Here is a 265,102-nt window from a genome sequence, read left to right as displayed (position 1 = left end):
TATACAGCATTTTACATAGAACTGCTAAGATACACATTTAAAAAGTATTCGTCTGATGGAAAGCTAGTGTGCCCACTTCTCTACTTCCATTGCGATATGGTCGTTTGAGATTTCGTTTAAAAACGCATGCTACGCATCCATATTAGACACGGAATAACGAAGAGCTAAAATAAAAAATATAAATATTTATATTTACTGCGACGTGCGTACTATTACCTGGGCGTATATTTTCAGTATGGAGGAACCCGCGTGCGTAAAAGGACTGGCCGCCCACTGCTAAACTGACGGGGATAATTCGGTTTAGCCTGATCGGTAGAAATAAAGACAGACTGGGAGAACAGCGCCACGAATTTCTGAAAAACGAGCTCGTTTCATAGCTGACAAGACTCCCTGGCCTCGTTTCCTCTCGCTTTCTACACCTCCGCTTTTGGAGAAGAGACCAACATGCAACTATTTAGCACATTATAAAGAAATCAATTCATATTCCATTACACAAAGCGCATTCTTAAAAGTCGTTATTATTGGGAATAAGTTGGTGTTGACACGGTTTAAATTGAGGAATGATCATATATATGACCATAATGCCATATTTATGCTTTTAATTATTATGAGATCAAGTAAGGAAGGAGTAAGGAAAAGGAACATTCTTATCAGTCAAATGACTGTTTTTGTATTCGGAGTGTTATGGAACACGCTGTTACCCAAATCTTCTAATACAAGGTGAAAACATGAATATTTATAATACTTGACTACGTTGTCCAAGAAAATGCTGGCTTAGTGTTACTCACCTTTGATTTGTTGAGTTAAATGTTCAGGGAACAGAAACCTTGATCCACGATTTGATTCAACTTATTAAGTATAGACGTCTTCCTAAATACGTTCAAAAGCTTACCACTGAGGTGGTACTGAGATGTACACGTATTTCACATTTTAGTTGCCAAAAGAGATAGACTCAACAAGTAAATCATAAGTGCATAAGTACCCGGTGAAACCTCATTTAGTGTACCTTGCAATATTGTACTGCAGTTGTATTTGTATGGGTGTAGACCACCCATATGTGGTTCATGAATATTCACATTCCGATGGTTTACTGCAAATTAAAGGACATGGTTTGGTTCTTTAACCCACCCCCCAAGCTCTAGTGTCTGCCCATGATGGCCAGTTTCCTTGTAGCAGCACAGGGCCCATCAGCTTCCTGGTAAAAGCACCAGTCACAGCACCACAGTTTCCACAGACCAGCAGGGCTATGCAGAGACGTTTTCTAGGGTAGGTGCTAAAAGTAAGAAAAGCGCACGCCAGCCTAGAAAAACTTTTACGACACCCAGATATTGCCTGTGATATATTTTATCAAAATGAATGAATGAAAAAGACACCAGTAATAATATACCAGACTGTACAGGATACACTCAGCATACACCAGACTGTACAGGATACACTCAGCATACACAAGGGTGTACAGGGTATACCCAGCATACACCAGACTATACAGGATATACCCAGCATACACCAGGCTGTACAGGGTATACCCAGCGTACAACAGTCTTTACAGGGTATACCCAGCATGCACCACACTGTAAGGGCAATACCCAGCATACACATTACATTACATTACATTATTGGCATTTGGCAGACGCTCTTATCCAGAGCGACGTACAACAAAGTGCATACCCATAACCAGGGATAAGTTCGCTGAAAGACCCTAGAGGTAAGTACAATTTAAACTGCTACCTGTACAACAAAGATAAGGACAAAGATAAGGACAAGGGGCTTTTTTTTTTTTTTTTTTTTTTTTGAACAAACAAACAAACAAACAGAGCAAAAGTCACCAAAGTTAACTATCCAAACACTGCTTACCTAGCCAACTAAAAATACCGATACACAAAGCAAGTCACAGAGACAACAATTAAGGTTCACAGGGAGGTAGGGAGGGATGGGGAGAGGTGCTGCTTGAAGAGGTGCGTCTTCAGCTTGCGCTTGAAGGTGGGGAGAGATTCTATAGTTCTGACCTCAACGGGGAGTTCGTTCCACCACCGTGGAGCCAGAACAGACAGTAGTCGTGAGCGTGAGGTGGAGGTTCTGAGAGGGGGAGGTGCCAAGCGGCCTGTGGAGGCTGAACGAAGAGGTCTGGCAGGGGTGTAGGGTCTGATGATTTTTTGCAGATAAGCTGGGGAAGACCCTTTAACTGCTTGGAAGGCTAGCACCAATGTTTTGAATTTGATGCGAGCCATGACAGGCAGCCAGTGGAGGGAAGTAAGCAGGGGGGTGACGTGTGAGTATTTGGGAAGGTTGAAGACCAGACGAGCTGCTGCATTCTGGATGAGTTGGAGGGGTCTGATGGCGGACGCTGGGAGGCCAGCCAAGAGGGAATTGCAGTAGTCCAGGCGGGACAGAACCATCGCTTAGACCAGGAGCTGGGTCGAGTAGGGGGTGAGAAAGGGGCGGATTCTCCGTATGTTGTATAGGAAGAACCTGCAAGACCGGGTCACCGCCGCAATGTTCTCGGAAAGGGACAGTCTGCTGTCCATCACCACGCCGAGGTTCCTTGCACTGGGTGACGGCGTGAGTGTGGTATCCCCGAGAGAAATGGAGAGATCCAGATGGGGAGAGGTATTAGCAGGGATGAATATCATACACCACTCTGTACAGGGTATACCCAGCATACAACAGGCTGTACAGGGTATACCTGTAGCAGAAAGGCTTGCAGGAGAACAGTGTATTAATGTGCAGGCAAACAGGATATAGACAAGCAGGAGAACAGGGTACAGACAAGCAGGAGAACAGGGTACAGACAAGCAGGAGAACAGGGTACAGACAAGCAGGAGAACAGCATATAGACAAGCAGAAGAACAGGGTACAGACAAGCAGGAGAACAGGATACAGACAAGCAGGAGAACAGGGTACAGACAAGCAGGAGAACAGCATACAGGCAAGCAGGAGAACAAGATACAGACAAGCAGGAGAACCCGATACAAATGAGCAGGAGGAAGGGGAAGTTCAGATATCGGATGTCTGTGGTCTGTGGACATGGTGAGTCTTCTGCTCTGCAACATTTAAATGCTTGTGTATCCTAAAGAAGCACATACAAATTCCATCAGGTGTCACAGACGGCTTGTCAGCCACATTTCTCTGCCCTCCCTTCAACCCCTCTTCTCTCTCTCACCACTCACCACTCTCCACTCTTTTATTTCTGCCACTGCTCACTTTTGGCAGTTGTCTTGGGTTTTAAAGCGAGGCTGCTTTAAATCAGTACCCATTTTAACTCTGGCAAGCTGCTCTTATTGTAATTGCTTTCCAGTATAGCATGCTGTTTTCATCTGTATCAAGGGCTGCCTGAAGCCCATTCATTTCAATCAGAAGCAGTTCATTAGGGGCTGATTCCGTCACTCATATAAAGGTGACAGACAGTGGAAGAGGAGGCATACACTTCCAAAGCCCAGTACAGCTGCGGCCAAACGAGAGAAAGTAAAATGTCCACGACAGCAGCCCCAGTTGGGCATTCAAGACACTGGCAACCTTCTACCCATGTAGCACCATTAACGCTGCCATAACTCCCTCTTAGCAACCCCTACCTATAGAGAGTGTGGGTATTGTGGGGGATTCTTTGGTTTGAGTTTATTATTGATCTGGCATCCCATGTCTATAGAGACTGTGGGAGGGGTAAGGATTCTTTAGTATTAGCTGGACATAGATCTAGCCACCCCTGACCATAGAGTGTATGGATGTGGCAGGGATTATTTTGTTCAGGAACAGTCTGGTAAGAAAGCTCTCCCCTTCACTTCACAGTATGTTTCATTTTGGGCTTCAGGCTAATGCACTATTGGTCTGTAGCTCACTTTAGACTAACATGCTATCGGTGCATAGCGTGCTTTCGGCTAACATGCTATTGGTGCATAATGTGTTTTAGGCTAACATGATGTTGGTGCATAGTATGCTTTAGGCTAACATGATATTGGTGCATAGTGTACTTTAGGCTAACATGCTATTGGTGCATAGTATGCTTTAGCCTAACATGTTATTGGTGCATAGTATGCTTTAGCCTAACATGCTATTGGTGTATAGCCTGCTCCAGGCTAAAAGACTATCAGTGCAGTTTTTAACATGAATATTCCAGCTTCAGACACAAATGTAATCATGCCACTGCACTTCCTTTCTGAGAGAAACTTCTCTGTTAGCTCTGTCAGTTTCTCTGGGTCTCAAACAGAAGCTCTGCATTGCTCTGACAGCTCTTTTTACAGCTCTCTGTTGCCATGCCTGTTGGTTTTTGTCATTTCAACATTTGGGAATTGTATTAGCTGCTGTCGTGCTCCTGTTCCATTTTCGGTTCTGTGTTGCGCTTAACGCGCGGATCCCTGGCTGACACTCTTAGTTCACAGTTATGTTTGACTGGGTTCCATTTGGGGTGCAGTGATGTGATTCAGTTTGACTTGATTGTATTAATTCGATTTAATGGATATGCCCCCCTCAAAGCATTTACTGAGTCCATATTTAATGGGGGTTCATAAAAGAGGGCTTAGGTAGCACTTGGCTTGGGTAGAGACCTGGTTGCTGATGGAAGCGGTGGACCAGTAGGGGGCAGCCTCTCCAGGTGAGGGGCATTCCATCACTGAGGGCATTATTCCAGGTATTGATTCTCCATTCTCATGACAAAATGGGTCCAACTTGCCCTCTGAATCTGGCTATCTGACCCCCCCCCCCCCCCCTCCAAAGCTGCTAATGCTCTGCCTCCCCAGGCTGTAGGCAGGCCCAACATGTCAATAGACTGGTTATCTCAGAACGGTTATAACTTAGCATTATAACTTTGCTTAGCATTACAGCAGCCGGTGCTGTTGTGGTATTGAATCTGAAAGCAGATTTAATTTTAAGAAATATAAGCTGTATTCCTTATTGATTGTGTGGACACAGAAACAGGGTTTAGGTAACTGTACTCAGCATCGTAGCTTTCTAATACAGAAATGTTGTGAAATTACATTATTACATTATTGGCATTTGGCAGACGCTCTTATCCAGAGCGACTTACAGTTGATTAGACTAAGCAGGAGACAATCCTCCCCTGGACCAATGCAGGGTTAAGGGCCTTGCTAAAGGGCCCAACGGCTGTGCGGATCTTATTGTGGCTACACCAGGATTAGAACCACCAATTTGCCACTCGCCCAATGCATGCTGGGATAGGCTCCAGCACCGCCCTCCTCATCAGGAATAAGCGGGTTAGATAATGGATGGTTGGATGGTTGGATGGATGGACCCACATCTTACCCGTATGTGGGTGTGAGATGGTAAAAGCTCTGCACAGGTAAAGTTAGTGGTGGCACCTGTCACACCTGTAATAACCTCCATGGGGCAGAAATGAGGATGTGAGTGCGATAGATGACACAGTTTTGTCAGCTGAGTGACAGCTGCGTACAGATTTGTATGTAACATTCATATATCGAAATATGCTATTTTAAAATAGTTTTTGCACTGTTGTGAGAAATCATTGTATTTAATTTTTTTCAATAAGTGCATCCTACAAGATCAGCATGTGTATGAAATATCATATTTTGTATGTACGGCAAGAACCTACATTTGTGCTAACCTGGCATTGGTGCCATAGAACTACACACTGGCATACTTTAGTACCTTAGTTCCATAATACCATGCAATACCAGTATTCTTTTGCGAGAAGGAGCATTCAGTCCACCCTCAGCAAGAGGCCAGTGTAGAGTCTTCTTTGATTGCAGATATCCTCCTTGCTACATCACTTGTCACTCAACGATGATTGACAGCCATGTTCCCACTTTGGGTCATGCTGTTTGATCTGGGAGTTCAGTAAAGTGTGCATACCTGGCCTAACATACCCATCCCCAGCCTGAAGGAATTGAAAATAGTTTGTTGAAAAGGCTAAACGAACTGGTTGAAAGAAGCACAGCTTATGTGTACCAAGTATATACTGGTGCACTTGATCGCTTGATCAGGTCATTGAACTTGTTCTTCTCTTTCCTTTAGGAAAATGATGTGCTTGAACGATGGTCACAATGAGCCATGAATTGTCTGATTATTCATGCAATCATGCTAATCCAGTACATGCAGACTCCATGAGGATATTGATTGTAATACACGTTTACATCCCGGTGGGTCACTCGTACAGTGTGGCCTTTAGTGTAGTGGTTAAGGTACATAACTGGGACCCGCAAGGTCGGTGGTTCGATCCCTGGTGTAGCCACAATAAGATCCCCACAGCCGTTGGGCCCTTGAGCAAGGCCCTTAACACACACACACACACACACACACACACACACACACACACACACACACACACACACACACACACACACACACACACACACACACACACACACTGGCCTGGATTTTGATTTGAGAGCCAGAGTTGATAATCCCTGGTCCAGGGTTTCAAATCTTTTTAAATAAAAGTCCAACTTAGCCAGCGGCAGAAAGTCCCGGTCCAGAAAATACAGCTCATTATTTTCTTCCAACCACACCTGGATTTGCCTATTGCCACAATTCAGCCAGGCGAATCATGGCCAATGGTGGAATCAGCTGGCCGAATGGGAACCCTTGAAGAATACATCAACTTCCAAACTAGAATACCACAGTTGGCAGCTAGAATACCCCGAGTACAACAATACAATAGCTAATACAAAAAACAACAATATCTATACGACTATTTAAGTGCCATTACAGTCTATGGCTAATCATGGTGGTGAGTTAGGGAGGGAAAGGTGTGGCCTGAAGAGACGAGTCTTCAGTCTGCGCTTGAAAGAGGTCAGAGACTCTGCCGTTCTGACATCCACCGGGAGGTCATTCCACCACCGTGGGACCAGGACAGACAGCAGTTGTGAGCGAGAAGTGCAGGTGTGGCGAGGGGGAGGCGCCAGATGGCACGAAGTGGCAGAACGGAGGGGTCTTGTTGGTGTATAGGTCTTGATAAGTGATTGAATATATACAGGGGCTGATCCCTTAACTGCCTCGTACGCGAGCACCAAAGTTTTAAATTTGATGCAAGCCATAACAGGCAGACAGTGGAGGTTGATGAGCAGGGGGGTGACATGTGAATGTCTGGGAACATTGAATACCAGACGGGCTGCAGCATTCTGGATCAGTTGTAGGGGTCTGATGGCAGATGCTGGAAGGCCAGCCAGCAGAGAATTGCAATAGTCCAGGTGGGACAGGACCATTGCTTGAACAAGGAGCTGAATGGAGTAGGTGGTGAGAAAGGGTCGGATTCTCCGGATGTTGTACAGGAAGAACCTGCATGGCCAGGTCACTGTAGCGATGTTCTCGGAGAAGGACAGCCTGTTGTCCATCACCACGCCAAGGTTTCTTGCACTAGGGGATGAGGTCACTGTGGTATCCCCTAGTGAGATGGAAAAATCGAAGAAGGGAGAGGTTAGAGCAGGGATGAAGATTACCTCTGTCTTACCTGGGTTGAGCTTTAGATGGTGGTTGCCCATCCAGCTCTGGATGTCTCTCAGGCAGGCAGAGATATCGGTAGAAACCTGTGTGTCTGATGGGGGAAAGGAGGGAAAGCGTTGGGTGTCATCGGCATAACAATGATAGGAGATGCCATGAACAGAGATAACAGGGCCAAGGGATCTTGTGTAAATGGAGAAGAGGAGGGGTCCAAGGACTGAGCCCTGGGGGACTCCTGTAACAAGGGGGCGAGGGGTTCACACTCTTCCAGCCCAGGACCCCTGGGAGGACCGGCCAGAGAGATAAGATTTAATCCACTCTAAGGCTGTGCCACAGACCCCTGTAGATGCCAGGGAGGCTAAGAGGATGGAGTGGTTGACCGTGTCGAACGCCTCAGAGAGGTCAAGAAGGATCAGGACAGAGGAGAGGGAGGCTGCTCGTGCAGCCTGAAGGGACTCATTGACGGAGAGGAGTGCGGTCTCCGTCGAGTGGCCAGGTCTGAAGTCGGACTGGTGGGGGTCCAGCAGGTTATTCTGTGAGAGGAAGGAAGAGAGTTGGTTGGAGGCAGCTCGTTCAATGGATTTGGATAGAAAATGAAGGAGAGATACCGGACGGTAGTTTTGAATGCAGGAGGGGTCTTGAGTGGGTTTCTTTAGGAGTATGGTGATGTAGGCCCTCTTGAATGATGAGGGAAAAATGAAATAAAATGCAATAAAATGCAAGCGACTTCGACGCGGTGCCCAATCACGTATGTATGTAGGCTATATCAATATTAGCAAGTTGTTGAATTTGAGAAACTGTACTGTATTTGGCCAGTTTCCAATCCCAAGAGCCAAGGTCAGTCAGCCAGTCGTTCTCCAATAGAAGCTGTGGGGCTGACGAAGGGGAGTGCATTGACGTCGCGTTTCCACCAGATGGCAGTAGCACACCAGAAGTAACACTTCATTGCTTTATGTTAAACCATTGATCAGCCTTCTAAGTGTCATCACATCCGGCAATACATGGAGACAGAATTTCAGATGCAATTTTCCTCCAAAATGTCTTCTCGTACATCATCCTGCAGTGATTATTCAAGCTTCTGTGCTGTCACCTCGTGAGAAACTCTAGCAGTGTCACCTTTATGAAAACCCATTTGAGGATGCAGGATGTAGAATTAGCTCCCTTCATTATTTATATTTAGTAAAAAAAAGAAAATTCTAATCTGGTATCATATAACATTTGATACTGGATTTGATTATATGTAAAAAAAAAAAAAAGGCATTTATTATCTCGGAAGGTGGTTTGAGTCCACAGCCGTCAGCAACAGGGAAACTGCCGTTAATCCTTCTCATGGAGTGCCCAGCCCTCATTAATTCCCTATGAAACACTCCGTACGGAGAGGGAAGAAAAATTGGTCCAATCAGAACACTGATTACCTGAGCACAGTGTCTCATTGGTTGGCTGAACCGCAGATGCTTCTGCTGCTACCCTCCACTACGTGGGGTTGAGACATCCCTGGAGAGAGCACACGTCTCAGTTATTTACTACTTTCGGTGAAATAATTCAGGGCACCATACTCTTTATTTCTTCCTGTCTGTCCGTCTGTCTCACGATTAGTGTTTCTGTGGAAATAGTGATTGATTTTCTGTACAGATTGCCAGTGAACTGCGGGATTTGTTCATTATTCATGTATTCAGTGAGTGACGGAGACAGTGGCAGTGACTGTGCTGGTTTCGTATCTGTGGCAGCTGTCATTGTTCCCTCTGTGCTCACGTTCCTTATCTTGCTCCGTTTTATTGACAGGCTCTTGGGGCTTTGGCCGGGTATCAGGAGGGAGAGTAACTGGCTTGAGCAAACAGACTGCCCCATTGCCCTTTCAGAGCGGTGATTAGGGGGTGGGGGGATAGGTGGGGCGACTTGGCAAAAACATGCACCCTGTGAACCCAGCACTTGTCCGCTTCACTCTGAAAGTGGCCACTTATTCGTGTCAATCTGAAACCCACTAAGAAGATTCATTTCTGTGGGGCTCAAATGCTGGAGACGGTTTAGAGTAGGCCATCCTCTCATCTTTCCGTCGCTTTGTCCATTGGAGGGACTGTACGTGTGTGTGTACGTGATCACCAGCCAATTACAAAAGGTGGGGGCGGTCCTCTGCGTTTACAACATGGTCAAACGGAGTGCTATGGCAACAGCCCGAAGGTTGTGTTAGGAGTCTTCCTTTGTTGACTTCCTGATTCTTTACCTTCTGATGTCAAATAAGAAAAAAGCACCACACCTCCACTACACATTCTAGATTGATATGAAAGCATAGTGACAAATAAGTCATAAGAATATTTTCATCTCAGGAAATATTCACTCAACATTGACTTTCAGGTATTTCCTGTAGCTGTCGACTGAGGTCCTAACACCCTTGCGTATTTGGTGAAGTGAAACCCTTCTGGAATTGCACACGCAAGGTGCAGGTCTGCAGCTCCCAATTAAGATATATTCATAAACCTGTCTTAAAAAAATACCTGTCATACCAACATTTATTAATTCTGTTTAATCTCATAATGTTTTATTGAACTTATATTGTTAGCAGACTCTTATCCAGAGTGACTTATACCTCAGACTGTTTTCGTAGAGAATCCATTCATACATTAAGCGTATTGACCGAAGCGATTCAGATGAAGTCACTTTACTAACGGGCACAAGAGCAGTGAGCCTCCAGGGGATTGCATCTGAGCCACAAGCCCAGCCCTGCAAACACAAAATGTTCTCACAATGTTACTGGAATGTTTTGTCAAAGTTAAGAAACATTGCCACTACATTGCAGCAACTTGGGAACATTGTGTTTTCGCCTGGAGTCCATTCATTGCTATACTACACGGCTGCCAGTTTGAGTCGTCCCTGGACTTTTGGGGGCCCTAGGCGAAAATAAATGAGTGGCCCTTCCAATACATTGGTACATACTGAAAAAGACACTGGCTCCTCTGATATGACACATACACGAGTGAAGCAGATCTTTCGGGGGAAATCTTTGAAGGGCAGGAAGTCGATTTGACTGATGTTAAATGAGGAGGTGGATGTCAAATGAGAATGCGTCCCCCTGTGTGTAAAGGAAACAGCCGCTGGCACATGATGGCGTCACATCTCATAAAATCTCATATATACATGAGTATATATTTATATATATTTTTTATAAATACTTTAAGACGTGTTCGTGTGGTTATGAAGACTTGATGAAATTGAGGAAAAGTGATTCCAGCCTGTCTTTAAAAACAACCTGTCAAAGGAAGGTGAGGAGATGGGGCCCTGGGAGAGAAGGTGATGTTACACACTGTGTGTGTGTGTGTGTGTGTGAAGTGTGGTGTAGGGGAGTGTTTGGGGCTCTGATGTCACACGCTGTGTGTGTGTGTGTGGGTGAGGTGTGGTGTAGGGGAGTGTTTGGGGCTCTGATGTCACACGCTGTGTGTGTGTGTGGGTGAGGTGTGGTGTAGGGGAGTGGGTGGCCCTGGGTGTGGCCCCACCCTGGAACCCTCAGTGTGGCAAAAAGTTCAGCCTCCCTGTACCTCTCCAAAAAAGAGCAATCAGGTGAGGGGGAGGGCTGAAGGGTGCTCTAGTTACCCCCCCCCCCCCCCCCGTCTCAGACTAAGTGTCCCCCACCCCCACCCATCTCGGCCTAAGTGTGTCATTTGAAATGGCTCCATTTATGAAGACCACTTTATCGGCGGGGTGGCTGACTCTGATATTACTTCTATTTATACACAGGGATTAAAAAAACCCAAAAACACACATAAGCACTGGACCTCCAGTGCCATAAAACGGTACAGTGCAGACAGTCTCTCTCAGTGATGGGGACACTGTATGATGATATGATATTTCCTACTGAGGACCAGGCTGATCAGTTCTGGGGAGGCACGCTGACGTGCCCATGCTCCCTCGCTCTTGTTGCCCCCATGGCTTAGAGGTTTAACCGGATCCTTAACCCCTCTCATGGGTAGCACTCCGCCTCTGATGGGAGTGGTCGGTACACCGTGGTCTGAACGGTGCGAATGTGCGCATCACACACACATTCTTCGACTGTAGTCTTTGCACATTACATTAAATTGCATTACATTAATGGCATTTGGCAGATGCTCTTATCCAGAGCGACGTACAGTCGATTAGACTAAGCAGGAGTCAATCCTCCCCTGGAGAAATGCAGGGTTAAGGACCTTGCTCAAGGGCTGTGCGGATCTTACTGTGGCTACACCGGGATTAGAACCACGACCTTGCGGGTCCCAGTCATTTACTTTAACCACTACGCTACAGCCCCCCCCCCATATGCAATCATATGCAATTATTTGACATATAAAAACATGAAATTTACAGACATGCCTTTTGCTAGAGAGCAATTAGTATTTGTGGTACAAGGTATATGGGAAAAAAACTGAACTGAAATACCCACAAACATCCTCCATCCATCCGGACTGGACCGCCTCTCCTCTTCTCTTGCAGGCATATGGTTCCTAAATGGATTGATGCATGTTTGCCATGATAAAGGGTCTAAGTAATCCTGGTTCACAGACAGATCCCAACTGCAAACATTGGTTTCCCTCCAGACACACACTGGTAAACGGCTAAGGCCAATACTGGATAGCAGCCATGGGTCAAATACGTAATTGTTTTGGATTCAAATACTTTTCTGTGCTCGATTGATCTTGCTTGCCGCATTTGAGCCAACCAAGAGGACCATAAGGCAGGATTTGCACTTTTTGATAGTACTTCGTAGGTTCCAATACACCAGCCGGGCCCAGTAAACCGTAGATTCACATATTTGAAACCCGAAACAATTGCATATTTGAGCTACGAAGCATGCATTTCACCGGACACTCGATGATGTGTGCAAACGCTTTATTTCTTGATTTCACTTCTTCCTTCTCCGTCTCTCTCCCAGTGAAAAATGGAATGTTGACCAACAGCTGGCATCCTGTTTATAAACCAATTTTGTATATTGTGATCCAGGACCCACGAGAGCTTAAAAAAAAAAGGAAGAATTTTTTTTAATTGATTCTCAAGCACAAAGACAAAGTTGATGCAAATCCTTCTCAGTTTGTGTCAGTATTTTCCTGCAGCACTTTGGATAATTTGCAGTCATTATAAAAGCTGTGTTTTGGAAGACCAGAGAAAGAGACTGCATTAGCCTAATCTAATAGAGACAAATGTGTGCATTAGCCTGCATGAGAAGCAGGCCTGTTGGCTGCATTCCTCCAATGGTAAAAAGGCACTTTTTAAAGACTGTGTGTGATTATAAAGGTCATAACCTGGACTAGAATGCCCCTTTGATTTCTGTTCTACATCGCAGCCCATGGTTCGTGTTTTTATGGTATTTGCTTCTTTGTCATATGTCTGTATTGTCGTTACACTTAAGTGGGGTATTCAACTAATGGATCCGAATGGAAGAGACATTAATATGTTTTTATCCTCCTTTTATACAGTATGTACACTCAGTGAGCACTTTATTAGGTAGAACTGTACACCAGCTTGTTAATGCAAATAAAAAAGCATGCAGACGTGGTCAAGAGGTTCACCTGTTTTTCAGAGCAAATGTCAGAATAGGGAAGAAAGGTGATTTAAGTGACTTTGACCATGGAATGATTGTTAGTGCCAGACAGGACGCTTTGAGTATCTCAGAAACTGCTGATCTCCTGGGATTTTTGCACACAATGGGCTCTAGGGTTTGCAGAGAATGGTGTGAAAAACAGAAAACATCCAGCGAGCAGCAGTTCTGAGCATCTCTGAACACACAACGCGTCAAACCTCTGACCGGAACGGGCTACAGCAGTGGAACTCCAATAAGTCTACCATAGCAAACACCTAATAAAGTGCTCACTGAGTGTACACTGCATGTACTGTGTGTGTACACATATTCACAGACACATACGCATATTTACAGGTTTACATCGATACACACGGCCGTCACTACCTTTCATGTTCTCAGTACAGTGTAGTAACAACTCTCCAGCACTGACAATCCAAACAAGGATAATGCAAAAGAAAGACCAAAGGTTCCCACAGCGTCGCTCCGTCGGGGAATAGAGAGAGGAAGAGAGCGAGGGAGGGGTTGAGGATTGCGGACGCCTCCTGTAACTTGCAGACAAATCCAGTGGTCAATTGCACTGTGAAGCTGGGGGGTGTGAGGGCAACCCAGAGTTCCCTGCTTTCCATGGAAAAAATGCTATCAAAAAATGCTATGTGCGCGTGTGTGCATGCCTGAGTGTGCTTGTGTGTGCGTGTGTGTGTATGTGTGTGTGTGCTTGTGCTTGTGTGTGTGCTGTGTATGCATGTGTATGCCTGTGTATGCTTGTGTGGGTTTGCTTGTGTGTGTGTGTGTGCATGCTTGTACCTGTTTTTGGGTGTATGTGTCTGTGTGTGTGTGCTTGTGTTTGTGCTTATTCTGTGTGTGTGTGTGTGTGTATGCTGTGTGTGCATGTGTGCATGCTTGTGTGTGCATGCCTGTGTGTACTTGTATGTGCGTCTGTGCATGCCTGTGTGTGCTGTGTGTGCGTGTGCCTGTGTGTGTGTGTGTGTGTGTGTGTGCTGTGTGTGCATGTGTATACCTGTGTATGCTTGTGTGGGTTTGCTTGTGTGTGTGTGTGCATGCTTGTACCTGTTTTTGGGTGTATGTGTGTGTGTGTGCTTGTGCTTGTGCTTATTCTGTGTGTGTGTGTGTGTGTGTGTGTGTGTGTGTATGCTGTGTGTGCATGTGTGCATGCTTGTGTGTGCATGCCTGTGTGTACTTGTATGTGCGTCTGTGCCTGCCTGTGTGTGCTTGCGTGTGTGCGTGTGCCTGTGTGTGCTTGCATGTGCGTGTGTGTGTGCTTGCCTGTGTGTGCGTGTGTGTGTGTGTGCGCACGTGTGCGTGTGTGTGTGCTTGTGTGAGAGTGTGTACAGAAAATGGTGGAGGTGTGGGATAGTCAGCCTGAGATTATGTTGTTCCACAGAAAACAGGATGCAGTACTTCAACTGAAACCTTCTGAAAAGGGACGCCAGCCTCACACCAAAATCCTAAATAATATGTCTCCATTTGACTCATTCAGAAGCATTCAGCGAGGTGCAAACAATCTCTTACCTTCAGAATATCCTTGAGCGCAGTTCAAGTGCGTAGTTGCAAAAGAACAGGAATCCTCTTTAAATGAAATTGAAAGAGGCAGCAGTTACATAAGCTGCTCACTGCAGATAGACAGCATGAGGCCAGTACTTTCACTGTGTGCACATGGCTTGTGTAAAACCACAATTGGGTGGTGGTGGTCCTCTTTCTATTGGATCGATGACTTGGGTGAAACTACAATGGATAGGAGGGGGGGTGTCCTCTTTCCATTGGATGCATGTATTGGGTGAAACCATAATGGATGGGAGGGGGTGTCCTCTCTCCAGTAGATCCTTGTCTCCCGTGAAACCATAACAGATAGGGAGGGGGGGGGTCCCCTTTCTATTGGATTAAGGATTCAGGTTGACAACAAATCTTAAAATGTTTTCCATACCTTGTCTCTGAAACCCAATGGGACCTGCATTTATCTGCCAGAGGAGGTGGTCAGATGGGGTTATGGGAAAAGGAGGGGTTTGAATGGTTCACAGAGGTTTAGAAAAGGTTCAGTGGGGTTGGTTGATTCAGTGGGTTAGGAGGATTCAGTGAGGTTGGTGGATTCGGTGGGTTGGTTGATTCAGTGGGTTTGGTTGATTCAGTGGGTTAGGAGGATTCAGTGGGTTTGGTGGCTTCAGTGGGTTAGGAGGATTCAGTGGGTTTGGTGGATTCAGTGGGGTTGGTGGATTCAGTGAGGTAGGTGGATTCAGTGGGGTTGGTGGATTCAGTGGGTTTGGTGGATTCAGTGGGGTTGCTGAATTCAGTGGGGTTGCTGGATTCAGTGAGGTAGGTGGATTCAGTGGGGTTGCTGGATTCAGTGGGTTAGGAGGATTCAGTGAGGTAGGTGGATTCAGTGGGTTTGGTGGATTCAGTGAGGTAGGTGGATTCAGTGGGTTAGGAGGATTCAGTGGGGTTGGTGGATTCAGTGGATTTGGTGGATTCAGTGGGTTGGTGGATTCAGTGAGGAAGGTGGATTCAGTGGGGTTGATGGATTCAGTGGGTTGGTGGGGAACGTAGAGCAGCCAAACTTCAGCGTTCTGGTCACCATGGTCCCGTCGAAGCATGTCGCTATGACAGCGACTGAACTTTAAGCTGTCTCAGGAAGCAAGAAGATCCAAAGGGTTTAAAGCCCTGTAAGCTGACATGAAGTAATTGAGCGATTCTTTCCCTCTTTTTGTCTCTGAATAAAGTGGAGCGAACATGCGAGACGCTCCCTCTGTTTCCTGGCCTTTGATCTGGGGTCCGCTGTACTCTAGGAAAGAAAAGCAGCTGTCACCAAGTGAAAATGGATTTTCTCAGGTCAGTGTATTAAATGTCAGTCAAAACCTGGTATTCCCAGGTTGCGACTGTGCGAGGGGAAATGGGGACCGGTGCGATAAATTAGTTGCTATGCAACCAGACTGTTCCCGCTTGAAAGATTTAACACCTCTTCCGTCCTGAAATCTGTCGGAATGAAAAGTCTTCGCCGTTTAGCGTCGAGATAATAGAAACATGGGGCTCATCAGCCTTTATAAAGAGCTTTAAATTATTTTCACATCTCATTATCATCGAGCCGAGCGGCAGAGCTCTCCGCATTGTTGACCCTCACCGTAACACGCCAAACACGATGGCAGTCACGGTGAACGAAGATGGCTGAAAGATAGCTCCACGGGGGTTTTTATTTCACTAGTATTTATTTTTACTCAGAAATTGCACCACTGTCAGCATCCGAGAGGGGAACGAGAGGGGGGAGGGAGGGGTGCTGGGTTAGCAGGGGGCAGAATGAGAAAGCCCGGTCAGACAGCTGTGTTCCAGGTTTGACGTAATTCAAACCCCTGCATTAAATTTGTAATAGTTTCGCTGGTTTCCCTATAAAATATTCTATTTTGTTTTGTGCGCTGGCTGGACTAAAATTTATGAATTTTAAACAAGTTCAAAGATTATTCTGCTCTTTCTCTTCCCTGTAGGCTCTTCTGTGCGGAGCAGATGCGTAAGAGAACCCAACAGAGTCAGTACCTGTTCTCTCTGTATGATAACCCAACAGAGTCAGTACCTGCACTCTCTGTAAGATAACCCAACAGAGTCAGTACCTGCACTCTCTGTAAGATAACCCAATAGAGTCAGTACCTGCACTCTCTGTAAGATAACCCAACAAGTCAGTACCTGCACTCTCTGTAAGATAACCCAACAAGTCAGTACCTGCACTCTCTGTAAGATAACCCAACAAGTCAGTACCTGCACTCTCTGTAAGATAACCCAATAGAGTCAGTACCTGCACTCTCTGTAAGATAACCCAATAGAGTGGGTACCTGTGCCCTCTGTAAGATAATGCATTCCTTCTCTGCCTCAATGTTTAGAGCAAATAAATTGGCTGGGAACGGGAGGTAACTGCAAAGATGGTGGGGGCAGTCATTGTCATTTCAGTGTGACGCATTGGCTGTGTGGATCAATGCTGCTTCCTGTTGACAGGTGTCGTAAGGAAGATAGTGAGCCATGTTCTATTACTTTGCTGTTGCTCTAGCAACAGTCAGAGGGAAATATGGTCAGACTGCAGGTCCTTATCAGAGCTTGTAATGGACACATCCAGAAGCTGTCACTTTCAAAGTCATAAGTCATAGAAACGGAGAGATCCCACAAACGGATGAATGTCCCTGAGTGCAATTTATTAGCTGTGCCGGAAGAAGAATGTTTCTTTGTCTTGCCTTGACTCATTGTCCTCGGTGAGAGCTTTTCACAGCTCATATAGACACAGTGGATTAATGGCAGAACAAACTTACCCAGCTCAATGGTTGTAAATTATGTGACATGGAACAAATGCTGATTTAAGACAGAGCCTGGATATGCCACAGTCTCACGTGTAGTTTAACGCTTTTAATGAAGTACAGGTTCAGAGTGAGCTCTGTGTGTGCCTGCGTGCCTGTATATACACTCAGTGAGCACCCTACTAGGTATTTATGAGACTTATTGGTCTTCTGCTGCTGTAGCCTATTCACTTAGAGGTCTGATGCGTTGTGTGGTTATTTGCATTACTGTCACCTTCCTGTGAACTTTGACCAGTCTGGTCCTTCTCCTCTGACTTCTCTCATTAACAAGGCATTTTTATAATAATGTGGTCACTGTATATATGTGTATATATGTGTGCGTGTGCGTGCATGTGTGTGTGTGCTGGTGTGTGTGTGTGTGTGTGTGTGTGTGTGTACGGGTTGTGCGTGCGGGTGTGTCTGTGTGTGTGTATGTGTGTGTGCATGTATCCGTGCGTGTGTGTTGGTGTGCGTCCGTGCATGTGTGTGTGTGTTGGAACAGGTGCTTATGCTATATTTACTGTTTGCTGATCTCAGGCTCTTATTGTTTAGACAGCTTCATTTACAGTGTGTGACTCATATATTAACATATCTGTATATTTCCTGAAAAACTAAAGCAGGGATTCCCCTTTAGATGAGACCCAGCTGATTACAGGAAGAACAGCCAATGTACAGGTGAGCTTTCATTGAGCTTTCCAACTGAGACTTCCTAAAAGACACATTACAGGTTTATCCAAAGCAACTACACAACTACACAAAGCAACTACACAACTAAGAGCAATTTGGGTTTAAGGCCTTACTCAACAGCTGTGTGGATCTTATCGTGGCTACACTAGGGATCAAACTACCGACCTTGTGGGTCCCAGTCATGTACCTTAACGACTATGCTACAGGCTGCCCCTTGACACAAGGGTACCGTCCACAGCAGAGAAGATTGTTTAGATATGAGTTTCATTATTTGTCAGGTGAGCTTACACCAAGCAACAATGGGGCTGTTCTCCAAAGACACGCTCTGTCATGTAAAAACCTTTCATGTTGATATTTAGTCAGGTCCATAAATATTGGGACATCGACACAATTCTCATCTTTTTGGCTCTATACACCACCACAATGGATTTGAAATTAAATGAACAAGATATGCTTTAACTGCAGACTTTCAGCGTTAATTTGATTTACATCCAAATCAGGTGAACGGTGTAGGAATTACAACAGTTTCTATATGTGCCTCCCACTTTTTAAGGGACCAAAAGTAATGGGACAATTGGCTGCTCAGCTGTTCCATGGCCAGGTGTGTGTTATTCCCTCATTATCTCATTTACAAGGAGCAGATAAAAGGTCTAGAGTTCTTTTTTAGTGTGCTATTTGCATTTGGAATCTGTTGCTGTCAACTCTCAATATGAGATCCAAAGAGCTGTCACTATCAGTGAAGCAAGCCATCATTAGGCTGAAAAATCAAAACAAACCCATCAGAGAGAAAGCAAAAACATTAGGTGTGGCCAAATCAACTGTTTGGAACATTCTTAAAAAGAAAGAACGCACCGGTGAGCTCAGCAACACCAAAAGACCCAGAAGAATACAGTGAATACAGAGGGTTCACCACAAGATGTAAACCATTGGTGAGCCTCAAAAACAGGAAGACCAGATTAGAGTTTGCCAAACAACATCTAAAAAAGCCTTTGCAGTTCTGGAACAACATCCTATGGACAGATGAGACAAAGATCAACTTGTACCAGAATGATGGGAAGAGAAGAGTATGGAGAAGGAAAGGAACTGCTCATGATCCAAAACATACCACCTCATCAGTGAAGCATGGTGGTGGTAGTGTCATGGCGTGGGCGTGTATGGCTGCCAATGGAACTGGTTCCCTTGTATATATTGATGATGTGACTGCTGACAAAAGCAGCAGGATGAATTCTGAACTGTTTCAGGCAATATTATCTGCTCATATTCAGCCAAATGCTTCAGAACTCATTGGACGGCGCTTCACAGTGCAGATGGACAATGACCCGAAGCATACTGCGAAAGCAACCAAAGAGTTTTTTAAGGCAAAGAAGTGGAATGTTATGCAATGGCCAAGTCAATCACCTGACCTGAATCCGATTGAACATGCATTTCACTTGCTGAAGACGAAACTGAAGGGAAAATGCGCCAAGAACAAGCAGGAACTGAAGACAGTTGCAGTAGAGGCCTGGCAGAGCATCACCAGGGATGAAACCCAGCGTCTGGTGATGTCTATGCGTTCCAGACTTCAGGCTGTAATTGACTGCAAGGGATTTGCAACCAAGTATTAAAAAGTGAAAGTTTGATTTATGATTGTCAGTTTGTCCCATTACTTTTGGTCCCTTAAAAAGTGGGAGGCACATATACAAACTAATTCCTACACCGTTCACCTGATTTGGATGTAAATACCCTCAAATTAAAGCTGAAAGTCTGCAGTTCATTTAATTTCAAATCCATTGTGGTGGTGTATAGAGCCAAAAAGAGGAGAATTGTGTCAATGTCCCAATATTTATGGACCTGATTGTATGTGCACATTGAAAATGTTCATCAACCTCTGTATTGTTATTGTCCATTAAAATGTTACTGGAAAAAAACACTTTGCTGTTCCTAATGTATCGAGTTAGATATTTGTCTGAGTCCTATGTGGAATTACAGCCCTGGAATCTCACTCAGCCAAAGATTTGTAAGACCAACACGTTACCAGTCAGCTAAAGGTGAAATCACCCCTTCGCCAAGGGCAACAATGTTGTTTTGAATTTGAGGATTATTGTCATGGGGGATTTTTGTCGTGGTAACCCGCTATGAGCCTTTGCCCTCCCACACCTCACCATGCTTTTATGAGAAAACTAGCTGAGCTAACCCCGCCACACTAAAAATGACATTTCTCAGAGCTGTGAGGGTCTTGTGCATCGCAGCACAGGGGCGATGAATGACGGGCTCAGGTATGGCTACTCTGGGCCTCTGAGCTTGTGTGTGCGACCCAAGTGCCACAACCGGGCTTCTTATTTGAAGCTCATTTCCTGGTCGTGCTGGGAGACTGTGCCCACTAGCGCCACTGCGGTTGGCTCCAGTAGCCTATCAGTCATTCAGATCCATTGGTAAAGCCAATGGTACAATTGTGGTCAAAATACGAAGTCAATATTTTTTTCCCCCACAAGAAAATGTATTCGCAATTGGTGTTTTTTCTTTATCTAATTTCAGCCCGTGTGCTAATTTTCATTACGTTATTGTGTTATTATGACAATACAGACGTATTTTGTGGACGAATCACTGACAGGTGACGTGTCGAAGTGTCTCTGAGCAAGACACCTAACCTGTAAATGCTCCTGACAAGCTGGCATGGCAGCCAATCGCCGTTGTTGTACAAGTGTATGTGTGAATGGGTGAATGAGAAGCATCAATTGTACAGCGCTTTGGATAAAGGCGCTATATAAAAATTCCAACCATTTACCATTTACCATTTAGAAGCCGCATCAGCTTCCCGACTGCACGGTCTCTGGCTCCAAATTGTACAAAATGGCGCCGCCAGGAAGCTTCAGTTCCCTTTACAAGCTGACTGGTAGTCAGTGGGTGACCTAACAGGCGCTTGGTCCATATTTTTTCTGCAGTCAATGGTACAGCCCCAACATTTAACAGCGGCATCACCCACATCTCTTGTATATCCATGACCACGTGCGTTCATGTGTGCCAGGGGGAGATCAATGCTATGTGTTAATATCAGAGTAATAGTCTCCCTGAAGGATTATGCTGGAATTATGTCTGGGTATGTGAGGGGAGCCAGTGGTGAGAGAGGCATGCATTTCTAGGCATGCTACCGCTAATCCCACAAACGTGTTTTATGCATGTATTTCTCTAATAACTCACCGGGCTTGTTTTTAATCTGCAATGTATAGTCGTAGAGGTTATCTTAATATTACTAATGTACAAACGTGTTTACATTACCTTGTGCATTTCTGGATTTTATTTGCTATTGTGTTTATCTAGTGCTTGTCCAGTTGCCCTGGTTACGGCCTCCTGCTCAATGGCATTATAAGGATGCTGCCAATATTTAAACTACAGTGGATAACTGAAATTATCAGTAGGATTAGAAATGGTAGCATTAGCGATAGCAGCAAAAACAATATAATAATAATTCATAATCTGTATAAAAGAACCTGGAATCCTCCAAGTAATCTTAATTTCTTATTTTTATTTTACATACATGTCGTTAGTATATTTAAATAATTTGAAATGGCAAAATCATCATATAGAAGTTTGGTTCCAAGATTCCAAGTTTGTACATGCATGTGTGTAGCACTTCTTACATTTTCTTTTCTTTTTCTTTTTTTTAACTTATTAGGTCTTCTGCTGCTGTAGCCTATCCATTTAGAGGTTTGACACATTCTGTGTTCAGAGATGTTCATCTGCATACCACTGTTGTTATGTGTGATTATTTGCATTACTGTTACATTCTCCTCTGACCTCTCTCAAGGTGTTTCTGGCCGCAGAACTTCTGCTGTTTTTGTTTTTTGCACCGTTCTCTGCAAACTCTTGAGACTGTTGTGTGTGAAAATCACAGGAGATCAGCAGTTTCTGAGATACTCAAACCGCCCTGTCTGCCACCAATAATCATTCCACGGTCAAAGTCACTTAAATCACATTTTATCTGCATGATTGTATGCATTGTGGGCGGCACGGATGGTGGAGTGGGTAGCACTGCCGCCTCACAGCAAGGAGGTCCTGGGTTCGAATCCCCGTCGGCCGGGGCCTCTCTGTGCGGAGTTTGCATGTTCTCCCCGTGTCTGCGTGGGTTTCCTCCGGGTACTCCGGTTTCCTCCCACAGTCCAAAGACATGCAGGTTAGGCTGATTGGAGAGTCTAAATTGCCCGTAGGTATGAGTGTGTGAGTGAATGGTGTGTGTGCCCTGCGATGGACTGGCGACCTGTCCAGGGTGTATTCCTGCCTTTCGCCCAATGTCTGCTGGGATAGGCTCCAGCCCCCCTGCGACCCTGACCCTGATCAGGATAAGCGGGTTCAGATAATGGATGGATGGATGATTGTATGCATTGCACTGCTGCCACACAATTGGCTGATTAGATATTTGCATGGATGTGTACAGTGTATGTTCCAAATAAAGTGCTCCGTGAGTGTAACTACTCATTGACTGTGCTAGTTACTTGGCGATAATTATAATATTGTGAAATACCTGGTTAAAATAAATACTCATGTTCTTGTCCTGTGCTCCCTGAATAAATAGGACGGTGGTAAAGGACATAGCATTGAAGTAACACCTCATTCTAATGGTATTTATATCTACCTCTGACTGGTGTTATCAGTCTGTGTAGACACTGACAAAATTTATCCTCCACTGCCCAGCTGTACCACAAGAAATGAAACTGAGGACTTGCACACTCTTACACTCCTCCCTGGTCCCTGCAGCCCTGACTCCCACTTAGGAGACTTTGGTAAAACTCAACCCACAGTGAATCTGCATTATCCTGCACCCCAATATGCAGACTATTTAAACCTCTTTGTTGTCCTGTCTTTGAGGGTAACCAGATGACACTGCATGAGGCACTATTGTGGTCATTATTACTGCATACTAATAGTATTGCGTTTACAGGAAAGTAAATGAGCTTTGATAAATCTCCATCTGCCAACATGCACATACTGGGCTGAGAGCTGGGCACTACGGTTTTAGAAAGTAAAAACATAATGTGGGTCTCATCCGGGATCATTGGAAAATTTACTATCTGGATATAGCAAACCTCTGAGACTCACATACAGGGTGTACGGTTTTCCCGCGGTAAAGATTCTCCTACGGAAGAGTTTGAACAAGGATCTTTTTTGCTAATCTGCCAGCATGTCTCTTGTCCATTTGAATGTCTTCAGTGAGAAAATCTCCCGCTGGAAGGAGGGAGGTGGGGAGTGGGCCCCTATCCGCCCCCGCGCTGTCTCCTCATATCTGACACGAGATTTCGAGGCTCAGCGTGGCACAGCCCCCACGCTGTACCCCCCCCTGCCCCCCCCCCCCCACCCTCTGCCCTCTGCGTGCCATTGAAGTTCTGCACACCCAACCGCTGGCCAAACTCACAATGTAAAACACAGCGATTTCGATACTAGTGCAGATGTGATTGGTGTCTGTTCATTATCCATTCTATTGTGTATTGTGAGTGCACCTGTGCGTGTGTGCGTGTGTGTTTCAGTGCACGCGGATGTACAGGCCTTCACAATATGCTGGCCCTCTTTGGTGTTAAAAGTTGTCATTATTATCACCAGAGTGGCACCAAAAAAGAGAATAATTCATGGGTTTTAGAGCTTGAATAAAAGATGAGTTTGCAGTGCAGAGACGCATCAGCCGCTGGTGTGAGAGGAGCGTTCACGTGATCCTTCAGCCGTTCACGTGACCCCCCTCGGCCGTGCACGTGATGCCTTATCAGTTCCCGCGATCCCTCAGGATGTTTCATGTCAAATAGTTTCTCCTTTCCCTGTTTCAGAAAGGCTTTTGATGGCAGCCGGGGAGACACATCATCCGCCCTGCCAGGGTTTCCAGAGAGTAAGCGGGCCAGCGCTGAGTCCTCGGTGGGGTGGGAAACAAACACGTCCGTGCCTTCTGCTCTGTGAAGGCAACGTCCCAAAAGTGAACACAAGACGCCGAACACAAGACGCCAAACACAGGATGCTGTATCATAGCTGTTCCTGTGTTCGATGTTAACACAAAAATGTTTATCGTATTACACACAGAATTTATGGCAGCGTACTCTATGAATGGTCCTTCATAGGAGCTTTGTAACCACTCCATTATCACTGCACGGAAGCTTTGAAGCGCTACGCAGACATTGAAAAATGCTCATAGCTGCAAATAGTGGTTAGTGTGGTGAAAGTCGCTGACATAGCATATCTTATGTTTATGTAGTGCAAATGAAGGTGCTGTGTATTGCTTATTAGGTGGTTGTATAGCTCTTATTCTTGGAATGTGTTTTTACATTACGTTACATTAATGGCATTTGGCAGATGCTCTTATCCAGAGAGACGTATAGTTGATTAGACTAAGCAGGAGACAGTCCTCCCCTGGAGCGATGCAGGGTTAAGGGCCTTGGTCAAGGGCCCAACGGCTCTGCAGATCTTATTGTGGCTACACCGGGATTAGAACCACCGACCTTGCGTGTCCCAGTCATTTAACTTAACCACTACGCTACAAGCTGCTTATAGCTGCAAATAGTGGTTAGTGTGGTGAAAGTTGCTGACATAGCATGTCTTATGTTTATGTAGCGCAAATGAAGGTGTTATGTATTGCTTATTCGGTGGTTGTATAGCTCTTATTCTTGGAATGTGTTTTTGAATGCACTTTAAAGAGATGGCACGCCATTGCCTCTTATCATGCATTCCACTCGGTTTCCCAGTTTTGTTTTCACGTCACATCCGCAGATCTGTGCGCTGAATTGATGTGTTTAGAAGTGCCCAGGGAGCGTGCTCGCGCAAAACAAGTGAAACCCTCTCATTCCAAATGTGCAAGGATGGATTATTCAACTGCTCTTTCATGAAGAAAATCTAATTGAAAGTCCATTTGAATATTTGCACAGGATATTGAGAAGAGCTGCTCAAGCTGTCTTCTAAATGTTCCTTTTCACACAGAAATTCCATCTTTTCCTTCCGTGGACCAGGGCCCTGTCCCTTTGTGTGAAGCGTCTCTGGTAGAACTCTCCCACTCTGTGGCTCGACACACGCTCACGGCACCCCGATGATGAATCATGATCTGTCCGAGTTGGCAGCAGGTTGTTTAAACGTCGTTGGCCACTTTGACAAACGAGAGGCATCAGTCAGTGTCCTTCCTGTCAAACCATCTGTCCCAGTTTCATTCACGTTCGAAAACCAACTGCCACATTTCTTTCTATGCCGTTAAGGTTACTGCTCTCAGGGTTCCATGTAAATGTATTCGGTAACACTTCACAATAAGGTCACATGAATTGGCATGAATTAATGTAGTCGTTAACTATCTAACTACTGAAACGTTAAGCTGTTCAACTTTATGTATTAGTACATCTTTAATACATGTTAACAACAACATTAGTTCATGCTAATTCATATTGGAATGAGAAAACCAGTTAGTGTATCTGTTAATACTTAACTAATTCTACGTTTATGCTTAGCTAATCCTATGATCTGCTAATGTATAAATATTAAAATAGCTAATACATTAGTTAGGAGTTAGGAAATACATGAACTCATGAAAAGTTAATTTCATGCTTAATAAATGCATTTGTTAATCATTACATTAGTTAATGCATTAATGCATGAACCTTATTGTGTTGCCATGTATTCATGTGCAATAGTAATATTCTCACAGTTCACACATGCAGTGTTCCTTGGCTCCTTGTCCACTATTCTGTGTGGTCCTTAGTATAAAGACCATGACATTTCAGATCACCCTCCAGGAGGAAGAAAGATGGCGTTGGCACAGAGAGCAGTATAATACGAAAGTGTAGAGTGTAGAAAAGGCAGCATCTGTTGCAGGGTGAGTGATTAGCAGTAGTCACTGTTATAGTGTCAGGGCTTTACTCTGCTGGATTAAGCAAAGAACAAACGTTTGAATGTTTGCCAGTACCTCACAGAAACAACATAACAGTGATGTCTGTGTAATTAGGGTTTTTTGGGACAGGGCCAAACTGGTAGTGCTGTTTGACTCCTCCCTACCAGAGATTGAGATGTCCCCCAAAGGCTGATCTAGGGTCAGATTTAGAATTAGTGAAGATTGAAAGCCATGTTGATTAGACTAAACAGGGGACAATCCCTCCTGGAGCAATGCAGGGTTAAGGGCCTTGCTCAAGGGCCCAACGGCTGTGCGGATCTTATCGTGGCTACACCGGCGCTTGAACCACAAAGCTTTTCGATTCCAAGGCATGCCGTGTACCTGTAGCAGTCATGCACCTTAGCACCTCGGCTACAGGCTGCCCGCATCATCGCAAACAAAACCGGGAGTTTTTGGACCAGGAGGGTGGGTCCCCGTCTGAACCAACATCAGGTCAGGGAGGCAAATTCTGTTAACAAACTACCGGTAAATTTTGTCGGGTTGGGGACCCACAGACCAATTATTTGAGAACTGGACATTCTGGTTGACTGGTGGACTGAATCTGGACACCCCCAGCCCTTACTCTGCTGATGTGCTGTTTCCCTCGCCCACCTTCTCAGCACTGGCCCTCGCCTAAAACCACCGAGCTTCCTTCTGGCGCCCATGCTAGCGGACTGCAGCTGTTACACAAGCCGTGCTTCTCCTCTCTCGCTATATATGTGCTATACTTGACTTGTAATTCTGGCCTTTGGCCCCGGGCTGGGGGTGTCTACGGGCCTGTCTGGCCTGGGTCTGGAGCTCCAGACGGAAGCCCTGATTCAGCAGTGCAGGACCGCTCCCGAGCACATCACCAAGCTGGCATCGCCCCACTGGCAAATAAACCCTGTCAGATAAATATTGATGCAGCTGTAATAGCAACTCTGAGGGCCTCTCTCTAGATTGAAAGGCTTAATTAGATTGGATGCCGAGGTATAAATTATGTCCTGAAGACAACAAGTTCAGCAAATACCTGAAGCTATAACGGGGAGACATTTCAATTACACTTTGAGGCTCTGATTATTTGTGCATTGTTAAAATAATTAGGGTGCATCATTCTCTCCGGCAAATTCAGGCCATCTTGTCCCTGAAGGTGAAGTTCCTGTGAGCATTATATTTCCTCTCTGAGCATGAAGTTCCTGTGAGCATGTTATTTCCTCTCTGAAGGTGAAGAGTGTGTGAACACATCATTTCCTCCCTGAAGGGGAAGTTCCTGTGAACACACAATTTCCTCCCTGAAGGGGGAAGTTCCTGTGAATACATCATTTCCTCTCTGAAGGTGATGTTTCTGTGTGATATGTTGATTTAACATCCATGCGAGAAAAGAAAGGGACAGATTGTCAAGGACACGGGTTGCTAAGCAACTTTGACTGAACTCCTGATTGCATTCACAATGGTAAAGTTCCCCAAGAGCAGCGATCACGTCAGCATCAGCATTGTACCTATTATTGTATGTGTCCCTCTCCCTCTCTTTCACCCTCTGTCTATCCCACTAACCCTCTCTCTATCCCTCTCACCCTCTCTTTCTTATCCTCTCTATCTCTCAATTCCCCCTCCCTCTCTGTCTCTCACCAGCCCTTCCCATCTTCTCTCCCTCCTTCACTTTTTTCAACATGATCTGCTATCCTTTTTATAGCACTGTGCCCTTAACACCCCGGTGTCTAAGTGAGATCTGCATTGGTTCTGTGCAAATGAACGGACAGTGAGCGTATCTAATCCCATCGGAGAAGCATGCTAAATTGTGCTGGCAAGGTAAGCTGTGGATCACGTTCATTAACAGGACCGAGGTGATCTCCACACCCTCGGTCTCACAGGGGTGTCCTTCCCAAAATCATCCAGCTCAGATTCCGCCTCTGCATGTTCCCTCAGGAAGCTAGCTGCTCCAGTCTTTACATAACGCAGTTGTGCGCATGGACGGACCTGCATACAGTACGTAACCACACACGCAGTGCCATTCAGACAAACACCGCCATCGCTTGGGCCCTCAGGGCTGAGGCTTACTGGAGACCCGTTATGCCAGGTTCACACTGTGCTCCCATCTATGCCCACCCACGGTAAACAAGGCTAATGACTTCCTGTCAGCGTATGCTAATAAAGCACCTGTAGGTACAACCTGTAGGGATTGGTGAACGAGAGGTGAGGACCTCTACTGACCTGTAACATATGGATACATGGAAAATATGAGTGTACACTAAGCTCTCGTGTGATTAGATGAGTGTACACTCGGTTCCTGTGAGGGTGTATGAGTGTGCACTAGGCTCCAGTGGGAGTGTATGAGAGTGTGCAATAAGTTCCTATGAGGGTGTTTGAGTGTACACTAAGCTTCTGTGTGGTTAGATGAGTGTACACTCGGTTCCTGTGAGGGTGTATGAGTGTGCACTAGGCTCCAGTGAGAGTGTATGAGAGTGTGCAATAAGTTCCTATGAGGGTGTTTGAGTGTACACTAAGCTTCTGCGTGGTTAGATGAGTGTACACTCGGTTCCTGTGAGAGTGTTTGTAGAGAGGTGACACGTGCATGCATGCGCCACGTATTGCATGCGTGTGTGTTTGTGTGTGTGCGTGTTCGTGTGTGACACAAAGACACAGGCTTAGGGGAAAGGTACTGCTAGCGTGCTGCACCCTTGTTGGTGTGACAGCAAAATTAAAATGTGGTAATAAGTAACTGACACGCAGCGACCACTTTTCCGGGAATGTCTTGGTACAGCACTGGTATTGCGAGCGTTTCGTTAGCGGCTCAGGACACGCACACACGTGTCACTCGCACGGCTCAGGCGTGTGGGGAAATCCCGCGTTGAAAGGCTCGCAAAGACGCGCGGCGTGCTGCTCCTCTCCGCTCCGCTCGAGCGTCTGATTGACGTCACTCCTCCGTGTGATCTCTGCTCACCCTCCTCCCCGCGGGACCCCTCTCCTCGCACGTGGAGAAAACCGCGTCTCGTTGAGATGTTTTCAGGGAAGAGGAGGCGAGGCCAGAAGTCAGCGCTGCCCTCTGTGATCACAAGGAGATAACATTAATCGCCCCTTTCATCTGCGTTAGCATTCCCGGCGTTAGCGTCACAGATAAATGCCCTTCATGCTGCAACCGACGGGTACGCACACGCTCAGAAGCCATCCATCAGTTCCACTATCACTGTAGCCATTTTAAATGATCACTTTCCCTTTTTTCTGGGAAATGCGGTGACAGTGACTCATATAGATCCAACCAGCTGCTACACAGTAACTCATCCCACGGGAGATTTTGGCTTTCCAACCAGCAAGGTGAAGGAAGGGTTTCCTTGTTGAGAGCTCTATGACTGTAAATATGAATTTCACAATGCCTGAATACACTACCGTGGCACAGCTTCCTGCTAATCTTTAAAGTCACGCTAACAAAGGCGTCACACTTTATTAAGGACATATGAGTTAATATGAGACTTATCTGCTTGAAGTAGCTGCTGTTTGGCAATATCAGTAGTCTGCTAAATGGCCTAATAACTACATTCTAGCTGATGATATCAGACTTTCTAAAAAAAAAGAAGCGTATTAAAAGAGGGTGGCTAAAGGCTGAACATTTACAACCAGCCAAATCAGCCTCGGAGCTGAGTCAATTACTCCGAACGTGCTTGACAAGTCAAACTAAATGAGGTTCCCTGAGGTTCAGTTGCAAATAATGACTTATTTCAGGGAGGAATTGCATTCATTTCCGTGTTATCGTTAGACACGCTCACTAAGTGGTAATTGTACCTGCTGATGGGTTTTACGGAGAGCAGCCCTGGGTGTTGATTAAATTTATCTTGAAGGATGGGAGGCGGTTCGTCACTGTGGGTCTCTCTCGCGCACCTCACCTGCCGAATGATAAACAGACGTGACACACCTGGACCCTGGAAGCTGCTGTACGTCACCCCAGAAACCTGTGACCTGTAACACGAATCACCGTATGCTTGCACTGTCTCCAGTATCAAGAGCATGGCAGGTGACACAATTATTTTAATGGAATGTATGTCTGCGTGCGGGCATGCTTGCGTGATTGTGTGTGTGCGTGTATGTTCATGTGTGTACATACTGTATACAGTATGTGTGTGTGCGCAGTGTGTGTCTGTGTGTGTGCATGCATGCATATTGTACATGTGTATGTGTGTGACAAATTTGATTGGCCGGCCTGCTGTGTTGACCCCAAGGCTTCCCTAGGGAAATAAATAAATAAATATATATATATATATATATATATATATATATATATATATATATATATATATGTATTTATTAGACATATTTTTTTAGACTTATTGGTATTGCTGCTGTAGCCTATCCACTTAGATGTTTAACGCGTTCAGAGATGCTCTTTTGCCAACCACTGCTATTGCCTTCCTGACAGCTTCCACCTCTCTGGCCCTTCTCCTCTCTCATTGGCAAGTAGTTTTTTCCCGCAGAACTGCTGCTCACTGGACGTTTTTAGTTTTTCGCACTGCAAACTTCTCTGAAAACTCTAGAGAGTGTCTGGCATGAAAATCCCAGAAGATCAGCAGTTACTCAGATACTCCATCCACCCTGTCTGGCACCAACAATCATTCCACGGTCAAAGTCACTTAGATCACATTTCATGGGTTACAGCACACACTATTGGTGAGAACTATATTTGCTACACGATTCTCTCTCCCGATGACCTGTCCCATCTAAATAATTATAAAGAATTGGAGACTTGTGGCACTCCTGTGTACAGACTACAAAGTGCTTTGCAGGGCACTTTTGATCAGACTGAAGGACTATATGGAACTAATAACACAAATGGATAATTACACAAATGGACTCTCTGTATCTCCATACCTACTCTCTCTCTCATGGTATAACTCTTATACTCAGTAGGGAACGTATCATAGTGACAGAGACTGATGGGAACATAACCATTTAGCGCTGTTTAACAGTCATATCCCAGAGGATTACACCCTTCAGTGTCAGTCCTGTTTCACCCCTCCCCCAGCTTAATGTAAAACAGCATGTGTGTGTGGGTGTGTTTGTGTGTGTTTGTGTGTATGTGTGTGTGGTGTATGTGTTTGTGTGTGTGTGTGTGTGTGTGTGTGTGTGTTGGGGGGGGGGGGGGGGCTGGGGTTGGACACCCCCTCCAGTCAGGTCATCCATGTTACACAGTCAAGATTGTCTCTGAATCAATTCTAATAGGACTTGGAGAGTCGGGTTGCTCATTACAGTAGAAATCCACGCCTGGTGTACTCAGTCAACCATTCTGAGTCTACATTACAGTAGAAATCCATGCTCGATGTAAGTACTCCACTGTCCTAGGTCTACAGTATAAATCCAATGCCTCTTGTACTCGTTCGACCATTCTGTGTCCACAGTATAAATCCGGCAGGTGCTCTGGCAGAAAATAGTTTCATGAAGCTTCTAAGGGCTCTGCGGGAATGGAGGTTTTCGTCACGCTGACAGCAGACACACTTCAGTCAGGGAGTCATAGCCAACAGCTTCACAGAGCCTTTAGAGAACTGCAGGGTCAGAGTGGGCAGCTTCACAGAGCCTTGAGAGAACTGCAGTCCCAGAGTGGGCTATTAATGCTGTTACTGTCACAGGGGTGTCAGGGGCACCACCGCTACTGCATATCCACCCTGAGAATGAGAACCAGCACTGCAGGCTGTGCTATATGTAGGGGGCTGTTGACTCTACCATTACTTTGATGATGTGCAGATCAGGGCTTTTGCTCAGAGTAATTAACAGCTGTTAATCCTCCGATGCTGGGAGAGAGGGCTGTTTGTGCTACAGGGCGGCTATCACGTCACGGCTCAGGCATGTGCCTGTTTTCCATCAAGCCCTCGACCGTTAGATCCCAAATCTTTTGATCAGGGGTGAGCGCAGGAGCGGGCTGTCCAATCGAGCAGAGGAGAGAGATAAAGGGCTCTCAGGCCCGCGGTGTTCCTCACCGTCACGGTTCAACTTCAGCGTCTATTTGAGGATTTCAATCCATTCATCGATCTCTTCGCAAAGGTCAGCCCCTGTTCTGAAAGCAGCCGCTGGGAGGGCGTTAAGCTGCTACCACACGCACGTCCAATCACATGCACAGTCACCGCCGATTCACCCAAGCCTGGTGTATCCAACCAAAAACCTACCCCAGGGGTGTTATTCTGTAATACCAGGGTAACGTCAGGGTCCGTCAGGGCAACAGCTCCTAACTCTCTCCCTCTCCGACTGACCCCTACTCCCCACCCCTGTCCACTTCCAAAGTCCACACCCTTTCTCCTTGTGCGAGTTATTTGGAAAGTTATTTTCAGAACTGTAAGTCAGTATTCTAGTGAAACATTGCTACCAGTAGCGATCGTTTCATCAGCATTAGCTCAGTCAATAACACTCTAATGACACGTCTGTAAACTCATACCTTGAAGGGTTGTTATGAGATCAGCTGGGACACCCGCCCGACGAGCCAACACTCGGCTCGGTGCCAATGGCAGTAATTACAGCTGTGCATCTCGACAAGTCATTGACCCCTTCCTTACCCCCGCTGACAGCTGATTGGTCTGACCCGGGCTCGACCCCCGCCTCATGCGCTCTCCTCTTAATCGCTCCACGTGAAGAGATCCCTGATGGACCTGCCATCGACTCGTCAGCCTGGATTAGCGGGCGGACCCTCCTCTGGAACAGTTTTTCCGGGTGATTGGTTTTAGCTGGAGCCAATGGACAGTGACGCGCGGCTTATGGCCGATTGATCAGGAAGATAAATCAGGGCGATTGATACGGGCCGACTGATCCGGTTTTCCTTGCAAGCGGAGGAGAGGGTTGACATTTCACACTGCACCTTTTTCCTCTCTTTGTCGTCTGCCTTTTAAAATAACCCACAGGTAATTAATACAACCCCTCCACCTCCACAATATGGACATAGTTTGGGAAGCCACACCTCGAACGTGCGAAACAAGATGTTTTTTTTTCATTGTCGAAGCTCACATTGGCCAACGTGACTGCTGTAATCCTTCCTTTTAACAAAAACCCTCCAGGTTTTGTTAAATAAAATACCGGGGCATATGATTTGCATGGATGCAGTACTCTTTAAAATGTGGTGAATAGAACTGCTACCCCAAGCGTATGATAGCTTCGATGTTCACAGAACTTTACAAGCACAGGTTTATTTTGGGACTTCACGGTGGATGGGTGATATCCATTTTTGGTAAAATTCCAGTGTGGTTTGTTTTAGAAGGGCTAAACTGGCAGAATCCAAATATAGAACGGGGGCATGTGAACAAAACGGTGAAGAATACCAGATGAAATTAATTTGATATAATCTTAATATATGCAGTGTAGTCCAGTGTGTCTCATAAGTAGGGGCCTTCTTTTCTGCAGCATGTTATATACATTAATGGCATCTGGCTGACACTCTTATCCAGAGCGACATACAGTTGATTAGACTCAGCTGGAGACAATCCTCCCCTGGAGCAATGCAGGGTTAAGGGCCTTACTCAAGGGCCCAATGGCTGTGGGGATCTTATTGTGGCTACACCAGGGATCGAACCACCGACCTTGCGGATCCCAGTAATGTACCTTAACCACTACACTAAAGGCCACACTGTACGTGTGACCCACCGGGATGTAAACGTGTATTACAATCAATATCCTCATGGAGTCCCTGCATGCACTGGATTAGCACGATCGCATGAATAATCACACAATTCATGGCTCATTGTGACCATCGTTCAAGCACATCATTTTCCTTAAGGAAAGAGGAGAACAAGTTCAATGACCTGATCAAGCGATCAAGTGCACCAGTATACACTTGGTACACATAAGCTGTGCTTCTTTCAACCAGTTCATTTAGCCTTTTCAACAAACTATTTTCAATTCCTTCAGGCTGGGGATGGGTATGTTAGGCCAAGTATGCACACTTGACTGAACTCCCAGCTCAAACAAATAGCAGCATTATGAAAATATTATTCTGCTTGCGCTTCTAATAACCACACTGAATGCAGCATGCCCCAAGGTGGGAACATGGCTGTCAATCATCGTTGAGTGACAAGTGACGTAGCGAGGAGGATATCTGCAATCAAAGAAGACTCTACACTGGCCTCTTGCTGAGGGTGGACTGAATGCTCCTTCTCGCAAAAGAATACTGGTATTGCATGGTATTATGGAACTAAGGTTTGTCAGTGTGTAGTTCTATGGCACCAATGCCAGGTTAGCACAAATGTAGGTTCTCACCATACATACAAAATATGATATTTCATACACAGTGCAAAAACAATTTTAAAATAGCATATTACAATATATGAATATTACACACAAATCTGTACGCAGCTCTCACTTATATCCTCATTTCTGCCCCATGCAGGTTATTACAGGTGTGACTGGTACCTCTAACTCTACCTGTGCAGAGCTTTTACCATCTCCCACCCACATACGGGTAAGATGTGGGTCCAACCATCCATTATCTAACCCGCTTATTCCTGGTGTGGAGGGGGGTGCTGGAGCCTACCCCAGCATACATTGGGAGAGTGGGAAGAATATACCCTGGACAGGCCGCCGATCCATCACCATGAAAACATTCTTTATGTATAATCCTGCTCATATTCACCTACGTTTCTTCTTTATGGTGGTAAAAGGAAGCACAGACTGTGTCTAAGACCATTGGACACTTCGTAAGAATGGCAGACTGTAATTACCTTGTCAGAAACCATTACTTCTGCACTGCAGAACTGGAAAAAGTCTCACTCATAAAGAAGAGGTGATGACATCAATAAGAGACTGTTAAAAATGGAAATTATGGGATCCATACGCAGAGAAACCCAGGGGGCCGAAAAAAGGAAATTGATTTCACAACATTTCTGTTTTAGAAAGCTACGATGCTGAGTACAGTTACCTAAACCCTGTTTCTGTGTCCACACAATCAATAAGGAAAACAACTTATATTTCTTCAAATTAAATCTGCTTTCCGATTCAATACCACAACAGCACCGGCTGCTGTGATGCTTAAGCAATTTGATAGAAGAAATGCTGAGTTCATCTAATCCAATGAAGCAGTTATAACCGTTCTGAGATAACCAGTCTATTGACATGTTGGGCCTGCCTACAGCCTGGGGAGGCAGATCATTAGCAGCTTTGGAGGGGGGGGGGGGTCAGATAGCCAGATTCAGAGTGGCAGGTTGTACCCCTTTTGTCATGAGAATGGAGAATCAATACCTGGAATAATGTCCTCAGCGATGGAATGCCCCTCGCCTGGAAAGGCTGCCCCCTACTGGTCCACCGCTTCCATCAGCAACCAGGTCTCTACCCAAGCCAAGTGCTACCTAAGCCCTCTTTTATGAACCCCCATTAAATATGGACTCAGTAAATGCTTTGATTCGATTTAATGGATATGCCATTAAATCGATTAATACAATCAAGTCAAACTGAATCACATCACCGCACCCCAAATGGAACCCAGTCAAACATAACTGTGAACTAAGAGTGTCAGCCAGGGACCCGCGCGTTAAGCGCAACACAGAACCGAAAATGGAACAGGAGCACGACAGCAGCTAATACAATTCCCAAATGTTGAAATGACAAAAACCAACAGGCATGGCAACAGAGAGCTGTAAAAAGAACTGTCAGAGTAATGCAGAGCTTCTGTTTGAGAACCAGAGAAACTAACAGAGCTAACGGAGAAGTTTCTCTCAGAAAGGAAGTGCAGTGGCATGATTACATCTGTGTCATCAACCTGATCTGGAGCTTGAATATTCATGTTAAAAACTGCACTGATAGTGTTTTAGTCTGGAGCATGCTATACACCAATAGAATTTTAGCCTAAAGCACACTATGCACCAATAGCATGTTAGTCTAAAGTGAGCTATAAACTAATAGTGTGTTAGCCTGAAGCAAGCTATGAAACATACTGTGAAGTGAAGGGGGGAGCTTTCTTACCAGACTGTTCCTCTACAAAATAATCCCTGCCACATCCATACACTCTATGGGCAGGGGTGGCTAGATCTATGTCCAGCTAATACTAAAGAATCCTTGCCCCTCCCACAGTCTCTATAGACATGGGATGTCAGATCAATAATACACTCAAACCAAAGAATCCCCCACAATACCCACACTCTCTATGGGTAGGGGTTGCCAGATCAATGTCCAGCCCCAAGGAAGCCCCACCACACCCACACTCCCTATGGAGAGGTCCTGAATCCCCTTCCTACGACAGGCAGTGCATACTGATGGGGCGGAAGCCTGCAGCAGCACCAGCCGCTGTCCAGATGGCTGTAGGGATGGCGGGATGACGAGAGGGTGGTGTGGGTGGGGGGAGATCAGGTTTGAAGGGTTAAAGCAGCTTTGCGGATTGGACCACCCAGCTGTTTCTCAGAAAGGCACCCGTGACTAAGACGGAGTTATGGCAGCGTTAATGGTGCTACATGGGTAGAAGGTTGCCAGTGTCTTGAATGCTCAATTGGGGCTGCTGTCGTGGACATTTTACTTTCTCTCGTTTGGCCGCAGCTGTACCGGGCTTTGGAAGTGTATGCCTCCTCTTCCACTGTCTGTCACCTTTATATGAGTGATGGAATCAGCCCCTAATGAACTGCTTCTGATTGAAATAAATGGGCTTCAGGCAGCCCTTGATACAGATGAAAACAGCACGCTATACTGGAAAGCAATTACAATAAGAGCAGATTGCCAGAGTTAAAATGGGTACTGATTTAATGCAGCCTCGCTTTAAAACCCAAGACAACTGGCAAAAGTGAGCAGTGGCAGAAAAAAAAGAGTGGAGACTGGTGAGAGAGAGAAGAGGGGTTGAAGGGAGGGCAGAGAAGTGTGGCTGACAAGCCGTCTGTGACACCTGATGGAATTTGCATGTGCTTCTTTAGGAAACACAAGCATTTAAATGTTGCAGAGTAGAAGACTCACCATGTCCACAGACATCCCATATCTGAGCCTCCCCTTCCTCCTGCTCATCTGTACCCTGTTCTCCTGCTTGTCTGTACCCTGTTCTCCTGCTTGTCTGTACCCTGTTCTCATGCTTTTCTGTATCCGGTTCTCCTGCTTGTCTGTATCCTGTTCTCCTGCTTGTCTGTACCCTGTTCTCATGCTTGTCTGTATCCGGTTCTCCTGCTTGTCTGTATCATGTTTGCCTGCTCATTAATACACTGTTCTCCTCCAAGCCTTTTTTGACTACTCAGACAAAAAGGAGGAGCATGGTTGCTCGCTTGGTTTCCCTGTTTGCTCCCTGGATGCTGGATGTTGTAAAAGATAATTGAATTTTGTTCATGAATAGAGAGGGAGGCCTCAGGAGGAGGGGTCAGGGCGGGGCAGGGTGGGAATATGGTGTACAGAAGTAATACACCGATTCACCTTAATGAGGACATCCTGTTCATCGCTGTGGGGATGCCATGGATGCATTTTTTTTTATTCTTTCTTTGCAGGAGGTTATTCCATTCCAGCTTTTACCTCTTGCCCGAGTGAACATTGTATAAACTAGGTGACAGTGGATACAGTTTAGAGTGGCATTACAAAGGGGCCCCACTCTCAGCGGGCTCTCAGCAACCACGTTGTGATATCAAGTGAACTGTCTTTTTCTTTGGTTCTTTGTGATATGCATATTTATAATGAAAATTGTCTCATAGCGTTTTGCACTAACCTTCTGTAACACATTGCCGCTCACATTTCAGTGGCATTGGCTCTTCACAAAAGCTCTCCTGGTATGGGAAGTCTGACCCCTCCCAGAGCATATTCAAGTGCGGGGGAATTCAGAGGAAAATGGTATTCAGTTAGCTACAGTTCAGCTTCCACCAGTGTTACAGTCAAATAACAATAACAATAATAATAATAATAATAATAATAAGTGACGCTCGCACACAGGGAAAATTTCCATTTAACATGCACTTCAGCCTTAATTTGGACGGACTTGCTTGCTGATGTCTCTTTATTCTGCATCATGAAGCGCATACAGACACACACACACCCAGGCACAGACACACACACACCACTGTCCCTTCAAAGAGCAGTTAACAGCAGGTAGCAGGAGCTGCAGGGCAAGCCAAGCTTCAAAGGTCATCCAAGAGCTGTGCAAACCTTGCAACCTGGTGTATGCTGGGTATACCCTGTACAGCCTTGTGTATGCTGAGTGTATCCTGTACAGTCTGGTGTATGCTGAGTGTATCCTGTACAGAGTGGTGTATGCTGGGTGTATCCTGTACATTCTGGTGTATGCTGAGTGTATCCTGTACAGAGTGGTGTATGCTGGGTGTATCCTGTACAGTCTGGTGTATGCTGAGTGTATCCTGTACAGTCTGGTATATTATTACTGGTGTCTTTAATTTCCATTAATTCATTTTGATAAAATATATTCCGGGCAATATCTGGGTGTCGTAAAAGTTTTTCTAGACTGGCGTGCTCTTCTCTTACTTTTAGCACCTACCCTAGAAAACGTCTCTGCACAGCTCTGCTGGTCTGTGGAAACTGTGGTGCTGTGACTGGTGTTTTTACCAGGAAGCTGATGGGCCCTGTGCTGCTACGACTGGCCATCATGGGCAGACACTAGGGCTTCGGGGGTGGGTTAAAGAACCAAACCATGTCCTTTAATTTGCAGTAAACCATCGGAATGTGAATATTCATGAACCACATATGGGTGGTCTACACCCATACAAATACAACTGCAGTACAATATTGCAAGGTAAACTAAATGAGTTTTCACCGGGTACTTATGCACTTATGATTTACTTGTTGAGTCTATCTCTTTTGGCTACTAAAATGTGCAATACGTGTACATCTTTGAGTACCACCTCAGTGGTAAGCTTTTGAACCTATTTAGGAAGACTTCTATACTTAGTAAGTTGACTCAAATCATGGATCATGGTTTCTGTTCCCTGAACATTGAATGCAACAAATCAAAGGTGAGTCACACTAAGCCAGCATTTTCTTCGACAACGTAGTCAAGTATTATAAATATTGTTTTCACCTTGTATTAGAAGATGACCGTCATTTCACTGATAAGAATGTTCCTTTTCCTTACTCCTTCCTTACTCGATCTCATAACAATTAAAAACATAAATAGGGCACGTGTCATTCCTCAATTAAGACAGTGTTAACGCCTAGTTATTCCCAATAGTAACGACTTTTAAGAAGGCGCTTTGTGTAATGGAATATTAATTGATTTCTTTAAAATGTGCTAAATAGTTGCATGTTGGTCTCTTCTCCTAAAGCGGAGGTGTAGAAAGCGAGAGGAAACGAGGCCAGGGAGTCTTGTCAGCTATGAAACGAGCTCGTTTTTCAGAAATTCGTGGCGCTGTTCTCCCAGTCTGTCTTTATTTCTACCGATCAGGCTAAACCGAATTATCCCCGTCAGTTTAGCAGTGGGCGGCCAGTCCTTTTACGCACGCGGGTTCCTCCATACTGAAAATATACGCCCAGGTAATAGTACGCACGTCGCAGTAAATATAAATATTTATATTTTTTATTTGAGCTCTTCGTTATTCCGTGTCTAATTTGGATGCGTAGCATGCGTTTTTAAACGAAATCTCCAACGACCATATCGGAATGGAAGTAGAGAAGTGGGCACACTAGCTTTTCATCTGACGAAAAGGTTTTACATGTGCATCTTAGCCGTTCTGTGTAAAATGCTATATAATAACATAAGCATGAAAGCGCCGCGTTTGTCTGAGCTCATTTGATTATATGGTACGTGTTGTAATTACAAGATTTATTTGTCTTCCTATAAAGGGAAGGGTCGTCTCCAAAAACAGTAGTCAGGGTAAAAGATACAAACAGCGCAGGCTACTCAGATTTTACGGATTCCTTCTCCACTGTGGAAGAGTATTGAACATACAAACTCATTTTAAATATTTGCGGTTGTTTCATATTTTAAAGTAAAGAGAAGCATAAAGTACCACATGTGATGTACCCCAGCCATTGGGTCGCTGGTGCCGGAATCCCCAGGAGTCTTTACGTTCTCCGACCTGCCATCACGTGCCCGAGCTCTTGGTAAAACACAAGTTTGGAATCTCAGAACAAGAAGGAACCGCGGTGGATACAGACGCTTTCAATGGTGCAGCCAATTTGTTGATAATGGATTCGATTTTCAGAATTCGCACGGCACAGATAACCTGCGTGTGATTTATTTATTTTCATTTCACTCGCTTATGAGTTGATCTGGATCTACGTAAAATTTCAAGCAAGAAAAAACTATTGGGAGCGTGCAGATGGATTGCGATAAAAGACTGCTTCGCTTCGGGAGGGATTTGACTACTGTGCATTGACACCAAACGCAATGGTTACGGGAACTTGTCACTCCACAACTGTAAGGTAAATTTCGCAACATCAACTTTGAATGAATGTTTTGCACTTCTTCAATTCGTATTCATCAGTCAGATGTAAGAGGTAACCGAACGTCTATCGTCCCCATTGTTTCATTGTTCGTTCGTAAAGGCAATTTCATTTTTACGATGTAAACATTTCCATTTCATTTACGAAATGTATTAGAAAGATTAATTTACATTTTAATGCTTTATGGTAGGCTACGTTTTATTTTCGTGCTTTTTGTCTTGTGATGCTATCGATAAATTCGTTTTAAAGATAAAATATGCCAATATACCCTCCGTGCAAGTTAAGACGCGTGTACCCACAAATTAATCTAACATAGACATTTCAACAATAATCTTACCATATGTGGGCAGAATAAAAGTAGAATTCGATGATAGAATCACGATGCTGTTTGACCCTCACCTGCGCTATTACAGGGTCCCATTGCTAGCCGCACTATCATGACTGATGGCGAGGGAAGAGCGCACTTTCACTACTTGGAGAACGAGGAGGTGAGGGTACCTATACCGGTATCGGATCAAGGCCCGGGTCAGGGCGAAGACCTCAGGGATGACGAAGAAGGGGGAACAACTAGAATTCCTATTCCCGACCGGACTGTATTTCGGGAATCCGGCGGACGCGATCCAACCCCGGATCTGGTCTCGGATGACGAGGAGCAGGTTCCCTATCCTGCCCTCGCTCCCGTGGTCTTCTTCTGCGTTAAACAGACCACGCGTCCTCGCAGCTGGTGTCTGATGGTGGTTTGTAACCCATATCCTTTGCGCTGTGATCATGGCCGTTTGCGCTGCGCCTCGTACGCGCTGCTGTTCTAGCCTCGTGCCGCAGTTTGTATTAAGGAGTGTTAATCGCTTGGTGCGCCAAGAACGCTCGAGGGTGGATGTTGAAAATGAGTACTTGTACTTGATTGTAGTGTTCAGACAAGCAGGCATTTGATGGAGACTGCCTCTTCCATAAAAGCTTGATTCATTAATGTATATTATTTCTCGCTGCGATTTAAATGTGTATGCCACAGAGGGTTGCTATTTTATTTAACCATAGATCATGGATCATTTAAAAGTTCCTGCTGAGGCCAATTACAAGCTCAAGTATAACTGTTATTTATAAGTAAAGAACAATTGATTTGAAATTTTAAAGGAAAGGAAAAAAATAGGCCTAATAAATGGATGGCCTAATAAATAATTATGTTCTCATTGAAGGAAGGTTGGTGGTTTTTAGCAGTGCATAATACTGTAGCTATAAAGGTAATTGGGTGCTTGCAATTAAGTGACAGTACTGTTTGCTACCTTTGGCCTCTTTTTTTTACTGACTTAAGATGGTTCTGAATTGTGGCCGTGTGATATTTGTCCATTTGACTGACAAACGTAAAACAAGAAGAAATGGGGTCATACACAGTAAACTGTTCAGTGTTAATTAAACTCTTTCAGGGGTTATACGAGTCCAAAAGTGCTCTAAATATTTTTTATCATCGGGTCTGGAGTGTCCATGGCCAGACTTCATATGCATCTATGTATAGATTTTGGGAAATATTTATGAAAATATATTTAAATTCAAAAGGGTTTCTGGTGGATGCCTTTGATCCCTTGCTAGTAAACCCTACTTGTTAGAGATGTTTTAACACTGAAGCTTTTACCATGTAGTGTCCTTGTAAGTCATTGTGTTAAGCCTTGTGTGTCAAGTCAGCAGTGATCAGTAGCAGTGTTCATAAAAGGACATAGTATATCTTTTGTGCATCATAACCTATACCAGTGCTGTACTCCCATTTTAATTGCGATGAATATAACTCTGTACCATCAAAGCGGGGTGGCTCTGCTCGCCTTGACCACGTGAGGTACTTCACAGCACAGAGCTGCGTAACAGTGCTCCTCAGGCTGCCGCGAAACTCCGGAGTGTAAGCTGTCGGTCCAGTGATGGAAATAAAATGGCCGCTCTTCCTAATTGGGCGTTAGCGCGCGGTGTGCTAGCGTGAGTGGCAGAGGCTTGGCCGGCCAGAGCCACGCCCCAGGACCTGCTGAAGTGTACTTGTGCATCTCAATCATGTGTGCCGACTGGCTGTTAGTGTCCTGCCCAGAGTGCTTTCTCTGGCATTGGTGGTCTGGCCGTGGTTTAGATAAATATTATGATGTTGAGTAACGCAGGCCCTGTCTCGGGCTGCGGCGTCACCTTTAACTTATGTGCTGCCAGCTAATAATATTTACATTATACTTATACACACACGTATGTGTACATATTGCACATTTGCACGCATATGTGCGTATTACATTTGTACGTACAGTGGTGTGCAGTGATGATTATACACCACCACCTAATATATTACTTCTTTAAAAAGAATTGGTGAAAATGTATTGAACAATACTATTGTAGGCAATGAGAACAAAAAAGAAAATGTGCACAATTTCCACAATTACACTGGGGTAAAAGTATGGCTAATGAACAGAAACACTGAAAACTATTTTTTATTTTTTGACTTTTGCATGAGTGCATGCTTGAAGGCCCATTCCATGATTGTTGATGTTTGAAGCAACATTATTCTGCAAAATTACTTCTGATGGTCAGTTGTTCCAGTATTTAAGGTAACACAAACTTTGAGCAGTGTCACAGTGTTAAACATGATGGCACGATGGAAGGAGCTCTCTCAGATTGTTCGTAGACGCATTGTAGCCTTTCATGATGCCGGTTGGTCACTTGATGAAAATAAATCTGTTTACTTATTTTCATCAATTAATAGTTGATTAGTACTTGGTTTCTGATTTATCTTCATTGTGTGAAGTGTATAATCATCACTACACACTACTGTATAAGTATAATTTGTACATATGCACTCTGTGACCACTTTATTAGGTAGACCTGTACACCAGCTTGTTAATGCAAAGATTTAATCAGCCAATCATGTTGTAGCTACTAAATGCATACAAGCATGCAGACATGGTCAAGACGTTCAAATGTTTTTCAGACCATGGGCAAATTTTTTTTACTTTGGCCGTGGAATCATTGTTGGTGCCAGACATGGTGGTTTGAATAATGTGTGTATAAGTGTAATATGCATATGTGTGTACATATTACGCTTATTCACAGGCATGTGTACTGTACATATTACACTTATACCCACATGGGTATGTGTTTGCATAAGGTGTAAGTGTATTTGAAACTTCCTGTCCGGGGTGTATTCCTGCCTCTTGCCCAATGCATGCTGCAGTAGGCTCCAGCCCCCGTGACCCTGGTCAGGAATGAGCGGGTTAGATAATGGATGGATGGATGAATGGATGTGTTTATTTGAAATGTGTACATTTATTGTGTCTGTGTTCTCTCAGTTTGCTTCTGTGTACTTGTTTCCAAAGGCATGAGGTTACAACTTCCTGCTGTCTGAAACATTGTCCTGCAGATACTGTTTCAGCCTGAGGTCAACCCTCGGTTACAGTCCTGTCTGAGTGTGCAGTCAGTTCTGGGTTACAGACAGTGCTGTTTGAGTGTGCAGTCAGTTCTGGGTTACAGACAATGCTGTTTGAGTGTGCAGTCAGTTCTGGGTTACAGTCAATGCTGTTTGAGTGTGCAGTCTGTTCTGGGTTACAGACAGTGCTGTTTGAGTGTGCAGTCAGTTATGGGTTAGGCAGTGCTGTTTGAGTGTGCAGTCAGTTCTGGGTTACAGACAGTGGTGTTTGAGTGGGAGGTCAGTTCTGGGTTACAGACAGTGCTGTCTGAGTGGGAGGTCAGTTCTGGGTTACAGACAGCGCTATTTGAGTGTGAGGTCAGTTCTGGGTTACAGACAGTGCTGTCTGAGTGGGGGTCAGTTAGTTCAGTTATAAACTATCAAAGTAAAAAAAAAAAAAATCTCTATTTTAATCTTTATTCATAAAGAGCTATCCAGGAACAAAGCGGTTTGGCATGAAGACAAAGTTCTGCCCGTAGTCGTTGTCAGGTCACACTGTTGGTGTATAATACATTTGCATGTCAACAATGCCCCGGTCTGTGGAAGGGTCCGATAGCAACGGCAACAGCTTCTAGCTGTGCGTGTCGTCCACTTTGGACACATTGTAAATCTGACAACCCAAGAGCAAATTCGTTTTTATTGGTTTAAACAAGTCAAGAGATTGACAGCTCATTGTAGCTCCGCCCAGTAAGGGATTCATGAAGCCTGATTGCTGGAGGGCAGTGGTGGCTTCAAAGTGCACTTTACCTCGAAGGTGTCTCTGGGTGTCTGTTCGGCACATCAAAGAAGAGCATCTCTGAACACACAACACATCATAACTCTAAGTGGATAGGCTACAGCAGTAAAAAAAACAAAAAAAAAACTATTTATTAGACCTATTTTTTCTGCTGCTGTGAGTTCAGAGATGCTCTTCTGCGTCCCACTGTTGTAATGCGTGGTTATTTAACTGTCGCCTTCCTGTCAGCTTTGACCAGTCTGGCCCTTCTCCTCAGACCTCTCTTGTTAACAACGCATTTCTGCCTGCAGGACTGCTGCTCACTGGATGTTTTTTACGTCATTCTCTGCAAACTCTCGAGAGACTGTGTGTGAAAATCATCTTTAAGGACATTCCAATCTGATAAATGTGCCTTCGAGGGACACGGTGGCTAGCAGGGGATGTCTCAGTGAGGATACACCAGTGCTTCCGGATTTTTCTTTCACATGTGATGATGTGTGTAAATGATCGACCTGTGGATCCACCTCTCCCTATCTGTATTTGACATGGCTTCAAACTGATGCCTGACTGAGCAAAGGCTTTCCATTTGCCTAACTCACGTTGCCTCAGTTCCTCTGTCCTCCTACCTTTTCTGCGCATCCTAAAGACATAACTGAGCATGATTATTTTATCATATTTTCAAGGTGAAAATCTTGCATAATATGCTTCAAACCATTTGAAGAGTGGTTTTTATGGATTTTTTATTTCCAAGTGTTGGGGAACTCAACAAGCTTTCAAATGCCACTAGTGAGTGTTCCGTCAGCATTAGAATGTTCAGTGAACGCAAATTGTCACACGCGTGTGACCTCACACCTCAAAGGCTCAGCTGGATTGGCCTCTGAGCTCACCTGCGCTGCGATCTGCAGCCGCGCCCATTTCTCACCTGCGGCTGCGCAGCCAGCGCTAACAGCCCGGTGAACTTCATCCATTTCCTGCGTGTCCAGGAAGTTAGTTATTTCCTGTCTTTATCGGCGGGGGCCCTGCGGTCTGCTCCTCCCGGCCTCCGTAAAAGGGTGACAGTGGCGGTAATGGGGCTTGTTTTGTTCCTGGGGGGTGATATAAATCAGGTGGCGGGCTGCTTAACCCCGAAGTGTGTCCCTTTCATTAAAAAAGCAATGACTTTCCGCCAGCTTACTCAGTGGCTGATTTAACAGCCTGTCTGGAAGGGCTTTTGTGGGATGAAGTGAGCAAATTGGAGAAGTGCGGGAGGCTGTTTTTGGTGTCTGTCGATCTTTATCACGGCAGACAGAGAGAGAGAGAAGCGTTGAAAGAGTAACACGGCCTCATGGACGATTTAGGCCAGTATTTACTTCCTTAGTAGACTCCAGAACGGCTCTTGAATGGTGCTCATTGAGAAGCGCTTGTGTAGGTTTCCGTCACAAAGTGATTTCATTGATGTTGGTTATTAGTGACAAAATTGTTATTTATTCATCACTGAAGGCTAAAATGGTTGAAGTATAATGTGTGCCTGGCTGGGCCTTTAGAATGTAAAACCTGTGAGTGTGTGTGTGTGTGTGTGTGTGTGTGTGTACACATTGCGTGTGTGTACTAGAGTTTGGTATCTATGGTTGTTACTCAGCACCTCCATTTTAGTGTGCCGTGATGTTCTGGTGTTTCTTTCTGAGAACTCTTTCCTGCCAGAGTCATGAACTTCCTCCACCTTTCAGGTGAATCTGGCACCTCCGTCATGTGACTGTGGAACGGAGCGTTCAGGCTCTGTCCCTCCCCAACAAAGCCTAGGGAACTCCTGTAGTCAGAAGCTGGGGGGGGGGGGACAGTTATGGGGTAAAGACCGCAGATAAAAAGCCAAAAGGCCATATGGAGGATCAGGGCTGGATTTGCTGAAGGATTGTGAGAAAACCTTCCAAATGCAAATGCAAACAATATCTATGAACTTGTATTTCTAAACGGTTGCAATGGGTCAGAATCCGTAATAGGATGTGATTTGCATTGCTTTGATTTTCCTTTTGTCACGGATCTGTTAAATCTGTTCATGCATATGTATATGTGGTGTGAATGTGCTGAATGTTCTGAGATTTTGTAAATCGTGTCAGTTAGGTAATCCGTGTAATTTACTAAGACATTGCAATTCTCCTCTTTGTGTGTGGATTTTAAGAACTGGAGGCAGGTGGTAATTTGTGCTGATGTGGCCAAGCTCACATTCTGTAAAATGTGTGATAATCAGGAGATCTCTCTCCCAAACATGGCACCCGTCATCAGAGATCGGGGAAAATGCAGTGGAGGCAAAACCGAGTGTTGCTTACTGTGACTAACAAACTGACAATGCATTTGTGCATCTGTGCATGTGTGCTGTTATAGACAGACTGTTCCTAGTGCAAGCATGCATGTGTGTTGCTGTAGATGGTGCATGTGTGTGAGTGTGTGAGTGTGTGCGTGTGTGCTGTAATAGACAGACTGTTCTTTGTGCAAGCATGTGGGTGTTTTGCCATAGACAGGCTAGCTTTGGTGTGTTTGCATTCACGCACATGAGTGTTGTTTTGGACAGGGTTTCCTTGGCACATGTGGGCGCTTGTGTGTGTGCGTTGCTGTTGGCAGCCTGTCCTTGTGTATGCGTGTGTATGAGTGTGTATGAGTTTGTGTGCGTGTGTGTATGTGTGTGTGCGTGTGTGTGCGTGTGTGTGCGTGTGTATGCGTGTGTATGCGTGTGTATGCGTGTGTATGAGTGTGTGTATGCTTGTGTATGAGCACCTATGAGTTTGTATGCGTGTGTTTGTGTATGAATGTGTGAGTGTGAGCTGCTATAGACAGACTGTTCTTAGTGCAAGTGTGGGTGTGTTGCTGTAGACAGGCTAGCTTTGGTGTGTTCGCATTCCTGCACGTGTGTTGTTTTAGACAGGGTTTCCTTGGCATATGTGGGCGCTTGTGTGTGTGCGTTGCTGTTGGTAGCCTGTCTTTCCTGCGTATGTGTGTATGAGTGTGTATGCGTGTGTGTATGAGTGTGTATGAGTGGTTATAAGTGAGAGTGTGTGTGTGTGTGTGAGTGTGTGTATGAGTGGTTGGTTTTATAGCACACTTCCTAGACATAGCTAAGCACACTGATTTCACCTGTGATTGGGCATCATGGGAGTTTGTAGTTTTTTGTCGGTGCAGGGGTGAGTGGTAAGAACAGAAACAGGAGTGTGCCAGGGGCATCCCTCCATTCCACGGTAGCGATGACAACAATATAAATGTTTTTTTTTTTGTTTCTGTGGCCGTCACCATGGTTGCCATTGCTAATAAATCTCTGGGGCTACTGTAAACCATCCAGGCAGGTTCTGGGGAAACTAGCAGTAGTTACCGTGGCAACAAGTCACTAATACTAAGGCCAGCTTCACCCACGTAACCCCTAGTGTGGAACTTGCACCCTTTCGATCTCTTTCTCAATGTCTCTTTTTCAATATCCTCTCTCTCTCTCCTTCTCCGTCTTCCTTCGTTTCTTTCACTATGAATCTGTAAACGTATTTAATCTAAAAAAACGGGCAGAGCACGGCAATTTGATGCATATTATTCAGAGAGAGATGGAGAGATGAGATGTGTGTGCACATGCATACGTGTGTGTGTGTATGTGTGTGTTGGTATAGATGGTATAGAGGGACATTTTTCCTGAATTCTCACCAGCATTATAGGGACACTCAGGTTTAAGAGGACATTTTTGTGATTTTCATGTGTGTGTGTGTGTGTGTGTGCGTGTGTGTGTAGGTGTGTGTGTATGTGTGTGCTTGTGTGTGTAGGTGGGTTGTGATGTTGTCCGGGTGAAACGTCAGGCTCTCAGGTGCTGCTGGAGGTCTGCAGCACTGCTTTGCGTACGAAGGAGAGGGCTGCTCTGTACAGTATCCGTAATTAGCCTTCCCCACCAGCGACGGTGCTAATTCCCCCCCCTCTCTGAGTGATGTTCCCGCTTGTCCTTGGAGAAAGGGCGGCTCGCTAAGCCTCCTTCCCCAACGTGGCTGCTCTTAAAGCCCCATGATCCCGCGCTCCTCTCTCTCACAGGATGCTCCTGCCCCAGGCTGAGGGGCTGTGGTGCGGGGGCAGAATGCTTCATGGCCTCTGCTTCATTTCCTGTGAGGACATTTTTATCTCTTGTCCTCTGAATCTCAAGGGCCTAATTTATGGGGCGATAGTGGGGTTAGAACCGGCCAGTATTACAAAACAGGCCAAAGAACCACCCCCGATAATATACAGCAATACGATGATAAGGAACATAATTTTGTAAAATAAAAATTGGGTTTTCATGCTGTGGTTGGGTCATACTGATGAGTCGTTATATCTTTCCCTTAGCATTTGCCAGAAATGATCATGTCAGTTCTTGTTTTGAAAAATATCACCCCCCAGACCCTCCTACAGGGTTTCGGTTCTTGGGGGTCCGCATTTCAACCCCACCAGAATTCAAACAGAAGTTGCACCCTTGATGAGTCCGATTCACCTTCTGTTTCTGTTGTCCAATCTGTTCTCCTGCTCATGTCAAGCAGTAAAACCTGCCATGCAGTGTTAGGAAAGACATTGGGCTGTATAAATCCTGTGAGACCCTGACATTGATGTCATTGCACTACTATCGACACTCCCTGTAACCGTTGAAAATGTTTCACTCCAAAAATGTTACTAAAAAGCCTAAGGAACTCGGAAATTGTTCTAAATGGATATAACTGATATTTGGCTAAAATGGTGTCTGATGGGTACCTGAAAAGATGTATTGCGTTTCTGCGTTAATTCACAGCGTGAATTAAGCATCTCGGAGGTGTATGCGGATCCAGGGTCAGTTTCGTCTTTTGGCTCATAATGGATAAGGCTTAGATACGGACTTCATGAACACGCGCCGGGACTGATCTCTCTGTCTAATGGAAAATAACAGAGGGAGTTGTTAACGTGAGGCGAAACGCCTGTTATCCTGTCGGTCTGTGGGATGTGTTCTGCACAGGTGTGGCTGTTGCTAGGGCCCGGTAAATATCTAGCCTGTGTCGTGTCTGGTGGTGAGAGTCCCGCGGGTCTCATTAATGCTCTGCTGCCAGCGGTAAACTGAGTGAGTCAGTGTAATTGAAAGAGGAAGTGGCCATTGACTCTTCAGCCCCGGAATTCATGCCCCACCCCCGACTGTCCCCCCAGGGCCGGCCGGGGGGCTGGGTCTCCTTTCAGCTCTGAGGAGTTTGGTCTTGTGGAGAATCCCAGCTGGGTGTAGTGTGGGCGATCAGGGAATGTGTCCGTGGATAGCTTCCTGTGGGAAACTGTGACATTGGTGCCGTGTATCGGAATGGGGAAAAAGGCAAATTTTCAGTCAAAAGCCTCAGGAAACACAAAATGGAAGCAATGAAATTTGGCTTCGTCCAGCACTGTGTCCATTGTAGCTTGGTGGCACCAGAGTTATCAGTTGCTTCAAATACAATATTGTCTATTGCGTCTAATGAGCTACAGTGAGTTCTCAAGCTCAGTCCTGGGGACCCCCTGTACAAGCTGGACTTTGGAACAGTTAGGACTTCAGCTGCCAGGCTGCCAGTGTGTGTTCGTTTGTATAGTTTTAGTCATTATTTTGTTATTATGCGGTATTCGTCATTGTATAATTTTAGTGTAAAGTATTTGAATATAGCTTCAGCTGAAAAGAGGCCCTTTGCTGTGAGGACTCCTATCTGCATACAGAGTACAGTAATGATGAAGACAGCCACCGGCTTGTGTTCTGTGCTGTGTGAGGGTGAACACTCGCCTTGGTAGTGCGGCGTCCAGAGTGTATTCCTGCCTTTCGCCCCAAAGCAGGCTGGGATAGGCTCCAGCACCCCCACTGCACCTGACCAGGAACAATCGAGTCTGGATGGATTTATTTCCTGCCGTGCCTGCCACGATTTCCCACGTGGAATAGTTTTGCTATTTCGGATGTGCTGTTAGCCAGATGAGTCAGTTAAATGAGGTGGTTGAAATACAGGATTATTATGTCGTAACAGGGTTAGATGTCGTGGTTGAGACGAGGTTATGATTCAGAGTGGAGTTGGATGTTGTTGAGGAGGCTAAGATTAGGATTAGGGCTGGATGTCATGACTGAGACAAGGTTATGATTATGATTATGATTATGATTAAGATTAGAGTTTGATGTTGTGATTGAGACATGGTTAAGATTAGGGTTTTGGGTTAGATGTGGTTGAGATGAGGTACCTGGTATAAGTTGTACCTGGTTTTTGAGGCAGGGTATTTTTCCCTTGCCTCCAAGCTACTGAGATGTATCTGGGTTTTATTTATGCTGAGCTTGGCAGGGCATAAAAATAATTAGGCACAATAAATGCCCAAAGAAACAATGAATTGGATGGCTTATTTTATTAGCCAGTGATGTAATATCAATACATTTAATTTCTTTCCTGTAGCAGTCTACTTAAAGCAGCATGTTGATTTTATTTTGCAGTGAGTGTTGTAGCAGGGCTCCGTCTGGATTATTGTGTTAACACAATCTTTGTTTTTAGGATTTTAGTAAATTTCCCTGATTACTTTAGCATCATCTAAATCCCCCTCCCCCCCCATCTCCAAACACAAACACCAAATCCATTGTGCCTCAAAGAATACCAAAATGTGGAAACTCAATAAATGGTAATGGCATGTTCAGTCTGTTTGCTTTGTGTAACATTTGGTTGTTATTTGAAGTCGGTGGCGTTGCTAGGTAACCTGACGTGGTGTGTACCCGTCGTTAAAGCGCCCGTGCCAGGCGGACTCCAGCCGGCTGTTTGCTCTGCCAGTCAGAGGTGCGAGCCGGCTGCAATCTCCCTCCCCGCGGCCTGGAATGTACCGGAATATAGCAGCCTTTAACGCAGACCCCCATCACGACCGGCTTTCACTACGAAAGGCCTTAAACACGGACCGGCGTCACGACGCGCAGAGATCACAGTGCCATGAACACAAATAGAATACTCACACTCCAAGCGAGGAAAATGCAAAAAGCCCAGAAAAATGAAATGCTATTCTATAATAGTATACATAGTGAAAAACAAAATGGTGCCAAAAAAAATGAAAAGTGCAGAAAGCGTTTCGGTTAGAAACCATCTAGCATTTTTTGCCTTTAGCATTTTTCTTGCTTAGAGTTCAAGCAATCTTTTTTTTCTGTTTTCACGGTTGTGGTGACTTTATAGATGCTCATCAGCCTGACTGTGGCGCAGATAGTGCTTCTGTTGTGTTTTATCGTTGGGATCACGGTGGGCTGGGATCACAGTTGTTAGCGGAACGCTGCTGCTCCTACAGCCAGCCACCTCTTCGTTTGAGCTGCCTGTATACGGCATCGTCCAAAAGCTTGCATGTGTAAAATATAAGCCTGTGTTGTGGGAGTTCTTTCGAATGAGGATGCCTGCACAGCAAATAAATAATGTAATGCAATAATGAATAAATAAAAAAAACTGCTTCTGTTAAAAAAAAAAATTCTACTACTGTGGGTATGTTGGCTGCAAGAGGAGGTTGCCGTAGCAACATGGGCAGTTAGCCAGTGTGGGACTTTGCTGACGTTTCAGGAGATCAGTAGTACAACCACACTGGCCCCTCCCCGGAAGCCTCCAGAAGGTTATGCGTCATGTGTGACAGGCAGATTGACAGCCAGCTGCCCCAGTTCTGTGACCACCGCTACCGTCCGTGGTCAAACTGTAGTCGTTATGAAAGCGGTTATACAGAATATCTCTTGAGTTCCTCTGAAAGTTCTGTGTGGTTTGTGTTTAACTGAGCTGTGTGATGGGAGAAGGAGCTCGATCTCACTCTGGAACAGGGGCTTGTGTTGAGTGTTGGGCCTGACTCTGTGTGATGGGAGAAGGAGCTTGGTCTCACTCTGGAACAGGGGCTTGTGTTGAGTGTTGGGCCTGACTGTGTGATGGGAGAAGGAGCTTGGTCTCACTCTAGAACAGGGGCTTGTGTTGAGCGTTAGCTTGATGCTGAGTGGCACAGGCTAGGGATTTCTCCAAGGAACAGCAGTCACAAGAAACTACCTGGTTGCCAAGCAACAGCTCAGAGAAATGCCTGCCGTATGCAAAGGAGAATGTAGCTTGTTCATGGTGTTTGCGTGTGTGTCAGTGTGTGTTTTTCTATGGGTGTGTGTCTGCTTAGAATTTACCAAGTCAATCCAAGCTGTTTGTGTAGTTCAGGGGGTGGGGTCACCGTGTGTGTGTGTGTGTGTGTGTGTGTGTGTGTGTGTGTGGAGAGGTTTGCGGCCGAGGTCTGCTGATGGTTTGTTTCTCGTTAGCTGAAGCTTGGTCTATTGATTTGACTTTGTGAAGATTTCCCTCCAACACCCCCTGGGCCACTCACAGTCTGAGATATGGATATACTCTATAGCAGAGCTGGTCACAGCCACATAAGCCTCAAAAAATCTTTTTTCCGCATCTAGTTAAAAAATATATATTAGACATGGATTCCATCTTCCTTGTGAAGGTTCTGGAATGTTGCAAAGTGGGGTTTTCAAACCAAAAGCTAACTGGTCAGGCTCCATGTTTGATAAAACAATAAAACTGAAATTAATCTGAGCCATTATTCTCAGCACAGTGTCAGGGCTTAGTTGGATATTTTAAGCATTAGGTACTTAAATCTCTTAGTTATCTACAGTATTGTTTTTTTTAATTGCTTATTTGTTTTATTTACCATGTCAGTGTACGGGCAGATGGTATAGCCAACGGTGCATGCGCCGTCTCCTCCAATCATCGTCAGACTGTAAATGATCACCGTAGGGCTGCTTTAATCTTGCCGAATGCGCACTGTTCCTGTGAAATACAGCGCAGTGTTTTGAGATGTACAGCAGGCTCGACAGGTTAATGGGTGCGCAGGTGTGCAGGTGTGGCTGCCTGATTGTTAATCACCTGTATTCCTGGGGGGCCGGACGCTTGCGGCTCATTCGGTGTTTGCGCTGATGATCTCCGCCCTACAGGACGAGAAGGCAGGAGTCACGCTTTGCACGACGTCATTTAGATGAGGATCCATAACGGTTGCCATGTCCGCAGGCCCTCTGCTGGAGACTCCATTTTGTCAGCCGGCTCCGGCTTCGTTTGACATTTAAAGCCACGTTAGCCGATGTCAGACCAATCCGCAGAATGTGAAAGGGCCCGTTAAAGTGCTCACTCCCCTCCCGTGCTTAATGAATCCTTATCGCCTCTGAACTCGACTGCTTTAATTGGCTGCTCACCCTTCTGCAGAGTCAAAGGCGGTCATGTGTGATGAACGGCGTGTTTTTAACTCCGGTGTCTTGCCTTGCCTTGATAAAACTGTTTTTCTGGACTGATATACTCTTCAAAGGGGGGAATGGCTGTATGCATAGGGCATATGCTCATTCTAGTTGCCTATTCTATCCATCCTTCTCTCCTTGGTCCTTGCCCGGCCTGGAAATCGACCGAGGTCCACCGTGTTTGAATGTTAAATGCTCCTTGGAATGGCTAGGGAACTTCTGGAGGACACTTCAGTGAGGAAACAGACATGGGGAAGGGTGAAAATTAGCATTTTGAATGGGCACTATACACTCAGTGAGCACTTTATTAGGTATTTATTAGACTTTTTTTTTCTTCTTTTTTTTACTTCTACTGCTGTAGCCTAGCCACTTGGAGTTATGATGTGTTGTGTGTTCAGAGATGTTCTTCTGCATACCTGTGTTGTTATTTGCGTTACTGTCACCTTGCTGTCAGCTTTGATCAGTCTGGCTGTTCTCCTCTGACATCTCTCAGTCTCAAAGCATTTCTGTCTGCAGAACTGCTGCTCACTGGATTTTCTTAGTTTAGTTTTTTGCGCCATGCTTTGCAAACTCAGACTAGTGTGTGAAAATCCCAGGAGATCAGCAGTTGCTGAGATACTCAAACCACCCTGTCTGCCACCAGCAATCATTCCATGGTCAAAGTCACTTGGATCACATTTTTTCCCCATTCTGATGGTTGATGTGAACAATAACTGAAGCCCTTGACCTGTATCTACATGACTGTATGCAATGCAATGCTGCCACACAATTAGCTCATTAGATAATTGCATGAATAAGTAGTCCCTCATAAAGTAAAAATATAAATAAAGTGCTCGGTGAGTGTATGTCACTGAAAGTACCGCTGCCCAACGCATCATCCGATAAGCTGAGCTTGATATCTGCTTTGACCCGATTGGCCAGGGACAGGTGTTTCTGCATACATTGACAGACACAGGCACGTGTATCTCTGTATCACCAGCTGTGTGTACTCTTTCATTACATTAATGGCATTTGGCAGACGCTCTTATCCAGAGCGACGTACAGTTGATTAGACTAAGCAGGAGACAATCCTCCCCTGGAGCAGGGTTAAGGGCCTTGCTCAAGGGCCCAACGGCTGTGCGGATCTTATTGTGGCTACACCGGGATTAGAACCACCGACCTTGCGTGTCCCAGTCATTTACCTTAACCAGGCCGCCCTCCTCTTGAGCTTCTGTCACCGGCGGTAGTTTGGCAGTTGAAGCACGTAGACCCCTCTAGTGCTCTCGCCTGACTCCCGAGAAAGTACCGGCCGCTCCTCCAGGACAGCTTGTGCTTTTTCGGAGCAGAGGAGTTCCCCTCGCTGACCCTGGCGTCTGTCCCACTGTGTCTGCGGGTGGCGCTAACACGGCCCACGCTGTACACTCCCACGCATAGCACCAAGTTCTGGGCCTGCGCATATGCAGTCTCTGTGAGCCCCCTTAAACTTCCAAGACCAAAGCAAACATTTCTGTTCAGGCCTTTTGAGAGGGCCCCCCCCCCCCCCCACACACACACACACACACACACTGTGTAATCCCCCTGTTCCTGGAATGTCTGCTGGTCTGGGAACAGGCTTCTCCAAGCCATATCTTATCCAGTGTACTCTACACACCTCATGAACAGTGTCTCTGGTGGTAGTTGACTTTACCATCAAAAACACAAACACACGCACACACACATGCACACACTGCCATATCCCTTTCATGATCGGAACGAGACGGGCCTTGTTTGTCAGGCATATGTGGGTTTCAAGTAAAAACGGACTCGATGATTCAGGAATAGCAGCAGTCAGAAATAGAACTCGCATTTCCTGTGTGGGGGTACGCTTAATTTAACTCGTGTTTCAACATTTTAAAGGCCGCAGATTGTGCCGCGCAGGGAGCTATTTAGAGGTTAGTATAGGAAACTTTCCCATTAAGGTCACATTGAGATTAGCTGGTGCTGATCAATGGTCTGACTGCTGTGTCGTGTCACACGCGTGCTCTGTGGCCCCTTTACACACGGGATCATGCTTTCTCTGTCCCTTTGCACACGTGACCGTACTCTCAACGCCCCTTCACACGCGTGATCACGTTCTCACTGCTTTTTACACGCACGGTCACGCTCAGTCGCTGTGATGTAATTTGGTACCTGCTGTCTGATTGTGTGGGAATATGCTGTTCTTTGAGGCACTGGCTGTGCTAGGCTGTGCTAGGCTGTGCTGTTGTCACAGCAGTGTTTTTCAACGTGTTGTTCATGGTGCCCAGTCGTTGCAGGCCTTGTCCTGTGGCGTCATATTTTAATTTATTTTTTTATTTTTTTATTAGCACGCCACCACCCCCCCCTCTTCGGGAGCCTTATCACTTAAGAAGAAGTGCCAAGCGAAACATAACAATAATAGTAAATCATAAGAAATACAAAAAAGAACACATGGATAACAATAAATTAATAAATAAATAATAATAAAGAAAAGAAGAAACGAGTAGCCAATAAGCCAGCGTATTAAGAAACTAAAACATGCAACACGGTTAAGCGCACACAAAATGAAACATCTAACACAGGGTGGGTCCAAAGGACTTGTGATGATGATGATGCTGTGGGTGGTTTGAGGTAGTTTGTGCTGTTGTAGAAAATTGGAATTTTTGGATGAATTTTGTACTTTAGTTTCTGTTTCTCGCTGAGGCTTGTTCTAATGAGAAATGGTCCAAGAGGAGGTTCAACCATTGTTTGGTGGAGAGTTGCCTTCTTGATTTCCAATTGATGAGTATGGTTTTTATTTGGTTTTTTTATGGTTTTATGGAGTATTGGTATATTGCAAGCCATAAATTGTGATAATTTTGTGGCTATGTCCAGAAACTCTGGACTGGAGGGCAGGACCATAGGGAATGGATATAGTTGTCAGGGGTGTGAAGTTGACATTGTGTAACAGGGCTGTGAATGAGTAAAAACCATTGCATGCATTTTGTGACCTGTGATATGTGTACGATGTAATGCCTTGTATTGGATAAGTTGTAGATTTATGTTTTTTGACATGCTGAAGGTGGATTGACAGATTTGGGTCCAAGTTGCGGTTGGGGTTGAAATGTAGGTCTTTTCTCCATTTTTCTATTGGTAATGGCACTGTAGAGTCTGATGTAGATAGGATTTTGTAGAGTTTGCAGAGTTGCTTGGGACTATTTGCTATTTTATTGATATTGGCTATTAGTGGAGATGGACACAGGGGGTTGTTTATCAGTGCAATTTTGGTTTTGATGGAGCTCCTGATTTGGATACATTGCAGATATTGGTCTTTGCTTATATTGAATTTTAGCATCAGCTGTTCAAAAGAAAGTAAAGTGATGTTTGAAAAGAGATGATGAACGTGGGTGATGCCCTTATCCTTCCATTTTATGCCTTTAATTGGGTGGTTATTAATTAAGAAATCCTTATTAAACTGAGTAGGCGGCGCATATTGCGGGATGAGATTCTGTCTTTAATGAATCCTGCTTGGTCTGGGTGAATAAGGTGGGGGATAACTGATTCCATTCGGCTAGCCAGTATCTTGCTAATGATCTTGATGTCGGCGTAGATAAGTGAGATTGGTCTATACGTAGAGCAGAGTGTTCTTTGTTTGGTTTGGGAACAGAGATAAGTGTTGTATTCATGTGTGGCAGAATGGACGTTGAGTTTTTAATATTGTCTACCATTCTAATAAATAGTGGTGAGGTGGTATCCCAGAAGTATTTGTAGAGTTATAAGGGGTAGCCATCCAGTCCTGGTGCTTTATTGTTTGGAAATTGGGCTTTTTTGTATTCTTTGGGGATGAATGGTGCATCCAGCATATTAGTTTGCTCGCTATTTAATTGGGGGAGTATGATATTACTGAGGAATGTGTTCATCTCTGTGGGATTTGTTACTTTTTCGGGGTGTATAATTAGTTGTAGAATACTCTAAATGCAGATTTTATTGCTTGAGAGTCATGGATGGTGCTGCCCGTTGAGTCTTTGATGGCTGAGATAGTTGTTTTTTCCTTGTTCTTTTTTAACTGGTTCGCTAAGTATTTTCCTGATTTGTCCTTGAACTCAAAGTTATTGTAGGGGAGTCTCTGTAGTAAACTTTTGATTGACAATGTTATTACATTACATTATTGGCATTTGGCAGATGCTCTTATCCAGAGCGACGTACAGTTGATTAGACTAAGCAGGAGACAATCCTCCCCTGGAGCAATGTAGGGTTAAGGGCCTTGCTCAAAGGCCCAACGGCTGTGCGGATCTTATTATGGCTACACCGGGAATCGAACCGCCCACCTTGCGGGTCCCAGTCATGTACCTTAACCACTACACTACAGGCCGCCCCTGTAGTGTAGTGTATATCCAGTTAATACTACTTTAGCTGTTTCCCAGATATGTGATATGTTTGGGGTGATATATGGGTGATATATGGGTGATATATCTGGGGTGTCAATGGTTTCTATGAATATGGTTCATTGTTTTTTGAAGAACTGAGTGAAGTTGTCTTCTTTTAGTTGTGCCATTTTTTTAAATTAAGGCTTTATCATTTAATTTAAGGCTGATTGGGGCATGATCCGATATTGTAGTTGAGTGTATTGTGTTATCTGATATATTATTGATATATTATATTATTGATATATTATTTTCTATTATTGAGTTACTTGACAAGAAATAGTCTATCCTGGAATATGTTTTATAAACAGGTGAAAAGTAGGTATATTCATGTGAGGATGTGTTTTGCGGTCTCCTATACCCAGTTCACCCAGGTATTTTCTAATAGTTTCTGTTGAGTGAAGAATGCGGGGTCATCTATTTGGGACATAGATGCTGGCAATTGTGACACTAATGTTGTTAATTGTACCATTAATAATTATATATCTGCCTTCTGAATCTGTTTTAGTATGGTTATTGATATATTGTATTATTTTATGAATCATGATTGAAACGCTTCTTTTGCTAGAACTGTATGAGCAGACCAGATTAAATTGGTGGGTTTTAAGTTTGGTGTGTTTTTTTTATTATTATTATTTTTTGGGATAGTTTGGTTTCTTGAAGTAGGCAAATGTAAGCTTGTAGTTTTTAAGGTGGTTGATTACTTGAGTTCTTTTTGCCAGTGAGCCGATGCCACAAATATTCCAGAGTATCAGTTTTGGTGCCGGTGACATATTGTTTTGTTTAAGTTATTAGGGGAATTGTAGTTTTTCTGTTGTTGGGAGAAGGGGGAAGGGTATTTGTAGGGATCGGTAAATTTGAGTTGGGCCAGGCTGGGGCAGGTAAGATGGGTGTACATGTATAGATGGACCCAAACAAGACCAAACAAGGCGATAGAAGACCAACAGGAACAAAACAAGACGAGACTGGGTAAATCAGGATAAGACATGATAAGACAGGATGAGGTATAACAAGACACACAGGATCTGCAGTTGCACGGGAGGCTTTCTGTATTGTAATGAGCTTTGGGGTGAGACCATGGTATGTTAATAAAGAATGTGGCAGGCTTAGCTGAGGAGGGGGGCTGTTTAGCATGCAGCAGGTAGGAGGGATGGGTAAGTGGAGAGTAAAAGTGGGAAAAAAAAAAACTTATAGGGCCTATAAACATATTAGATTCATAGCTCAGGCGCATAAACATATTGACATACACTCGTGGGCCGCCACATACAACCATGAGTGTACATGAGAAATGCATAGCCTGTTTATGCACAGTCACAATATTAAGAATGATAAATAATAATAATAATAATAATAATAATAATAATAATAATAATAATATATGGTGGTATAGTTTATCGACTGATAGAACTACCTTTTTACCATCCAAAGTGTTTTGCGGGGGTATTGATTGTTGATTCTGTATTGAGTTCCTTTGAGATTTTCACAATGGGCCCAGACCAGTTCTTTATGTTTGTAGTGTTCGAATTTTGCCATGATGGGTCGGGGTTTTTCATTGGTGTTGTTTGCGTTGTTTGAATTACCGAGGCGATGGACACGGTGGAAAGTGATACCAGATGCTCTAACTGCTGGGATTTTGAGATGAGAAGTTAATAGTTATTTATTTTTCTGGGTTGTCAGGTGATATTTCCGGAATGCCGAAAAAAAACCGAATTGTCTTGCATGCTTCTTGCTTGTGAGTCCAATACCATTTCCTTGAGTTGCTCATTTTCGGTTGTGATGGTGGATATTTGGGATTGCAGTGTGCCAACGGATTGTTTTAGTGATTTTTGGCTTTTGGATAACATTTCAGTAGCTTCATGACTGTACTCTAAACTTTTGCAGAGTGATTGGAAATCTTTATAGAATTCTTCTATGAGTATGAGGTGTATGTGGAAGGTGGAAAGTTTTGCTTCAATGTTCCCTTACCTCGGAACAGCAGGATGACGGAGAGGAAGTGGGTGAGCTTGCTGAGTCCACGATTCCTCTTTTTTGTTTTTCCCACTCATTGTACTGCAGTGACTGTTAAAAAAGGCGTTGATGTTCCAGTTCGTTCAGTGTGAAATCTTTGGTTAAACAGATAGCGATAGCTAGAGATAGTGAGCAACGGGTTCAGCAGGCCGCCATGAATGATGCGCTTGGTCTCGTTTGAATCTGTGTGCACGCATCTGGTCTTCCATAAATGTTCCAAAAGGGTTTTTCTTGAAGAGGTGAGGTTCTGACTAGAACAATAATGAATTCTCCCAGAAGTGCTCCTGCTCAGCTGTACAAGTAGGTGGTATGTATACCTGCCCCAAATAAGCACATCAGCCACATCACCCAATTGACCCAGTTAGATAACATCTGCTGCTAAGTTTAGTTAGCTGTTACAATAAGCAAAAACAAAGATTTGTCAGTTTTATCTGGTCATCTGGCTCACAATGAAAGGTCCAGGAATGCCTGAGTTTAAACACTGTGAATAACTGAGGGACAGGAAGCCCTTAATGAGGAGGGCAATCAGTCTGCTGCCTCTCCACAGGGCCGCCCACGGGGAACGAGGCAGAAAGTGCCTCTTTAGCCCTCCCTGTGAGGGGGATCAAAGGCAGGGCACTGTCAGCTTACAGTGGTTCTTACATCAAACCCAGTGTGCCACAGCCTGGCCTGCAGTAGCTCAGAGGCCCTGTATTAACTTAGCATCCCTACAGTACCTTAGCAACCATACAGTAGTTTAGTGGCCCCACAGTAGCTTAGCCGCCCTACAGTAGCTTAGCAGCCCTACAGTAGCTTAGCGGCCCTACAGTAGCTTAGCGGCCCTACAGTAGCTTAGCAGCCCTACAGTAGCTTAGCCGCCCTACAGTAGCTTAGTGGTCCTACAGTAGCCTAGCAGCCGTGTTGTAATGTAACTGACTGACCCTGTAGTAGCACCAGGGTCCTGCATACTGCATTTTCACAGTGCTGTATCTGTGCTGGCGGCACAGATGGTGCAGTGGGTAGCACTGCCACCTCACAGCAAGGAGGTCCTGGGTTCAAATCCCCATCGGCCGGGGCCTCTGTGCGGAGTTTGCATGTTCTCCCCGTGTCTGTGTGGGTTTCCTCCGGGTACTCCGGTTTCCTCCCACAGTCCAAAGGCATGCAGGTTAGGCTGATTGGAGAGTCTAAATTGCCCGTAGGTATGAGTGTGTGAGTGAATGGTGTGTGTGCCCTGCGATGGACTGGCGACCTGTCCAGGGTATATTCCTGCCTTTCTCCCAATGTATGCTGGGATAGGCTCCAGCCCCCCTGCGACCCTGTTCAGGATAAGCGAGTTAGGATAATGAATGAATGTTTCTGTGCTGAGGTTGTTCTCTTATTTGTTACCCTTCAGAAGATGGCCTGAGTTTAAACAAAGCTGGATTCCTGGCAACTACTTTCCCAAAATAATAGCCTGAAAGTATTATTTGCTAATGGGGGGAATCTACAGGTATGCAGCTAGTGCAGTGGTAATTTTTCATAACAATGGGCCATACAGCAATTTGATACAGTGCGGTATTGTGAAAGCTCTTCCCTTTTCACTGCTAGGGGGAGAGTGGTATTGTTGACAGTTGTGTCTTTTTCAACGAAATCTTCTCAATACAATGGGTGTAATTTTATTGCTCTTAACTAATCACTTGTTGATATTAGTTTAAAATAATGAATTAATAATATTGTTAATTTATCTGTCTATAGATCCTACTTGATTGTAGGTTTTCAACAGTGACACCACAAATGTGTCATAGGGAGTCTGCAGACACATTTTAAGCCTGGGGGTCCCTGGATCAAAACCGGTTGAAATATAGCTGCATATAATGTAGCTCATTGCCTGTGTTGTTTATTTTATACAGTCTTTTGCAGTCTTTATCTAGGGCGTCAGTAATAGACCTGACTGTGGACTCGGCACACAAAGCAATCTGCCGCAGTCTCCAGTCCGTGCTGAAAGAGCTGCGTGGTGATTGACAGACAGCCAGACCACTGGAGGGAGAGAAAACAGAACAGATAGCCAGGAGATTACTGGACAGAGGTGCCAAAAACTGCACGGATTATGGCTGCAGTGTTTGTGTTTGGATGTCATTGATTGATGTTGCATGGCCCCAATGCATACTCCTGCCTGAAAGAAGTACAGCCAATGCCTTTGACCTTCAGATTATGCTGAATTTATTCAAATATGCATTGTAAAATGCAGACCTTATGTTTTAGCATTCATTGATGGGAAAAGACAAGTCAATATGGAAGCACCAAAGTTCCAGGACATAGTCCTTCTACAGGTTAGCCCCTCGCTGCTTACAGTCACTCAGCAGGTTTGCAGGAGTGGGTAACATCAGTACTACTGTCAGGAATACAAGAATGTGGTGTCACCAAGAAGCAGTGGCCCAATTACACATCTAGTTTGCACTGTGACTGATCACTAACACTTAGTTACCTGCTGCTGTCAGTCTTCACTCTCCTGCTGTCAGTGCTCACTCTCCTGCTGCTGTCAGTGTTCACTCTCCTGCTGCTGTCAGTGTTCACTCTCCTGCTGCTGTCAGTCTTCACTCTCCTGCTGTCAGTGTTTACTTCCCTGCTGCTGTCAGTATTCACTCTCCTGCTGTCAGTGCTTTTTTTGTTTTAATCTTGATGATTATGGCTTACAGCTCATGAAAATCCAGTATCCCACAATACTAGAATATTACGCAAGGAAGGATTTATAATACAGAAATGTCGACCTTCTGAAAAGTATGTTCATTTATGCACTCAATACTTGGTTGGGCAATCATGAGGAAGACTGCTGACTTGACAGTTCTCTAGAAGACACTCATTGAAACCCTCCACAAGGAGGATAAGCCACAGAAGGTCATTGCTGAAAGGGCAGGCTGTCTGCAGAGTGCTGTATCAAAGCATATTCTTGGAGAATGGACTGGAAGGGAAAAGTGGGGTAGGAAAAGAGGCACAAGCAACAGGGATGGCCGCAGCCTTGAGAGGATTGTCAAGCAAAACCGATTCAAGAACTTGGGGGAGCTTCACAAGGAGTGGACTGAGGCTGGAGTCAGTGCATCAAGAGCCACCATGCACAGACATGTCCAGGAAATGGGCTATAAGTGTTGCATTTCTAGTGTCAAGCCACTCCTGAACCAGAGACAACGTCGGAAGTGTCTTACCTGGGCAAAGGAGAAAAATAACTGGAGTGTTGCTCAGTGGTCTAAAGTCCTGTTTTCAGATGAAAGTAAATTTTGCATTTCATTTCGAAATCAAGGTCCCAGTGTCTGGAGGCACTTATCATATTTGGATTATATCTAATATACTGGATTTTCATGAGCTGTAAGGCGTCATCACCCAGATTAAAACAAAAAGGCTTGAAATATTCACTTTGTTTAATGAATCTAGAATATATGAAAGTTTAACTTTTTGAATTAAATTTTATTTAATTAAAATGTAATTTTAATTAAATTTTCCACAATATTCACATTTTTGTAGAAGCACCTGTAGTTTCAGGTGTATAAGGTTGAGGAATTTATATAGCAGGCAGTGTTTTCCATGTCATTTAACCAAGGTACAAACACATAGTCAATGTTGGAATATAAAAATAATTTCTGAAAACTGAACAAAATTGTTTTATTTATATGACGCTAGCTAACGTTAATGTTCGATGTCAGCACCCCCCCTAACATTGTACCTAATGTTAGCTAGCCAACATTATTAACCTGAATAACCAGTGCAAACTAGATGCTTAGCATTATTGGAAACCCTGTTACTGTAACAAAGCTAGCTAACTTGTTTTACAACAGGCAAGGTTGGATTTAACGTTTCATCATTTCATGTTTATAAAGTTATCATCCCAGTGTTTCTCTATACGTCCGCTGATGAGCATCTGGTGTTTATTAGCTAACGTTAGTTGCTAACAACGTTTGTGAAGGACATGAGCAATATAATTAGAGGTTCTGGTTTAGATTTTTCCCACCATGTTTCTGGCACTTTGAAACTTATGTTGAGTGTCTCTGTGTTAGCTGCCATTGACTGTGCCAAGCACCTGAGGCCGCCCTGTAAACGGGCTGTAGGACCTGGGTTATCCTCCCTTTTAAGAATCGGAAAAAGGCCTGGGCGGCCACCCGGAAGTATCTTACCGACCTTCGTTTACCAACATTCTGATTTCATATATTTGAATCGATACGTGTGACCTCAGTAGTAGGGTAATATGGAAGGTTTGTTGTCATCCAATGCAAGGCAAAGCCTTGCTCTGAACTGTGTGTATTTCCACAAGGTCAAGTGTTAATATGCTTGTAGAAAATCAGTACACATATTGATTACTAGTAGTATGCATGTATTGACTCGTGAAGGACTGATCTCATTGACCCAAAATTGCTTAAATGGAAGTGCCGTGATGAGCATTACCTAATGGGATACATTTCTGAAGGACAAAGCTTTAAAGAAAGATTGTAGCACTGGCCAGTTGCAGCAACGCTGACTGTAGGACATAATTTCTATTGTACCAGAGAGTTAAAGGACAAAAATATGCTTGAATATTTGGCAGCATAAATAATAGTTACGAGCAAGTAGTGACTAGGAGGTGGGAGTGAATCACAGACTGTTGGCTCTTTCCGGATCTTGCGGTGACTGGGGGCTGCTTTCCTTGGAAGCAGCAGATATGGCTGTCCTGATTCATCCCTGGGCGAAACAGTGGCTAGGGGTGGAGATGGAAGCTAGTACTGGGGCAAAACTGAAACCCTGTCGCCACCCAAGCGTGCAGTATGTGTTTCTGCATTTGTAAACAGGCCCCTCCCTGAGCCAGGCTGGGCTCTTCGCGTTTCTCGCTGAAATCCTGGCGTATTAGTCACACACAGCGACTTGCATACCAGCGCGGCACTCTTGGGAGAATCCGCAGAGCAACCAATCACTGGGCCCCCCTCGGCCCCCGACGTCCTGCTGCCCTGGAATAATCGCTAACAAATTCCTGTTAACCGTTCGTTTCCGTCTGCGGCTATCCCGTATTCTGCTGGGATTCTAGGAGCGGTATTAGACCGGCTCTGGTTCGAGAGTCTGACTCTGACAGATTAAAGTGGAGAGTATCGTGCGTCATGGCTTCGTCTCCTGTGAGTTCAGAGTGCAGAGCGGTTCCTGAAGATCGCCCTGTGGGCATCATTGCAGGTTGCAGAGAAGAAGGCCTGAACATCGTGTGTTTGTGAACCTTCTTGACAAAAGAGGAAGCCACACTCTGGATGTTCCCCATGGATTGATTCAGGCTTTTCTGTCATTTCAGAAAAGGAGGGCTAGCAAAAAAATATATTTTTATATTTTTGTTTAGCCTATATTTATACAGGGTAGGTTACTGGGCGCACATGCTCAGTTACATCAATGTTCCCCCACCAGTAGCCTAGCCTGCATGTCTGATTGTTGGTGGAAACCAGAGTAACCAGGAGGAAAACCCACACAGGCACGGGGAGAACCTTCAAACCCGGTCAGTTTGAACCCCCAGGGCATTCAGGCGACAGTGCTATGTAGCGGTAGTCAAATGGTTTGGTTCAATTTCTTCTCTTATCTCTGCATTTTCCCACATTCACACCATGTAACCTTGCTGATATCTCACATTTTGACCTGCATGTTCAACAGCAGCTTTGGTAAGGCTTTGTTTTACAGCCAGTTAATTACCCTTTACTGTCTTTACTGTAAACAGCTACTTGTTTTATTATTAGGTAACTATTATTATTATTATTATTATTATTATTATTATTATTATTTTCTCTACCTTTATTTAATGAGGTGAAAGTCTCATTGAGATTAAAAATGTCTTTTACAAGAGAGACCCAGCCAAGGGGCATCATAAAACAAATAAATATGGAAGTTGCACACAAATAACAAAACATGTACCACAGCTTATGCAGTTAAAAAGGCTACTTTGATTCCAGCGGTAAATACTATGAAACCATATCTAAGTAATATGTAAGTATGTTTTGCAACCCGCTTCATCGTACTTTCATCTGAAAATACTTGCCTAATACCTGGTATTTACCCTATAAGTGTTGCTGCAGCTTTTTGCTAAACGCATGGCTCGAGATGAACGTTGATCTGCTGGCCGTTCGGGGTGGTTTGTGTCAGCTCACAGACCATGAGGATTGTCTTTGTTCTGACGGAGACGTGCGTGTCAGGAGGAAAAAAGGCGTTCGGTCTCCGGTGACTGCACGAGTCACGCCGAGGCGGAATCCCGCCTCTGCTCCGGTTCCGCAGAGGAGCGCGCGCGAACGGCCCGCGGGGACATTCTGGCGCATCGCTATGGCGACGGTGCGGGGTGCGTAGAGCCAGATGGAACCCGGAGCCGCAGTGATCTCGCGGTGCAGTGTCCTGCTGTACAAGCAGAAGGCCACCGCTAAAGGTCCAACGTGGCTGTGCTTATTCCACAGTGACTCATAGTCATGGGAACTGTTGCCTTGCCAACTCGATCAGCCCCTCGGTGGGGGCTGGGCCTCCTGTAAAGCAGAGTTGTTTCACGAGGTGCCTGTGTCAGGTGGCACCGTCGTTTGAGTGGAGCCGGCCGCGGTTCGTTATTTCACCGGAGACATCCGACTGGAACGACGGTGCCTCTCGCTCGCGCTGTGTGTGTCCTGTTTACACTCATGCTCTACGCCTGCTGTTTTCACACCCACACGCACACTCATGCTCACACACTGGCAGTCTCGCTCCCCTGTTTCTTACCACTCTCATGGGCTGTACTGTTGCTTATTATGCAAACATGACGCTTTAAAGCCCTACATTATAACAACAGACCCTCTTTTGGGATCACAGGCATTGGAGGGTATATCACAAAGCAGGATTACTGAGTTAGCTGGATAAGCTCACCAAATAATTCACGAAACCCTTCCAAATCTGGGACCAGGACTGAAGTAAAAAGAGCTGTTCCAAGTTTTTCCCAGGGCGGTTATCCAGCCAACTCAGTAATCCTGTTTTGTGATCGGCATGTTGGCTGGAATCTCTGTCCCTGGGGTCTGATGAATTCCACTTTAATAACAGCAGGCCCCGGGCTGCTTCCCTCCTGCTATCAATAAAACCCAATATCTCAAACATGCACAGCCCTGCGGACTGTTTTGTTCATGACCCGTTTCATAGGTGCGATGGTGCTGAGGAAGCCCAGCAACCTAATCCCTAGTCAGACCGCGTGCCGCCTACGCCGCAACGGACGTCGCCGTAAGTCCAGCATGGGGAAATAGGGCACACAACGCCGCTGGGAGCTCTGTGTGACGATATGGCCATTACACTGCAAAATGGACGCCCAGAGGGGCGGAGCCTGATGATTGGCAGCTCAGCCGAGGCAGAGGTTGCGGTGCTGGCCAGGAGCGGCAACCATGACATCATATCTGTGGTAGCCGGTCGATGAAGGAAAGGGGACTCTTGAATATTTGAATACTAGCTGAAATAGTTACCAGGATTTATGTGCTGGCATGTATTTATGTCTCTGTATAACACTGTGACAAGCCCGGAAGAGTCATTCGCGATGGAAGTGTTTTAACGAATGACTAAAACCACTTTGTTTTCTTCAGTGAATTAACATCCACCAGCCTGGTCCCAGAACTGAACTGGAATGAGGTGGTTGAATCTGGGCTCCTGTTCTGTCAGGCGTTGGCTTTTGGTGAATGTTCCTGGGGGTGTGGAGAGGTCCGTTTATGTAGCCATGGCAGCGCTGACCTTTCGCTGTGCTGTGTTATTGTTACCTGGGGCTGCGGGCGAGTAAAATGGCTGTGATTGTGCAGTGGGAGAGAAGGCACTGACACGCCACTGGCACGTTCACTGGCACGTTCACTGGCACTCCACTGACACACCACTGACACTCCACTGCCACGTTCACTGATACTCCACTGACACGGCCACTTCTCCGACAGGTCTGTAGAATCCAGTAATATCATCCTGTGATGATGTTTTCCTCTAAGCTTTTGTGTGATTTTGAAAGATGGCGCTCCCTGCCTGCAGAACTGTCCATACTCTGTACCTGCTTTCATCTTTCATCCTGAGGCAGGTCGAAGCGTACAATCTGCACTCTGAATGGGTGACGACCTCTTCCATCATCGCATTTCTCTGGTCGCTTTCCCTGCTCTTGGCAGGTAACCACATACTTCCTGCTGTAAGTGAGGATGCAGCTCCATATGGTCACTCTTTCTACAGTAAATCTGGGTTCTTGTCCACTGTTCAGGGTGTATATCTCTATATTTTTAATCAGTTCATGAAGCCGCATGTCAGATATAATTCAATTTTATCTCTTGGCCAATGAATATGAAAGTAATACTCCGCCTGAGCTTTGAACTTGCAGTATTCTGCCAACAAGGCTAGTCACATGTCCACTCTTGGCACTGTCATGGTTTCACCAAGGATAGCGACTACACAAATAAAATGCCTCTACAGGTATATGCCGTACAGGCTACACTGTATGCCACTGTATGTCACGCTGCTGTTCTGTATGACTTATACAGGCTGTTGTCCTGTATGACTCTGTACTGTCAGGCTGTTGTACCCAGCATGCTTTGGTACTGTCAGGCAGTTGTCATGTATGCCTCTGCAATGTCAGGCTGTTGTCCTGTATGCCTCTCTACTGTCAGGCTGTTGTCCTGTATGACTCTGTACTGTCAGGCTGTTGTCCTGTATGTCTCTGTACTGTCAGGCTGTTGTCCTGTATGTCTCTGTACTGTCAGGCTGTTGTCCTGTATGCCTCTGTACTGTCAGGCTGTTGTCTTATACATGTATGTGTTTGGCACACAGGGTTTCTCAGTATTGTCAGGCTGTTTTCATGCTGCTCTGTACTTCTAATGGTTTGATGTAATAAACATCAAGCTGCTGCAATTTAATATTCCATGAAATTAATATACATATTTGTAATTAATATTTTGGATCATAAAAGGTTTTATAATTAGAAAATATATGCAGTCCCACGCGGGTTAAGCCTTAAAACAAAGTAATAAAATAAATAAGTACATCTGAATTCAAATTAAATAATCTAAGCTCTGTCTAAACCATTTTCGTTGTAACGTTTGAACTCTTTGTAATGCTATCATGTACAGGTATATTAGCTGTAGGAGCAGCACTGACAGAGAACAGGAATATTAGCATTTAGTGCAGCACTGACAGAGAACAGGAATATTAGCATTTAGTGCAGCACTGACAGAGAACAGGAATATTAGCGGTAAGAGCAGCACTGACAGAGAACAGGAATATTAGCATTTAGTGCAGCACTGACAGAGAACAGGAATATTAGCATTTAGTGCAGCACTGACAGAGAACAGGAATATTAGCATTTAGTGTAGCACTGACAGAGAACAGGAATATTAGCATTTAGTGCAGCACTGACAGAGAACAGGAATATTAGCATTTAGTGCAGCACTGACAGAACAGGAATATTAGCATTTAGTGTAGCACTGACAGAGAACAGGAATATTAGCATTTAGTGCAGCACTGACAGAGAACAGGAATATTAGCGGTGAGAGCAGCACTGACAGAGAACAGCGGTAAGAGTGGCGCTGACAGAGTAGGGCCGTGTGTTATCGCTGCAGTTTGCTGGACCCGGTTCAGCGGGTCAGATGGGCCAGTCAACGACTGAGCCAGGTCCTGATTCTACTTCCTCCCCCACCTCAGCCCCCCCGCCGTCTCTGAACCTGCCACTCTGCGCTTCGTGTTTCGCAGCGCACGGCAGATTTATCGCCCCTATTGCGAGTGACAAAAGCACACTTGATTGGTTTATTGGTGGGTGTGGACATGAGCTCACTACCGTGGGTTGTGTATTTCACTCAACATGAGGTGCAAATGGCAGCTGTTCTAATTGGCTCAGGAGAGTTGCTGTTAAGCGAATACATTATGATGTAATGGCAGACGACCTGGGGCTTGTCCTTGCAGGCGCAGATCTGCCCGGTCCCCAATGGCTTCCCTGCTGCACACATCAGTCCTGCAAGAGGCTTAAACCCACACTAATGCTGATTCAGACGTCATTAGGGATAAACCAAATGGACCATGAACCTCCATTTACCCAGTTTTAAAAAATATAGATGAAATATTCATAAGGGCCCATTTTTAATGCATATCTTGAGTTGCTGTGTTTTGGTACAGCTCCATCTGACCCTGTCAGTGAGGATATACAGGAGGTGGGTCTGTGCCCTGTGTATGTGTGTGTGTGTGTGTGTGTGTGCCTGTTTGTGTGTGTGTGCAACCTATGCTGTACAAGTATACACTTAGTGAGCACTTTATTTGGTAGACCTGTTCACCAGCTTGTTAATGTAAATATTTAATCAGCCAATTATGTGGCTGCAACTAAATGCATAAAAGCATGTAGACATTGGTTTTTCAGACCAAATGTCAGAATGGGGAAAAATTTTGATTTTGACCGTGGAATGATTGTTGCTGCCAGACAGGGTGGTTTGAGTATCTCAGCTGATCAAAAGTCTTTGCACAAAAAGAGTTTGCAGAGAATGCTGCGAAAAACAAAAAACATCCAGCAAGCAGCAGTTCTGTGGTCAGAAACACCTTATAAATGAAAGAGGTCAGAGGAGAAGAGCCAGACTGGTCAAAGCTGACAGGAAGGTGGCAGTAACGCAAATAACCACACTTTACAGCAGTAGTATGCAGAAGAGCATCTCAGAAGACACAAACGCGTCAAACCTCTCAGTGGATAGGCTACAACAGCAGAAGAGTTTATAAAAATAGGTCTAATAAATACCTAATGAAGTGCTCACTGTGTGTATATGCTCTGCCTGTTCCTGGGTGCCGCACACAATGCAAATCACGCAACCTATGTTGACGACGCAGTAGTATAAAACAGCCGTTAGGGTTATGGTTAGAGTTGGAGCATTGAGCTGCACTGTTGGCCTGTTTGGATGTGTGATGCGTTTCTGCAGTACAGAACTGCCTTGTGTTGGAGTGATGGAGTCTCTTCAGGCCTGCAGTAAGCAAGAAAGAGAGAGAGACTGTTGCTGGAATGCAATGTGTTTGAGAGGAGAGAGAGAGGAGGGAGAGAGCGAGGGGGGAGTGAGAGGAGAAAGAGAGGGGTGGGGGAGGGAGAGAGAGAGAGAACAGAGCTGGAGAGATTCCTGCTGACAGCCTGGCGGAGGAATCGTGACTCGTCCCGCCGTTTGGAGCCGCTGCAGGCGTGTTGCACAGAACACGCGTGATGCTGTCAGAGACACGGGGCGTTGGCGTCGCTCTCCACACCTCTGCCAGCGCTGGCCCCGACGATACTCCCCCAAAACACCAGGGCGCCGTTCTCTGGCCGGCAGACTGACCGTGACGTGGGCAAGGTCAAAGGGCACATCGGCACTCTGCCGCGCGGGTGCGCGTTTGCACGTCACCGTGGCGACCTGGAGCTGCTCTACCGTGATGTCACATTCTGAAGCTCACTCTGGCTTCACTGAGGATTAGCCCGACTGAGGTATCGCTAACACCCTGAGGGTCTCTTCTGCAGAACTTTGGAGAAGGAAAGAAGCACTGTGTTTCTCCATTATGTTTCTCCTCCAAACTAGTGCTGCACAGTGTATATTGTTGTTTGTTTAGTGTAGTAAGAATCACCGGCACCATTTTGTCTTTCTTTTTTTTTTTTTTTATTGTACCTGATGCTGTAGTAAACTACCAAGCACTAGAGGCCATGTGATATGCTTCTTGGAACAAACATCACTGATGTCTATTGGTGTTGATAAGACAGCCAATGTGCAGCAAGGTTGTACAGCTTCTGTGTGATCATGCGATTTGTTTCTTTTCAATGACATGGAGGCTGCAAGGCCTTGGTGCTGATTGGCTGTCTTATCAATATATACAGATATCGGTGTGACTTTTTCTGGAAGCATTTCACATGACCTGTTTATGGTGGTGTTTGGTTTGGTGGTGTACTCCCACATCAGGTGAGAATTAGGCCAACGATCGCCTTCACATGGCATAGTGGTGGTTATTCTTATTAGAAAAAGACAGTGATTCGTGTATCGTGCAGCCCTCCTCCAAACTGCAGTAGCTCTCAGGTCAACAGTTTCATATTCTGCAGCTGAGTCAGAGCTTTGAGGCTCGATTGCCCCAGATACAGAAATATCCAGCATTCAGAGCAGCTGCAGAATATTCCGGCGTATTTCTACTTGGTGGCCAGCGCGGTTACCCCACCAGCAGACTGTCTGTCCCACTTCCCCCCTGAACCTCAACTCCAGAAAACCTCGGCCTAAAGCACTTTGACACTGTTATGAGGTGCATATTGGCAATGTAAAATGCCCAGGTCCTATTCTATGATTTTGTGTAGTTATTCTGTTTTTCGCAGTTGAACTCGAGTTCAGTAGACAACGTGACGTGACAGGGTGATATTATCACAGCAGGCACGGTAATAATAATAGTAGAGTTGAAGTGTCTTCAACTTGCTATTGCACCAGCTATAAGTATCAAATCTTAATTTCAGCCCCACAAATCCACAATCTGCAGTACTCCTACTGAGAGTAATCAATCATTTTTCAAGTGGTCATACTGATTTCTGCAGTGCTAGCAGCCTCAAAAATCCAGGTTAATCTCCGACTTTGAGTCTTTCAGCTAAGCACTTTCAGCTAACTATTTAATGTCAGCTGTCAATCTAGCTGGCTGTGTTCACTACACCCCTTACCACGTAGGGGGGTTGGGAAAGTAGTTCTGGGTAACATAGGAAAATAACACACTGGAGCTGATTCGGAAAAAGGCTGACAAGATAGCAACTGAAAAAATGGAAATAGTGATAAATTATACAATTTTGCATCACTGCCAGCCTGCTACACATGTTCTAACAATCTTTAAGGCCGGTTATTTATTACACTTAACTAAAGATTGCTAGATTGAAATTAGAATGTTCTGTAATAATATTGTCGTGACAACTGAGCCAGTGTTGGGGTCAAAGGTCAATACACTGTACTGTATGGGCAGCGCTGGGCGCAACAACAATGGTGACGATCAAATTGTCAGTCGCTGGAGTATGAACTAAAAGTTGTTGCAACCAACCAGTGGTAACGATCATAAATTGCCTAACTATCCAGCTGTGAATGCGTTGTAGCCTCGTTTAACCCTCAAGCGACCAACTCGGGTCATATATGTCCCCACACATACACTCAGTGAGCACTTTATTAGGTATTTATGAGACTTGTTTTTTAGACTTAAGTCTTCTGCTGTAGCCTATACCACTTAGAGGTTTGAGGTGTTGTGTGTTCAAAGATGTTCTACTTCATAACACTGTTGTAATGTGTGGTTATTTGTGTTACTGCGACCTTCCTGTCAGCTTTGACCAGTCTGGGCCTTCTCCTCAGACCTTACTCATTAAGAAGGCATTTCTGCCCACAGAACTGCTGCTCACTGGATGTTTTTTTGTTTTTTTGCAAACTCGAGAGACTGTTGTATATGAAAATCCCAGGAGATCCGCTGTTGATGAGATACTCAAACCACCCTGTCTGGCACCAGCAATCATTAGCTGTAGAAAACCACGATTCACTCAGCTGTTGGGCCCTTGAGTGGTTAACCCCAATTGCTCCAGTTGGGAATGTCCCCTGCTTAGTCTAATCGACTGTAAGTGAAGCAAATTATTTCATGTATTTAACGCTCTTGGTTTTCTTTTCTCAAAAACAGCAACACTGTCTGAAGCTGCTCACAGCTCAGTAATGACTGCTACTTATTTCCTGCTTAAGGAACTTGTGTCCTAGGATATAACTAACAACATGTTGTTGATGATGATTTTCTTCTGATGGCAATGAAACGGTGACCAGTCTCTTAGTTCCTCCGGTGTAGAAATCTGTTTAATTTCCAACATCACAATATGTCCTCTCTGGGTCTTGTTTCACAGTTTGCGTGCTGGCAGACATCAGGCGAGGAAGAATGTGTAACATCTTAAAATGACGCTCTCACAAGCTTGCTAATGCCAAATATTTATTTCAGTTGCATAAGCAAAAAAAAAGGGAAAGAACAGAAAAACATGACAGCCAAAGTAATTGAGTTACACAGAGTCCCAGTCCTACTAACCACTACACCCTGCAGCTTTGCAGCATAAAACATATATTTATTTTCAGTATAAATATCCTATGTATTGAATAATACATTTGCATATATAGAAGCAAATATATTTAGCAATTCTGCCAATATATTGTCATCTTTACACAATAACACATTCTTCTGGTTATATTCAAATTATAATGCATTTAACTAAACAAATAATCTATGTTTAGTTATATGCATTATATACAACACATTTTTTAAATCAAAATATGATGCATTCCAAATAAGTGTTTAATTTAATAAATGTGTGAACTTCCTGCTATATCTTGATATAATTTGTATGTGTCATAAAATGTTTAATGTGTTATCATTAATCTTCAATTGTACAGAAACTGACGAATGAAAAATGGCACTCTGTGTATGTTGAAATATATTTTTACTGCATAAGGAGTGGCCAGGGCGAGAGAATAGTCATGTAGTAGTCAGTAAGCTAGTCAGGTAGCAATGCAGATTAGTTGCAGTATTGTCCGCTGCCCAGTGTAAAAGTGCATGTTTATGAGCGTAACTGTTCCTGTGCGTATCTTCTCCATTTTGAGCTGACGATGACTGTTCCGCGGTAAACAGTAGCAGAGTGGCTGGTCTGATTCATGCATGATGTTGCCCATCCTATTTTAGACACAGTCGTTTTGACGGTTTGTTTATCTGCACGTTTTCGTCCTTCACACGAGCCGTAAACGTGCCCCAGGTCCGGCATACGAGGACAGTGCAAGATTAGAGACCGGATTACAGGAAATTACAGCCCTCGGGAAATTCAGCCGAAGTGTTTACATTTGGATCTAACGTGTTTATCTAATTATCTATGCACGTGTGCCGCTTTGTACTGGCTAGATTTGTACAGCAGCATTTTAATTAGGAGGCACGCAGATCAGGGCCGACACTCATTAGTGAAACCCAAAGCTTTAGCTTTCAGATGTGTATGTGGGTAATGTGAGAATTTACATTATTATCTTACTCTTTCCAAGATCAATTCATGTGTTGTTTTTCGTTTCAGCAAGCAGAAATGAGTCACCACATCTGTGCGTTTATTTAGGCCTATGCTTCCTGTATCTTGTTTAAAACGGCAGGTTTGGGATTTTGTCAAGAATTGAAATTGCAAAAAGTATTGTTGTTTAGGCAGCAACTTTGAAAGCGATTGAGCTACAGGATTTTAAGGGAGAGAAAAATGCCCTGAACTAGATGGCAACAAATGTGTTTAATAAACATATCTGCTGAAGTTTGTGTGGCTTCCTTTGGCTTTTGCTAAGCAAGTGATTTTTATAACCTTGTTAGCAGACATACAGTTTAATAAAATTTCACTTATGTGGGCACTGATGAATTGGTACATGTAGAAGAATGCCTTTAATGTATCCCTTAATTGCTTTATTTAAAAACATATTAAATATTAAATTCTCCTTGTCAGGAGGCAATAGCTTAATGCAGGTAATTGGTAGCTTGGTTTTTTTCCATAACGGCTGTTGGCCTGAATAGGACAGAATGATGGCTCAGGGAATGTCAAAGGTTCTCTCGACCTCGTTGTAAAGCGGAGGGAAGAATACCCATTTCATTTTATTAATTCCAAAATCGTTGTGGGTGCTCTGTATTGAATAAAGAGAGGTGGGAAAGGTTCCACTGATGAATATTTCAGCGCATTTAAAGGGATGAAATATGACAGGTTCTGTGTTGTGAATGTGGAATGGCTACAGGATGTTCTTATTTAAAACATATTTAAACTGGGTCATTTTCTTGAAGAGTGGCAGTTTGAGTCCTGATAAACAAGGCCGCATTAATTCTGCCCTGTTGGTGTAAACCTGTTGGAGCCTGTCAGTCTGGAGTGAAGACGCCTGATTAGTTATGTAATCCAGTGCAGTGCTCTCTGTGTGCCTTCCTGCAGACAGCGGAGTTTTACATGGCTGAGTGCGTTAGATCACCTGAAAACCTTGATTTCAGACTCCATGAAAGGAGCACGGGGCAGCCAAGGCTAAAGGCCTGGCGTTATCTCCCTTAGTCAGATACAACGGCCCTCTACCTGCGTTCATCGTCAGTGGGCATCTGTGTTCATCTTCCCCCTTTCCTCTGAGCGTCTGTGTTCATCTTCCCCCTTTCCTCTGCATTAGTCACTCCTCACCTGCCGCCCTCCCTGCCCGTTGGGTTTACCGACTCAGAGACCCGTTACCAAGCAACCAAAGGGAACTGCCTAGTGATGTCAGAGAAGTGTTATTTTTAATCAATGAGGGCGAGTTGTCTCTGTTAGTCTTTTTCCCCTCTGTTTTTCTCATTTTTGAGGTTTAATTTTCAGACATACCGTAATGCTCTCACTTCCAGGATGAGTGGCTTAGCCATGTCCTCTCCACACTTTGTTATTTGGAAGCAGGATTTTTCCCAGCTTTGGCCTGCTGCTTAACTGACCCATAACTTCTGGAAATACACTATACACTGATGACATTTGATGTCTAAATGTCACATTCACCTAAAAATGATCCCTAAACACAAACAATTCAGGTGCAGATATCACACCTAGAGTTGGTAGTTGGTCATGATGTGGTCCACCATATGCCATCCTGCAGCACAAATCAAAATGGTCGTATTTGACCTAATAATTTCCCATTTTGTTGTTGTAATAAATAAATGGTTGCCATTTATATAGCACCTTTATCCATACATTACATTATTTTGTATCATTGATTCTCAGTAAATGACACCAGGTTTTAGTTTTTTGTTTTTTTATATAAAAATGACCTTTGTGGGGCAGAAAAGTTTCCAGTGAGATGCGTTAAACTGGGGGGATAGGATGTTCCTAAATTCAATTTGCCATCACTGAAATGTGTAATTATGGAAAAAAGTAGGCAATTAGCCATAGTAGTAGAATACGCATGAATGTGTTGGGATGAATACAGAAATAGACAGTACACAGGTGTCATGGAACATTTAGTTGCTTGGCATTAAAACAAGAACAAGTGAAACACATATTGCCAAATATTCAAAATATACTGTATGGCATTGCAGACTGGCCGTAACTAAGGAAATAATGCATAACTTTTTATGTAGTGAATTGACCTTTAAAAAGGGCTGTCGTAAATTGGCGATTCTCTATAAATGTATGCTGTAGGCCTAGTTAGAAATGTTTTCCTGCTCCTTCACGTTTCTCTGAAGCTGTCTTTCCTTGCTGCATTATCAAGCTGTAACAATCGGAAGGCATCATTAGTCACCAGATTTATAACATGAATGATTCATGGTTTTGTCACCATAGTCCTGCATGACAGCTTCTTAAATCTACTATATAAAGTGTTTACCTGTCACAAACGCAAAATGGCTGCCATTACCATGGGGAGCTTGTCTTCAACCTCTTCTGCTTTTCCATTCTCTACTGGTCATAAGACTGGCTTTTTGACAGAAATACATACAGTACTGTGCAGAAGTCTTAGGCACCCTAGACTTTATTATATATATGTTTATTTTTTGGTTTTTATTAGTATAAAAGAACACATTTGAGATTTCCAAGTATTAATTTTCCAAAATATTTAATTTTACAGAGACATGTACTTAATTAAAGAAAGTAGCATATTACTGTAAGCAATTGACTACTTTTTACATAAAAACTTGATCAAGGCTGTCTGAGTTCAGAAGCAAGGAGCCAACCAAAGTCTGCAGAAGAACTGTGGCAAGTTCTGCAACATGCTTGGAACAACCTCCCTGCTGATTGTCTTATAGAACTGCAGGACAGCGTTGGCTATCTCAGAGAAGTGATGCAGTTTTAACGCCGAATTGAATTCTTCTTGAATGAATGTACAGAATGTTACACTGGTGCCTAAGACTTTTGCACAGTACTGTACATAAGTAAAAAAAAAAAGAAGGAATAGAATGATTCAAATAGTTTCGTTTGCTTGATTTTTTGGGTGTTTATTCTAGCTTAGGTTTACTGGGAAATCGGCAAGGCTGCTTCTTTAAAATTTTCCATGCAAAAGCAATTGGTCTTTCCTGCTGTTGTTAGTCAGTGCTAGCTAATTAAGTTGACATCTGCCTCCTCTGACAGTTGTAGCGTTCTCTCTGGCCTGTAGATTCTGCAGTGTCTGGCAGGGTGATAATTTGACAGGATGTGTGTGTATTTGTAGATGGTATTGCGCCACAGGCACGTACTTCCACCTGTTACAGTATGTCATGGGCGATACACCCACGCGTGTATGGTGTATATGCCACTGTGTGAGTCAGTAAATCTTCATTTAAGGTTGGGTTGATTTTCTGACTAATTTATTAAGATTTCTTTAATTTATTAACTAATTTATTGGGTATGGTTTTGTCTGTATACTAAAAAAATATTGGCATATATTTAAAATGTCAATATATGTTGATCCTTCCTCAAATATATTTTACTTCAATTATGTGATTTTTTTATATTTTTCATATATTGTAAAGTACATTTCACATATACACTTTTTCATGTGGGAATGGTAGGAAACGTATAAAGCTAGTCCCTTAATATCATGGAAGAGTAGCTTGGTGCCATTATGACCAGGAGATTCTTACCGGATTAATTTGTTTTGTCTTTTTGTCCGTGGTGGTTTGCCTGTAAAACGGCATTGTGGGAAGGAAAGTGAGCCATTAATTGAGCACCATCAAATTTTAATTTATTTCCCTTTCTGGGCCAGTACATATTTCCCTCCACAGCATGCAAAGCGCTGGAGTAGGAGACTCAGGATCACCGGATTTGCATCATTAAATTTGAAGATATTTGTATGTAGGGCCTGGGCCGGAGACTGGAGTTACCATAATAACACAAACACACTGAGCCCTCTGATCTGCAGATTCCATTTATAAGCATGGTGGTGACCGGCACTGAATGCACTGCTTTTACCATTAATGCACAATTTGTTGCAGTGATAATAATACTACTGATTATAATATTATTACATTATTATTATTATTATTATTATTATTAGTAGTAGTAGTAGTAGTAGCATTATTACTGCAAATAGATGCTCTTATCCAGACTCCACTGGCAGACACTCTTATGCAGATCGGCTTACAATGAGAATACAAGTGCATTAGTTAAGAGCAACACTACCCCTAGGATCAATTGTAAACTTGTTACACCAGTTAGGGTTTTCACATTTGTGGTGAGTATTTACCTGTTAGCTTGAGGGTTACTGTTGTTCTAAACCCTGATATATAATGGTAATGTAATGTAGTAGATCTAGTAGCAGTAGCAGCAATAGTAGGAGTAGTAACAGTAGTAGTAGTAGCAGTAGTAGTAGGAAGAGTAGTGCAGATTAGTGGTTGGATTAGTAGTTAGTAGTTAGTAATAGTAGTTGTAGTAGCAGTAGTACAGTAATACCCTGCTTGACCAGTTCAGACCAGCTCCATACTCAACACATGACTACATGACAGGGGTGCGTACAGGGGTACATGACTACATGACAGGGGCACATGCAGGGGTACATGGCTCCGGAGTGGCAGCAGGGTTTCAGTTAGGGTTTGCCTTAAAGACAAGCTGAAATGGAAGTCAGAGCAACACTAGCTTTCTTGATATGACATATACACGAGTGAAACAGGATTTTTGAAGGCCGGGGAGTGGATTTTACTCATGTCGAATCGTGGAAGAATGCACTCCGCTGCATGAAAGAATGAAAAAATGCTTTGTTAATGAGAGAGGTCCATGGAGACTGGCCAGACTGGTTGAAGCTGAGAGGAGGGTGACAGTAACGCAAATAACTACACATTACAACAGTGGTGCGTAGAAGAGCATCTCTGAACACACATCGCATTAAACCTCTTAAGTGGATTGGCGACAGCAGTAGAAGACCAATAAGTCTAAAAAAATAAGTCTAATAAATACCTAATGAAGTGCTCACTTAGTGGACACGGTGAAGTATTCAGTGCTAAGTCAACTCTTACAGAGAGTGTGCAGTATGGTCCCTATGTGACTCACATGCACTCTGTTGAATTAACACTGCACATTTTACTCTGTACCTTTCCTCAAATTAGTGCTACCAGATTGATTTAGGAAAGAAAGCACATTTTCCGAAATTTTTTAAAGCAATCACAAAGTAAAAAAAATTGATGGAAGGACAGCTAGATTAATTGCATTACCTGCATGTGGGCCAGCATCTGCCATTGCAGTGTTTTAATATCCCGGAGCAGGTAGGAATGGATTCGTACTCATATCTGGAAGAGCACCATGATTCTGCAGCACATGGCAGTAATTAAATTAAGCTAACCTAAATTGCCTTTTATCTTTATCAAAAAACCTTCCTTGTCGAAATGCTCAAATGAACTGTAATGTATTATTGAGCTTGGAAAAGGGGTTCCTGTTTGCATTTTTAATAATTGCAGCATTAGGCTAGCACAATGTTTTTCTGTTGTGCCAAACATCTTGCAACACAGAATAAAAATGAAAGGCAGCTCAGATATTGTCCCTTTATCACGGAGTACCCAGCTAACACAGAATGTTCTCGCACCGTTACTGGAATGTTTTGTCAAAGTTATAACATTGTGACTACATGGCAGCAGCATTATGAGAAAGTTTTGCTGCATTTCTGCGATGCCTTTCAGACCCAGCCTGTTACAATCTTTCAAACATGTTTCTGAAGGAGGCAGTTCAGTTCTGGTTGTGTTTAATGATGTTTAAGCCCTGTATCTGGCTCGCTGCCTTGGGTGTCAGTTGGAAACCCTGCTGAAAAAAACAGCTCAAGCTAAGTTTTGAAACAGCTGGCGGCTGGTTGAGACCAGTTCAGACCAGCTCCCAGCTTGACATGGTTTGACCAGCTCAAGCTATGTTTGGAAACCAGCTCAAACAGGCTACCAGTACTGGCTAGTTGACGCCCTCATATCCAGCTAGACCAGCAGCTTAATGATTAGCTTGGCCATGCTGGTTGACCAGCTCAAACGCAGCTAAACCAGTGTTATGACCAGCTTGACCAGTTAGATTTTCAAGCTGGAATAGCTGGTATAGCTGGATTTTGCAGCGGGTAAGCCATTACATATTGTCCTGATGAAGGACAGTGAGGGGGAGGGTAGATTGGCAAAGAAATTCAACCCTGGAAAAGTGCTTTGTTGCACCTATGATTTAAAAACAAAAAACAAAACAAAAAAAAACACATTCCCAGCCTTATTTAAACTTATTTTGAGTTTTATACCCCTTTCACGTACACAGTGTGTGGGTTCAACTCTATCCAGTTTATCTTGACACATTCTTTTTTGAACCCCACGCACCTGTGGTGACTCCCCACTCAATTGCATTGCTGGTCTACCCCCTGTGTAGAATTTTTAAAGTATTTTGTTGGCAATACAAATTGGTTATAAATCACCTTAGTGACTTTGCACTTCCAACAGACCTCTTCCCTGAAGGAAACGGAGCGTGCTTGGAAAGAGCTAAAAACATACCTGGATATTTCAGCACTTCTTAATGCTGCAAGTGGGAAAATATAGTAATTACTGCCATCAAGTACTTGAAAATATTGCACTGTGAATACATATATTTATTGTATCATTATATGTCATTTTTTAAAATACACATATTTGGAATATATTATAGTAGATTCTGTTTCCAGAGGGGTTCATATTGAAATATTTGAGGAGACTTTTATATTCTCTCAGACCTGCAGTGTGTGTAAGTTACTGTGGAAATAATGTCATTATAAGGGATAATTATCCGTTTTCTGTTTCGGGGCTCAGCCCTGTGTGGCCTTTGGGTACTGCTGTGTTTTCTGCTTGCTGAAGTGTTAATTGAAAAGCAGGAGATTACATGTAATGCTGACTAGCAGGAGATAATCATTTAAGTGTTACCAGAGTGGCCTCTTGGGGCAGCGATGGGTTTTGGGCCCAGGAGCGAACCCCCCCGCCCGCAGTGAAAGACATCTGCGTCTACACAAAACATTCAATTTACCCTGTGACCACCCACCCACCCTGTACAGCAACACAGGTCTGTAACCATGGAGATTGCTGACCCAAACCATTCAGCACCTTAGTGCCAGTCTGTAACCATGGAGACCACCGACCCGCATTACACAGCATCTTAGTGCTGGTCTGTAACCATGGAGACCACCGACCCACACCATACACTGCCTTAGTGTTTGTAACCATGGAGACCATCCACCCACCCACACCAGAAGCTCCTTAGTGCTGGTCTGTAACCATGGAGACCTTTCATCACCAGATCTCTATCTGATTAAACAATGGTATACCGCTATTCTAGAATGGAAATTTTGCAGATGTCTGAAATTCATCTTTATTTGTACTGCAGAATGAGAAAATACACTTGCACGGCTCTCCTATTTGTACTGCATGAATACAAGTGAATTTCAGACTTCAGAGAGATTTTCGGACTTTTCTAGAAATTCCTCATTACATTACATTACATTACAAGGCATTTAGGCTAATCATGGTGGTGAGTTAGGGACGGAATGGTGTAGCCTGAAGAGATGAGTCTTCAGTCTGCGCTTGAAAGAGGTCAGAGACTCTGCCGTTCTGACATCCACCGGGAGGTCATTCCACCACCGTGGGACCAGGACAGATAGCAGTCGTGAGCGAGAAGTGCAGGTGTGGTGAGGGGGACGTGCCAGATGGCACGAAGTGGCAGAATGGAGGGGTCTTGCTGGTGTATAGGTCTTGATAAGTGATTGAATATATACAGGGGCTGATCCCTTAACTGCCTGGTACGCGAGCACCAAAGTTTTAAATTGGATGCAAGCCATTACAGGCAGCCAGTGGAGGTTGCTGAGCAGGGGGGTGACGTGAATGTCTGGGAACACTGAATACCAGACGGGCTGCAGCATTCTGGATCAGTTGATGAATTGGCTATAGAATTTTTTTACTCCGAGATCTGTTGATGACAGATCTCCATGATTCATTTTTGCAGACCTTAGTCTGAAGCGATTCCAGTGCTTGACTCAATGTTGATAAAGTTGGTTTCAGCCAAGATAATCATGGTTCTCTGAGTGAAGAGACTATCTCTCCAACGTACATGTTCCATATGTACGGGGAAAGATGGTCCACTCGGCCCCTTCAGGTGGATCACCTTTAAGACACGCCAGCTGTGCCAGCCCTAGTGCTCTATAAAGTGCCTGAGTTGGCAGTTGGTATCGCTGAACATTTGACCCACTCTGGCTCTGAGTGGCCTTCGGCGGGAGAGACAGTCCCATCCCTCAGAGATCCATGGTGACGCCCGCGACCGGAATGCTCTCTTTCGTATCGAGACTCATACTGATCTCTCCACCGTACAGATTCCATTTTTAAATGAAACGTGTACATAAAACTTAACGGTGGGCTTGGGCGGTCGATTCTGGAAGCCGTCACAAGTTTGTGAAAGATAGGAAGTGGAGTGAAGACCTCTTCAAAGGTGTGTGTCAACAGAACGTTCAACCAGTAGAGAAGACTAGGAGAGGGAAGTCAAAAGTTGTAGACAGAGAGGCATGGAGAGATTAGATGGTACAGACCGGATTGCTGGTCGGTAGATGTCTCATTGTCTCAATGGCAGAATGATGAAGATACATCCTCAGGCCCCAACAGAAACCGTGGATTTGATTGGCAGAGACACTGGATGTTATCCCAGTCTGATAAAGGGCTGTGTTTTCAGCCTATTGATAACAGCATGCGGTGTGACTATTGGATGCCATGAATAATGCACACACCGCATTTGTATCTCAGTGTCTTAGCGCGCACTGTGCATTTGTATCCGGTTATTTTAGAACATCCTGCATTAGCATCTGGGTATTTTGCAAAACTGTGTCTTTGTATCTGGGTGTTTTCCAAAAACGCTGTGCATTTTTAGAGTGTGTTTGCATCGCAGACACCTGCGCCCATTCTTCTATCCGTTTGCACTCCTGAACGTTTAGGAATGAACCAGACTTTAGAACGGCCGAGCACAGCAGCGGACCGCCAAAGCTTTAAACCCGCTGGTGAGACGCGGGGCGGAAGTGGGGGTGCTCTGAAGCAGTCTCTTCCCGTCAGCAGCCCATTAGCGCGGGCAGTCGGCCGTGACAGTCCGTCCTAACCTAATCGCTCGGACGGCTTCATTAAATCCCGCCTATTAAGCCAATTCTCCCCGCGCCACTGCGAGTTCGGGTGGTGCCGGCACCTTCCGGGGACAGAGGAGTGGGATGGCGGGCGATGGCATTGCGGGGGAGTCTTCTGGTGCGTAACGCCGGCCGGATTTGGTGCAGAACGCCGGCGGGATTTGGCGCAGATGAACATGGATGGGAAGTGGGAATGTTCTTCTTGTTAACTGAACAAATGAGTACAGGGATGGCTTGTAGCGTAGCGGTTAAGGCACATGACTGGGATCCGCAAGGTCGGTGGTTCGATCCCCGGTGTGGCCACAATGAGATCCGCACAGCCGTTGGGCCCTTGAGCAAGGCCCTTAACCCTGTATTGCTCCAGGGGGGATTGTCTCCTGCTTAGTCTAATCAACTGTACATTGCTCTGGATAAGAGCATCTGCCAAATGCCATTAATGTAATGTAATGTAATGAACAAACGCCGTGTCTTATGGGGGCGGCAGTAAGAGCAGTCGTCTGGCAGTCGGAGGGTTGCCGGTTCGATCCCCCCCCCGGTCTGTGTTGAAGTGTCCTTGAGCAAGACACCTAACCCCCAAATGCTCCTGATGAGCTGGTCGGTGCCTTGCATGGCAGCCAATCGCCGTTGGTGTGTGAGTGTGCGTATGAATGGGTGAATGAGAAGCATCAATTGTCCAGCGCTTTGGATAAAGGCGCTATATAAATGCCAACCATTTACCATCTTATAGCATCCGGGGGAAAAAATCCTTCTGTTAATGGAAAGGTGAATGTATGGTAGTCCGATATAAAAAGTATAGTCTCATATAGTCTAATCAACTGTCAAAAGTGATTTTGGATAAAAGCGTCAGCTAAATAAGAAGTTAATTATTACATGATTATTGTCTTAGGGTTTTAAATTAATTTTCCAAAAAATTAGATGTAAGAGTTTTAATTTGGTTTGTATAAAAATCACTTGTGAAAGATGTTGAATGCGTTGATTAGATTTATATCATAGAGCCCTTATGTTGATGCTTAGATCCAGTACTAAGGCTCATTATTTGGACACAATAGTAGCTAATATTCCCTGATGTGTTTCTCACAGGAACAGTTGGCCTGTCTGCAGTCTGATGTAAGTGTGATTGTTGAATGTTTATCCTCATACAGACTGGCCTCTTTCCTTCATTGTATTGTAATGGTGCCATTAATTGTGTCTTGCTCCCCCCCCCCCCCCACTTGCCTTCAGCTAGCTGCCTCCATCTCATTAGTCACTTTAAGTAAAAATAATCTTTCAGCGCCGTGGCATAGTCATACAATTTGCATTTCAATTCCCCCACGGCAAGTTATTTAGAATGGATATATGAGGTTAGCATAACAGGCAAGCAATAAAACTGCTGGAGTGGGGCTGTGTACACGTAAAGCCATGCATGTGAAATGAAAAGATTGATTGCAGAAAATAATAACGTTCAGTGAGCTGTGCTTTCCCAGTGATGTTAATGAGGAGAGCAATGATATGGAGATTAGGGCAGGGGGTTGGCAAGAACACAATTTGGTCATGTGTGATAGGAGAGAAGAGGGCAGTCTCAGTGTGATGTCACAGAGACAGAGATGCTGCTCCACCTGTGTGATGTCATACTCTGAGTCACTGCCAGTTCTGCGTGATGTCACAGAGACGAGAGATCCTGCTCAACCTGTGTGATGTCATACTGGGAGTCACGGCCAGACTCTCGTGATGTCATAGAAGAGGAGTCTTTGCCAGGCTGCTACAGTCTTTGCCAGCCCTGTGTTGTGCCACCAAAACATAGAGACTGCTGTCCACTGGTGTACCTGCTCACACCCCAGATTCACAAAGGAACGTCATCTCACCACCAATAGCATGCAGTGCAGATGTACTAATGACATCATCTGTTTGCTTAGTTGTCCTTATCCAGCAAAACCTTACTTCGCATTCTCATGAATTTCCAGTATTGCATATTAACTGAAGAAGCTAAGATTCTGAATTTTTCTCAAGGGGTCACTGACAGCAACCCACCTGGTCTGAAATTGGCCCACAAAATGTGTTTGTTTTCCTTCTTTAAGAAAAAAATTATCATTGCCCGAAGCAGTAGTGATGCTCTTGGGAGATTTGCCCTTTATCATTGCTTGGCAATCTTGTTTCTGTAACACACTGCATTTTCCCCTTGTGTCTATTCGGCGGAAGAGAGAGGTTGTTTAAGGGATTGGAACTGGGACTCTCATGGTGTGGGGTGCTGAACCCAGACATAAACACACCCCCGGGCATTTGGTAGTGATGCTTTTATTAGCCATTTACCAATTTGAGGTTGTGTTCCTGTTCTCCTGAGGACTGAGCCTAAATCTTCACGACACTTCAGCATCATCATGTGCCATCTCAGGGTTTCCCCATGATATCACAGCTTTGTTTTATGACATCACAGCTTTATCCCACGACATCACAAGGTAGTCCCTTGATGTGCCGTATCAGGATTGCCTCGTGACATCACAGCTTTGTTCTGTGACATCACAGTTTTATCCCACGACATCACAAGGTCGTCCCATGATGTCACCGGGATGTCCTGCATGAGACTTGCTCCATCAGAAGTGGATTGCCACAGTGATTAAAAAGTGAACAAATTCATAGTATTAAAACCACCACAGTCTGTATGTGTCCCTTACAGAAATAGTTCTAAAATTAACAGTGCTTGGGGAACTTGATCTCCTAAATTGTTTGGAGGTTTAAATCCACTGCTTTAAAGTAGGGGGCTTTGCTTGACCTGACTATCTGATAAACGTTGTGTAAATTTAGAAATTTTAATGTGACAGCCTGCCTGTAAATGCAAATGAATTTTGATTGGCTGTCAGTGTTTCTATCGTTTATGCAGCTGTAAAAAAAAATTGCTCTGAAAGAGATCCCAACAATATCATTTGTCACTGTTGTCCTTATAGTGGAGTTATTGTTAAAGCAATATATTTATAGTTAGCAATTAGGGTTGCAGTGGTATCAGTGTTAGGGTTGCAGTGATGCCAGTATTATGGTTGCAGTGATGTCAGTGTTAGGAGTGCAGTGATGTCAGTTTTAGGGCTGCAGTGGTATCTGTGTTAGGGTTGAAGTGGTATCAATGTTAGGATTGCAGTGGAATCAGTGTTAGGATTGCAGACCCAGATCTGTAGGCTCAGCCTGTTTACATTACACTCCCCCCCCCCCCCCCCCCTCCCCTGGGGTTATTGCGCCATACTGTCTTTCTCCTGTGGGACAGAGAGGAGGTCGGTGTCATGACAACAAACATCACATGCAAATTGGGTCGTATCCAGCGTGTTGCATCTGTGGCTCTCTGCCACCGCTCCAGTCCTTTAGTGGTAATTAATGCCACCGATAACTGCAGCCCTGGGCTTGTGCCTTCACTTAGTCAAAAGGAAGGCACACGCTCTGAAATAAAAGCAGGCAGGGGCTGCAGATTCGTGTTTTTATGAAGACTGTTGTATTGGGTTACAGTGCATAAATTTAGCACACCCTTTCCCGGGCGACTTGCTGAAGTGCACGAGTGCGCTCAGTAAGTCTGCAAGAGCTGTAGCTCCTGGCCTGGACTAAGCGTAGCATAAACAAAACCATAAAAGTCTTTAACAAAAGGCATTTTCCTGCAATAAAGCATGTGACTGGGGTGTGATCATTTTATAAATGGATGTGGAGGTGTTTAGACATTAGCAATACTGAACAGCGCACATTGTTAGCCCTTTATTATTATTACATTTTTCAGGAATCACACTGGTTCAGCTGAAACTGTTTGAATATGTAAGTGCATCACTGTTTCACCATCTCTTTCACCCTTTGAAGAGCAGGTTTTTTGGAATGTTTTTTTAAATGTATTTTTCCCCTTAAGTCACGGTTAAGTTCTTCTATCGGCTATACAACACCACTTCCTGAAATCTCCCGTATTCCTTGAAGACGTGACCATGACTCCACCAACCATGTGATATGTGAACCAATTGCAGACGTCTGGAGGCCTGCAAGCTTGTGGGCTGTTCGCGAACTGCTTGTGCTGGGAGCTTGTGTACAAACTCAAAACACTGTTGTTTTCTTTGTCTGGAAAGGTTCCTTTTGAGCATACCGCTGCCTTTAGAGAGAACATTTTCCCTTCCTTTTGGTTCCTTTTCAAAGGCCTTTAGGACTTAGAACTCTTTCCAAAAAAGGAACTGATTTCAAGCTCTGATTATGTGTGCACGGTGATGGCTGTGAGGTGGGCGAGGAGGGAATGAGTGAGAGAGTATCCCAGGGTGCTCTGTTGCTATGAGTCTCACTGCGTTTCTGGTGCACTCTATTAATGAAGCATCTGGGCCTGCCGTCTCACTGCTTCCCACCTCCCACTCTGGGGCCTCCTAGACTCTCACGCAGCACGGCATTCTGGGTAAAATATGCAGCGTGCTGGTCAGACTGGAGACAACCGCCACCCGAAGCATGCATGCATGCACGCACGCAGAAACACACACACACACACACATCCACACATCCACACAAACACACACACACACACACACATCCACACACATCCACACACACACACACGCATGCAGAAACACACACTCTCACACACACGCACGCAGAAACACACTCACACAGAAACACACTCACACACATACACACACACACATACTCACACACGCACGCACGCAGAAACACACACACACACACACATCCACACACACACATACACGCAGAAACACACACACACTCACACACACACGCACGCAGAAACACACACACACAGACAATGTTTCCCTTTCCTCCTGGGTATCAGTCTTTTCTCTGCCACCAGGTGACCCTCTGTTGACCTCTATCTTTCCCGCCTTGCTGTGGTCCAGAATGGTCTCCATTTTGTTGGTTGATGGTATTTAAATGGCCTTGCTAGTGGTTTTGATTGTTGCCGCTTTGTCTGGCTCATGGTGCATAAGTGGACTTCCTGCGGTTCTGAATGCTTAATGCTCTTCTTGTCACTTAATGGGTAGAAAGTGTTGGACAGACCTCAGTCATACCAGTATATGACCTCTGATCTCAGTCATACCAGTATATGACCTCTGATCTCAGTCATACCAGTATATGACCTCTGATCTCAGTCATACCAGTATATCACCTCTGATCTCAGTCATTCCAGTATATCACCTCTGATCTCAGTCATACCAGTATATCACCTCTGATCTCAGTCATGTCAGTATATCAGCTCTGATCTCAGTCATGTCAGTATATCAGCTCTGATCTCAGTCATACCAGTATATCAGCTCTGATCTCAGTCATGTCAGTATATCAGCTCTGATCTCAGTCATACCAGTATATCAGCTCTGATCTCAGTCATGTCAGTATATCAGCTCTGATCTCAGTCATGCCAGTATATCAGCTCTGATGATTTCTGCAAACCTCAGGTGGACAACTACACTCTCTTCTGTCCCCTGCCCATCTCCTGTTTCCCTCTTGATCTGACAGTGTAGATCTCTCTCTGACTGTCAATCTCTGTCTCTGACTTTCTATTTTTCTCTCTCTAGCTGTCTATCTATGTCTCCGCCTCTCTCTCTCTCTCTCTCTCAATCTCTCTCTCTCTCTCTCTCTCTCTCTCTCTCTCTCTCTCTCTCTCTCACACACACACACACACATACACACACATTTCTTTCCAGTTTTTCTTTGTCAGTCAGAACTTTTGATGGAGCTGTCTATTTCACAGTGACGTTTGTGGAATGATAGATGTTCTGTGGGGATAATACAACTGCACCAGGATCAGTGTTTGTAGTATTGACCGGCAGACCTAATGAGACTGTAACTATGGAAGGGTGACGCTCGGGGGGGGTCAGCTGTCCATTAACCCTACCCACAATGCAATGCTAAGCCATTGCCAGCTCACACATGCTCAGTGGTTTTTTTTTTTTTTTTACTTTTGATATCAGATGTAGCTTAACGGATGTGTACCTGGATGTTGGTTCCTGGGTGGAATATCATAGGATTAAATCACAGCTGTACCAATGCTGACTGTGACCAGTACACCCAGTACTGTGGCACATAACTGGCAACATCACACTGGCCCAGTGAGTACGCTATACTTTTTATGGAGAACTTGTGAAATTTCAGTGTACATAACATACCTAGATTAGAAAATGCTTATCTCTGCGTTTTTGCTATGTTGGGCAGCCTGCAGTGTAATGGTAAGTTCAGCAGTCTCCGATAAGATCCGCACAGCTTTTGGGCCCTTGAGCTAGACCCTTATCCCCACATTGCTCCAGGGGGGATTATCGTCTGCTTAGTCTAATCAATTTTAGGTCACTTTGCATAAAAGCGTCAGCTAAATAACATGTAATGTAATGTAAGTATATTCGGGAGCATACTAATGAACACGTGCCGTAGGTCTGAGATGTAGCCTGACGCTGTATCCCGTCAACACAGATGGCTGCAGTAGTGTTGGGACTGCATTTAACTGAATGCGCTTTGTTTGCGTTTATGATGCAGATAAAACTGTTTACAGAATAGCTTTGAAATGGCGTATTATCTCCCAGACTGAATGAGAGTGTAAACTACTACAGGTGTGGGATGATTTATAATAATGAGGTATTGTTTACATACTGCCTGTCGGTACTCAGTAAGCAGTACTCGTAGGCTTAGTAGACGGTACATTTTGAAGTCGATCCTGAAACTGACAGGAAGCCAGTGGAGTACAGCCAGGACAGGAGTATGCTCACATTTCCTGGTCCTGCTGAGAAATCTGGCTGCACTGTTCTGGAGAACCTGCAGCCTCTGGACCCACTTTGCAGGAAGCCCACCGAGTATTGCATTACTGTAGTCAATTACAGTAGTCAATACAACAATTACAGTAGTCAATGCAACAGTTCCTTCCCCCCGCCCCTGGCTGCAGTGTGCATAGAAGCAGCCGGTGATGTTATTGTGCTTAGGAGGTGGGTGCAGTGCCGAGCATAATCTCCCCCATTAGCTGTGGGAATGGAAGCCTGACTGAGAGTGCATCCCATAAGATGGGTCTCCCCAGCATGAAATTTAAAAAAAGCTAATTTTGACTGCATAGTTTAATGTGCGGTTCTCCCAGCCGCTGACCTGTGGAGGATTACAGGTGTGGGAGGGAATTATCCTGAGCTCAGTTCTGATTGTTTTGTTTGATTAGGATATGTTTCACGTCAATAAGGAGCACCTATTGGAGCTGGCTTATTTCGGCCCTGGGCCGTCTAATGTGGCAGAACTACACCTGGCACCGGCCGTCAGTTGGGAACAACATGCATCTGTTCAGAACACAAAAATACTGTATGAACAACAAAAGTGGTAGTAAAAATAATTATGATCAAACTGATGATTTTACCGATTACAGTTTTTTACAATCACTTTGCCGCGCTAATCTTGCAAGTTTGTGCTCAATTTTCTAAACCTTAGACACAAGACTCAAAACGGTAAGCAACGGTAAGAGACAATGAACTGTTGTGCCAAGCTGCAGGTTGGTGCAGAGAGTTGTATGAAGAGTTTTGAAAAAGTGAATTGCTAGCAATTGTAAAAAACTATAATCATAGCAACAAAGTTATTGGTACAAAGTGGGAAAAAAGTCAACAGTGAAGTGAAAGACACTTCTATCAGGACAAACCCCCCACCTCTAAGACGAGAAACAAGGCCACCTCTCTGAAGGAGTACTTGTCGTCTGCCATTCCATTAACCACCTCCACCTCCTCTTCCACCTCCTCTCACTGCTTGATCTTTATTCTCACATGGATCATCTGACTGCTCCATGTTGTCGCTATGTTGTTGCAGATGGACCACATCCTTACTCCTACTCTACCACTACTCCATGATCTAAACATGGAATGTTGTTACGAGTAATCCGTTTCCATAAAACTATGCTTTAGCAGTAACGTTGCAATTATTTATCATTTTGAGTAGTTGGATACATTGGTAGTTAGATGTGTTGTAATTTAATGTGTGTATTTAATTTTGAAATGCTTTGAAAGTTAAGTTGTATCATTGTGAACAAGTGATTTGGTTCAGCAAACAAATGATGAAATGAGCAAACAAAATTGAAAAAAGTGCTTGAGAGTTTTTAAAGAGTTTTGTGTCTACAGTTTTGAAGAAGTTTCTGAAATTAGGGTCAAAGTCAAAACTGTAAGATAATAATGAGACTGACTTTATTATTATTATTATGTCAAGCTCAAGAGATAAATGAATCGTAATCATGAGAAAATAAACTTTTCCTATTTGGGATATTATGACCATAAAAGATAGCATAGCCTCGATAGTATTCCGTCATTTATTGACTCAAATGGTGTTGTTGGTAGTGAAGACCCATATTTATGGATGAAAGTGTGAATTCTGAAGGGAAAGGGGTATTTGGGGCTGATTATTATTATGTCATTTTAGCTCTAAACCTCAGGATCTGGAGTGTTATTTCTGGCCTGTGTAAACAGTTGTGGGGAATTCCAATACACTGTAATTTTAACTCAAGCCTGTTAAACCATGCTTGTATTCATATCTGTACAACAGGTGTGGGAACTATATTTTGTCTCATTAATAACCACCTCTTTTAAACTTTCTAATTAAAACTTTGATCCGAGCGGGGACCCGGGGAAAAGGGTCTGCAACTCCGCAGAAGTGCGGACATGAGCGAAGAGATAAAAATAAAAAATAAGGATCATCTTGACGTGGGTAAGAGACCTCATTCAGCGAGGAAGGTAAAATAGGGCAGGTGGCTCGCTCAGACAGAAACCCCTCCCGTAGGCTTGCTGAGGTGTCGGTGGGTTGTCTCTCGTGGTTGTCCTTGACTCCTGTGCACGTGGTTCGAGTACATGAGCATGCTGGTCATCCTCCTGAACTGTGTGACCCTGGGAATGTTCCAGCCCTGTGAGGACATCAACTGCAAGTCCAAATGGTCCACCGTCCTGCAGGTGAGTGTGTGTCTGTGTGTGTCTGTGCTTGAGTGTGTGTGTGTGTGTGTGTGTAGTGGTAGGGGGTTGGGTTCACCTGTGTCGGTGTAATGGTAGGGGGTTGGGTTCACCTGTGTCTGTGTGTGTAGTTGCGAAGGGGGGATGATTATACCTGTGTATTTTCGGAGGTACACTGACTGTCTACTGTACACTTACTGTTTAGCTTTGGAGATTAATTTGAAAGTTATGTCTTTGACAATTTAAGGTTTTTTAACGCTATCACCATCCATACATAATATAATATTATAGAAGCACAGTGTAATACAGAGAAATACACTCTAAATAGAAATACCATATGCCTCTATGAGCAGTGCACCTGACTGGATTTAGACTGGACTCCCTCAGGTGAATGGGAGAGATTGTGTTGCTGAATGTAACCAACCAGAGCAAATTCCAGCCCTTAAATCTGCTTCCAGCATACACGAGGCTCATTGCAGGTGCCAACGGGACCCAGCAGTGTGTGTGGGTTCTGTAATCAGCGTGTGTGGCTTCTGTAATCAGTGTGTGTGGCTTCTGTAAGCAGTGTGTATGGGTTCTGTAATCCGTGTATGTGGGTTCTGTTATCAGCGTGTGGGTTCTGTAAGCAGTGTTTGTGGGTTCTGTAATCCGTGTATGTGGGTTCTGTAATCTGTGTGTATGGGTTCTGTAATCAGCGTGTGTGGGTTCTGTAATCAGCGTGTGTGGGTTCTGTAATCAGCGTGTGTGGGTTCTGTAATCAGTGTGTGTGGGTTCTGTAAGCAGTGTTTGTGGGTTCTGTAATCACGCTGGCTGCACGGGTTCCTGCTGCTTCGCTGCGATAGCCTCTGGTGAGAGGCTGTTTCTGGAGCTGTTCATGCCCCCCTCGCCCCCCCTCCCCGCCCCGCTCCGCTCACATGCCTGTTTTGGGCGATGGCCCGCGACTGTGGGAAAAATCGGCCGGCTCGGAATGCCATGCCACTGGGATTTGGGAGAGGGAATGATGATGGCAGGAAACGCGTAGGAGGGGATGAAGCAAGTGACCAGCCTGAGTTCACTCTTATGCCTCCCAGGGACACACGCTCTAAACCAGCCTCACTTCCAGTGCCCTGCTTTACTGCTAGGCTGTGTCCTAATCTGCTTACTTGCCTACTGCTGAGTATACTGTTGGGATGAGAAGTTTATAGTCCCTGAGGGACCAAAAACTGCTGGTTTTCCTGCCTCCCTTTACCTCAGTTGCACTAATTACCCGGGAGAAAAGAAAACCAGTGCTGGATTTAGATTTTTGATGAAAACCTTTATACAAGGACGTCCCACTGAGACCAAGGTCTCTTTTTCAGGGGAGCCCTGTTGGCAGTCAGTTACAAAATTTACAAAAAACAAAGCTACAAGTTAATTACAGACACTATCACAAATATTGTATATGGATTTGAGGTCCAGAGTTGATGATCCCTGGTATAGAAGTTGCACACTTATACAGTATACTCAATAGTAGGTATTTTGTCCTAGACACAGCCGAAGTGGAAGGTACATGCAGTGAGCTTCAGCGACAGCACATTCAACAGATCAGTCTTTTCCGAGAAGCCTCTGCAGTCACCATGCCATGGTTGCTCATTCTGTATTTCATGCAAAAACAATGTTCCTGTGTTACTACTTTTGTGTTACCTTCAACACATTTTATGTGAGACTTACTACTTTTGCATGACAACTATACAATATATGTGTTACGAAGGGAGACCGTGTTAAAAGTAGCAGAAAATGTGTTGTCCTTAACTAGATGTGGAGGTGTGTTAAAAAAATGACACATTATGTGTTGTTTTTAACAAATCATCTTTTAGACTGTGTAATAGGCTGGGTAAGACGCGGGAGGTGCTGTTTGATTGTAGCATTGCCACTGCAGCCTGTTTAATGTGGCTCCAGGTGATCCTTTGTGTCTTACTTTGCTCTTTCCACAGGTTTTTGATGACTTCATTTTTGCGTTCTTTGCTGTGGAGATGGTCCTCAAAATGTTGGCGCTAGGGATTTTCGGGTCTAAATGTTACCTGGGCGACCCATGGAACCGGCTGGACTTCTTCATCGTCATGGCCGGGTCAGTACATCTCTCTGACTCTCTTTCACACACACACTCTCACACATGCATAAGTGTATATCCATACGTGCAAACACAGATGCACACACCCACCAATACTCTCACATATAAATCCAGTCCTCCACACAAACACTCATACGTAATTGAATGCATGCACGCATACACTGGATACATACACTCACAAGCCTAAACACACACACAGACACACACAGACACGTACACACATGCGCATGTAAATATGCCCACATGCTTGCAGTCCATTCTTTAAGTGCTCTGGCTCCCTGTAAACTGCCCCAGCGTTATCTGAACACTGGGTTGGAAAAATGAATATTCACATATGGAGTAATATTCACACGATGCATTACATTAGCATTCTTAATAGCGCTCGCGTTAGGCCAACTCTAATGTGAAGTGGAGCCGGCGGTCTCCAGGGAGACGGAGCTGAAGCTCGCCCAGGGAAGTGACCCAGTTTTCCGGCATTTCTCCCTCACAGCAGCAGCTGTAGCCTTTCCCCCGCCTGTCACCCGCTGCACCATCACTCACTCACCAATCAATCAATCAAGCCGCTGCCAATCAGTGCACTGGATTGCGGCATGAAGACGTATGGGAGCTTATGATTTGATGGGAAGGCTAATGGTGCGCCGCGGTGGGCTAACGCGCTCTCTGGAGTCAGCGCTGAGCAGCAGGGCCCGCCTGTTCATGGGAAACAGCCTCAGCAACCTAGACCACACCCAGTTATTGTACAGAATATATTTTACCCCAGTGAGTGAATGAAAATTTATGACAGCAACAGTAATAATGCACTTTCTATCACTTCAATCAAGTCAAAGGGGCACATTGGCCACTTGGGGCAAAAGGGGCAGGTACTCGGGCACCTGGAGTTACCCCCCTCTGCGTGTGCCTGCTTGTGTTCCCCCAGAGGGGGTGAGGGGGACGGCAGGCCCGGCCTGCTCGCCCTGGTGGGGGTGATTTACGGCGAAGCACCGGAACATACCGCAACGTCGCCCTAACTTCAGCAAGTCTGGCGTTTGGTCCATGAGGCTTCCCAGACAGACAGAACACAATGTTCTTTCAGCTTCTGCCATTACATTCACGCTCAGGCCTTCAGTGTTCCCCTCATCCTGAGCGACTCGCTCCGCTTGCATTCCTTCAACATACAAACCGTTTATAGAGCTGCGTGTTTACTCACGCAGTTTGGGTTAAGTACCTGTGCTTGGAGGGTACGGTGGCAATCCCCCAGCTGCTAATCAAACACCTTAAATCAACCTCTCTCTCTCTCTCTCTCTCTCTCTCTCTCTATCACTCTCTCTCTTATTCCCTCTCTTTGTCACTCTGTCACTCTGTCACTCTTTCTCTCATTCCGTCTCTCTCTTACTCCCTCTCTCTCTTTTATTAAAATTTTTTCTTTAATTTTTATCACCCTCGAAGGCTCAGCCATGCTTTAACTTATGTTGATGAAACATTGCGTTCCCGTGGTATTGCTGGGTGTCACACATTACCTTAAAAGCTTATTTTATGTGTTTTTGTGCATGGCGAAACCGAAAGGCTGTTAAAAAGTTTTACACCAAAACCTTTTACTGAAATAAGGTGCAGTTGCACTAAAATATGGTGAAAATACGCATAGGCTACTGCAGTCACCAGTGAAACTGTGTTTGTCTTTTGACAATCATTATAATTTAAACATCAGCTAATAACTTTGGGCAATATGTAGGACTGCTGCTGTTTTAATGAAGGTACAGGACAATTTGCTGGAATACAGAGCCAAAACAACAGAAAAGTCACTTTCTGTACAGTACCATAACACAATTGTCATAATGGATTGCACTGTACATAAAGATGTTGACATGAAATCTTTACGCATTACCTTTTGAGTGTAAATATAAGATTATTATTTTTTTAAAAATTTTACTGCCAAAATAATAAGCAGAGGGAATGGGATCACTCCTTTAAGGGAAGGGAATATCTCAGAAGTGAAATTATATATAAGATGATTATAACTATGATACAGCCTTTATCATAAATAGTACTATGTTTGTCATAATAGCAGCCTTTGAATCTGATGATAATACTGTGTTATGGAGTAGCTAAGTAGACAGATTAAGAGATAGACTTGTTATATTGATAGCATGGAGTGCCATTTATAGTTTTGGAGAGCAGATGTTAACATGTTGCTGTTTTGAAATTCTCTTCAGTAACATGTACTCTCACCAGGGGAAGCCCTGCAGGTTTGTGAAACAGGAAGTGATGTCAGCTGGATTGGCAGTCCTTGCCTTGTGATTGGTTGGACTCATGCTGCGCTGTGCTTCTCTCCAGGATGTTGGAGTACTCGCTGGGAGGCCACAACGCCACATCAGCCATCCGCACCGTTCGTGTGCTCCGCCCCCTCCGCGCCATCAACAGAGTCCCCAGTGAGTGACCGCCATGGCACACACACACACACACACGCACACACACACACACACACACACACACACAGACTACACACTACACACGCACACACACACACACACAGACTACACACTACACACACACACACACACACACACACAGACTACACACTACACACACACACACACGCGCACACACACAGACTACAGACTACACACACACACACACACACACACACACACACACACGCACACACGCGCACACACACACAGACTACAGACTACACACACACACACACACACACTACACAAACACATGCACAGACACACACACTACACACACACACACACACACACACACACAGACTACACACTACACACTACACACACACCACACTACGCACACACACAGACTACACACTACACACACACACACACACACACACAGACTACACACACACTCACACACACTACACACTACACACACACACACACACACACACACCTGCACACACACTACACACTACACACACACATACACACACACCTGCACACACACTACACACTACACGCACACACACACACACGCACACACACAGACTACACACTACACACACACACACACACACACAGACTACACACACACTCACACACACTACACACTACACACACACACACACACACCTGCACACACACTACACACTACACACACACACACACCTGCACACACACGCTACACACTACACACGCACACACACACACAGACTACACACTACACACACACACACACACGCGCACACACACACGCACACACGCACACACACAGACTACACACTACACACACACGCGCGCACACACACACGCACACACTACACACACACACCTGCACACACACACTACACACACGCACGCACACACACACGCACACACAGATTACACACTACACACACACACCTGCACACACACACTACACACTACACACGCACACACTACACACTACACACGCACACACACAGACTACATGGACTACACACACACATACACACACACACAGACTACACACTACACGCACACACCTGCACACACACACTACGCACACACACACACACAGACTACATGCACAGACACACACACATGCACACTTCACACACACACACACACACACAGACACTTCACACACACACACACACACTTCACACACACACACACACACCTCTCCATAGGTCCTGGACACATGATGCTGGACCTGAGGTCTGGGGTTTCTAAAAGGACTGTGAGTGATGTCATTGGAGTCCCTTATAGGACAGGCTCTCACTATGGGCATAGATCAGAGAAGGAGGGGATGGAGAGGGATGGGTGTGGGGGAGGGAGAGAAATGTTTGTCCTTTTCTGGGCAGCTGGGTTGTGTTGGTTGTGCAGTGGTGTGTCCCTGGCACAGACCGTAGTGCTGCAGGCCTGTATTCATATCGCATGGAGGAATGGAGGGTGCGTGGGAATATCACAGCACTCTGCCCCATTGGGCAGGACTCCTGCTAGGCCATTTCTGAAGACCAAATTTAGTTCCTCATGGAGCCGGCCTGCTGTGGCTACAGAAGCAGAAGCTTCTCTGCTTTCAAATTGAGCTGGTCAAGCAGGTCATAAGCTAGTCTAGCTGGGTATGAGCTGGTCAACCAGCATGGCCAAGCTGGTCTAGCTGTGTTTGAGCTGGTCAACCAGCTAGTACTGGTAGCTTTTCTGCGCTACCTGCTGTTTCAAAACGTAGCTTGAGCTGGTCAAACCATATCAAGCTGGGAGCTGGTCTGAACTGCTCAACCAGCTAAACCATATCAAGCTGTGAACTGGTCTGAACTGCTCAACCAGCTAAACCATGTTGAGCTGTGAGCTGGTCTGAACTGTTCAATCAGCTAAACCATAGCAAGCTGTGAGCTGGTCTGAACTGCTCAACCAACTAAACCATGTTGAGCTGTGAGCTGGTCTGAACTGCTCAATCAGCTAAACCATATCAAGCTGGGAGCTGGTCTGAACTGGTCAACCAGCTAAACCATGTCGAGCTAGGAGCTGGTCTGCACTGGTCAACCAGTTCCTGTCAAAATAGAAAATAAAGTCTTGAGCCAGCAAATTAAGAAGGATGGAGTTGGACAGTCAGCATAGAGAGTAAAACATTGTCCGGTCAGCCTCTCAGACCCTTTCACCCAAAAATGTTTCTTTACAAAGCACATTTTGGCCACTACATTTCATTAACGGAAAAGCTGAACTCACTAAACCTTTCCCTGTACATCTAGCTGCGTTTGTTTTGGTGAAAGTTAAGGACAAATGTTTGTTTGCATCCATCATTAAGCCTCAGTACACTCCACAGTAATTTTCTGTTTATAATATTTTACTGTGAAATGGTTACTGTGGAGTCTTGTAAAAGCCAGATCATTTTTAACAGTGTGGGTTTGGCTAAAACACATGTCGCTGTTCTGTTCTGCTTTGTAGAGCGACCTTGACTCTGGTCATTGGTGTAAACTAACCACTGTTTTTTTGGGGTATTTATATGTATATTTATATGTTCAAAAATGTTCTGCAAAACAAATTAGGAACATCGCACTGTGACTGAACTAAATCCAGCTTGGATCATTTTCGTTTTATAAAATAATGCAGTTTTCGGGTTTGAAGTGCCTGTAGAGCTGGATGCCCTTATGATACTGATAATAAAAGTGAGAATAGGGTCTGATTATGGTTTAAGGCAATAATGCTTCTCCGTGTTCCCTGCATTTGGAGTGATGTGTCAGAGGAGTCTGTTTACTGGACCTCAGGAATGGGCCTGGATTTCAGTCCATCTCCTCAGGGCACCTTGGAGCTTTTTTATTCCTGAGAAGAGTCTGTGCTCTGCCTCAGAATAACCCCTCTAATTGGACCTTGAAATTAATTTAAGGTTGTCTGGGAAAGTAAAAAAAGAAAAAAGAAAAAGCGAAGGCGATGATGAGTGTCTGTCTGTGAACCCCAGGGAAAGTGTTTAATTGGCTCCTGCAGCACAGCAGCTCTGTGCCCTGTGTGGGTGTGAGTGCAGCTGAGCTCTGGGGTACTGGGTGGGTTTAAGTGCAGCTGAGCTCTGGGGTACTGGGTTGGTTTAAGTGCAGCTGAGCTTTGGGGTACTGGGTGGGTTTAAGTGCAGCTGAGCTCTGGGGTACTGGGTGGGTTGAAGTGCAACTGAGCACTGGGGTACTGGGTGGGTTTAAGTGCAGCTGAGCTCTGGGGTACTGGGTGGGTTTAAGTGCAGCTGAGCTGTGGGGTACTGGGTGGGTTTAAGTGCAGCTGAGCTCTGGGGTACTGGGTGGGTTTAACTGCAGCTGAGCACTGGGGTACTGGGTGGGCTTAAGTGCAGCTGAGCTCTGGGGTACTGGGTTGGTTTAAGTGCAGCTGAGCTCTGGGGTACTGGGTTGGTTTAAGTGCAGCTGAGCTGTGGGGTACTGGGTGGGTTTAAGTGCAGCTGAGCTCTGGGGTACTGGGTGGGTGTGAGTGCAGCTGAGCTCTGGGGTACTGTGTGGGTTTAAGTGCAGCTGAGCTCTGGGGTACTGTGTGGGTTTAAGTGCAGCTGAGCACTGGGGTACTGTGTGGGTTTAAGTGCAGCTGAGCTCTGGGGTACTGTGTGGGTTTAAGTGCAGCTGAGCACTGGGGTACTGGGTGGGTTTAAGTGCAGCTGAGCTCTGGGGTACTGGGTGGGTGTGAGTGCAGCTCAGCTCTGGGGGACTGGGTGGGGAGTCATGGGCTATGAAGGGCGGTGCCACCCTCTTGGTTTCCGTCCCGGTAAAAGGGAGGCGCCTGCTCTTTAGTGCGCCTCTAGGAAATATTTCCGCCGTTGGCTGGCCTCTGACACACCTTGGTGTTAATGTGATGGGAGTGCTGGGGTCCTGCCAAAGATGGCTGAGCATTGGGTGCTGGTGCAGCTTATTACATCAGCTGGAATGGCCATTTTATGAAGATGAGGAGATGATGTAATTTACCGGGGGTGTGTGACCTACTTCCGCTGGTTCACCGGTTCACTGGTCCTCAGGTTCACGGAGCGGCATTGGCTCAGGCGGTAAGAGCAGTCGTCTGGCAGTCGGAGGGTTGCCGGTTCGATCCTCCGCCCGTGTCAAAGCGTCCCTGAGCAGGACGCCTAACCTAAATGCTCCTGACGAGCTGGTTGGTGCTTTGCATGGCAGCCAATCGCCGTTGGTGTGTGAATGGGTGAATACATTACATTACATTACATTAATGGCATTTGGCAGACACTCTTATCCAGAGCGACGTACAACAAAGTGCAAAGTGCATACCTATAACCAGGGATAAGTGTGCTGAAAGACCCTAGAAGGAAGTACAATTTCAACTGCTACCTGTACAACAAAGATAAGGACCTATTTGATCATCTTTTTTCTTTTTTTTGTACAGCAACACGCAAATGTATGAGTAAATTGTTTACCTAGCCAAATAGAACTAGCAAAGGTATCATCCTAATACACAAGTATATTTTAAAGAAAACAGTTAAGGGTTACAGGGTGGTAGGGAGGGACGGGCATCAATTGTACAGCGCTATAGTGCTGTATAAACGCCAACCATGTACCATTCTTTGTCTGAAATGTCTACTCTTGTTTACCCGTCTTAAAAAAAAATTGTAACCAGCCGGTCAACCTGATTTATGGTGTGTTTTCAACACTTTTAGCTGATCAACCAGCTGTCCACCGGCTGACCATCCCCAATAGGCAGCTAGTCAGCAGTTGTCAACCAGTTTACTCAACCAGCTTTGACCAGCTTTGACCAGCTCCTTAAGACCAGAGAAGGGCTGCTGGGTAGAGGCTCTGTCCCTCCCAGTAAGCGGGCTCTGTGATTGAAGCGTATTTGTTCCTTCAGATTTGCGACAGCAGTTTGAAGCCACACATAAATCACAGCCTCATTACAGGCTCTGGCAGAGACCAGCCTGGCCAGCATCCCAGGCACACTCCTCTGGGGGAATGGCTGCCTATCTTGCTCCTGGTCTTCTGTACTTGGTTGTCTGAAATGGGCATTCTCTCCTTTCCTCTCTTGCCTTCTTTTCCTCCTATCTTCCTCTTCTCCTCCTTTCCTCCTCTGCTCTTCTCTCCTGGCATAGTGCCGGTTTCCTGAAATGGCCATTCCCTCCGTTCCTCTCTTGCCTTCTTCTCCTCTTTTTCTCCTCTCCTCCTCTGTTCCTCTCCTGGCGTTGCCTGCTGGTTTCCCCCATGGTAATTGCCATACACACTTCCTGTTTCACATATCAGCATTTACTGTAGGGCTGAGGCCTGAACTGTTAATCCACTCAGTACGGGAGAGAGTCATTTCAGCTAGTCTGGCTCTGCCTCACTGTGAAAGTCAGTCATTTCAGCTTATGTGGCTCTACCTCGCTGAGTTGTTGGAATATAAAAATAATTTATAAAAATTGAAAGAAATTGTTTTATGCTAGCTTATGTAACGTTACTGTTAGGTGTCTGACGTTGTAGCTAACGTTAGCTAGACAACATCATTAACATAACCTGTGCAAACTCGCTAGCATTATTAGAAACTCTATGACTATAACATTACCACCAAAACTAGCTAGCTAACTAGTTTTACAACAGGCAAGGTCGGATTTGACGTTTCATCTTCGTAAAATCATCCCAAAGCAATACAATTATAAGTTCCGTTGTTTTCTTCTTCTTCCCCCATGTTTCTGAAACTTATGTTGGGCATCTCTGTGTCGCTGTCATTGACTGTGCCAAGCACCTGAGGCCGCCCTGTAAACGGACTGTAGGATCTGGGTTATCCTCCCTTTTAAGAATCGGAAAAATCCCAATCCACTGTGTGCCAGATTACAGTCCCAAACAACACAATTTCAGCATAACTAGCTAACTGTTTCTACACCGCTCTGGTTCAGTCGATCTTTATGTAACGCTACTTAATTCCACGGCTGTGTGGCCAGCCGGAAGTATCTTGCATGCATTCTGATTTCATCTATACATCCGGCTGACAGATTCTTGGGAGATCACAAAAGTAGAATTTTTGGTGTGGTTCTGTCTGTGAGCTGTTGAGTATTCAGGGTTATTTTTAGGAGACTGCGCAGGGCAGACTGTCACCATCAGTCCCACAGGTCACTGCAGAGCCATGCCCGTTTTCCACCTTCCACCTTTCCGCCATTTAAGAGAGACATTTTTAGCCTTATTTGTCACTGTTACTGCTAAAAGCAAAATTTTCAAGCAAATAATCTAAATGTCTGTGCCCTTTCTCGCGTGCATGCACTTGAAAAGCTTGGATCTCACAGTGTTTCGGACAATTCTTGGCTTTGTGCGTAAACTGGAAGATATTTTAGACTATAATCTGGACTGTGGGAAGGGCTTTAGGGTGTGAACACCGCTATATTGTCAGTTAAAACCCATTGTTTAATAATACTTTTCAGTAGGCCCAGAATGTGTGAGCAAAACAGTTTCTGAAAGCCCATTGACCCGATATCCTCCAGGGATACAAACAAGATTTCTTCAGTTGCCCTTTTCCTCAGCTCTCAGGACAGCGGCAGTGCTGGGTTTGAGGAGATGTAGTGATGGACACGCAGCACACTTAGATTGTGTTAATGTTCCTGTTTTAGCGGTCAGGTTATCTTGAGCGCTGTATGTTCTCACAGTCCATTAACCCCACACGCTCAAACCCCCAGAGACCTGCAGCACCCTTTCAGAAAGCAGTATTTTATCCAAACATGGTAAATCCCAATGAATGTCAAAATATTTGGTGTGGGCTCATTACGAAAGTGTACCTTTGAAATAAGAAGACAATTTGCTTAGATTATTTATTTTTTGCTTTCAAGTGAATTTGTACTGTATCTGCAGTCATCTATGATACTGAAAAGTTAAAACCGCAATGGTTCTTTCCAGAAATTCTCCAGTCCTATTTTAGCTGCCATTTACCATATGGCCTAACTCGACCCCAAACTCATAAAGAAATGATAGTGCTCATCGTTATTCTTATTTTATAAATGTCTCCTTTTGCTTAAGCATGCTCATGATTAACAGTTTAACCATGCGCGCCGTCTCACAAAGGAGAATAAAACATATTTAAATGAAGTCATAATTTTAAGATGTCCTACAAAGTGCTGTCTTGTCCGGCTTAGCCAATGCGTTCTTCTGCATGTGAGTGTGATTTACCTGACAATTTCAGCGAATTAACATTTCTCTCCACGCGTCCACATTCCTGGTCCCTCCTGGACCGAGCGTGCATCTTCAGGGAGCCATTTGCAATGCATGAGATAGGAGCCTACTGTGGTACATAAGCAATAACACATTTCCTGGGAAACGCTGCCTTTAGCTCTCATTAGGTGTAATGAACTGTTCTCTCTTATGGTGGCATTTTTTCATAAGACAAACGGTGCAGGCTCACACAGAGTGTGGGAGAGGAATGGGGATGCATTTTGTTGCAGCCATTAATATTAACCACAGTGAAGAGGCAGACGACAGTTTGTATTCCCCCTCATTTGACGCGGACGGTTCAGCTGTACTGAGATCAGTGTTGGGAGCTGCCTACAGCGGATAGTGACAGAAATGCATTGAACAGCCTGGGATCTGTGATTTCCCCCTTTTCTGTAGCTGCCTTTAAGAGCCTGTGGCAGTGTTTCAGTCCAGTTCATTTAGCACCGAGATCACGCTCTGGATATTCTCTCAAATGCTGTCATGTCTGTAATAAGGCTTCCCCCTACATCGGTGTTTCCAGCACCTGTGTGTGTGTTTGTGTTTAAAAGATGAGAGGCACAGCTGTGTTATGTATGTATGTATGTATGTATGTATGTACATGTGTATGCATGTTTACTTTCTGTAATTATTCATGTAGCGGTCACAATGAAAGGTCTTTGGGAATTTGACTCAGGGTGATGTGTTTTTTGGGTAATCAGCAGCCTGGGATTGTGAGACTGTGTAACAGGGCGGGTGTATCGGCTGTCCTGCAGGTATGAGAATCCTGGTGACACTGCTCTTGGACACGCTGCCGATGCTGGGGAACGTCCTGCTCCTCTGCTTCTTCGTCTTCTTCATCTTCGGCATTGTGGGGGTGCAGCTCTGGGCCGGGCTTCTGAGGAACCGCTGCTTCTTACAGGAAGATCTGAAGATGTAAGAGCCACCACTCTCAATCCCTCCCTCTCTCTCTCTCATTCTCTCTCTCACTCTCTCACACTCTAATTCCCTCTCTTTCTCACTCCCTCTCCCTCTCTCACTCATGTTCTCTCTCACTCTCACCCTGTCTCTTGTTCTCTCATGCTATTTCTCACTCCCTCTCTCACGCTCACTCTCTTTCTCTCTCACTCGCTCTCGCTCACTCACTTGCTCTCTTTCTCTCTATAACTTTCTTTTTTTAACTGTCTCTCTGTCTGTATATCTGAATATCTCTCTTACTTATCTGTCTCTAATTAATTTAACCTTTATTTTTACAGGGTAGGTTGACTGAGTGCACATTCTTATTTACAGCAACCAAACCTGCATGACTTTATATGTAAACACTCATGTACACAAACACAAATTCTCAAATGTTCAAACATGCCCAGATGCACTGAAATTGGGAGCAATTATCTGATGGAGGGGGGGCGGGGGGAGAGGTTATGATCATGAAGTATATCAATAGTATTTCCTGTTTATTTCAGTGTGCCTCGTTCAGCAAATTGCTTGTGGTGTTTCCATTAGAGCTGTTTTCATTGATGCACTTGTGTGTGGATGTTATTGTTCATTGTTTTCTGTATGTCGTGTTTTTGGAGGTATGAACATGCGTTCCGTCCAACATGAGTCATATAACTGAGTGTGTTCAGCCTCTTCACCAGGCTTGCTTATTTGCAGTTGTAATATGTACTGTGTGATGCAGGCGGAAGTAAAATGTCGGGGCTTTAGCAAGGCCTTGTGATTTAGCTCAGAGCAGCTGTTATTGTTACTGCCTGTTCTTTTAATGAACCTCAGCACTCTGCAGCCTCTGCACTGTATGGCTGATTGTTGCATCAAGGATTTCATTGAATCCTGACGCCTTCGACCGCTGTCATCACTAGCAAAGCCTGCTGTCTAATTAAATATGACTGCTCTATAATTGAGAGCCATGTGGCGCTTACAAGTGTGTGCCCCTGTGTGTGTGTTTGTGTGTGCGGGTACGTGTGCGGGGGTGTGTGTGCGTCCGCACATGTGCCGGTGTGTGTGTGCGTGTGTGTGTACGTGTACGTGTATGCAAGAAAAGCTTTTGGTCACAGTTCCAGTCGTTTGAAGCCTTTGGTGGGAACTGAATCACGTCTTGCATGGAGACAGGAACCAGAAAAGGGATTTAAGAAATGAAATGTTTCCTTTACTGTCGACACTACTCTCCTTCAGACGCAGTTCTTTTAGTTAGCCGAACCATAGTCCCAACAGACGGGAGCATTCAGTGGGTCTGTGGGGAAATGTGAGTCCCTTTCAGTTGCAAAAATACCTTTACCGTGTAATTTGCACCTGTTTAAGTGGAGCTCCATTAAAAGCACACAAGCATATGTGCTGCACTGTTCCTGTGCTCAGGCCATTTGTACGATTAAAGCTCTGTAAATTGAAGCTGTGAGATAGCACTTTTGTTCCCAGTGTTTAGCCACAGATGTGGCTGTGCGCTGTGGGCAGGGGAGAGAGCATCGGTCAGCAGCACAACGGACCAGGGAAAGGACTGAGATGTGGCCCTCAGGTGTGCACTCCTGGTGCCTGTGGCTGTTATTTTACGTGGTGTTTATCTCGTGTTGTGCTGTCCTCTGCCCCCCTCTCCAGCCTCTGTGTTTGGGTAGATAATGGCCCAGAGAGCGGCCATTTCAGTTGAGCACACTGCGTGTGGGTGGACCCGGAGAAAATGTTTTTATCTATTGGTTTTTTTCATTTTAGTTCTTATAAGGACGTACTTAGACTCAGAACTCGTTGGGTGTGATGACAAAAATACAGCAGCTTCAATTTACCGAGCTTTAATCATTCTGTTAACGAGATACGCTTAGATACTCTTTACCTGGATGATTTCATATGGAAGGTATTTTTGGGATTGAAAGGGACAATCAACTCAATTAATTAACAATAAACTCAAAATTATTTTCATAAGATCGGTGTCCATATTCAACGAAAAAGGGGTGAAATGTTTGTTTTATTAGCTTAATTCATTCTCCCATCAGGCCCCGTGATGCTCGGCTGTTGTGAATGTTCAGTAACGCCTGCGTCTTGCTTTGGTCTCATCAGGGAGTACAACCTGTCGCACCTGAGCCCGTACTACAGGCAGGAAGAAGGCGAGGAGAGCCCCTTCATCTGCTCCACCGCCAGCCACAACGGCATGCTGCGCTGCCATAGCCTCCCCCCCCTCAAGCAGGACAAGGTGGAGTGCCGACTCAACGTCTCCCACCAAAACCTGGCCCTGTACGGGCTGGACGGGGCCGGCCGGAACAGCTGCATCAACTGGAACCAGTATTACAGCCAGTGCAAGCCGGGGGATCACAACCCCGACAAGGAGGCCGTCAACTTCGACAACATCGGATACGCGTTGATTGCCATTTTCCAGGTGTGCTGCCAGACCTCCCTCATCAAATACAGCCTGGCAAATTGGGGTAACTGGGCTTGTAACCTGAAGGTTAGGAGTTCACTTCCCAGGTTCATTCCAAAAGTTACACCCTTGAGCAGTTGGCGGACAAGGAGGGTTGTGTCTGTTACTTAATTAGTCTTAACATTTACGTCATCTGACTGTTTAGCTATGCTTCTTGATAAGCGCATGAATGACAGCCAAACACTGTTCTTGGGTCCCTATATGAGACGTTTTACTGTGATCTAATCTATGAGTGAACCAGTGATGGTGTATATAGCAAATTGACTCAGTTAGCCAGGGTAATTGATGAAAATAAAAACCTGTATAAACATCGGCCCTCAAGGACAGGAATTGTCTACCCCTGCCATTGAGTAATAGACTTTACACCCTGGGAAAGGTACTACAGTAGACTTTCCACCCTTGAGTAACTGGCTGGAGTTACTACAGTAGACTTTACACCCCTGAGTAACTGGCTGGGTTTCCTGCAGGAGAGTCTGACCTGTGCTGTGAATGACACGTTGAGAAGGGAGCAGTTCTGGAAGATTCTGTGGATGAGATGCTAAAGAATAACAACATTAAAAACAGCATTATGGGTATTAACTACCTATTGGTTCATCAGGCCTCAAGTTGCCTGTAGATGGGTTCTTGCTGCTGGGCACTGTTTGAGGTCTGTGGTCCCAGAGCCTGTCAGGGAGAGCAACCAGGCACCAGACGGAATGGCCGCACCTTTAATACGCGTTGCGATGAGGCTAAATGACCCTCTCTGTGAACGAAGCCCTCCCAATGAGGGCGCAGGAGCATTTGGGAAGAGCGTGGATCAGGCACCACGCCAGCTGTGATTGGATGTGTGCTGGATAACGGGGGTCGCAGAGCAGCCTGTTCCACATCCAGGACAGGGGCGTGGGGGTTACACAGGGTTTGTGAGGGGAGTAACAGTCCCTCCTGGCTCTTCATTCACTTAAGACACCACTCCATCAAAGCAATCCTAATGTGCCGTGTGTTTTATCAGACCTCGGTCAAATACGTCATTGTTTTGGATTCAGATTTCTGTGCTTGATTTACCTTTCCTGGTGCAATTGCGCAAACCAAGAGGACCAGAAGGTGGTTTCATAGAGTGTTTCATAGGTTCCGATATACTAGACAAGTTTAGTAAAGCGTAGAAAATGCCCGGGTGTATTAATGATTGCTGTAGTCAAGTTAAGCATTGGTGTTCCATGTTCAAATCCACAGCAGCACAGGAATGTGTGATATTGTCTTCTTCTGCAGTACAGCACAGTACACCTGTCTTTAAAAGTAATGCTGAAAATACAATGAAGTCCAGACCATATAGATTTCACTACAGGAGTGTGCAGCACTAACAAGCTGGCTGTCGTTCTTTGCTGCTGAAAAGTGCAAGGTTTATCCTCATTTCCACCCCATTGTTTCTCCTTTCATGTTTGGCTACCACTCTCACTTCTGAGAAACCACAAGCACTTTGTAGTCAGAGACAGTACACTTTCAGCTGATAGTTGTCTGCAGTGTGAGTGAGTGAGTGCATGCAAGTGTGTGTGTGTGTGTGTGCAGGTAGACTGCTCTCAATTAGATACTTGTGGGGCTGGACTGAAGAAAGGATGAGACTGAATAATTGTTTTTGCCAATATTTGCCTGTGATATCAAAGCCAGTCACTCCGAATGATTGCTTGGTAATTGCAAAATGTTAACACTTATTTGTTCACTTCAATAAGAAATAGGTAGAAAGAACCTAAAACTCCACATCGTACAATTCCTTAAAAATATTAATTTTCTTGCTTGGTAGAAGTTAATATTTGCCTGTATGATCTCTAAGCTAATTGCCTGGATCAGAATCTGATTGCGTGGAAATTGGAAAATGTTTGCAGAATTCAAACCTTTATTCTTTCACTTCAGGATTGAAGTTTTAGAAATATTCAATAAATATCAAAGGAGAGCCATACAAAAACATAATTCCTTATTGTTCATTTTCTTGCTGGATGGTGTGGATACAAATCTGCTCTCAGCAAAGTCATTATTTACACAGAAAGAACTTGGTAAACCCAATAAACTGCTTGGGGGAAGAAGGTTCATTTTAATATGTAATCTTGGTGACAGTAGAATAACAGTAGACATTTTGAGTATGAGGTCATTTAAAATGCACTCTTATGAACTGAAGTTAAGCACCGCTTTGTGAAATGGGCGCTGGGTTGAGCCCCCTCCATTTTAACTCTCTCCCTTCTGTTCTCCCTGCAGGTCATAACCTTGGAAGGATGGGTGGACATCATGTATTATGTAATGGATGCGCATTCCTTTTACAACTTTATATATTTTATATTGCTCATCATAGTAAGTAAACTTTGTTCATTTATGTATTTACATTTTTTATTGCATGAAATGTAATGTGCTGCTTTATTGCGTATTAGTTCAAATCAATGAAATGGTGCAGATCGTATTTATATGACAGCAGACAATATGAGTATATTCTGCAGTGGTGTTATATGTGGTGCTGGCACCATACCAAGCAGTGGTGCACACTGCTCACTCCCCGACTGTGTAACCTTGCGCTCAGACTGCCTGCAAAAAGCTGCGCTTCGCACAGTTCAGCAAAAGCCCTGGAAAGAAACTCTTTAAAATCTGTGAAGTCTGAAATAAGTTAACTGCCCTGTTCCTCAAATCACAGTCCTCAAGGATTGAGAACCACTGGTTTTCCACCCTCTCTTTACCTGGGAGTCAGGTGTGAAGACAGCCTGGCCAATCAGTAGCACTAATTGTTCAGTTAATTACCTGTGAGAAAAGAAAACTGATTTGGATTCGAGCACCAGATTTGATGACCCCTGCTGTAGACGATTGAGGCAAAGCTTCAGACTAACAGTTCTGTTTCACTGTAGCCTGTAGTTTTAGTCAATTTTTTTGGGCGGTTGTCGGGCAGAATAACTGATGCGCTGCTGCTTGTGTGTCCGGCAGGTGGGCTCCTTCTTCATGATCAACCTGTGCCTGGTCGTGATCGCCACCCAGTTCTCGGAGACCAAGCAGCGGGAGAACCGGCTGATGCAGCAGCAGCGGGCGCGCTTCCGCTCCAACGACAGCACGCTGGCCAGCTTCTCGGAGCCGGGCAGCTGCTACGAGGAGATGCTGCGCTACATCGGCCACCTATACCGCAAGGTGAAGCGGCGTCTGCTGCGCCTCTACAGCAGCTGGCAGAGCAAGCGGAGGAAGAAAGTCAACCCCAACGGGGACGGCGGGGTCAGGGGAGCGGGCAGCGGGGCCAACGGGCGCAGCAGGAGGAGGTGGAACCAGTCCATCCACCACCTCATAAATCACCACCACCTCCACCACCATCACCTCAGCAATGGCACGCCCTGCGGAGAGGTCGTGGACATGGTGGAGATGAAGCCCCTGGGGGCGCCGCCCGAGCTGAGGCTGCCGGCCCTGTCCGACGACCCCCCGGCCCCCCCAGCGGGGGTTGAGTCGGTTTCCGGGGCGCCCGAGGAGAACGAGGGCCTCCTGCAGGTCCCACAGGCCAACAACTCCCCTTCAGCAGCACTACTGGGGAGAGTCAACGGGGGCATGAACTACCCCACCATCCGGCCCTCTCTCATCTGCCCCTCCACTGCCCTCAGCCCCAGGGCCCGGGGCAGGAGGGTGGCCAACCACTCGATGAGCCTTACCCTGAGCGTGGGGGAGTACGGTAGGTCTTTTTATCTCTTCAGACCTGTCATGTCTCCTCCCTGTCATGTCTCCTCTCGCTCTGGGCTCCCAGTTGTGGTGGGAGGTCCTCACTGTCATGGAGCTACAGAGTCACTGCCCATCTGTTGCTGAAGACTGAAAACATACTGGTTTAACCTGTACCCTGACTCCCCTAATGCTGAACTCTGAACCTTTTGCAAGTGTTTCCTAGCCCTGTCTGTGCTAAATCTGGATTATGTATAATGGGTCTCACGGTTGAATCTCCCTGCGCCACTTCACCAACCATGCATGGTTCTCTGGCCTCCGAGGAGCCCATGCAGGTGGACGGTTCATGGCTGTACAAAAAAAGCTGAGATGGAACCAGGCTTCTAGGAACACTGAGGCTTTCCTGGACTCAGGAGCCATGGAATGTTTTATAGATTCCCAGTGGGCGAAGGCACTGGGCATTCCTTTCTACTCCCTAGCATACCCTCATTACATATAAGCCCTGGATGGGCGCCTGTTGGGCCCCGGGTTAGTAAAAAAATGTTTTTTGTTTTTTTAAAATCACCGTTCCTCTGACCATGCACATCGCACTGGGCAAACACGCTGAACGCATTCAATTATTTTTAAATCCCTCCGCTACGTTACCCCTAGTCTTGGGTCATTCGTGGCTTGTTCGACACAAGCCGTAGGTCGACTGGGGCAGGGTGGAAAGTGCTATCCTCCAGTGGGGTCCCCAGTGCGCGTCTCATTGTGGGCAGTTATCATTGGCCACCTCGACCAGACCAGTGGCTCTGAATTAGATACTGGCATTGATAGCGAGGAGGAGGAGGCTGGTTTATTGGTGGACCAGGGGCGGTTACCTCCACCATCTGAGGGGGGAAAGGAGAGTTTGGCCTGGGATTTGCTAGTGGACTGGGAACCTCTGGTGGACGATTGGTCCGGGGAGGATTTCTCCGACGCCCCTAGCTCCATCGGGAAGAGGGGGTGGGGGGAGAGGGTGATGGGAGCGCTCACCTTCCCATTGCCGGTGAATGTTCCCCATGAGGTGTTCAGTAAACAGGGACTGAAGGGCATCACTATAAAGAACTGGTACCCCCTCCCCTTGATGAACTTGGCCTTCGAATGCCTTCAGGGGGCATCTGTGTTCTCCAAACTAGACCTCCGCAATGCCTACAACCTGGTACGCATCTGGGAGGGGGGCAAGTGGAAGACCGCTGCTAACACCCACAGCGGTCACTGCGAGTACCTGCTGATGCCGTTCGGGCTCAGTAACTCCCCTTCCGTCTTCCAGGACACTTGTAAACGACGTGCTCAGGGAGATGATATGCTGATATGCTGATCTTCTCCAAATCCCACGCTGAGTATGTCAATCACGTCAGACAAGTCCTAAAATGCCTGCTGGAGGCGTGCCTATTTGTGAAGGCGGAGAAGTGTATGTTCCACACTACATCCGTCTCCTTTCTGGGGTTCATTGTATCTGAGGGGCAGCTCAGAATGGACCCCAGGAAGGTGGCAGCGGTCAGGGGCTAGCCCACCGCTGGCTCAGTGAAGCAGGTGCAATGGTTTCTGCAACTTCATTCGCAACTTCAGAACACACCTTCTCGGTTCCAATGGAACCCCAAAGCACAAGCGGCTTTTACAGAGGTGAAGAGGCGGTCACCCTGGTACACCCGTGTGTGTATTTTTCCCAGGCACTTTTGCCGGCCGAGAGCAATTATCACGTAGGGGATAGAGAACTGCTGGCGGTCAAGCTGGCGCTGGAGGAGTGCCGACACTGGTTGGAGGGCGCTGAGCACCCATTTATGGTCTGAACTCACCATAAGAACTTGGAATACATCCAGGGTGCTCAGAGGAAGAACTCGAGGCAGGCCTGGTGGTCGCTGTTCTTCTCGCAATTCAACTTCCTCCTGACCTACCATCCAGGTTCTAAAAACTGGAATCCTGACGCTCTCTCCCGGCTATATGATGGGTTGGAGGAGGACTGTCCTTCTAGGGTCTTTCAGCGAACTTATCCCTGGTTATGGGTATGCACTTTGTTGTACGTCGCTCTAGATAAGAGCGTCTGCCAAATGCCAATAATGTACACCGATTGTCTCGACCAAAATTATGGTTCCAGTGTCATGGGGTATTGAGACCTGGAGCCAGGTCCAGGTGGCGACCCTCTAGGTTGTATGTTTGTCCCCAGCAAGACACGTGCTCAGGTCCACTCGTCCCAAGCCCAATGTGAAGTGGCTCCACCCAAATCCCACCGCAGGTTTTTGTTTTGGTTGAGAAAGTTGAGAAAATTTATTTGGGTTTAGGGATTCAAAACAATAGTATAATAGTCATTTTGATTGGTTGAAAAAGTATAGGGTCGAGAGTGCCATATGGCATTCTTGGGATTTTCTGGTAGTTACGCTGAAGTCTCGCTGAATGAGTCCATATCTCTCACTCCCTCAGGCGTGTCCCGAGATGCCAGCCGGTCCGGGCTGCCCATGGAGGGCGTGGTGGTGGGCGCAGACCTGCTGAACTGCCCCTACTGTGTCCAGGCACTGGAGAACCCCGACCTGGAGCTCAGCGAATCGGACAGTGGCGTCTCCGCAGCCGACGGGATATACGAGTTCACCCAGGACCGCTGCCGTGGCAACGAGGGTCGCCCAGGGCGCTCCCGTAGCCAGCGGCGACGAGCACGGGTCCGGGACAGGAACTGCCTGGCCTTCTGCTGGGAGGTCTTCCGCAAGAAGCTGGAACGCATTGTGGAGAGCAAGTACTTCAACCACGGGATTATGATCGCCATCCTCATCAACGCACTCAGCATGGGCATCGAGTACCACCAGCAGGTGAGTGAGTTCCAGCACCCAAATCCGCCACTGTGAATATCTGTGTCGTAAGAGCAGGGTGATCAGCAACTCACAGTCCTCACAGAGAACTGCTGCTTTTCCATCCTCCCTTTACCTCGGAGTCAGCTGTGAAGGTCTGGCCAATTAATAGCACTAATTACCCAGGAGAAAAGAGAACCAGGGCTGGATTTGGATTTGAAGGCTTGATGAAGGTTGATGATCCAAGATTTGGGCTGAAATGGAACATTCCAGAAAGTATTCAGGACTGCTTGCCCATCTCTATGGGGAGATGAGATGTGCGTTATCTGATCTATCTATTTTGCTGATCTGTTCTTGTGGAACGGGGCAGATTTTGACTGTTTATTGAGAATTGTGGCAGTGTCTGTTTGGCTATTGGGGCCAGCGGGGACAGGCTTTTATAGGGTTGCAGGCCAATGGGAAGTTTGCACGGACCCCCACACAGCTATGTAGAGACTGGGGCATTTGAGCATGTCAATTTATATTTAACCTTTATAAATACAGCGTAGGTTGACTGAGCACGCATGCTCATTTACAACTCCCTGTTAATTCCCCCCCCCCCTCAAGTAGCCTAATCTGCATGTCTTTGGACTGTGGGTGGAAACCCACATGGAGAATGCGGAGAACATGCTAACTCCACCCAGAAAAGCCCCGGCTGGAATTAAACCCAGGGCCTTCTCGCTGTTAGGCGACCCTGCTCTCCACTGCGCCACTGTGCCGCCAAAGTCATTAAACCGCGAGAGCGGCGCCGTGACTCTACGTAGAAGGATGGTCCGCAGAACAATGCTTCCCGTGCAGGGACTTCCCCTGCTCGCACCTTTCATAATGTACATGCGGAATATGAAATATTACAGCGTTTGTGGAAGGGGCTGCAGGCTGCTAGCTCTAGCGGTCTGCGGTTGGCACAGTTTTAGCTCCGTCAGTGTTTTCCTGGCATTGCACTGGTGGTGGGATGCTGCTACGCTGACCACCGAACAGTCACTTTGTGAAATCCCACAGCTGGTATCAGCTGGTGTGAGCGGTGGGAGGTTGTTGGGTTGGATGTGCATCGCAGTAAATATAGGTTACCTATAAATATAAGCTAAATATTGCAAGTTGTTACAGCTCATTTTTTTCAACTCCATTGCTTTCATTTTCCAGTATTGTGGGGGCTGAGGGGGGCTTGAGCACTAGTGCTGAGAAGCAGTGGTGAACAAATGGTCTCAACACCGCTACGGTCCAACAAGTCAAGGAAAAACTAATGATATTGAACTCAGCAGACCTGGGTCAAATACATAATTGTTTTGGCTTTTATTTTTATTTTTTTTGGGACCCATGAAATACTCTCAAAAAGTACAAACCCTGCCTTCTGGTCCTTTTGGTTGCCCTCGGCAAGATCAGTCGAGCACAGAAAAGTATTTGAATCCAAAACAATTAAGTATTTGACCCCGGTCTGGAACCCAGCATTGTGTAGCCTGCAACCCTGTCCTGGATAGCCTGTTGTTGTTTTTTACATTACTGTTCACTTGCTGTAATCATTAGGGGCAGTTAATTACACAGTTAACTCACTTCACCTGGTTACTTTGGTGAAAACAAAAACCGGGACCGGGGTTGCAGACCCCTGTTCTAAACATTTAAGAATATGCTATTACTCATTTACTCAGTACTTGAGTAAACAACCTCACCCCAAGGCAGTGTATAACAGTCGAAAATATTGTCCAGACACAGTTACAATAGCTTTTCCATCAATGGTTCTGTAGTCATTCCACAGGCATTAAGCAGGAGGACAGTAATATGTCAGTTGTGGTCAAAGCTATGTTTAAATGACCTGCTGTATTGATGTGTGTACAGGGTGCTCTGTGTTGCAGAAGCAGCAGGCCTGGGGTCAACGGCCAGACACTGTTACTGCACCGTAAAATATAACCGCACTCCTCCGCTAGCGTCGTCCTCATGTTTTAAACATACGACCGCTAACTCTGTCCTGTTTTACACATGCTAGCACTAAATCCGTCATCTTACTTTATATACACTACCATTCACTCCATCCTCCTGTTTTACACACGCGATGGCTACCTCAATCCTCCCATTTTAAACACACTACTGCTACCTCCCGTATTAAACATGCTACCGCTAAATCTGTCATCCTATTTCATGCACAGTACCACTGACATGCTTCTGCTAGCTCCATCCTCTTCTTTCATGCATTTTACTGCTAGCCCCATGCTACCACCAGAACCTGGGACAAAAACGTCATTGCTTTGGATTCAAATATTCTTCTGTGCTATATTGATCTTGCCTGGTGCAATTAAGCCAACCAAGAGGACCAGAAGGCAGGGTTTGCCCTTTCTGATAGTATTTAATATACCAATACACCGGATACCAGTGTCCAATACACTAGACAAGCTCAGTAAAGTGTAGAAAAGTATTTGAATCCAAAACAATTAAATATTTGACCCTGGTCTGACTACCGCTACCTCCAGCTTCCTGCATTACACATGCTCCCACTATCTCTCTCCTATTTCCTGGCGTGCGGCCAGAGACGCTCTTTCGCGGGGGCATTTGAGGAGCTGTGTGTCACTCCACTGCGGTTTTTGGATTCCGGAACACTCCGTCTCCCCCACCCACAGTGCACCCCCACCAACCTGCTTCCCCATGTGCTTCGGTACCTTATACCACCCCAACCAACCCCACACCACTCCAATACATACTCCCACTGTACTGCTGTGGGAAGAAAGGCCAATTAGGTCGCGTTTTACAGGAGCTCATGAAAGGACTGGCCCGGTGTGGTGGATGATGGGATGGGATGGGATGGGTGGAGGGGGAGATGGAGGGAGGTCCTCCACACTCTCTTCCTCTGGTCCCTGAGGAGTTACGTAATGAGCTGCAGTGGGACAGGAGAGGAGTTATGCTTTATTACCCTCCAGTGCCGGCGGATACTACAGCGTATGGAAATCATGAGTGCATTTGTCTTTAAAAAATAAAATTTTAAAAAGCCCTCCAAGGGCATTCACCAGTTCCTATCTTCATTGACATTCATGAGGCGTGCATGCTTTTAGCACGTTGTCTTTAATCCCGATACAAGGAAATGTTATCTTCCGTGTAATGATCTTTTGCTCCTTTATCCCAAAGATTTCACAGTGTGCAATGCCTTTTCCCTCTGGGTACCTGTAGTAGCATGTTTCTCAGTCAGTCCAGGTTGATTATTTTGTCAGTCTTGCAGACCTGGGTCAAATAATTGAGTACCCTACCTTAATCCTTACTCCTTCAGACATAGGTACAAATTCCTGCAGATTTACAACCATTTTAAAAGAACCTTATCTTTTTTAGCCAGGTTTACCTAAGGATATTTGACCTAAGTCTTTCATGTGATTTTGTTTAGTAACAGGTTATTAAGAATTCTCAGGGATCTGGTTAAATGTTTTTTTAATTTTACCAGCAACCAAAGAGTTTTAAGTATTTGAACCAGACCTGAGTCAATACTCAAAACACAAAAGTACAACTGCAGTTGTGGCATCACCGATGTTTCTTTAACAATGATGTCATTACAACAGCTGCTGATTTGCACCAATAAGAGCGGGTGACTGAAGTTTTTAGCCAATCGGTGACTCTGAATAAAGGACGTTCAGTGGCCATTATTTGCTGTGTTCCCATGAAGATGCTGAATGGGGATCAGTAGCTCTTTCCATTAAAACACTGCCTTGGAAGTTTTGTGCAAAATATTTTCTAAGACAGGTGTCTTTGCTTTTTTTTCCAACTCTACATCATGTGGTCAGGGACACCTTAATGCTTCATCTGACATAAGAATGTTTTTTTTGTTTATATTTTGTTTTGCGTGTGGTTTTTGCAAATATTCCCTCCCCCATAAATGTGCTTCTGCCTGGCACTCAAACAAACTCGCTATGCTCACAATGCACAGCCCAGAGGCTTGGCCTTCTGAAGCTGCCTAAAGCCAGCCTAATGGAAATGCAGCCACAGAAGCAGAGATGCTTCAATGCTGAAATATCACTGTGGCACCAGGCTTTGTCTAGATTTCTTTCATAAAGGTAGTGCTGATACCTGAAAAAAGGACACACACACAGACAAACAGGTGTAATGTTTTATTTACAAAGGTATACAAGGACACGCACATGCATACACACACACACACACACACACACAAACACACACACAGGAATTAAATGCTGTACTTTATGTGGAGTATTATTCAGGCTGCAGCCAGTACAATACATGGCATAATTATTCTCACTGTTACAAACCCCTTATGTCTGATGGCTTTTCAAGCACTGGTCCATCTGGTTGTGTGCTACATGTTGTCCATTTTAGTTCTTCTTTAATCATCCGTTCCCTTCATTGAAAGGCTTCATATTGACAATAATAATTTAATTGGCAGTATATTTAATGGACGGACAAAGTTTTTTCTGGATAAAAGATCCTTTTTTGGGTCGAAACATTGTCTATCCATATTTATAGGATTGGGAGTGTGGGGGTTTGTGAGACTGTCCTTATATTTGTGTTCAGTATTGGTGTGCAGTATCAGTGTTCAGTATTGGTGTGCAGTATCGGTGTTTGGTGTCGGTGTTCACTATCAGTGTTTAGTATCAATGTTCACTATCGGTGTTCAGTATCAGTGTTCGGTATCTGTGTTCAGTATTGGTGTGCAGTATCTGTGTTCAGTATTGGTGTGCAGTATCAGTGTTCAGTATTGGTGAGCAGTATCTGTGTTCAGTATTGGTGTGCAGTATCAGTGTTCAGTATCACTGTGCAGTATCAATGTTCAGTACTGGTGTTCAGTAGCAGTGTTCGGTATCTGTGTTCAATATTGGTGTTCAGTATCAGTGTTTGGTATCTGTGTTCAGTATTGGCGTGCAGTATCAGTGTTCAGTATCGCTGTGCAGTATCGATGTTCAGTATTGGTGTTCAGTAGCAGTGGTCCCTAATGGCCCGGCCTCTCCCTCCACAGCCTGATGAGCTGACAGAACTCCTGGAGATCAGCAACATCGTCTTCACCAGCATGTTCGCCCTGGAGATGGTGCTCAAGGTGCTGGCCTTCGGGATCTTCGGCTACATCAGAAACCCCTACAACATCTTTGACGGGATTATCGTGGTCATCAGGTCTGCTGCCTCTTCTCCCGCGTGTGTGTATGTGTGTGAGAGTGTGTCTGTCTGAGGATGTGCATACTGAATATGTGAGCATGCAAGCACGTATCTATATTCATGTCTGTGTGTGTGTGTGTATGAGTGTGCGTATGCGCATGTGATGGCACGTGTGTTTGTGTGTGTGTGTGCGTGTGAGTGTGTGTGTCTGTGTGTGCATTAGGGCTGCAACGAGTAGTCGACATCCTCGATGACATTGGCCATGTCATTTTGTCGATTTGGATGTTCATAACCGACGTGTCCTACTGTGTTGACTATGGTGGCGGTAAACCCAGCTGAGAGTCCGGGAGAGAGTTCATCCAACAAACCCCAGCATCCAAAGATAATATGGTGCTTTGCACACTGTGCAAAGACGAAATGGCAAATCACAGCGCCTCAACGGCCATGCACGAATACCTTAAAAGAAAGGATCCAGGAGCTGTGATGCTAAGTTATCTAGCTTGCTATTATTATGCATACGCAGCTTCGTAACGTTGTCAACATTGCTATTCTCAGACACGTCATTGAATGAGCTGTATTACATTATAGTGTGCTGATTGTGTGATTTTAGTGAAATTAACCTAAAATCCATGCATGTCTGAAATCTAGGTAGAGCTCTCTCATTAATGTGAATACAGCCATGATAATTGTTGGAATTGGACTGGACTGTTGGGATTGTTATAACGCCACAGTTACACTAACGTTACAAAGCCATATTTCCACTGCTGAGTTGTGACGGCTCCAGCCACTTAACGTTATGCATACCAGTAGAAATATTAGGTAACTGTGTAACTGCAAAACTTTGACCATGGTTTTTACAATCCATTAATGGCATCAGGGATCGAGCATTTTGTAAAACAAACAAAAGGAAATTCTCAATACAATTCTCAATGTAAATATGGATATCCCGTTTCAAGCAGTCTTAAAAAATCTTGTCTAAATGAACCCGTTGTAAGGTTAGATTTTTAACGTCTCCGAGTTTACTTATGTGCCATCTTCGCAGTTCGTGCGTATGCACATGTTTGCATGTGTGTGTGTGTGTGTGTGTGTGTGTGTGTGCATGTGTGTGCATATGTATGTGAACTAGCAGGTCAACGCAGGGCATTTTCACTGCTGGTTGGGCAATCATCATTTCTGGCCTTCAATGATGCACAGTTCCCTCACGCACCAATCAGAACCAACCAACGTAGCAGGGGAAGGCAGTCCAGACCTAGCCGCCCCCCCCCTGCAGTGGCTGGGAGTGTACATGCTCATACTCTGCTCTCTCGCAGTGTGTGGGAGATCATGGGCCTATCGGTGGTCAGAACCTTCCGGCTCCTTCGTGTGCTGAAGCTGGTGCGCTTCCTCCCCGCCCTTCGGCGGCAGCTGGTGGTGCTGATGAAGACCATGGACAACGTGGCCACCTTCTGCATGCTGCTAATGCTCTTCATCTTCATCTTCAGGTGACTGTTTAATGAATCAACTCTTCAGTGACACTGAAACTCACTGCAATGCAGTTCATAAACACTGGGCACAGGATTGTGTGGGGTTCAGAAACACTGATACACATTTAAATGCATTTCATAATCACTAGGTATGTGATGGTATGTGGCTTTAGTACTGAATTATAGTGTAATATGAACACTGGGAATGTGATGGTATGGGGATTTACTACTGAATTATAGTGTAATATGAACACTGGGTATGTGATGGTATGGGACCTTAGTACTGAAATGCAGTGTACTATAAACATTAGGAATGTGATGGTATGTGGCTTTAGTTGTGAAATGCAGGGAATGTGATACTGTAGTATGGGGCTTTAGTACTGAATTTTAGTGTGATATAAACACTGAATAAAATTGTATGGGGTTCAGTAACACTGATTAATACTGAAAGGCAGTATATAAACATTTGTAGTGTGGTGGGGTTCAGTAACTCTTACTGACACATTTAGTTAAAAGGCACTCTCTCATGCAGGCATTAAAGTGTAATATTGCCACCATCTGGGAACAAAGTTAAACAGCTTTTTTATGTATGTTTTTTGTGTTACTTACAGCATACTTGGAATGCATCTGTTTGGGTGCAAGTTTAGCCTGAAGACAGAGAACGGAGACACACTCCCAGACAGGAAGAATTTTGACTCGTTGCTGTGGGCGATTGTCACTGTGTTCCAGGTCAGTGTGGGGCGGGGTCATGTGCCTGGTTTGGGGGTGTGGCACATGGTAGGGCATGGCAGACATGGCCATGATTAACACAGGTGCCGTTCCCCAGGGAGAGATTGTGCTCTGGATACACTCCTGCCAGCTGGCACAAGCCCACTCTGGCCTGCTGCCAGCAGGGCGGGCACCGGCCGGTTTTACAGAGGACGGGAATTCAGACGAAAGACATCTGGTTTTCGTCCTGTTCCCTCCTGGTAGCTTAGGGCTCCTCTTCCACCCATCACCAGGGGAGGAAAAACATATTTATCTGGGAGCTCAGTTGTTATTTTAATATCATCATTGGGTGTGAATGGCAAAAGCAACTGGCGGTGCCTGCTACACGTGTGCACACACGCACACACACACACACACACAGAACAGCTTGGGGTCTTGCAGAACTCCATACAGCGCTCAAGAAATGCTGGCAGGCAGGCCCCGGACCTCCGTCTGTTTGTTGGTCTTGCTGCAGACAGTGTGAAACATTCTCGGTTCATTCTGGCCTGCAGGGAAGAGAACATTTTTGTTGAGATTTCAGACGGCTGATAACCAGGCTTCCTCAGCCTTGGTATTCTGCTCCGCTTCACAGTCTTCCTTTTGATTGGTCTCAATCGATAACCCAGCTGTATTATTTACCGGCATATCTTGTTCTCCACATCCGCACTGTTAGAAGAGAGCCAGTGGAGGAGACTCTTTGTGTATGTGCATGTGTCTCTGTGGATCTGTGTGTGTGTGTGTGTGTGTGTGTGTGTGTGTGTGTGTGTGTGTGTGTGCGTGCATGTGTGTAGATCCTAACTCAGGAGGACTGGAACATGGTTCTGTATAACGGTGTATCTGTGTGTGTGTGTGTGTGTGTGTGTGTGTGTGTATGTGTGTGTGTGTGTCCTAACTCACAAAGACTGGATTATGGTTTGGTATAACTGTGTGTGTGTGTGTGTGTGTGTGTGTGTGTGTGTGTGTGTGCCAAGATCGTAACTCAGGAGGACTGGAACATGGTTCTGTATAAAGGTGTGTGTGTAGATCCTAACTCAGGAGGACTGAAACATGGTTCTGTATAACGGTGTATATGTGTGTGTGTGTGTGTGTGTGTGCGTGCGTGTGTGTAGATCCTAACTCAGGAGGACTGGAACATGGTTCTGTATAACGGGATGGCCTCCACCTCCCCCTGGGCTGCTCTGTACTTCGTGGCCTTGATGACCTTTGGGAACTACGTCCTGTTAAACCTGCTGGTGGCCATTTTGGTGGAAGGTTTTCAAGCAGAGGTAAGCCTCACCCTGTTCCTATGGCACATCCAGTGAGTTATCCAACAGAATGGTTTCATCCCTGTCACACTGCTTGTGGATTTGGAGGAAATACTACTCAAGCTCGACAGACCTGCGACCAATATGTAATTATTTTGGATTCAAATAATTTTCTGTGCTCGATTCATCTTGTCTGGTGCAATTGAGCCAACAAGGAGGACCCGAAGGTGGGGTTTGAGAGTATTTAATTGTTTCCAATGCACTAGACAAGCTCAGTAAAGCCAAGACAATATTACAATCCAAACAAATCACATATTTGACCCAGGTCTGAACCCTGGTGACTGGCCTAGAGACCCCCCCTGCATTTGTTGTGTTGTTCTGGGCTGTGCTCAATCACCAGTCTCTATCTCTCTCACTCTGAATTATATCCCTGCAGTTGCCAAATAGCTGCCACTAGCTGTCTCCTGTGATTCCGTTATTGTTGCTGTGTTGTTTGTTTTGCCTTTCAAAATGCCTTTCGTTCCGCACAGGGAGATGCAAGAAGGTCAGACACGGACGACGAGAGAATTTCACCAAATTTTGAGGAGGAGGAGAAAATGAGGGAGATTCAAGCCACAGGTGATTACTGCACCAGTCAAGGCTCTGGACCGCCTACCAATCTTACTTTGAGCATTGCAATCCGACATCAATCACCACAACGAATGAGTGAATGCTTTACTCACCTGTTTCGAGGCAGACTGAAAATGCACCTTTTCTAACTCTACCTTAGTCTTCCCTCCTGATTTACCCTTGCCCTTCCCCATATCCCTTTTATTATTTTTTTTAATCTGCACTTACTATGACTATTGTTTTTCACTTGCTGAGGAACTTGCATTTCTTGTAAGTCACGTAATTAAATGTGTGTGCGAAATGATTAAAGTGTTCATTGTGAGGATTGGCTACTATAGCGTTCTGTAGACTATAGCGGAGTTCTGTAGACAGTGTTCAGTAGACTGTAGCAGTGTTCAATTAGCAGTAGCAGTGTTCAGTAGACTGTAGCTATGTTCAGTACACAATGTTCAGTAGACTGTAGCTTTGTTCAGTAGACAGTATTTAGTAGATTGTAGCAGTGTTCACTAGACTATGGTAGTGTTCAGTAGATGGTAGCAGTGTTCAGTAGGCAGCTCAGGCCCTGCTGAAGTGATAATGAAATGAGCATTAATGGTTCCTCAGAGCCGAAGAGAGTAATCCCGCTCTCTTTATGTATGAGTACATTATTAGTCTTTAGCATTTTCATTCTGGGCATGGTATATAAAGGGCCTGGTAATTTGGGAGAGAATGGTGGCTCGCTGGGTTATTCCTCCTCTGGGTGAACAGCCACACGCAGTAGATCTCTCGTGACAGCGCTTAGTCGCTCGGGCAGATGGTGAAAGCCCTGCTGTGTTTCCAAGCGCTTCTGATAGCCATCACCATGCATGGCGGTGTTTTTGCCCCCCCCCCCCCCACAGAGCTGAAGATGTATGCACTGATGATGACAGCCAATGGGTACGCAGATCCACGTGCCAGCGTGGCCACGCCCATCATCATGCGCACAGCCGCCACACCCATGCCAACGCCCAAGAGCTCCCTGGGAACAGACTCAGCCCACGCCTTTGTCGAGTCACGGCGAGGCAGCAACACGTCTATCGACCCCGCCTTCGACCAGAAGTCCCTGGTGAGTGGATCTCTGGTTAGTTGCACATGAAGCTCTAGGTCAGCAACCCTGGTCCCAGAGAGCTGCAGGGTGTGCTGTTTTTTTTGTTTTCACCTTCAAATCAGCACCCAATTAAAAACCCAAGAAACAAAGTGAGGTGTATCAACTGTGTAATTAACTGCTTTAATTGATCAGTGAACTGCTGAGTCACAATGGAAGCCAGCACACCCTGCGGCTCTCTAGGACCAGGAGTGAGGACCCCAGCACACCCTGTGGCTTTCCAGGACCAGGGTTGCTGACCCCTGCTCTAGGTGCAGTTCTAGTTGGAGCTCTTTGTTGGAGCTCTGGGTTCCGTATGAACCTCTCAGTCAGTAGGCAACCCTGGTCTTTCGAATGCCACGTACGATCATCCATATCGACATCATTGGTTGTGGTGTTACTGAGGTGATGTGTGTGTGTTACTGAGGTGATGTGTGTGTGTTACTGAGGTGATGTATGTGTGTGGTACTGAGGTGATGTGTGTGTGTTACTGAGGTAATGTATGTGTGTGTTACTGAGGTGATGTGTGTGTGTGACTGAGGTGATATGTGTGTGGGTTACTGAGGTGATGTTTGAGTGCTACAGAGATGATGTGTGTGTGTTACTGAGGTGACGTGTGTGTGTTACTGATGTGATGTGTGAGTGCAACAGAGGTGATGTGTGTGTTACAGAGGTGATGTGTGAGTGCTACAGAGGTGATGTGTGTGCTACAGAGGTGATGTGTGTGTGTTACAGAGATGATTTTTGTGTGTTACTGAGGTGATGTGTGTGTGTTACTGAGGTGATGTGTGTGTGTTACTGAGGTGATGTGTGTGTGCTACAGAGGTGATGTGTGTGTTACTGAGGTGATGTGTGAGTGCTACAGAGGTGATGCCTGTGTTACTGAGGTGATGTGTGAGTGCTACAGAGGTATGTTTTGTCCTCCAGTCCAGCCTGCGGAGCCCCCCCGGGGGGCCCTGGGGTGCGGGCAGTAACTGGGGCAGCCGGCGGTCCAGCTGGAACAGCCTGAGCCGTGGGCCGAGCCTGAAGCGGAAGGACCCGTCGGGGGAGCGTGAGTCCTTGCTGTCGGGCGAGGGCCTGGGCAGCTCGGAGGAGGACAGCTCAGACGGTGGGATGTCCAGTGTGGGGGACAGCGTGGTGGGAACCCCCCTGCAGCGCCGGGCCCGGTCCCCTGAACCCCCCGAGCCCCTGCAGGTCCCCATGCCGCGCCAAGACTGCAACGGCCGCACCCAGCACCACTCCACTCAGCCTGACTGCTGGAAGGATGAGCGGGACTATGAGGAGGACCAGGACGACGTGAGCAACCACATCATCTCTAGTGTAGTGATCATCGACTCTGACCCTCAAATCAAAATAGCCAGTGTGAGCACTTAGCCCACTGTGCAAATAGCCAGTGTGAACACTCAGCCCAGAGTACAAATAGCCAAAGTGAATGCTTATTCTTGTGTCAAAATAGCCAAAACACTTAGCCCAACACTTAACAGCTTGTGTGAACACAAGATAAACTAGCTCTGGGTTATGCTTCGCCTGGAGCCAAGGATAATCCAGGGCTTGCGACATTGCAGTGTGAAACCCCCCTCCCGAGCTTGTACAGAGACTAATTACAGTGCCGTAATGTATTCAGGGCAGCCAGTAAAGGAGTGGGTGGAAACAAACCTCACAGGTGTTGGGCAGTATCAGGCCTGCTCAGGGGAGCGGTATTTTGGGCTTGAAGGGCCGTAAAAAGGGGGCAGAAGGTGATTCTGGGAGACAGCAGGGCTCAGTGGGGGGTGCTGGCGCAGGGAGCCATGGGAGTCTGATGCAGAGCTAGACATGCCATATGCTCAGGTGACTGTGAAATCGTTTCCTTTGGGCTTGTTGTTTTTCGTTGTAACGTTTCCAGCTGAGCTGGTTAGGTTTTCATGGTCCTGTGTGTTTCCATTGGGGTGGGGGATGGGGGGAGTAGGGCTGAGCTCACCGTCTCTGTCCCACTTGCTTCCTCGCAGAGCTTCTGCTTGCGTATCCGGAAGTCGTTGGAGACCCATAAGCCCCAGTTCTGCCGTCAGCGTGAAGACTGGTCCCTGTACCTGTTCTCCCCACAGAACCAGTGAGTACTGCAGCCACACCTGATCCTGGCTTCAGGAGCTTTGGCCCAGAATGTCTATAAGTTATTTTCACTTTACAGAGAACACAAACGCACAACAAAACAACTGCTGGGTCACATATAGGAACATAAAAAGTGTCTGTGGGTCCACATGGTACAATAAATTACCATTATTTGTTTTTTGGAGCAGAAGTGAGTGCGCAAGTCTTTTCTTGTTTGTGCCTATCAAGTGTTTCCAGTCATTGGTCCCTTATGAAAAACTCAATAAATGAAATGACCCTTCTCTCGTCTCCCAGGTTTCGTGTCGCCTTCCAGAGGGTCATCGCACACAAGATGTTTGATCACATCGTGCTGGTGTTTATCTTCCTGAACTGCATCACCATTGCACTGGAGAGGCCCGACATCCTCAGCACGGTACTCAGTGTGTAGCAGTGTGGCTCAGTGTGGCTCAGTGTGGCTCAGTGCACCTGAATCAGGGCCTAGGAGAACATAGCAAATTGAAAAACAAGCTGAGCTGTGAGGATAAACCTCAGCCACTCTTCAGACCTGAGGGGTGCGGGGGGCCAGAGCCCTACAATGAGGCTGGGTCAGTGAAGGTTTCCCTCCCCCAATAGCAGAGCTTCACTAGGTATGTGTAGCAGCCCAGATGAAAGGAGTATGCAGCCCCTGGACTGACTGATAATCAGCCTCAGCTGTGCTCCTGCATTTGATGCTGCTGTCGGAGGTCCTGAACGCATTCTGAGCTGCCAGGATATGGCTACACGATGTTTACAGTGGTTTCCCTATCAAGTTGGACCATAGCCTGGCTTCCGTTAGCAGTGGCCCAGATTTGAAGAAACAGCTGGAGGCTCTTCCAGTCTTTGAAGTGTGGAGGCAGGCCACTCTGCTCATGCCCCTCCCCCCTCAGTTTCTCTGGCCTCATAGCTCATTAATGAGATATACACTCACAGAGCACTTTATTGGGAACATTTTTACGTTATTACACCTACTTATTCATGCGATTATCTAATCAGCCAATTCTGTGGCAGCAGTGCAATGTATACGATCATTGTTGTACTCCGGGGTATTCTAGCTGCCAACCGTGGTATGCTAGTTCATAAGCTGATGTATTCTTCAAGGGTTCCAATTGTATCTATATGGCCATGCAAGGACTCGGACCCGTACTGTCCTCTAGGGTCCTCTTCACACATGTACCTTTTTTTCGATCTGAACTTCGTTGTACAGCGCTCTGGATGAGAGCATCTGCTAAATACCTGTATTGTAATGTAATGTAGATTTGGGTCAGGAGCTTCAGTTAATGTTCACATAAACTATCAGAATGGGGAAAAGATTTGATCAAAGTGAATGTAGAATGATTGTTGGTGCCAGACAGGGTGGTTTGAGTCATAAACTGCTGATCTCCTGGGATTTTCACACACACAGTCTTTAGAGTTGGCAAAGAATGGTCCAAAAAAATAATAAAATAAAAAAAAACAGTGAGCAGCAGTTCTGCAGACAGAAACACCTTGTTAATGAGAGACGTCAGAGGAGAATAATGGCCAGACTGGTCAAAGCTGATATGAAGTTGACAGTAATGCAAATAACAATACATTATAACAGTGGTATGCAGAAGAGCATCTCTGAACATACAAGGCATCATAACTCTTTAGTGGACAGGCTACAGCAGTAGATGTCAAAAAAAAAAAAAAGTCTCATAAAGTGCTCGGTGAGTGTATATTATATATTCTACTGGAACATTCTCTGTGCAAGGATAAGCTTTGATGACAGTACTTCCATGCAGATTCCATAAAAAATCTTTATTTATTTCTTTCAGGAGCGTGCATTTCTCACCATGTCAAACTACATCTTCACTCTGATCTTTGTCGCAGAGATGACTGTGAAGGTAAAATTGTTTGTTTTTTTGTCGTTGGAGTTTGCGTGTGTCTCAGGAAATGCTGGGAAAAACCTGGGAAATTAATATCTTTTAAAATGTCTCCCTTTCTGTCATGCATAAGTATTTCTTCTTCTGAGGTCAACACTAGAGGTCACACAGGAAATAAATCACTGACTGAAAGGAATCCACATTGGTGTTCCATGATAAATACTGCATATATTTCCCTGTGAAGTAGAGTATATTTTACTGCTTGGGTTATGACATGATAAACTTGAATAGCTTTTAAGATTTTAAATTTATTTAAATATCAGAGTCCCAAAGCAAGGACACAATGAAGAGGAGAGGGGAAGTGTCATGCTTTGAGTCACGGGACCCTCTGAACTGGGCACCCTGTTTCCCTGGGCAGGTGGTGGCGCACGGATTCTTTTCGGGGACGGACAGCTACCTGCAGAGCAGCTGGAACATCCTGGATGGCGTGCTGGTCTTCGTCTCCCTGGTGGACATCCTGGTGTCTGTGGCATCAGACGGCGGGAACCGGATTCTGGGAATTTTGCGGGTTCTGCGCTTGCTCAGGACCCTGCGGCCTTTGAGGTGAGCACCAGGGGGCGCTGTTCTCCATTGACCCTGTTTTAACCTGGAGGAAATTAACAGGAGCATTCTCTGTGAAAATTCTGAGCTGGCAGGATATGGCTACACAATGTTTACAGTGGTTTCCTTAATGAGTTGGACCATAGCCTGGCTTCCGTTAGCAGTGGCTGTCCTGCAAGTGTATCTGTGTGTTACTCGTTGGTGCCATTGGCTCAGGCTGTAAGTCGTCTGGCAGTTGGAGGATTGCCGGTTCGATTCCCACCCGGGGCGTGTCGAAGTGTCCCTGAGCAAGACACCTCACCCCCAAATGCTCCTGACGAGCTGATTGGTGCCTTGCATGGCAGCCAATTGCCGTTGGTGTGTGAATGGGTCACTGAGAAACATCAATTGTGCAGCACTTTGAAGAAAGGCGCTATGTAAATGCCAACCATTTACCATTTTCTCAGAGCTGAGAACTGGTTAAACTGCATAAAACTTCAGTGTGACTGAGAAACATTTCCCATGTTTTGTTTTGTGTGCTTGTGTGTGTGTGTGTGTGTGTGTGTGTGTGTGTGTGCGTGCGTGTGTGCGTGCGTGCGTGCGTGCGTGCGTGCGTGCGTGCGTGCGTGCGTGCGTGCGTGTGTGTGCACGTGCGTGCGTGTGTTGTGTGTGTGTGTATCTGTGTGTGTGTGTGTGTGTGTGTGTGACCTCAGGGTGATCAGTCGAGCTCCTGGTCTGAAGCTTGTGGTGGAGACACTGATCACATCGCTACGACCGATCGGCAACATTGTGCTCATCTGCTGTGCATTCTTCATCATCTTCGGCATCCTGGGGGTGCAGGTGAGAATCCGCCAACACTAACCTCCCATAGGTCATACCCCTCACCTTCCATAGGTCATACCCCTCACCTCCAAAAGTCATACCCCACACTTCAAATAGTCATACCCTCACCTACCATAGGTCATACCCATCACCTCCCATAGTCATACCCCTCACCTCCCATAGTCATACCCCACACTTCCCATAGTCATACCCCACACCTCCCATAGGTCATACCCCTCACCTCCCATAGTCATACCCCTCACCTCCCATAGGTCATACCCCTCACCACCCATAGTCATACCCCGCACCTCCCATAGTCATACCCCTCACCTACCATAGGTCACAACCATCCTAGAGGACACACCCATGATCCCTTCATTGTTCTCCCCACTGCCCCCCACCCCCACCCCTAGACTGGCGTGAATAAAAAACAAATAAAAATAATTCATAATGAGAAACAAACAATATAAAAAGCAAAAAGATGAGAGACAGAGACCGGAAGATCCTGCATTCAGGGACCACTGCAGACTGCGCTGTCGATTTAGATTAATTGGCAAGCAGAGGGGGGATGATGGCATCTCATGTCTGAATGCCTCTGAATTTAGACACATTTGTGTGTAATGTAGGTCAGCTGCATCACCACAGCAGTGGGATTTGCTTTCCCCCTATTTTTCCTAAAAAGATTTAGCTGTGCTTACAGTCTGATGCTTCTCAATGTCATTATTTATTCCCTCCTTTGGCACAAACAGCTCTGAATCATCACACAGGCATAGCCGACTCCGCCCTGTTGGAAAAAGGCTTCCTGATCCCCTCCCTCCTCGTTCCCCGCGGTGAACACGCCTCGTTAGCAGCTGCTGGACTCGCGGGGGTTCAGGGTTCAGATGAGGCAGGGTTCAGGAGGCGGGAGGCCGTGTTTACACCTCCTGCCACACATTCATCATTACAGCAGGAGAGCAGAGAGAACAGAATCAGGTCACAGAGCATAATGAGGGCTCCGCGCATTCGAGATTACGCTCACATTAGAGATTCTGCTCACATGAGAGATTACGCTCACATTAGAGATTCTGCTCACATAAGTGAATCTGTGTGCATTAGAGATTCTGCTCACATTAGAGATTCTGCTCACATTAAAGATTCTGCTCACATGAGAGATTACGCTCACATTAGAGATTCTGCTCACATTAGTGATTCTGCTCACATTCAAGATTCTGCTCACATTAAAGATTCCACTCACATCTGAGATTCTGCTCACATTAGAGATTATGCTCTCATTAGATGGCACTAGAAGCTGCCCTGCCCTCAGTGGACTTACCTAAGGGGAAAACTTAGAGATTCATCAGGAATCATGGGAGACTGAATTAAAACCTGGAACAGTGTTGATTTATTCTGCATACAGCAGTGTTCTGTTCGGAACACCTTTTTAAAACTGTTATTGACTGCTGTGGTATATTTTGTGCCCGTCTTTAAGGAAAGATAATTGAGAATGTAAACAAAGTTGTTGTTTTTTTAATTTGCATCTGGTAGATTGACTCTTGAGACCTAATTGTTGTGTGGAATGTAGCTGTTCAAGGGGAAGTTTTATCACTGTGAGGGACCAGACATGAGGAACGTCACCAACAGGTCCGACTGCGAGCTATCAGCTAAGAATCGCTGGATCAGACGGAAATACAACTTTGACAACCTTGGACAGGTGAGATGGATTACTATTTATGATCATAATCACATAATGTGTCTGTGTGAACAGTGCAAAATAAATTAATTTCAAATTCATTAATTTAATCTGCCAAACATTTTATTGACTTATCAATCATGATATTGACTGTTGCTTAAAGGTACAATAGGTAAGACTTTGTTACAAGACCAATCCCTTCCCATCATTGAAAAAGGCTCACTGACATGTTGACTCACCGGGTTTCAAAAGTGTACATTTGTAGGGCTGTCAAATTTATCAAAACATTGTACAGCTGTCCAGCAATTAAAGCTCATTGTTGGTGAATGGTTCAAACTGCCACAGCCAATGGCATTCTGGGGGCTTATTCTGATTGTTCGTGTTGCTGCCCAAATTGCACTTCAGACAAGCAATCATTGAAACTCTGTCTTCTATTGCTTATTATCCAAGCAAAGACTACATATCTAGTTTTAAAACAATACCAGTTTGTTATCGGTAGCAACAAGCAAATTAGCTATAGTTGGCTTGAAGAATTTACAAATATCCACTTACGATAAAATATAGGCAATACGAACATAGTATAAATTGCACAAGCGTTGTGCTTCAGGTGGATATTTGTACATTCAGGAAGCTAACTAGTAATCGCTAATTTGCTTGTTATAGCGAACTGGTATTGTTTTCTAACTAGATAAGCAATAGTATACAGAGTTTCAGTGATCGCTTGTCTGGAGTGCAATTTGGGCAGCTACACATTCCTTTTGTCTCTTTATGTGTTCAATCATCCGTAAACCTTTATTTCTCTTAAACCGTAAGTTGCAGTTGCATCGTTTGTGGTAAACTATCATATCTTATTATATAGCTAGCTAGTTACACACCCAAATAACTTGCTTGCTCACAATATAGTAGGTTAGCTAAAGTGAAAACTATAAATAGTGTTGTGTAGCACACCAAAGTCAAGATCTCATAAAGTCAACTGTTTCGGCAAACATTTTCTTACTAGAACACTACGAAAAGACGGCTGGCTCTGTTATTATTGGTCACTGTCAGCTTTCCAAAACAGTTCACGTGACCACTGAACTGTATAATAACGACTTATATTATGCATTATATTGATAGACTGTGGGAAGCAGTATTGTGGTTTGAGGTTGTCTGTTGTTGCAATTCCTCTCTTGACCGTTAGGAGGAAATTACCTATTGTACCTTTAAGTAATACGTTACCTAAAAAGTCGAAGAGGAATGGATGAACGTAGGTGATGAGAATGAACTTGCTGGGAGGCATCTGAAAATGAAATATCAAATCAAAAACTGTATGTGCCCAGGATTGCATTTAGTTGAATTTAATTGTATTGAATATACACTCACTGAGCACTTTATTAGGAACACCTGTATACCTACATATTCATGTGGTTATCTAATCAGCCAATCGTGTGGCAGCAGTGCAAACCATAAAATTATGCAGATATGGGTCAGGAGCTTGAGTCAATGTTCATATCAACCATCAGAATGGGGAAAAAATGTGATCTCAGTGATTTGGACCATGGCATTATTGTTGGTGCGAGACGGGCTGTGTGTGTGATTTTTGTGTGATTTTTGTGTGTGTGGGGATTGTGTGTGGTGTTTGTGTGCAGTGTGCGCCCGGGGTTTGTGTGTGGGGCTTGTGTGTGTGTGGGGGATTTGGATTTTGGTTCTAACACTCGTTCTGTGGCTCTTTCTCAGGCCCTCATGGCGCTGTTCGTCCTCTCGTCGAAGGACGGGTGGGTGAACATCATGTACGACGGGCTGGACGCCGTAGCAGTGGACGTGCAGGTGTGGTGTTGTCATGGTGACAGGCAGAACGATGGAACTGAATGCACTGTGTGACATAGCTGTGCTAGAGTCTGAGCAGACCGCTGATCTCTGCTAACGACAGTGTGTGCTCCTCTGTGTGAGAGCACCAGGAAGCTGCGTACGCAAAGACCGCCAGGCACAGTCTGCCAGCTTTCACCAACAGCTCGCAACGTCCAGGAACTGAGCTGGCCAAATTTCACTGATTTAACTAGAGCTAACAGAGACAGAGTCACACCTGTATACAAGCTCCTTTCATGAAGACACGCTCACATGGCTGTGCTGCTGTGTACTGTTTCAGTGCTGTGTCTGTACTGTTTCTGTGCTGTGTCTGTACTGTTTCAGTGCTGTGTCTGTGCTGTGTCTGTACTGTTTCAGTGCTGTGTCTGTGTTGTATCAGTACTGTTTCAGTGCTGTGTCTGTGTTGCATCAGTACTGTTTCAGTGCTGTGTCTGTGTTGCTTCAGTACTGTTTCAGTGCTGTGTCTGTACTGTTTCAGTGCTGTGTCTGTGTTGTATCAGTACTGTTTCAGTGCTGTGTCTGTGTTGCATCAGTACTGTTTCAGTGCTGTGTCTGTGTTGCTTCAGTACTGTTTCAGTGCTGTGTCTGTACTGTTTCAGTGCTGTGTCTGTGTTGTATCAGTACTGTTTCAGTGCTGTGTCTGTGTTGCATCAGTACTGTTTCAGTGCTGTGTCTGTGTTGCTTCAGTACTGTTTCAGTGCTGTGTCTGTACTGTTTCAGTGCTGTGTCTGTGTTGTATCAGTACTGTTTCATTGCTGTGTCTGTACTGTTTCAGTGCTGTGTCTGTGCTGTGTCTGTACTGTTTCAGTGCTGTGTCTGTGCTGTGTCTGTACTGTTTCAGTGCTGTGTCTGTGCTGTGTCTGTACTGTTTCAGTGCTGTGTCTGTACTGTTTCAGTGCTGTGTCTGTGCTGTGTCTGTACTGTTTCAGTGCTGTGTCTGTGCTGTGTCTGTACTGTTTCAGTGCTGTGTCTGTGCTGTGTCTGTACTGTTTCAGTGCTGTGTCTGTACTGTTTCAGTGCTGTGTCTGTGCTGTGTCTGTACTGTTTCAGTGCTGTGTCTGTACTGTTTCAGTGCTGTGTCTGTACTGTGTCTGTATTGACTGCTTTAGTCAGCCCTTTTTCTATTGGCAGAAGAAACTTCCATGACTCTTTTTTATCTCTTCTTTCCTCTCTCTTCCTGTCTCATCCCTCCCTCCTTCTCTCCCTCCCACCCTCCCTCCCTCTCTCCTCCCAGCCAAGGCGGAACCATAACCCCTGGATGCTACTCTACTTCATCTCCTTCCTGCTCATCGTCAGCTTCTTTGTGCTCAACATGTTTGTGGGAGTGGTGGTGGAGAACTTCCACAAGTGCCGGCAGCACCAGGAGGAGGAGGAGGCGCGGCTGCGGGAGGAGAAGAGGCTGAAAAGGCTGGAGAAAAGGCGCAGGAGTAAGGGAGAGCCCGCGCCCGGTCGGTAGTCTGTCTTTCTGTGTCCTGCCTGCTGCCACAGCCTGAACGAGAGAGAGCGAGAGAGAGAGAGCGAGAGAGAGAGAGAGAGAGAGAGAGAGAGACTGCCTGCTGCCACAGCCTGAACCAGGGAGTGAGTGTGAGAGAGAGAGAGAGGGAGGGAGGGAGGGAGGGAGAGAGAGGGAGAGAGAGGGAGGAAGGGAGAGAGGCAGAGAGCGAGAGGGAAGGAGGGAGAGAGAGAGGTAGGGAGGGAGAGAGGTGCATGAGGTAGGGAGGGAGATAGAGAGAGGGAAGGAGGGAGGGAGGGAGAGAAGGAGAGAAAGAGAGAGAGGGAGAGAGAGAGGGAGAGAGAAAGTGAAGGGAACAGGGACCCCCACACCAGAGAGTGACCGAGTTCCAGCGCATGTCCCGCATGCATCCCCTAAAAACTCCACATGAAAAAGTATCACCCTAGGTCCTTCACAGGGCTGAGAACTGCTGCTCTGCCGTCCTCCCTTTACCTGGGAGTCAGAAAACCAGGACCAGATTAGAGAATCCCTAACTTTAATATACCAGAAATACCAAATCCAAAATGTAGCAAATACAGCTTTTCTAAATGTACAGAATGTATTTGCCTACAGACAAATTATTGCCACACACCATTATATAATACCTTCTTTCTAGCAAATACAGCTTTTCTAAGTATACAGAATGTATTTTCCTACAGACAAATTATTGCCACAGACCATTATATAATGCCTTCTTTTGTAAGACAATGTTGTAGAGCATACTCTCTAATGTGTGTTAATGTTTGGACTATTCTACATTCTAGATGAAAGTGGCAATAACTGGCAGATTTGTGGCATATTTCCAATTTATTGCTTTGCTTGGATTTGATATTTTAACTGGCGCTGTCATGGCAATTTTTTAAAAGAAATGCACTCTGCACTTTGTCTTGTAATTTATTGTGCTCAACTGCATAATATAATTACACATTTTTGGAGTGGTAGTAAAGACTAGCTGGTATGACAAATGGACTGTGGGGAGTTATGAGGGCCACAACAGAGCATTATGATTAATTGTGATTAAAAAATTAATTGTGATTTACTCTATTAGCTAATGGATTTATTGGTGATGATTGGTGATATTGACTAGATTAATCGTATTAGCTGATGCATTTAATGACAATGATTGGTGATACTGACAGCCCTGATAAAAATGTAAATGAATTTTGCCATTGGCTAATGACAAATTATTTTTTCATTTGGGAGTACTGCACGAGGGCATGTCTCAAGTTCTGGAAAGTTCTGCCCAGTACAGTGTAGCATTCTTGCATATTCTTACAGTGTAGCAGTTGGGTCACAGATAAAGTAGTATTTTCTGTCTTGGTATATCCAGTTTACTTCACAAATTGAGGTGGGGAGCATTACAAATGAAATTAAAAAAAAGAAAAATGATTGACCACATTCATTTAACGTATAGTTCATTCACTAATGAACAGGAAGGTAAGCAGGGATTCTACACAAAGGCGTTAACACCTTGAAGCAGCAGCCATCTTGATTGATGGTCCGGATTGAGCAACATGGCAGTTTTATGTGTGGACATGACTTTATCATGTAATCCATTCTCTGGTTCGTCAGGCAGTGGCTTAATCACTGTTGTGATGCACTCTTACACAACTGTGGCTGACTAGAGATAGTGCTCCCATTATGAACATCCAAGGACAGAGAGGTTTTTTTACCGTTGGTGACGTCCTTTCCTTAAGGTTTAAATAGGTGAAAAACAGTGGGATTAAGCTATTCTTAACCTCATGCAGCCCTCCAGTCTGGCAGGGGTACGGGTGCAAGCCACTATATTGAATTGCTTTACAGTATACGTATATGAATTTGCTTAGACCTGTCTTTTACACTGCAGTTTGAGAGTTTTGTGTGATATTACAAAGGTGACCGCTTCCCCATATTGTCCTGAAATTGTGTTACTTGATAACATTTGTGTCCCTCTTGGTTTCTTTTTTCTGCAGTGCAGCAGTTATATTAGAAAGAGGGATGGAATTTCAGGAAGAGATTAAAATTAGACTGTGCACCATTTTCTCAGATCCTGGTGTCATCTATATTCGGTGCCATCGGCGGTATTCATATGGCATAGCTGCATTTCAAATAGTTCTATTGGAAGAAAATCTGTGAACAAAAGGCATGTCTATGTAGAATTCTACAACCTTTGCTTTGTTTGACCCAATAATTCTGTATTTTGAAACCAATTACAAACAGGGAATGGGGAATCTGTAATGAAATATGGGAAAATGTTACTTACAAAGTGTAATAAATGCATATTTAGATATACAGTGAGGTCTGTAAGTATTTTGACAGTGGTACAATTTCTGTTCTTTTGGCTCTGTACATTGGATTTGAAATGAAACAGTGAAAATCCTAAAATCAAGATTCAATATTGAAAAATGGTTGGCATTTATATAGCGCCTTTATCCAAAGCGCTGTACAATTGATGCTTCTCATTCACCCATTCATACACACACTCACACACCAACAGCGATTGGCTGCCATGCAAGGCACCGACCAGCTCATCAGGAGCAAATGGGGGTTGGGTGTCTTGCTCAGGGACACTTCCACGCAGCCCGGGCAGGGGATCGAACTTTCTTATATCTGTATTGAGTAAGCGATTGAATAAACCTGTGTAATCATGGGGGGACTTTGTAGAAAATGGGATGCAATTTCTGCATGGCTCACCTGATATGGATGTACATACCCTCAGATTAAATTTGAGCATTTTAAACCCATTTGTTTAATTTCAAATCCAATGCGCTGGAGTACAGAACCAAAAGAACTGAAATTGTACCATTGTCCAAATTGTTACTTAGATCTTTATTTATAAGTACTTTTCCAAACGGAAGTTACAAAGTGCTTTACAGAAACAAGCCTACAATCAGAGGTGCGTTCCAGATCACAAACGTTAGCTAATGATCGCGAACATATTCAAACTTCCAACTTAAAATTAGCAGGATTGGTAAAAATCATAATAATAATAATACCACCGACAAGAATAATAATAAAAACAACAATAAAACCAAATAAAACATAAAACAAATCAGGGAAAATGCTACTCTATTAGTGCACGTGCTGTTTTTTGAAATGTAAATCGGCAGATCTAATGCGTAAGGGGAGTTTATTCCAGAGGGTAGGTGCACGGACACTAAAAGCACAATCACCCTTGGTAACGAGTCTGGTGCGGGGCACTACTGCGCGTTTTTTATCAGCGGATCTAAGTGCCCTAGTTGGGATGTATGACGTAATTAGTTCAGCAATATAACCCAGGGCCCTGCCGTGCAGTGCTTTAAAAGTTATCAGTTCTAAAACGCACTTGCAGCCAGCACACGGATGCTAAAACTGGGGTAATGTGGGACCTGCAACTAGAATTTTGAGGCCAAGCAGCGGAATTTTGGAGTAGTTGTGAGGTACTTACGGACCTCACTGTATGTGGGCAATCTGAGAAAGCTACATTACATTACATTACATTATTGGCATTTGGCAGACGCTCTTATCCAGAGCGACGTACAGTTGATTACCAGGAGACAATCCTCCCCTGGAGCAATGCAGGGTTAAGGGCCTTGTGTGATCTCAGTGATTTTGACCATGGCATGACCGTTGGTGAGACAGGCTGGTTTGAGTATTTCTGTAACTGCTGACCTCCTGGGATTTTCACGCACAACAGTCTCTGGAGTTTACTGGTGCAAAAAAACAACACCTGTATGACACGTCGAACCTTGAGGCGGATGGGCTACAACAGCAGAAGACCAGGTCAGGTTCCACTTCTGTCAGCCAAGAACCGAAAGATGCAGTGGGCGCAGGCTTACCAAACCTGGCAGTTGAAGACTGGAAAAATGTAGCCTGGTCTGATGAATCTCGATTTCTGCTGAAGCATACAGACGGTAGGGTCAGAATTTGGTGCCAACAGCATGAATCCATGGACCCAGGCCCGTGTAATACCAATCAATCATTGCTTGAATACCATAGCCTATTTCAGTATTGAGCACAAGTAATCTCAATCTGGTTTCATGAACATGACAATGAGTTCAATGTTCTTCAGTGGCCTTCCAAGTCAACAGATCTAAATCCCATAGAACACCTTTTGGATGTGGTAGATTTGCAGCATTAATGTGCAGCTGACGAATCTAGGTGACCATGGAACATGGAACAGAATCTCAAAGGAATGTTTTCAACATCTTGTGGAATCTATGCAGAATTGAGGCTGTTTTTATAGCAAAGGGAGGCACAACCCAGTATTTGTAGAGTGCTCCTAATAAAGTGATCAGTGAGTGTATATCACAGTAAAAATATATTCCAGAATTATATCTGCTTTACACTTATTTCACTTGTCTTTAAGAAATAAAACATATATACAGTACTGTGCAGAAGTCTTAGGCACCTGTATAACATTTTAGAAGCATCAATTGTACAGCGCTTTGGATAAAGGCGCTATATAAACGCAGTCATTTAGTAATTTGGCAGAATAGTTAAAAACTGAATCAAATAAAAAAATTTTGTCACCACCCTTCGGCATTAAAGCTGCATCACTCTGAGATAGCCGACGCTGTCCTGCAGTTCTATAAGACAATCAGCAGGGAGGTTGTTCCAAGCATGTTGCAGAACTTGCCACAGTTCTTCTGCAGACTTTGGTCGGACTTTTATCTCAGACAGCCATGATCAAGTTTTTTTGTATAAAGTAGTCAATTGCTTACAGTAATGTTACCTTTTTAATTAAATACAAAAATGTCTCTGTAAAATTAAATATTTTGGATAATGAATATTTGGAAATCTCAAATGCATTCTTTTATGCTAACACACACAAAAAACATATATAATAAAGTCTAGGGTGCCTAAGACTTCTGCACAGTACTGTATATTGTACTATTAGATGTTTTGTAATATGTGTCAATAATTTATTTATTTTCTAGTATATATGACATTTTGAACAAATATTTAAAATGTATTATTTAAATCGGGGATGTTATATTTGAAAATAATCTTTTCTTCAGGGATCATTCTCTGTGGTAAGCAATTGCCAGAAAATATATTTTAGAATGCAGACTCACAAAAACAGCTCTAAATTGAAGTGTACATGATATTTATATGTGTTTAGTACTATCATGTCATGATTGCACTTGATTGCACCAAATCAAATTGCTTTTTATCAGTGTCATTTGACATTTGATTGTCACTGCATTGAAAGTCAATGGATACTCTTTATGTATTAATGGTATGTCTACACTTAATTGACAGGGTGAAAAGATAAAATATTTTCCTAGTTCTGGCTAAATATGGTAATATTCACCTATGTTAGCCCTTTTTGTATCAGTGTCATAGACAGCATGTGCTATCCTTATAATTGGCCACTTTGTTCTCACACTTATTCAGTATGTTAATTGTCCATGCTCCCATACATGTAATAGGTGTTTAAGTCCATGTTGTAGCATTATAAATAGATTGTCCTTTTACCAAAAACTAGGAATTACACTGAAATTAAACCGTATCATTGTGAAGGGTGCTTCGGTGCTGGGAAAAATGATTAAGAAGTATCTCTTACCTCAGTGATCAAGCAAATACATTAAATTATTGTGTCTGTGTACCAACAATTACTCTGCAATGACTGGTTATTCATATTCTCATATTGCATGTACAAACGCATCACAAGCATGAAAACCATGCATGAAATTAAATCCCAAGATCAATCTAATCATAGTGTGATTCTTCTGTACATTTGAGCAGCTAAATAAGTCTCTTGTCTCTTACTAATTTGGCAGTTCAGAGAATTTAGAAAAAAGTTGTTCCGAGAAATTTGACTTTGCGACCAATAATAACTCCATTGCTCAAGTGGCAGACACATTTTCAGTGTTCCTATTTTAGTCTGGTCTACATGCTCATCAGCAGATATAGATAGATAGTTGTTAACATGGTGCTTAAATTGTGCTCCTATGTTGACCAGATTAATTTAACCTCACCCTGAGTATGGATATTCAGTCTTTATGTTCTCACACGGCAATTTGGAATAAGGCACCCTACGGTCACTCAGCAGGAAATATGGAAATTATGGAAATGTATCGGAATTAATTTCCTGTAAATAATGCCTAGTCTAGCTTTGCTTAGATGTCCATGTATCATAATGTTAAAGTAACTATGACGACCTGATGGTAAATGGACTCCGCTTTATGCCTCTCATTCACCTGTACACACACCAACTGCGATAGGCTAACAAGAACTGATTCTTTCAAAAGAACAGATGTCCGTTTGATCTCGCTGCATTCAAAAGTTATGCCAATCAATGTTCAATAGCAGTACGGTAATTATCTCCCTCAATGTATTTTACATCAGAATCTTACAAGATAAAACATTGTGCTCACAAACGTTCTGGTGGCCACATGGTCTAATGCCTGCCATTGGACTGATTGATAGTGGAGGTTCTCTCTCTCTCTCTCTCTCTCTCTTTCTTTATATCTCTCCCACTCCCCTTCTGCTCTACCTCTTTCTCTCTCCCTCTCTCCTTCCACTTTCTTTCTCTATCTCTCTAAGTTGTTGCCATCTGGCTTACGATTTAACACTCCCATTGCTTTAAAACAGAGGTACAAAAATTCCTTTATCCCTCTTTCTATCCAAGCACTGAATGCACACAACAGAAGAAGATAGCCTTGTCCATTTAGTGACCCCCTACCCCCATCCACGACCTCTTCTTATAGTTATTGAAACTGTATCTTGATTTTAAATGACTCAGTTTTTAATGCACTGCCAATATTTATCACAACTGAACTATTTATTATGCTTCTTGTGCAGACTCTGTCTGTCTGTCTGTATTATGTTATGCCTATTGTTGTGTGGTATGTGTGTGGTCCTGCTGCAAGCAAATTGTTTGGGATAAAGAATAAACTGAACTGAACTGAACTGATCTCTCCCCCTCCCTCCCTCCCTCCTTCTCTTCACGCCATTTTGTGATGCGTTTATGTCCGGCAGAAGCCCAGCAGCGGCCGTACTATGCTGACTACTCCCCCGTCCGTCTCTACATCCACACACTGTGCACCAACCACTACCTGGACCTCTTCATCACCTTCATCATCGCCATCAACGTGGTCACCATGTCCATGGAGCACTACAACCAGCCCCCGGTGAGTCCTCCTCACAGGGCGTGCGACGCGTGTCTGCTGAGGCATCTGGAGCTTCTGCCTTTCTGCACAGCAACATCCAGACTTTTGAATTATAAGCTTCTAACTGACATTTTTGGCGAAAATGCGTTGGTGTCATAAATATGTTGTTTATAGGGCGCTAAATATATGTGTGAAATTTCACACAAAAATGACGTTGGACCCTGATATTTGATGGAACCTTATAATTCCAAGGTCACTACATGCTCTGTGTTAAATGAACTTTTTTCCCGACTGGACTCAATTGCCCAAGAGTCCACAGTTTCTCATGCAGTCTGTGTAGCTCTATCTGTATTTTCTGTAGTGTGGTGGAATTGATTTGTGCTGTTTATAATTGTTGTTATACTTGGTTTATTTTATTTGCCCGTCACTCTTTCCTGCTGACTGTAATCGTATCTGTCTAGGCTGTTTTTTTAATTCTGTTTATTCCCACATGAGGAAGTGTCTCATAACAGCACTGTCATTTAATTCCTGCTCTATCTTCTGTGAAATGGGACTATCAGCAGCTATAAATGAAATGACACTTGTCATTTGTCGGCAGAACTAGAATTAGTAGCATTTCAGAGATGACATAAGCTCTCCATGCACACACACACACACACACACACACACATACAGTACATACAAACTCACATACAGTACAAACACACACACACATTTGAGCAGTTGAATACTACTATCTTGATACTCAATCTACGGTATAAGGCATATTGCGCACGTAGTAGTGTATATAGGGCCTCGCTGGAAAGTGACCACATGGTTGATTTTTCTCTCTGCAGTACCTTGAAGAGGCTCTGAAATACTGCAACTATGGCTTCACCATCACCTTCATCCTTGAAGCTCTGCTCAAGCTGGTTGCTTTTGGCTTCACCAGGTTCTTGAAAGACAGGTAAGTCGACTTAAAGTCACATGCAGAGAGTTGTGCCTGAGGGTGGTTCGGTAGTGCTGCGTGTTCACTCACTGAGCACTTTATTAGGAACATTTTTATACACTCATTAGCCAATTGTGTGACACCAGTGCAATGCATACCATCATGTAGATACAGGTCAGGTGCTTCAGTTAATGTTCACATCAACCATCAGAATGGGGAAAAAATCTGATCTCAGTGATTTCAACCGTGGCATGATTGTTGCTAGACAGGGTGGTTTGAGTATCTCAAAACCTGCTGATCTCCTGGGATTTTCACACACACTAGTCTCTAGTTTGCAAAGAATGGTGAAAAAAAACCCCAAAAATAAACAGTGAGCAGCAGTTCTGCAGACAGAAACGCATTGTTAATGAGAGACGTCAGAGGAGAATGGTCAGACTGGTCAAAGCTAACAGGAAGGTGACAGTAACGCAAATAACCACACAACAGTGGTATGCAGAAGAGCATCTCTGAACACACAACGCATCATAACTGGACGTGGAAGTGGACAGGCTACAGCAGTAGAAGTCTAAAAAACAAGTCTCAGTTCCTCATGAAGTGCTCGCTGAGTGCATGTTATTCCAAGGAGGACTTTGTATCCAGCCATTACTCATGAAACCTGTCATTGAAACCAATGGGGGTTTTGTCAGCTGTATTGTTTGTAGTACTGAAATATGTCCTGGTCAGTGTGGAACCATTTTGGATCACACTGTTTCAGGATGCAGCAGTTTTACCCACAACTAAAACGCTCTCACCCCCCCCCCCCTCGTGATCACCTGATCTTTCTCCATCCAGCTTGCACTTGCTCTTTCTTTCAACTCATGCAGCGTCAACAAAACGCAAGGAAATGTGCCGACATCCCCAGAGCCCAATGGCGCCCTGTCACTCTCAATGTGCAGAAATAAACATTACTTCCTCTCCTGGCCTGAGGGAGGCGCTGCTGTCATTACAGGAAGTTTGAAAATGGCTGCATGGCATATGCCGTAGTTTGTTAGGGCTCCCCAGTGGTCACATTAGCCTGGCCCTTATTATGACCCTGTAGTGAAAGCTTTGTTATCATTATGTGCTGTAACACATCACCGGCCTTCATTAGGATTTGCTTATTCCCGAAGCGGAAGTGATTGCTGTTCCACGGATCACAGTTCCAGTTTAGATCTAATGGGTCTGGAGTATATATTAGATCTAATGGGTTCTCATTTAACAACAACAGCAACACATTTAAATGGCACTTTGTTTTGGCAAAGTGTTTTTCTAAGTCTGTATTTATTTCACACAGTATAAAAAGATGCTTTAGTGCTCAGCATTATAACAAGCGTTTTCCCACGGCACCATTTATACCGTCTTTTACTGTAAATGAGCAGAGAAAGAGCTGATAATCACAAGTTAGCGACAATTAGCTAATCAACTTGAGGCTCCATCTGGGAGTAATGACACATACAACCCTTCAGAATGGAAAAGGAACAAAGGCCAACCACCTGATCCTATCCTTGCTATTGGTATTGAAAAAGAGGAGAAAGCTTGGACAACAAACTGACACAACAAGAAACCCGTGTGTCCAATGGTACCTGCTGATTTTGACTCATAAGCCCTTTATTGAGTCAGAAATATATATACATGGAGCTTTTTGTATAGTTTTGGATGGAGTCCATGCATATTTTTACCAAATTTAATTCTGATGGTATTTTTTTTCAAAACCTAATGACCTCATGTACATACAGTTTTGTTTTGCCCTGGTATAAATAATATATTCTTTTTACTTTAACCGTATGTGATATGTTCATTGCTGTTTGGGGCACTGAAATTGAGCATCGAATGTATTCATTTAAACCTAAATAAATATTTTTGTGCTGTTAATTAAGGCTTGTACCTGTATGCATGTGTGAATTCAATGCCTCATCGTGAACACCCTTTCTGCATCTGGGTGAATATTAGTTATGTTTGAAATAATATTGACATTTTGAAGTTTTAAATGTTTACATTATTCATGATGCATTGCCTGGTGTTCATATGATGCATAGTTAACTGCTCTGGCCCACACATACATGCCTTTACCTTCTGATAAATGGTCAATTCACTGTTTCTTAATTGTCACCAATATGTAATTATCAGGATCCACTATCTTCATACACAAGACGTGCTTCTTGTGTTATCTCAAAATAAGAGATTTAAATTGCATGGTGAGGGAAAAAGAATTCCCCACATTCCAGAGGTACAGTGTCCTGAGCTGTGATTGGTCCAGGTAACGGTATCCCAGCGGAGTCCATTATCTTACAGTCTGTTCTCAAATAGCATCAGTTGTTTAACAGCCCAGCCTATACAAGGAAGAATTGGACAGGAATCTTGAATTTAATGTGAGTTTTAAATACATAAACCCCCTACTCTGTAGAAAAATTTCAGAAGATTCCTGACTAATTTCAAAGAGACATGCATCCATTTTCAGGGTACTATTCTTTTTTAATTATGTTATTTTACTGTAATTGCGTTATAAAACAACATGAAGTCGTTACTTTTATATCGCTGAAATTGTTAAATAATTTCACATTTCTCATGTAATTTGTATTTGAAAGTGGTCTGTTGCGCAGGTCTTCTCCAATATCATATCCATTTTGGGATTGTATGAGCTCTGTGACTTAACCAGGCCGGTGGGAAGTGCATAAGGATGGCAGTTTTGGCCTTGGAAATTTGATCATCCATCTGCCAAATGTGAATAATTTTAGTGGGAATATTTCACAGCTTATTACAATAAACTTGCAACCGCTGGCAAAAATAAACGTGCATGCGATACCGGATCACTTATCTGTCCTTAAATTCTCAAGACTAGGGGTAATTTAAGTCCCCCTCAGCATTCCTGGGAAAATGAGGGAGAGGAGAGCACTCCTGGGTTAGGACCCAGGACACAGCTCGAGTGTCCGTATCTGCACCCCTCAAGGTTGAAATCTAGCCTGGGACTTCCCAGGCAAATCTATAACTTGTGACACTGTTAGAAACGCAGCAAGAGGCTGGCAATACAAAATGAGAGGAGGGGATGGTGGATTATTGGAATATCCATTGATTGATTGCCATGTCTGTTCCCCACCCAAGGTGGAACCAGCTGGATCTGGCCATTGTGGGTCTTTCCATCATGGGGATCACTCTGGAGGAGATCAAAAACAGTGCGGCCTTACCCATTAAACCCCCCATCATCCGCATCATGAGGGTCCTGCGCATCGCTAGAGGTGAACGGGCATCACCTTACTGCCAGTCCACACAGCTTCAGTGTTAGTGTTACACACAGCTTCAGTGTTAGTGTTACACACAGCTTCAGTGTTAGTGTTACTGTTACACACAGCTTCAGTGTTAGTGTTACACACAGCTTCAGTGTTAGTGTTACTGTTACACACAGTTTCAGTGTTAGTGTTACTGTTACAGTTACACACAACTTCAGTGTTTGTGTTACTGTTACAGTTACACACAACTTCAGTGTTAGCATTACACATGGCTATAGTGTTAGCATTACACACGGTTACAGTGTTTAGCATTGTGTATGGTTGCAGTTTTAGCATTATACACGGCTGCTATGTTTAACACTAACACTAACACTGTAGCCATGTGTAATGCTAACACTGCAACTGTACAAAATGCTACACACAGCTTCGGTGTTAGTGTTACTGTTACACACAGCTTCAGCGTTAGCATTACACATGGCTGCTATGTTTAGCATTGTGTACAGTTGCAGTGTAAGCATTACACACGGCTGCTATGTTTAGCATTGTGTACGGTTGCAGTGTTAGCATTACACATGGCTGCTATGTTTAGCATTGTGTACGGTTGCAGTGTTGGCATAACACATGGCTGCTATGTTTAGCATTGTGTACGGTTGCAGTGTTAGCATTACACACGGCTCCTATGTTTAGCATTGTGTACGGTTGCAGTGTTAGCGCTGGATGCTCACTGACCTTGTTTTGTCCTCAGTGTTGAAGCTTTTGAAAATGGCTACAGGGATGCGGTCTCTGCTGGACACAGTGATGCAAGCCTTGCCACAGGTAACATGCCGTGTCTGTGTACGTGTATGTCTGTTTGTGTTTGTGTGTGTGTGTGTTCATGTGTGTACATGTTTGTCCGTATGCATGCATGCTTGTGTATGTGTGTGCGTGCAATTTTCACTTTGCAGAGGATGTTTACCTCCCCCATTTCTCCATCTTCTCTCCCCCCTCTCTCCACCTGCCCTCTTGCTCTTTCTCTCCCTCACTCTCACTCTCACTCTCTCTCTCTCTCTCTCTCTCTCAGGTGGGGAATTTGGGTCTGCTCTTCATGTTGCTGTTCTTCATATACGCTGCACTGGGTGTGGAGCTCTTTGGGAAACTGGGTCAGTGCAGCCAGTTGCATTTTCACACTTCACGTCACCGTATTCATTTCTGTGCACTGAGCACAATGGGCAGATTAAACACTGCACAGATGACCATCTTAACAAGCATTTTAGTCTTGTAATAAGACTTGTTTTTTTCTCTCAAGTAGAAAATATTAGCTTGTTTTAAGTTACATGGGGAAATCATGAAATGAGTCAAATTTTCTTACCTCATTGGGTATGTTTTTCTTATTTACCAATAAAGTCACCAAAATAAGATTTGTTTTCTCAATATGAGACTAAAATACTTATTGAGATTTGGTTATTTTTTGGTCTGTGCAGTGCATGGCCATACAGTCACAGGTACACACCTTACACTGTGTTCTCCCTACACAAGCGCACCTGAGACTCCTCTAATCTGATGGATCTTCTCCATGGACTGTTGAACCAGGTTAAAAGGACGAGTTAGAGCAAAGGCACCTGCTTCCTGGAGGCATCTGCAGTCAAACGTTTCTCTGCCGTTGTGACCTTTCTATGAAGAGCTGCCATTATCAGGGATGACAGCAGGATGAAGCTGTCCTGGGGGCAGTGGCAGTTCAGATCAGTCTCAGCGCCAGATACAGTAACTGGGAAATAAAGGCTAATCCGTGCACCTTGGGGAAAGCAGAGAGTACTACTGCTGCCAAACAGCACACAATGACATTATTATAAATATACAATGGAGGAAAAATGTGATCTTGGTGATTTTGACTGTGGCATGATTGTTGGTGCCAGCCGGGCTAGTTTCAGTATTTCTGCTGATCTACTGGGATTGTCACACAAAATTCTCTTGAGTTTGCAGAGAATGGTGCGAAAAACCATAAAACATCCAGGGAGCAGCAGTTTTGTGGGCAGGAACATGTTGTTAAGGTCAGGGGAGTGGGGCCAGACTGGTCAAAGCTGACAGGAAGTTGATAGTACCGCAAATAATCATACATTACAACAGAGGTTTGCAGAAGAGCATCTTTGAACACACAACATGCCAAAGTGGACAGGCTACAGCAGCAGAAGACCAATAAGTCAAAAAAATAATAAAATCCGTACTGAGTGTATATTTATTATCCCAGAAAAATTAATTGTTGGAAAATATTGCATGAACCAAAATTTGTTCGTGCAGTAAATGCAATGCATAATTTTTGCCAGTACTGTATATACACAATACATTTGTTGGCTAAAGGGCTTTTTGTCATCAAGGGTCCAAGGTATCAGATGAGCCTCAAACCATTGTGCTGCTGCCAGATGTGCTGTAGATACTACAAGGGATATTGTTCCTGACAGATTTTCCTGTTCAACTCAATAGAATAATTATTATTATTATATAATAATTCCTACTGCATATCTAGTAGCAGCACGGTTGTTTGAGGCTGGTTTGATACCTCGGACCCTTGATGACTTAAAGCCATTTAGCCAACAAATGTGTTCAATACTGTATCAGCATAGTTTACAGCTGAATCTAGTCCCACCCCCCAATTCAACCTGAAAGTAATATATCCAGACTCTGGTGATGTTAATAGATCACAGACAACATGAAGTCATGGTATGCAATGGATATGCAACCTCATTCAAAACATGACTATTTTATTTGACATTATGTTAATTCGTCTCAAGCATTGACAGGGGGGCTATGTATAAAAAGTGCTGTAATTACTGCATGGTGAAAACAAAATGTATAAAAATGTGGTTTAATAAAAGCTGAGAACCTGCAATTTGATGACATATAAATTGTTTAATTTACAAACAGTGGAAATAAAGCATTAATCAAAAAAGCCAGAAAAAGACTATGTATGTCCAAATTTTTGACTGGTACTGCATGTTTGTATGCATACATAGATACGTACTATATAATATCGTAATTTTTGGTTGCTCTGCTTCCTGCTACAGAGTGCAATGAAGAATGCAAGTGTGAGGGTCTAAGCAGTCACGCCACGTTTGAGAACTTTGGGATGGCCTTCCTCACCCTGTTTAGGGTATCTACAGGGGACAACTGGAACGGCATCATGAAGGTACCCGCGTCACCAGACTCTGAACCTGTCAGGACTGTCACAGTGTATCACACCGTCACATGAGAAATCACTATCGCGACAGATCACATCAGCAAATTAGAAATCAACATGCCTCTTTGGCTGTCATTTCTCATGCAGTGTTTGAGTTACATTATCCAGGCTGAACAGGCAATTTATTCTGACACATGTACTATTTTAGTTATGTCCTCCAGGTTAAACATTCTGAGTGATATTCTTCATATCGAACATGCAATGTGTTGTGACATGCAACACTTTAGTTACGTTCTCCAGGTTAGCCCCATCCACTCTGCCCCCTTGTGGTTGAGTCATCAAATTATTGTCGCGTTTATATCTATATTATCCAAAAAACTGTGACGTCATCAAACCGCAAAATGGGATGCCAGATCTCCCAAAAGACTGCTGAGTACAGTATTTTCATATTTGACCTGGTCACAGACTCCGACAATAAAAGGCATATTCTAACAATCCTTGATACTATTTTTGATACTCAAAAAATCATGTTCTAATATAAAAACTAGGATATACGATTCAGAAGTTGCATGAATAAACACATTGTTTTGTTTTTTTTAGCTCACCCTTATTCCACGTTCAACCGACATATTTCCAGTTTGGTAGAAATACAGTTGTGTTCAAATAAACAGTTGTGTAATAGAACAAGCAGCATGCATATCATGACAGTTGGGTCTGCTGTTTGTCTGAGTAATTGACTCATTCATTGAAAGGTGGCGTGTTCAAAATAATAGTTTAATTACAGAATTCTGAATTGCTAAGTAAAATGGGCCGTTCCAAACATTGTTCGGAGGAACAACGTTCCTGTAAAGCACCATTGTTGAAAAAATTGGATGTGCAGAATCGGTTAAAATTTGCCGATCGATTGGCCCAAAGAGAAATGGCATAATATTCTGTGGTATGGGGATCTTTTTCATACTACGGTGTTTTGTTCGTATACCAGGGATGTGACATGAATTGTTTTAGTCATATTTTCCAGGTTAAACATGCGCTGTTTTGTGACATGAATTGTTTTAGTCATTTTGTCCAGGTTAAACATGCGCTGTGTTGTGAAATGCGTTGTTTTAGTCACAGTGCTGTGTTGTGAAATGCGTTGTTTTAGTCACAGTGCTGTGTTGTGAAATGCGTTGTATTAGTCACTGTGCTGTGTTGTGAAATGCATTGTATTAGTCACTGTGCTGTGTTGTGAAATGCGTTGTTTTAGTCACTGTGATGTGTTGTGAAATGCGTTGTTTTAGTCACAGTGCTGTGTTGTGAAATGCGTTGTTTTAGTCACAGTGCTGTGTTGTGAAATGCGTTGTTTTAGTCACAGTGCTGTGTTGTGAAATGCATTGTTTTAGTCACTGTGCTGTGTTGTGAAATGCGTTGTTTTAGTCACTGTGCTGTGTTGTGACACAGGACACGCTGCGGGAGTGCAAGCCCGAACAATGCCTGCCCTACCTGCGCTTCATCTCCCCGGTCTACTTCGTCACCTTCGTGCTGATCGCCCAGTTTGTGCTGGTCAACTTGGTGGTGGCCGTGCTGATGAAGCACCTGGAGGAGAGCAACAAGGAAGCTCGGGAGGACGCCGAGATCGACGCCGAAATCGACGCAGAGATCGACGCCGAGATAGAGATGACCCGCCGGCTCAGCACCGCCTCCGTGGAGAGGAACCCCGCCTACACGGGACCACGCCCTGACTCACCTGGGCAGGTAAGGCAACGGCACTCAGACCATGTAATGTAGGAGTACACCTGTATTAAGTCTGAAAAGTTAATGGGGCTCACATGGCTAGGTGATGCAGTGCTCTGTAATGTAGGATCACACCTGTATTACCTGTGGAAAGGTAATGCAGCTCACATCCCTTAACAGGTAATACTGTAGTTTAACTGTGGTAGAGTGCAGTACAATGCAATTCAAATGCCGTACAGTTCTAAGTGTACTCAAAATATTGCATTGGTCACAAAAAACACCACAATAATTACAATTATTACAACTGCAGTGTGACAGATGCACGAGTAAGCACAGCGCTTCTTCCATGACTGTGCCCTGGGTCAGTTGATCAGGGAACAGGCACCTGTGTTCCTAATGTAGCCTGATATTTTCTAATGGCAGCCTTCAGTGGTTTTCTGTTCTTTGCGTTGAGTCTCCGAGTTGCTCCCAGTGGCTCTTGGATCAATAAAACGTGTGGCTCTGAGATGACCTGCAAACCTCTTGGAAAGGCCGTAACACCTCTGCTAACCTGCTAACGCACGTGAGAGGAATGCAATTCAGTCAAACAGTGCAGGGGAAGGTACAGATATTGTACATTCGCCCAAGCTGTTAGTGTTGCAATGATGACATGTCGTGCTACTGCCTGGTACACTGGCATAACCAATGGAAGTTACAGTGAGGAGGACGTGGGGAACCTGCTGATTCAGACCGTCTCAGTCACACAGACGCTAGGAACAGCAGACCTGGCCAGCCAGTGAGCTAGCAGGATAAACAAGGAATAATTTTTCTTATAGAACCAGAAATATTTTTATGTGTCCAGAAAACTGGGCCAAGAAAGTAATCTCATTTTCTTCCCAGACAAGGCTCAGACTGTTAGCAGTTATTTTGTTTTCAGGCACGGTTTTGCAAAGTCAGCAAAGCCAGCAAAGCCAGCCTCAGCTTTTGAGTGACATCGGCGTGGCTGAGATGCCGAATGCAATTCTGGATCAAAGCGAATCCATTCTTTTTTTTCCCTAGTAGAAACACACAGAGTGCTGAAATTAACTGGATATCAGCGTGAGAAACACTTTGGATGTTTGTTTGGATTTATAAGGGATGCCATTCGCTTGTGGATTAATTTCAGATATATTAACCAGACGCTACTGTGACATGTCTCTGAACACCACAATATGACAAACAAGAGTAACGATAAAGAAGAAACGAGAGTAACGATAAAGAAGAAATGGTTCTTTGTTTCCCCAATTTTTAAACGTTAGTGTTGGTGTGAAGTGATTATATGTTGAAAGGTTTAAGATTTTTCAAATCTGCTGCCAGGCCAACATTCCTGCGTTGTGTCGTAGGAAGGACACACATGAACCTGGGCTAAAGTAAGGTAAGTACGTAAATACTGGAGTAAAGTAAGTACGTTAATGTTTGACCTTTGACCTGTGCTTGCAGGACGAGCGCTTGTACAGCCCGCAGGAGAACGTTCTGTCTGTGGGGAAGATGTCGGTCTCCAGGATGCACTCGCTACCGAACGACAGCTACATGTTCCGCCCGGTGAGGCCGGCTAGCGCCCCCTATCCACTGCCAGAGGTGGAGTCCAGTCAAGGAAAGCTGTACTCCGGTATGTGGAGCGGCAACTGCATTGCATATTCCGTCTCACAATGACAATATGCAAGAACGTGGCTGCCATGCGTCACCATTGTCTCGGTTTGAGAGTGCTGCTTTATTGTTTTTATTTATTCTTTGACGTTTTTACTTCACTGCTTGATTGTTGATGGGTTTTATATTTTTTTGTCTTCTGTGCACCTGTTAAATGTTAAGAAATTTACATTCGGTTACTGCCTATCTAATATCAGTCACAGTAATGAAGCTCATATTGTATGCTGTGTTTTGCTGAATTTTAAAAATGTGGTTAATTTTCTAACCTTGAATATGTACATGCATGGGATATAAACACTCACTGAGCACTTTATTAGGTAGACCTGTACACCAGCTTGTTAATGCAAATATTTAATCAGCAACTAAATTAATTAAAGCATGAAGACTTGGTCAAGAGGTTCAGCTGTTTTACAGACCAGATGTCAGAATGGGGGAGAAATGTGATCTAAGTGACATTGATCGTGGAATGATTTTGCGGATGTTTGTGCCAGACATGTGGTTTGAGTGGTTTGTGTATCTCAGAAACTGCTGATCTCCTGGGATTTTCAAGCACAACAGTCTCTAGAGTTTGCAGAGAATTGTGCAAAAAACAAAAAACAGGAGAAGGGCCAGACTGGTCACACAACACATCAAACCTCTTAAGTGGAAAGTCTACCGCAGCAGAAGACCAATAAGTCTTCAAAATAATAAGTCTTATAATGCCTAATAAAGCTCATTGAGTGTGTATATACTGTGTGAGTTTGACAAGTATTTGAAATATTTTCCTTTGATTTTGGACAATAAACTTAAACAAATGAAGGGAACATGCCATCTTTCATGTAACCAGGGTGTTGTTTTTAGACATAGCCCAATGATGATGTGTACCTCTGCCTGTCCAGGCTCCATGTCCTATGTGGGAAACTTCCTGCTGCAGGTCCCAGGGGTGTGTCCACAGGTCCAATACAGCAACCACAGCCTGCCCAGGACCCGCCAATCACATCTCTGCCCCTCCCCCAACCTCAGCAGGTCACTCTGCAGACAGGTACGGGGCGTCTAGCCTGCACTCTGTGATGAAATTACACCCAAAGGGTTTCTGGCTATGTCATTGGTGTCTCTGTTGATACATGTTAATCTCTAACATCTATTAGGGAAGACAAAATGACCTCTAGTAAGGAAGTAAACAGGCCTCTTAGGGATGTCAAAAAGTTGTTGTGTTGATTTGTATGTTTGTTTTGTACTATACTCATTTTCTTTTTACTTATTGTTTTTATTCTTATTGCGCTGTTCGATTGTGCTTTTATGATTTTTCCGTTGTTTTATTCAAATGTTTGATGAAAAGCCCTTTAAATTACGCTCTGTATGAAACATGCAAATACAAAACAATGCCTTACACTTGCATTGTTTGCTTTGCGTGTCCTTCTCAGGTGGTTAAAGACAACTCCTTCGACGTACGGAGCCGTGACTCAAAGTACAGCCTGGAGAGGTGGTCCAGCGACAGCCTGCATCTGAAAGTGCCCCCCGCGGGGCATCTGACCCTGCCCGTGCCCCGGCTGTCCGCCCCCTGCAGCCCCCAGGGCTCGCCCCTTGCGCTCCGGCGATCCCGGGCCTCCAGCAGCAGCAGCGACAGCGACGACCCCGCGGACGCGGAGGTGCGGCGCATCAACACCTCCTCCCAGGCCTGGCGGAGGAGACGGCCTCCTGAGGGCCGCTGCCACTCCCTGTCCCCCAACACCTCCCTGGGGCCCCCGGCTCCCGGCCCGCTGAAGAACTGCAGCAGTGCGGCCAGCCTGCTGGCCCGGGGGGCGGAGGGGCCCGATTCGGGAGCCCCGGCCCCCGGGCGCCTCCTGGCCAAGCCGCCCCGCGCAGACGACGCCCGCCGGCACTCCATCGGGATCGACCCCTCCCAGGAGGGCTGCCCTGCCTCGGGGGAGCTGCGGAGGCGGGGCTCCTCCCTGCACGCCCGCCTCCCCCCCTCCCCCAGCCTATCCGACCACAGGAAGGTGAGGATGAGCCCGCCCTGCATCTCCGTAGACCCGCCCCTGGAGGCGGAGCTCTGTGCCCCGGCCCCGCCCCCGCCTCTCACAGAGAGGGCGACACTCCTGCGCAGGCGGACGCCGTCCTGCGACTCCGCCCACCAGCGCGACTCCCTGGATCAGCAGGACCAGCAGCCCCTCATCGAGCCCGCTGACGAGCGTCTGCCCGTCCCCCAGTTCTCCTTCGACCAATCAGACCTCAGCTCCCTCAGCAGCATGTCCGAGGTCCTGTCGGACAGCGACCAGTCCATGCACTCCCTCGACGCCAGGCCGGAGGGCGGCGCCAAGGCCCAGCCAATCAAGGACCTGGAGGGCGGAGTGCGGGCGGGGCTTCCTGTGGCTGCCAGCCCTCTGAGGAAGAGGGGCCTAATGCGCGTCTCGTGCGAGTCGCACTCCAGCGACTCTGTGGTGTAGCCAGAGCGACGTGAGCCTCACGTGAGCCGCACCACGCAGAGCGGCCATTTTGTGACCTCCCGCCCCTCGCGCCCCGAGGAGCAGCTCTGACGAATTGCACCCCCAGCTTCCGGGATCCATCTGGGGATATGCAAATTCAGGCTCTGGCTTGGCCCTCGGGGACATCCGTCCGCGGCTCAATCACATTGATTTGGGCTGAGGGTACGGACGGGCCGGGCGGTGTTTTAACTTTAACTTGGACCTTTCTTTATTTACAGTCGTCCAGGCTCTGTACTGCGCGGACACAGGGCAGACTGTGCATTTAGCGCATGAAATGTGTACATATTCTGTACATCTTGTAGTGTAAATAGAGGGCAATATTGTACCAGTGAAAGAAAATGGTTGTATTCATATACACATATTTTTCTAGAGATCTCTAATCTTTTTGCACATATGAATTTGAATTTCAAATTGAACGGTGTTTGGTTGTCCTGTTGTGAATGTACAGGGTTTTTTTTTGTTGGTTTTTTTTGGTTTTTGAATGGCAGTTTGACCAATAGTAGCCTGCTGTGACCTACTGATACACACTGAAATTTATTTTTATTTTTTTACCTGGTGGAGAGCGATGGAACCATATATATATATATATAAATATATATATATATATATATACCATTATATTTTCCTCTGAGAACCAAACTAAAATCCTGTGATCTGAGTGCAATAATTGAAGTTCAGTTTGAATTTAATACAAAAAAACGTTTGTGTTAAGAGGACAATATGATTCATGTACTTATTGTAAAGTTGTTGAAATTATGACATATTTAAAAGAACTGATATTATTACAAAAGTTCTTGCATTTATATGATAAATATTATTCCTTATGTCCCACTCTTATGTAGCTACTCTGAAAGCAGTTGTATGTTAGTGTCTATAGCTCTTATTCATGTGCACATAAACGCTGAACTGATCCTTATTGCAGATGTCCTTCACGTGACCCCTGTTCCTCAAATCATGGCCCTCGACGGCCAAGATCTGCTGGTTTTCCACCCTCCCGTGACCTGAGTCAGGTGTGAAGCCCTTCTGGCCAATCAGTAGCGCTAATTATTCAGTTAATTACCTGGGAGGAATGAAAATCAGGGCCGAATTTGGATTTCAGGGCCAGATTTGAGGGTCCCTGCCCTACACCATTCTCAGGGTCCTCTCATCGTGCAGAGAGAGACATCCTCCATATCTTTAATTACACTTTCCTTCTCAAATCTCAGATGGGCACCGTGTGACTGTCGCGTTGCATAAACCAAGAGGGCGCAAAGCGAGACTAAAAGATCATTGTGTTTTATGCCGGCTCTGCTGCATTCAGTACAATAGCAATCATTTTAAGGGTGAATGATGATGATGATGATGTTGGAAGGAAAACTGGTCCCTCTTTTCACCAAAGCTACTTGATTTTGAGTTTCAGCCTTTATATGCTGCCTTTAGATTGGTGACTTTTTGACTAGGGTCAGAGGTTGCCATTTTCTGTTTTAATCAGGTCATATTGCACAATACTGTACTATTTTCTCTGTGAAGGAAAGTAAGATTTTGCCAATGTTGCATACAAACATTAAATATCCCTCTCCTGCTTCTTATGCAGTATCTATTCATTACATGACATTAGGTCATCGCTTAAACAGAAGGATTTATTGTATAGAAACAGTGAATGTGAAATATTTATAATGAGGCCGTGTAGCTCTGGATTGTGAAGGAACTTTCAAATGACTGACTGTACTTTTGACCTACAACAGGCTTTAAGATATACGATGGGCATAAACAGAGCTTTTTATGCAGAAACCTTTTTAATAGCTTGCTTTGTTAAGCTTGTCACTACTTTCTTTTACAACAGAAGATGAAGAGATTTCTCTGGATATAATAACCTTGACAAATGTCCATAATAATATCAGTAATTTACCCTAGATGAATACACAGAAGAAACGATGGGAAAATTATGAAAAAACATTATTAAAAATGCATTTTATCTCCACATGAAGCAGTTATTTATTGATTAAAGTTATTATTGATTAAATGTTTGTCTTGGGTGAGCCAGCTGAAACAGGTTGTCTGAACTGGTTTTCTTCAAAAGCTTTAGAACTCTTGGGGCCTGAAGCATAAAGATTCGCCTGGAGATTTGTGAATAAATTCTGTATGCCGACGACCGAGGATCCAGCCCCAGCCACCTGCTATTGCTTTCAGGACTCACTGCATGATCAATGTGATTTGGTGAACTCACTGCATGCCTTGGGGGGGTCCTCACTCTGGTCTCAGGAACACTTTCAAATGCACCAAGCATGCTGTGGACTCCAGTAGAGCTTCATTCTTTTTGTCTCTGAAATCCTTTCTTTCTTTTTCTTTTTTTTGCAATAGTGCTTAATTATTTGTCATGCTTAAAATATAGCCATATTTACGGAGTATGGAAGGATGTGGGTGTTAAAAGGGAAGAATGCATTCGTGTTTTACCTAAGAAATGGTGAGGAGATATGGGTTCATAAAGAGTAAAGCTCCTGTGGTACCCGATGGTGGTCGTGTGTCGGGTTGTGCATTTTATCACCGCATCGGATGGAAAGGTCAACATGCAAGGACAGTTTGAAATGTCTCAGATCTGATCTTTTCTGTTTTCACACCAAAAGTAACCATGTTGAACAGAATCAAAGGCATTTCAAATGACATCTTTATGCGAGTGCTGGTTTCTACAGGACTCCCCTTCACACCGTCAGATCTACCTTGATTGACAGACCCAAATTGTGGCTGGTTTATAATCAGCGCTGCTTGCATGAACAACTTAAGATAGAACTTCTGCCACTTGATCCACCTGACACAAGAACCAAACAATCTTACATTTTATGTGTGATTATCCACTTTACACAATGATTGATAATACATTGTTATCAGATTATAGTTACAGTATTGGCATTGTGTGTCTTAGTACAAACATTACTTATTATGCCAGTCATAATTATACAAGTAATGATGCATTTTTATTATTCTTTACTACTGTATGTAAAATACTTACTAGCTTTAAAACACATTAAAATGTGTCATTTGGAGTTGACGGTCCCTTTCAAATGTCTGATAGGACAGAGTTTAGGATGTTCAGTGATGCAACAGAAGCTTCTGACAGTTGATGCTGACTGGTGCATTTCTTTCACATTAGACTCCCGTACCTGATCTCATTGTGCAATTCAACATGTACGTTTTCCTGTATTTTACCTTCAAATTAAATTATTGACTCATTCTGAACAAACATTGGATTTTGTTGGTGTTGTTGTTATTAGTAGTAGTAGTAGTATTAATAGTAGTAGTGGTGCTGAGGTAGTCGGCAGCAGTACATTACATTACAGGCATTTAGCAGACACACTTATGAGAGTGACGTACAATGAAGTACAAATCAAAAACAGGGACTAGAGGAAAGTACGGTTCCGAGTCCTAGCATGGCCATATAGATACAATTTTAACCCTTGAAGAATACATCAGCTTATGAACTAGCATACCACGGTTGGCAGCTAGAATACCCTGGAGTACAACAATACTGTATGTATATATGTATATAAATAAAATGGATCTGGTGTAAATGGAGAAGAGGAGGGGACCAAGGACTGAGCCCTGGGGGACTCCTGTAACAAGGGGGCAAGGGGTTGACACTCTTCCAGCCCAGGAAACCTGGGAGGACTGGTCAGAGAGATAGGATTTAATATCTAGTCTAAGGCTATGCCACAGATCCCTGTAGATGCCAGGGAGGATAGGAGGATGGAGTGGTTGACCATGTCGAAGGCTGCAGAGAGGTCAAGGAGGATCAGGACAGAGGAGAGGGAGGTCTGAAGCTGGACTGGTGGGGGTCCAGCAGGTCATTCTGTGAGAAGAAGGAAGAGTTGGTTGGAGGCAGCTTGTTCAAAGGATTTTGATGGAAAAGAAAGGAGAGATACTGGTTCTGCATGCAGGAGGGGCCCATTGTGGGTTTCTTTAGGGAATGAGCTGAATAGTGTGTCAAGCTCATCAAGGAAACTTCCCAGGGGACCTGGAGGATGATATACAACAACAATAACAATATAGAATTCAACAGGGTGAGTGATTGAGACAGAGTGGTATTCAAAGGTGGATAGGGATAAGTCAATGAGGGGAAACAGAGAATTTCCAGGAGGGGGAGATCAACAAGTCAGTGCCACCTCCACAGCCGGATGGTATGTGAGAAGGAGAAGGAGGATGAGAGGGCAGCGGGGGTGGCGGTGTTATCTAGCGTGATCCAGGGCAAGGAACTGTAGGGACTGGAGGGAGGCATAAACAGTAATGAATTCATCCTTCCTTGTGGCAGACTGGCATTTCCATAGCCCCCGCCCGCCTGCAACTGTGGGGTTCCGCCGCCGTGGAGGGCTACGTCGCTGGAAGCGCCTTATTTAGGGGACAGCGCAGACTGTAATGGGTGCTGACACGCCATACCATAATAACTGGGAGGGCTGCTAACTGAGGGCTGCTAACTGAGCACGCCTATATAACCTGCTAAGTACCAAATGGAATCTAGCGATCTAATAATTACCCTAACAATTGCAGCGTCCAAAGTGTCTAACTGATTCTGATCACGTAATCAGAATAACAATGACGATTGAAACTGCCGGCGGCTGGCTGAAAAACGAACAAGATTCAGTAACTTAATAACAAATGCAGCACAGCTGGTCTAACTTAACAACGCGGCAATTGGAAACAAACAAAACTAGCACAGCTGAGAAATTCACCAGGTTTCCTTAATATCTAATACTGACACGCTAAAAACAAAATCAATACTTAAATTCTCTAGTCGGACGGCCTTCTAACATCTACACGCGCCTGGTGGAAAAAGCACTTCTCATATTAAGGAACGTGATTAAAGGAACTTTTTTTAAATATTCTGGAACTAAATATTTGCATCACAGCATCAGTCTGCATTAAACTCTGAGACTATAAAACCACAAACTAACCAATATAGTACATGTGCACTTTATTCTGCTCTGGCAGTAGCTATTATGCGTGATGCTGTCTGATGAATGTACTCAATCTAATGTTATGTATCTCTGTAATACAGAACATGTACTGAATTGAAGTTAATTGTTTACACATTAACTTCAGAAAGGTATAGTCTTTCAGAAATGGGATTATAATAATGCAAATGTCCAGGATGTCCATTAAAACACTTTGATTCACGTGAATTGGACCAATAATTATAATCTGAAATAGGAAGGAATTATAGACTTTATATATACACACACACACACACACACACACAAACCAAAGCTTATCTGGAAAGTAATTTCTTACTTATTCATCGTGAAAGCTGCACTGTTCAGAACTATCATGAGTGAACTTGATGCGGCGAATCTACCGTAGTCGGCGGTTCTTAAACTTTTTGCCTGGCGACCCCCCAAAAACAGTGGTCAAAGTACTCCCGACTTTAAAACGGGTCACGTTAGCTATCTTGCTGTTATTTCAATGTTTTAGATTAAGTACCAATTTTCTAGTCAAATGTAATACGAATCGAAAAATATAAATATGTATCCACTCTGACTTACTGTAACGTTAGCTCTGATAGACATTTTCAGTTACTCTAGAGGGCGCCATCACGCAAGCTATATGCATCGGTGCACCTGAGAAGAGACCGGGAGAGACGTCATTTTGGCGACTTGAGTAACTTTACAGGACAGCCCAAGTTACAGCTGTTATTAGTTTTTTTACAATCACTTCGACCCTAATCTCACAAGCTTGTGCTCAGTTTTCAAAACCTTAGACACAACACTCAAAATTGTAAGCACTTGTAACACAGCCCGTTTGTCTGTTTAAAACAATGCATGTGCATTCATATCTATGAAGAAATCTTGCACTTCTAAACTCATTGGTTCAAATTCCTCATTTTTCATGAAATACTACTACCCGGAGGAAACCCACACGAACACGGGGAGAACATGCAAACTCCACACAGACAGGCCCCGGCTGATCGGGATACAAACCCAGGACCCCCTTTGCTGTGGGGCGGCAGTGCTACCCACTGCACCATCCGTGCCACCACGAGGACAGTATTTTCAAATGTAATGTGTGTATTTCATTTTGAAATGCTAATACTCTGAAAGATAAGTTGAGTCATTGTGAACAAGTGATTTGGTTCAGAGATCAAATAATTTTTGGTTTATGTATATTGTATCTAAGCAATTGAAAAAATAAAAAGTTCAGTTTTTTTTAAAATAAATTTTGATTATCTGTTTTGAGTTTTGTGTCTATAGTTTTGAAAAGTGTCTGTGTGTGTGTGTGTGTGTGTGTGTGTGTGTGTGTGTGTGTGTGCGCGCACATTGTGGCACCCCAGTGCCTCTGGCAGAGTGGGACAGGCAGCAAAGCCACCTTCAGTAGCACAGTCAGAGACCCTTCCCCCAACGCAGGCTACTGGGGAAGCTAATTGAGGGCAGGTATTTCCCTAACTACCTGCTAACAGCCTGAGCAAGCAGCAACAGGTGAGCTGCATTCTGTCAATCAAGAATGCCCGAGGTGGAGTGCTCTTAAACAGAGGAAACCTGGAGAAGGCGGGAGAGACACAGGAGGTGAAGTGGCTCTCTACAGCCTCTGGACGAAACAGTGAGCGAAAACCCTGGTCGTGAGTAATCATTGAAGACTGTGTGAAATGATCCTGGCAGTGAAGATTATGTGAACCGGATAATTGAAGTCACCAACGTTGAAGATTGTGCAGAGCAGAGGTGTCCAATCTTATCCTAAAAGGGCCGGCGTGGGTGCAAGTTTTTGTTTTAACCCAGCAGTAACACACCTGATTATACTAATGAACTAATCGTGGTCTTTAATCAAGACCTTGATGAGTAGAATCAGCTGTATTAGTCCTGTGCTAAAACAACAACCTGCACACACACACACCGGCCCTTTCTGGATAAGATTGGACACCCCTGGTGAACAGTGTGAATTCAAGTACATTGGGGAAGAGTGATATGACGGACTGTGTGGCTGTCTAAAGGAGGAGGAAGAGCTGGAGACCAAGCCTGGACCGGGAGAAGGCCGGACAAAGCCTGGCCTTTGTATACATTTACTTATTTTTACCTAGATCATATTCCACCTTATTATATATCCATGTTCCTATTTTTTTTTTTTGGTATCATTCTTTATGTTGTTTGCATGCACCCACAAACCACAGCAAATTGTCCTTGTACGTAAAACTACATGGCGAATAAAGAGATTCTGATTCTGATTCTGGCCTAGACGCCCCCCATTTTATATATTTTCTTTCTTTCTCTTTCTTTTTCTTTCTTTCTTTCTCTTTCTTTCTCGCTCTCAAATTTTACTTTCTTTTGAATGTCAAACACAAGACGCACACTCTTTTTCAAAAGCCACAACTCACTCACCCACTCACTCATCCGTCACTCCTTCACAGGCACTGCCAAAAGCCGATGGACAGCGGGTAACGCCCACAGTCTTATTTAAAAAATGTGACTGTTTACCTGTATGAGTATGTGTGTGTGTGTGTGTGTGTGTATACATGTGAGAGCGTATGTTCCTGAGTGTGTCCGACTTGACATCATGTGGTGTGAGGGTACACTGTGGGTCAGGCTCCTCTTACCCTCAGTCAGACCGGCGTCGCCGCATCCAATCATCGCTGTTAAATAAAATGCACAAATCCGCAGGACACTTTCAACACCGCCATTTTCGATTAGTCACGACACACCGCCCCAAAGCACAGCTCACACAGCTCTGTCTCCAGACGCAGGGGACGGATTCCGATGTTTATTCACGATTCTGTTGCAAGCTAACAGAAATTGACACGGTAGGCCAAATACTGCAACCTCTAAACACGGCAGGAGAGTGCAAGAGCATTTCTCAAGTTGTTGCCAAAATTTGTCTCATTGACCACAACATCACTATGGGAGGGGATTGGTCAGCAGGTTAACCCACACTCATCACTCTGGGAGGGGATTGGTCAGCTCATCGCTCCCTCTGACATCACTCCAGTGGTGCAGGTCTCCAGTAAAGCAGCTTGTAGCATCATTACACAGGTAGTTGGAAGACCGTGTATCTAAGGCTGGGAATCCGAATCCAATCCGGTTTTTATTTTTTCCACCCAGATCCCTGCTGTAGATCCTGGCATACCACGGCCATGGGAGAGCGACATACATTGTCACTCGTGTCACACCCAAGGCACTTGCAGCTAGTGAAACTACATATCAAGAGTTTCCTTATGCTCGACAAAACAGGCTTGGCAGCACGGACAACAACTAAATTATAAATACTTTGTATTTATAAAATATTCAAGGCATTTATAAAAATGAGCTCATGCTTTTTAGAAAGCAGGCGTTTGCGCACAGTGAAGTCGGGCGTTTGTGAACCTGGTATTAACTGCATCCTGCTTTAATGCGTGATAGTTCTGACACAGGCGTGTAGGCCGGAGAATGATCAAACATCAATGACACACGTGACACAGCAAGTTAAGTGATACAATTTATTTGTGTTTTTTTACCATTGCAGCTCTGGGCCCCTTATCGCTCGCTGCCGTTTAGATGCGTTAAAACATCACATTAACTCATCTGACCTTCCTACAAAACCCTAACACAGAAATAAGATACAGAACATTATGTTACAATAGTACAAATGATAAATTATATTATACAGTTATAATGCCGACACGTGGAGCACATACCCAATAGTGGAAGCAGCCTGCACCAAGTAATATGAAACGGTTTGGTAAATATACAGACACAGCAATGTGAAGAAATAAAACAACCTTATGCATGTCCACAAAGTTAGCCCCGCACAGAAAATGCCAAGATGAGCCCATAGCAACAGGAGACTGGGGGGAAAAAAAAATAAAAAATACACACACACACACGACCCACCAAGCTACAGACCGTCTGTACTTAAAGGAAACGGTCATCGCAACACGTTTTTCTTACCTTACAATGCACATTTTCCTATCTTAATATTTTCAGCGTCCAGTTTTGCATATTTCTGTTAGTCATTTGCAGGGGTTAGACCTTTACTCAAAGCCTGTGGCACCTGACACACACTTCAGTTTAAAGTTAAAACTCACAACACCGCTTAAAGCCGCCAGCCTCTGCTTTGCATTTCCGTCCTGGTCAGATGAATCTCAGTACGCATCCGCTACAAAGCCGTACACGGACTGCATTAACAACATATGCCCAGCAGAGGGCACAATTGGACAGAAAAATCCCATTTTAAAAATGGCAGTGATTTGCAACAGCCTAAAACATTTGGGCCCAAATAGTTTGTTTACATAATCAGTATTAACGCAACACATAACAGCACTTCCATGTGAATAAACCCTTGACACTTTGGTTACTAAACGTTCTGAATATGATGCATTAATTGTGCTCGCGAAGACATTGTACTTTATGGTTATATGTGACAGCGGTGTTTGACCGAGACACTGCAAGAAACTCAAGAGAGTGCCTTCGAATCATGAGAAGAGGGACAATCTGGTTTCTGTCAGGTTTCAAAGTGGATTTTCTTGCATATTTCAAATTTTTCCCCCTCGCCCAGGAAGGTAATGCACAGTGCTGATCAGTCCACACTGTCTTTAAAGGAACTTTCACCCAACAAATTCATCCTATGAGACGTATTCTTTCCTAAACCTGGTCACGCCTGTGAGACCAGAGGATCAGCTCAGAAAGCTGACCTGACTGCATATGAAAAGAGGAGCAGTTTGACTTTAACATTTAACCTACATGTTAAAAAAAAAAAAAGCTCATATCCATCAGCCCGGGGAAATGCAGGCGTGTGGAAGAGGGGCGGGGATAAAAGGCAGTGTGTGGATGCCCCGCGCTTACGCCACACAGCCAAGCTGGCAGCTGGCGTCCGGTCACTTAGCTCAGATCAACCCTCTGCCCACACAGAGCACCAGAGAGCAGAGAGCAGGTACACTCCAGGCCTACTACTCAGGGCCACTCACTGTGTACTGGTGTAATCAGTTAAGTCAACGATTGGCTAGAGACACCGCACACCATGATACAAAAGCCTGCATATACAGCACCCCCATCCAGGACTGGAGTTAAAACTGCAGCCCCTGATGCAGTTAATTATTTTGAGGCCATTAGGCAGCAAAGAGTCTTAAAAACTGAAACAGGTTCCAGCTGCTGGTAGAAAGAAAGGAGTAAGCTAAAGAGCTGAATCTAACATGCCCACCGCTACACCCAGAGAGAGCCCACGTCTCCCACCTCAACCAATCAACAAGTCAGCCTGTTACCACCTCTCCCACAACAACCAATCAACAAGTCACCCTGTTACCACATCTCCCACTACAACCAATCAACAAGCCTGTTACTGAGGAAGCAGAATCTACACTGCAGGTGTTCTCTCTTTTCTGGCCTGACTGACTGACAGACAGACAGACAGACCCTTTCTTAACGAGGTAAAGACGTGTACAGGTAATATTTACTACACACACACACGAATGTGACAGTATGTCCCTGACTCCATCTACACACACATGCATGAGTGTGTGCGAGTGTGAACACACCAAACATACAGACACTTGGATCTGAGGACTGAATTAAGAAAGGAAAGCAAAGTGAAGGGAGTGATAGTGTAGGTTGATCATAACAGCCTGACGGGCCAGGACCTGTCGCTTACAAAATCCCCACACACGCGCGCGCACGCACGCACGCACGCACGCACGCACGCACGCACGCACGCACACACGCACACACGCACACACGCACACACGCACACACACACACACACACTCTCACGCACACTCGCACGCACACTCGCACGCATGCGCACACGCACACGCGCGCGCACACGCACACAGACACGCACGCACACAGACACACACACACACACACGTTTCTACACAGAAAAACAGCACGCAAACACACACACACACACACACACACACACACCTGCTTCTCCAAAGAAAAACAGCATGCACACACACACACACACGCACGCACGCACGCACGCACGCACGCACGCACACACACACACACACACACACACACCTGCTTCTCCAAAGAAAAACAGCATGCACTTACATCTGCTTCTCCAAAGAAAAACAGCATGCACACACACACCTGGCTTCTCCACACAAACAGCACACACACCAACTTCCCTTTGTTCCTTGTTTGATAATTAATATCACACAGGGTCAACTGACAAAAAAATAAAAATGTTTAAAAAAAGTTTCAGATTTTTTTAATGTTTCGATCCTTATAGCGCGGGTCAGAGGCGAGACAGCTGAACGCTATAAGGTGTTAATTCAACATTAGATCAGTATTAAGCTTACAAAAATCCAAAACAAACACAAGAACCTGCACAGTTGAGCCATACCACGACTTAAATGGCCATTCCTTCCAACAGTCCCTCCAGAATACGCACGGTAGAAAACGGTGGCTTTTTTTTCTTTCTTTTTTTTTCTTTTTTTCTTTTTTAAAAGAGCCTCCCCCCTCTCAAGATGTGGGAAACAGTTCCTTGTCGGGCTTTAGAAAGTTGTTTAAAGAGCCAGGGTGCGGGTTCATCTCCCCAAGGCGACGGGACTGGAACCGGTCGGACAGGAACGTCGCCCCCGGCGCCCAGAACGCGGCGGTGGCGTCGACCTGGTTGGGCGGGACTCGTTTCTGCTCGCCTAAGGACTAATGGTGAACCGACAGTCAAAGGAACCCGAAAGGCGTGCGAAATCCCCGCGCAGAGCGCGGGGAAGAGGGCGCAGGTAAACGGAGCGAGCCAGGCACCACTGCGCCGGAAGCACACGGTGTTCGTCAGAGGACAGGACTTACAGGTTCATTCGATTAAAGAGTTAGCTTTAGTGAATACACCGCTTTAATAAGACTAGAGTAGGAGAATTAAAAAACGGGAGCAGAATTACTAATTAATCACAAGCCTTTGGACAAGGTCAAAGGACAGTTTGTTACCCCGCCACCCCCCCTCCCCCGCCCCTCCCAAAAAAACATACCACTCGCTGTGGGGGTACTGACCTCCGACTGGGCTAAGTATTCTCTGTCTTTAAAAAAAAACAAAAAAAAAAAACAAGTCTTGATAAAAGAGCGAACCTGTGTGAGAAGAGGAAGAAACTGCTATTGTCTGTGGCGCAGGTAGGGGGCGCTCTCACAACAGGAAGGGGTTGGTGGTGGTGGCAGCCTGGCCGGGGGGGCCCTGGGGGGGCAGGGCTGTGCTCATCAGGGGCTGTGGCAGAGACATGGGGCCCATGCTCACGCCCTGCATCATGTGGCCCATAGCCCCCTGCGGGGGCAGGGCAGAGGGCAGGAGCAGGCTGGGGGGCAGGGAGGACAGGGGCAGGGGGTCCGAGCTCATCTGGGCCCCCCCGGCGAAAGCCTGCGCGCTCACACCCATCAGGGGGCTCCCCCTCATCTGGTTGAGCGTGGGGGGCTGAGGCTGCAGCACCTGGAACGGGTTCACCTGGGCCGGGGGAGGGGCTGGTCCTGTAGGGAGAACAGTGACATCACAGCCTGGACACACCCACGGCACGCTGACATCACAGCCTGGAAACACCCACGGCACACTGACATCACAGCTCACAGTCTGGACACACCCACGGCACACTGACATCACAGCCTGGACACGCCCACAGCACACTGACATCACAGTCTGGACACACCCACAGCACACTGACATCACAGCCTGGACACACCCACAGCACGCTGACATCACAGCCTGGAAACACCCACGGCACACTGACATCACAGCACAGTCTGGACACGCCCACAGCACACTGACATCACAGCACAGTCTGGACACGCCCACAGCATACTGACATCACAGCACAGTCTGGACACACCCACAGTATACTGACATCACAGCACAGTCTGGACACACCCACAGCACACTGACATCACAGCCTGGACACACCCACAGCACACTGACATCACAGTCTGGACACACCCACAGCACACTGACATCACAGTCTGGACACACCCACAGCACACTGACATCACAGTCTGGACACACCCACAGCACACTGACAAAATTTAAATAAATCTGCAACCTAACTGGAGAGCACTGAGTGACAAGCCGGATTTGACCCTCACCTGCAGAGAGGAAGGGGTTGGAGATGGGGGCCGGCTGCGGGGGAACAGTCACAAGGGTGTCCAGGTTGACGAGGGCGGCGTTGGGCCCCAGGAAGGACTCTGGGGTCTTCCTGCTGGGGCCCCCCGGGAGCATGTCCAACAGCTCCGAGCTTGCCGACAGGCTGGGCTGTGAGGGCAAGGTGGAGCTTCCTCTGGCCTCTCCTGCCAATCACAAACCATCTCTCATCACCCAGTGAAAACGCAGCCAAGCCACGCTTGTGTAACAGCAGTACGGACTGAGCCCCGTGCCTCTGCTTCTCTCCCATTCCTGCAGCATTCTGAGGGCCACTCAGGCGCCATGACGACACCCGGGCGCCGTGACGACACCTTGTGATACAGTAAGACTCCCAAGACTTTTGAAAGAAGTGGAAAAACTTGTTACTGGCCGTAACTCAGTAATTTGCGAAAGAGGAGGATGGAATGAAAGTGGGAACATTCGCTAACATATTCAAATTTTTTTTTTTGAATAGCTAACGTTAGCTGAAGTCATGCACGGCGAACAAAAATGGCTGCCAACAGGGAAACGGAGAGAACAAAAGTTGACAATTGTTTAGCTGTTCTAATACACTTTAATCAGTGTAATATTTGTTCTTACCGATAAAAATAAAGGTATGCAACAAATCTGCTAGCTGGCATTGTTAGAGGTAAGTCGCATCCGTTTGTATTGAAAATGCGTTGTGGCGAACTTAATGGAATTAAAATTGTTCGGTCTTGAATGCATGTCTGGTTGGTCTCTGATATCGGTGGAATCACTCAGTGAGGTCTCAGAAAGTATGTGATGTCACCGATAGCGCCATGGAAACGGAACTTATTAGTTATTAGAGTTATTTTCTTACCGGTCATAATGGAAGAAGATCGAAGGCTGTCGAAGTCAGACAAGTCCTCCCTGGAAGTACCGTTTAGTGTGCCGAACAGGTCAAACTCACCTGCAAGGAACAAGCGCACGGTAATTCCTCATAACCAACATTCTTACTTTACAACTAGACACACAAGACTTTAAAACCCAGCAGTGGGGAACATTTTTTTAAAAATCACTGTCGCTGAACTGCATGCTACCGCTACGATTCCAAGGAAGGAAATGGAATACGAGTCAATACAGGCGTTTAGTAAAGCCACTAATCTCTGTAATCGCTGCACTGTCAGATCACCAACATGGAATAATTTGTCAGCTCATTTACGGCTTGAGGCTTTTTTTCCACAGGAAGGAAAGTGGCCACATTACTCACAATGAGAAAAAACAATATCTGCTGCTTCCCGGTGCCAGGTGGGTGGGTGAATGAGAGCAATACATAATACTGAAATGGATTTGTAACTACAAGTAGGACTAGACTTCATCACTATACCTCATTCGGACTGATTGTAACTCGTTCTGACTGGTTATAACCCCTCCTGACTGGTTATGACCTTTTCTGACTGCTTATAACTGGTCATACTGCTTCTGACTGCTCATAGCTCATTATGACAGATTATAAATCATTAGGACAGGTTATAACTGTGGTCCCCCACCTGCTCCAGAGGCCTTGGGGCGAGTGGCAGCCCCACCAGCCCAGGGGTCCGTAGGTGCAGCGGACGACCCCCAGGGGTCGCTACTCTTCACAGGGGCCACGGAGATCGAGGGGGCCCCCCAGGGGTCGGCTGCAGGGGGCGGTTTAGAGGCCGCACCTAAACGCGCAAGGAGAGAGCGGCCAGACGTTAGCGCATATAGCATTGGCGGAAAAGCAAACAGTCCTGGCCGGTGACACACATCTCACACGCGCACGCCGCTCCGTTCAGCTGCACCTTGCACCCCCACCACGGCAGTCACGCCATCACTGCCAACTAAAGGCCGCCCAATCAGTTGTGAGATCACAAATACAGTGAGCTCCATATATTTATTGGCACCCCTCACTGGCAATGCACAAAAAAATACTTTAAGTAGTAATGTGGTGGTCGGTCACACTTTCTAGGTTTTTATAAGCAATTTGCACAAGAGCGCATTGAAGAAACACGATGAAAGTATTAAATGTGTCTGTTCATTAGTTTTGGAGAAGTGAGCGTTTTACATGCATCTTCGTATTTTCAATTTTTTATTTTTGAGAATGTTCTCCTCGTAGTGTGTCATGAGTTACCCCTCCCCTTTAACTCATGACCCATAGTTTACGCCGTGGGCCTCCAGGCAAGACGATGCAAATATTTGACTAACGTAAGATTCACTTAAACTATTCACTTAAATGCCAACCATATTCACTTAAGAACTATTAGAATATCTCTATAATATAATATATAATACATAATATAATATAGCTAGCTAGCTAATTTGCTTTCATAAGGATGTTATAGTTGTGCAAAGACTAAAGGCGAAGAACACATATGTAGTTATAAAACCATACCAGTTTGTTATCGGTAGCAACAAGCAAATTAGTTATGAGCTAGCTTGCCAAATTTACAAATATCCACCTGAGACACAACGCAAGTGCTTGCAATGCTCACCACTATGCTCATATTGCCTCAGGTGGATATTTGTAAATTCGTCTAGCTAACTAAGGCTAATTGGCTTGGTGCTACTGATAGCAAACTGGTATTGTTTTATAACTAGATATGTAGTCTTCGCTTGGATAATAAGCAATAGTATAATGATCGCTTGTCTGGAGTGCAATTTGGGCAGCTACACGCGAACAATCAGAGTAAGCCCCCACGCCACTGGCTGTGGCAAATAGAACCACTTTCCAACCAATGAGCTTGAATTATTGTACAGCTGTGCAATGTTTTGGTACAGAGTGACGGCCCATCAACTGTATATTGTGAAACCAGAATTTAAGGACTATTAACACAGGCAGAGGGCGAGTCAACATGTCAGTAAGCCTTTTTCGACGATAGGAAGGCATTTACAATGGTCTTGTAACAATGTTTTAACACAAAAATCTTACCAATTGTCCCTTTAAGGTTAGCTAGCATACACAGTTCTATGCCTTAATTAGCTGCAGCGCATTGTATTTTTAGCTAGACAGATTACATTCCGTTATATTTGATTGAATACTAAAAATTCTAATTCTTTTTTACTGCCACCTCTGAAAAGACTATGACTACTGGGAACGGAATGTATGCTATGAAGCAGAGCTTTCCCTCGAGGGAGGTTTTTCCCAAATTAACTTGCGACATGCAACAAGCAAACATAGCAGGTGCACTGCAAGGAAGGATAGACAACAAACAAATCAAAAGGAATTGAACCGCCGTGGCCACCTATAGAGGAATTAACATCGGCCCCATAATGACTTCAGGATGTTCAGGAATAATCTTCTGCGATAATAAACACACACCAGCCAGTCTTATAAAACACAAACAAAAAACATGTTGGCTAAAGCATCTGACAGTTTTCTCCCCATTACTTGTGTGCTCATGAATTATTCCCAAACCTAGACCACAGACTTCAAATTTGGGAAAAAAGGGCCTACTCTTCAACGGGATAAAGGGAAATAGCAGCGCAGTTCTCTCAGTGATACACACTAACAGAGTGGACCCGGAGGTCAAAGAGGGGAACAGCAGCTGTGTGGAAGTGCTCCAGGCTCTCCAGCTGCGGGGCCCTGGCTGTGTGCTCCTGCGGCCACTCAGTTCAGCGAGTGCGATAATGCAGCGCCGTTAGGCCGCATTTCTCAGGAGCTGTGTAGGGGACAGGGGAGCAGGTGGACTGGGCAGGAGAGGGGCCGTGAACACAGGGCCTAGAGACAGGGGCCCACAACAGGGGGGGCAGGAGAGACCTGAACACAGGGCCTGAACACAGGGGCCAGGAGAGACCTGAACACAGGGACCCTCAACACAGGGGCCAGGAGAGACCTGAACACAGGGCCTGAACACAGGGGCCAGGAGAGAGACCTGAACACAGGGGCCAGGAGAAAATGCCAATAAAAAAGACCTGAACACAAGGAGCTGAACCAGCATTTGCAGCCGGAAGGACTTCCTGCACAGCTTGGGACAGGAAGCTGTGGCATTCATTATATAGAATCTCTGGCACACTGCCATGCAGAAAACACACAGCTGGAAATACTGTATTTATGGAAAATTATTTCCAAACTCTTTCGGTTTAAACCCTTTTTCACTGGTTTCACTGAATATTTCTAATCCTGTAGCAGCAAGTGTTATGATTATCGTGCCGTTAAATCTTCACATGGAAACAGAAGCGGCATGTAAGCAAGGTCAAAAATATTATCGACAGACCAAATGTTCAGCTCGATACGGTTAACACAGAACGTCCTTGCCCCCTACTGAAGCAAACATTCAACATTCAAATTCAATCCATCTTCTGAACTTTCGATGGAAGTACAGAACAGTTTCAACGGCCATTTGGAAGACGCTATAAAAGGAAGGCTGGAGATGACCATCTGGTGAGGGCACGGTATCTGCGGTGCGGGGCCCTCTTGAGTATTGTCAGAGAAGCAGGGCCCGAGGAGGGCTGGCGGAGTGGAGCATGATGGGAGATTGAGTTTACCGAAAGACTGCCAGGGGTCTGGGGCAGCGGCCGCTGCTCCTACTGTGGCTCCCGCTGAAGCCCATGGGTCGGTCGCCTGAGCCACGGGGCCACCAGGGGCCCCACTCATCATATCCATCAGCCCCGAGCTGCCAGCCTGGGGTACGGACAGACAGACGGGATTAACCGCAGTTTATCACATCGTATTTGTATTATTATTACAACTACTACTTCTGCTACTATATTTACAGTATTGTATTTGCACTGTTAAATTGATGGTGTGTGTGTGTGTGTATTTTCTTTCATTTTGTTTTATGCTCGTTCCAGTGAAGCAATTTTTAACTTGTGTTTGGAAAAGTGCTATACAAATGAAGATGTATTATTGTTGTTGTTGTTATTATTATTTTGTTTAATTTCACAAACCACGCCACCTCAACATCTCAACATTAAAATGGCTTCACAATCAGTTTCAAATGTACATGGAATGTCAAAAACCACACTTGTTGTCCAAAGCCTCAGACCAATGGAAGAGCTTGCATTTAGATACATTTTGTTAACTCAGCGAAAAACAACCAAACAACTGAGTGACAGAAAAGTAGGTTAGGGGGGTTAAAATGTCCCATAGCTATAGCAAGAATGCAGATCCATGCAGAAACCAGACGTGTGATCCAGACAGCAAACGATTGGAGCAAACTGCTTGCAGCAAACAGTTCCTGCTCAACGGTTTTAAGTAAACATTCCACTTAGTTTGCCACCAACTCCTTTCTTAAACAAATGGATGTGACTTAGGTCTATCAATAGAAGCTGGCTGATTAGCTGCATACCTGGAATTTCATTTGAATATGTTTGCGAACGTTAGGCCAAGAATTCATCTGTGATTGGCTGAGTGCCCATAATGGGGCTGATCTGTGATCGGCTGAGGATGGGGTGATCTGTGATTGGCTGAGTGCCCACAGTTGGGGTGATCTGTGATTGGCTGAGTGCCCACAGTTGGGGTGATCTGTGATTGGCTGAGGGCCCACAGTTGGGGTGATCTGTGATTGGCTGAGTGCCCACAGTTGGGGTGATCTGTGATTGGCTGAGTGCCCACAGTTGGGGTGACCTGTGATTGGCTGAGGACCTACATTGGGTTGATCTGTGATTGGCTGAGGGCGGGGTGATCTGTGATTGGCTCAGAGTCCACAGTGGGGTGATCTGTGATTGGCTGAGTGCCCACAGTTGGGGTGATCTGTGACTGGCTGAGGGCGGGGGGATCTGTGATTGGCTCAGAGCCCACAGTGGGGAGATCTGTGATTAGTTGTGTGTGAGACTTATCCCTGGTTATGGGTATGCACTTTGTTGTACGTCGCTCTGGATAAGAGCGTCTGCCAAATTCCATTAACATAATGGCAGACAGCTCACCTCTTTCTTCTTCAGCACCTTCCCTGGCCCAGCCACCGGCCCTTTCCCTGGTCCCTTACGGCTCTCCTCCAGCGCCATCTGCAGGCGGAGGTCATCGCCTCGGCGCACCCGCTCCTCCTGAAAGGACACACGCAGGTAAACACACACGCCCGCAGGGAACACACACGCCCGCAAGTAAGACACACCCGCAGGGAAAACACACGCCCGCATGTGTGCGCAGGACACACACACAGATACATGGACACGCAGACACACTGACACAGGTAACACACAAACACGCCCGTAGGGAACACACACACACGCCCGCAGATAACGCACACACACGCAAGTAACACACACACAAACACACCCGCAGGGAACACACACAAACACACCCGCAGGGAACACACACACACACACACTCGCAGATAACACACACACACGCGCCCGCAGGTAACACACACACACACACACTCGCAGATAACACACACACACGCGCCCGCAGGTAACACACACACACACCCAGATAACACACACACGCGCCCGCAGGTAACACATACACATATACAGACGCAGGTAACACACACACACGGACGCAGGTAACACACACACTTGCGTGCGCAGGTAACACACACACACACACGCACGCACACACACACACACACACACACACACACACACACACACACACACACACACACACACACACACACACACACACACACACACACACACACACACACGGACAGACACACACACATGGACAGACACACACACACGGACAGACACACACACACGGACAGACACAGACAGACACGGACACAGGTAACACACACACTTGCGTGCGCAGGTAACACACACACACACACACACACACACACACGGACAGACACACGCACACGGACAGACACCGACAGACACGGACACAGGTAACACACACACACGCCCGCAGGTAACACATACACATATATACAGACGCAGGTAACACACACACTGGCGTGCGCAGGTAACACACACACACACACATACATACATACACACGGACAGACACGGACACAGGTAACACACACACAACTACACATCCGCACACGCTATTTTGATGTCTGTTAAATTGTCGTTACAGGGTTACAGAATGAGCAAATCGGCATCCTGCCGTTTGGCTTAAAATTACAACATTCTCCGTAGATGAGACCGAGAAGGCGATATGAACGAGAAATTTTAGTTTGAATTAATATTACATTTTGTAAATGTATAGGAAGCCATCCGTTTAAACGCTCCCATCTCTGCTATGCCATTTAATGAATACAGTATCCTGGCTATCCATCACCCACAGCATGATCGTCCTCAGTCTAATGGTTAATTAGGCTAAGCGGCCTCCAATATCGATTAAACAGACTGAACCTTTCAGTGTGTGGACCTGTGTGAACAAACAGCTCTTATAACTCAATGGTAAGAGAGGCACCCTGTTAAGTTTGTCAAAGCACACGGAGCATTTTATCACCGCAGTGAAGCAGCCATAGCAATCTGAAACACAGATCTGATTATTTAGCAGCCAGATTTTTAGACATTACCCACAACCATTACAAAGCAGAGGATCTATTTGCTCATTATGAACAGGTTCAGGTTTAAAACACATCTCATCGTTGTGAGTGAGAGAAGTTCTGCAAGGGAGGAGTTGGGGGCGGGGAGGGGCGGTTGGGTCAGCTTCATTTCAATTCAACTAACTGGACTGAAAAACAACCAATTTAGCTTGATGCGATTGGACCGAACTTGAAGCCGTTGGCGGAATTGACTGCGGAGCCGGAACGGACCGGTGCAGGGAGCGGGGGCTGAACCTGCACGGCCGGGGCGGTCAGTGCGGCATGTCGCGCGTAAAGAAACAGCACAATGCCCGCCTAACGGAACTCTCCAGAATGTTTTTTTTTTTTTTTTAAAGAGGAACCAGGAGAGGGGACAGCAGCGGATGTGCAGACAGAGACGGAGAGAAAGAGGGATTAGAGATGAATGGAGGGGTGGGCGGTGAAAGGGGCCAGTCAGAGATGGGCACGCCGAGCGAGCGGACATCCCCCCCTGGGGTGGGGGGGGAGCTCCTCGTTTTTCCCTGGGAAAATTCCTGCCAGATGTCCGGGCACTCCGCTCCGTTCCCAAGAGCGTACCGGAGATAGCGCAGTTACAGGCCAAGCAGAGCGCCGCAAACACACAGGAGCAGAGCGCCGCAAACACACAGGAGCAGACCACACACTGCAAACACACGACACACTGCAAACACACAGGAGCAGACCACACACTGCAAACACACGACACACTGCAAACACACAGGAGCAGACCACACACCGCAAACACACAGGAGCAGACCGCACACTGCAAACACACAGGAGCAGACCGCACACCGCAAACACACAGGAGCAGACCGCACACTGCAAACACACAGGAGCAGACCGCACACTGCAAACACACAGGAGCAGACCGCACACTGCAAACACACAGGAGCAGACCACACACTGCAAACACACAGGAGCAGACCGCACACTGCAAACACACAGGAGCAGACCACACACTGCAAACACACGACACACTGCAAACACACAGGAGCAGACCGCACACTGCAAACACACGACACACTGCAAACACACAGGAGCAGACCACACACTGCAAACACACGACACACTGCAAACACACAGGAGCAGACCACACACTGCAAACACACGACACACTGCAAACACACAGGAGCAGACCGCACACTGCAAACACACAGGAGCAGACCACACACCGCAAACACACAGGAGCAGACCACACACGGTAAACACAGACGACACACTGCAAACACACAGGAGCAGAGGACACACTGCAAACACACAGGAGCAGACCACACACTGCAAACACATAGGAGCAGACCACACACTGCAAACACACATGAGCAGACCACACACTGCAAACACACGACACACTGCAAACACACAGGAGCAGACCACACACTGCAAACACACGACACACTGCAAACACACAGGAGCAGAGGACACACTGCATTTTTCACACAGACCGCCAGAATAGAGAAAAAGATATATACTACATTCTATAAACACACAGCCTCCTCCAAAAGTATTGGAAAAGCAAGGTCAATTCTTTTGTTTTTGTTGTGTTTTTGCTATACACTGAAGACAATTGTGTTTGAGGTCAAAAGATGTAAATGAGATAAAAGATCGGAATTTCATCCTGGTATTTTTATCTCTATTTGTTAAAGAACTTGGAACACCTTGTATCAGATCACCCAATTATTAAGTGAGAAAAAGTACTGGAACATGTGACTCAACATGTTTCTTGTTGACCAGATGTGTCCTGTTTGATTAGTTAAAAAATTTTGAATGTCTATTCTTGGTTTTAGCCTTGTGAAGACTGTATTTTTGATAAACCAACATCAAGCCAATTTGAAGCTTAGAAAAGAGGGAAAATCCATTGCACAACTGCACAAGCATCAAAAAAGAAGAATGCAACAGTTTGGTGATGTCAATGGGTCGCAGGATTGATGTAGTTATTGCAAACTAGGGATATATGCTACCAAATATTAAGTGTTATTTACTTTCATTTACTTAAATACTCTCTGTTCTAATACTTTTGCTCACCTACAAATTGGGTGGTCTGATAGCAAATGTGCTATGTTCTAAGTAGTTTAACACATCTAGTTGTAAATACCAGGAAATAAAATCTGAAATTCTGAATTCTTGTCTTGTGTTCATCTTATCTCAACCCAAAATGTATTCAGTGTTTTGCAAAAACAAAGGAATTAGCTTTGCTGTTCCAATACTTTTGGAGGGGACTGTCGATAACCTAAGGTCTTTTTCAGGCAATGACCCAGATTACAACAAATGTATTGTAAATGCGTCAGACATTTAAAGATGATAGTTACTGAGCATGGTAAAAAAAAAAAAAAAGGCAAGTCCTATCAGGACTTCAAGAACCTGAAGAGATCAGAGTGGTTGTCTGAAAGATGCTTTGTGGATGGGCTTCTTCCCATGGCAAGAATAACTTCAGGTTTAGCAATCATTGGTTTTGCAAAGTATTGCCATATTTCCCTTCAAGCATCCTGCTCTTCTGCAAGCTGGAGAATTCATTCACTGCCACCAGGATATCTAGCCAAATTTTCATTATAACTGACTTTCTAAGAATCCTGCCTCAGTCTCTCTTAAAAATACCGTAGACGTCCACTGCCTACATCCGTGATTTCTACCCTGATACACACAGATAAACACAAACTTTCCGAAAGGAGTCTGACCGGTTTTATGTGGTTTCACAACTGCAAAGCCGAAATGGAGGATCTTCTGCACACTTAAGAACCATATCCATACAAAGTTGCTTAAAGGACGATAGTGGCCGTGTTAAACGTGCAGAAAGGACGATAGTGGCTGTGTTAAACGCGTGTAAAGGCCGTTAGTGGCCGTGTTAAACGCGTGTAAAGGACGATAGTGAGTGTGTTAAACGTGTGTAAAGGACGATAGTGGGCGTGTTAAACGTGTGTAAAGGACGATAGTGGCCGTGTTAAACGTGTGTAAAGGACGATAGTGGCCGTGTTAAACGTGTGTAAAGGCTGATAGTGGCTGTGTTAAACGTGTGTAAAGGACGATAGTGGCTGTGTTAAACGTGTGTAAAGGACGATAGTGGCCGTGTTAAACGTGTGTAAAGGACGATAGTGGCTGTGTTAAACGTGTGTAAAGGCCGATAGTGGCTGTGTTAAACGTGTGTGTAAAGGACGATAGTGGCTGTGTTAAACGTGTGTGTAAAGGACGATAGTGGCTGTGTTAAACGTGTGTAAAGGCCGATAGTGGCTGTGTTAAACGTGTGTAAAGGACGATAGTGGCTGTGTTAAACGTGTGTAAAGGCCGATAGTGGCTGTGTTAAACGTGTGTAAAGGCTGATAGTGGCTGTGTTAAACGTGTGTAAAGGCCGATAGTGGCTGTGTTAAACGTGCGTAAAGGACGATAGTGGCCGTGTTAAACGTGTGTAAAGGACGATAGTGGCTGTGTTAAACGTGTGTAAAGGCCGATAGTGGCTGTGTTAAACGTGTGTAAAGGCCAATAGTGGCTGTGTTAAACGTGTGTAAAGGCCAATAGTGGCCGTGTTAAAGGTGCAGAAAGGACGATAGTGGCTGTGTTAAAGGTGCAGAAAGGACGATAGTGGCCGTGTTAAACGTGTGTAAAGGACGATAGTGGCCTTGTTAAAGGTGCAGAAAGGACGATAGTGGCCGTGTTAAAGGTGCAGAAAGGATGATAGTGGCCGTGTTAAAGGTGCAGAAAGGATGATAGTGGCCGTGTTAAAGGTGCAGAAAGGACGGTCGGCATTGGTTGTACCTGCTCGGCCGCCTCGCGGCTCATGGCCAGGGCCAGCTGCAGCTGCAGCTCCTCCTCCCCGCTGGTCTGGGGGCGGGCCTGCTCCAGCTCGGAGTTGGCGTTGGCGTTCGGAGACGTGGCTGGAGGGACAAACGCACCAGTCACCCAGCCTGCCCACACAACCGCTCCCCCCCGACAAGCCTGGCCACACAACAGCAATGTCGACAATAATTATGAACATTTCACACCCATTCATTTCCTCTCGGGCGTAAAGATCACCACACAAGTATACATTTCACAAAAAAAAAAAAGACACAATGGACTAATTCATAAAAATGGCAGATACAAACAAACCTGTGATAAGATGGGCAACATCAGATATTAAACAAGGTTACGTATATTGCTATATATTCGGAACTGTAACAAGGTCCGTCGCGTCAGTAAGACACAAAGTGGGAGGACACAGATCTCAGTGTGAATGCTGTGTGTGAACACCTCCACAAAGAGGCTTTTCAGCCCCGCAGACTACACCTGTCCTACAGCGTGCCGCTGCCCAGAGCATCAACCCACCTCACTGTGAGCACGGACGCCAGCGATAAACTACCATAGCTTTTCACGGCATATGTTATGCCTTCCACTTCCAGGCATAACATAAAATGCACTCAAAACCCAATACGTTCTAATCAATTAACAAAAATAATAAGAGAAAGAGGACAAAATACAGTTACACGAAAGTGCTTGAAATAAGAGCACCATCAGAAAAATATGCATGCAGTAACGAGCTGTACAAAGCGGTTCCTGAGCCTTATCATTTTACATTCAGCATCTGATTACAACCTGACCTGGGGATTATCAGACCAGGACTGATATTATGATCAGTAAAAGTAGCAGTCTGTAGTAACACAATGCGAGCTGCTGGCAAACAGAGAAGATGTGCTTCTCTGCAGCAGTGCAGGGCCAGAGTAAGCATGGGATTAGGGACTACACCCACTCTGCGTCTCAACGCTATGACCTCATTGTGTTTGACTGGTCCTCTCAATGCCATGACATCACTGTTTGACTGTGCTGTCCGATGCCATTAGCTCACAGTGTTTGACTGTGCATCTAAATGCGATGAGCTCAACTGTGTTTGACTGCGTCTAAATGCTATGAGCTCAACTGTGTTTGAGTGCACTGCCCGATGCTCTGACTGAGTTGGCTCCTCATCCTCAGCAGCACTAAAATGAACAGGGGCAGCACTGAAATGAACAGGGGCAGCACTGAAATGACCAGGGGCAGCGCTGAAATGACCAGGGGCAGCGCTGAAATGACCAGGGGCAGCGCTGAAATGAACTGGGGCAGCGCTGAAATGACCAGGGGCAGCGCTGAAATGAACAGGAGCAGCACTGAAATGAACAGGAGCAGCACTGAAATGAACAGGAGCAGCACTGAAACCCCCCACGGCATTGCCGCACGATCAGATGGGGAAACTCATCACTGTGCGGTACGCGTTCCAAAGAAACCCCTGCTCACTTCTCGGGGGGCCTGCTCAACAGTCGGGTTTTCCGTCACCGCAGTTCCCCGCTCGCGATTGGACAGGGGGGCGTGCTGGGATGCGGAGCGTTCTCCCACAGACCCACTAATGACAGGTCTCAGTGCCCGACGAAACCACACGACCTCCCGCCACGGTGGCACACGCCAGCACGAGCGCGCCTCGCGCTGCTCGCTCCACAGCCTCTCCGAGGACCGAACGGACACGGCGTCAGGGCTGCGGGTGTGGCGCGCTGTTCCCCCACTGACGCCACGGCGCCACAGAAATAGCCGGCGACACCGGCGCACTGTTGCCGCTCTACCCACTAGCTGCCTGCAACCTACCCACAGAGAAGGGACTTGTGACTGTCAATTCTGCTAAGGCTGGAAAAATAATTTCCGTCAGTGGGGGACTTTCGGTTCTGCGCGGGCTGCGGACCAAACAATTATAGTACTGCTTCTAGTCAAAACCTGATGACTTAGCGTGAGGTGTTAACGTGTCTAATTTTGTTCAGCAAGAAATTATGGCCAACTAGCTACGGCTTACATTTTCTAAATAAATGAAAATAAAAGCAGTTTAATATTTTTTTTTACATTTCTGCTGTACGGAATCATCAAGTCAAAATGGAGGTAAACAACAAACAATGGCCACCCACAATGGTCCATCAAGCCCAGTCAGGGCTTTTCATGCATCTCATAACATTTATTTTTAAATTGAGTCAAAAACCCTGAGATTAATTTCTCTGATATACATTTTTCATTTTCAATATTTTCTTTTGGGAGTTTATTTTCCGAAAGGTATTTCTCTTTTGTAATACTATTTATCAGGCTATCTGTCCAAAGAAAATGAAACTTAAAATGACTTTCATTACTGGCCTAAATGATTTCTGGTTCATGAAGGCTTTTCTGCGGGAGGAATGCATTAAGGCTGGCGTCTTTCACAATCACGGATATGTAGCAACTCTTCCCGCTCACTCACCCTTCCTTCAGGGGGAAGGTCATTTCACAACAAATTTGTGACATGCAAAAACGACTGAAATGCAACTGCCCATTCGGCAAAAAAGGACACATTTTCCCACAGTTCTGAATTGCGCCCACAGTGACAACACTGCCAACTATAGAATGCCGATTACGTATGGAGCTAGGGTTGTTGGAAGGGATGTATAGAGAAAACACATTGAGTACCAAAGCTAAATCTTTCCAGAAAACTTGATGAAGGATGTAACTTCAACATACCCGAAGTAGAGGGTCAGGTTACATTTCCCACACAGATTTTCATATCACAGCTAATGATAGTTGCAGCATGTCTATCTTTACACAACAAGAAAGTGCGATCGGGTGACTCATTTACAAATAAAATTACACTAATAATGTGTTTATTTGTGGAGATATGACCCCCAAAAACTGTTCTTCAGTGAATAAACGTGAATTTTTACGGCCGAATATCTCCAAAACTAAAGTAGATATGAATTCTACAACACAAATAGAATTTTGTGTTGAACGCGTTTTTTATCACGAAAAGGTCGTAACAAGAAAGTGAAGTGTAATTAGTCGACTATCTAGCAAGTTGGAAAATGATAACTTCCACTGGCTAGTTAGCGAGCTACAAATATTGGTGTGTACTGGGTTTTAAAATCAGCTATAAAGAGACAAGGGTTTAAATAAAGATTTGTGGCCTAAAATAACAGCTCCCCACATATCATTAAACAGTTTGTGACGAGGAACATGCTGTTCCTCACAGTTCTCTGGCTAGCAGAATGAAGGGAGACTGCTTAGTTAATTGCTGCTCACGAGAAACAGTATTTTAAAAGAGGCTGATGAACACCACTGCGGATTGATTTCCCTCTCTGAGGTTTAGTGCCGCTATGTCGCACACGCACACACGCGCACGCACACACACACACACACACACACACGCACGCGCACAGGCGCGCGCGCGCGCGCGCACACACACACACACACACACACACACACACACACACACACACACAGCACAGTGACTCACACCGCAGTCACACACCTTCTGGAATTCAGGAATTTGGAATTCCAGGACGGAGGGCAGGCGAGGAGAGGGGGGCAGGGGAGGGGTGGGATTCTGGAAGAGGCCGTGGTCTGGGCTGCTGTTCCCCTGTGGGGGAGGTTCAGCCCCCAGGCCTGGAAGCTGTCTTGTGAGGCGGCGCCTAATCGAGGGAAAGCCCAGTCTGAGAGGGCACGCCCAATCCAACCTGTCCCGTCCCAACCGGCCCAGAATGGCAAATCATGAACTACACGCCAATTTTGAACTGCACCCCAATTAACGGAAAAGGGCCTACTGTACATTGGCTCTAGGAAATGGCATTACCACGGTGCGGGTATTTTCTTCCAAGCCAGTCTCCTCTATCAGCCAATAAACCTCACAAAGCACTGACACTTCACTCCAGGCATGGCTCTCCTGTGCGAGGGGAATGAGATACCTGCCGGACCGGTAAGACTGGCTGTAGACATCCACGCATTGTAACTGGAACGTCTTTAAGCGTAGCACTGCAGTATAATAACAGAAACCAATACTCGCATGTGAATTAAAGGCATACTAAGGCAGAATTTTCACCTATTATAAAACAAACATGCTCTGTCAATGCTATGATACACTGCCAACCTCTGTGTGTTCACTTTTGCCCAATACCATGTTGTCTACTTTTACTATTTACTATTCTAAAAAACGGCTCAGGCCACTTCTGGGTGTGTGCCTTTTGTATTCCTGCGCTGTGTCTGAATACAGTGAACTCCCTATGACTTGCAGAAAACTTGAGGTGTCTGATAAGAATAAAAGCGACAATGCATTGCGCTTGTGAGCATGTGTGCTTACGTGACAGAATTGTGCAATGCTTCCTTCCAGGCAGGGTGGAGCACACTGAAATCCACTGGCGTAAGCAGCAGTGGCTAGCGTTGACTCATTCAATCATCCCTAATGCTTAGCTAAAGTAAGCTACCGCGTTTAAAAATAAATAAATAAAATAAAAACATCCTTAAAAAACAGCTGTCCTGGGTCTCACTCAGAGAACCTATCCAGCTAGCTCAGTAATCCCGCTTCAGGATATAACCCCCCCCCCCCCCCCCCCGGTTCGCTGGCCAAAAGCACCAGAGGCAGGACTGCCGGCGGTACTCACATCCGTGGTAGGACGCGGGCGAGCCCTCCGACTTGCCGTAGTCGTCGCCGGAGTAGCTGCTGGAGAGGTTGGGCTGGCTGGAGCCGCGGCCGAAGCTGGCGGGGAGGCTGCTGCCCGCGCTGGGGGCCACCTGCGCCATGCGCTCCTTGGTCTTCAGCGCCTGGCAGCGTTCGCCCTTCAGCCGCTCGTCGTCCTTCAGCAGCACCACCAGCTGCTTGGACTTCTCCCGCACGTTCACGCCCTGGTCCTTGCCGTCGCGGTCCACGTACTGGAAGTCCTTCAGCGTCTGGATGGCGAAGATGTTCTCCTTGCACTGGAGGGCCACGCGCTCCGAGCCCGTCTTGATCAGGTAGTCCAGCAGCGTCAGCGCCTTGTAGACGTGCCGCCAGTTCTTGCCGTGGTCGTTGAGCCGCTTCCAGATCATGCTCATGATCTCGGAGAAGGCCACCACGTTGTAGGTGAGGTCGGCGATCTCCGACATCAGGGAGCTGGACGGGCCCCAGGGGTCGTTGGAGGTGGCCTCACGCACCTTCTTCTCCGCCTCCGAGTAGTTGTTCACCATGTTCTTCATCTGCCGCCGGATGGTGGAGCTCGGCATGTTGGAGGCCATCGTGACTCGAGTGCGGTACGCAAAAGCGATTTCCTCGTTTAAAAAAAAAAAAAAAAAAAAAGACACTTCTCTCACTCTCTTGTACGCTCTCACGCACGCACACACACACGCACTCACTCTCGTACGCTCGTTCTCAATCGTACCCTTATTTCTCTCACACTTTCTCTCTCACACAGAGTTACTCCTTGGTGTGATCAGAACGGGACTCTTTCCGCCGCTGTGCCAGTCCAGTGGTGCGTTCCGGAAACCTCCAGAGAAAAGGTGTTTAAAAGCATGCCCACGCAGAGAGGAGAGTCGGCAGAGCAAACGCCTCCATTACCTGGAACACGAAAGCGCAGTTAGACAGGCTGGGATAGGGAACCGTTAACATGTCACATAACCAGGGCCCTGATACACACACACTCCACACCTCAGTACAGAACACAGGCCTGATACACACACACTCCACTCCTCAGTACAGAACACAGGCCCTGATACACACATATGCCACTCCTCAGTACAGAACACAGGCCCTGATACACACATATGCCACTCCTCAGTAAAAAACACAGGCCCTCATATACACACGGCACACCCCTGCACTGAACACAGGCCTGATACACACACACTGCACTCCTCAGTACAGAACACAGGCCCTGATACACACATATGCCACTCCTCAGTAAAGAACACAGGCCCTCATATACACACGGCACACCCCTGCACTGAACACAGGCCTGATACACACACACTGCACTCCTCAGTACAGAACACAGGCCCTGATGCACAAACACACACACGCATGCATAAACACACGCCCTCAGACACACATACACACACTGCACTCCTCAGTGTAGAACACAGGCCTGATACACACACATTGCACTCCTCAGTACAGAACAGGTCCTCATGGAGCACAATACCTTTTGGCATTTGATCTGCTTTTTCCAGCCCAAAACAACAATGACAACAAAGCATGTGGTAAACAAAAAAATCCTGTTATACAAAACACACACACACACATGCGCACACACACAAACACACACACAGGAATTGAATCAACTGGAAAGCACAAACACACAACCACGTGACCACGGCTTAGGCTAACTGAAAAAACTGATTGTCCCAACTGGGAAAACAATGCACAGATAGGCGACCTGAAGCTTACCAATAAGTTTCCTGACTCTGTTCTCACAGCTCCGGACTGTTAAACGGCCGCGGCAGATGGATAAAGAGAAATGGGTCGCAGCTGTGCGTCTTTACGACCCGCAGCGTGTCGCTACCGTGCTGGAGGCCGCCCTACCCCACACACCGGAAGCAGGAGCGCGGAGCGACCGTGTCCCTAAAGCGCATTTTCACCGTAACGCCAGCCTTCTCCTGCAGTGAACGCAGGGAGCAGGACCATACGGCAGTTGTGGGTTCTGGACGCCATTGGCTCCGGGACCCCGTGCAATCGACGGGAGAGTATTTTTGTACTTCCGGTAAGTTTTTTTTTTTGACTGAGGAAGACGTTGCAGATCGTAGAAACGTCAGTCTCCCTCGTTCATCAAACAGCGTGCCCCGCTCTGAGCGGCGCTGGGCCTTATTTCGGGCTCGTCACGGTGAAGTTGTCAGGCTAAGGAGTCTGATATAGTCTATCCCTGTTGCTGAGCCCCTATTTGGTCCTCTTTTGTCAATTTTATAACATGCCAGTACATAGCAGGAACACAGAGACTACCTTCACAGCAAATAAACACATTTCATAACCAAAATGAACTAGGCAGTAATACCACTGAATTTCAAATCGGACAGAATTTGATCGCTTAAAAATACAGCGCTGCTCCTTTTGGAATCTAAAATAATTACTAGAACGTGTACCAAAGTAACCAAAGTTACTGTGGGAAACTCTTCAAATAAAATGTTGAATTATGTTATGTATATATTGAACTGAAATACTGCAGGCAGTGTGTGCCTGTGCCAACTCAACAGCTCAGGTCTGGACCAGCCCTCCAAACTGACGTCCCCACCAGTGAGTCAGAAACTCCAGCTCAGATTCACAAGTCAACGAGTCAATACCTTCAGAAGCCGCAGTAAGAAGTATTGCATACACAGGAAATGTACACAAAACGTGCTAGCCCTTGACCACCGAAAGTTCCATCACACAGCTAGCCAGCTTCTGATTGCGGGCAACATCATGCCCGGATATACTCATGATGTGATCAGCGTTCCGGGCTGAATTAGGCTCGTAGTAATCCAGCAATCGTTTCATAATTTGGATTTACTCTCCTCGTCCCTTCTTTCCTCGTTGAACACATTCGGTGAAAGCCAAACCGTTCATTATATCATTCCTCACAGGTTTGATGATCACCTTTTTGTTAAGTAATAACAGTGTTCTTTGTTTACAGTACCCAGGGTGAAACACTTCCAAGAGGGTGGTTTAGCTTTATAATTAAATAACTACTCTTTAAACACACACACACACACACACACACACACACACACACACACACACACACACACACACACACACACACACTGTGAGTCTAAAGCACAAAATCATAGGCGATTCAGTAATTCTCGTATTAGTTGGATATTTACGGTTGAAATTAAACATGATTAAAATGGATTTGAAGCAGCCTTAGGTTTATCCTTAGAACAAAAACATGCACAATAATATTATACGGAAACACCCACCCACCATCACAGAATGAATCATGAACAGACCTCATCAGACACGACAAAAAACATGTTTATACCTTTCAAAACCGACAAGTGTGCGGAGGCTGGTGGTTAAACCACCATTTCTGGTGAGGTTGTGTGTGTTTGGAAAAAAGCGTCAAATAAATTATTAAATTAAATGATTTTATTAATACTGTAAAAATTTTGACTGGCTGCAGACATATTGGCATTACGACATTATTCAGAGCAGAAATGCAAGGCCTTTTTCACGTAATCTCCTGTACGTTCTCACACAGGGGAAAACCCCATTTGAGCTCTGGTGGCTCAGACCGTCTCTGCGCGGAGATGATTTATGGAGTCATTTTATTTCTACAGTGAACACCGACAGCGCTGTAATAACCCCGGGAGCCAGACACTCACAGACACTTGTGTCTTTGTCGACCGCCAAGTGATCGCAAGAGAAGTGACGAGCCGGCTCCGCATGGTTCCCGCAGAATTACGGGGCAGGCTGTCCGCCTTTAATTAATACATCGAACTGTCACCGAAATGACAGAGCGGAGCATAAGCGCTCCTTACCGAGGGTGTTGGCCGGAGCATACGCTGGAACCGGACCGGCCACGCACAGCGCGAACGAGAGGCCGCTGTGTAAAACTCGCCTTGACGATATTGCTCGTTATGCGGATTAAAATACATCTGGCTGTCCCCAGTCCCCATCTGAAATGAGTCAAATATTTGGATTGCACAGATTTGACATCATGGAAAATTAATCCACTTCCCACCACAGAAAGATAGCTTACAATGAGCTACACTAACTGCTACAAGTATCATTTGAGTGATATTGGGCTGGTTTCATGGACAAAGAGTAAACCATTTCACTATTTTATAAAAGATTACACAAAGTCGAGCACACAGAAGTGGGGGGAAAAAAACATTTCAGGCAGGATGGTCTTGCCAGAACTGTCATTAATCTGTGCAAGCGGCAAAAGGATTTCAAAAGATACAAGGAACACTATTTTACAAGAACTTCAAGATTTTCAAGAAGGAAAATTTGCCAGGACTTCCTTGGAGACAACGTGGTGCTGTACTGAAACACCTGCAGGCTAGCTGGGTGTGAACAGGCTTCGCAGATCACATTCACGGAGAGGGCAGGGCTCTTATCCAGCATTTGCATACCAGTCCATCGTGCGCCGTGATTGGCTGCACGGCCATACAAAGGCCGCAGGTAAGCGCACAACCCACCTCAAGGCTCTCCTGTCTGTCTTCACATGCATACCTCTGCCCTGCAACTTTCAAACACCACGATAGGGAGCAGCCATCTTGATTTAATCAGTCGTCTGCCCCATCCGCCTACACGTCTCTCCCGCTTCTGAAACTACGCCTTTCTACCCTGTTAAATGAACGGGGAAACTAGGCATTGGGTAAGAAACCCAGAAAACCATCACACCCAAATGGGCCGATGCTCAGTGGGCAGATATGATTTGGGATAAGAATCAACCTGAGACCGGGGGCTGAAGGCCCATGCACCCACGCCGTAGGGGGTGGGGTATGAACCGTTTTATTATTTCTAGATTTAATTTAACACTTATTTTAATTTAATACGTTTTATTTACTTTTTTCTTTATTTATTTAACTTATATTTGTATGCCTCGGTGAAGCCCTCTAAACCTGCAGTTTAAAGGAGCGATCTGAATAAATTTCACTTAGAAGAGCCACGGGGGCTATTCGGATGTTGGGCTTCCTGTTCTAAAGCCAGTGAGGGCGGGGGGAAGGGGGAAGGGGGGGGACCAGACAAACAGACTTGGCTCAGCCCGTAAATTCATTAGGAGCGGCTGAAATGTGACTCCCGCTGTCCTGCGGGGAGGGGGGGGAGGGGGAGACCACCCCCCACCCCCTGCATACGCATGAATGCACCGGAACCCTAATGAAACATCTGCTGCATTAATACCCCATTCACATCCCACAGCCGGGAGGAAGAGGCCCAACTGACCCGCCAGCGGAACAAAGTGCTGGGCTGTCCTCTAACACCGCGTCCCCACAGACCCTCTAATACTGCGTCCCCACAGACCACAGACCCTCTAACACTGCGTCCCCACAGACCACAGACCCTCTAACACTGCGTCCCCACAGACCACAGACCCTCTAACACCACGTCCCCACAGACCCTCTAACACTGCGTCCCCACAGACCACAGACCCTCTAACATTGCGTCCCCACAGACCACAGACCCTCTAACACCGCGTCCCCACAGACCACAGACCCTCTAACACTGCGTCCCCACAGACCACAGACCCTCTAACACCACGTCCCCACAGACCCTCTAACACTGCGTCCCCACAGACCACAGACCCTCTAACACTGCGTCCCCACAGACCACAGACCCTCTAACACTGCGTCCCCACAGACCACAGACCCTCTAACACTGCGTCCCCACAGACCACAGACCCTCTAACACTGCGTCCCCACAGACCACAGACCCTCTAACACTGCGTCCCCACAGACCACAGACCCTCTAACACTGCGTCCCCACAGACCACAGACCCTCTAACACTGCGTCCCCACAGACCACAGACCCTCTAATACCGCGTCCCCACAGACCCTCTAACACTGCACCCCGACAGCCTGGTAAACAGGGACCCCACATACTATGCGGCTCAAGCTGTGTTTGAGGCAGGCCTCACTTTAGTGGTACTTTAGTGGAAAGGCATGCCAATAATGTGTATTTATCCCTTTGAAGTATAGGGTTTTTGGAATGTTTTTCAACATTCTAAGTTAGTGCTCTAGAACACCGTATACTCAATACTCAATTACCAGTAGTGAATGTTACAACAGCATTAGTGAGTTCAGTTAAAGAAAAACACCAACATTTTGGGAAATATGCCTTTTTTCACACTTACCCAGACTTAGACAAGATTAGGGATGTGACAAATCATTAGTTTTTGTAACCGGTTACCATCCCATTTTATAAACGGTTAACCGGTTAACCAATACTGCTTATTACCGCTAGGGATCGTATCTTTTTACTACAGGGACTCAACTGTTTGATGGTTGGAACCAAAACCGCTGAACCCACGCGTATCCGTCTTCCGCTGGTTGAGCGCAGTGATCTGCAAACCTTCTGAAGGTACAACTTCTCACAAAACAACGTCTCTCATTTTTACAATTTCACAAAGACAGGTTTGGCCATTCAGGCTTCACATAGCTGATGTAACCCAAGGCCAAACACAACAATGTGTGTGTGTGTGTGTGTGTGTGTGAGCCTGGCCTTTTCTTTGAATTTCCAAAGCCTAGTCACAGCCTGAGTGTGTCCAAACAGGAAGCAAATAAATGCTCATTAAACACCACTGTGCCCAAAAAATGTGCATGTATAAGTGTAACATTTCCATTACAGGGCAGGCTTTTAACAAGTCTGTTACACAGCAGGTATTTAACGTCTGTTACACGGCAGGTATTTAACATGTCTGTTACGCGGCAGGTATTTAACGTGTGTGTTACGCGGCAGGTATTTAACGTGTGTGTTACGCGGCAGGTATTTAACGTGTGTGTTACGCGGCAGGTATTTAACGTGTCTGTTACGCGGCAGGTATTTAACATGTCTGTAACACAGCAGGGACTGCCATTCACAGCTTGTTTCTGTGAGGCCAGGCCCAGCGGTCAGCTCCACAGCGGCTTCGCCCACTGCGCACCAAAAATCCCCCAAAAACTCAGAATGCACCACACTCTGAACCACCACACAGATGGTGTACATGTGGGCCAAATTTACACTGCAAAATGCTCTGCCTTAAGTGTTTTAGTCTTATAATGAGACTTAAAATCTCTTGTTTTTGTTTCACTTAAGTACAAAATATTAGCTTGCTTTAAGTTACTGTTTGCTTGACAAATATTCTTACCCCATTGGCAAATCTTGAAACAAATAAATCTGACTCACCAAAATCTTTTTTTTTTGTTTATCTAGAAATAAAATGTCTAAACATGAGACTAAAACACTTGAGACTGCCTTATTTTTAGCTTTTTGCAGTGTAGTCGCACTGTAACCTAGAGGCAGAGCACATAAGGGAGTGTGAAAGGAGGCAGGGTCAGGCAGATGAGCCTGTTCCTCCACCTCTGTGCACACCAGGAAACAGCAGGAGTCCAGATCGCCATGGCACCGTGCGGCTGCTTCCTGGAACACTCTAGGAAGGGATTTTCCATCGAGATGATGCACAGATTACGCTCACTCGAGCTGCAATGCACTGCAGATTTAACTTAGTCACGCTGCAGTGTTCCGCAGCCTAAACTTAGCCGTAACGTAGTCTCCTGTGACCTAACCAGTAGGCCTAGCGTTTCCCACACCATTTGGCAAACGCTGGCCTAACCTCGCGGAAACTAGTGCGCTAACTGTACACCAGGTTAACGGGTCCGAAACTTTCAAGTGAACGCCTGCATGCTTTTTCTCCAAAAGTCAAAATTATCCCAGTCATGTACCTGAACTGGAGTCATTTCTGAATCACAGAAGAAAGTTAACCTGGTGCTCTCCATGCCAGGGAGTGTACAAGAGAGAAAACCTGGCTTAGCACACATCTAGGGCAATACTCGCTATTTTACAAAGGCCCAAAGGAAAAGAAAATGTTTGTCAAACGTGCAGACTTAACAAAACGGGCTCATTTCCACACAGGATATTTGTACTCAATTTGTACAGGATTTTCTTTTTTTTCCTGACATTTAAACATCTTCCCGAGTCTCTGTGGAACAGCCTCCATTTCACCAAACACCACTACCCATTCACAGAAATGGTGAATGAGTAAATGTTATCAGAGCACATTTTACCAGGTCTCATCCGCAAGGGAGGAAAGGAAGAACAGGACAAGGCCCAGCCTCCCTTAACGGTGCTTTATCAGGTCTGCACCCTCGAGCTGACCAATGAGATGCCGCCACAAATATGACTCAACATCTATATTGTACATCTGAGCACGTGTAAGCCAAACCCAGCTACTGTTCTCACCATGTTGCTAGAACTTTCTGTCAGTGTTATAAACATTGCCACTATGCCATGACAGCAACATTCCAATAATGTTTTTGGTCAGCTGGGAAGTGGCATCTCTCATTTGAAGCATGAATTCCATAGAATATTATTTAATCAAGTCAATATAAGACTCATGAATCCCATAACAAATTGAATTTAGATAAATTCCGTAAGGAGATTTTTATCGACTCCATTTAAAGGGATCTTTCGATTTCATATAAAACAGGGTTTTATGAATTGCATACAATACTGCAGAATTCCATCTAAAATGGGAGCGTTTGTGCAGTGTTGTGGGCAGTAGGACACTTGTCACTCCAAGGCAGCAAAGCAAAACACACAGCCCGATATAGCACCCAAGCAATCAAGCTATATTCACATTTTTAAAAAGAAAAACAAAGCACTGGCATGAGTCACAAATGTGAAGCTAATCAAAAGCAGCACTGAATTCATGGCATTATAAGGAAGAATACAAAGAAAATTAGAAGAATTTCAGGGATTACAAGCATGGTTCTGCAGACTGAAGTACAAATGATGGATCAAATGAATTACCAGTCAAACATTCAGGGACATTTAGAGAGACTAAGTGAATTCTCATCAAATACAAATTTAAAAGGAAAATTAATATTAACCCTCTCAGGTTATATCACTTTTCCAAGACAACAATTAACAATTTGATGAGTTGAACACGGTTTCAGTAAAAAAATAAAACTTCAAAGCCTCTTTTTTGAACGATCCACAGACATGCAAGAGAATTTCACTTAATTAATCTCCAGCCCACTTTCTGTTCTGTGAAAAGTAACAAAGGTATAATGTAGCAATTGTAGAATAAATAGTATCAATATTTATGCAAGGGGGGTTCTCATTACAGTATCACACACCTGCATAGCGGCTCGAATCGGCAAGTCGTCAGACAACAAAGGTCAAACACATTGATATGCAAATCGTTTCCTGTTTAGTGTCAGAGCTCAAGAAACGACCACTGTTTTTCTTGAGAAAAAACCTTTGCAGAGTGCAATAATTGCTCATGAATTTGAATGAGGCATTGTTTGAGCCAGAAAACATGCTGCCCTTATTCAAAGAGGAAGGAATGGACATTTAGCACAATGAACTCTCAAAGTTTAGGATCTTCCCAACCAGATCACACTGACAAAGAATCAAACCCCAGCCATGAATGCACATGCTAGATACCGCAGATATTTAAAGCCAAGCATTTCCTTTTGATGTTTTTTATTTATTGAATTGTTTATGTATCAGGTACAATACAAGCAGGCATTGTTACAGGTTAAAAACACGAAATAGGTGCACTGCATAGCAGGTTTCTAGCCAAAGCTACACCACTCAGACTAAAACTGCACGTTAGCATTCTTCTTCCGGGTAGAAATGTGGCATGAACTCTCTCCAATTCAGTTCACAAACGGAACTTGTGTAAGTCAGGCAGAGAGATGAACAGACAGACGTAGCGAGAGCGAGAGAGAGAGAGAGAAAGAGAGAGAGAAAGAGAGAGAGCACTTGTTACAAGCGCCACACAGCAGGAGCGTCATCATTAGCACAAATATGCAGGGCCGCTACAGCTGGCGTGTCACATGACTGTCTACCAGACATCACTGCACACTAGCAGGTCACATGACCGTCTGCCAGCAAATGTTTGCAGGTACACGCTGAGCCCCCGATCAGAGGAAACAAAACCCAGGGGGAACAGCTTCTGAGCAGACAGATGGGAAAGAGAAGCTGTGGCACAAACGCAGGAGCTGTGCCCTGCGTGCACCAACAAGCCTCACGCGTCACAGAACTCGCTCTGACTGGGTGTGTTTGAGGAAAAAGCTGAATTCCAGGGCTGCCAGAAGGCTGACTGCCGTGGAAACAGAAGAGAGGTGTGGTGCCACGCCTGGCTCTCTGAGCCCAGGGCGGGAACACTGGGCAGCGGGGATACGTGTCAAGGGTCAGGTCACACCGGTCCGTCACGGCTGCCAGCCATGTGCAGTAATAAAACGCTTGGAACAGACCCTTGCGTAGACGGCACAGACTAAGATTTCAGTAAAGCAAGAGCAGAGGTACTGGTTCTACTCTGCAAACATCCCAAGGTTAGAGCTGATCCTAGAGATAAACTGAGGCTTGCGTTACACGGAAAGGCATTTGTGTGGACTTCAGAGCTGCTACCTCCAGGTAATCCGAGAAAATCACAAGAGAGATCCCAACTACAGATACTGAGCATAGTACAACGTTAGGCTAACAGTTTAAGTGCTGGGAACAAGAGCAGCTGTGACTCACACATTATTCAAATAACATCTGAACAGTCAAATAATTATCCAAAACAGCCAACAATTGCTTAGTCAACTACTCAACGTCAGGCCCCTGAACAAGCGTGGGCATAGTTTGATTTTGTGTGAAGCAGTTTTTTTTATAAACATGTATAACTATTCACTAGCATCTTGCCAGTCTTGTCTAAAACCAAAAGATATGCATAATTCCTGAAGTCCACAGATAAGCATTCAGACACTCCTTCCAACAAACGCCCTTATTCCCATTGTCTTTACAATCACAGTCCCACACAAGACAAAGACGGGCACCCCTCACGGGACCCGGCTTCGGACGCATCTGTCACACACTGACCACTACACAATAGACACGAATCCGGGCTGGCGGGGCAGCATTTAAATAAATCAAATGAAAGATCATACTGGAATATCGATTGGCACAAACATTACAGAACCTTTTTAAAACCGGTTACTTGGCTAAGCAGGTCATCGAAAACGAAGTGAACAACAGGAGCTAGCTAGTTAGCGAATAAGCAAGCTAACTTTACCCACCTGATTGCAAAACCGTTTGTTGGTTAGAGAAACAAATTTAAAGTAAAATAACGATCAACTTAGATTTATCCACACAGCTTTTGTTGATACCTAGCTAACTAGCTACAGGTTTTCTGGCGTGCAGTAAATGTTAGCTAGCTGCTGGGTTGGAAGTCAGTATAGGTGGCTAACTAAGCTAGCTCTACAACGCTCCACGTTAGCTAGTAAGCTTTTGTAATGTTAAGCTACAAGTTGAACTAGCAATAACTTTGTTAGCGTCACTTATTTGGATAACTTAGCTGACTAGTTACTACTAATGTTGTAGCTAACCAGTTTACTCTAGCTAACAACTTGCTAGCTCTAATGATTAGGCTCAATCGGCATGTAACGTTAGCTAGTGGCGAACGTTCCACAGCTCACATAAGTTTCTGGTTTAGCCATCTTAACTACATTAGCTAGCTATGTAACTTAGCTACAAACACTTCAAAAACAAACACAATGCAACTAGCTAGCGCAGTGTGTTAATTAAGCTATTTTACACTACGACAGTATTGCTTGTAAATAGCTAGCAGCTAAAATGCTAGCCAAATTAGGAAGCAAAAGGCAGATTATCTAGGCTAACCAAGTACGGTTAGCTAGCAAGCTGGGTGACTGAAACTTGAGTAGCTAGGCTACCTAGTTTAATTAATGCTGCTCCATAAATCTCACTAAAAAGCTGAATGGGGACAAATATGCCGACCACCTTCACTAACTTATATTCTGATCGCCGACTCTTCCGTTTCAAACTCTAGAAAAGCGAAGGCAACAGACTAAGTTAGCTTTAGCTAGCTAGCCGTTTACTTTTTCACGATGGAACTTTACAGCGCAACTCAGAATAACGTAGGACGGGCTTAGCACCGAGTTAGCGAGCCGGCTAACGCTAGTAAAGCTACGAACGTTAAATTCAACCGAAGCACTGGTAGGCCGCATACAGTCACTGGTACACGGCGGCCAACTCTCTCTCTCTCGGTCTGTCTCTCTCTCGCTGGTGTTTGATGGAGATATCACTGTTAGCATATCCAAGGTTCCCCTCCCCAAAACACAAAATAACTTACCATTCCTCTCCAGTTTCTCTGGGGCCACTCTTCGTCCCGTAGAAATAACCCATAAATTCTCGAACGAAGTATTGAATAAAAACTGTTTATTTTTTGTTTGGTGGTAAGAAAAGCTTGTTGCACGTAACCCCGAGTTGGGATTGATGAATAATTCGCCAGCCAACAGGCTCCCTCAGTACCGTGTGACACCCACACACTCCAACATGGCGCACAGGCGCTCGCCGATTCCGAGGGAGGGGCTGGCGGCAAGGGTGTGACCGAGGGGCCGAACCCCTCCCTCCACTCGCCATTAGGGGACGTAGCTGCACGGTAGCTATGATACAGTTCATGGCACACCACATAGCATTTGATTTATCACAACAAAATATCACTAATAATTATATATTTAGTTTGACTGTGGCATCCAACTCCTAAATGGCGGATGTATCAATGTCAGAACGCTGCTATGAATAATGAAAACACTTTTTTTCAGTTTTGTTCAGAGAAGTTGTTTCACACACCACAAGGCAAATGTTCATTCCTAGCCTGCAGCTCTCTAAAATCCCATCTGCCATCCTGCACAAACCAGGTCACAAGAAAATCAGGTTTTCTGAACAACCAAGGAAGTGACTCAAAATGAGAATTTCTTGTTTGGACAAAATAAAATTTCTGATGACTGTAGGCCTGAAACAAAGAGGGGCTAAACTTCACAGTTAAAATAATAACAAACAACAGGTTTGCAGATTCAAAAGTAAACAATCATTTCACCAGAGACACACAGTTCTTTAACTAGGCTGTTAAGTAGTAGGCACATCTTTGAGTGTACCAGCATTCCATGAGGTGTTTATTAGCGTGTTTCTTGAAATCAGATTGATTTAAAAGGGGAAGGATAATAAACAGATAATCCAGTAAGGAATACATTCATCAGAGACTATAATTTATTCCCTTCGCCAAACAATATTGTTCAGTGCAACATAGTCTTAGAGTAACATAGAGTACAAACTAATATTAGAGCCAATGTTTGATTCAAATTATGATTGTGAACTTATCTTAAGGCCTAAATGAACGTTAAAGGATCATTTTGTGACAACAAGCAATTCATATAGTTTGCCATTACTTTACATTTTTATTTTAATTCAAGCTAGAATCTAAGCTCCCCAGAGTAAATCAATATTATTGGTGGAAGTATAGAGCATATGTCCTGGAGTTAGTTGAAGCCACATTTTAGACATCATGCAGCATTTCAGGGTCAGATATAGAGAGCAGGAGGAGAAATCAACACTTAAAAAGATCATGTTTTCTGATTTCAGTTTGTAAAAATAAACCCATTTCTGCAGCGTGGGATGGAGCTGGCAAGAATGTTATTGTATTATTTGGCAGTGTGTGTGCCAAGTCCTGGAACACCCAGAGGTGATCTGCTCATTTCAGCTTCTTTGTGTTACTTTGAGGGCACCTGCATACAGCTGAAGCCAAGATGGCTTACGTATCTGCAGTACATAGCCTCAGAAGTGACGTAAAAAAATAATAATAAAAAAACTGTGCTTCACTGGAGCATTACTGGAGTGGCTGAGTGAATCATCCCTGGCCTAAATTGTTTATTACAATATTCATAACATAGAGCAGTCCCCTCACAACCTACAGCAAGGGGACAATTCCACAGGACTGTCAGCTGTATCTATTGAATTATGGTCCATATAAAAAGATTTATGCCTTGTGTCAGTCACTTGAAATGCTGGAATGAACATTTTATGGCATATCCATTGTTGTTTAGTAAGCAACCCAGTATACACAAACCAGTATGGCTAACCGGCTCCAAGGTTAATACTGATATCTATGGTTTACATGTGGGTCCCATGTAAACCATAATTATTGGCAGGCCTGTAACCACAGTCCTTCTCTTTCACACTGAGTGGAATGCGAAGATGCAGCTTGCACCAGGTCTTTGGTGCGGCCCGTCTGGGGCTGTGGGTACAGACAGACTATAACCATATGACAGCATTTGTAGTTTAAATCACATTTCCACACTGTGACAGTGCATTAAATTGTTTTACATTAAGCCAAACATGTTTCGACATAAATTTCACAAACTTTAAAAAGTACATATTTTCATCAAATATTTTACAGCTGTCATGCAGTACTAACCTTATGCACTGCTCACACTTTGACACAAGACAGCTAAAACATCTAATTAAAATAAGTTACTCCAATATAATGCCTACATTTGTAGGTTGAAGAAGCAAATTGTATTGTATGTCCTGTTAAAGAGTGACACATACAACACTGAATCGAATACCTGCTACAGCTTACATTTTTCTCCTGGAAGAGTAACTTAAGTCCAATCGATAGTTTCAGGAAATGTAACATTATTGAAAGATGGTTTTGCTATTTTTTGCCTCTAGAGGGCAGGGTTGTGTAAACTGTATGTGAGTGACAACAATAACAATGTGTTTGTCATATTGGAAAAAAATCCGTAAGTTGCCCAGGAATCAGAGATTGAATTAATTAGAATTAGAAATTAGTAAATTCAAATTTTAAGTTCAAATTTTCTCATGTCCATACCACATATCTCATATCTTCTGGCAAAACTGCAACAGGCACAGCCTGTGTTTTTCTGATGAAAGGAACATGGGTCAGATCTTTGTTTAAAATAACCCAAAGGAGGCTAGTGGAGAAGGAGCAGCAGTCAGAGCCTAGGAGCTGGGTGGGAGGGGGCCATCTTACAGAGCACCAGCAAGGCTCTCTGAGGTTTATCATACAATGATCATTAGACACTATTATGCTATTTAAATTAAGTCAGACATCGTTAAACAGTTCCATAGGGCTCACAGATGAAACACACACAGAATTATGTGATGACGATAACATATGAATACGAGACAAATGCATCAAGACATTACATCTGAACACTTTCATTAGGCTTTACGTTCTGACCCAGAATACTTAATTCTGCTACTGTGAGAGGAAACAATGACGACACATGAACACCCTAAAATCCACATAATAAAACCCTAGAACACCCTATCACCAACAGATTTCTGCTCATTGCAGTTTGTTGCAGTTGCATACCGAGGAGCGGCATTCGGTTCCCGATTCCAGGTCCTGCCAAAAAGCCAAGTTTGGCCGGCTCTCGTTGAGCGGCACAATTGGCTTGCTGCTCCAGAGGGAGGGACCGGGCAGGGTTAGCTTATCGCCGCGCACAACAGCAGCCCGGGCGCCTTGGAATCACGGTCACAAGCATGAGACGAGACTGCCTGGGAGTCAGTAGAGCTGCAGGAAAAAAAAATGCCCAGCTGAAGGGATTCCAAATCTTTCTACTGACCTGTCACAAAAACCTTTGGAGCATGAAACCATTGGGTAAGCCAAACAACAAACACACATTTCAGTTCCAGAGAACCACAAGACCATGGGAAAGATAAGACAGGCTGCACATGGTTAGAGTGAAATGTCAGAGTCTCGAGGTCATGTGTCATGACTTAAATATGGACCAAAGAAGATATCCCTGCAACAAAAAAAGGCTGCTGTACTGGGAATTGGCCCCAGCAAACGCTAAAAGCTTTATCCATTTAAATAAGCGCACTGTAAGGTCAGAAACCGCAGCCCAGTGCAGTCTGATTGCTGTTGAGTGTTTACCGCATTCACACAATATGGATGGCCTCCAAGTGAGGAATCAAAGAGGAAATATCCTGTTGAGGTTTCAGTATGTCAGCCACACGGCAGTACTCTCTTAATCCTGTAATGTGTTTTTCTACAAGCTACCACTTGGGGACAGCAAATATCTTTTTACAAGAAGAGGCTGGTTTCAGTTGCAGTTCTTTCCAGAGAAGACCTGTGTATATTAGTGATAAAACAGTATATTTCAGTTGTAGATACTCCCTTCATCAGCAGCGGATTGGGGGGGGGGGGGGGGGGGGGGTACAACACTGAAGTTTGAGTCTCAGAAGTGGTACAACATTTACATTTTACATTTACATTTTAATCATTTAGCTGACACTTTTAAGTTAAACACATCAAATCCATATATAGCACTGAAGTGTGAGTCTCACAGGGGGTACAGCACTAGACTCTGAGTCTGACAGGGGGTACAGCACTAGACTCTGAGTCTCACAGGGGGTACAGCACTAGACTCTGAGTCTCACAGGGGGTACAGCACTAGACTCTGAGTCTCACAGGGGGTACAGCACTAGACTCTGAGTCTCACAGGGGGTACAGCACTAGACCCTGGGTCTCACATACAGGGGGTACAGCACTAGACTCTGAGTCTCACAGGGGGTACAGCACTAGACTCTGAGTCTCACAGACAGGGGGTACAGCACTAGACTCTGAGTCTCACAGGGGGTACAGCACTGAGGTGTGAGTCTCACAGGGGGATCATTTAGCAGACGCTTTTAATCCAAAGTGCATTGGTTCTTCAACAAGTTAAACACGTCAAAGCCGTATATAGCATTGAAGTATGAGTCTCAGAGGAGGTACAACACTGAAGCTTGAGTCTCAGATGGAGAACAACACTGACGTTTGAGTCTCAGAGGAGGTACAACACTGAAGTTTGGGGGCCTTTGAGCCACACCAGTGAGGGACGTGACACTCTGATCCATGGGAACAGAAGCCTTTGTGCAGCAGCTAATTCTTATCCAGCTACGTTCGACAGATGGTGTTTTGCTTCCTTGTAGGATTTGTTGTGAGTGAGGCGTGCATGATCAAGCTTGTTTATCTTTAATGATTTCTGGGAATCTGGCAGAACTTCCTGCCGGTTTCGATCATACGTTTGAGGAATGTTCCTCCACAGGCATATACATGCTGAAGCTCCACAGACCCTCAGAATGCGGACTGTTGGAGTAGATACGTTTCTGTTTTTATATAACATTTGTTTTTTTGAGGTTGTATGTTCAACTGGATAATTTTTAGAGTACATTGTCTTCTTTAACTTTTCAATTTATAATGAAAAGCACCATTATTATTATTATTATTATTATTATTATCATCATCATCATCATCATCATCATCATCATCATCATTATCATTATTATCATTATTAGTCATAGTAGTAGTAATAGTAGTAATGTTTCAAAGTTATCTGTATGCAAAGCTATTGGTCTGAATAGTGAATGGTGAGGATAAGCAGTAACATTACACTGTTAGTTATTTAGGTGAAGTGTCCTTCATGAGTCTAAAGTTCATTAGATGCTGTTTTAATAAGAAGACCCTGATACATGCTTCTCTCACCTTCATCTCTGCCTCAGTCTCAGTTTAAACTATGACTGAATCAAACTCAAAAGTACAACAAGCTGTCGATAAGGTTGAAAGGGTTGAAATGATCTAAAAGGGTTGGCTTGTTTTCACTGTTTTCGGAGAGCAGAGCTGAGCCTGGCCTACACAATGGCAGTTAGACCATGAACGGCTTCTCACATCGCCCTCATATCTGTCATAATTAGACGCTGATGAGGTCACATCCTCACCCCACAGTTGACTACATTCTGACAGGAAACTGATGAGTTTATCTTGCTTGCTACCACAGTATACCATTGAATCCAAGTACCAGGGACGCACTTTAACGCAGTTTAAAAATAAGTCCAGATTTGTAACCGCTGACCTTCAAAAATGCCATATTTTATCTTTGAAGGAATCTGTTATCCAGTTCAGTGAGCTGGACTATCTGCCACCAACATAGCCCTGGCAGAACAGCACCATTGTGTGCCAATAGCAGCCCAATGTACGGCATGATGCACAAGCACAGGCCTAATACGGATCTGACACTGCTGCCTCTGCTAACGGTTTATTCTTGCACTTGATATTAGCACAATGCTGCTTGCTCTGAGAGTTAATGAGCATTGAATGCAATCTTATTCTTCAGTTCACTGTACTCACAGTGCAGTTAACACGTCTACAAATGTTTAGAAATGTGTTTGCAAAAAGAATGTGAGGTAAAGCAGGGTAGGAGCCTGTTTTCTATGTCATACCTGATATGTGCTCTAGTAAGTAAAATAAAGTAAAATGTTCAGTGTTAAATCAACTCTTACAGGGTTTATATCTGTCCTCTATGGCCAGAGTGGACTCATATAAACTCTATTAGAGTTGAATTAACACTGAACATTTTACTGAGTGTTCTGGTTTATGTTTTTTATGCATACTGCAGAGTGACAGTATTAACACGCTTTCTATCAGGTGGTGAAGACAAGGTTTGCTGATTATGATTATGATGCGCAAGTAAGAAGTTCTTTTTAAAAAAGAACCTGATTCCAAATGGAATGTCTATCAGAATCTAAAACAATCACCCTGTAATAGTCTGTAATTACCCCTCTATCATGACAAACACTGTGCAATTGGCACACCATTGTTTGCGTTGGTTTAGCTTCTAAATGTATTCCACACTCCCTCACAGGAACTCACTGTGTTCAACTCTAACCCACATTAAAACAGGAAAGGATAATTTAATCAAAATCCTGTAACAGGTCCTCTCCCACACACACACACACACACACACCCACACATATGCACACACCCTTCCTTATTGCGTAAGTTACAGTTTTTGTTGTAGGAACGATGACTTGACTTTGAGTTCCTGAAAAGTCCTCAAAGCACTTGGCAGTGTGTGTGTGTGTGTGTGTGTGTGTGTGGGGGGGGGGGTGTTTGTGCATGTACATGTGCGTGTATGTGTGTGTGTCTCCCAGGTTTCCTCCTTGAGTTTCCTTGGCTTTGTCATAGCCTGACTGTGTCCAAACAGGAAAGAAAACAAATGTTCATAGAAACCACTCTGGTGAAAACAGGGAGAGTGTGTGTGTCAGTCTGTATCTATGTGTATCTGTGACAGGCAGACCCACACAAATGACCTTTTTACATTACATTACATGTAATTTGGCTGATGCTTTTTATCGAAAGCAACTTACAGTTGATTAGACTAAGCAGGAGACAATCCTCACCGGGAGCAATGCAGGGATAAGGGCCTTGCTCAAGGGCCCAACAGCTGAACAGATCTTATTGTGGCTACACCAGGGATCAAACCCTGGCGGGTCCCAGTCATGTACACAAATCTTTTGTTTAAGAGCCCCCATGTTAAAGTAAATACAGCAGGTAAAATAGAACTACTGTATGTTGGCCTGAACAGTATACTGTAAATCAGACAAGAAAAAAAATTCTAGGGAAAGAGACACAGCACCATCACTCCTGTCATCGCCAAAGCAACACAATGTCCATGACAGCAGCAGCTTTTAACGACAATAAAAAAACATGGTATTTCCCCCAGGTCACGGCCATCCTGAGGAAAAAAAAGAAAGACTCTCATTCTTCACATTTACTCTGATACTGTAAGTTTCCACGCAGTCACCTTTGCTAAAGCAGGCCTGACAGACAGATAATTCACACACAACAGAGAAAATAACAGAACAGTACATTACAGGCATTTAGCAGACATACATGCTAAAAACACGAGAGGGAAGTACAGTTCCAAGTGCCAGAAGTAACCACATACATAAAAAAAATATTGATATCAGGAATATATACCTAGGTACAATATGTTTTTGTCTCACTGAATACCAACTGATTCGCATGCTTTCTGTAATGACCATATTATTACTGTTGCTCTGGGGTTTGAGTGTATTAATGCCATAACTGTCTGCTTGACATTTAATGTTGTTTTAAAATATATTTATATTTACAAATGGTATCGTACATGCCCTCTTTGATGAGTGCTTGTCCAACCAAACATCCTAACCTGCTTATTCCTGGTCAGGTCCCAGGGGGTGCTGGAGCCCATCTCAGCATGCATTGAGAAAAAGACAGGAATGCACCTTGTACATGGCACGGCTCCAATCAAACATCCGTCTTTATTTTATTTTTGTAATCATAGTAAAATAGTTTCATTTAAATTAATTCCAGGTTCTAGCCAATTAATACATAATAAAAACCACACTCTTTGGGGGTGAGGGATGGTTCTCAGAGAAATAGAGTTCCAGTGAGTGCCTCTTTGAAGCAGAGATGTGGTATGGCACAGAACCATTACAGAGCATTTTTAACGACACTCTTCAAACGTGTGACTTCCCTCAGAAGGGCCCCAGAATAACATCAGAAAGAGTCTCCAAAAGCCTTATCTTCTAAAGCCAGTGAGAAACACAGCAAGGACTTGAGAACACCAGTGCCCCCAACGCCCTGACCAATTGAGTTAGAGACACTAGGATTTCAACCGATGTCGTCAGGGAAGGCACCCCCTCTTCTCCTGCCGAGAAGTGGGGCCCTGTGTACCAGATCTTCATTAAACTTCAGAGGCAAATGCAGAGAAGCATCAGGCAGTGGTGGATTAGCTCTCAGCCAGGTCTATGCTCCTGCAGAGAGACCCTTTATGAAAGTGCTCCCACAATGTCCCAAATTAAACAGCACCACATAAAGACAGAACAGAGGGGATTCGCAAACTCAACCAAACAACTGCAACCATACTCCCCCTGCCCCCCGTCAGTTATTCTCTCAGTTGTTCCTTTCCCTTTATAGAACTCCTTCTTGCAGCACACACATGCACACACACGTACACGCACATACACACACACACACACACACACATACACACATACATGTACATGCACACACACTCGAGTGCACAGACATACACACACATGCACGCACGCACACACACACGCACACACATACACAGGAGTGCATGTACGTGTACAGGCACACGCACTCGCACACGTGTTCCAAGAGGGGTATCATTGATCACTCTTCACACTACTGCTCGGGGGAACTTTGAGTCTGACAGGATTCAAGCTTTTTTTTCCTCCTTTGTTTTTTCTGGTTTCCTGTTTCTGTTCACCTCCCTGAGTAAGAGCCAGGAACTACCTCCCCCCCATCTCTTCCTCCGCGCCCCCCCTCTCTGTCTCTCTGTCTCTCTCTCTCTCTCTCTCAGATGGAGCTGAACACAGTCAGTGTGCAGCAGGGCTTCACTCGCTTCTCTTTTCCTCCGGCTCATTTTCACTGACAGCCTGCAGTCAGACTCAGCTGTGAGGCTCCCTTCTCCGATCTCCCTCTCGGGGGTACACAGCGCAGCTGCGGGGGGCACAGGGCAGCTCCGGCCTGGAGGGGGGCGCAGGGATGGAGGCTCTGGCTCTCTATACTTTTCGGGCCACAGAGAGCGACGAGCTCAGCTTTCAGAAGGGCGACGTCCTGAAGGTGAGAGACGGAGGAGCCAGAGCGCTTTCCTCTCGCCGCACGCTTTTCCACTGGGACCCTCTGTTAGGATGTACACTCACCAGGCACTTTGTTAGGTATTCATTAGACTTATTTTTCTACTGCTGTAGCTTATCCACTTAAGAGTTATGATGCGTTGTGCGTTCAGAGAGGCTGTTCTACATACCACAGTTGTAATGTGCGGTTATTTGCGTTACTGTCACCTTCCTGTCAGCTTTGACCAGCCTGGCCATTTTCCTGTGACATCTCTCATTAACAAGGCAGAACTGCTACTCACTGGATTCTTTTTTAGTTTTTCGCACCATTCTTTTCAAACAGAGAGATCGGCCGTTTCTGAGATACTCCTGACCTGTATCTACATGATTGTATGCATTGCACTGCTGCCACACAAATGGCTGATTAGATAATCGCATGAATAAGTCGGTGTAATAAAGTAAAAATGTTCCTAATAAAGTGCTTGGTGAGTGTATACACTGTGCAGTACAGTACATGGGCATCAAACAAAATTATATCAGTGTTGGTTACATGTGGGAAACCACACAGGGAGTGTTTCTTGAGCTACTGAGACCATGATTCATTGGGTAGTGTATATTTAGCCATAAAATGCAAAACAGAAAAAAAACCAAAAAAAATAAAACAAACCTTTAAATATAAAATATTTCTGAATAGGGAGCTGGGAGACTGATGGGGCATGTTCCTTCCATAATTAATATTCGCAGAGTGATATTTGATAGACATACCACTAAATTCCTATTAGCATTTTGATTTTGTTTGATTGAGTTTGAAGAATCATAATGAAAAAATAATTCCGAAACTCAGCAGAATAAGTGCTTTATATCACAGTATTAATTTTCCTTATTTAAGTAGGTAAAAAAGTTTGAAAATTGGGCTGGTCAAGCTAGTCATAAGCTGGTCTCTCTGGGTATGAGCTGGTCATGAAGCTAGTCTAGCTGGGTATGAGCAAGCAGCTTGTCTGTTTCAAAACATATGTTGTGCAGGTCAAACCATGTGGGGCTGGGAGCTGGTTCAGATTAGGGGTTGGTTCAGATTGCATGTTCCAGCTGCATATTGATTTTTTGTAATGGCTCCAGATCACCAACATGGAAGATGACCCTAACTGGTACACCGCAGAGCTGACGGGGCGCAGAGGCTATGTCCCCAAGAACTACATCAACGTGCGACCCCACGCGTGAGAAAAACCGCCGGAGTCGTTCTCAACCGCGCTGCTGTCGTTCTCAAACCGCGCTGCCGTCAGTTTGAGAGGGACAAAAGCACAGATGAATGTTAACAAAGTTGAGGTGTATTGTGGGGTGTGCTGCCGCAGTGTTTTGCGGTGGTTTGGCCGACCAGAAGGTTTGTTCGAGTTTCAGTTTGGGCTCTGCTTGGTATACTGTCAACTGAACCCTGCTGAAAACTCCAGCTTAAAACTGTTTAAGCTGGTCAAGCTGGTTTAGGCTGTGTTTCAACACTTTCAGCTGGCCTATGCAGTCAGCTAGTCCACCAGATGACCACAAATTTATTCTACCAGCTAGAAACCAGCCTTGACCAGCTACAAATGTTGAAAACACAGCTAAAACCATTTCAAATCTATTCCACTTGTGGAATTCCAGTTGTTCAGCAGGGACTTGCTTCAATGAGCATCCTGTAGAATGATCCATAAGCACAAATGAACAGTACACGCTTAAAGATACAGTATTACTGCTCTGTCAAGAAACCGTAACTGTACACATTCCTGCAGCATGTGGCAGATTCGAGAAGGCATATTTCCCAAATTAATAACGAGCGGGGTTGAGTACGGCTTGCTTACAACTACATAGACGGAGAAGAGCATTGATATGTTAAGTTTTTTCATGAATTGAACACTGATCCAGAACTGTGTAGCCTGTTCGTTGGATGGCAGGCTGGGACAGTTGTGGGTGCCCTCAGGTGACCGTGAGCGCCTCCTGCAGGTGGTTCGCGGGACGGGTGGCCAGACAGGTGGCCGAAGGGCGTTTGCGGCAGGAGGAGTGCGGGGGGTTCCTTGTGCGGGAGAGCGAGAGTGCCCCGGGGGAGTTCTCCATGTCTGTCAGGTGAGCTACCTGCATTCCCGAGGATGCTTCATCAGCACACCCAGTCTCCCTTAGCAACAACCATAGCCTGCAGAGAAAAATGTGAAAAAACTTTCCATGGGCTTGTGAAAAGCATCTTGAAACTGTGAAAGTGCAGTTTAGTCCTACTATGTTGTACAAATTGGATCCAGCGACTGTTCTGCACAGAAAAGAGGGGACCCCTATCTGGTCTTGAAGTCTGAGTCCAGGTTGGGTCTGGGTCGTCCATTAAGTTTGTAACACGCAGTGACACAAACTGTCCCGGATTCATCCAGAAATATTCTAATATTTATCGGACCCAGATGCGAGACCAAGGCGTAGATTTTAGAATAAAGACTTTAGTGTAATAAAAGCGGAGGCCGAAAGCCAGTAAACAGAATCCGAAAACAAAAGTCGAAAAGCCAAAATGGGTTGAGAAACTGCGGTTCCAAACAAGACAGACGGGTAAAGCAAAATACGGAAGTCGGAAACGAAACAGGTCGTAACAGAAATCAATCAGGTATAACCGCTGGAAAGTACATTCAAGACACATAACAATCTGGCGAGTAACTGAACAAACAGAGGGGTTTATATTAGACAAATAACAAGAGGGAATGGCAATCAGGAAGTGAAAACGCAGGGGTGGCCTGTAGTGTAGTGGTTAAGGTAAATGACTGGGACACGCAAGGTCGGTGGTTCTAATCCCGGGGTAGCCACAATAAGATCCGCACAGCCATTGGGCCCTTGAGCAAGGCCCTTAACCCTGCATTGCTCCAGGGGAGGATTGTCTCCTGCTTAATCTAATCAACTGTACATCGCTCTGGATAAGAGCGTCTGCCAAATGCCAATAATGCAATGTAATGAAACAAATACCAATGAATGAACAAACTGACAGGGTGACTACAGTGTGCACAGAGGGTATGAATACACAGAAATGTGACACACATAGACAAAAAACTAAACAGTGAAAACACGGAGCCTGACAATATTGTCCAAATTACACAATAACCGTCACACTGCTGTTGACATTAGACAAAGAAAAAGTGGTGGGAAATATGATTGACTTCATATTTTACATATAACTTGACTACATAAATGCAGTCCATTTACCATTTATATTCTGAACGCATACTCTCAGTGAGCACTTTATTAGGTCGACCTGTACACCAGCTTGTTAATGCAAATATTTTATCAGCCAATCATGTGGCAGCAACTAAATGCACAAAAGCATGCAAACATGGTTAAGAGGTTCAGCTGTTTTTCAGATCAAATTTCAGATAAGAAATATGATCTAAGTGACTTTGACAGTGGAATGATTGTTGGTGCCAGACAAGGTGGTTTGAGTATCTGAGAAATTACTCATCTCTTGGGATTTTCACGCAAAACAGCCTCTAGAGTTTGCAGAGAATGGTGTGAAAACAAAAAAAACATCCAGCGAGCAGCAGTTCTGCAGGCAAAAAACGCCTTGTTAGCATCTCTGAACAAACAACACATCAAACCTCTTAAGTGGATAGGTTACAGCAGCAGAAGCCCAACATTCAAATAAAAATACCTAATAAATGTGCCTAATAAATACCTAATAAAGGTGCCATTGGCATACAATTGGTCCCATATTTTGACCATATTGGGACCATTTACTAACTGGAGTGAACCGCACTGCTGCGAGAGAGCAACACTTCTCAACAAGACCAGGAAGTCAGCCTCAAAAACAAAGGCTGTTTTTTAATCGGCCACTTGGTAAACAATACATACCTAAATGTGGTTCAAGTACAGAATTCAGGTCATCAAGGAATTCTGACTGAAGAGATAAGGCATATGTGAAGGACAATGTTTACCACATTTCTTACGCGTTTCACATAATTTGGTGTGTGTCTGTGTGTGTGTGTGTGTGTGTGTGTGTGTGTGTGTGTATGTGTCACTAGTCCAAGGCCATGACGTCAGATATTTTTTCCTCTGTGCAGCATATCTGCTGATGAGTTTCCTAAGGGGTGAGACAGACAGAGAAATTGTCCTTAACACTATACAAAAATAGCTCTGTGAAATGCAATTATCATTGTATTTAGAAAAAATATGAACAATACACAGCAGTACTGTATGCTCTGTTTCGGTAAGCACACTGGACTTCTGCCAGGCCGTTGACTGTCCTCATAGCTTTATTCCGTTTCCCCTGGCAATGGACTTATTCACCGGTGTCTTGTGGCTGTCATGTGCTCTGTGATTAGGGGAGGTGTTGAGCTCAGAGCGAAAGTTGAAAGTAACGCAGGAGGAAGCAGACAAAACATCAGTAAATGAATGTTGTTGTTTCGCATTGAAGTTATAAATATCGCTGCTGTTCACCCAGTCTGATCTCTGGGGATGGGAATCTTGCCGTCTTCGCTGAGTTCTCAGTGGGTGTGCTGGTCTTTTTCTGCTGCTCGTGTGAAAGAGACACAACAGAAAGTTTTTTTCCCTCAGATGTGAGAAAGCGAGAGCTTGCTGAGTGTACGTGTTCATTTTTATTTGGTTCTGCAAAGAAGGGATCAGCTTCATGGGCCTCTGACTGTTTTCATGTTGTGCATGTTAGGAAGGACATGTCCAGTGCAATGGCAGGGTACTGGAATTTGATTGGTCATCCCATGTGCCACATATATTTCTCCAACTAAAATTGCGCATTATAATTGGCTAAAATAGGGCAGCTTACAACATATTGTATATTTTTGGTCATCAAGATTTGACCATGCAAGATGAACGTATTGCTAAAGACTGCTTGAACTGCGATCAATAGTATTTATTTAAATTGATATTCTGTTAAATGTATTGGCTGTTCATGTGCAATTTGTTCAATAAATGCATGTTGGAAGTAATGTTTTATTAATTTTATTTTTTATTCAGTGGGCATAGGATAGTCACTGTCTGGGGCCAATGTTAATAGTGTAGCTAAAGCAGAAAGACATTAGGACTACACTTTGTTTATTTATCACAAGTCATATCATCATAACAACGTTATCGCATATCGCCTATCCCCCCCCCCCTTCTAGTCGCCCATAAAGGAAATCCTGGCAACCCCCCTGCATGTTAATATTTTCTGTGAGTCATTTGGTGCCCCTGAATTCACAGTTTCAAGATTACTGGCTGAACAGCGGTGTTTTAGGGCTTCGGTGGCTCCAGCTGAAACACTGATTTTGGGGCCAGAGTAAAATGTGCTTAATCAGAGATGAGAGTTGATTTTATGCTGAGCGGTTGCTTATCTTATGCAGTGTGAGACCTTATTACCCTCACTTTCGAAAAGCGACCAGTTCGTATCAGCCAGTCCATGTAGGCCCTGGCAGGACTGCCCCCTCCGTACCAGGCACTGCCAGCCCTGCATGGGTGCGGGTGGGAAGTCTGTGACTCTGTACCTACAGGACAGGTTTCTAAATCTCTTCTCCTGGGGGAGCTTGACGAGCCAGCGGTGAAATGCCAGACAAACAGTCCGCTTTTCTGCAGTTGTGCCAAATTTAAGTCTGAAAAATGGGGTTACGATCACCATCCCTAACTCTCCAACTGGTGTCCATATGCGCTCCAGTAGGAGGCCATAGCACCAGGCTTTATCTTGGACATGGCAACGCAAGTGTCTTTGCTAGTTTCAGACAGCCGTAGCTGTCATTTTTCTGCACAGCACCTACGCTGTTAAAATTGCAAATGACCTTCCAGCCATGTGGGCTGGTTGGTCTTAAAAAATGTAATTGGTATTCAAAAGAACATTTTACACGCCTATGATGTCTGAACTGTGACTGTATCTATTACCAGCATGTAGAGTTAAAGGAATTCACACCAAGGTGTGTTCAGCTCCATACTGTTTTAAATCCTACTGCAATGTTTAAAATGTCAGGCATCCCCTGCATGCATGACATGGGTCACATTACATTGCATTTCATTACATGACAAGCTTTTGGCAGATGTACAATAAGGTGCAAAACCATGACAAGGGACAAGTGCGCTGATTCCCCAGGGAAACCACTCACACACAAGGTGTGTGACTGAACAGTAGACAGGGGACTGGGAGAGGTTACCTGGGTTACCCCTCCCCAAAAGTCCAGGGCATTGCCTGGCTTCTGATGGTCCCTTAATTAAGCCTTAATTAAGGGCAGGTTTTCCTTTTGTTTTTTCAAAATTCCAACTTGGTGTTCTAGAACTCCATCGCTTCCAATTACCAGGAGTGAGCGTTACATCAGCATTAGAATGTTCAGTGAATCACATCCAATCTCATCTCACACCTTAAATGGTTAACCCATCCTGTGCCTATTTTCACGTGCCTTTCTATCTTAAAAAGCACACTTACATTTTTAAGCATTGGATTTTTATTTAAAAAAACAAATTTCTCTGTCATCTGTGCTATAGACTGTGAAGCTACCTGAAGGTGCATGTCTGGACGCAAAAGTCAATGCAAATCAATAGAGAACAACAATAAGAAATTATCCTTTTCATTATCTTTCTAGATGAAGATTGAGCTTATTACAGGCTGTCACATGACCTTATGACAGTGATGCAATGATGATTGGGGCATTTTCTATCAGACTTAATTGCACCTATGGTTTCAGAAGATGAGCAGATCTTCCTCTTGACACCCCAGTGCTAAGAGCTCTGATGGGGCTTGAACTCTATGTGAGAATATAACAGTGAAGTGATGCTTTCACCACCGCAGTTAAAAAACACTCCGCTAAAACCAGGCTATGGACAATTATTTTGTATTGACTGTAACATAATTATAATTATATGTAATTCTTGGCCAAATATTTCAGACACATACTCATTCCTTTTGCTCTGTCGTATGTCTTCTGAAATTAAACAATGAATATGAGGTAAAAGTGCAGATTGTCATCTTTACTTAACATCCATATTGGATGATCCATGTAGGAATTACATATTTTTATACATAGTCCCTCCATTTTAGGGGACCAAAAGTAATCAGACAGTTTGGCCTCTGAGCTGTTTCTGATGAGTCAGCTGTGAGCTGTCAGCACTCTTTTGAGAGTACGTTTTTTGGGTTGCTTTTTCAAAATTCTCAACAACAACAAAAAAAAGTTAGTGTTATAGAATTCCTTTCAGTCACCAGTAGTGACTGGTGTTACGTTAAATGGTAAATGGTAAATGGTAAATGGACTGCATTTATATTGCACTTTTATCCAAGGGCTTTACAATTCATGTCATTCATTCACCCATTCACACATACACTCACATGCCAAACAGCAAAAGGCTACCAGGCACCAACATCAGCATTAAAATGTTCAGCCAAGAACATTCTCGTCAGACATTTGTTATTTCACACCTCGAAAGGTCACATGCTACAGGATCTGCACCTTGTCTAAGAGGAGCTATGAGCAGCAGCTATAAGCAGGGTTCCTGTGTAAGGGCTTCAGAGAGCAGGGCTTAACGTATGACAGCTTTAACCTGGGTAGCCTTCGCTCGCAGCCAAATAACCAGCACGGTGACACAGTCCGCCAAAAATTAAAACATAAACTTTGTCCTCTGGGCCATAAGATGTGAAAAAACCTCAATATTCCAGTTGCTGCTTGTCTGTTAGCTGTCAGTCAGGCATTAAGAAAGCACACGCCCTGGAACAGTAATGACGTTAAACTGTTTGAGGTGACTCGAATGTCACTCCTCTGTGGAAAGGTGATGGGTGTTGATTGGGTTCAACAACAAAATACAATATCTCTGCAATGTGTAAATTTCAATCTGCACAAAATTATTCTTTTCAATTCAAGGAAGACATTTACCGGAAGTTTGTAATTAATTTACCTGTCAGTGACCCCTGGTTCCTCAAGGTATTTGTTTCCAGTACGGGAGACCTGCGATGGTTTAAACGATGGGTTAGTTGTAACACCATCAATTTGACCAACAAGGGATGAGTTGTGGTAATGTGATCACTTTTGTCCAGACCCATGTGTAAATATAGGGTCTTTTGGCTTCAGACCTATACACAAGTTGGTGTAAATTTAATAGTATGGGTCTGATTTAAGCACATTTTCTGTTCCTGTTACATCCACCCCCAGCAAGCAGCAAGAGTGACAACTCACCCCAGTACTCCTTGCATTTGACATGAGCTTACACATTCTGTGCTACTCTAGATGATGTCTAAATTAATAGTATTTGTAGCAGAAACATATGAGTAGCTTATATCAAAGTTTGAGAGCTCTAGAATCTGGGCTAATTACTTCTATATAATTTACACAATGAATTCACTATTGCTTGTTTTAGCCAGCTGGAGAGCAATTGCTTTCATTTGTAGCATTGTATGAGTGGACCAATGCACTACATTTGGGTTTAATCAGCAAAGCTCAGTAAAAGCCACAGACTACAGTAAGTACCCTGTGATGCATTTTCTCTTCAGTAGACAAAATTGACACGAGGAGAAAGGTGCTCCAAAACACATCAATTTCTTTGTTTTATCTAGATTTGTTAATCATCTTAGAACATAGCACCTTTTGTATCAGACCACCTGATATATAAGACACCAGCATCTCCTGTGGCCCAGACGTGTCCTGTTAGATTGATTGATTAAACAATAAATAGTTCTGAATATCTACTCTTGGTTTTAGCCTTGGGTTTTGCCTGTGAAGACTGCATTTGTGTTAGAAAAGATAAACCAACACACAGACCAGAGAGCTGTCTTTGGGAGAAATAAAAGGCATTTTGAAGCTTTGAAAAGAGAATAAATCGTTGGGGATAGCTTGTACAACAACTTAGAATATCCTGAAAAAGAAAGAAACTTCTGGTGTACCGAGCAGCAGACATGGAACAGGGCAACCAAGGAAAACAACAGCAGTTGATAACAAAAACATTGTGAGAGATGTGAAGAGAAACCCCAAAACATCAGTCAGTGACATCACAAACAATCTCTACAGGGCATGGGTGAAGATATCTCAAATCAACCATTCAAAGACTTAGAGAGAAGCAATATACCACAAGATGCAAACCACTTATCAGTAGTAAGAATCGGAAGGCGACACTACAATTTGCAAAGAAGTAAGGAGATAGTTGTTGAACAATGTTTTATGGACTGATGAGATTGTGATGGAAAGGCCAAATTGTGGAGAAAGAAGGGATCTGCTCATGATCCAAAACATAAAAGCTCATCTGTGAAGCACGGTGGAGGACGTGTCATGGCTTGAGCTTACATGGCTGCTTCTGGTGGCTCACTAATCTTTATTGATGATGTAACTCATGATGGTAGCGGCAGGATAAATTCAGAAGTCTAGACAATGACCCAAAACACAACACAACAAAGGACTTCATTATGGAGAAAAAGTGGAAGGTTTTAGACTGGCCAAGTCAATCACCAGACCTTAACCCCCCCCCCCCCCCCCAAAAAAAAAACACAACTGAAAGAGGCTGCAGTAAAAGCCTGGAAAAGCATCACAAAAGGAGAATGCAACAGTTGGGTGATGCCAATGGGTTGCTGGATTGATGTAGTTATTGCAAGCAAGGGATATGCTACCAAATATTAAGTGCTATTTACTTTCATTTACTTAAATATTCTCTGTTATAATATTTTTGCTCACCCAAAAATCGGGTCGTCTGATACCAAAGGTTCTATGTTCTAAGTAGTTTAACACATCTAAATATGAATACCAGAAAATAAAAGCTGAAATTATGAACTCTTGTCTCGTGTTCTTTTATCTCAACCACAAATGTATTCAGTGTATTGCAAAAACAAAGGAATTGGCCTTGCTGTTCCAATACATTTGGAGGGGACTGTATTTGGCTCTTTGTTTATAGAGAATTACGCATTGTGGGAATTCTCTCCTGTGAGAATGAGCAGCTTGATAGGAATGTAGCAGGTCCGGTGGTTAAACTTCCTGTTATTTAATCAGCCTCCACCAAAATCTTACATTACATTTTAATTAGCAGACCCTTTCATACAAAGTGACGGGTAAAGAGTGCATATCAAGGTCATAGAACAAACTACAGAACAGGTCCGATAAGGTACAATTCACATAGGATCGGTTGTAAAGCCATGGACACAAGTCTAGTGCACAAGGTAGATAGGCCAAGTCTGTGAGTCTTAAGCGAAGAAATGCAGTACAATTCTGGGAAGGTTTGTAATGCATTTGAAAGTAAACTGTGCATGTACGTACCTGTATGTATGTGCATGTGTGTGGACAGGTGCATCTACGAGGGAAAGCTTTATAATTACTGTGTAATTTCTCACAACATAAAAACCAGCTTGTGTGCATCGCTCTGGATCTGAGGCTGCTATGGAAACAGGTGACAGAAGGCTGCCAATACGGTTTCTATGACATTATATGTCGGTACGCCAATCAAAACAGAATCCAACCAGGGAACACTGTGCTGTTCATGCTGTGCAATAAGACACCTCAGTCATATTTTATAGAGTGTGGTTGTACGAACTGACACTTCTCTTTCAGTTTGCCTGTGTGTGAGGAAGCCATGGCTGATCCATATTTCTGCTGATGCTCACTCAGTCAGTGCATTCACAAATGCAGAAATCCAAGTGTACGATTTTCACGCATGGCAAAATATACAGTCACTGAGCACTTTATTAGGAACACCTGTACACCCACTTATTCATGCGATTATCTAATCAGACAGCAGTGCAATGCATAAAATGCAGATATGGGTCAGGAGCTTCAGTTATTCTTCACATCAACCATCAAAATGGGGGGAAAAAAGTGACCTCAGTGATTTCAACCGTGGCATGAGTGTTGGTGCTAGACGAGCTGGTTTGAGTATTTTTGTACCTATTGCTGATCTCCTGGGATTTTCACACACAACAGTCTCTAGAGTTTGCAGAGAATGGTGTGGAAAAACAAAAAACAAACGCCTTGTTAATGAGAGACATCAGAGGAGAAGGGCCAGACTGGTCAAAGACTTAAGTAAAAAGAAAAGTCATACCTATATATACCTATATATACCTAAATATATATATTTGTACTTTAATTTATATATGGTGCCTTCAGAAAGTATTTATCCTCCTTGAAGCTTTTCACGTTTTGTCTTCTCAGATATTTAGATTTAGGAATGCATAACGCATACTATATACGCAAATATACGACACTAAATTGTACTCAATATATTGAGTTCTCGTCCTCATTTGCCATCCTCTGTCCTCTGTCTCCCTGCCCCGGCAGTTATGGGGATCACGTGCAGCACTTCAAGGTGCTGAAGGACCGAGAGGGGCAGTACTTTGTGTGGGACGAGGCCTTCAGTTCGCTGAACCAGCTGGTGGAATTCTACAAGACCAACAGCATCGCCAAGGAGAGGACCATCTTCCTGAGGGAGGGGAAACTCTCACCTGGGGTAGGCGTTACCTGTGCGATGAGCAACGAACCCGAGACTGAACCAGAACAAACCTCTATGAGTTATATAACCCTGCTCAGAGAGAGAGAGTGAGAGAGAGAGAGAGAGAGAGAGAGAGAGAGAGATAGTGGGAGAAGGAGATGGAGAGAGAGAGGAGAGAGGGAAAAGAAAAAATAGAAACAGAGAGAGGGATGCACTTTCACCAGATTCTCATTTTTATTATCGGGCAACTAAGACTGTTCTCCATAAAGATATCATCAATTGTGCATTCATCACTAAATATGGAGCAAAGTCAGCTAGTGTAAATAAACCTCAGAGGACGTTTTCAGTTGGACATGCCCAAGCACGCAGCGATCTTATGATCGTTTACAACAAATTAAACACATTCATGTAATATGGAACAGGGAGTAATCAATTAAGTTGCCACAAAGGACTGAATGAAATAAATGGATATACCAGCACATTTGAAAAGAACTGTTGATTGAACCACCCTCTGATGTTTTCTGTCATTTAGTCAGACACCTGCCAAGCCGGAACCCGTCACGGTTTCCTGACGTGTGTACATATTCACATTACACAACTATGCACAGAAGGCAGGCTATGCTGTGCTAGAAATTGGAATCTGAGCCTATATTCAGATTTTATAAGCATAAACAAAAGTTTCCCCCTCGATCAATTCCTCGAAAGGCATCAACAAAATTGTCATTTTCAGCTGTGACAGGTATTGAATACTACAAGTACCCCTTCCTACTTTTAATAGTAGCCTATATACAATTAGAACTAGCATCCCTGCTTAAAATTCTGTCTTAAACCAGCCTAAGCGTAGTGGTTAAGTTACATGACTGGGACCCGCAAGGTTGGTGGTTCAAGCCCCGGTGTAGCCACAATAAGATCCGCACAGCCATTGGGCCCTTGAGCAAGGCCCTTAAACCTACATTGCTCCAGGAGGGATTATCTCCTGCTTAGTCTAATCAACTGTAAGTCGCTTTGGATAAAAGCATCAGCCAAATAACATAAAGTAATGTAATGTAATAAGCTGATCAAACTAGTTTAAGTTGTGTTTTCGGCACTTCTAGCAGGATTCAGCTGGTAGACCAGCTCTTCACCAGCTGGACATCCTATAGTCATCTTAACTAGCTTTAACCAGCTTTAACCAGCCACATACCAACCAGCTAGTAGTGTGAAAAACACATCTTAAACCAGTTTAGCATCCCAGATTTTTGGTTTTGGCAAATTATATTTTTCATATGATTTGGGGGGAGATCAGTTACATCCATGTACAGCTATATATAGAAGCTTGTACATGCATGTTATGCACTTCTAACCTGGTGCATACAAATTAATGCGATGAGGCTTTGTCGATTGGTTGTTGGTGTGGTGATTCAGACGAGGTCTTTCCTGATTGGTTGTGAACACTGAAACTGATAGTGCTGTCTGTCACCCACAGAAAGCCCAACATGGCTACGCCCTGTTTGACTTCAAACCCCAGCACCCTTCCCAGCTACACTTCCATCGTGGTGATGTCATCGACCTCTTGGACTGCACCGACCCCCAGCGCTGGAAGGGCCGTTGCCATGGTCGCGTGGGCTTCTTCCCCCCGGAATATGTCCAGCCTGTCTATCACTGATACCCCCCCACCGCCCCCAACCCCCACGCAAACTGCCCCCGCTCCCCAAAATGTATGGACTCATGGGACCGGCTTTGCCGACCTAATCACAGGCAGAGCAGGAGAGGGACAACAGGGGCCCGCCTGGGTTAAAGGTTTGAAGGAGGACTGGCACAGTGACTGTCCTTACAAACAACCCATGACCTGACAAGATGAAGATCTAACATGTTCAACTGCTGTGTCACAGAGGGAGGCCTTAAAAACTGCCACATACAAAATGTGCAAAGAGATACTATGAAGAGCGAAAACAAAAAAAGTTGCTTGTTTAAAAAAGTAGGCATGAAAGGCTCTACTAAGATCTGAAGCCAGACTTGTGTATTATTGATCATGCTCATCTTTAAAATCTCTGCCCTAGATATACTGAGAAGTAACACATTCCATACAGCTAGGATAAAAATATACGTCTTAATGTGATATAATTAATAGATTGATCATTATAATCATCTGCAATGTGTAGAAAATTTCTATTTTCAATGTTTTTAATATCTGACTCTTTCAAACACGATTCTTTGACTGTAATTTTGAATCACTTTAGCCATTTCAACCGAGAGCATCTTTCAACTTGCTTTGTGCAAATGTTCTATTCATATATGAATCTACTATCTAATATTAGAATATTTGGTCATGTAGGAAAAGAATATCTATTCTCCTGTATCATGACATGGTCAATATTTCCTGAGATAGCATGCACACAGAAAACAGAATACAATCACACTATTCACTAAAGGATGCCAGTGTCAATATTCATCATACCTGTGTACTGACAGTGTCTGAAACTTGTATAGATATTATCAAAACAATAAATTGGCAAAACAAAAAGATCCACACCTAGTGTATAAATATGTACTGTTTAAAACTTATATTGAATGGCATATTGTTTTAAAGTGATCTTTTCAATGTGATTCTGTCAAATTTGAACATGTCAAACTGTCCTGGGGCTAAAATATTTCGGGTAATCTCAGTAGTCTCCAGGTCTCTCTGAGCTGGGTCAGGGAAGGTAATTATTAACAGCCAAATTAGACAAGGAAAACTGCAGATGGCAGTTTCTCTATGGCAAACATAGGTACTGTCACCACAAGTGCATCTGCTGTTAAGTGAAGGCAGAATATTGGGCAGTTAGCATTATATCCCTCAGTTTAAAAGAATCATATAAAATTTGAGATGAAAAGAGGAACTGAATAAAGCTAACTCACCGGCCATAGCAGTTAAAAATAGGAAATGGGCACAGCTGCATCTGTGTCAGCATTGTTCTTCAGAGAAGACCATAACAAGGTCTGAGTCAGAGAAGGTATACTGTCATGGAGAAACAAAGTGCTCTCATTCAGGAGCCTATTTCAGGAAGCAAAAATACATATGTGAAAATATATTTGTGAAAATATGTGAAACTTTTTTGTATATCGCTTTGGATAAACGTGTCTGCTAAATTAAATGTAGTGTATAAACACAGCACTCAAAGAAGCTATTTCCGGAAGACATACTTGCTCAGCTAATGCTCAACTAAATGATCAACTTCCCTCGGCAGCGGCATGTGCTCCCAGCTCAGCATATTATTCAAATTGCGTCCCTGGTATGTGCAAATTATGGCCAAATTATGACTCTGCAAAGTGATCCCACAATAGTGAGATATGCCACTTTCTTTCAATATCTTGCAATATCTGCCATCATGCATGTTCAGAAATATATTTCCACCATTGTCACAACAACACTGTATCTCACGATCTGAATAATAACTTCATTGCAACGTCATGACGACATACTTCGTTAGTGTTAAGTTTGGATCGACACCAAGCCCCTTACGCAATTTTTATAAATAAAAAAAAGAAAAGAAAAAAAGAAATTATTCCTTTGTGCGTACATTATTGCCTGCGAATTTTTCCTCAACCTTTTTTTTATACCGGACCCATTTTTCAAGCGTGTAACTCGGGTCCGGTATAAAACTTCAATACAATAGGTATCTTTCGGATACTATGATCTTCCTCTTCTTAGTTAGGCTAGTAGAAGAAACTTCCGAAACTGGTAGGCGCAAAAAGATAAATTCGGATTTTGAAAATATTCACTGTGACATAATTCTAGCCTATTTGTTTTGATGTACTAACATCTTAATCTAACGGCAATTATTCACATTTACACAAGCTGAGCCGTTGCACATGTTAACGGATTAATAGCTAATGTACTGTAAAAATTCATCAGCCAGGACAAGATTTCCCCGCAGGCAGTGCCTGACAGGGCGTACGCCCCCGTGCCACGTGATACAGGTGTGCCCTGCTCCACCTGCCCATTTCAGTGGAACCGGAAATGTTGGACGCGCAGGCTGTCAAGCCAGAGAGGACTGGGACGCTTGGAGGCGCAAATGATAAATTATTCACTTTTGAGCATGACACACCGCTCCAAAACATGGGGCTCTTCACTTCTCTGCATTTATTATTAAGAGAAATTGGGTTATTTAGTATATTTACACATCAATTTTATTTTTGTAGTATCATTTACATGTAGGCAACAGTACAGGGTTTGATTTTTTTAATTTAGTAATTCTTGATAGAATAATTAATTTTGTCGGTCGGAACAAAAGTTGTAATAAAATAAACAAACAATGGCTCTATCGCAGGTCCAGTGCTTGAATGACAACCATGTGAACTGGCCGATGCAAGAGTCCAAGCCCGAGTTCTTCTACAGCGAGGACCAACGGCTGGCTTTAGAAGCGCTCGTTCATGGCGGACGAAAGGCATTCCACGACTACATCCAGGAGCACAGCGTGCGCCAGTTCTTGTCAGAGCTGGAGCAGAACCAGCTGACAGAAGTTGCTGAGCCATACCAGCCAGAATCGGAGGGAGAGGGAGCGGAAGACAGCGAAGATGAAGCGGGATCCCTGCAATACTGGCCGGAGCGCTCTGACTACTCCATCCCCGAATTAGACATAGGTTGGCCTGAGCGCATTTCTTACCGAGGAGTGACCAGAGTCAGCGTGTACACGCAACCGCCAATGGAGGGACAGACCCACATCAAAGAAATAGTCAGAAAGACCATTACGCTGGCACAGAAGGTATGATTGCTGCGTTTATTAATAGTCTTTTTGGCGCATTTTTATTCCAAATAGCAGGTAACAACAAATGGGAATTAAAACAGACACTGTACACTGTATAAGATATATGTAGCCTACATTAAGAGGACAACAGTATACGTATATAATTAAAGGATTGGACAAGAAACATACAAAAATAAGAAGGAGCAGGCAAAAAATAACAAACACGTTATCAGGGAATACGCAGGATCTTATCTAAATTCTAAATTCTAAAAAGAAGAACACATGTCGTCAAGTCTTAAACAGTTCAAGAGATATTTTTAATTAAAACAATGTACAAAAAAATACTTTTGGGATGTTATTTTGGAATTTTATCTTATGAATAAAGAATTTAGCAACAAGTACAGTATAATTCCTAATCTCCTAAATTGTTTGATTACTATTATGAAAGTAGCAGACAATGTCTTTCAAATTACATTTGATGGAAGAGTTAATGTTCATAGAAATATAGCAGGTAGGAAATTCCAGAAATTAGATCCTCACTACACCTAGAACATTTGGATGCCATAGCATTACATGGATATATCTTGTGAATCATCTTAAAGTGCATTTCTTTACATTTATTTGGAATGCAAAATTTGTAAGGTAATAACCAGGCTTTTCAAGGTTAATATTATGAATGAAGGAATTCCAAAAAAATGTCCCCTTGGAGATATCGTTCTTTTGGAGTTTAGCACTTCTCTGATATACTCATTATTTATTATTACATGCTTTCTAATACAAATAATTCTGTCTATGGTAAACCCAAGAAGTTTACATGACAACATTTCTGAATATACAGTAAAGTACACGTCATTGTTGGAGCAGACCAGAGGGAATTCCCTTAATTACAGTGTTCAAATCTTGAAAGGGAATTGGGATAATATATTACATATTTGATCTTGCAAAGTCAGAAACAAAATGTATATTTTCATGCAATTTTTTAAGGAATACTGATTTTCCTTTGACAGTAATGGCTCTTATTCCACAGGTTATAATTCTTTAGAAGAAAATTATTTATTAGGTAGACCTGCTTGTTATTGCAAATATTTAATCAGCCAAACATGTGGCAGCAACAAAATGCATAAGAGCATGCAGACTTGATCAAAAGGTTCAGCTGGGTTTTTTTCAGACCAAATGTCAGATTGGGAAAGAAATGTGATCTAAGTGACTTTGACCGTGGAATGATTGTTAGTGCCAGACCGGGTCGATTGAGTATCTCAGAAACTGCTGATCTCCTGGGATTTTTAGACACAACAGCCTCTTGAGTTTGCAGAGAATGGTGCAAAAAACATCCAGTGGGTTTTGCAGGTAGAAACACATTGTTAATGAGAGAGGTAAGAGGAGAAGGGCCAGACTGGTCGAAGCTGATAGAAAGGTGACAGAAATGCAAATAACCACACACATTACAAGTGGTACGCAGAAGAGCACCTCTGAATACATTACATTACATTACATTACATTATTGGCATTTGGCAGACGCTCTTATCCAGAGCGACGTACAACAAAGTGCATACCCATAACCAGGGATAAGTTCGCTGAAAGACCCTAGAGGGAAGTACAATTTCAACTGCTACCTGTACAACAGTACACAATACGATGCATTGTGTATTCACACAATCACAAATCTCTAAATGGATAGGCTACAGCAGCAGAAGACTTAATAAGTCTAATAAATACCTAATAAAGTGCTCACTGAGTGTATATGCCATGATGACAAAGCTTGTTGATGTAATTTTGACAATTTGATTGGTTATTTTCCTTGGACATAATAACACTTAATGTAAAATGATAATGATTGATAAAATACCAAATTGACTGCATATGGCATTATCTTTAAATGTAACATAAACAAAATCAACCTTTATTTGCCTCTAGGAAAAAGGAGGATAAACAAAACGCGATCAACGTTCTGCTATGGGGCGAAAGCACTCTACCAATTGTGGGAAATGTTTATTTGAAGCCCATTGTAAAAAGCTTTAATTAATTGCCCACGAGGTTACGCGACATTTATTTACTTGTTTTTTTGAGCGCCAAACAGACTTGTGGGTCCATTGTAGCTATCCCATAGCTGCCAACTCTCACGCTTTCGGCGTGAGACACACGCATTTGCATGTGCGTGTGAAAACAGGCAAATGCGTGTCTCACGCCGAAAGCGTGAGAGTTGGCAGCTATGTATCCGCATGGTAACAAAATCGCTATATTCGGACTGTACTGCAAGATACGGTTGGAAATATCCAAATAGCATTAATTGTAATGTCATAGTAATTGAGTCGGTGTCCGAGCAGGGATTACGAAGAAGTGGCACAAAATGTAAACATCGAAACTGAATAGAACAACGTTTCAGTGAGACATATAAACGTCGAATTGTGTTGTTGGTTGAATTCAAATGTTAATCTTTCTTGCAATGAAAATGGCAGCATAACTATCATAATTATTATCATTCTAATATATTGCCCAACATTTATGCATTCTGGTGTAATTATATAATTATAATTTGTATCATAATTTAAAAGCCACACACTCTAAACTGTTCTTGGAAGACACTTCAATCGTACCAAGGATACATTGCAGCAAGACTTAAGCTGAATTAAATTTTATGGCATATTGAACTTTTATCAGCCAGTATGAATTTGCAAGACCAGTTTATCAAATTCCTGGTGTAGACACTGACATGGATAGCCGCTTATAGAGTTCTGAATTCCCTGTTAAACTACTGAATTCTCCATTGTAGTTCACTAAGCCCTGTTGCTCATATCTGAAAGGGAATACATGCAGACAAATAATTAGCAACATTCTACATGATATTCCCTATTGCAAGTAGGAACATGGTTTCAGAAAACTGAGACTGAGCAGTGAAACTCACTACTGTGAAAGCAGGTCACAGCCATCACTGAATGAATAACTAGGAGTAAAACCAGTCGACACTGGGGCAGAGTTGAAAAGAAAATTCAGTTTTTGTTTTGTCTAATAAACACAGACATTCTGTATCTCCAGGTGAAACCTGAGCTTGGATATCTGTACAGATCAGTGTCTGAAAAGCCTGTGGCTTCTACTGAACACACTACAAAGATATCTGTCAGCATAATCTCATTATGAAAATGAGTTATATGACTGTATTACAGTTTACAGTCTACTCACATTGCCATATACACTCGGTGAGCACTTTATTAGGTATTTATTACTTATTTTTTAGACATATTGGTCTTCTGCTGCTGTAGCCTATCCACTTAAGAGGTTTGACGTGTTGTGTGTTCAGAAATGCCGTTCTGTATACCACAGTGTGGTCACTTGCATCACTGTCACCATCCTGTCAGCTTTGAACAGTCTGGCCCTTCTCCACCAACCTTTCTCATTAACAAGGCATTTATGCCCCGAGAACTGCTGGTCACTGGAAGTTTTTTGTTTTTCGCACCATTCTCTGCAAACTCTTGTGGCTGTTGTGAGTGAAAATCCCAGGAGTCGGCCGGCAAGTCAGAGGGTTGTCGGTTCGATCCCGCCCTGGGTGTGTCGAAGTGTCCCAGAGCAAGACACCTAACCCCCAAATTCTCCCGACGAGCTGGTCGGTGCCTTGCACGGCAGCTGATCGCTGCTGGTGTGTACGAATGGGTGAATGAGAAGCATGAATCGTACAGCGCTTTGGATAAAGGCGCTATACAAATGCCAGCCATTGACCATTTACAGTACGGGATACGGAACAGACCTAACATCAGCCTGTGGTTTGCTCCACAGGTCATCGCCGTGGTGATGGATCTGTTCACAGACGTGGACATCTTTAAGGACCTGCTGGACGCCAGCTTCCGGCGAAGGGTGGCTGTGTATATCATCCTGGAGGCCACGGGAGTGCCGCACTTCCTGAGCATGTGCGAGAGGGCGGCCATGCACCGGGGACACCTAAAGGCACGCCATTTCACCTCCGCCCGCCTCCAAAACCGCCCACAGACCCCGACACAGGGCTTCTCCTTTCACTTTAACCTGCTTTTCAGAATATTACATTACATTATTGCCATTTGGAAGACGCTCTTATCCAGAGCGACGCACAGTTGATTAGACTAAGCAGGAGACAATCCTCCCCTGGAGCAATACAGGGTTAAGGGCCTTGCTCAAGGGCCCAACGGCTGTGCGGATCTTATTGTGGCGACACCGGAATTAGAACCACCGACCTTGGGTGTCCCAGTCTTTTACCTTAACCAGTACACTACAGGCCACCCTGAATATAATATGCCTCACGCAAGAACTACTTGTACAAACAGATTTGTACCAGCATTTCTAACACTTAATTATGTTAATGATAAAAGGGAACTTGGTGCATTCACCAATTTTCTCGCATTTCAAATTTTTTCTTAGATAGGGACGAAATCTTACGAGTGGTCCTGACCTGTCGTATGAATCTTGTAAATGACGCGTTTCATTCAATTTGTATAGAGAGCATGTCAGTGCAGCTCGCCTGTCTCACACAACTCGGATTAAACTTTAAAACTAGGTGTTGCAGATCAAATACGAATCAAGAGTGTTTAGGAGGAATAAGAGAAAGTTTATCAATGGTCCACCATATTGTCATGTTTTAGCAAAACCAATATGCCCCTTGTTCTTGTTAAGCCCATTAGCCATCTGTCTGATGGAATCCACCGAAATTACTGTAAATACTGTCTTACTGTATAATACTGTATATAGGACACTTTTCTGAAGTTTGTTGAACCTGACGTGGCGTACTAATATGAGAACTTTAAGGATACAAAAATGTTCTTGCATGAGGCCCAATGTGTCTTATGCAAGAAAATAAAAAGTTAAGAGTTGAAAATCTCAGAAGTGAGGGGTAAAGCAGAATTTCAGTTAAATCACTGTTTTTGAAACTAAGGGCCGGGGACTGCACAGTATGAGGTGAGTCAATGTGCAATCCTGCTTCATGATACACGGCCATGATTGGGCGACTGTGCTAGCAGCCCAGCTGATAGCGGAAAAGGGAGATTCCAAGGATCGTGCAGACATTCCTGTTCTGCAGACGATAATCTGATCCAAGGCTGTGATGGCTGGGGGTTGGGTTGGGGTTGGACGGGGGACTGAAACACTCCATACTGCAACACTTCAAACTCGTAAATATCACGCCTTCAGTAGGGCAAAGGCAACACTGAGACAGGAGAACAGGGGGATTACAAAGTATTGATTACATGTATTTCACAATGCTGGATTACAAAGTAAAATCCGGAACAGCTTTTTACCTCAGTCCGTGTTCCAGACTTAAGAAGAAGACATACTTTATTGAAGCCCGTCGGGTAATTTGCCCTGTGCGTTTGACCCATCCCAGTTACTTAGGAGCAGTCGGCAGTGGGCAGCCACAGTGCAGTACCCAGGCAAGGTGGGGTTGCTCAAGGGCCAAACAGCCCTGCAGACCTATTGTGGCTACACCAGGGCTTCAACCATCAACCTTCTGGGTCTCAGACGTGTACCACAGCCACTAAGCTAAGGCTGCCCTTCTTGAGAGGGTTCAGGGTTTTACACATTGTAGTTATCCACTGGATTAACTGGCACTGCTCTGAGAAAATGAACTGTCAGGATGGAGGGTGTACACCTGCCAAAGACTAATTTTGAAAAGGGGGGGGGCGGGGCTGGGTGCGGTGAAGAACAGCAGGTGTCCCTGCCTGGGGTGGGAGCCCTACCTCGTTAAATTTTTAATAAAGAGGAAGGAATACAGTTGCATTTAATGTGCCTCTTGCAGGGCACCAGGTACCTTGATCAGTTGCTTACCTAATTAAAAAGTGTCATGTTAAGGAGCTTCTGTGTGGCCTGTTCTGTTAAAGCAGCACGGTACTGCCAGGATCTGTCCCAGGATCTGTCCCAGGATCTCAAATCAAATCACAATCCTGTACTGCAGCCCTGCAGGGTGACTGTGCCGCCTGTTCTGTAAAGAGGGAGGGGAGATTCAGTCATATGACCCTGTACATTGCTCCTCAGTGACCCCTGCTGGACAAGTGGATGCCTACAATCTGCTTACTGAAGCCGGGCATGAGGGGTCTTCCTCTCACTCATGTCTGTGTGAGTTTGCGTGCCGTGTGTAGACTGCTGTTCGTGCGTTAGCGCAATATGGTTAGAGGTGTATGTGTGATGGTTGGAGCTGTGTTAGCGCAAGATTTACATTTACATTTTACATTTTAGTCATTTGGCAGACGCTTTTAATCCAAAGCGACTTACAAGTGCACAGGTTCTACCATAAGTCAAAGCATCACATCCAGAAACTAGCAAAATGAACACATGAAATGCTGTTCTAAACATAGTTGTCATCATAAGTGCTTTTTTTTTTTTTTGGCGGGGGGGGGGGTTAGACAAGGATAGGGATATCAGAAAGGAGGGGTAGGGGAAATCAGGAGGGAGGACAAAGGTAGAGTTTGAAAAGGTGGGTTTTGAGTCTGCGTCAAAATAGGGGGAGGGATTCTGCTGTTCTGACAGTGGCAGGCAAGTCATTCCACCACTGAGGAACCAGAACGGAAAACAGGCGTGAACGTGCAGCTCGACCGCCAGATGGTTGGAGTTGTGTGTTAGTGTGTGATGGTAGGAGGTGTGCATGTTATTGTGAGATGGTTAGAAGTGTGTGTGTTCGCGCAAGATGGTTGGAGGTGAGTGTTAGTGTGTGATGGTTGGAGGTGTGTATGCGATAGTATGTGATGGTTGGAGGTGTGAATGTTAGTATGAGATGGTTGGATGTGTGTATGTTAGTGTATAATGGTTGGATGTGTGTATGTTATTGTATGATGGTTGAATGTGTGTATGTTAGTGTGAGATGGTTGGATGTGTGTATGTTAGTGTTTGATACGACTTGAGCATGCAAGACCTATAAACCCTTCCCTTTTATAAACTACCTGCTCCATTGGACATAAAAGCAAGCCAAGCCAGTGGGTCTTAATAGGCTGGATCTGTAAATACACTGGGAAATCCCATGGTAAATAAGAAACACTCTGGATTCCCATGGTTTTTATTTTTTCACTGCAGGTGTGAGCCAGAGGGATCAGTTTCACACCCTCCTCGTTCCTGCCAGTTTTGTGTCAAGCGCTTTTCTTTCAGGAGCTTCAAAAAGCATTTACAAATAAATGTAGTTTGGATTAGCGAGAGGCATCTCGTTCCCCTGCCAATGGGATTTTTATGAAAAGCATTTTCCTCATCACACTTTATATAATGCATCCTCAGCATGAAGCTGTGGAAGGTGTTTGTTTCTGCTGCGCAGGTGGGATGCTTTGCAAGGCTGTCAGCACAGGTAGATTCCATAGGCGTCGCTGACAAGTTAATGCTCAAAGATCCTCATGCAAATCCCGAGGGAAACATTGCAGGCAGTTGCTGGTTTATCGGTGTCCAGTGACTAGGGTCAGTGGAAGTGCAGGTGCGCACAGGCTTTATGCCCTGAGGCTGTTTGATTCCTGTAAGATTTTCCTCCAATCATTCCCAAAGACGTCTGGACCCAGGCTGTATGCCCTGAAGCCTTCAAGCAATACGTGCGTGTTCCAGTTATTCACCAGGGTGTGTTAAAATAACACCACTCCTCTTTCGTACTTTTCCACATTGACAAGGTCTGCTCCTCTACGGATGAATACCGCCTTACATCGTCAATCATTTTTATTTATGATCCTGCTAATTTTCAGTTTTGTTTTTAAATGTGGAAAATCTTACTGAACTAAATGAATGTGAACTTTGGGGGTGGGCATGCAGAGTGAGCTTTTAAAGCACAGTTCAGGTGTGCACACTGTCTGAGCCATAACCCCCAGAGATAACCCCCAGAGATAACCCCCAGAGATAACCCCCAGAGATAACCCCCAGAGATAACCCCCAGAGATAACCTCCTCACAGCAAAGATCAATACTCTCTAGCACCCAGATCCTGGGAGACCACAGCAGGTGACATTGCTGTGACACGCAATTTTAAAAATAATAATCAGCGCTGTGAACTCAGAGACCGAGCCGAAAGGGAAAGTGCTGTGTTCTGTCTTTTAGAACCGGCGGGTGTTTTGTTCTATTTTTTAGAACTGTCCCTGTGATGTTCCCTCTCTATGAGAACCTGGTGGTGCCTTGTTCTGTCTTTTAGAAACATCCATGTGCTGTGTTCTTTTGGGACCTGCAAGTGCTGTGTTCTGTCTTTTAGAACTGTCTGTGTGCTGTGTTCTCTCTTTTAGAACCGTCTGTGCTGTGTTCTCTCTTTTAGATCTGTCTGTGTGCCGTTCTCTCTTTTAGAACTGTCTGTGTGCCGTTCTCTCTTTTAGAACTGTCTGTGTGCCGTTCTCTCTTTTAGAACCGTCTGTGTGTCGTTCTCTCTTTTAGAACTGTCTGTGTGCCGTTCTCTCTTTTAGAACCGTCTGTGCCGTGTTCTCTCTTTTAGAACTGTCTGTGTGCCGTTCTCTCTTTTAGAACCGTCTGTGTGCTGTTCTCTCTTTTAGAACCGTCTGTGCCGTGTTCTCTCTTTTAGAACTGTCTGTGTGCCGTTCTCTCTTTTAGAACTGTCTGTGTGCCGTTCTCTCTTTTAGAACCGTCTGTGTGCCGTTCTCTCTTTTAGAACCGTCTGTGTGCCGTTCTCTCTTTTAGAACCGTCTGTGCCGTGTTCTCTCTTTTAGAACTGTCTGTGTGCCGTTCTCTCTTTTAGAACCGTCTGTGTGCCGTTCTCTCTTTTAGAACCGTCTGTGCCGTGTTCTCTCTTTTAGAACTGTCTGTGTGCTGTTCTCTCTTTTAGAACTGTCTGTGTGCCGTTCTCTCTTTTAGAACTGTCTGTGTGCCGTTCTCTCTTTTAGAACCATCTGTGCCGTGTTCTCTCTTTTAGAACTGTCTGTGTGCCGTTCTCTCTTTTAGAACCGTCTGTGTGTCGTTCTCTATTTTAGAACTGTCTGTGTGCCGTTCTCTCTTTTAGAACCGTCTGTGTGCCGTTCTCTCTTTTAGAACTGTCTGTGTGCCGTTCTCTCTTTTAGAACTGTCTGTGTGCCGTTCTCTCTTTTAGAACCGTCTGTGTGCCGTTCTCTCTTTTAGAACCGTCTGTGTGTCGTTCTCTCTTTTAGAACTGTCTGTGTGCCGTTCTCTCTTTTAGAACTGTCTGTGTGTCGTTCTCTCTTTTAGAACTGTCTGTGTGCCGTTCTCTCTTTTAGAACCGTCTGTGTGCCGTTCTCTCTTTTAGAACTGTCTGTGTGCCGTTCTCTCTTTTAGAACTGTGTGTGCCGTTCTCTCTTTTAGAACTGTCTGTGTGCCGTTCTCTCTTTTAGAACCGTCTGTGTGTCGTTCTCTCTTTTAGAACTGTCTGTGTGCCGTTCTCTCTTTTAGAACTGTCTGTGTGCCGTTCTCTCTTTTAGAACCGTCTGTGTGCCGTTCTCTCTTTTAGAACCGTCTGTGTGCCATTCTCTCTTTTAGAACTGTCTGTGTGCCGTTCTCTCTTTTAGAACTGTCTGTGTGCCGTTCTCTCTTTTAGAACCTGCGGGTGCGCAGTGCCGGGGGGACGGTGTTACACACGCGTTCTCTCAGGAAGGTGTGCGGACTGCTGAGCCAGAAGTTCATGTTTGTGGACGGAGACAGAGCTCTGTCGGGGTCTTACAGGTGGGTGGAGGTGCCGCAGGGAGACACGCCATCCTGGCCTCCTGAAGATCTGCCCTTTTTATCATTTTCTGTCAGAGCAAGGTTTGGCTCCAACTCAACTCTCCCAATTAACAAGTTAGGCTGTGATTTGAACAACTTTGAAAAAACTTGTTTGAAAAATTCAACATTAATCTTCAAGAGCCTGTACTACCTAACCATAACTTGTCAGCTTTCCCTTCACAGGAATAATATAAAACATATTGCAACAACATACATTTTATTGATATATCTGGCAATAATTACTGTATTTAGCCATGTATAGTGAATCATTATAATATCTATCTATAATATCTTCATGTGTTTCATTTCAGTATATTTCAGTATATTCCATGTCAGTAAGGGCAGTCTTGCCTAGCAGGCAACTTCTGTTTGGGTGTCTGTACAGGAAGCGTTACTATGGATTTCAGGAGCAACTAAGGCTAAATATATTTGCTCCGGGGCACAACAGAAGCATCCCACCCTAAACCATGACACATCATTGTGAGCTCCAAAAACACGCTCACTATTACTCCATTTCTATTTCTCAGTACTTACAGCTGGGATGACGACTTTATAACTTTACATTTTATCCGTTTATATATACAGCGTATGTACCACACCTGTATATTCCCTGAATTAACTTTTAAGGAGCAGCACAGAATGAGTACCTGGCCCAAAGGTGCCGCACTACAGAATGGGTTCCCGGGTTAATTTACAGTGCACCAGACTCAAATGAAATCAGACGCATCCTAGAGCAGTTAAGGACAAGGCTCACACTTTATCGCCGTCTAGTGAACTCGGCTGTTCCCATTGCCAACACCCAACCATCGGGGGAACAGGGAGCCGACAGGTTCACGGTGGGCTTCATCAGCTTCGGGGTCACATTGGCATTTCTGCAGGCCCTGCTCTGATTTTAGACTAGTCCCGATGCACCTGATGTGCAAACCGTGGGGGTGCCTGCAGAGTCAAGTCAAGTCAACTTTATTTGTATAGCACATTTACATGGAGCAACAGCTGAAACCAAAGTGCTTTACAGATTTAGGAAAATAAAATAAGGAGCATAAATGCAGATAAAAGTGCAGCAGTACCAAATAGAATACAACATAAAACAATATATGATAATAATTAAAAAAGGAGAGAAAGTAAAAGGGCTAAAAGCAATTAAAAACAATAAACAGTAAAACAACAGAAGCCAGGGACCGAACGAGGACAAGGTAGTGAAGAAGCAGCAAGCAGCTCTGGAATAAACCATAGCCGGATCACAAAACCACACTGACTCCCCCTTTATACGAGTATGAACAGAACAGGCAGGAATGAGTTACGGGACAAGGGCTAATAATTCTCCTTTGTCAACCAAGTAGCTACTCATCCAACTAAATAGCTACCGATTAACAAACGACGGGAGATTCTTCAGGTTCAGTTCTGTTAGTAGAATGAGGGGGCGTAATTAGGAAAAGGTAAATTCCCCACAGATGTGGGGAGAAGTATTTTTCACACAGAGAGCAGTCACTGTGTGGAATAGCTTGCCAGGTCATGTAGCAGAGGCAGAAACTCGGGCGGTTTTCAAGACCAGGCATGATGCGGTGCTAGATACTATCTGGTTTTTAAGTAAACTAAGCACTAGGTATACTTTAGTGGCAGGACAATGGGATACATTGATGGGCTGAATGGCCTGTTCTTGTCATTGTTATATTGTGTTGTGTTAACAAATAATACATAATATTTACATTCATACAAAAGCAATATTGTCATACATACTGTATACTGTAATTCATTTGGCAATTTTCATTTCCTTGTCACTTGAAACACAGCGGTTGGAGCTGTAACACGAGTTAACAAGTCCATATATTTAATTCAGCAGAGAAAAACACAGTCACTATGGCAACAACAAATAAAGCTGAAGCGCTTGTGCTAACCACGGAATGCTGTAGGCTACAAAGAACACCTAAATATCTTTTGAGAGAGACGTTTCTGTGTGCTTGCATGTGTACTTGGCACATCTGGCCTGTAGTCGCAGAAGTTATTGTTCTGGATGAGGTGTAGACCTAAACGCCAGGATTGGGTGCGGTTACGGCACGGCTCCACTGCAGCCACCCACATCAGCCATTGCCATCAGCCATCATTTTGACATTGTTCCGGCCGTTGTGTTTTGCTAGCTCACTTTACATTGCATGTAGACGGCTATGATGTTGTCGCTCGTTTGATTAAGCAACGATGCTTAAGCCCCAGTCTCTCATAAGACGACACCTGTAGTACGTGCACGATCACATAGCCGACTTGAATAGCCACCCACTTTATATTTTGAATGGAGTTAAATAAGAAAGAACAAGCAGAACAACTACATTTCTCATTAAAATCGAATTCGCTACATGGGATTGAACGTGTCAACCATCGAGAAATGAACAACTTTGACGCTGCCATTGGACAGGAAGCGATGGCTACAGTGGAGCCGCTGTCATTAATTACAATGGATTAGTTCCCTCAGCGTCCGATGGCAATGGCGGATGTCGATGGCTCTAATGATCAAGAGATCAGGTAGCATTCAGTTCTCAATGCATCAAATTAATCAAGAGTTAAGGCGGGACCTGAGCCAGGCAGACTGGGTCAGGGATGGAGATCGCTGGTCTGCAGGAGGTTCCATTGAGGACAGGGTGAAGGCCTCAGCGGCATCTCATTCGTAACTCTCTTTCAGTTACACCTGGATGGCATCCAGACTGGACCGGAACCTCATCACGGTGCTGACGGGCCAGACTGTGGAGACCTTCGACGAGCAGTTCCGCCAGCTCTACTCCCAGTCTGAAGGAGTGAGTCTCAGCGAGATCAGACTGGAGGCAGAGCCTGAGCGTCACCCGGCCCCTCAGGTGGCAGCCTCGCCCGTGCCCTCCCCCGCCACGGCCCAGAAGCTCATCAACCCCATGTACGCCCTGGTCTGTACCAATATCAAGGGCAGCGTAAACTCCACCGGCCCACAAGATGCCGTTGGGGGATCTGCAGAGAGCAGCAGCACCAGGGCTACTGGCCGTCCTGGACCAGCGGTCAAGGTCCTACGACGGCCTCGGGAGGCAGCGGAGGGGGCCCCAATCCACCCAGGCCTGCGGGGCCTGGAGCAGGCCAACCTAATCCATTACCTGCCCACCTGGCCAGAGCCCGACCCACCCAGTGATGTCATTGGTTTCATCAACATCAGGGACAGCAGCAAGCCCCCGCAGGCCCACCTGACGCGCTCTGAGCTGTTTGAAACCTCCCAGCCTGTTCGCTTCAAGACCCCCCTCATACTGCCAGAGGAGCCCGTCCCTGAAACTGCCTGTCCCAGGCCTCAGCACAAGAACCTCAGAACCGCCATGGGCACCACAGATGCTTCAGGGGTACAGAAAGAGACCAAAGAAGTTTCCAGCATCTCTGTGATGTCGGAGGAGTATTACGAGAACCTTGAAACCACCAACCGCCCAATCACCACAGACGCTCCAGAGGTAGAGAAAGAGAGAGAAGAAGTTTCCACAACCTCTGTGACGTTGGAGGAACATTACGAGAAGCTCACAACTGCCAACGATCCAAGTGCCACAGACACTCAAGAGGTACCGAAAGAGGTTCCCAGCATTTCTATAATGTTGGAGGAACATAATGAGAACCTCAGAACCTTGAACCACCCCAGCACCCCAGACACTCCTAAGGAACAGAAAGAGACCAAGGAAGTTTCCAGCATCTCTATGACATCAGAGGAACATCATGAGAACCTCAGAACCGCCAACCACCGAAGCACCACAGACACTCCTAGGGAACAGAAAGAGACCAAAGACGTTTCCAGCATCCCTGTGACGTTGGAGGAACATTATGAGAACCCCCCAACTGCCAATGACCCAGGCCCCACAGACACTCCAGAAGTAGAGAAAGAGCCAGAAGACATTCCCAACATCTATGTGAGATCAGAGGATGATCAGGAGAACCTCATAACTGCCAATGGTCTAAGCACCGCAGAAGATCAGGGGGTAGAGAAAGAGGCGACGGACGTTTCCAGGATCTCTGTGACATTGGTGGAACATTACAAGAACACAGATCGGGCCTCGCCTGGCTCAGTCTGCAATGGGTCGGTGCAATCAGACGTCCACAGTCAGGCTGATGAAGTAAACGCAGCCAGGGCTTCTGAGCCAATGGTGAAGCAGCAACTGCAGAAGCAGCCACACCCGCAACAAGCAGCAGCCAGGGGCCTCCCAACATGCTCACAACGGAAGCAGGAAAAAAGGCCAACACACAGACAGGTGCAGACAGACGGGCGGAAGGTAAGTTAAACTGTGCAATGAAGCCAATTCATCCATTGAATACATTTAATCCATTTCACCCGTTTCATCCATTTTGTAGAATGGGAACACCCTCCCTGAGTCAACCAGTTCAACAGAATATGCCATTCTTTCAGTCTCAGTGATTAACTGTCAGGTGTACATGTATATCTACTCCTGTCACATAGTAACAGAAAAGATGAAAACAAGAACAAAGGGTTTTAGATCCTGGCCTCACCCTATTAGGGTAGAGCCATCACTTTTGTGGTTGACTTTTCTTGGCAAACAGGAGATTTATGAATTATTGCCTGAGATAAAAGAGTTGCCGCAGTCTCATAAGAAAACCATTAATGTTGTAAATACGCCACAGTAGAACTGAACATTAAGCAGACCCGGGTGAAATGTGTAATTGTTTCGGATTCAAATACCTTTCTATACTCAATTGATCTTGCCTGCCGCAACTGAGCCAATCAAGAGGATCAGAAGGCGGGGATTGCACTTTTTCAGAGTATTCCATAGGCTCCAATACACCTGACAAGTTTAGTATTGAATCCAAAATGATTATATATATATTTCACCGAGGTCTGACGGGAGCTGAATGATAATTTTTCCTCTGTTACCAGGTGATTCAGACCACCGACATCCACTACCAGCAAGGGGGTGAAGTGCGAGGCTTGGCCAAGACAGCAGGCAGGAGGTTGGATGGTTGCATCCACCCACCCAATTTGGCAGGGGCCATCAGAGGCGGTCACTCATTATGGCATGGCAAACAGCTGACACAGAGCAGGCTGGGCCGGGGCGGCAACCACCCGTCCCACGACCAGCCGCCCCGCAATCAGCCGTCCAGCACCCGCAGCTCCCTCTCCCGCCAGCTTGCCGAAACTGGGCTGGGGATCCAGACCTCCCGCGGCCCCTACAGACAGCCGCAGAGACAGCCCCAGGCCCAGCAGGGCAGGGCCAGACTCCCTCACCAGGCCCCCGCTGCACAGAGGCCCCCGGGCCCTCGCAGGGACGGACCAGCTCCCCCCGGCCTGCCGTTTACCAGGCACGGCCAGTTTCGAGCTGTGAACGGCACGGCGCCAGAGGCCCAGCCGGGTAGCTTGCAGAAAAAGGCCCTCCTGGGGAAGGAGCCGATTAATGGCGGCCATTAATCCAGCCCCTCCGCCGTAAGTAAACAGCCCAGCCACACAGGCCGGCCTGCGTCCGGAGACCGCTGACGTGCTCTTCAGCACATTCTCCTCATCCTCAGATCTGCTGATTCTTTACTGAATTGGGGCCAGTGTACACTGCCGTGGAAAAGTATTCGCCTGATTCCTCAGTTCCTGTATTATTGCATATTTGTCACACAGAATGGTTTCAGATCTTTAAAATGTAATATTAAACAAAGGGAACCTGAGTAAACACAAGACATTTTGTCAATTATTATTTCCATTTCTTCGTGGAAAACGTTAAGAAACATCCTGTGAAAACGGAACTGCCCCCATGAATTTAAATGACTGGTTTCACCACCTATAGCAGCAATAACTGCAACCAAACAGACGTAAGTTCAGGATTGTATGGGTGTGTAAATGTATTGAAGAAGGAGGGAGACTGGGAGAGGGTCAATAGAGGGATTGCTGAGAAACAGCAAGAACTCCACCGATTCTTACTTTAGGAATGTTTTCCCTGCTATACACTCAGTGAGCACTTTATTAGGTATTTATTACTTACTTTTTAGACTTATTGGTCTTCTGCTGCTGTAGCCTATCCACTTAAGAGGTTTAACACGTGTGTGCTCTTCTGCATACAACTGCACATTACTGTCACCTTCCTGTCAGCTTTGACCAGTCTGGCCCTTCTCCACAGACCTCTCTTATTAACAAGGCATTTTTTCCCGCAGAACTGCTGCTCACTGGATGTTTTTTTGGTTTTCGCACCATTCCCTGCACACTCCCAGGAGATCAGCAGTTTCTGAGATATTCAAACCACCCTGTCAGGCACCAAAAATCATTCCACAGTCAAAGTCATTTAGATCATATTTCTTCCCCATTATGGCATTTGGTCTGAAAAACAGCTGAACCTCTTGACCATGTCTGCATGCTTTTATGCATTTACTTGCTGCCACATGATTGGCCGATTAAATATTTGCATTAACAAGCTGCTGTACAGGTCTACCAAATAAAGTGCTCAGTGAGTGTAAGTTGATATTGTAATACATTTAATTTCTCTAATTTTGCTGATGCTTAATACATATCATACCTTTACCTTTACAGTCACTTGAAGTGTTCAGCAACAGAGTTAAACCAGCACACCCTTAGCCTCTGCAGGTCCAGGAAAGCAGACCCCTGCTATTGCTGGCCCAGTGACCCTAAATCCAGTCACATGTCTGTAGCACAGACATCACAGATCCCTTCTGTAATTTACAACAGTGGACTGTACGAGCATTTTAATTTCCTCAAGGCATAAGTAAAAATGTCCCACCGCTCAAAGCAGGACTGATTAAATTGTTGTGTATTTTATTTCTGTACAGAAACATTGTGTTTAGAATTTGTTTTAGTTTTTTGTTTTTTAAATATATAAAATGTTTCTGCATTGTAAGCTACAGTGTGTGGTGTGTGATGCCATTTTGATCTGATGGATGGCTGACCTGTCTGCTGAAGCTCATGGTAGAAGTGACTTTGTGAAATTATGGCCCTGGTGTTCCAATGAAAAATTAAGTTATTCATAAGTACGTATTAAATAAGTATGTATTTTAAGTTGAAAATGCTTTATGAATATACCATAGGTCAGAATAAATCACCAAAAATGTATAGGTTATTCATACTTTGTTCATTTGAATTGTGTTTAACTTGCACTTTAAGCATCTATGAAAGAGAAAGTAAAGGGGATACTATGTAACATACCTGTGTACATATGATTTTGAATTCCATATTTGAAGAGTAATTTTTGTCAGCCTGTAAGCCTATTGTTTTGTTGATCAAAGATTGTGTAAACTATGTTAAAATGCCTACCAGCAGTGTGAAGGGTGGAAGCCTTATTTTGTCAACAGGCTCAGTCACAGTGAATGAGCAATAGAGAGCGACTATCTGCTTCTATTGAGAGTTCTGCCACTGTAGAAAAGAGTGGATAGTGTTTGGAGAACAGGCTTTTGAAAACATTGGAAGTGACAGTCTTTAGCCCATAATAAAATTCATGTTTGCCCTTATAGTATTGAGTTTCATATTCTGGAGATGGATATGACTGAGGATTCTCTCTCCGTTCACATCAGCATAGAACCCCTACAATGCGGGGGATGACCCCCTCCTTACCCTTTGAGGTGAAAAATCACAAAACTGAGATTAGAATGTTCTGAACTGAATAACAATCACTCCCGATAATCGAGAACAGTGGAGTTCTAGAATACTGAATTGAAATTTTTAATAAACCCCCCATCCAAAACAAAATCCCAAAAAACTACTTTTCAAAGGGTGAACCTGCTCACGGCAGCACCATAACAACCGATTACAGCCAATCACAAGCAAGATAGGCATCACTCATCACTCCCTGTCCAGTTGGAGGGGGGAGTTTACGGACGGCCCCACACCCTCCCCCGGTCGGGAACAATGCATGACAGCCCAGGCCCGTTTCCTCCCTGAGGTTACAGAGGAGCGCAAAGGCGCGTTAAACAATGGCAGAATAAAGCTGCAATCCCCTCGCACCCTTCCTGGAGACATGGGCGACGGCCTGCGGTTTGGCACTGTGGTGGACGATAGCTCACAGCGAGTTCAGCCAGAGACAAACTGTGTGTGTGTGTGTGTGTGTGTGCGTGTGTGTGTGTGTGTGTGTGTGTGTCGGACTATGTGTAGGACTGCGTGTGTCAGACTGTGTGTCTGTGTCTGTGTGTGTGTGTGTGTGTGTGTGTGTGTGTAGGACTGCATGTGTCTGTTTGTGCGTGTAGGTGTGTCTGACTGTGTGTAGCACTGCGTGTCTGTTTGTGTGCGTAGGACTGTGTGTGTGTGTGTGTGTGTGTGTGTGTGTGAGTAGGACTGCATGTGTCTGTTTGTGCGTGTAGGACTGTGTGTGTGTGTGTGTGTGTAGGACTGCGTGTGTGTGTGTGTGTGTGTGTAGGACTGTGTGTGTCAGACTGTTGACCAGCTGCAGAAACAGGAACACAGGCCACACAAAGCTCATATGACCAACATCCTCATCATGGCCGTCTGGCCTCCCTCCTTTCCTGCTTACTCATCAGTAAAGGACACAAGGCTCACTTCAGCGTTAAAATGTGTTGGGCGCCCTCTGTCGGACCATAGCAGGATTGCAACACCTTTCAAACCACTAATTTTACAATCAAATCATTCTGCCACTGAGAAAGGTAAGATTATGTAAACGGTGCCCCTCTAAATTAAGAATACCGTAGTAATAATAATATTTATTATCAGAGGAAAAGCATGTGTCTGAGATGTATCTGACTCTCTCAAAAGCAGTGGACAGCGCAGGCATGATGCACCACCGGACAAAAGAACGGCACCAACACTGTTTAACTGTCAAATTTTATTTGAGTTTTTTCTCCCATGAGTTGCTCAAAATAAATACAAAGGCCTCCTTTAGATTCAGTCATTTCACAAACATCAGTCGTTTTCTTTGCAGGTCGTCACAATCCCTAATGACATAACAGAGGCCAGGTTTAAAATATAAAATTAGACTTGACAAAAGGAACAAAAACTATCCAGCAAAGAAAGGATTCGATTAATATGTCATCTGAAAGAAAAAATATTTACAGGGGTGGATGATTGACAACTGTTTCTGAGCAACACTTAAAATACCCTGATTTGACCGAGCTCAATCAATAAGCCAATTATAAAAACACTGCTTTCATTTTTAAAGCAGTCTGATAATGGAATATTCACAATTAACAATGTCTGTAAATACTTGTGGGATGGGTTTTATTAAATACGGAAATGTAGATTTCCACATATAGTAGCATTTCCTTCACTATTTCACCATTTAGAAATGTGAAAACGTGCATAATGAAAATAAACATATCTCTAACATTTTAAATAAAACAGCGATTAGTTCTGCAAGTACACAATTTGACCTTTTTTTTTTTGCTGTCCTCAGTAGCAATATCTTTTCATCACAATATCCATATCCACTGAACATATCTCAAGTTGGTTCATGAGTAAATTATATGAGTTTCACAAAAAATCTAAATGGCACTTAAATAATACGGCTGAACTTAAAAAGGAAGGCCAGCCAAATGTGTCAGTGATTTGATTGGCTGTAACAGACAGTGTTCGTCTTGTCATGGGCAGACTGCCCAGGGATAGATGCAGCAGTTTGTGAGGTAATTTAAACAGGTTACATTCAGATTTGGCACAGTGATGAGGCCGGATCTACAGTATGTGTTACCCAAAATGAGCCAGCCATATGAATGAGTAAAAATATTCTAATTTGCATTAGTTGATTCTGCAAGATGACTGACTGGCTTCTTGCAGTCAGGTTTGTTACTGGGGGAAAAAACTTCAAATGAGTTTGCAGATGATATTACAGGACAGCTTCTCAACTTCTTAGCAGACAGTCTTATCCAGAGTGACGGCACGTACAGACATGTGCGGGCATGTCTATGGGAATGATGAGTACAGGAATGATGTGTACAGGAATGTGTACAGGAATGATGTGTACAGGAATGATGTGTACAGGAATGATGAGCACAGGAATGATGAGCACAGGAATGATGTGCACAGGAATGATGTGTACAGGAATGATGTGTACAGGAATGATGAGTACAGGAATGATGTGTACATGATGTGTACAGGAATGATGTGTACAGGAATGATGAGCACAGGAATGATGAGCACAGGAATGATGTGTACAGGAATGATGTGTACAGGAATGATGTGTACAGGAATGATGAGCACAGAAATGAGTAAAGGAATGATGAGCATGGGAATAACGCGTACAGGAATGGCACATTTGGGAATGACGGGTACAGGAATGATGCGTACAGGAATGATACTATGGGAATGGGTACGGGAATGATTTAGCTTCACCAGATGATGTCATTTTAGCTGTGTTCATTTTTCTAGTGTGGAAAATCTAACACTGTATAATGGTGCTGGGCCTAGTATGTGGGCATACTTTTTATGGGTTTTATGGGAAGCCTTTCTTTTCTGTAGGAAAATATTTTATCTCCAAACTGTATCTGCAACCAAATCACACCAGTGAGGCTGTGAACATATCCAAATCCGTAGAAATTTTCCATTTTATGATTTCCTGTTTTTTGATTTTGTACTGGAAATAAAATATCATCTAAAAACACGAGGCCTGACAGGACTACGACGCACGGGCCGGTGGAAAAACGGCCCCCGTGAGATTGAACTCGTCGGCGTACCCGCGGAACGTTCCGGTGAAAAAGGCACATCCCGCGTGGCGCTCAGTCGTCCAGGCCGATGTTGCGGAACAGGTAGGACATGGACTCCCCGTTGTGGATGCGGCGGATGGCCTCGGACAGGATCATGCTGATGTCCACCGTCTTTATCTTGGGGCACTGCAGCTTCTGCACCTCGTGGGGGATGGTGTTGCTCACCACCACCTGTAGGACACAGGGGCGTCAGCATGGTGTTGCTCACCACCGCCTGCACCACAGGGACCCTCAGCGTGTGCTCACCACTGCCTGCACCACAGGGACACTCAGCGTGGTGTTGCTCACCACCGCCTGCACCACAGGGACCCTCAGCGTGTGCTCACCACCGTCTGCACCACAGGGACACTCAGCAGGGTGTTGCTCACCACCGCCTGCACCACAGGGACACTCAGCAGGGTGTTGCTCACCACCACCGCCTGCACCACAGAGACACTCAGCAGGGTGTTGCTCACCACCGCCTGCACCACAGGGACACTCAGCAGGGTGTTGTTCACCACAGGGACACTCAGCATGGTGTTGCTCACCACCGCCTGCACCACAGGGACACTCAGCAGGGTGTTGTTCACCACCACCGCCTGCACCACAGGGACCCTCAGCGTGTGCTCACCACCGCCTGCACCACAGGGACACTCAGCAGGGCTCCAGGCTTTAGTGACGGACAGCCCGCGCTCTTGAGACAGGCCACTGCTTCCAGCTAACAGCCCGTTTCATTTCACCTTCACATCTGCTCATCGGAAAAACTTTCCACATTTCAGATGAAGTGTAATATGTACAGAAGTATATAATTATTGTATATTATTGTATATATTGTATAATAAGTCAGTATATACCATTATGTCAAATCATTATATCTTGTTTTATAAGGATGGCCTGTAGCGTAGTGGTTAAGGTACATGAGTGGGACACACAAGGTCGGCGGTTCGATCCCCAGTGTAGCCACCATAAGAACCTCTGAGCAAGGCCCTTAACCCTGCATTGCTCCAGGGAAGGATTAGTCTAATCAACTGCATGTCGCTCTGGCTAACAGCGTCTGCCAAATGCCAATAATATAATGTAATATATTATATTATTATAGCGTATTAAGAGTAGAGTGACATGACTCGGATTTTAGAGCGTTTTTCTTTTTTAATGCACTTTAGATCTGGGGCGTATTCAACGGGGTGGGCAGGATGGCATTGGCCACCTCTGGAATTTGATTGAACACCCGAGGTGCCACCCCTATTTTTCCACCTAAAACAGGGCATTATTATTATTATGCTTGTTGTATTTCATGTGTTTTTAAGTAATGTGTGACTCTCTCTGCAAACAAATTTACCTACGGGTACAAATAAAGTAACTTGAACTTGAACTTGAACTTATCATTGGTTAATATAACTGCTCCCGATCCTGCGGCCACCCTCACTGAATCCAGTAAGCCGGATTAACGGATGCATAATTGCCCGCGTGCGTGTGTGTGTGTGTGTGAACGGCGGTGGGAACGCACCGCGTCGATGGCGGACTCCTCGATGAGCCGGGGCGCGTCCGAGGACAGGATGCCGTGCGTCGCCATGACGAAGATCTTGTACGCCCCCCTCTCCTTCAGCGTATCGGCCGCCGCCAGGAAGCTGTCCACGTCGTCGATGATGTCATCCTGCGGGAGCGCAAAACAGGCCCCGGTGAGCGGCGGGACGGCGGGCGCGGAGCTTTTCCGGAAGGTTCCCGGGTTACGGCGCGGCCTCCGGGGACTCACCACGATGATGGCGATCCGGCCCCCGACGTCGCCCACCACCGTGATCGGAGGCTTCTCTTTGGGAATGAGCACTGCGGCGGGAATAACAACACACACGCCCGGGGGTCAGCGGGGCCAGAGCAGAACCAGAACCGAACAGAACAACGCGCGCTCCCCGACCTCGGCGTGTATTTGGACTCCTCTCTGTGCCGTCACCTCCTTACCCCGGCGACCCGCCCCTCTCATAGCTACCAACGCACATCAGACCCGGGTCAAATAAGCGATCATTTTAGACTCAAATACTTTTCCGTGCTTGATTGATCTTGCCTGGTGCAACTGAGTCAACCATGGACCAGAAGGCAGGGTCTGCCCAACGATGTACATACTGAAAAGTGTGTTCTCGAATAGACTCGGCAAAAACTCGTAAATAACCATAGTTTTAAGTACACTACACTAAGTGAAAATTTTGCCTACTTAACCTCTCGTCCAGTGTACTCAACTTATATACTCAATAGGAGGCAAGTGTGCCATTTAGGACACAACCGTCTACTATGCCTGTAGAGGCCTGCCCACACTATGACAATAACTATAGCGATAAGGATAATGATAACGATAACTATAACGACAACGATAAAAATAATGATAACTATAACAATAATGACAACGATAAGAGCATGCACACTGATGAACAATAACATTCCGTAAATAGTCTCTCGGCTATGTCATCTTCCATTTTCAATGTGATGCCCTGTAAATTCGGTAGGATTTTGATTTATTATTATTATTATTATTATTATTTTAGAGACAGTGCTTGTAATTAATCAACATTTTCAGTTTCCACATCAATGTAAATGTGCCAGAGTTAGCCAATGAGCTCATTTTCATCTGTAGTCCCTAACCTGCGTGTTTTTGGACTGTGGGAGGAAACCGGAGTACCTGGAGTAAACCCACACAGGCACAGAACGTGCAAACTCCACACAGGAAGGCCCGGGCCAGGATTTGAACCCGGGACCTTCTTGTTGCGAGGCTACCCAAAATGCTGTGAAAGCGATCGTTCCTTCACTGTCATCGTCATTGCAGTTGCGGTGTGGAATCCATCATCCACTCGAGTTTGGGTGGAGAATGATTGAGTTATACTGATGGGTTTAGGAGCGGAAAGGGCCTGAAAGCAGCAGCTTACGGGGGATCTCCAGGCTGGGGTGAATGGCGGCCATGTTCTTCACCACGGGCGGGGAGTGCCGTCCGTCCACCAGGTCCGAATCGGCGTCCTGGGCCTCGCCGTGGATGACCGCCATGCCCAGCCGCAGCCGCTCGGCGAAGGACTGCGCCCTGCGCGGAGAGAGGAGGGGCCACAGTCTGACCACGCCCACTGCTGCCCCGCCGCCCAGTCCCCGAAGCCCACCACACCCCAGGCAGCCAATGACGAGCGCTCATCGCCGCTGGCTGGGCATTTCTCCCGCAGGGACATAACCAACACACAGAGACAGAGGAGAGAGGCTTACCTTTTGGCCGAAGCTGGAGATTTGGCCACAATTACTGCATTTCTATAGTCTGGGATCTGCAGATTTTAAACACATAGACTCAGGCCTCAGCCAGGTGGTGTCACAGACATACACACAAGCACACAAACACACAGAAACACACACACACACACACACACGTACACACAAGCACACACACACACACACGCACACACACACACACACACACACACACAGAAACACGCGCACACGTACAAACACACACACACAGACATACACATACACACAAGCACACACATAAACACGGACACACACAGACATACACAGACATACACACATGCGCACGCAAACACACACACAAACACGCGCGCACATGCACACACAAAGATGCACACACGCGCACAAGCACACAACCAGGACCCAGAACCACTGACCTCCCGACTGAACACTGAACACGCTTTTCTCACTCGATTCATCATCTTCAACACTAGAGGCACAGGCTGCAGCAGGCGACTGAACACCGCACAGCCCCGGCTCCCGTCCCTGCTAAAGCGAGCTGTCTAACCTCCCATGAGGAGCAGCAGGGCTCACCTCCTCCTGGATGTACTGCAGGAGGAACGGGGAGGCGCGCAGGTTATCCACCGGGATGTTGAAGAACCCCTGGATCTCCTTCTGGTGCAGGTCCATGGTGATCAGGTGGCTCAGGCCTGCGAAGGGAAACCAATCAGAGGTCACGTCACACCTGAACAGGACAGAACACCCAATCAGAGCTCGCGTCATAATAAGTATGACGAGTAGATAGGTTTCAGCAACAACAGAGACAGGGGCTGAATATGCACAGCGCCTGCTTATGACATACTGCTTATGACAAGAAAAGTTGGGCTTCTTTTGCTTTTTCACAAAGCCACTGAGGAAAAGTCAGAGGTTGTGTTCTTGTGGGAAGGGAAAACAAACTGTGGCAAAATGACATGTTTTTAAACAGTAATGTCCAGGATTTTGTGGTCAGGGGGCAGAAGGTGGATAGAGAGGTCAGAGGGGCAGAAGGGTGGAAGAGAGGCAGGGGGGCAGAAGGGTGGTAGAGACGTCAGGGGGGCAGAAGGGTGGAAGAGAGGCAGGGGGGCAGAAGGGTGGTAGGGACGTCAGGGGGGCAGAAGGGTGGAAGAGAGGCAGGGGGCAGAAGGCCGTACCTGCTTTACACATCATGGAGGCCAGCAGCTTGGACACAATGGAGCCCCTCTTCCTCATCTTGCACTGCTTGCTGTAGGGGAAGTACGGCACCACGCCGATGATGTTGTGGGCACAGGAGGTGCGGCAGGCGTACACCATGATCAGCAGCTCCATGATGGTGGTGTTCACGTCCCTGGGGGGGGGACAGGGGGGGACAGGGTGGGGTGAGGGGCGAACTCTGCTCCAGACGACCTGGGCTCAGGTACACCGGCAGGGCGGGAAGTACCCGGGATTCCGAATCGGAATGGCATCTATAGCCGCTCAACAGGGCTTTTTCCTACTCGGGAGTCGGAAACTGCCGACTTCCGGGGTGTCGCGAACGCACCATTACCTGGACACCGTCTGGATGATGAAGACGTCCTTCCCACGCACTGACTCCTGGATCTGCACCCGCGTTTCTGGGAGGGGCGACAGAGGGGCGATCTCAGGTTTTAGGAGGCGTCTCAGGTTTGCAGGACTGAGTTCGGGTTTGAGCGGCGCGTCAAGGAGACGCGACATTACGACCAGGGGTGGGTTAGGGTCGGCAGATTTAGAATTAGGACATCCCACAATGCTGTACACAGCTGAAAGCTAGGCGCTGATGGACCAGGGTTCCGACGGCAACACTGCGCTGCAACATACTGACCAGCAGGGGGAAGCAGTGTTCCGGTTGGAAGGTTCCAAAGGTTTTTGCAGCAGTTACACTCAGGGATCTTTCTGCAGAACTTTAACTTGAGAAAACATGTATGGGGACAGAGTCCAAATGCAGAAGAGAGACTTCAGGGAACTTCTAAAAGCAAACTTCCTTCCAGTTTCTAGTTTCTGGATTACATGCACACACACACACACACACACACACACACACACTTACCTCTGTTGGCTTCCTGATAAACCTGCACTTTTCCAAGCTCCACTCCCAAACGTCTGCAGGAGACAACAATAAAAACAATAAAAGACTTGTGTGAAATTAAGCACTACAAGTCTCATTCAACATAAAAACCCCTGGGAGGCTCAATACAAATTCCATCCATCCATCCATCCATTATCTGAACCCGCTTATCCTGAACAGGGTCGCAGGGGGGCCGGAGCCTATCCCAGTATACATTGGGCGAAAGGCAGGAATACACCCTGGACAGGTCGCCAGTACATCGCAGGGCACACACACCATTCACTCACACACTCATACCTACGGCCAATTTAGACTCTCCAATCAGCCTAACATGCATGTCTTTGGACTGTGGGAGGAAACCGGAGTACCCGGAGGAAACCCACGCAGACACGGGGAGAACATGCAAACTCCGCACAGAGAGGCCCCGGCCGACGGGGATTCGAACCCAGGACCTTCTTGCTGTGAGGCGGCAGTGCTACCCACTGCACCATCCGTGCCGCCCTCAATACAAATTGAGCAACAATAAGTACAGTTTTATATTGCATTGCACTTAAGTGTGGTCAACGCGAGAGGCTTTTGACCAACACACAGCATGACACACAAACCAAATTCAGCCAACAGCCAATAACTTACAACAGTATTACGCAAAACGTACCCCATACACAACAAAACTAAAGACTGAATAACAAAGGCTCACATATGTAAACTGACAGCAATATAAGTAAATATTGTATAGTTGTTTAACATTTGGCAATCAGGTTCCACATGGCAGGAATCCTTAAACGAGAAGCAACAAAAATGATTCCTTTATTATTATTAATTTGTCATGGCCTTAGAGGTGCACAGTTACACTAGCATTAGTGTGACACACTGTGGCAAACGATGACATCATCACAATATCAAAAGAAAATGACCCTGCCAGGCGAAATAACCTGTTACAGTGCTCTTCCTCTAGGATAACTGCCTGTACTGCAAATACCACTTATGCTAACTTACGATTAAAGAAAACATTAACCCAGAAGAAGCATACTGCATTTTGAGAGAGAGAGAAAGGGAGAGAGAGAGGAAGGAGGGAGAGAAAGAGAGAGAGAGGGAGAGGGAGAGGGAGAGGGAGAGGAGAGAGACTAACTCTGCAATCCGCCGTCCCAGCTCCCTGCTGGAGGGGTTGGAGTTGGCGGTGAAGATGACCAGGCCTCCCTTGGTGGCACTCATGACAGGTGGAGTCTTGGCGCCCTCCTGAGATTCGGGTACGGGTTCCCTGGGCTCCCTGGGGCTGCAGAATCCTTCCTGCAGAACGAGACGAGACAACCAGCGCTCAACGTCATTGCTTCCGATGACAGACACACTTTTGACAATCAATTCAAGTTGCCTGATTCTCACATTAGCAAAGCAATTTAAAAAATCTTTCGACGGCTACTTGCTTTTAGACAAATTCACAAGGTCAACCACTGGCGTGCCAGCCAAGTTCGCAAGTTCGCAACTGTTGTTACTGTATGTTTGCATTTGGTATGCGCCAGATAAGCTCGCAGCATTTAGGGATTGTGGTTGTAACACACCGTTTATCCATGTCAGTCATACAATGCTGTTCGCTTGTTGACAATGTTTCAGAATTTCCATGTTCGGAAAAAGAAGTGACGTTACACTGTTTCACTCTTCACTCGTCGGCCAATCGTACGGTTACCATATCTGCTAGCAAACACCCAAAGTAGCATACTGGAGGACGAGTGCACAGACGCGAAATTGCCCTACGTTAATCATTTTAGTTTTACACATTCAGCTTTACATATAGCCCAAGGCAAGCCGGTAGCTTCCAACTGGAAGCGCATTAGACTGGGCTCGCCAGTAACTCAACATGCATCTGCTTCTGAATACTAACTGAACCTCATCATCAGCGTTGCGAGATAACAGACATAGCATGGCTAACTTATTTACAGATTTATATTTACAGTCCAATAAACTTGGCTACGTAACAGTATAACGGGAGAGACTGGTATGATTGTAGGGTGTGTGCAACACAATTAAAAGGGCTTCAGGTGAATTAAAACGCTGCCACGCAACTAACACCCAATGGGCTTTAAAGGTGATTATTCACAGAACTGTAGCTTCCATGAAATTAAACATATGAGATCAACCTAACGCTAAGGGTCACGTGTATTACTCTGCATCTTCCAACTGCTGCCAGCTAGCAAGCTAACAGTAGCTGGTTGTTGTTCGCACGAGCCTGACATGAATTAACTTCGCTAATGTACAGTGAAGGAACGTGGTGAAATCGTATAGGTGGGCAAACTAGCTGGTTGTATGATATACGGCGCCATGGCAACATCCCCTGCTACTGCTGATACTGCACTATGTGATAAGCGAGTATTTGCAAAACTGATCAGTTATCGCTTCACCAGACATAATGAAATCAGGTGATGAGACGAGCAGCGCCTCCCCGCCAGCAATCCCGTCCGATAATTTTCGTCAGCAACCTAGCCTTACTTCATCGTTTTGATTGTAATTAATTGCTGCAAAATTGTGGAAGGCCGAATGAAAATAAAAAAAACATTTATAACAATTACTTTGTTATATTTATTTCCTTACCAGCTTGTGCTTCACGCGGTTCCACCCAACCTTATGCTCTCAACTCAACCTATTCCCCAACATGATAGACGTATCGCTTGGCCAATCACAATTGAGAATGTTCGAAGCCAGATTTCCCTAAAGAGAAACTGAAACAGGTCACATATTTGAGCTGTTGATGAGTGTAATCCTAACCGCTAGACGTAAACTGAGAATAAGTAATCCATTTTATTACATTTAAATTCATCAGTCCATAAAACGTCGGTGTTGATTCACGTTTGGCATCATATCACCGTTGACAATCCCATTTGTACCACACGATGGCGCCGGTGGTGTGTGTGTGTGCGCGCGAGTGAAAGAGAGAGCGAGAGCGACACCTTGTGGCAGTTCTTTTTCATCTCCAGATCCCAGACGATAGAAATTATAGAAAGTTGTAGTGATTGCTGAACTTAAATTCAGATCTGACCCCCCCCCAAAGCTAAAATAACCGGCACACACAAGCCTTTTTTTGGATTAGATGTGCAACCATAAACCAAAAAGCTATTCAATTGGTGTGCACTTGTATAATTGGGTAAATTCACCCGACTGCTCATCACTGATCATTGCCATTAGAGTGCCTACAGTGACACCTTGAAGATAAGAACTGCACTGCATATTAAATGCTTCAGAGAATGTGTACGAGAAAAACAAACCAATACATCAATGAGGATTCAGTATGCCCCATTCAACATCTCAGAGTACCCAGAAGGTTTCGGTCTTCAGATGAAATCTAAGATATCAGGTTTGTAGAACAAGTGAACCCAGTCGCAGAAATTCAGCAGGCAAAACGTTATTTTAACAGTCTTTATTCTATAAAGGCGAGTCACACAAGCGAGGGCCGATAGACAGCAAACAAATACAGCAGGGATACGGCAGTTCGTAGTGAAGTGCCCAAGCAATAGGTTAATACTCCAGCAAACAGATATATCACGGGTAATCAAAAGCGAAGTCGTAGTCACCGGTGAAGGTTCGGTAACGAGCAGGCTAATCAGAAAGACAGAATCCAAAAGCAGAGGTCGAAAAACAAAAACAAATCGATAAATTACGGATCACCACTATAGCCTACAGACGGGATAAGCTAAAGACGGAAATATAAACCAAAACCGGTCATAATGGGACTCAATCAAAAATAAAGTCATAACAATCTGGCGACAAGACATACAAACAGAGGGGTTTTTATAAGACAGGTAACAAGAGGAAATGGCAATCAGGTATGGGGAAACAATCAGGAAGTGAAAACGCAGGTGAAGCGAACAACGAATGAACGAACTAAGAGGGTGACTACGGTGTGCACAGAGGGTACTAATACACAGAAACGCGACGCACTTCGACAAGAGATTACACAGTGAAAAACACGAAACCTGACAAACCTGTTTGCATCTAGAAAAATCTAGATGAGGTTTCCATTTTATGGTACCGTACGGTAATCCATAATAACTGCTATCTTCACTGACACATACTGCATATTTGGTCTGCACCCAGTTTGGTTGCAGCTATACGTCCACAAACATAATTGAAGGGCACCATGACACCTGCCAGCCAATGCACTGAAGATAAAGGCTCTGGGGTCGACCCAACATGTAAAAAAACCTCCTCTAACCCACTCTCTCACAGCACGATGAGCTCCCACGCCCCAGTGGCTCATTTTGAAAGGAGCAGAGACATGGCGAATGTACAGTCCATCACACATCCGGCATATTCACACCCACACCCGCACACTCATATGTCTATGGTGCCACAACAGAGCTATCCACCGTGTGGAGCTGGAGAAAGAGCTGTAGTTACCGGTGTATACAGACACAGGGATACCATGGAAACCTTGCCACTACAGATAAACATGATATCCAGTGAGGTGTAAATCTACATCGTTGACACCTACACAGTAAAATATTCAGCGTTAATTCAATTCTGACACAGTTAATATGAGCCCAAATGGGATAGTTAATTTAACTCTGAACATGTTGCTATGCATATTCTTATTGATTGTAGTGCTGTGCTGTCAATATGTACATCCTAAATGTTTAGGATTGGTCTGTTTCCACAGTGAATTGCAGTATGAATATATATTCCTCCTCAGGGCTGCGTGCTGAGTTCTCTCTCTCTACCCACGGCTGCACACCAACCCTCAGCACAATCGTAATTATTAAGTTTGCAATGATACAACGGTAATGGGACTGATACACAATGGTGATGAGAACCTGGTGTCTCCGTTGGGCCACAAACGTAATCAAGGACTCGTCCCACCCAGGCAACCGCCTCGTCACCCTGCTGCCCTCTGGGAGGCGCTATAGGTCCTTTAAGACCCGCACCTCCATACCACAGAACAGTTTTTACCCCCATGCCATCAGAGAACTCTGCCAAAAACTGATGTGATTGAGTCTGTGCAATAATTCCTGAATTGAGTCTGTGCAATATTTCATGTGAAATATTCATGTTAAGTGCAATTATACATATTTATTTATTTTGTATACTCATATTAATCATAATAGAACTTACACTCCACTTTTTATTTTACCTGCTTACTTGTTTTTACTTATTTGTTTTGATACGCTGTGTGTTGAGTTATTGTCAATTGTTGTGTGCTGGTGTGTGAGTTTTTGAGTTGAAATAAAATAATAATAATAACAATTTGACAACAAAAAGCATTCTATTCTATATTCCATGTATATTTCCCTGCAATATACTCTATTTAATATTGCAGGGAAATGTCATAGTCCTGAAAGGCTGAAAACTGCTCCAGTTTCCACCTTCCCTTTACTTGTGAGTGGAGTGTGAAGACAGTCTGGACAATCAGTAGCACTAATTGTTCATTATTACCCTGGAGAAAAGAAAATCAGGACTAGATTTGCATCTGAGGGCCAGATTTGATTATCCCTCTTATATTATATAATATATCTAATATGCTGTAAATATGTATACCAGGGATAGTCAAGTTTGGTCAGAACTACTGCTGGTTTCCTTTCCCACCTTATAGTTATTGATTAATGCCACTGATTAGGTTCGTAGGTTTAACTCACCTGGTGTCTCATGTTTTAATCATCAAAACGTAGCAAAACTTTTATTTAAACAGAATCAGTGGCGTGTTGAACATTGGACTGACTGACAGTGCGATTTGCTCCTATGGCATCTGAAAAGGCGTTCTCCAGCCTTTAAAGCATAGGCCTACATCATTATTAATTTGGGCTACACCCCCCCGACACACCCACCAAACAGTAGCAAACACACCTCAAAGCCTGTTGCAAAATGTTTCCCACCGTTGGGAGAAAACATGTTGTTTGACACCGGAATCATCACATTACTGGCATTTGGCAGACGCTCTTATCCAGAGCAACGTACAGTTGATTCGACTAAGCAGGAGACAATCCTCCCCTGGAGCAATGCAGGGTTAAGGGCCTTGCTCAAGGGCCCAACGGCTATGCGGATCTTATTGTGGCTACACCGGGATTAGAACCACCAACCTTGCCTGTCCCAGTCATTTACCCTAACCACTACGCTACTGGCCTCCCCACATGGAATCGTAGCAAAACGTTTTCATATTGAGCATGCCCCTGAATAGCAGGGAAGAATTAAAACCAGCAGTAGTACTGGCCTTGATGGGCAGATTTCAGTACCCCTGATGTACATCATATACAGTACCTGTAGTTTTATCAGTTATAAGTAATATCCAATTTATACTTTGATTTGATTCTTGCCCTCTAATCAAGGACTGCTTTAGACCTGGGAAATCATGGGTAAGTGCAATCGGAAAAACGGTTTGCTACTTTTTGCGATACGGTTTCTGTGTTGAACGACATGCTTCCCCCCAACTGCGTGCAGCATTTTCAATAGGCTTTGAGGTATGTTTGCACCTGTTCCTCAGTCCGTCGCCAGACCCCTCTCCATTTGGTGGGTATGTTTGTGGTGTAGCTCGTCAATAATGACGTAGGCCTATGCCTTAAAGCCCGGAGAATGACTTCTCAGACGCCACAGGACCAAACCGTAGTACGTCATGGTTTGCAACAGAATGTTTAACGCACCACCGTCAAGTCAAGCCCCTGGCCAATCAGTGACATTAAACAATGAACTATGAAGAAGTAAAGAAATGCAATCGTACTACTGACCTTAACGGCCTGATTTGTCTAGGCCTATGCCTAAAATTGACAGAGGATGAAGGTGTTTGTTCTATTGAGAAAGGACAACTCTTGTTAATGGTTTTATTTATTATGCATCAATGTACAAACAAGGCGAGTGTGTGAGTGCCATGATGCATGTAAGCGTCACACACTGAGAAAATGGCCTTAACAAAACAAATTACCCAACATGCAGGGAGCCGATGTGAAATTTTATCACGTACCCTCAATTAAATTACACAGACCATAGCAGCATTATTAGAAAAGCTCTACTTAACACGTTTGTTCAAACGAGGCCAACACAATTGTTGCCTCCTGTCCTATGCAGCCATTATTTGAGAAGGCAGTGTTAGCTTGGCAGGCGAAGACAAACGATGCCCCGTTCACAGATAATGACTCGTGACACCTGGGATTATGAGCTATCTGTTATTCTTTTTGTCAAGTCCCGTGCATACAGAAACGTCGGGAGAGGACATTTCGTACCGGCTCTTCGATAATAACGAACAGTGTCTCTATGAATATGCAGAAATCCAAGGCAGTAGTCTAAAATATAGCTACCTTTATTATAAAGCCCTCCGGGTGTGATGATTATCACGTTAATGGTATCCGTTCTGTTTAGTTTTTTTCGGGTTTCACCATGGCCGTGAGAAATTCAAAGCACAACTGTAATGGTAGTGGTAACTAAGATTTAAAAAGTAATTTGCATGTGGCTCAGTTGTATCTAGGCAATTTATCGTGTGTGTGTAGTAGTGTTGGTTCAACCTTATTTAAATCAGTTATGTGGTTTGCAACGCCAATACTTTTTGTGTTGACATTTTTGATGTCAACGAGGGAAATATTTGATATGCCTATACGTAGCCTGGGATAACCTATATGTAGCTTAAAAGTAGGTCCTACGATAATTTAATAATGTGCATCTAAATAACAAACGAGGCTACTTGTTTCATTTAAAACGAATTATTTTTTTATATTCGGTGCAAGATCTGTCAGTAACCTTGCCGCGCCTACGAGCAATACGCTTTCAAGAAATAAAACGGCTCTTTTAAATGTTTGGCGTTTATCTCGTAGTTTAATCTACTTTGGCCTATAATGTAATTGAATTGTTTTAGGGACAAAAGTAAAAGAGCACGCATAAAGACGCTTTTCTTTTTTATAACAATTTTGCATCAGTCGCGCCTGCGTTTTCCGGTCCAGCACGGTAAGGAATGCGGCATCCCTTCGCGCTGGCTGCTTCTAGCCGTCGTTCCTGGAGAGGGACAAGGGGGTGGTCCTGCGCTTTGGATCCGCCTTCTGGATGCAGCGGAGCCATTTAACATTGCAATTCCAGCCAGGATCTTACGGCAGCGTTTGTTTCATGTACAACGCTATGGGACTTCATTTCAAAACGGCGACGATCCTGGAGATGGACCGGTGCCTGTAGTGTACTGAGCGAAGTCAACGATGGCAGAGCAGGTTCATATTCATCCAACGCAGGCTCGGAAAGCGCTGGACACGCAGCATTAATTGCGAGGAAAGACACGATATTACGGCGGTTTTGTTTTAATTTGTCTATTAATTGTGTGAGCAGATGCAGTGGGAGTTCCCAATCTCTTGCACAGATCTGGTGAAATCATTCGTAGCCATTTATGGTTGTATTTTTCATCTTAGATTGAATTGCAGTTTTCATCGGTAGTTTAATTCCGCCAGTCGCTTCGAATGAGCAACCCCCTTTTTTCCGAATATATTTTATCATAAATAAGATCGATGAGTAATCCTTATTGAACCTGTTCATCACCCCCGAGGATCTGCAGTGAAATCGGGCTGTGCGCGAATCTATTTTCCTTTGCTCATATTGAGATTTTGGAAAAGATTACTTTTTGTCATTGGGACTTGGTGCACCGGCGCCTCGCGGAATCTCGGCATCTTTCCTGCCGAAAGATCGGGAGCTGTCCGTATGCACTTGGCTGTTGCATCGCAGTAGGGAGGGTCCGCTTGAGAGCCTACTGGGCTGCGCTAAAGAGCGTGCTCGACTGCACAGAAACTACGCACGGAGGATGGTTTGGATGTAAAACATAAACAAACGGCAAGATGGGGAAAGACCAGGAGCTGCTACAAGCAGTGAAGACCGAGGACCTCCTGACGGTGCAGAAGCTTTTACAGAGGCCCAAGCCAGGGAAAGCAAGTAGGTGGCATTTCAATTCACACCGATTTACCGTAGGCAAGGAAGGCAGTGCCACTACGTCGGCAGTAATTCGTAAAAGCACAGACCGGTGCCTTGCATTATATCCTCTGCACCAGTGCACTGTGACCTATTGTGTAGATTTGCAAACGCTGGCAATATAGGCTTCAAAAATACAGTCTCACCTCACTCTTTGGATGTACTGATACAGCACTGCCCTACATTTCGAGGGTTCATCCCCGAATACAATTATGACTGTGTTTGCGTTAGCCTACTTCACTAAACCCAATCGAGGTATAGACATTAGCCTCCCCCTAAATCGATTGTGGAACCGACTTAATTGATTCATACTGATAATCACAGTAGAACGAGGCCGGGAAATATCTTTTGGGGAAATATCTGCACAATATAAACGCATCACACGACAGGTCCAATCTGTCATATTAGGCTACTGTATCAATGAGGGTCCCGTAACAATCAATCTACAAAAGCAATTTTTATTGATGGACATGGTGGGAGGGAGAAGTGTGGATGGATAAATTGCTGCTGCTGTGTTTGCATGAAGGAGAGGATGTGCAAAAAGCCAACCAATCTGCCCAGGTGAGCCTTCCTGAGGCTGCGCAGAAACATGATTGCCGGTATGATTGGGCAGTGGGTGGATATGGACAAATCGCGGGCTGTACCGTGGCAGCGTGCCTACATTAGTAGCTACTTAACCGCTAGTCATATTCATGCGCGTAATAATGAAAATGGCATGTTTGTAGAGCGCCATGAAAATAATGATCTTGTAAATGGCAGATTTATTGCATCATTGAACTGTTTCTTTAGCCCCGGGGTGCTCCTCTGTATCGGGACGCATTGTGCTACACTGTATTGATTTGAATTGTATCCTGTAGTGCTTTGACGATCCTTTCCATGAATCATAAAGATTGTATGCGCTGGACCCTTTGATCGACGGAAATGCACTGATCTCATATCCGATACTGGCTTGATGATATTTTTGGAGGTTTCTGCCGGGAAGCTGGTGGTTAGCCGTGCACGCGCTCTGAAAGGGATTGAAGTGAGTCGTCCTCAGAGGGGACCTGGATAAAAAAAAGTGCTTTTCACTTAAGCTCGAGCCAATTACTCATGTCCTTGATTGGCATTATATTTGTGCGTGAAGGGAGGGGGGGTTCTGCTTGTGTGTTGATCCTGTCTACTACTTGAACTTGATTACTCAAGATTACATGAGTTGTAGGTACTGGGTGATTTTCAGTGTCAGGTGCAGACTGAAAGCACAAACCTGTCATAATGTAACCTGCATGTTATTGCAAGCAACACCATAAAATAAAAGCATCAGCATAACCATAAGGAGGTACACAATCGCAATAATTGGATGAGTGTATATCATCCAGCCGCGCTCAAATAGTGTATCATCCAGCCTGTATGTTCAAAGTCTACAATTTTACAGTTATGTGATTGGAACGTTCTTAACTGAACATTCTAATACCGGTGGTCACAATCACTACTGGTCAAAACCAATGGAGTTTTAGAACACTGACTTGGAATTCTTAAAAAAAAACATTCCAAGAAGCCTACTCTTCTCATGGTTAAAGGCCTTATTTGGATAGGACATCTGCTAACCTATTGTCCCCGCAGGTACCTCAGTTGCCCAATGCACGACGGCCCTAAAACCTGCTCCCTGCTCCTCGCAGAGAGCCGGCTTCCCCTCTCACCGCGGGGCATGCGGCCGCCTTGTTTGCTACACTAGACCTCGGTAAAGAACACAGGAACTGACAGGATGAATGGGCCGAGCGGAGCGTCCGCATCAGCGCACTCGCACAAAGGGAAGAGCGAGAGCTTCCTGTTCCCCGCGGCGCGGGGCGGCCAGCCGACCAATGCGCTTATCTGCTCGAGTCCCGGCGTCCAACCGCGGCCCGGGGGGTTCCCCGCTCTTCTGCGAGGCGTCTGAGGACTGAGCGCGGTGATGTGGCCTCTGAACGGCGCGCTGTCGTGAGAGCGGTCCCGCAGAGACGCTGGCTCTCAGCTGGGGGCGGCCTGTAGCGTAGTGGTTAAGGTAAATGACTGGGACACGCAAGGTCGTTGGTTCTAATCCCGGTGTAGCCGCAAAAAGATCCGCACAGCCGTTGGGCCCTTGAGCAAGGCCCTTAACCCTGCATTGCTCCAGGGGAGGATTGTCTCCTGCTTAGTCTAATCTACTGTACGTTGCTCTGGATAAGAGCGTCTGCCGAATGCCAATAATGTGATGTAATGGGTCCGTGGCATAGTCACTCTGTTCCTGGGTAACAGATCTGACCGTCTTCCATTCAACACGTTCTCATTATTACTACATATTCTCAGGACATAATTTATCTTTCAGTGAACAAAATACTTGCAGGTACACTGCTATAGCAGTGGTACCCTAAAATGTTTCTGCTCCAAGACCAGTACTTCCAAGTCTCCATTCCAATTCAACCCAGGCCACACACACACACACACACACTGTAATGTCAACAACATTGTGCATTTCATTATGACTCTCAGTACCTGCTGGAGACCAAAGGCCATGTTTCACAGCCTGGTATTTGGGAATCACTATAGTACTAAAGTACTATAGGTGTAGCACCTTTGGGAGGGTAAGTCAATGTATTTGTATCACGCTTTTCACAGCAGACTGTTACAGAGATGCTTTACAAAGCAACAGATCTGAAGTAACAAAGCCCCCCAGATAACACGAGGTAAAGATTTTTTTCAAAACTCCCTAGTGGGGAGAAAAACCATCAAACCGTGAAAAGAAAAAGAAAATTCCCCGATGGGAAGAAATCTCCGGAGGAACCCGGCTGTAGGTGGGATGTGTGTCCTCCACTGGCCTATACAATATCCTGTTACTATTTCCCAGTTTGTGCAAAGCTTTGTTTACCACCTGAAACTAAAGGCTGTCGAGATCAGAGTACAGTGCCAGAGAGAACTGTCTCCCAGGCAGGACTGGAGGGGGACATGCCCTGGTGCATGCAGCCAATGGCAGCACTCATCCAGAGTCTGTCATTTCAGACAGAGCTCTGTCACAAACCAATTACAGACTGCTGTGCAGACTATTGGCAGAATGATGGGTGAACACCAGACTGTTGGTCTCCTGACCTGGGTGCTGTCACCAGGGCCTGTCTCTCACCGATCACATTGATTCAGTTTGTTTCACTAGGACTGCCAGTGGACTCACCTCTGCAATGAAGCAGTGACCAAAAGACATTTACTACTAACCATAACGACTGGTGTTTAGTAACAACCCGAAACTGCTTCAGACTGGTGTTTATTTCCAACCAAAAGTGCTTCACACTGCTTATTATGACGGAAACAACTTCTACTTATTTGTTGGGTCAATTTAATCTGATACCGGTTTAGTGTCAGTATTTACTAAAGACCGGCTTCACTTCTGATGCTGGTGGGTATTTACCACAAACAGAAGCAGGTTCTGACAGGTACCATTGACTGGATTAGTCTCAGACTTGTGTGTCTGATTTATCATTGGAATTGTATGGGCTATGAACTGGATTCATTTTAGACAAGTATTTCCACATATTCCTTTCAGATTTTCTGCACAAAAGGGATCAGCTTCAGTCTGGTGTGTGTGTGTGTGTGAGCATAGACACGTGTGTACATATGCGTGTATGCATGTGTGCATGTTTATAAATGTGTGTGTGAGTGCATGCATGTGTGCTTGTGTGTGATGGTGAACAGGGCTTGGATGCTGATGTCCCCACAACTAAATTTTTGGGATTAAAACTAAATTAAAATCATGAAAATCATAAAAGAGGAAAACCTCCATTAGGTAAGTGCTCCTGAATGCATGATTAATTAATCAGATTACAAGACATTTATTGTGCATCCATGACATGCATTTTCAAATACATATCGAATAACATCACTATCAGCTTTTAATATCAGCGCTGTAAAACCTATTACCTGCACGCGGCATTTAGATTTGGCATTGGGTGAGGGCCGCCACCTGTCGCATAATTCACGGGCGATGAAGATAGTGCGAATTTATGCATCGTGGTCTATGTGGAGCAGATCCGCGCTACGGAGACGATGCATGCGCGTGTGCTAGCGCTGTGCAGCATGCACTGGAGGGTAACCAGCTTTCAAGCGTGTACCATTAGCCGTGGAATCCTCTGTTTCCGCTGTGTTACGAACAGGGGTCTTTTAAGCCCAGTGTTCCATCTCACTCAATAATTCGATGTCACGTCCGTGCATGTGAATATTTGCTGTTTTTTTTTTTTTGCAGGCTTTACTGGCATTAGTCTGTTGCCTCGTTGAGCAGCTTCGTGATGCCTAGCCCGACAGGGCAGATGGAAGATTCTAGAAAAGCTGACTGGAGGCAGTGAAAGCCCCGCGCTGCTTTGTGTGGGCTCACTAATGAATAATCGTGTTTTTGCAGAATTAAAGTAGAACTTGACCCCGCAACCAATGCCGAATGCAGAGATCTGGATGGAGGCCCAGCCAAGCACCTGAAGCAAAGCCTTTTATTTCTCTACTCAGAATCAGAGCAGTGCGAAGCGGCTGTGTTCACACGTCGCCCACTCACGCAGTCCCCCAAAGCGCACCCACTCACGCAGTCCCCTAACGCACGCCCACTCACGCAGTCCCCTAACGCACGCCCACTGACACAGTCCCCTAACGCACGCCTACTGACACACTCCCCTAACGCATGCCTACTGACACAGTCCCCTAACGCACGCCCACTGACACAGTCCCCTAACGCACGCCCACTGACACAGTTCCCTAACGCACGCCCACTGACACAGTCCCTTAACGCACGCCCACTGACACAGTCCCCCAAAGCGCACCCACTCACGCAGTTCCCTAACGCACGCCCACTGACACAGTCCCCTAAAGCACGCCCACTGACACAGTCCCCTAACGCACGCCCACTGACACAGTCCCCTAACGCACGCCCACTGACACAGTCCCCTAACGCACGTCCACTGACACAGTCCCCTAACGCACGCCCACTGACACAGTCCCCTAACGCACGCCCACTGACACAGTCCCCTAACGCACGCCCACTGACACAGTCCCCTAACGCACGCCCACTGACACAGTCCCCTAACGCACGTCCACTGACACAGTCTCCTAATGCACGCCCACTGACACAGTCCCCTAACGCACGCCTACTGACACAGTCCCCTAACGCATGCCTACTGACACAGTCCCCTAATGCACGCCCACTGACACAGTCCCCTAACGCACGCCTACTGACACAGTCCCCTAACGCATGCCTACCGATACAGTCCCCTAACGCATGCCTACTGACACAGTCCCCTAATGCACGCCCACTGACACAGTCCCCTAACGCACGCCCACTGACACAGTCCCCTAACGCACGCCCACTGACACAGTCCCCTAACGCATGCCTATTGACACAGTCCCCTAAAGCACGCCCAATCACACAGTCCCCGAAAACACACCCACTGACACAGTCCCTGAAAACACACCCACTGACACAGTCCCCTAAATCACACCCACTGACACAGTCCCCTAAAAAACACCCACTGACACAGCCCTGCCGAAAAAAACACCCACTTAAGCAGTCACTCATAGAAAAAAAACACCCACTGACACAGCCCTGCCGAAAAAACACCCACTTAAGCAGTCCTCCCTAAAACACCCACTGACACAGTCCCCTAAACACACCTACACATGCACAATCTCGTAAATCACGCCCACGGCACCGTGGCGTAAGAGTTGTTTATAGGTATGGGCACTGTGATGGTGTGTGTGGTGTGGTGTGGGGGTGGGATTCTGCGATAGAATGGAACGGTGTCAGTAAAAAGAACATTTTCAGATGTGAATCTTCTCGTGAGCTGCTCTCACTGTCTGCTGGGCTGAGCGGTTGGGAGAGGTAGAGAGGGAGTGAGAGATAGAGAGAGTGGGCGTATGGTTTGTGGTGGTGCTGGTGGCTGTGCTGTGGGAGGGTGGTTTCTGCTGAAAAGCTTCATGTGAACTGTTGCAGCGTGCGTTACATCTCTCCATCAATCACGTCTCTCCATGCCTCCTATCTGCAACCACTTGGCCAGTCTGTTCACATCTAGGTGGACGTGCAGTCTAACCAGAGAATAAACGTCTGTTCACATTCTTGTGGATGTACAGTCTAACCACAGAATAAAAGTCTGTTCACATCTAGGTGAATGTGCAGTCTAACCAGAGAATAAAAGTGTTTACATCTAGGTGGATGTGCAGTCTAACCAGAGAATAAAAGTGTTCACATCTAGGTGGATGTGCAGTCTAACCAGAGAATAAAAGTGTTCACATCTAGGTGGATGTGCAGTCAGACCACAGAATAAAAAAGGAGCTGCTCTCATGTCTTATAACTGTCATTTTACATCCATAGTAAATCTCACTCAACACAATCATTCCTTTATGTCTGAATACATGCACGGTGACCGAAAGAATAAAGTGTAAATTTTTTTAAAAGCTTGAAAGGGTGAGACAGTGATGACCATACAACATTAACATTAATATACTGTATATCACAAACACTGTTAATTTGAAATATGAATGCATATTGCAATGCAGTATATAAAACACATAATACATACAGTATATTCCTGAATATTACACTATATATTCATTGTATAATACCACTGTGCATGGATGGATGGATTGGAATACAGTATAGAGCATGCTATATTGTATATTTTAACAATGATTTCCAAGATGTGTAATGCTTTATATTTTGCACCTTATGTCACAGATTGTTTTGTGTCTGGGTAAAAGCTTCCCTGGAGGAGGGTTAGAGCTTTCAAGTGTTTTGTTATTTTTCCGTGATGTCCTCCTCATAGGATTCTTGTCATGTCACTGCTCCCCCTGCCCCCATTTTGAGATAAGGCAGACATACATGTCTCTTCTGTGAGAGAAACACTCATGTTTCACCTTTTCACAAAAATAAAACCCTCTTCCCCTAAAAGCCACGGGGAGTTATTTCATCGGCATCCAGGCTTCCTCCCACCAAGGTCTCTGACATCACTAACATCTCTGATATCACTGACATCACAGGCCAGTCTCTGCTCCGTTCACGTGCCTAACAGCTGCTTTTTCTCACGAATCAATCTCAGGCCTTTCGGCTTTCACGTTAGGGGAAGAATTCAACGGCAGCAAAATGTAATGGCTTTCCCCCCAAATACCTCAGATAATCTTAAAGAATCCTTGTGAGTGTTTTTTTTTGCCACGTTTTTTGCCACCACCCCATATCTCCGGTTTGTGTTGGGTGTAGTTTTTTACAGAGCTCTGAGGGTAGTTTATAGATGGGATGCACTCTCTCTGGATTGGTGTGTAATGTAAATAAACCAGTTGATGGTGCTGACACCAACAGAAGTATAAGTAGATGTTCCTAAGTTCTTACAGGTGGAGTAACCTTTGAGTAAAAGTGTGTGAGTCCATGGAGCAACAGCAGACCTAGTCTGTCCAGAATTACTAGGAAATGTTATATTTGTGTGAAACGTAGTTGTTCCTGCTTTCAGTCCAGAGGTTTCTGCAGTGAAGGTGTGTCTTATGTGGACTTAGGACATTATCCCCTAGTGTCCCAGGAAAAATTCCCTGTTCTCACCATGTTGCTATCATTTGAGCTGGGCCCGTTCTCTTGAATAATTCAATTTCTGTCCGAACATGAAATCCATGGAAAGTGTTTGGTTGGACATCTCCAGTGCACGTCTGCGCTAACGGACATCTCGGTACTTTGTTTGTCTGTGCAAGTGCAGGCAGTTCTTCTTGGGGAGTAGACAGGAAGCAGTTTCCCACAGTGACCTGTGTGTCTGCACAGACAGGAAGCAGTTTCCTGCAATGACTGCTGCGTCTGCACGGACGCAAGCAGAAGGCAGTTCCTCTGTAATTTAAAAGTAGGGCTGATATCTGACCCTGAGCAGGAGGGGAGGATGATCTCCTGGATGAATACTGTGCTGTCATCTTGTCTCCATTTCACTGTTTTATATCCTGTGGGATCAGCAGAGTGGCTTTAGCACCGCGGTTTATCTTCACTGGGTGGGATGTCCATATCTGCAGGAGGGATTACCTTCTATAACAGACTGTAGGAGATTATCTGCCAATTTCTTCCCCTGTCCAATTGCCTGATTACTCTGGGTGTGTGTGTGTGTTTGTGTGCTCCCACGCTTGTGTTTGAGAAATTATGCATTTATGGCCATATTTATTAGTATTTAATTTGCATTTATTTTAGTTTCATTTATTTGGGTGATTCCAGGATTTAGTTCTGGATACTTCTAATACCACTTCCTGGTCTGCTGTGCCCGCTCCACCCACATGACCGCAGCCTCACCAATAGGACCTCAGCCCCACCCACAGAACCCCAGTCCAGACTCACTGATTGGGCAGAGGAGTGAGTCTGTCTGTATTGTACCGAGAAGAATTACATGGCAGGTGTAACCTTGAACTCTCTCACCTCTGAAGACTGAAGCGGTAGCCCGCATGCCACAAGGCTGGAACAAGGGGTGGCCTGTAGCGTAGTGGTTAAGGTACATGACTGGGACCCGCAAGGTCGGTGGTTCGATCCCTGGTGTAGCCACCATAAGATCCGCACAGCCGTTGGGCCCTTGAGCAAGGCCCTTTACCCTGCATTGCTCCAAAGGAGGATTGTCTCCTGCTTAGTCTAATCAACTGTACGTCACTCTGGATAAGAGCGTCTGCCAAATGCCATTGATGTAATTTCATGAACACGTGGAACAACATCACTAAAATGCAGGCAGTGGCGGATGTCCAAGTGGAATGTTATGTAATGGAGAGGGCAGGTCTCAGGGGGAGTGTATTTCTGTGTTTATTTCAGAAGAAAAGAAACCAAAGGAAAGGCCTGACGATAAGAAATGGACGATTTGAGGTCCTGCACCCTCGCTTCAGAAGCTGGCGAGCGCTCTTCCCCGCCGCGGCCCTGTGGGAGCGGAGCCGTGTGCGCTCCACGGATCCTCCCCGGTTGCCATGGTTTCACTGCAGCTCTCAGAGTTGGGCTCGATTCAGGCTCGGTCCGGCGGTCTCCCCCGCGGAGGGGCCGGTACGGTATTGCCCAGAGACTCGTACAATCGTTGCCTTCAGTGTTCCCAATTGCCTTCAGTCCATTCCGGGCAGCGTGCGTTACAGAGACAATAAAATGGCTTTCTTTGACAATGCAGATCAAGACGGCGCTCGTCATCCATCCAGTTGGGGGAACCTGACTCTGTCTGAAACTATGGGTCTGGGTGTGGGGGGCAGGCTGGTACGGTCCCCTCCAAATGTATTGGAACGGCAAAGCCAAATCATTTGTTTTTTGCAATACACTTCATCCTGCTGCTACCATCATCAATAAAGATTTGTGAGCCCACTCCAGACGCAGCCATGCAAGCCCAAGCCATGACACTTCCTTCCCCGTGCTTCACTGATGAGCTTGTATGTTTTGGACCATGAGCAGATCCCTTCTTTCTCCACAATTTGGCCTTTCCATCACTTTGGTAAAGGTTAATCTTGGTCTCATCAGTCCATAAAACATTGTTCAACAACTTTTGTGGCTCATCT

At 45.0% G+C, this 265,102-nt stretch overlaps 7 protein-coding genes across 7 annotated transcripts in view; 5 read left to right on the top strand and 2 right to left on the bottom strand.

The window, feature by feature from the left end:
• Positions 1-39,810: 39,810 nt before the first annotated feature.
• Positions 39,811-154,100, top strand: LOC133115136 (voltage-dependent T-type calcium channel subunit alpha-1H-like). Its single transcript, XM_061224885.1, has 36 exons — positions 39,811-40,084; positions 40,519-40,853; positions 92,578-92,689; positions 94,639-94,772; positions 97,086-97,180; positions 105,102-105,261; positions 107,365-107,680; positions 109,946-110,038; positions 110,657-111,353; positions 113,279-113,347; positions 113,816-114,183; positions 119,141-119,292; positions 120,585-120,755; positions 121,349-121,466; positions 122,594-122,749; positions 123,259-123,346; positions 124,216-124,421; positions 125,367-125,735; positions 126,425-126,525; positions 126,819-126,936; positions 128,336-128,404; positions 128,802-128,986; positions 129,676-129,802; positions 131,346-131,474; positions 133,170-133,259; positions 134,533-134,746; positions 141,736-141,887; positions 142,703-142,812; positions 145,912-146,045; positions 146,782-146,852; positions 147,097-147,175; positions 149,075-149,196; positions 150,625-150,918; positions 152,356-152,524; positions 153,476-153,583; positions 153,966-154,100. The coding sequence occupies exons 2-36, from the start codon at positions 40,543-40,545 to the stop codon at positions 153,971-153,973; spliced, it is 5,895 nt and encodes a 1,964-aa protein (XP_061080869.1). The 5' UTR covers positions 39,811-40,084; positions 40,519-40,542; the 3' UTR covers positions 153,974-154,100.
• A 447-nt stretch (positions 154,101-154,547) lies between these two features.
• Positions 154,548-158,244, top strand: LOC133115137 (voltage-dependent T-type calcium channel subunit alpha-1H-like). Its single transcript, XM_061224887.1, has one exon. The coding sequence runs from the start codon at positions 154,548-154,550 to the stop codon at positions 154,986-154,988; it is 441 nt and encodes a 146-aa protein (XP_061080871.1). The 3' UTR covers positions 154,989-158,244.
• An 8,679-nt stretch (positions 158,245-166,923) lies between these two features.
• On the bottom strand, positions 166,924-196,181 carry LOC133115087 (epsin-2-like). Its single transcript, XM_061224812.1, has 9 exons — positions 195,976-196,181; positions 183,850-184,778; positions 179,216-179,334; positions 173,895-174,011; positions 172,515-172,650; positions 169,559-169,714; positions 168,889-168,978; positions 168,014-168,214; positions 166,924-167,407 (listed from the first exon to the last, which is right to left on the bottom strand). The coding sequence occupies exons 2-9, from the start codon at positions 184,457-184,459 to the stop codon at positions 167,073-167,075; spliced, it is 1,764 nt and encodes a 587-aa protein (XP_061080796.1). The 5' UTR covers positions 184,460-184,778; positions 195,976-196,181; the 3' UTR covers positions 166,924-167,072.
• Positions 196,182-204,861: 8,680 nt separating this feature from the next.
• Positions 204,862-218,957, top strand: LOC133115338 (GRB2-related adapter protein-like). The gene is made up of 5 exons (XM_061225195.1): positions 204,862-205,104; positions 206,214-206,311; positions 207,072-207,191; positions 216,302-216,470; positions 217,918-218,957. Exons 1-5 carry the CDS (start codon positions 205,027-205,029, stop codon positions 218,095-218,097), a joined length of 645 nt encoding a protein of 214 aa, XP_061081179.1. The 5' UTR covers positions 204,862-205,026; the 3' UTR covers positions 218,098-218,957.
• Positions 218,958-220,438: 1,481 nt separating this feature from the next.
• On the top strand, positions 220,439-238,226 carry LOC133114240 (protein FAM83G-like). The gene is made up of 5 exons (XM_061223446.1): positions 220,439-221,176; positions 224,927-225,094; positions 230,624-230,748; positions 233,459-235,043; positions 235,664-238,226. Exons 1-5 carry the CDS (start codon positions 220,727-220,729, stop codon positions 236,189-236,191), a joined length of 2,856 nt encoding a protein of 951 aa, XP_061079430.1. The 5' UTR covers positions 220,439-220,726; the 3' UTR covers positions 236,192-238,226.
• Positions 238,227-239,534: 1,308 nt separating this feature from the next.
• LOC133114241 (phosphoribosyl pyrophosphate synthase-associated protein 2-like) lies at positions 239,535-249,343 on the bottom strand. The gene is made up of 11 exons (XM_061223447.1): positions 249,290-249,343; positions 247,836-247,993; positions 246,689-246,741; positions 246,170-246,236; positions 245,799-245,971; positions 245,203-245,318; positions 244,633-244,688; positions 244,311-244,459; positions 243,152-243,222; positions 242,906-243,052; positions 239,535-241,590 (listed from the first exon to the last, which is right to left on the bottom strand). Exons 2-11 carry the CDS (start codon positions 247,916-247,918, stop codon positions 241,432-241,434), a joined length of 1,074 nt encoding a protein of 357 aa, XP_061079431.1. The 5' UTR covers positions 247,919-247,993; positions 249,290-249,343; the 3' UTR covers positions 239,535-241,431.
• Positions 249,344-254,917: 5,574 nt separating this feature from the next.
• Positions 254,918-265,102, top strand: part of LOC133114729 (caskin-1-like) — a 67,969-nt gene continuing 57,784 nt past the window's right edge. The window contains exon 1 of the mRNA XM_061224318.1: positions 254,918-255,577. Coding sequence (XP_061080302.1) covers positions 255,484-255,577 — 94 coding nt within the window. The 5' untranslated portion in view covers positions 254,918-255,483. The remainder of the gene's footprint in view (positions 255,578-265,102) is intronic.

Source organism: Conger conger, chromosome 16 (genome assembly GCF_963514075.1).
Source record: "Conger conger chromosome 16, fConCon1.1, whole genome shotgun sequence".
In the NCBI taxonomy this organism is placed as follows: domain Eukaryota; kingdom Metazoa; phylum Chordata; class Actinopteri; order Anguilliformes; family Congridae; genus Conger; species Conger conger.
Note: the sequence above shows the minus strand (reverse complement) of the source record. Positions and strands in the feature narration are given on the sequence as shown.

Coding starts and splice junctions, on each gene's coding strand:
- LOC133115137 (XM_061224887.1), top strand. CDS start 154,548: ATGAGCCCGCCCTGCATCTCCGTAGACCCGCCCCTGGAGGCGGAGCTC.
- LOC133115087 (XM_061224812.1), bottom strand. CDS start 184,459: ATGGCCTCCAACATGCCGAGCTCCACCATCCGGCGGCAGATGAAGAAC. Junction 168,979..169,558: donor CCCCAAGGCCTCTGGAGCAG/GTGGGGGACCAC, acceptor TGTTCCTTGCAG/GTGAGTTTGACCTGTTCGGC. Junction 168,215..168,888: donor ATCTTCTTCCATTATGACCG/GTAAGAAAATAA, acceptor TGTGATTGGCAG/GAGAGGCCAGAGGAAGCTCC.
- LOC133114241 (XM_061223447.1), bottom strand. CDS start 247,918: ATGAGTGCCACCAAGGGAGGCCTGGTCATCTTCACCGCCAACTCCAAC. Junction 245,972..246,169: donor ATCATCCAGACGGTGTCCAG/GTAATGGTGCGT, acceptor TCCCCCCCCCAG/GGACGTGAACACCACCATCA. Junction 243,223..244,310: donor CCCCAGCCTGGAGATCCCCC/GTAAGCTGCTGC, acceptor TTCCCGCCGCAG/TGCTCATTCCCAAAGAGAAG.
- LOC133115136 (XM_061224885.1), top strand. CDS start 40,543: ATGACTGATGGCGAGGGAAGAGCGCACTTTCACTACTTGGAGAACGAG. Junction 111,354..113,278: donor GGTGGCCAACCACTCGATGA/GCCTTACCCTGA, acceptor TCCTCCTGACCT/ACCATCCAGGTTCTAAAAAC. Junction 147,176..149,074: donor GGAGCTCTTTGGGAAACTGG/GTCAGTGCAGCC, acceptor TTCCTGCTACAG/AGTGCAATGAAGAATGCAAG.
- LOC133115338 (XM_061225195.1), top strand. CDS start 205,027: ATGGAGGCTCTGGCTCTCTATACTTTTCGGGCCACAGAGAGCGACGAG. Junction 205,105..206,213: donor AGAAGGGCGACGTCCTGAAG/GTGAGAGACGGA, acceptor TAATGGCTCCAG/ATCACCAACATGGAAGATGA. Junction 216,471..217,917: donor AGGGGAAACTCTCACCTGGG/GTAGGCGTTACC, acceptor TGTCACCCACAG/AAAGCCCAACATGGCTACGC.
- LOC133114240 (XM_061223446.1), top strand. CDS start 220,727: ATGGCTCTATCGCAGGTCCAGTGCTTGAATGACAACCATGTGAACTGG. Junction 225,095..230,623: donor TGCACCGGGGACACCTAAAG/GCACGCCATTTC, acceptor TCTCTCTTTTAG/AACCTGCGGGTGCGCAGTGC. Junction 230,749..233,458: donor GCTCTGTCGGGGTCTTACAG/GTGGGTGGAGGT, acceptor ACTCTCTTTCAG/TTACACCTGGATGGCATCCA.